At 40.6% G+C, this 288,358-nt stretch overlaps 2 protein-coding genes and 2 pseudogenes across 6 annotated transcripts; 1 reads left to right on the forward strand and 3 right to left on the reverse strand.

Moving 5' to 3' along the window:
- The first annotated feature begins 2,665 nt into the window (after positions 1 to 2,665).
- Positions 2,666 to 122,397, forward strand: ATG5 (autophagy related 5). 5 transcript variants are annotated; one of them, XR_009521949.2, is made up of 9 exons: positions 2,666 to 3,158; positions 8,385 to 8,549; positions 17,211 to 17,338; positions 26,150 to 26,228; positions 42,989 to 43,151; positions 70,992 to 71,086; positions 104,413 to 104,530; positions 112,921 to 113,042; positions 120,192 to 120,308. XR_009521949.2 is itself a non-coding variant. In XM_060030169.2 (8 exons), exons 2-7 carry the CDS (start codon positions 8,442 to 8,444, stop codon positions 104,483 to 104,485), a joined length of 642 nt encoding a protein of 213 aa, XP_059886152.1. In that variant the 5' UTR covers positions 2,666 to 3,158; positions 8,385 to 8,441; the 3' UTR covers positions 104,486 to 104,530; positions 120,192 to 120,321. The 5 variants fall into 5 exon arrangements, 4 of the variants coding, with proteins under 4 accessions (XP_059886152.1, XP_059886149.1, XP_059886148.1 ...); XM_060030169.2 differs by lacking the exon at positions 112,921 to 113,042 and having other exon boundaries at positions 70,996 to 71,086; positions 120,192 to 120,321; XM_060030166.2 differs by lacking the exon at positions 112,921 to 113,042 and having other exon boundaries at positions 2,670 to 3,163; positions 120,192 to 122,397.
- On the reverse strand, positions 58,171 to 58,814 carry LOC132437407 (small ribosomal subunit protein eS25-like; annotated as a pseudogene).
- A 9,850-nt stretch (positions 122,398 to 132,247) lies between the features above and the next one.
- On the reverse strand, positions 132,248 to 159,394 carry LOC132437157 (small ribosomal subunit protein eS1 pseudogene; annotated as a pseudogene).
- A 31,614-nt stretch (positions 159,395 to 191,008) lies between these two features.
- Positions 191,009 to 214,043, reverse strand: PRDM1 (PR/SET domain 1). The gene is made up of 7 exons (XM_060030170.1): positions 213,655 to 214,043; positions 211,802 to 212,050; positions 205,264 to 205,383; positions 201,035 to 201,287; positions 194,969 to 196,074; positions 194,373 to 194,501; positions 191,009 to 194,019 (listed from the first exon to the last, which is right to left on the reverse strand). Exons 1-7 carry the CDS (start codon positions 213,694 to 213,696, stop codon positions 193,447 to 193,449), a joined length of 2,472 nt encoding a protein of 823 aa, XP_059886153.1. The 5' UTR covers positions 213,697 to 214,043; the 3' UTR covers positions 191,009 to 193,446.
- Between the last annotated feature and the right edge of the window lie 74,315 nt (positions 214,044 to 288,358).

The following is a 288,358-nucleotide window of genomic DNA, read 5'->3' on the forward strand; positions in this document are numbered from 1 at the left end:
ATATATTTTTTCCAAAGAATATTTGGCATATTGTTTTGATTCACTCCTATACAATCTATGTAGGCAAGTAGATAGAGAGTACTGAGTAACTGGAATCATAGTCTTATAACACAATATTTTCAACAAAAACCCACATTTTATCTGTAGCAGTGCTGGAATTACATATGGTATTATATAGTTGACATGGTAGTCATAAGAAAACTGCTCCAAATTGTGATTTTAAAATATATATTCATGTAATGAAATTTGGGAGGTTCCTTTGTTGTTACTTAAGAGTTACTTATTTTCACTTTACCAAGTACCTAATTATGTGAACACAAGAAATGTTTAAATGACTGAATGAAGACTTGTCACAGTGAATGAAAGGCTGTCACTGAAGCTAAAAGAGTCTATCTATCCAGCTCCTGGATTCATTTTAGAATGTCAATTAAATAGATACAAATGGGATGTCTATGACTGTTCAGCTTTCAAAGCCTCAAAATAGTATTTGAATCCTCCAAATACTCTCTCACCTCACAGGAAAGAACACTGTATAATGATATTTTCCCAACTTTCAAGTGTGTGTCCTTAGAATTGCCTAAAGGTAAAAACTTAGAACTATAAATATGATCACAATCACAGTCAAATGTGTGTTATTCACATTTGAATAATGCATTCTGGCCTAGTTGTTTTGGTCTTTTGTTCAAAATGAATATTTACATGCAAAGAACTGAGGTAGGCAGTGCCTTAGAAACTAGAAGAAGAGCTATAGAGGAGTGTTACGCTCCAAAGCCTTTAGCATCCAGATAGGTAATCTAAAGTCTAAATAAGTGATAGTGTGGGGACAGTGAGAAACTGGAGAGGGCATTCCCAGCCTAAAAGGGGGCAGGCTGCAACTCCACTCCAGCACTTGGTTGCCATGTGGGAATGTGGTCCCAGGGTTGTCAGATTCCAGGATAAGTCAGAAATCCAAATTTTTGAAACCTGTTACCATTTTTTCCCCTTTTTTTAGAGTTTAAGAAACATTTTAAAGGGAAGAGTGGATATCTGTCACTCTTGGTAACTGATTGAGAGAGACGACGTAATGTTAACAAATGGAAATGACGGAGAACAAATATAGAATTCCTCTTATTTCCAAATTTTTGCTCAAGGAGCACAACCATGAGATGGGAAAGAGTACAACAACTGGACCATATCCAGAGGAGAGATATGTCATGTGAAGAATGGCTGAAAGAACTGACAGTGTTTATCCTGGGTGGGTTATAAGGCATATCTTTTCATAGCTGAAGTGCTGTCTATTAGAACAAGGGTTAGCTATTTCTATTGTAGGTTGGGGGTGGGGTAGAGGAGGGACAAGGGGAGGAAGGAAATAAACAGGGTCAATTTTTAAAGGTTACAAGAAGCTGGATTTTAGCTCAATATAATCACTTTCTACCCATTAGGGTTCTCCATAAATCGTTTCTCTGCCCCCTCCCCAAACATTTTATTAGGAAAAACTTCAAGCATAACAGCAAAGTTGAAAGAATTTTACAGTGAACACCCATATTCTCACCACCTAGATTCTACCATTAACATTTTACTGTACTTGCATTATCACATATTTATCCATCTATCCATCCCTCTAGCCATTCGTCCATCCACCTAATTTTTTCGATACATTTCAGAGTAAATTCCATTTAGTTTTGCCTACCTTTGGGAAGTGGGGGCAACTATCCCAAGAGCTTTTTTACAGAGGCTAATGTTTGTCTGTTGGGGACGCTATAGAGAGGATTTCTGCATTAAGTAAGTGGAGTGGACTGGACTGTGGCTTTCAATTTGTTTTGACTGTTACCCATATCAAGAAATGTATTTCACATTCCTACACAGTGTAAACCATGTACATACTAAAGTAAAAACTTCAGGAAACAATATTTACCTTTAGTATGTGTGAAGCATGCCAACATTTTCTATTTTTTTTTAACTTAAAAATTGCTAGTCATGACCCACTAACTTGATTTGATGACTCACCAATGAGTTGTGATTCACCACTGGAAAATCATTGGGCTAGACAACCTCCAATAAGTTTTGTTTTGTTTTTTTTTTGGCTGCGCTGCACGGGCCTGTGGGATCTTAGTTCCCCGACCAGGGATTGAACCCACGCCCTCAGGCAGTGAAAGCGTGGAGTCCTAACCACTGGACAGCCAGGGAGTTCCTAGAAGATTCTTCCTTTAAAAAGGATCCTGTGGCTAATACTAGGATTTTCCTAGTCTTCCCACTTATCAGGAACCTATCGAGTCTCAGCACAGTAGTATTCACTTGGCATGCATAGCATTATGTTGAAAGCCATGTGTAATGAAGAGAAAAACGCTAAATGCCTGCTAAGACTTCTGGATAGACCTAATGTAAACACTTTTTAGGAGTAAATTGACTAATTGCTTGTCATTTTCACCAACAGGAAGACATAGGTACTTACAATTGGAGGGATGGCTGGGCTTCAGTATTCAAGTATTTTAGTCTTTTGTTAAATGCGGCTCTTAATCCGTTCTGTAGCTCTGACAAAGTGGAGAAGATCAAATGAGAAAATAGATATGAAAACACTTTGAAAACCAACGTTTTATTAATTTTACTGTGTGAAGCCAGGACAGGGATGCTGCGATGAAGCTCTAGTGACGCAGTGACTCATTATTTGTAAAACTCTCTGCTCTCACGGAACTGTTATATTAACCTCACTAAACAACAATGACTATGCCAAAAGCACAGGACTCTCGGAAGAGGGTAGAAGCGGGGAACTTGCCAGGGGTTTGACCGAACATTCACGCTCTCTGCTCTGTCCGCGCATGCTCAAGCGCGGCTCCAGCCTCCTCACGGGGTTGGGCCGAACTGGGAGGGCGGAGTGCGGGCCACGTGGGGCCCCGTGACGTCATCTCCGGGCGCCGAGGGTGACTGCACTTGCGGTGGGCTTCCAGAGCTCCGCGGCGCTGCAGGCTGTCTTCGCTGGATACGGGAGGGCGGAAGTGCAGCAGGGTTCGACTCCGACCTCCACGCTGGTGCCTTCTGCGGCTGCGCGGGCCAGCGGGACTCCAGTCTGGTGCACCTCTGCGGGACTGTGTGCCTGGCGCTCTCCGCCGCCGCCCAGCCAGAGCCCGAGACCCGAGCGTCCTCACCGGTGCAGGAAGGCGGAGGAGAAGCCTGAGCTTCTGGTAGGGTATGTGTGTGTCTGTCACCCCAGTGTGAGGAAGTGCCCGGAGGAAGAGGGTTGGGGAAGTGCTAGGTAGGTGTGGTAAGAAGGAGGGGGGCGTGTGCGGTGAGAGGAGCGCTCCCCCGGGCGGTGGTGGCGGGTGAAGGTGGTTCCTCCGGGGGAGGTGGCGTTGGCCGAGCGCCGACCTCGGAGCCCTAGTGCCGGCTGGAGGGTGTAGCCTGCGCGGTCTTTCGGGGAATACGTCTGTTCCTTACTAAGATGGGAAGCTTGGGTCTCGTCGCAGGCTCTAGAGTTTAGTTCGGGACCTCCATTTTTCGTGGAATAGTTAGTTATTTAGATCATAGTTATTTTTACAGCAAGTTCGATTCTATCCGAAATCGGTGGGGTTTCTCCCCAATTTATCTTCTCAGACGCATTCATTGTCTCATTTTAATAATAATATTTAGTGCCAACAAAGCCATTTTCCCTTGGCAGAGCACTTTCACATACTTTATAGTTTGGATTATTTTCAAGTCACACCTGAACTTGGGGAACCTAGGGAAAGTGGACTGGTTCTAGATTTTTCTGAGGGATGGGGAGGCACAGCATGTTTTCAGCAAGAATCAGAACCCAGAGGCTATCAAACAGCACTGAATTTCCAAGGCCTTCCGGAGTTTACTTGATAAATTTCAGTCTTTGGGACTGTGTGTACTTGGATCTGAACGGACTTATTTTGTGTTTTCCATAAAGGGAGTTGTTGGTTGAATTTTGAATTTGAAAGTAAAGATGTTGGGCTGAGGGTAGCAGTGGAGGGAACTTTTAGAATTTTATATTGGATTTAAGTAGGTGCTTTGATCCTCAAATGTATGCTGATTAAAATTGGGGAAAGTGAACAGAATGGTACTATATGGTTAAGAGTTTTTAGAATAAGGTACAAGCTTCAAGTGTAGGTTCACTTTATTAATTTAACAGATACTAAGTGCTACTTATGTGCCAGGCACTGAACAAAAAGTAAACAAAACAGTAAACAGTGAGGAAGACAATAAAAACCCCTGCCATCATGAAGTTCACTTTGAGGGTTGAGGGGGGAGACATTAATTTAAAAATTAATTAAAATATGTGTCAGGTAGTGAAAAGTGCTATGGAGAAAAAATAAGTAATGAAGGGGAATGGGGAGTGCTGGTAGCATGCATGGGAAATTATAGTGGTGGCCTTAGAAAAGATGACATTTGAGCAGAGACCTAATAGTGATAAAGAAGGGTGCCTGTGGATGTAGTGGAGAGGGCCATCAGAGCAACCACAAAGTCCCTGAGGCGGGAGCACATCAGCGAGTTTGGCTGGAACTGGGGGAGCAAGTTGCGGAGAGAAGTAGATAAGCAGGTCAGAGTGGGGTCGGGTCATATAGGGCCTGCTAACACCTTGTAAGACTTTAGTTTTTACTTTGAATGAGATGGTGGGGTTTTGAGTCAAGGAGTGAACTGATCTGACTTCTGTTTTAAAGGATTTTTCTGATTACTTTGTTGTCTCTCTGCAGCAAGGGCAGAAACGTTGAGACCTCTGTTGGTAGGCCATTGCATTTATCTGGGTTAAAGGTCAAGGTGACTTGGATCAGTGTGGTAAGAGTGGAGGTGGTGAGAAATGGCCAGATTCTAGATTTATATCTAAGCTAGAGCCATCAAGTGTGAAGAGGGGTCATGGATGACTCCCAGATTTATGGCCTGAGAAGCTAAAGAATGGAGTTACCACTCAGTGATTTGGGGAAGATCACAGAGTAATAGGGAGAGGAGGGAGGAAGATCTGCAATCATTTTCAGTTTCAAAAATGAATTTTCAAATGAAATTTCAGTATACAGTAGTATATATGAAACTGGAGTTCAGAAGTCTAGGCTGAAGATGTAAATGTGGGAATTGTTAATGTGTAAGTGATATTTAAAGCTCTGAGAGATCTCCAAAGGCAGGGTTCAAGGACCGTGGGGCACTTCAGCATTTGGAGATTGGAGGGAGTTATGAACTATCCCCCAGGGTGGAGGTGGGGCTGTTCCTTAAAACCCCTGTTCAGAACCAGTGATCCTCAGTAACCAGATAGAAGGAAATAGAAAGCCAGGTCATTAGCTGAGAGAGAGTGAGGAAGGAGATGTGAAAATTTGAGGAGGGGGAGTTGATTTAGGACAGTGGAAGAATAAATGGACTAGGGAAGTATGAGAATACTGGGCAATACTCAGAGCCCACTTCTGAGGTCAGTGTTCATGAATTTAAAGGGAGACCAGCCAGCATATATATTTTTAGATGTTTACAAATTTACTACTACTAGTAGGTATTTGATATTTTAAGTAATTTATGAGTAGTTGGGGATTTTGTCAGCAAAACAGCTTCAGGTAATAGGTTAGCCTTTCTTGGTTTGTAGTGTAAAAGGGACTGTTAATTGTGCATTATATTGGGTTGGCCAAAAAGTTCATTCAGGTTTCTGTAACAGGTTATGGAAAAACTCAAACGAACTTTTTGACCAGCCCAATATTTTTATCATACTCACTGTGCTGTTTGCTGAGTGTTGTTGGTTGGCCACCTGCCTCTTTTCCAGGCCATGAATTAGATGCTGAGAATACAGCAGTCAAGAGGTAGTCCCTGCCCTCAGGAAGCTTACTTCTAGTAGACTGCATCATGGGTTGGGATTTCTATTCTTCCAAAACATTGCCTTCAAGTTGGATGCATGGTGTTGATATCGTAGTATATGTATGAGAGGGAAAAATAGTGAAATTTGCTGAATATGAAGTGTGATTGTACATATTTAGGAAAGAGTTTAGGTGGAAAAGTTTAAGTAGCTAGTACAACTTTTGGATTTACACATTTTATTTATTTATATATTTTCCAGTTGTTTAACAAAAATTCCAGAGCCTATTATGTGCTGATTATGCTAACATCCTGGATACAAAGGTATATATGACTCAGTTTCTGTTGTCAAGGAACTGACAGGTCAGTGTGGGGAGGGGCAAGAGACAGATAAGATACACAGCTGCAATTCATTGTTATACCATATAACAATAAAGATATAATAACAGAAGTAATTAGATTATAGTGTGCTTAGTGGAAAGCTTCCCAAGGAGTTAATGTTAAGCTGACTCTTAAAAGAGGATTAAGAGTTGGCCAAGAGAAGGGGCAAAGGGTATTCAAGCAGAGGGGCCATGGAAGCACAGGGAAACCATGTATTAAATACATTTACCATTTTTCCAGTGGTTGGTTACTAGGTGCTAAATACCCAACAACCCTGTGAAATTAGAATTATCTTCAGTTTATAGATATGAGGTTTAGAGATGTCAGGTTTGTTGTCCAAGGACATACAGCTTATATGTGGAAGTCAGGGTTGAAACCCATGTCAGTCTGATTTCAAAACCCCTTAACTACTTTACTGTATAGCCTGCTGTAAGCATTTAAATCTTCTCTGTCCTTGTTCTTTGTCCCTCGGCCAGTCTTTTTACCAACTTCTATTCATTCTTCCTTGGAAAGCCCTCCTGTCTCTCACCAATCCACTGCTACCAGTCTAGGTCAGGCACTCATTATATGCCTTAGTTGCTGAAATTGCTTCCTGGCTAGCCTCTCTCTGGCTTTGGATCCCCTTTTGTGCACTGCTACCAGATAATTGTTTTTGTTTCACTATTATAAAACCTTTGTAGGCTTGTTGGATGAAATTGAAAACCCACAATTTTCTATTTGGTGTACTTCATGATCCAGTTACATTTTATATTTACAAATTTGACATTAAAAGAGTAATAATTGCTTTTATTTCTCAGCACATGCTGTGTCCATTACCATGTCAAATACTTTATAGACTTTTTTTTTTTCTAGAACAACCTGGCGACTTTTACAGGTAAGGAAATTTAGACTTAGTGAAGTAAAGTGACTTACCTAGGATCAGGTATGATAGTAAAACGTGTCACAGCTCAGCTGTTTCATTATCTACTACTCCTCCCAACACAAAGTTTCCTTAAAAGTTGGTACACATACTGCGCCTGCCACTTCCTGCCTTTGCTGATGCTATTTTGCCTTGCTTGGAATATTTGTCTTCTTTTTGTCTGTCCATATTCTACCCATTCTTCAAGTTCAATATCTTTTAAGATTCTTCCCTGAACACTATAGGTTCTGTTAATATTTAACTTCTTCCCCTCCTGCATTATGAAAGCTCTCACAAGTAACATTTAGTTATAACCGTGGACATTTTGGAATTGGAAGGGATGTTTGGCAGTAAGTATGGTATGATGGAAAAAATATGAGATTGGAAATCCTGCTGTAGTAGAGGAAAAGTAAAGGCACAGTGAGGTAACAGAGGTTCTGTCTGATTCATACATAGAAGAAAGGCTATTTTGAGCAGTGTCCTGAATGATGTGTAAGTTGGAAGGCGAGGTGGGGAAGGCTACTTCAGGGTAAGGAACCACCGGCATGAGCAAAGCCATGCAAAGGACATGAAAGTGCATGGTATGTTTAGCAGATTTGTAACTAATACCTTCTAGGCAATGCCTGAGGTTTTAAAAAAGTTGTTATCGCCACCATCATCATCATCATCTTGTATGCCCTCAGCACCTGCCACAGAGCTGGACATATCAGATGATCAAATGTTTATTGACTCTCTATTGAATGTTATTAGCAGTGTTCAATGTATAATTTTTAGTTATTTTCCTTTACTCTCATAATTCCAGTTTACACTAAATAATGCTTTTGATTATTCTAAGTTCTTAAAGTCTTTGACTTTTGAACATTTTTTGAGACATGCTCTGGTTGGTTCTATCAATTATGATGATAAATACATTTTATAGTACTGTGTTATAGGCATTGTTCTAAGTGTTCTACATGTATTAATTTAATTTTCATATCTATCTTATGTGGTCAGTGCTGTTATTCCCATTTTACAGATGAGAAAACTGAGACACAGAGAAGTTATAGGTGAAGAGTTCACTTTAGATAAAGCGGTAGACTTTTGGGGCTTGAGAGAATGATGCAAGTATAATTTCACTTTGGCTGTGGTTCATTAGTTGTATATGTAATTTTGAAATGGTTACTTCCGTGATCTCTTTAAATAAATAATAGCTCCACATTTAGAATTTGTTGTACTGATTTTTGCATTCATTCTAAAGAATGCCCATCACGGAGTTTTTTGAAGTGAATAATCTGTATGCATTCTTTTTTTCCTATAATCTTTCTTTGTTTTGGAGCAGTTTCATTTATACCTGCAAGGATCTAATACTCTGTTTTATTTTCAGTTTGGCTTTGGCTGGAAAAGAATTTAGCCTATATGTACTGCTTTAACCATTGGAAGAATGACAGATGACAAAGATGTGCTTCGAGATGTGTGGTTTGGACGAATTCCAACTTGCTTCACCCTCTATCAGGATGAGATAACTGAACGGGAGGCAGAACCATATTATGTAAGTATGTTGATGGTGGCAAATGGGATACCATAACTTTGTCCATTTTTGTAAATAAAGCTCTAAGAACCTGGAGGCTGTTTTTCAACATTTTATATACAATTAGTATGTGCTTATTGTGGGAAAAAATTAGGAGACAGATCTACGAAAAGAAGGAAATAAGAATTACCTCTCATCCTACTACTCAGAGGCAAAAACCACTGTTGTGTTGATGTGGGACCTTCTTGACTTTCTTTTTCTTATGCATATATAGTATATGATAATGAATCATAAGTTATGTGTGGTTTTTTAACAGGAAGGTATTTTGAAAATGCTAAGTTCAGACTTGATTCTTTTGTATTTAGGTGGTTCAAAGCAACTATTTAAATCCTTTTGCAAGCTGAGTGAACATATGAATGTGTGTGTGACTTCATATGTTCATGAGCTAATATAGATTATATGAAATATATTGTTTAATAACATAAATCACTGTATATAGGCTTGTAGGTTTGAGTTAGTGTATTATCTGTTCTAAAAAAAAAGAGTATCGGGCTTCCCTGGTGGCGCAGTGGTTGGGAGTCCGCCTGCCGATGCAGGGGACGCGGGTTCATGCCCCGGTCCGGGAAGATCCCACATGCCGCGGAGCAGCTGGGCCCGTGAGCCATGGCCACTGAGCCTGCGCGTCCGGAGCCTGTGCTCCTCAACGGGAGAGGCCACAACAGTGAGAGGCCCGCATACCACAAAAAAAAAAAAAAAAAAAGAGTATCAATTATCTTCTGATTTTAGTCTGCTTTTTTTTCTTTTCTAACTGCATATATATGATCCAAACATAAGCATCTGTCAGTCAGAGATAATAGTATCTTGCCTTTTTACTAAATAGTCCCTAGTAGGCAAAGACATTCTCAATTGTTATTTTAGGTTTTTTCTTTTCATCTCAGATACACATAATATTGTTTACTCAGGAGGATCTGGAGAAGTGGAAATGTATCTGTGGTTCTGGATTATTTCTTGTTTCGCTTTTTAAAAAAATTAATTAATTTTTTGGGCTGCATTGGGTCTTCGTTGCTGCGCGCAGGCTTTCTCTAGTTGCGGCGAGCGGGGGCTTCTCTTCATTGCGGCGCACTGGCTTCTCATTGCAGTGGCTTCTCTTGTAGCGGAGCACGGGCTTTAAGTGCGAGGGCTTCAGTAGTTGTGGCCCGCGAGCTCTAGAGCTCAGGCTCAGTAGTTGTGGCACACGGGCTTAGTTGCTCCGCAGCATGTGGGATCTTCCCGGACCAGGGCTCGAACCCATGTCCCCTGCATCGGCAGGCGGATCTTAACCACTGCGCCACCAGGGAAGTCCTCTTGTTTCACTTAAGTAATGCTTGCGCTTGGCTTTATTCCTGTCTGTTGGAGAGGCAGCAGTATTCCACAGCCTTCTCCAGCTGTGGGAAGTCAGACTTCTGGAAGAAGCTCCTTCAGGGGCCCATTCACTAAATTTTTGGGTAGAGGAACTTGCATTTTTCTCTGCACATTCTCGAATCTGGCATACGTCATGCAAATGGTAGATACTCAGTGCATGAAAGCCTCTCCACACCCATGTTAGGGGTTTGTTTTAACTTCTCTGGGTTTTCTTAATGAATGATAATTTCAGAGAAATTGGGCAGTCTTTTGTACTACTATTTAGGTAGTCATAGCTGATTACATTTATAAATTTGAGTCGTTTTAACTTTGGAAACCTCAACAATTTTCTGCCTTTAGAAAAACTTCCATAGTTAAAAATGAAGTGTGATCATAGTTTATTTTTAGAGACATTTCATTTGTTAGATGTATTTTTCCTCTTCTCCCCCTGTAGCATGGGTTAGGATATCATTTATGTTTGTTTCCAAACCAGCTTTTGCTATTTTAATGAAAACTTTTAACTTTGGGTAGCTTTCTGATAGTATCTAACAAAAGAGTATATGTGTCCAGTTGGTCAAAGTGGCAAAAACTAAGAAATATATAATTTAAGACTGTTTACTTTTAAATCAGAGTATGATGTTTGACACACTTTCTGCAGTTAAAAAAAAAATCCAAGTAAAGAATGTAACATTTTTCCTTCCTCATATATGAATCTGTTTAAATATGAAAAGACCGTTGTGAGAACTAGAGGGTAAGTTGTTTTCTGTCTGTTCCTAATCGAATTAAAAATGGCAAAGAGTAACAGGGGATAACTGTTGGAAGAAGAGGATTGTTTTGTCTAATAGTAATTGATTTTTTTTCTTGAATTCTTCCTAATTCTTCCCCCAAAAGAAACTCTTACATAGTCATTGTGATTATGTTTTTGCAGAATATTGGGTGATAGGCATATAATAAATATTAAACAAAGAACTGGATTTTAAAACCATGCAGCATAATTCAGATTTTGTTCTTTAAATACATACATACTTAATAAACACATACGTACTTAAGTATAAGAAAGACAATATACAAAACCACTAGCAGTGGTTACCCTTAGAATTATTATAGGTGAGCATTTTAGTGCCAACATGATTTTAGTTCACCTGTCTCTTGGTTGTAAATTAAACTTGAATGTATTTTTTAATTGCTTTGAGTTATAATAATGATAACGTTTTAAAGATTCTGGATGAAATGAGATGAAAATATCATAGCCTGAGAGCCAGTAGACCTCTTTCCCAGACATTCTCAAAGTTCAGGTGAGGTAACATAACAGGGTTGTCACCAAGGGTTGAAGAGTCCATTCACGTTCACGTGGAGGTGCAGGAAGGATGGGTGAAAGGGAATGTAGTTTATTTTTATTAATGTTTATAGCTTATTTCTTAGAAACTAGATTTAAAAATATCCACTTGTACCAAATTTATAAATTATTATTCATATAGTTTTCTGGAATTTCCTGTTTCCATTGGAAAAGCATGTTAATGTTAGACATATTCCTGTCTATTTGTTGGCTCCGTATAAATCTTTCAGCCATCATCCTATATGTATATCATTGAGAATTACATCTTATTTTACAGGGAGTATTAGGAAGGAAATTTGTTAGAAAATAGGCAACTTTTCTGTTTTTGTTGTTTCTCTTATATTCATTTGAACTGTTGCTTTTCATTTAGATTATCCAGCATGAAACATACATACTAAATCGCATTCATAGTTTGTGACTGTTACCAGAGGAAATCACACAGATATGTGGTCATCGATTTGAGTGGACCCTAAACATTTCCCAGCATTCCTTTTATGTTTCCTTAGTTAGCTGTCTCTGTTCTTCTCCGCTAGGACTATTTCTCTGAGTCCTGACCTCATCTTTCTTGACAGGTGACCTCACTTTCTACTTCACAAAGGAAATAGAAACCATACAATAGGACCTTCCTTAACTTTCTGCCACCAAGTCTGTAAAACATATCTGCACTCAACATACTTTTACTTCTCCTCTCTCCTGTTTTAATGGAAGAGGTGTGCTTTCTTCCTAGACAAGGCCCAGCCTTCCATCTGTGTTCTAGATTCCATCTCCTGCTTCTCTATTTACTTTACTTTCAAATTTTTCTATCTACTGAATTCTTCTTTGCAGTATTTATATTGTCTCAAATCCTATCTATCCTAAAACAGCCCTCTGTTGACCTCATCCTCCTTTCAACTGCTTGCTTTTCCTTCACAGCCAGACTTATTAAAAAGACTGTTTGTACTCATTGTTTCCTTCCCATCTCCCATCACTTACTTCACTGTAATCATATTTCACCCATCTCCAACAGAACTGTTCTTGTCACTGTCACTAATGACATCTTTTTTTTTTTTTTTTTTTTTTTTAACGAGACCTAGAGTCTGTTTTTGACCTTTCATTTGCTTGATCTCTCAGCACTATTTGATGTCATTGGCTGTTTTCTCCATTGCTCTGCAGTGCCTCATTCCTGGTTTTGCTTCTGTGGTCCCCTTTGCCAGGGGACCTCTTTTGCTTGTTGCTCAGTGTTGGCATTCGTTGGGGCTTTGCCTTTTTTTTTCTTTTTCCACCCCAGAGCTTTCACTCCATTTTTATGTCTTTGTTGAGCATTTTTATATTGACAGCTCCCCATGATTTTTCTCCTGAGCTCCAGACCTATATGTCTTTCTGCTGGATAACCTCACTTAGATGTCTTGAAGGAACTCAAACTGAGTGAGTTTGAAACTGGACTCATGATCTTTACTCCAGAAAACCTGATTATCTGCCATCTTCCCTTCCTGTTTTATCATCCAGCTAATTAATTACTCTTACAGTAATTAATATGGTATTCATGCTTTGATACTTCCTTCTCCCGTATCCCTGACATTAATTCATAACTTAGTCCATCTGATTTTACATCTCAAATATTTCACGCTTTTCTGATTCCTTTCATACCCACTGATACAGCCTAGTTCAGGCCACCATTTAAAAACTAGTGTATTGGGACTTCCCTGGTGGCGCAGTGGTTAAGAATCCACCTACCAATGCGGGGGACACGGGTTTGAGCCCCGGTCTGCGAAGGTCCCACATGCTGCGGAGCAACTAAGCCCGTGTGCCACAACTACTGAGCCTGCGCTCTAGAGCCCGCGAGCCACAACTACTGAGCCCACATGCCACAACTACTGAAGCTCGCATGCCTAGAGCCCATGCTCCACAATGAGAGAAGCCACCGCAATGAGAAACTCACGCACCGCAACAAAGAGTAGCCCCCTCTCGCCCCTGTGCGTAGCAACGAAGACCCAACTCAGCCAAATAAATAAATAAATTTATAAAACAACAACAACAACAAAAAACTAGTGTATTGTATAGTATTAACTAATTTCCCTGGTTTCAGTCTTGACCTCTCCATTTTCCAGTCTGCAGTTGGAGTCATCTTTTCAGAACATGTATCTGACATTGTCACCTGCCAGCTAGAAACCTTTAGTGGCTCTTCATTGTCTTTAGGATCCTTAATATAGTTTGCAAGGCTCTTCATGATCTGGTCCCTTGCTTCTTCAGTATTATTCTGTCCTAAACCTCTACAGTCCTGTTGTATTCAACTTCTTATAATTCCTCACGTGCCAGTCTCTGTCCTTTTGTATTCACGCCATGCCTTCTTGCAGTTTCCTCTGCTGGAATGAGCAGCAGTATCTCCCACCCCTGCTCACACCCAGACATCCACACCAACGCATGTTTGGTTCATTCCTGTTTCCCTTTTGACCATTGCCTTAAAATTGACTTCCTGTCAAGGCTTCCCTGAGCTCCTAGGTTGGGTTAAATTTCTTTGCTACTTGCTCCTATAACGTTCTTTACTTCCTCTTTGCATTCATCATATTTATAATTTTGTTTTTACTGTCTGCCTCTCAAGCCTGTAAGCTCCATGAGAGGAAGAATTCTTTGTCTCATTCAGTGCTCTATCCTCATCACCTAGTGTGATGCCTCACACATTGAAATGGGACAGAATTCTAGTGTATTTTAATTCTGTTTTTGTTTTTAGATAAGTGAATCTCTAATTTTATAATTGAAAATTGTTGGACAAAATAGGATTTGGTGTAAACAAATAATATTACGGGCACTTTTTTTCTGAAACATAAGTAATCTATACAACTATGTAAAACATGTATTACTTATAAGCTGTACAGAAAAAAAAAATGAATCACTTGTGTCATACTGAGTACTTGACAGTGCTGAATGAGGAATAAGGGAATGACAGAGTCCACGTAGTGGACAGTGTCCCCGGGGGGTTTAATCCTTTTTGTATTAAAAGAACTTAAAGAACCTTGAAGACATTAATCAAAGTGAAATAAGCCAGACACAAAAGGACAAATATTTTATGATTCCATTTAGATGAGGTACCTAGAATGATCTAATTCAAAGAGACAGAAAGTAAAAAAGTGATTATAAAGGGCCGGGGGGAAGAGGAGAACGGGGGAGTTACTGTTTAATAGGTACAGCGTTTGAGTTTGGGATGATGAAAAGTTCTGGAGATGGACAGTGGTGATAGTTGCACAGCAGTGTGGATGTACTTAATGCCACTGAACTATACACTTAAAATGGTTAACCTGGTAAATTTAACACTAGGTATATTTTACCACAATTTTAAAAAATGAACTTGAAGTAAACCAATTTGGTACACCAAAGAAAAACCTTATGTGATACAATCTGGTTGTAGAAGGCAGGGTGATGTCTTTTTCCTGTTACTTTCTTTCCCTTTTTACCTATTTAAATATTTACTAGATAAAGTATCTATACCTACTCTAGTTATTTCTTAGTGCTACTGTGTATAGATATTTATGTTAGTTACTGATTACTCACACAGGCTAATTTAGGACAGAAGATTCCAGCTACATTTTAGTGTACCTTCTGTCTGAAGAATGAGCATTCTTTTACAATTTATCACTTTTGACCTTTTGTCCCACTTAACCTTTTGCATCTCCGATTCATTCAGCAAATATTTATTGTATGCCTGCTATGAAGCAGGCATGATATTGGGCATTGGGAATGTTAGTTAGCAGTGAACAAAACAGATGAAAACCCCTGTCTTACTGGAGCTTACATTCTAATGTTCCTCATTCCTTATTGTAAATAAGTTTTTGTTTCATGAAAATCATTTGCGAATTTTTCAGCATATTTGGTTGAACCCTATGCATGTAGTACAGCTCTTTCCAAAATCAGGAGTTGATATCCTTACTCATTTAGTCCTGATATATCTTTCTTCCTATGATCTCCATAGGGTAATATCATTCTCTACAGAATAGATAGCTATGCAATGCCCAACAGACATTTTAAATTAAAGTCCTTGACTTACTAACATAGAACTATTGGACTAATAGACCATACTTATTTATTTTTTAAAAATGGCTAACTTACCGTGCTATTTTAATTTCTTAGAGACTGTCCATGATACTTCTGTACTTGATTCTGTCATTTCTGACTCTAATGAATCATTTCTTTGCCATTTATTTAATAGAATATGGTTTTGGCAAGTTATTTAAGCTGTATGTAAAATAGAGGTGATAATAATTCTGCCTGTAAAACAGCTAGTGCTTTTCCTTATACATAGTATTAGATTCCTTTTTTTTTCTTCCCTAATCACATTCTAGTTGTTTCTTTATAAAAGAGGAACTTATGTTCTGTTGAATCCACACAGCTATCCAACACCTTGTTCCTAGTATTGGTACCTTTTATTCCATACTGGAGCATGCCACCTACTGCCCATACCCCTATACCCTGTAGCTCCTAGGACTACTGTCATGTTCCCTTACCTAACTGGGACCTGTTACCTTGATCTTCAGTGATTAAGTATCAGAGTCCCTTTAACCAGAATATTTCTCTTTGTATGTATTTCCCAGCCTGCTACATAATTCTACTTAATTTACTGATCAAAAGACATAACCTTGAATAAGCAGCATGAAAATTGATGCAGAGTTACACTCACAGAAGCAGGTGAAAGAGAGTAACAAAACAGTTTTACCAGCAAAAGAAGACAGAAGCTGAGGAAAACAAGAAATGGCTGGAGAGTCTGCTGCAAAGGAGGAAAATACATGAATTTTTGCCAGTTTCCTCCTTTTTATCTACTTGTAGGTTCTTTAAATAAATTCTTGCTCTTTTATGTTTTCTTTCTCGGTACCTTTCCTAGGGGAAAAACGCTGACAGCCTTCATACTATTCCAGTTGAGGCTTTACCAACCTCAGTGTTCCTTTCCAGACTTTTCTCTCTCCAGAGTCCAAGTAGGTCCAGCCTCCATAAGGATAGATTGAGGGAGTTGATTGACAGTGGGAGGATCATCAGTCTACCAGCATTATACTCTAAGCTTGTACTTCATTGCATTTAAATATTTGAATGTGTAGCTCAAAAGTCAGTCATCTAACTTACCTCTCTCCTTGAGATTTCTTCATTAGTAATCACAAAAATCAGACCTCCCCCACTTTTCCATTCCTTCTTTCTCATCTCATGTAATATTTCCTTAACAGATTTCCTATCTAGAATCTTACCTTATTGCAATTTTTACATACAATGGCTAGAATATTCCTCAAGTACTGTTTTTCATCATGCCATTAATGGTATCATAGTAGGCTTCACTGTTTATCAAATGAAAATTTCTATTCCACCTTCAAAGTTCTTTCTATTGCTGCCATGAAGTATTTTTGTAAGTACTTTTTATGAATTTTCTTTATTTTGTTTTGTTTTTAGCCTCCACTTTATTTTAGCCTCTTAGAAAAGGATAGATTATGTCCTTGTCTTGGTGTTCTTCACTGCAACTAAGCCAGTACACAGTAGATTATCAAAATGTGAGGGACCAATTGAGAAGTCCTGATTGATAAGTCAAGGTGTACATTAGACTGAGTTGATTATCTTCTCAGAAGTTGAATTAACTCAGGTGAATCATATTAATTTTTAAGTTAAATTTGATAGAACTAATAAGTATCCTAAATAGTATGACATCTGATTGCGTTGTATTTTTATTTGGAAAAAAGTATTACAGAAAGATTGCACATAGACTTGTGTTGTTTATTATTCCAGGCATTTATCCTATAAGCTATACATAAGTAATGACCTCATAAGAAATTTTAAAACATCTTAGCCTTTAGCCTTTGATTTTCTATAAAAAGCAGTTGACATTGTGTGGAATATTCAGAATAATGCAAAGAAAATGGTTGTTTTTCAGAATATTCAAAATATATTAAAAAACCTATTTAGTGTATTTCTTTTTGAAAAAATAGTAAATAAATATGGTTTACAAATTTTCATTTCAGTTGCTTTTGCCAAGAGTAAGTTATTTGACGTTGGTAACTGACAAAGTGAAAAAGCACTTTCAGAAGGTTATGAGACAAGAAGACATTAGTGAGATATGGTTTGAATATGAAGGCACACCACTGAAATGGTGAGTGAATTTTTCTGCATTATTAAGCGTTGAGTATATACTAGCTTTAAGAAGGTATAGTGCCTTGAAGCAGTTTTTTAAAAGTTCTATACAAGAAATCACTAGTCTAGCTCTATAATACAGTGAATTTTAAACCAATGCTGGAATATTTTATTGGCAATATTTCTGTCTTCTATTTGGATGCATGGGAGACTGGACAGATTTGTATATTTTCATCAATAGATTTTTTTATACGGCATAATAATAGTATATTTGGTTATGGAGTTTTTGTTTTTTATTTTTTTTAAACGTATATTTAAAACGCCCTTATGAATAAGTCACTCTGTGACACTATTCAGTTTTGTTTCTATCTCTAAAATCTTTATAAACAGAACTTTATATACACATGATTACCTAAAGGGGCATCTTTTAAACTGATTGTCATATGTAGTTGACCACTGTGCTCTAAGCACATGTTGTTTAGCCTTGGTTTAGTATTTAAATTATATTGATTTCCTTTTTGTGTGAAAAATAATTTTGGTAGTATATCGGAATACCATTTTTTCAGAAACATTTAAAATAAATACCTTTTCAGACACATAAATCTGGGCTTATCCATGTATAGATGATGTAATTTTGTACTTCCTCTGTTACTGGGAGCTTTGGTCATTGTGCTTCCAAAAATATTTAATGAAATTGGAGAAATTACAGGGAGAAGAATGTTAAAAAATGACTCAAGATACGCTGAGCTATAGGTGTTGAAATGCTGCCATATAGATGTAGTTGAATGAGAAAGATACAGGCTGAGTCGAGCTTTAAGTGAAATATGAAAAATGTAAATAGTTTAATAATGGACTTGCTCTTTGAATCTGGGAATAATAAAAATGAAGAGTTTTAAAAGAGACTTAAAGCAAATAAAAGGAAGCTAGTAGGTGTGTAATAAGTACAGCTGACTTGAATCCAAGGATTACTTAGAAACAAGGAGTGAACTTTTAGAACTCACCTTGTGCTGATGAATTTCCAAGAGTGGGTAGATTTCTCTTAATGATTTAGAGACATGCAAGGTGATATCTTGTATTGAGTTATGGGTCACATCACTAACCTTTTTTTTCTTTTCTTTTTTTTTTGTATAACGTTCATTATTTAGTCAAAACAGAATACTGAGCTTCATAATCACATTATCAGACTCATTATGACTCTTGAATAGTTCTAGACCTCTGGCAGCATAGATAAGTCAATGTTTTCTGTTTCTTTTTATTTCTCAGAAGAATTGGAGGTTTTGGAATGGGAAGGTGGCTTAGAAGAAGTATAAGAGGAGCAAGGATCAGGAGAGTAGAGGGAGAGGAAGGAGGGGGAAAGATTGTGGGTGAGTAGCAGCAATAGGATATCTCTGTGTTCTTGACAGTTCTATCTGTATTATAGATGGATGTTGAAATTGTATTGCTTTATGTGTATTAGTTATAGATTCCCTTAAGAACTCATGTGACTGACAGTGGGCTTTTCAGTTTTATCACTGTAAAGCATGGGTTCTCAACAAGGGCCCTACTGACATTTTGGACCCAGATAATTCTTTGCTGTGGGAGAGCTACTCTGTATGTTGTAGTGTTTTTAGCAGCAGCCCTGGTCTCTACCCACTATTGCCAGTTGCACGCCCTTCAGTTGTGATTGTAAAAATGTTGCTAAATGTCCTGGGGCAAGGGGTGCAAAACCACCCCCAGTTGAGAAACTCTGGAAAAAATGGGAAACCTCAGTTTAGCTTTTATAGTGAATGATTATTAAGTCATCATCTTTCAGCTGCCGTTTTAATTTATCTTGTGTGGTGATTATTTTTGTATTTGCTATGATTTGTCTTCTGTAGGTTTGTATTCTGTATATGATATCAGTAAACAACATTTGGACTCATTCCTCCCTGTTACGACAGAGTGATGATTTTGGCTTCAAGAGACGTGTTCCTACTTTGTCATTATTTATCCCCTCTGAAAGTCTTTTATTAAAGAGTGAAATTATTTTTCCTTTTAGAGAGCTTATGTGAAAGCAGTTGTGTTCACATATCTTCATTTTAGTTTTTGGGGTGTTAGCATAAGCTTTTTATGCATGATACCACTTTCATAGCTGTGTCTTGCTGTACACTCATTGTATTTAATGGCTTTTGATACAGCTTTTCCTGTAGTGTTAGGTATTCTATATATTTGAGGAATGAATAACTTATCGAGGCATGAATAGAATTTAGGACCTCTGGGCTAAGTTCTGATCTTTTCTGTCTTTGCTCCCAACAATAGCAATTTTCTTTTGTGTGATAAGAGTTATCTTCCTGGAAATAGGCTGTCAATATCTATCTGGCATTTAAGCAGGGGCTTCATAGGGTAGGATAATCATTGTAGGGAAGCAGCTACCACTGAAGCTTTGTAGGACTTGGACTTTTGAGACCATAAATGTGTCTTAAGCATAGAGGAGCATTTATTTCAGTAGGATGATAATATCTGCCTTATACTTGATTCTTTGGAGTTTTAAGTAAATTCAAGTGAGAAAGGAAATCAAACACCAGTTTAGAGAATTCATAAAAGAAGGAAGAAAGCATAAATTGATATTCCTTCTCTCTCTGTAACCCTTTCTCCTATTCATATTAATTATTATTACAAATATTTAATCATCTGTGAGATGCTTGAGCAGGTGCTCTGTACCTTAAGCAGTAGCTTGTAAGAGGTGCTACATAAATGTTTGTTGAATGAAAAAATGAATCTAAATAAGTCTCTTTTTTTAATTGAGAAAACTGAGGCTCAAATAAATAACTTACTCAAATGAGCAAGTAGGACCATATTTTGAGGGCTCTCTACCATACATGCTGATATTCTCTTTCTTAGTTGTTGTTGTTTTCTCTGATTCTGTATGTTCTAATTACTTATGTTAATTTGTCTATATTAGAATAGAAAAGTATTTAAGAACAGTGGTATGCAAATAATGAATACTTAATATGTTGTTGATTTGTAGAGAGATGCCAAGGAGGCCTTATCAGATTAGTGCTTTTAAAAATTATATGGGAAATGGAAAGTGCTGATCTGAATTCAAATTGAGGATCTCTTTTTAAAGAGTGATTTGAGTTGATTAGTCAGCAGAGGGTGCTCTAACATTACATTTTAAGGGATAAAGTTTCTTGTTACCATAACTCAAGTGTTCAAAATTTGTATTTGTTACTTTTATATTAGGCTTATCTTAAGAGAAAAGTTCTTGGTTCTTCTAAAGAATACTTTGTTAGTATACCCTAATGCTAGTTAGATCTTAGGCCTCCAGGTACAAAATTTAGAAAAAGGTTCTTTGTCAACTGTAAAACAAGTGTCTCTACAAGGATATTATTATTTTGTGTAAATTGACTTATTTTCAGGACTGGTTGTTGAAAATGTTGAAACTACCTTTGGAATTAAAAAAAAAAAGGCAGCAAATACTGATGTTGATCTTAAATGTAGGCATAATACAGTGACCCAGAATTTAATACTGTACCTATGTGATTTCAAAAGTAAATTTTAACAAAGTAATTTAAACATCTTAATTGTAAATATTGTGCAGGCTCTTCTCTTATGTCCAGTCATTTTTCTAAGGTTGTGCATTTTTAGAATTTTATAAATTATTCTGTAAACTAGATTTTTTGAAATGTGGTTGACTTAGCATTTTATACATGTAGTATCCCTTTAGTTGGTTATTTCTGTACTTTTCCATCCATAAGAATAGGCTTAGAAAGCTGAGAAACACAGCACTGGCCTGTTATTGTCTGTGTTTGTACTATAGACAGAGTAACGCAAAATAGATTGTAATCATTAAATTACTTTGGTTTACGTTTGAGTTAAACCCTTATTCATTAGAATGTAATCCTGTTTTCAGTGAATCACTAATGTAGCAAACTTATGAATAGGATGCATTTATTTCAGTGAAATGGAGTGGGACAATAGTTCTCTAGTATATAGGGAAGATTCCTTTCAATACTGATCTTAAAATACTGGTTTGCTATCTAACTGCAGATGTTTAGACTAGAATGAGCACCCTTGGCTGACCTCAAAGCGTATCTGTTACTGCCATGCGCCAGTATGTATATGTATTTTAGCAGTAATGAAAGGGTACAGAAGAAGCAACTTATGCAAAAAAAAAGAAAACGTTAATTCATTTAGAGAATTGAATTTAGAAAAGGCTAGAGCAATTTAAGGAAGAGAAAAAAAATGAATAAAATGTGAAAGTAGACACAACACTAAATATTCCGGTGCAGTTAATTTTTATAGTGCGGTAGATTGAAACTTTACCAGTTTGGTCCTCTTCTGCGGTATTCCAGGTTCAAATCCTCACCACTTCCTTTTCTTTTAAATTTAGGTTAAATTGGCAGGAATAGCAACGTAACAGCCAAATGGCTACATTACGATTTACTCACAGTTATGGCTTACATGGTTTCTGTGTTATGGGTTAGGAGCCTCATAACAGAATTACATGGAATATCTGTTTAGAGGAATTGTGCAAATTAGTACTTTGAAATCTGACATAAATCAGATAATAGTGTAAGAGAAAGTCAGTACTTTTAATTTTTGCCGGTTCTGTTTTTTAGATTTTCTTGCATATTAATAGATTCATCAGAAATAAGCCATCTTGGAACCACTTAATTCAGGTGGTGTATTTGTTTGGAGTTAGTATAATACTTGCATCAAAATCGTTCTGACATAAGCATCTGCATTGATGATCCACGTATGGTCTATATACTTTGACAATAGATAGAAGTAAATAGTTATTTTACTCCTAAATTTTTCTGGCTTAGTTTTATTTCTAACGATTGTTACAGGATAACTGTTAGCTGTTGTATTATTTAGAATGCTCTTATGTTAATATTTTTTATATTTTTAAATCTTAAATATAAGTTTTAGAAATTATCATACTTAAATTTCCATCCTAACCCTTAGTATATCAGGAAAAAGTCATCATCCTTTACTTTTTTTTTTTTGCGGTACGCGGGCCTCTCACTGTTGTGGCCTCTCCCGTTGCGGAGCACAGGCTCCGGACGCGCAGGCTCAGCGGCCATGGCTCACAGGCCCAGCCGCTGTGCGGCATGTGGGATCTTCCCGGACTGGGGCACAAACCTGTGTCCCCTGCATCGGCAGGTGGACTCTCAACCACTGCACCACCAGGGAAGCCCATAATTTACTATTTGAGACCAATGAACTTTAAAATATATGTGTGTGTGTGTGTGTGTGTGTGTGTGTGTGTGTGTATATGTGTGTGTGTGTGTAAGTCACTTTATAAATAACTTAGAGAAGTATAAAGGAATGGCATATAACAACTTTATTATAGAAATTTTAATAAGCATTTAAATATAGAAATTCAAATTTTCACTCCATGTTTTCCTGGTTTCAAAGGTATATATATACCAGAAGTGGGCAATGTCCTCAATGCAAGTTACTGCTCATTAGTTGTCAAACATTCAAATAGACTTGTATGAGGTTCCAGCTTGTCATCGCTTCTGGCTCTTCTTGCGTTTAACGGCAATACTTTACGAAATTTAAAAAGCCCTAGATCGTGATTTTGTTGTAAAATAATTTCTTTATTACATGAGTAAACATCCTGAATGAGCAGTCCAATTGTTTTTAATTTCTACATCATCTAATTCCTTCCAGTCATCTTTGTGTACAAATCTGGCTTTAATATTTGCCCACTTACTGTCAAGTAAATTGCAGTGTACAAATGGCATTAAAGATAAGAATACTGATCCACATCCTTTTAGCAAAATGGAATGGTCTAGGTTCTAGTCATGAAATACTGTATGAAGAAATCCTTTCTTTTGAATGACTAAGTGGATAAGAATGCCATATGTCCTTAGAAATACATTGTTTATGCATTAGTTCTTGAGTTTTATAAAATTCACCTAGGATATCATCATCTAAAGACTCATAGTCTGAGATTTCACTTATATGATCAGTTTACCAATGTCATTAAAGTCTAAAGTACTGCTATCTGTCTCTTTGCAAAAATCTTTTGATTTATCTAATTATGTAACATCTTCCTCTGTCGATATAGGTGGAAAATAAGACATTTTGAATTTTCAGCTGTATTAATGAGAGATAAAAGCAGACTCCAAAGACGGGGTCTGCATCCTTATTTTATGCTTTTTGGAATATGATATAATGTTTTGGGTGACAAAGTAAGAAAATGGAAGAAGGATGCATTATTATATCTTTCTTCTAGGCATAACATTATTCTTCCAAATTCTTATTATTTTAATCTTTTTTTTAGCTAGGAATAATTGATAAGTAATGATGAAATAATCCCTAGAATGATGAAATAGCAAAATGTTTCAAGATAGAGGAAAAAAATAAGATCACTAAGATACCACAATATATCTTAGATTTGTAGAAGTCCAGTGAATTCACATGGCAGTTACTAGACAGACTAAGTTTTTTTCTTCTTTTTTCTTAAGTGAGTTTTCTCTGTGATTTTTGGAAGACTTTTAAGAAAGAATAAAAGGGGGGACTTCCCTGGTGGTCCAGTGGATAAGACTTCACCTTCCAGTGCAGGGGGTGCGGGTTTAATCCTTGGTTGGGGAGCTAAGAGCCCACATGCCTCACGGCCAAAAAAATAAAACAGAAGCAATATTGTAACAAATTCAGTAAAGACTTTTAAAATGGTCCATATCAAAAAAATCTTTAAAAAAAAGAATAAAAGTTATAAAGTATTAATCTTAAAATAGAGCTGCTCAGAAAGAAGTTCAGAACCTAAAATTGGGTGCATTGGATCTTCATGGTATACCAAGGGTTAACTATTCTGTGGATCTTTGATTTATGCATTCAGCAGCTATTAGCTACTTTGTTCAAGATTCTGTGCACTTGCAGGCCTTTTTTTTTTTTAATATTGAGGGTAAAAAAATAACTGATTATTTTGAGTCTTTTTATGTTTAAATTGTATTCTAACTCAAATACTTGTTATTTATTTTTAAGGTTGTACTTGATTTTATGTGACTGTATAGATTACTTTAAGATAATATTTTATTTAACTTTAGAATTTGTATATAGTTCCATTTGTGAATGGTGGAGAACGTGTACAACACTGAATTGCTAGTCATTTTATGGGGTTACTGGTGAAACTATCCAATAGGTCAATAATTTGCTAAAGGGATTCTATAATTATATCTGCAGTGCTACATCGAGTTTGGAAAGCAGTATGCTCTATTAGTTTAAGTACCCATATTCATTCTTAACCTAGTTGCACATAACTCAGAGGGACATGAAGACTAAAAAAGGTCTAATTTGTAAAAGTGCAGGGCATTATGTAGAGCCTGTGCAATTTTAAGAGGTCAGAGAGAAAGATCAGAATTGGATAGAATCTATAACTTGTTTATAGTGCAATATTTTTGTGTTTTTTTAATTAATATTTTTATTTCAGTTTTTAACTGAGACTGGAGTTTTTCCTGATTAGAGAATTTCCTAAAGGAAGCATTCTGTAATTTAGTTAATTCAAGATTTACTTCATATTCATTCCTAGTTATGAAGGATTTGTGTTAGATACTGACTTTCGACTAGAGAGAAGTTTGAGGGTTTTATTAAGAGATACAACACATATATGACTAAAACTACTCACTGTTTTATTTTGCTAGCAGGGCATTCATCTTAAATTCATTCTAAATAAATATATGATCTCTAATGACTGATGATTTTTCCACAATTATATTATGTAGATGTAAGCAAACATAAATAGTATTAGCTAATATTTGAATATTGATCAGGTCATATATTTGGGTCACTCATTTGGAAGGAAATTAGATGTATTTTCAAAGTTTTCCACTCTTAAATTTAGGAGTAATTCACTAATATATAGGAAAGAACGGGACTGTACATAAAACCAGACAGTCTTCTTTTTGTCTTTGTTGGGAGGATTATTTATTCTGATTCACTGATTAAGCTACTTTAGATTCTTTAAAAGGATGTAAAAAATAAGGTTTGTCCACTGAAATCTGCAAGGGTTGTATTATTAACTTGTTTGTTACTAAATAATTTGCTTCACTGTGAGTAATGGTTATATTAGGAAATGTTCTCTCATTTAGGAAGTCCCAAATTTATTATTTTATTATTAGGCCACAGAAGAATATTCAGTGACTTGGAAAATGTTCACATATTGTTATATGAAAAAAGCAGGTTATGGCAGTCTGTAAAGGATAAGTCTAATGTATATTTAGATATGTATGCATAAAGAAAAGACTGGAAATTTATATACTGTAATGTTAATAGTAATAAGTACAAAATAGGTGATTGCATGCTCTTTTAGGTGCTCTTCTCAGTTCTTAACATTTTCTAAAATTTTGAGGTTTTTTTTTTTTAACATCTTTATTGCAGTATAATTGCTTTACAATGGTGTGTTAGTTTCTGCTTTATAACAAAGTGAATCAGCTATACATATACATATATCCCCATATCTCCTCCCTCTTGTGTCTCCCTCCCTCCCACCTTCCCTATCCCACCCCTCCAGAAAAAAACTGGTTGCCCAATATGAATGCTTGGATGATAATTAGATGTGGCAGTACTGTGACATAACCGTGCTCATGGCTGATAAAAGGTGCCTTAGTACAATTTCATTATGTATGTTGAGGATTCCCTGGGGAACGGTATGGTTAGAAAGAAAAAAAAAAAAACACCCGATGCCTAGAAACTATGCCATATTAGCCCAGGCAAGTAACTGTGTAAAACATTACCTTTCTGTGATTTGTAGTTGAAGTCCCCTGATGTTTGATGTTGAAACATGCTGGAAATTTATTTTGGAGTTGTAGTTTAACTTTAAATATTTATTTTATCTTAAAATATACTCTTTCATTTTTAGGCATTATCCAATTGGTTTGCTCTTTGATCTTCTTGCATCAAGTTCAGCTCTTCCTTGGAACATCACAGTACATTTTAAGGTATAGTTTAAATAACATTTCCCATTTGTCCCACTTGTGGTACTACTTAGTAAGTAGACTTAGAGTAGAATTTTGTTTTTAAGTTGTTTATTGCTTTTCCCATGATACTTTTTATTTGCTAAGCTGCCATTAGTGTTTATAAAATGCCTTTCAATTTCTTCTTAACTCTTGACAGAACTACTTAAACATTTAACGTATAAGTGCCTATTCTTTGTTGGAGCTGGATGTACTATGTTTAAAATTTATAATATTTTGGAATATTTATATTCATTAAAAAAACCCTCAAATAGGAAGAACAAAATCCTGAGTGCATGTGGGCTTGGGAATGGGGAAGGAGGCAACCTAACACTGAGTAACTCTAAGGCTCTTTTGATGGAATGAAAAGAAGCGTTAGGAGACAGAAATACAAAGACTTGATTTAAGTCTGTTTTGAGAAATATTAATTCCTGTAGTTTTTAAGAGTCCAGGCTAGATTTTTTTGTAACCTAATTTTGTCTCATTATTTTATAAAAATCTCATCACTTTCTCACTAAACACCCTGATTCTCCATCCTCCACCCCACAAGCAAGTACCGCTGAAGGATTGAACCCCCTCTATTAATTGATCACTAGGCAGTGATTCTCAAATGGTGACATATAGTGGGAGGGAGACATGCTAAGAGTTTGAGAAGTCATTTAGGTGTCTGATTTGCTTTCCCATTAGGGTCACTTATTCAAAGTCATTGCCCAAAGGCTCACCCAGTCTTCCTAAGTTACTTTCCTTTCCGTTATACTGAAAGTGGATTTGTGGGGCGTTTGCATTTATTTCACTGTTATTTGCACTGATATACTTTGCACAGCACCATGCTACCACAGATGTTAGTTACCACGGAGCCATACAGAGTGAGGACATGGTTCTAATATGCATGAGTTTCAGTTACCATGAAGAACAAGGACTGCCTGTATGTATAATAATTTAAATGTAGAATGGTAGGAAGGTAAAACTACTCCAAGTATAATAAGTGTAGAGGTTCCATATTGCCTAACAGGTCTTTCCCATTACGTTGAAAAGCATTTCCAGTAATCGATTGTGTGTGTGTGTGTGTGTGTGTGTGTGTGTGTGTGTGTAGAATGCACTCTAAAAGACTTTGAAATCTAGGTTAAAATATATCATAGTTACCCACTTATTTATTCATTCAACAAATACTGAGAGCCTGCTGTGTGCCAGCCACGCACTGTTCTAGAAGCCTGGGATATACGAGTGAATGATACAAAAGATACTCAAACAAATTTTATGGTACCTAGTTGGCATTGCCTGTTAGGCCGTCTGTAATTATTGGTTGAATTAGTTGATGGATTGTAATAATGATAGGAAAGGCTTAGAATTCTTATGATTGGTATAGTGTTATGGTTCTCAGAGTGTTTGATGGACCCAGATCCATGGGGATTCCTATTTCCATAATAATATTAAGATGCTATTTGCCCTTTCCACTGTGTTTAAATTTGTACTGATCTGCAAAAGCGATGGTGAGCAAAACTTTTGGCACCTTAGCACAGAGGAAGGCCCTGTACCAAAATGTGCTAGTGGTCGTTGTATTCTTCACCACCACACACTAGGCCTGTCCTGGGTGAAGTGGTACAAATTATTAATTATTATTAATCTTGACTCTTAAGTACATGTCTTTTTAATCTCATGTGGTGAAATGGGAATACACATAAAGCACTTCTGCTGTGTGCCAAATACGATGGCTGTCTTAAGGAAAAGCATTGTGCCCTTGTTTACTTTGAGAGCTACATGAGCCACTTTTCTCACGAAACAGCATTTTTTATTTGAAAGAGTGACTGACAAACTGTGGTTTATTCACACTTGGGTATTTGTTAGTTTCTTTAAAACAAACAAAGTGACCTCTCATTGCAGAGAAAACAACTGACAGTATTTGTTTCCAATAATAAGATTTGCACTTTAAGTGAAAATCAGAATTTTAGAAAACATGTATCTGCCACCATGAGCTTGACAGCTTTATTATTCTCAAAGAATTTTCTGATGAGATTGGTGGTCATTTTAACAAATTGATTTTTAAGAAATTTTATATAGTGAAACATGAAAACGTTTGGAGAAGGCCTACCTTAACTCAGTAAACAGATACTTTCCAAATGATCAATGCATTATGTTGAGAAATGATGCATGTGTGAAAGATCTGTTTAAAGTGCATGGCTGGCATCAGGAATTTTAATGTAACAGAGGTCAAAATGTTTATTGATGTGTTTTCAGATTCCACATTAATGTTATAATAAACTAATTGAATTGATGTAGTATCAAAAAAGAATATCCATAAATCTGAAAAGACTATTAAAATACTACTTTTTCCAACTACATATTTTTATAAACCTGTATAATTACATACTTTAACCAAAACAGCTGCATAGTATTGAATGTGGAAGCAAATAAGATAACTCCATCTACTTCCCATTAAGCCAGACGTTATAAAGATATTTGCAAAACTATACAGCAGTGCCGGTCTTCTCCCTAAATTGTTGTTGTTGTCGTCCTGGAAAATATAGTTATTTTTCACAAAAATACGGTTTTTGTGTTGACAGGTAATGGGTTTATGCTTTTTTTTTTTTCTTTTTTTTGCGGCACGTGGGCCCCTCACTGCTGTGGCCTCTCCCGTTGCGGAGCACAGGCTCCAGACGCGCAGGCTCAGCGGCCATGGCTCATGGGCCTAGCTGCTCCGCAGCATGTGGGATCTTCCTGGAACGGGGCACGAACCCGTGTCCCCTGCATCGGCAGGCGGACGCTCAACCACTGCGCCACCAGGGAAGCCCTGGGTTTATTCTTGATATTTTAAAATGAATTGCTCTTTGGGATCCTTAGTAGGTCATACATTGTCTTCCCCGATGGAAAGTTTTTTAGAGAAATTAAATAGAAAGCAGAATGTTAGAGGATGTTTTAAATTTGCTCCGACTACCAGCGTGTTTCTGTCAGCTGCTCTTACTCTTTCTGACCCTGGCCTGTGTTGGAGGAAAATTATTGCCCAGATTTCTTTCTCCCTATACTAAGTTCCCTTTATTTAGGGTTATAAGACCTGGTTTACCACAAAGGTCATCCTCAGGTATTTAATTGATAGCTTATACGGCCTGATGTAGGCCCACATCCCCTTGTAGTGCCTTACGGCTTTTGATTGATTATAATGAAACTGAGTAAGCATTAAATTTGCAGGTAGAAAAGCAATGCTTTTAGATTGAGGAAACAAGTTTTCTTTAAATTTCTAGAAAATAATTTCTCATCAACAGGTTAAATTTATCGAGTAACAACTTTCTGTCAGTTGATGCATCAGTATTTTATCTTTTATGATTTTGTATTGAGTGTGTCAGATGATGTGTGTGCTTTAACCAGACTGCTTAGAATTTTTATTTTACAGTTGCTTTCAAAGATACTGATTTTAATTAGATTTTGTGCAACACTGAAGTCTCCAAGAGCTTCCCCCACCTCCATCACACACATTTCTGTCAGTTCATAGTTCACACTGAATTCTTGGGGAGAAAACCTGTTAAAAATTTTTCGAAAGGACATATTTTCTCTAATCTTTAACTGACTTTGATGCTTGTCATTTGAATAGATTCATAATGTTTATAGTAAATGAATTTTAATGTCTAGAGCAGTACTTTACAAAATTTAACATACGTACAAATCACATGTGTGTCTTGTTAAAGTGCAGATTTTGATTCTGATTCCATAGGTTTGCGCTGAGGGCAGAGGTTCTGCATTTTTAACAAGTTCGCAGTGCTGTTGATGCACCAGACCATGGGTTGAATAACAAGAGTTTAGAAAACAATGCAGGTTTACAAGTTAGTGTTGGACTTCCCTGGTGGCGCAGTGGTTGAGAATCCACCTGCCAATGCAGGGGATACGGGTTCGAGCTCAGGTCCGGGAAGATCCCACATGCCGCGGAGCAGCTAAGCCCGTGCACCACAACTACGGAGCCTGCACTCTAGAGCCCGCAAGCCACAACTACTGAAGCGTGTGTGCCTAGAGCCTGTGCTCCACAACAAGAGAAGCCACCGCAATGAGAAGCCCATGCACCAGAATGAAGAGTAGCCCCCGCTCGCCGCAACTAGAGAAAAGTCCGTGCGCAACAACAAAGACCCAACGCAGCCATAAATAAATAAATTTATTTTTTAAAAAAAGTTAGTGGTGTGTACAAAACCAAAAGGTTGTAAAGGATGATTCAGAAAATTGTTTTTGTAGGAATTTTTATATTATTTTTTGAATTCTGAGAGAGAAATATTATGCAATTGTAAAGTGTTAACGACTTTAAAACATGCAGATTTGCTTTGCTTTCTTTTCCTGTTTACCAAAACAGGAATGAAAAAGGTATCTTCTTCATGGTTTTCTTAATTAGCTTCAAGGACATTTTTGATTCCTAAATCTGATTAGCCTCCTGAGAAAATTATTTTATTTCTCTTTCCTCAGCTTTTATTTTTTAAAATTCAAACCTGTATTAGAAAGATTGAGAGTCGAACACCCACATACCTTTCACCTGGATTTGCCAATTGGTATTTTGCTACCTTTGCTTTATTTCTCTCTGATTTTTTATTTGCTATTTTATTATTCCTATAGGCATTTTGCTTGCAAAGCTGCATTATAATCAACAGGTTGCTTACAGCATGTGCAGTTTTTAAAGAGGGAAGTTAGTAGTGTGATTCAGAAATTTAGTAACATCGAATGAAGAGAGTGGGCTCTTTAAAATGCTCAGGTCTATTGCATATCTATCCTAAAAAAAAATTAATGGAGTAAAAAAAACCCAACAATAATTCAGTGTTTTTCTTTTTCTCTTAATAAAATGGTGCTAAACTGATTTATTTAGGTTTTGAAAAGAACAGACATTTAAATTTTGAATCTTGACAGTGATTATTAGGGGTCAGAGCTCACATTTGCTAGGCAAAATTGGGTCAGCATTAAGGTAGGTGTTTCTGTGTAAAACACTGCTGAATGATTGTGACCAGACAAACTTAGGTTTTTGGATCAAGGCACTCTATCTTTCCTGCGGTGCATGGGAAGGCACTACCACTGGTCCTGACTATACTTGTAGGACTGACAACACCCTTTTTCTGATGCACAAGTTTTCTTACTAGGCCAAGAGCCACTGTGTCTCTCTCTAAGGTAATTTACCATGTCCCTGCTCCTTCCACTGTGTGTTGATGACATAGATCTGAGGTAGCTTTCCTTGTTCTTAAGTGCACATCATGGTCTCCCCTATGCTTCTGCTGCCTGTACTTCCCAGCTCTATATATTGGTGGCTGTCTTGAAGTGTTTTATCAATAGTGTATTATATTACCTGTCTATCACGGTGGGACAGGTCACCAGAAATGTAGCAGCTTAAAACAGCGCACATTTATTTTTGCACAGTTTCTGTGGGTGGGGCTTACCTGGATCCTCAGCTTAGTGTCTCACAAGGCTGTAGTCAAGGTATTGACTGGCCTGTATTCTTGCCTCGAGACTTGAGAATCTGCTTCCAAGTTCACTCAGGTTGCTGGCAGAGTTCATTTCTTTGTGATTGTGGGACTGAGGGATATATCTTCTTGTTGACAGTTAGCTAGAGGCCATACTCAGCACCTCCAGGCTGCTTGAAGTTCCTTGCCATGTGGATTTTCCCAGCATGGTAGCTTACTTCATTGAGTCAACAAAAAGAGCCTCTAGGGCTAGTCTGTTAGCAAGACCAGAGTTATATAACATGACTTAATCACAGGAGTAGTATCCCATAATCTCTGCCACATTTTTTTTTAATTTTTAATTTATTTTTGGCTGCTTTGGGTCTTTGTTGTTGCATGTGGGCTTTCTCTAGTTGCGGCGAGCGGGGGCTACTCTTCGTTGTGGTGCGCGGGCTTCTCATTGCAGTGGCTTCTCTTGTTACGGAGCACGGGCTGTAGGCGTGCAGGCTTCAGTAGTTGCAGCATGTGGGCTCAGTAGCTGCGGCACACAGGCTCTAGAGTGCAGGCTCAGTAGTTGTGGCGCATGGGCTTAGTTTCTCCACGGCATGTGGGATCTTCCCGGACCAGGGATTGAACCCGTGTCCCCTTTATTGGCAGGCGGATTCTTAACCACTGTACCACCAGGGAAGTCCCTTTGCCATATTCTTTTGATTAATGCAGATCACAGGTCCTACCTACACTCCAGGGGAAGGGATTACAGAAAGGTGTGGACACCAAGAGGTTGAGATCACAGAGGGTCACACATACTTAAAACTTTATGAAATAAGGTTTGTTTAGTCATTAAATTATGTATCAAATATTTATTGTGGTTAACATCTGCTTTCATCTCTGACAGTAAGTGGATTGTATTTTTCCTCTAGTCATAAGCAGCTGTAAAGCCAGACAAAGTATATGAAGTGGAGCTGTTTTCAGGCACTGGATGTAGCGAGAAAGAGAACAAACTAGGTGAGCCCCACATTTAGCCCATCTCTGTGCTTCAGGGTAATTGGCTAACTATGTCATGGGGAGTGGAACTCAAGCGGAGCAAGGAAGTTCTACTGAACTGAGGGTGCAGAGATTGGAGTTTTGGGCTGCTGAAGCAGCTGGAACTTGTTAGACAGGTTGTTGAAGAAGAGGGTATGTACAGAAGTATGAGTTCCCCAAGAGTGCCTGGCTGAGGGTTGGGCTGCACACATGTAGGTGATGTTCCTTAAGGTCTAGTAGAGTGTGCATGTTAGGGGGTTAAAAGTGGGAGAAATATCATAATACCTGGAGATGTTGGATTTCAGCCCAGCCAGAGTGGAGAAAGACCTAGTTAATATACTGGATATTAATCTTAGATTCCTGAAAGGCTGTGCTTTTGGAAAGGTTTGGCAAGTTATGGCCCGTGTGCCAAATCTGGCCCACTGACTGTTTTTATATGTCCTGTGATCTAAGGATGTTTTTTATATTTGTTAGTGGCTGAAAAGAAATTAGAAGAATAATATTTTGTGACATGTGAAAATGATGTGGAATATAAATTCTAGTGACCATAAATAATGGATGGATGCAGCCAGCCATGCTAATTCATTTACATACTGCTTTTGGACTACAACAGCAGAGTTGAGTGCTTGCGATAGACATTGTATGGCCCACAAATAATACATTTACCATCTTGCTCTTTACAAAGTTTAACTTCTCTTACAGAGTAAGGATTGCTCTAGATCTGCCCTAATAAAGCCTAAAATTAAGCCTTTTTAAGATCAAGGAGAGGCTCCAGGCAAAACAAACTCAACAAGAAAGACAGTATAATCTAGAATCCTTACACCATATTCACAGTGTTTAGCATACAATCGTCTATTACTAGACATGCAAATAAGCAGGGAAACTTGAACCATATCAAGGGGAAAAGTGCTGTCAGTAGACATTGACCCTGAGATAACCCACATTTGGAATTAGCAAAAAATGAATTAAAGCAACTATTAAAAACTCAGTGACTTAAGATAACAAAATTGCAGAACTGAAAAGAACAGTATCTGAAACTAAAAGTTCACTGATGGACTTAACAGTGAATTGGAGATGGCATAAGAAAGCTTCTGTGAACTTGACAGATCCATAGAAATTATCCAATGTAAAGAACTGAGAGAAGAAAATTGGAGGGAGGTGGGGACAGAGTCCCAATGACTTCTAGGATAATATCAAGCAGTCTAACATCATGTAATTGGAGTCCTAGAAGGAAAGGAAGGAGGGCATGGGTCAGAAAGAAAATTTTAAGAAATATGATTTGACTCACATTTCCTGGTTTCAAAGCAACAGTAAACACAACTACATGGTAACAGCAACTAAAGTACAAGCAACCAAAGAAAAAAATAGATAAATTGGACTTCATCAAAATGAAATACTTTCTGTGCTTCAAAGGAAGTGAAAAGACAACCCACAGAATAGGAGAAAATATTTGCAAAATTATATATTTAATATGGTCTGGTGTCCCGAATATATAAAGAACTGTTAGAATTTAGTAATAAAAAGGTAAATAACCCAATTAAAAATGGAAAAAGGATTTGAGTAGACATTTCTCCAAAGAAGATATATAAATGGCCAGTAAGCATATGAAAAGAAACCAAGCATAATTATTTATAGTTGCCAAGACATGGAAAAAACCTCAGTGTCCATCAACAGATGAATGGATAAGGAAGATGTGGTATATATATATATATATATATATATATACACACACACACACACACACACATACATACATACAATGGGATACTACTCAGCCATAAGAAAGAATGAAATTTTGCCATTTGCAGTAACATGGATAGACTTGGAGGGCATTATGCTAAGTGAAATAAGTCAGAGAAAGATAAATACTGTATGATGTCACTTATGTGTGGAATCTAAAAAATAGGATAAATTAGTGAATATGACATAAAAGAAGGAGATTCACAGATAATAGAGAACAAACTAGTGGTTACCACTGTTGGGGGAGAGGAGACATAGAGGTGGGGGAAGTGGGAGGTACAAACTCTTGGGTGTTAGGTAGGCTCAAGGATGTACTGAGCAATGTGAGGAATATAGCCAGTATTTTGTAATAACTGTAAATGGAAAGTAACCTTTAAAAATTGTATAAAAATAAAAAATGAAAAAAACCCCACAAAACCTCAGCATAATTAGTCATTAGGGAACTGCAAAGAAATACCTCAGTGAGTTACCCCTTCATGCCCACTAAAATAGCTATGATCAAAATGTTGGACAATAACAGGTGTTGGAGAGAGTGGGCTAATCGGTACTTTTCATATGTTACATGTTACTGTTGTGAATATAAAATGCTGCAGCTGCTTTGGAGAAAAATCTGGCAATTCCCTCAAATGCCATATGACCCACCAACTCCATTCATAGTTATATACACAAGGGAATTGAAAACATATGTCTACCCATCAACTTGTACATGGTTGTTCATAGCAGCTTTAGTCATAAGAACCAAGAAGTGGAAGCAATCCAGATGCTTATCAACTGATGAATGGTTATACAAAATGTATATCCATACAATGGAATATAGTTTGGCCATAAAAAGGAACGGAGTACTGTTACATGCTGTAGCACAGATGAACCTTGAAACATCATACTGAGCCTGAGCAAAAGGAGGCAGACTCAAAAGGCTGCACTTTATATGATTCATTATATGAAACGTCCAAAATATGCAAATCCATGGAGACAGAAAGTTGAGTGGTGGTTTTCAAGAGCTGGAGGGAGGACAGAATGGGGAGTGACTGCTTACAGATACAAGGTTTGTTTCTTGAGTGTTGAAAATATTATGTAATTAGATAGCAGTAATGGTTGTACAGCTTGTGAATAGAGTTGTCCCTGGGTGTCTGTGGGGGGTTGGTTCCATGACCCCCCTCTCCATAACAAAATCCGCTGGATGCTGAAGTCCCCTATATAAAATGGTGTAGTACAGTCAACCCTCCGTATCCACAAGTTCTGCATCCACAGATAAAACCAACTGCATTTTGATCCGTGGTTGGTTGAATACATGGATGAAGAAGCTGCAGGTATGGAGGGCAACTGCATACTAAAAACTACTGAGTTCTGGTCTTTAAAATGGTCAATTTTAAGTGAATTGTATATGAACTATATCTCAATTTTTAAAAAAAGAAATAATGATTAATAATTTTCCAAATTTGGGGGAGAAAACAGTCTGTGTGTTAAAGAAGGTCAGCAAATCTAAAGCAAGTAACTATATAGAAAACCACATCCAAGCACATCATAAACTGCTGAAAACCAGTTATAAACAGAAAATCTTGAAAGCAGCCACCAAAAAAATGACACAAAAGAACAGTAGGTTAATGATGGGTGACTTCTCATCAAATAGTGAAGAACAGAAGAAAATGGAATGATGTCTTAAAGCACTGGAAGAAGCTACAGGCAGGGATGAAGAACACTAGAAATGGTAAATAAATGATAAATAGAAAAAATTACCTCTTTTAACTTCTTTAAAAGAGAGATGACAGTTTAAGGCAAGAATAATATAATTTTAAGGAAGGGTTAATAATGTCTGTAAGTAAATATGTGGCCGCATTTATCTAAAGGATGAGGCCACTAAATCTTCAATTATCTGTGGGTCAAAGAAGAAATCACAAGGGAAATTTTAAAAGTATTTCAAACTGAATGATAATGGAAACACAACATATTGAAGTTTGTGGGAGTCATCCTAAGCAGTGCTTAGAGGGAATTAAAAACTTTCTACAGGGCTTCCCTGGTGGCGCAGTGGTTGAGAGTCCGCCTGCCGATGCAGGGGACATGGGTTCGTGCCCTGATGCGGGAGGATCCCACATGCCGCGGAGCGGCTGGGCCCGTGAGCCATGGCCGCTGAGCCTGCGCGTCCGGAGCCTGTGCTCCACAAAGGGAGAGGCCACAACAGTGAGAGGCCCGCGTACTGCAAAAAAAAAAAAAAAGAAAAATCTTTCTATAGTAGGAAAACATAATTTCTGATACCAGGAATGAAGAAGATGGGATATTTCTACAGATCCTATAAACATTAATAGGATAGTAAGAAATATCATGAACAACTTTATGCCAGAAAATTTGACAAATGGACAAATTCAATGAAAAGAAGAAGTAGCAGATATGAATAGCCCCTGAATGTATGTAGAAGTTAGATTAGAAAAATCCTCACAAAGTAAAATTCCTTGCCTAGTTTCGTGATTGGTGAATTCTATCAAACATTTAAGTAATAAGTAATGTCAATCTGTAGGCTTTTTCCAGAAATAGAAGGGGAGGGAATATTTCCCAATTTGTTTTACAGGTCAGAATAACTCTGATACCAAAACCTATTAAAGATATTAAAGGAAAATTGCAGACCAGTATTTCTAATGAACTTAGATGCAGACACTCAAGAAAATACAAGCAAATCGAATGTAGCAACATATAAAAAGGACAATACACCATGACCATGTTGAGATTGTCCCACAAATACAAGGGTGACTCAACTTCATTATCAGTGAATCGATTTAATTCATTTCAGCATATTAGCAGAAAAAAGAGAAATCATGATTTGATGAATAGATGCAAGAAAAGCTTTTGACAAAACTCAGTACCCGTTTTTCATCAAAACTCTTAGCAAGCTTAGGAATAGAAGGGAATTGTCTCAATTTGACAAAGACTAAATATGAGAAGCCTACAGCTGAAATCATGCTAAATGGTGGTTTACTGAATGTTTCACCCAAGATCAGGAAAAAGGCAAGAGTGTCTGCTTTCACCACTTCTACATAGTTTTGCTCTACTGCAAGGTACATATTCCTAAAAAGTACTGTGTTGTTAAAAATCAGAGGAAACCCCAAAACTTCATTAATGACAAATGAAAAAGATAGGAACCTAATAAAAGCGCAATTTTACATTTTAACAAATTTTACATATGTTAAATGGTTAAGGAATACGTAAGTACTACAATGAATATGGCACTCTATGTTGAAAAAGACTGGAAATTTGCTTGTTGAAAAGAGCATTGGAAAGGATTGCAGCTTGTTATTGTGAAGTGATAGGAGGAAGGTTACCTGAAATCAGACAAAATTATAACATAGGATGTGGATGAGTGTAGCTCATAGTATGAATTGAAGTGGTGGATCCATTTCTGAGGTGTGTGTGTGTTCTGTGTGTTCTGATTTGGTTTGGTTTAGCTGGGTACATTTTTTGTCTTCACCTACTATTGTGGACAATGTTTACAAAAGTAAACGTGAAATTTACATTGTTCAAATTGTTCCCTAATACATCATTCACTTTGGAACACATCCAAAAGGTCTAAACAGAGATATATATGCACACACACATATATATGTATATATATATGAACAGGTATATAATATATGTATGTTATGTATGTTCATATGGGAATAACCAATTAGCACATGAAAAGGTGCTCACCATCATCAGTCATCAGGGAAATGTGTATTAAAAAAGGGATTCCCTGGTGGTCCAGTGGTTAGGACTTGGCACTTTCACTGCCCTGGGGCAGGTTCAGTCTCTGGTCAGGGAACTAAGATCCTGCAAGCCACATGCGGTGCAGCCAAAAAAAAAAATTCTGACAGTACTAAGTTTGGGGAATGTAGTAACCAGAACTCTCTTACATTGCTGGAGGGAGTGTAAAATTGTACTTTCATCTTGGAAAATAGTTTGGCAGTTTTTAAATAAAGTTAGACATAAACTTTCTTTATGACAACATTACTATTTCAAGGTATATACTCAAGAAAAATGAAAACATGTTCTCAGAAGACTTGTACACTAATGTTCATAGCAACTTTCTTAATAATAGCCAAAATTTGCATATAATCTTAATGTCTACTAACAGGGTTTTGGATTAACAGATGGTGGTATATCCATTCAGTTGTACGCTACTATGCAATAAAAAGAAACTACGGATACATGCAGTAACAAAAATGAATCTCAAAAACATGCTAAGTGAAAGATGCTAGAGTACACAACACCGCACATTGTATGATTCTGTTGATATGTGATTATATTATAGGCAAAACTAATCTCTGGTGATACAAATCACATCAGTGGTAGCTGAGGTTCAAAATGGGGGAACTGATTGCACAGGGCACCAAGGAACTTTTTAGAAGGTGATGGTAATGTTCTGTATCTTGTTTGGGCTGACAGTTACGCAGTATCAAAATTTATCTAACTGTATGTGTAAAATTTCTTCATTTGGCTGTATGTGAAATCATATCTCAGTAAAGTTACTTATTTTTAAAAGTTTATTGAGATGACACAGACTTGAGAATAGTCTTAGTCTCTGTCTTGTAGCGACAGAGACCAGCTTTAAGAGTACGGTGACATAAGAATATAAATGATATTATAGAGTTAAGTATAAGGACTTTGTGAACATGACCTAGACTTGGGGAGTAAGGGAAATTTCCTGAAGGAAGTGATATCAAAACTGAATCTGAATTTTGAGGAGGACTTTTTTGGGGGGTAGGCATGTAGGTGGTTGAGAGATAGGCAAGGAGAGTGTGCCAGGCAGAAGAAATAGTTTGTGTAAAGGAACAGAAAAGAGAGTATGGCTGAAAGAATGTCGGAACAGATGACAGATATTCAGGATCGTTGGAGCAGAGACTGTATGTGGGAGAGAAGGGAAAGAGAATGGAGTACGTGAAATGCGAGTAAGAGATTATGCTGGAGAGGTTAGCAGGGAGAGAAATCATTTGAATGTTGAAAGCATTAGAAGTTTGATTTTATCCTAAAAGTAGAACAGAGCAGCTGAGTGAGAAGACCAGATTTGCATTTTAGAAAGATCACCATGACTCCAAATGTGAAAAATGAATTAAAGAGGGTAAGATTTTGGGCATGGGATCCAGTCACGAGGTTTTTGAGAAATTTCACATAGTTGTTAATTTGTACTAGGAAAGTGGCATTGGGAATGTTGAAAGTGAATGGATTCAGATCTATTTAGGATGTAGATTCAACAGAACTTGATTGGGTGTGGGAGACGGGGAGAAGGAGGAATCAGCAGTACATGGGAAATGTTTTTTTGTTTTGCTCTATTGTCATAATAGAGCTTGTAATATTATTATTAATCGACTGAAAAAGCTTTTTTTCCCACTAACTTTGTAAGTAGTTTTAGTGTTTCGTTTAGTGTTATTTGGTTATCTCTAATGCATCTGGACATACTCCAGACTGCCTGGATTAATATTTTAATTAAAGGACACAGGTAATAATATATAAGTAAATGGAACCTTTCAGGAAAAAAGTGAAATTAGATCTAGTTTATTAGGATTCTGACTTGGAAGATTAATGAAAGCAAGTAAACATGGTGTTAAAGTCGCTGCCTTTATTTGCAAGAATTTGGACTGAAAAGATATGCACTTAAACACAACTGCTCATGTATATGAGAAGAGATTTAGAAATATAATGTAGCAAATCAAGATTCTGCTTGTAATTTTATTGTGAAGCTTTCAAAAAAAAGATTTCCCACCCCAGCCCAAGCTAATCATGGGAAGAAGAGCATTTCATGAGTAGCAGCTGTGGTGGCTTTGGCTGAGACATCTGACACTGTATTCATTGCCACAATTAATTCAACTGCTATGGCTGCCTAAGCAGGTATCTCCGTTTTTCTGTTACTGCTCTCATGCTTCCCCTGAGTTCATTTCATTAAAGAGTTCATCTGGAGATAGGGCATTCTCTGTTGAAGGGTAGGTGTACAAACATGCACTCTCTTAACAGACTCCCTCTTTTGCTATAAAGACTAGGCATTTGGAATTGTCAGCTATCAGTTATAGGTGTCGGCATTGGTTAAGTTTAGAAACCTGCAAAGCAGTGGAAGTCTGGGAAAAGGAAAACCTCAGTACCTTCTCTGGTTACAAGAGCCATTGAAGGAAATAGCAGCCTATGCTGATGCAACACTAAAAAATGGCGGGATTTTTTTCCTCCTGATTTTTCAAACCAGTGGTTTGAGAGATCCTAACTCCTTTTTTTCACAATCAGCTTGTATACAATTTTAAGAAATTCTAACGGTATTTAAGCTTAAATAGGTCATAAATTAAAGTACATGAAGACAATATTTTCTTTGGAATATGAACTTTTATATTTTCTGCCACTCATTCATAACTGAAGTGGATAATTAGCAGTGTAGTGAACTGTACAACAGGGGTCCCCAGCCTGTTAGGAACCAGGCCGCACCGCAGGAGGTGAGTGGTGGGCAAGCGAGCGAAGCTTCGTTACCCCCTGAACCTCCCCCGCCTGCCCGCCCAAATCCCTTCCCGGGAAAAACCGGTCCCTGGTGCCGAAAAGGTTGGGGACTACTGTACAACAACTGAAAAAGCCCTTCTAGACTTCCCTGGTGGTCCAGTGGCTAAGGCTCCGCCCTTCCACTGCAGGGGGTTCAGGTTGTATCCCTGGTTGGTTGGGGAGCAAAGATCCCACATGCTGCACGCCTAAAAAAGTAAAAAATAAAGAAAGCATTGGTCTGAAAAAGCCCTTCTAATTTTATAGATCAAGTATAACAAAATTGAAATTTTCTTAAATCATAATGCTAATCATTATCATATTGCTAATCCATTTGACTGTAATAGAATTGATATGATGTACACTTAATTCTTTGTCCTGGTCAGGAATCCAGGGCAAATCCCTTCAGTCTAGCTGATTCAAAGCAAATACAGCTGATTGTAAAGTTGCTTAAGGCAGGGACACTCTCTCTGCTGTCCATATCCTCTCTCATCTTTTAGTTTTATCTGTCCCTCATACTCTCCTTTTGCCTTTTCATTCTTAAGACATTTTATATTTTCTCCTATTCTTTGCCTTTGTGTGCCTGTTTGAAAGTATCCATCTTAATTCTTTATGGACTTCTAGTTCAAGAGCACCATGAAACTGGAATCCATTTGTACCTAGAGAGACAATTTGATTGTTTCAGCTGTTTCCTTCTGCTCTAGGCAACTGTGACTAGCGGGTAGTTATATAGTGGCTTACCGTTTACTCAGCAGAAACTGTGAGACTGGATTCTATGAAAATAGAAGGAGGTGTGACTGATTATTTGCGTTTAAAAAATATGCTTTAGGAGGTAGCCATAGGTAGTCAAGTGCCTTTTCCTTTGGTAGGAGGGCATCTATGGTAAATTTCCTAATCATTCAGGAGCTTTCCATGACTTGGATAATTGAATATTGTCTATTAATAACATGAGTAGGCTATAACTAATGCTATTTTCTACCATTATTATTTGACTCCATTTTTATTAAAGGACTTACAGAACAATGTCTTTTTTTGGTAAGATAATGTTCAAATAGAATCATTAAGTACATATTTAGGTCTTAGGGAGGAAGTGGTATTGCATGGTGGTTTAAGAGCTGGGACTGTTGAGTCAGACTAATTCTAGCTCCACCACTAGCAAGCTGTACAATTCCATCCACTCCCAGAGCTTTATTTATATATTTTTTATCTGTAAAATAGCAATAACAATAGTGTTTACCTCAAGAGATGTTAGGAAAATTAAATGATTTAATCCATATTAAAGTCTTAGTACAATGTTTGTCACATAGTAAGCGTTCAGTTAGCTATTATTGTTAATATCTTTCTTTTTTTTCGGTGAAAAGTACATGTCATCTCATTTACATTACTGCTTATTTATCCAATGATCATTGCCTCAACTGCCTAAAAGATTCAGTGAAGGTAAAGAATGTAAATTTAGCTATTTGACCTTACATTTTAACACCTTTGTTAAGCTCTAATTGACCTAAAGGAAACTATGCATGTTAAAAGTGTACACTTTGATAAGTTTATACTGCAGTTTATATATTTGTTTACCTGTTGACACTTAGGTTGCTTCCTGTGTTTTTACTGCTACAAATAAAGCTGCTGTGAACATTCATGTACAAATCTTTGTGTAGACATATGCTTTTATTCCTCTTAAGTAAATACCTAGTTGTAGAATGACAGGATCAGATGGTAGGTGTCTGCTTTTTTAGAAGAAACTACGAAACTGTTTTCCACAGTGTTTGTACCATTTTACATTTCCATCCACATTCTTGACAATACTAGGTATGGCCAGTCAAAAAGCTATTTTTAAAATTCTTGTTCTTTCATATCTTTTTCCATGTTGTATAAATGCATACCATATCACATAAGGATTATTTGGAAAAAGTGCAGAATATGCCAAACAGCTAAAGATTTTTAAGTTAATTTTAAAAAGTATTTGGAGTTATACTAAAATCTCTTTATTGGAAAGGTAGGAGATGGTTTGCTTAAAATATTGGAAAATTGCAGGAGATAACAGTTCTTTGAAGAGCTAATTTTGTAATGTGTGTACCTGTTTTATATGTGTATTTTTTCTTCCTTTGATAGAGTTTTCCAGAAAAGGACCTTCTGCACTGTCCATCTAAGGATGTAATTGAAGCTCATTTTATGTCTTGTGTGAAAGAAGCAGATGCTTTAAAGCACAAAAGTCAAGTAATCAATGAAATGCAGAAAAAAGATCACAAGCAACTCTGGATGGGTTTACAAAATGGTAAATATAACAATGTTTAATTTCATAATACTACTTTATGAAGTATGAAGTAACTATAATCCTGTGAGTAATTGGTACATCTTAGGGTTGGTGATACAAGTTTAAATTCCAGCCTCTGTGCACAGAATTTCACAAAGAAGCCACCTTTGGTCATACCTTTCTTACATTGTACCCTTCTAGCATCCCTCTCTTCCTGGATTCCCTAGCATTAGACAGATTGCTTTGCCCCTAATATAAGACAGTATAAACTCCCTGTGTTTAGCTTCTGGAAAAAGTGCCCTTAGTCCTAGTCACGATCCTTCTGGAATTGCAACTGAATACCCTGTGTATGTACCAAAATACCTCCACCTGGGTAGGGCACAATCTCTAGTCTCTGCTTTCTCAGAACAGGAAGCCTTGCTTTGTGCTCAGATTCTCTCTCTCCTGGCTGGGATTTAGAAAATACACTCAAGGAAAAAGCTGAGGGGAATCTGCAATTTACTGATATATTCTTCTTCTCTTAGCCATCATAGTTCCTTAATCTTGCCTGCACTGATTGCCTTCCAGTGCCTACACACAGTTCTGTATGCAGGCAGTTCTCACTTTGCATGGGTCAAATATGCATGAATTTCAGTTAACATGCTTTAGTTAAATAATGCCAGTTCCCCAACAATGTGGCTCAAATTTCATTTGTGTGTATTAACTGTGAATAATCACATAAAGTACAATTACGTAAGAGTGAGCTCTTCGGTTCAGTCATTATGTAACAACAGATACATGTCATGATCAGTGACCGGTCACTTTCTTTGAGTGTCTGTCAGTGAATCGTCGTTATGCCGCTGTTATTTAATTCACTCACAGACAGCAAAGCATGCAGTTGTGTTGCCCCCTTGTGTCCATTGATAAGCCCACATAACATTTTGTAAAACTGGATAATTGAAAGAGGGAATTAGCCAAGAAAGATGAAAGTGTAGCAAAGAAACAAAAAATGATAATGCTGGAAGTGAAATTTGAATAGAAGGTAGTGGAATTATATAAGACATAGCTAACTGTGGGGCTGTTGACACTACCACCATTTGAGAGACTTTAGATATGCAGCCCCAGGAGCTTAGTGAAGGCAAACTCTTCCACACAAATGAGGGAAGTGGTTGTGATGAAAAGGATGCAGTTATCCCAGAGGGAGTGATACTGGCAAAAATATCACATTAAAGGAACAGGGATATCTCATGGTGTTGAAAGTGCAAGTAACATGTTTGAAGTTGATCCAAACTTAGAAAGGAGTATGATAATTTGCCAAAGTTTAGGAAAGATGCTTGCTTGTAAGAAAGCAGGCACTATTCAAACTGTGTTTAAGATTTTTACAAATAAAGCACTTTAATTCTCCATGTTTCTAATGCTTTAATTAGTGTACTGTTAAACACAGTACTAAATAAATATTAGTTTTATTTACTTTTTTCATTTTCCTGTACATTTATAACCATCAGAGTTTTTAATATTTTGACAATTTTCTAAAAGATCACAAAACAATCATAAATTTTCCCATTAACTATTAAGATCACTTTGCATGGTTTTATGTTACATGGTAATTTTTCCAGTCCTGCACTACTGTGCAAAGCAAGGACTGTCTGTATTTCATCCATCTTCAATAGTTGTTTTTGGACAAGGAGTTGGTACAATATAAGCTGCTCTTTCATAGCAACAACGAGAATAAGAGAAGACCCCTCTTTTCCCCTTAAAAAAAAATTTTAAAAATGTGATACAGTTTTATCTTTTGGACTATATCATTAACCATCTCACAGAGTTGTCTGTAGTTATTTAGTATTTATTAAACTTTCATTATGCAAAATATAGGGCATTATCTGTGACTTCATTAGTACAAAAGGTACATATTTTATGACAGTGTGTCCTGTAAATTAAATTTTCACATTTCTTTTAAGTTTCTTAGATTTGACCCAAGTTACATGGAGTTGCTCCTTAGTTTCATATTTGTACCTCTGATATTTCTCAATTAGGTTGTAAGGTTTGCAAAAGGAAGGCACCAGGCCTTTCACTTCATTTATATTACTGAGTACACATATTCTTATTAAGTGATGAAAAGAGTTTACAACCCCTTAGGAAGGTGTACGTTTTCCTTTTCCTGGCTGGCTATTTGTAGGTGAAGTGACATTTTAGGAGGCTTGTGAATAAAAGGATTGCTTAAAGGGAAGAAGACAGGAATGTTCTAAAGAGAGAAGAGATCTGAGAGTAATTTGTCTTCAGAATTTAAGTAAATAATTTAGATGAACTTTTAAGTAGATGTTCTTGAAATCTATTGTGAGCATGGTGAGTCAGCTGTAGAGAGCCCAGGGAGTCAGGAGAGGATTCTAAAAATGATTGAACTGTTTCAGTTGGGGCATTAGAGGATTAGTTATGGAGGGTGATGGGTAAGAGTTGTGGAAATAACAAAGGTGTGATTTTTAGACTCAGCTCTTCTGGTAGCTCCTTAGGGCAAGTCACTCAATCCCTTTTAGCTTCAGTTTCTTTATCTGTAAAATAAGAGAATTTCTGCTGTGGTTTCCTATAAATGTTTTTAGAAGCTTTAACAAAACACTAATACAGTTTATGTGAAAGTGTTTGAAAGGAAGTAAAGCTGTCTCGATAAAAAGAATTATTGAGAAGTCACTTTGAGACACGAGAACAGGGGTTGGCAAAAAGTGTGGTCCTGCCTGTCGATGCAGGGGACACGAGTTTGTGCCCCGGTCCGGGAAGATCCCACATGCCGCGGAGCGGCTGGGCCCGTGAGCCATGGCCGCTGAGCCTGCACGTCCGGAACCTGTGCTCCACAGCGGGAGAGGCCATGGCAGTGAGAGGCCCGCGTACTGCAAAAAAAAAAAAACACAAACAAACAAAAAGTGTGGTCATGAGCCAGCCACCTGTTTTTGTAAATAAAGATTTATTAGAACCCTGCCACAATTCATTTATGTAACATCTGTGGCTACTTTCATGCTACAACAGCTGAGTTAAATAGTTGTGATCAAAAAAACAAACAACCCAATCCAAAAATGGGCAGAAGACCTAAATAGACATTTCTCCAAAGAAGATATACAGATTGCCAACAAACACATGAAAGGGTACTCAACATCACTAATCATTAGAGAAATGCAAATCAAAACTACAATAAGGTATCACGTCACACCAATCAGAATGGCCATCATCAAAAAATCTACAAACATGGGCTTCCCTGGTGGTGCAGTGTTTGAGAGTCCGCCTGCCGCTGCAGGGGACGTGGGTTCGTGCCCCGGTCCGGGAGGATCCCACATGCTGCAGAGCGGTCGCTGGGCCTGCGTGTCCAGAGCCTGTGCTCCGCAGCGGGAGAGGCCACAGCAGTGAGAGGCCCGCGTACCGCAAAAAAAAAAAAAAAATCTACAAACAGTGAGAGAGTGGCATGGACATACATATACTACTAAATGTAAAATAGCTAGTGGGAAGCAGCCAATTAGCACAGGGAGATCAACTCATGCTTTGTGACCACCTAGAGGGGTGGGATAGAGACGCAAAAGGGAGGGGATATGGGGATATATGTATATGTATGGCTGATTCACTTTGTTATACAGCAGCAGCTAACACAACAATGTAAAGCAATTATACTCCAATAAAGATGCTAAAAAAAAAAGTCAAAAAAAATAGTTGTGAAAGAGACCATGTGGCCCACAGCTTAAAATATTTACTCTCTAACCCTTTTAGAAAACATTTGCCAGCCTATAGAAGGTTGATTAAACCAACAGCTTGTATTTATCATTGATCTAAAGCATGACTCACAGTGTCACACATTCAGAACTTGGTATAACTTAACGTATCAGACTTAGTCTAATAACTGCCTTCATTGCTATTTTTTTATATAAAAAAAATATTGTTTTATAAAATTCCTTTTTTCCTGTTTTTGTCTTAGCTTATATTCTTGCTTAGATATATGACTATTTTAAAGTTATTTTTATTAATTTAACTTTTATTAAATTACTTTTCAAATTGAGTTTCATTAAATCCAACTTAAAATGGTATGTGGTTAAAATATATTTTGTTCCTTCTTTTAGCTATAAATTATTTTTGTAGCTATTATGTTTGGTTTTATTGGTACTGCTAATGATTAAGTTTACACACTCAAAATCCTACATGTGGTATCCAGTGGGGACCTTGATAGTTTATTTTCTACTTTTTAAAATTGAAATATACATTTAGAAAATCTTTGGCTGGGTAGAGGTTGTTTGTAGGAAATATATTTTGGGGTAAAATGTTGAATGTTACCTACATTAAGGTAAATTGGTGAAAGGTGGGTATAGTAGTTCATTCTGTTCCTTCTGCCTAGAATAACCTTTCCCTCCCTTTTTGTCTATTTAATTCTTACTTAATGTTTTAATGCTCATCTGTCTTGTCACCCTCTAAGTGAAAACTTCCTGCTTCATTTTTTTTTAGCCAACAAACTATTTATTGAACATCTAATATGTGCCTGACACTATGCTAGGAGCTAGTGATCATCCAGCAGTGATAGAACAAACATGAATCCTGTTTTTGTGAAGCTACAGCCAAGTGGAGGCAGAACTATTTATATTTTCATGCTCTCATGGCTCCTTGTCCATTCATATGCATTCTTGCTCTCATAATTCACTCTCTGGTATAGTTATGGTTTATGTATTCTGCTAGAATATAAATTTCTCTTGGTTAGAGTGTATCATGCATTTTCTGTATCCCCAGCACCTAGTATATTCTTAGGCATAGAATGAACAAAATAAATACTGACCGAGTGACTCCTTTATTTTAATCCTATGTAGTACAACAAGGAAATACTGTTAACAGCTTTTTATAAATAGATTAATATTAGATAAAATAGAGGAAGTACCTTTAAAATTTTTAATTATGGAAGTGGATTTTATGTTTAAGAATTTTTCCATCCAAAAGAAAGTCTTACAGGTTTGTTAGGGCAAAGACATTTCACCTGTCGGTTAGTGTAATTGTAAACTGGTCAGAATTGAGAAAAAGCAGATGGTAAATTTATTTCATTCAGAACTGCACCTGTACAGCATAGCAACTAAACGATTTAAACAATTTTTGAATACTTTCAAATGCTAATTTTAATTTTTCAGATCTCTGTGAAAGAGAAATAAGAAAAGCTTTTGAAACCAAGAAAGCTCATTTAAGACATACTGTGCCTTTCAGTGTTTTTTATGGGTTTTCATTTTAGATATAAAAGTATTTAACCACCTTGTGAAACAAAGGTAATGACCACAAAAAAAGAGAAGAAAGTAACATTTTTCTTATTTATGAGGCACTTGTCACTATATTTGCAGGCTATTTTCTATTAAATGTCAGGAGGTTTTTCTTATAAGCTAGAGATTTGAGGAAATCTCTAAAAAATATTTTTAACATAATATATGACTTAGTTTTCAGCTTTGATTTTCTGAGTATACTAAAAAAGAAAAGATGGCATCAAATAAATTCCATAGACCTTCAAATAAATGCAAGTTTTCACTGCTAAATATTGAAAATTTACATCCTTTATAAAGTATGGTTAATCCTTTTGAGCTAAGTAATTTTTTAGAGAAATCAGTTATTTGGTAGTGTACCATTTTAACTTAAAACTGTTTTTTAAGAGGAAATAGTGGTTAGCTTAAGGTGAATTTTATGATAAGTCATAGCATTTTGAAAATTCTTTTGTTTGGTGGGTGATGCAAAAGAAATGCAATGGTTCTCACAGGCTTATATGATAGAGACAGTTGGGTTATGATTGCATTGCTTTGTTTTTATCAGTTGCAATATAGTAGTGTAAGTAATGGACTGAGAATCTCTTGGTCCGAGAAGGAGCATTGGGTCATTAACATATGCTCCAAAGGAGCATTGATCTTTCTTTGCTTATCTCCTATTGGTTGTGTGGCCATGGCAGATCACTCTTCTGAGATGGAGTTTCCTTATAAATGTCAAGGTGATGATACCTCACAAGACTCAGATTCAAAGACTGTACAGTGGTAATCACTTACACCTGAATTCTGGTGATTAGATATTCTTGATTCCAGAGGATTTCCTGGAAGAATAATTATTGTTTATTTCTCTCTCTCTCTCTCTCTGTCTTTCTCTCTTTACCTCTCCCTCTTTCCCTCTCTTCCTCCCTGGTCCTTTCAAGCAGGACTTAGGTAAAAGGCAATAGATAACTTTCTAAAAATAAATGTGTCATAGAAAGACTACTAAAACAGAAAGACAAGAGATTTTTGGACTTAACTCTGTATCTTGAAGCTTCCATTTCTGTGCTGTTATCACAGTGTCAGTACTGTTCTAATGTGTAGATGGTGTGGAAGGAGATTACTAAGTAGAACTGTCAATAGGAAGCATAAGTATTCTTCTTGAACCTTTTGTCTCAGTGAAAGGTCACTATTTGGTAAGCTTCCTTTCTTTAGAAAAACTCAGATGTTTATCAGTCATGAGAACACTGGGATCACATTGTATAAATAAGAGCAAAGAAAATAGTGTAATTAGTATCCACACACCTATCACCCATCTCAGCAGTTATCAGTATATGGTCAGTCTTGTTTCCTCTGCTCTCACCCCGCCCCACTTTGAGTTTATAGAAATTTTCATTCTTTAATCTAGCGCTACGAATATTGCTCACAGATTTATATTCTTCACAGACTTTATACTCTGTTATTTAATCAAGTCTTGGAAAGGACAATCATTATACGAGAGTTATGCCCAGATCCTGATCGTATGGATTAGCCAATTATAAGAACCTGCCACATGCCAGGCACTGTGCTAGGCATAGGGGGCGCTGGGGTGAGTATGACAGCCACGGTTCCTTCCCTCAGAGTTCACATTCTGGTGGGGGAGGCAGACATTAAACAGATAGCCTTTAAATAATTATTACATTTGTGTCTTGAGTTATAGAGGAAGGGATAGAGAGCAGTGTGGTTGGGATGAAAGTGTTCCAGGCACAGGGAATGATGTAGGTTAGGCTGAGAAGGAGAAAAGAGCTTAATAAATTCTAGGGGCTCTAAGAAGGCTATTCTTTTTTTTTTTTCAAAATCAATATTTTATTTAAGGGGTACTTTTACTTCCTTTAAGCAAACCTTTAAAGCCATTTTACTTGGACTTCCCCCTTCAAGCCTCCTGTGGTTCTTCTGTGTTTAGTCAGAGGTTCTCCAAGGCCTCAGTTTTCTTTATAAGGCTCCAGAAGGCTATTCTGACTGGAGCACGGTGATTGAGAGTGGCAAGTAGATAACACTGCAAATTGGATAGAGGACCCTATCTATTCAGGGTCTGATAGGACATTTTAGTGATATTGAACTTAATCTCCAGGGAGTGAGGCGAGGTAGATAGGGGACTGCTGAAAGATTATAAGCAGGGATATAAAGGAATCAGATGTTCTTTTTTAAGTTATCTCTGGCTACTGTATGGTTAATGAATTAGAAGGGAACAAATATGGAATTAAAAGGCCAAGTACGAGTCCATTCCAGTGGTTAGGTAGCAGATGAATTTTTCAGACTACAGGGCAGTCTTGAAGGTAGAGAGAAGTGGACGGTTTTGAGAAGTATTTGAGATGTAGACTTGCTAGGACTTAGCATTTGGTTGAATGTGGTGGGTAATAGAATGAAAACTGTCATAGTTTGTTCCCAGACATTTTAGAAACTGTTGAGTGTGCCTAACTACACTTATCCAGCTTATAGACACCCAGAAGGAGATCTTTATCGTTACATTAAGATAAACCACTTTTTTGGTATCCAGTACCTTAATACTGTCATAAAAAGAAACATGGTCTCTTTGATGCTATAAGTATTTTAAAATTTATGCTGATTTCTACTAATTATTGTTTTACTTTCTGAATGCTTAAAAACATTCTAAAACTTTGCTAAAGATTGACGTCAGGCTTACCAGTTGATAAAATCCATTCATATTTTTAGGTTGAAACATTTGCCTGTCTGCTGACCTCAGGCACCTCTCTCATTTTCCATTGTTTCATAAGATTATTGGCATTGGTTTTGTAATCCTATCTTTAAGTTCTTTTAGTGTCCTCTGAAGTAATTTTCCTTTGTCTGAAGACTTGCATTAATTTAAAGCAAAGTACCTACTGTTATGTCTGAATATGTCATTTTTATTTTAGCTAAGTTTTCACACTTGCTTCTTTGAAAATCATTCTCTTGTTGAAGAAAATGGAAACTAAACAGAAGTTGGATAGTTTAGCTTTCTCTCTGTCATCTCTTAATATGATAACCATCTTTCCCAATAATGTTCTCCATGCGTTCGTTCTTTCTTTACCAAACACGGTTTATAAAGCTCGTTTTGTTTTTCCTCCTTTTTTTTTTTTTTTTAAATAAACCGCATCTTGTGCTTGGTGTTGACCTTCCTGCCACTCTTCTTACATACTTACATACTCCTTTTATTAGTCAGGATTCTCCAGAGAAATAGAATGAATACACACACACACACACACACACACACACACACACACACACACACACACACACAGATTTATTATGAGGAACTGGGTCATGTGATTTTGGAGTCTTACAAGTCCCACAATCTGCCCTCTGCAAGCTGAAGACTCAGGAAGGTCAGAGGTGTAATTCACTCTGAGTTTCAAGGCCTGAGAACCAAGGATGCTGCTGGTGTAAATCCCAGTTCAATGGTAGGAAAAGATGAGATGTCTCAGCTCAAGCAATGGGGCAGAAAAAAGGGGGGCAGATTCCTATTTCCTCTGCCGTTCCTTTTGTTCTCTTCAGGTTCTCAACTGATTGGACGATGTCCACTCACATTGGGGTGGGCAGTCTACTGAAATGACACATAGTCATATGCTAATCTCATCCCCAAACACCCTCACAGGCACACCCAGGAATAATGTTTAATCTGGGCATCTGTGGCCAGTCAAGTTGATGCATAAAATTAACCATCACATTCCTGCTGTAACTTGGTTCATCTTTTATGGGTGTCATTTTAGTGTTAATTCATTGAACAGATAATTATTGAATCCATACTGGAGATAAAGTAGTAAAAAAAAAATAGACTGAATTTCCTGCCCTTATGCAGCTTAAATTATCGTGGGGGAGACAGACAATAAGTATATATAAAAGTAACATACATTATGTGCCTTATGACGATGAGGAGTGCTGTGGGAGAAAAAGCAGGGAAAGATGAGAAAGGACTGTGTTGGGAGAGGGCATTGCTGTTTTTAATCAGGTGGTCTCAGAGGCCTCACTGATTGCATGACATTAAATGAAGACCTAAAGCAGGACCATACATTTATCTGGGGTTCCTAATACCTTCCTAGGCAGAGGGAATGGCAGGGGCAAAGCCCCTGAGGTGGGGAAAAATGCTAGGTACTTTTGAAGACTTAATCCTATTAGTAGCTTTTACCAAAAGTGAGGGAGAACATAAGTTGTTTTCCCTAGGATACCGTTTTCCTCTAGTGTGCTTGTCATATTTCCCCTGTGAGAAACAATCTATAGTATAGTCTCATCATTAAAAAAAAAAAATTCTAAGTAGCAAAAATGTCACTTTTCTATTATCTGGTTCTTTCCATAAGTTTCATGTGACAGAAAGCATCCTTTTGGCAGTGATCTTACCCTATTTTGAAAGCAATAAACAGTGCTGAGAATAGAGATCATTAGGGATTGGGCCTGTTTTTATTAAGGTAGTTATAAAAGACCTGTTTGACAAGATGATATTTAAGCTGAAATCTTAAGGATGAAAGGGAACTAGTCACATTAGGGAATGGCATGTTTTAAGAACATGAGGCAAAAAGGAGTTCGGTACATTTTAAAAAATAGAAAGAAGGCCAGTGTGTCTTGGCCAGTGACCAAGACAGAAGAGTGACATGCAATGAGGTTAGAGAAATGGGAAAGATCTAGGTGATATAGGGCCTTTCAAGTCAAGGAAAAGAAAATTATTTATTTATTTATTTATTTTATTTATTTTTATTTTTGGCTATGTTGGGTCTTCATTGCTGCATGCGGGCTTTTTCCAGCTGCGGCGAGTGGGGGCCACTCCCCATTGTGGTGCACAGGCTCCTCATCGCAGCGGCCTCTCCTATTGCGGAGCACAGGCTCTAGGCACGTGGGCTTCAATAGATGTGGCATGCAGGCTCAGTAGTTGTGGCTTGTGGGCTCTAGAGCATAGGCTTAGCAGTTGTGGCACACGGGCTTAGTTGCTCAGTGGCATGTGGGATCTTCCTGGACCAGGGCTCGAACCCGTGTCCCCTGCATTGGCAGGCAGACTCTTAACCACTTCGCCACCAGGGAAGCTCAAGGAAAGAATTGTGATATTAAGTGCATTGCGAAGCCATTGGAGGATTTTTGAGCAGGAGAGTGATGAGATGCAGAATATGACGGAAGAACATTGTAGCTGCTGAATAGAGGGTGGAATAGAGGGAGCCAAGAGTGGCAGTGGAGAGTCTGTAGTAGTAGGTTCAGGTATAAGATGATGGTGACCTTTAGGGTGATGATGGTAGAGATGGAGAAAAGTCAGTAAATCTGGGGTTTATTTTGGAGGTAGCATTGACAGAATCTATTATTAGGTGGGGTATTAGGTTGTTACTAAACCAAACTTGAGTCTGCTCACCCACACACAGTAAAGCCAATCTACTGACACTGGGTTGTGGTGAAGGAAAGTACAGTGTTTACTGCAGGGCACCAAGCAAGGAGAATGGGCAATTCACGCTCAAAAGACCCAAACTCACCAACGGCTTTCAGGGAAGGGGTTTTAAAGGCAGTGTGAGGGAGGGGCTGCAGGGTGTGTGATCAGCTGTTGCACAATTCTCTGATTGGTTGGCATCAAGGTGAAGTTCCAAGCATCATCAACCTTCTGGTTTCAACCAGACTAGGATCTGTGTTCTTGTGGTCAGCAGTTTCCATCTGGTGGGGGCCTGCTTCCTTTAAAAACAACTCAGGAGGACTTCCCGGGTGGTGCAGTGGTTGAGAGTCTGCCTGCCGAAGCAGGGGACACGGGTTCGTGCCCCGGTCTGAGAAGATCCCACATGCTGCGGAGCGGCTGGGCCCGTGAGCCATGGCCGCTGAGCCTGTGCATCCGGAGCCTGTGCTCCGCAACGGGAGAGGCCACAACAGTGAGAGGCCCGCATACCGCAAAAAAAAAAAAAAAAAAAAAAAAAAAAGACAACTCAGGAATGTGTGTCAGGCCTTTATCTGTATCTTTCAGGGACCTGGGAGTTGGGTGACTGTGCTGTGTGGTGGATTTTTAGTCTAAATTGTTACCAGTTTCCCAGCCCAACAGCTATTCTTTATTTCTACATCTTCACATTTCCTAATCATTAACTCTTGAGTCAGCCTTTTGAGACACAAGGGAGGCCTGGGAAACTAAAGCAAAAGCCTTTTACTTCAAAGGACAGGGACACAGGGGTTTGTGTATGGTTTCACGTTTAGGTTGAAAGAAAGGAAAGAATCATTCCTGAGTTCTGACTTGGGCAGCTAGATGGATAGTAGCGCTTTATACCATGATATGAAATAACTAGATAAAAAATAGGTTTGGGATGGGGAACAAAGCCAAATTGAGAAGGTCAGCCTTGAAGGCAAAAGTTTGAAATGTGGGCTTCCCTGGTGGTGCAGTGGTTAAGAATCCACCTGCCAGCGCAGGGGACACAGGTTCGAGCCCTGGTCCAGGAAGATTCCACATGCCGCGGAGCAGCTAAGCCTGTGCACCACAACTACTGAGCATGCACTAGGGCCCGTGAACCATAACTGCTGAGCCCGCATGCCTAGAGCCTGTGCTGCACAACAGGAGAAGCCACCACAATGAAAAGCCCACATACCGCAACGAAGAGTAGACCCCGCTCACCACAACTAGAGAAAGCCCGTGTACAGCAACGAAGTCCCAACGCAGCCAAAAATAAATAAATAAAATAAATTTAAAAAGAAAAGTTGGAAATGTCTCTGAGACATTCACGTGCAGATGCATTGAGTTAGATGTTGATAGAATTAAGTATTGTGAGTGTGTGTCAGTAGATGAAGAAAGCTTAACAGATTTGAATCGAATGCTGCAACTTCTAATTTCATAGTCATTTACTTTAACAATAAGTGCCCTGTTTATTATTTTATCTTAAAGGATATGACAGTTGATGTCCCAGTGATACAAGGCAATGAATATGGAGCAATCCCATACATTCCTAATGTTTGAGAGTTCTTTATATCCACTAACTGTGTTTTGCTTTTTTTCTGCATACAGCTGAGATAGTCGTTTCCTTTATTGTTTTGTCTGCAGTATAGTAAGATAAATAAGTTCAGTCTGAAGCTGTGTGTGTGGCTTCAAGAATCTACAACTTTGTGAGAAATTTGCTTAGAGAAAATTTGTAACCTGCTTGAGCATTCAAGTTTTACTGTTGAACAAACAAGCATTTTACTCTATTATGCTACATGTTTTAAATCAATCTCTTGGTATTCTAACTTTCTGTAATTAGAAATAATGATGAAAATCTAAAAAGTTTATGCATTTGTGTATTAATATAAAATCATAAAGATACTTTGCTTGGCTTCTGGAGAAAGATTGCTCTTGGGAATTACATGATTTGAATGAATAAATAAATTTGGTGATAACTTGGATCATAGCTTCTTACAGTGCTTTGGGTATACTTGGCAGTGAACGTCATGGATAATAAAACTTGGTGAAAACATTTAGAGTTATTTCATAATACACTACAAATTATACTAACATAAGTTTATTGAAGAATCCATTAATTACAGTGAATGGTCATATGTTCCAGAGTTAATCAGTGGTAGAGAGAATACATTTTTGTGTATGAGATTCAGTTGATAAATGTACAAATCTATGAGACTAGATTTATAGTTCAGTCTAAACTCTGATCAGTACTTGAAAATATTTTTAGTGAACTCTTAGTGTTGCAGGAATACAAAGGTTTAGTTTGTAATGTCATTTTAAGTAAAATTCCAAATTATCTACAGTAAGAAGACTACCTTATCATATCTTTTATTTATCTGGTCCAGTTAAAAAACTTTAAAAAAATGTATGCCTTGTGATGTACTGTTACTTTTTTGTAAGGTAAGTTTGGGAAGGTTCAAGAAGCTTTTTCTTATGAATGTTGGTACCCTATATAAAGGAAATGCAGATGAACATCTGTCAGATATTGATCCAATATCAATATCCGGATATTGATTTTCACTCTTGGACTCATGACCTATTCTTATTATTTGAATTTACAGTATGATTCCTCTTTCTTCTTAAAAAAAAACAAAACACGGTATACACACAAACACAAAACACATATATATATACACAGGTATATATGCATATATAATTTAACTTAACTTTGTTTTTATATTTTTATTTTAGTTTTTAATTTTTTAAATTTAGATATAATTAACATGTAGCGTTATATTATTTTCAGGTGTACAATATAATGATTCGATATTTGTATATATAGCAAAGTGCTCACTACCACAGTAAGTCTAGTTAACATGTCATTTTACATAGTTGTAAAAAACTTTTTTTTGTGATGAGAACTTTTAAGATCTACTCTCTTAGCAACTTTCAAATATGCCATACAGTATTATGAACTGTAGTCACCATGCTGTACCTTACCAGTTATAAAATAACTAAAAATAACTAAAATACTGGCTGCGCCAGTTTACATTCCCACCAGCAGTGCACAGGGTTTCCTTTTCTCCCCGTCCTTGCCAACACTTGTTATCTCTTTTCTTTTTGACAGTAGCCATTCTGACAGGTGTGAGGTGATATCTTTTTTTTTTTGGCTGTGTTGTATCTTCGTTGCTGTGTGCGGACTTTCTCTAGTTGTGGCGAGCGGGGGCTACTCTTCGTTGAGTTGCGCGGGCTTCTCATTGCGGTGGCTTCTCTTGTTGCGGAGCACGGGCTCTAGGCTCACGGGCTTCAGTAGTTGTGGCATGCAGGCTCAGTAGTTGTGGCTCGTGGGCTTTAGAGCGCAGGCTCAGTAGTTGTGGTGCACAGGCTTAGTTGCTCCGCTGGCATGTGGGATCTTCCTGGACCAGGGCTCGAACGCATGTCCCCTGCATTGGCAGGCAGATTCTTAATCACTGTGCCACCAGGGAAGCCCGTGAGGTGATATCTTATTGTGGTTTTGATTTTCTTATTATTAGTGATGTTGAGCACTTTTCATCTACCTGTTAGCCATCTATATGTCTTCTTTGAAAATGTCCATTCAGATCTTCTGCCCATTTTTAAATTGGATTGTTTAGGGGTTTTTTGCTATTGAGTTGTATGAGTTTTTTTATATATTTTGGATATTAACCTCTTATCAGATACAAGATTTGCAAATATTTTTTCCCATTCAGTAAGTTGTCTTTTCATTTTGTTGATGATTTCTTTCGCTGAGCAGAAGCTTTTTAGCTTGATGTAGTTCCACTTGTTTATTTTTGCTTTTGTTGGCTTTGCTTTTGATGTCAGACTGAAAAAAATTGCCAGGACCTATGTTAAGGTATATGTGCATATATATTTTAACTTATTTTGTTTTTAAATGAATCTTTTGTTTTGAAACTTAATATCGTAATTCTCCTCAAGAGAATGGAAAACCCCAAGTGTACTTACTTTTCGTAATATTTTTTTTGTTTTGTCAATTAGCTCCTGATCACTTTTCCCTAGAGCAGTGTTTCTCAAAGTGTAGACAATGGGACAGAAGTATCAGTTTTAGCTAGGAACTGATTAGAAATGTATCCTAAACCAACTGAGTCAGAAACTCTGGGGCAGATCCCAGTAACTTGTGGTCCAGCACCCCTCCAGGTGATTGTGATGCACTAAAGTTTGAGAGCCACTACTCTTGAGCAGGATTTCTCATTGTTGGCACCATTAGATATTTTGGACTGGATAATTCTTTGATGTTGGGGTGGCGGCAGGGAGGGGCTGTCCTGTGCACTATAGGATGTTTGGCAGCATTCCTGGCCTCTGCCCACTCACTAGATGCCAGGAGCACACTACTCCCCGTTCTCAATCATCACATTAAAAAATGTCTCCAGACATTGCCAGATATCCCCTAAGCGGCAGAATCACCCCATTTGAGTACCACTGCTCTGAGAGAGGTGATGTAGAATTTTTTTTTTAATTTAATAAAGTTTTATTTTTCAAAATATACAGCTGGTGGGACCTGTTAATGCATCTTCACCAGCAGCTGGAGCATCTCCACCCTTGGTATTTCTGGTGTAAATTACTTGAGCTCTGTGCTTTGAAACCAGTTTAATAAGTCCTTTACTAAGCAGCTCCTGCAGGGCTGCCCTGGCCAGGGAGCCACAAATCTTCAGTCTCTCAGAGACGACAGCTGGAGTTATAAGCTTATAGTTTGGAACTTCTTTACAGAGTTTGTCATACGTTGCTTTGTCAAACAAGACTAGGTTATTGAGCTTGTCCCGAGCTTTGCCTTTGGACCACTTCTTCTTTTTGGCCTTGCCCCCAGATTTGTTCACTGGGTCTTTGTCTTGGCCGACTTTCCGGCATCTTTCTTCTTCTTGTCATCCTTGGGCGGCTTTTGCGCTTTGCGGCTAGCTGTGAGGCAGTCACACGTTGCTGTTTCCTGACACTAAAAGCTGGGGAAAAGGGACGGAAAACAATTTTCTAGATCCCGACAGCTAACTTCCTGGCGTTACTGACAGCCAGGCGTGCTCCAAGTGTGCAAGCGCCGCAGCCGGCCGCGCTCCGGAGTCCGTGATGTAGAATTACTGCATAAAACTGCTTCTCCATTAAAGTAGCAGTGATCATTTATTGAATCCCCAAGTTCTGTCCTGGGTACTTTACATGAATTATCACTGTCATCTCAACAGCCTTGTGAGATGTGTTTGAAAGTCTAAAGCCTGGGCCAATTTATTTATGAAGTTTCTCATCTGTTCCACCAACTCAGCCTTTGAGAACTACTATGTTCAGTTGTTACAGTGACTCATTTAGGCTGTATTTGGAACTATATTCTTTAAACAAAAGGACTTTGACATGTAAACAAATTAAAAAGTTATTTTAATCAGTTAACTCTTCTTGTATGTAACCATAACCATGTGAACTTCTTATTGTAAACTTAGCTATAATTGTTTCTGGATGATGAGGATTATTTTATTTTTGTTGAGGTTACTGTTAAATGACAAATGAATCAATAGTATGCTGTCATTTCAGTAAGACTGTTTACATTTTTTAAAAAGTCATTTATTTATTTATTTTTGGCTGCGTTGGGTCTTCGTTGCTGGGCGCGGGGTTTCTCTAGTTGTGGTGAACGGGGGCTACTCTTCATTGCAGTGCGTGGGCTTCTCATTGTGGTGGCTTCTCTTGTAGAAGAGCACGGGCTCTAGGTGCACGGGCTTCAGTAGTTGCAGCACATGGGCTCAGTAGTTCTGGCTCGTCGGCTCTAGAGCATGGGCTCAGTAGTTGTGGCACACGGGCTTAGTTGCTCTGCGGCATGTGGGATCTTCCCGGACCAGGGATCGAGCCCATGTCCCTGCATTGGCAGGCGGATTCTTAACCACTGCACCACCAGGGAAGTCCCTGTTTACATTTTTTGAAGTAACATGTGTCTTCCATATTTTTCCTTTTCCTTCTTTTGCTGCCTTTCCTCTCCCTCTCCAGCTTTCTGTGTGGCACTTGATCTAGTTCTGAGTATGTTGCTAACACTTCTTTCCCTCTCTTACCTCTCATTTAAACTTTTACCTACTCTCTGACCAATTCTTTCATTATCTTTCTAGGGTCTGGATGACCAGATAAACATTTTAGCTCAACAGTCTAATTAATGCGGGCCAGTGTGTTACCTATTCCCAGGTACCTATTTCATGTACTTTTTAACAAAGACCTAGAAATTACTTTATTGAGAATTCTAGAATTTCCTCCCCCTCCACTCTCCCAGTCCTATCCCCGTGACATTCTATTTACTCCATCTCTGCCTGTGCAGACCAGTCCTGACTAGTGGCTGTGATAAGAAGTTCTTGATGTCACAGTTCTCCATATTAATGATGTTTTTTCTGAACCAAAGAAGTAACTGCCGTTCTATAGCAGGGCTAATTTGTTATTATTCGTTGCTTGTCTCTTTTATTGCTTTAGAAACTAAAAGATTCAGAAATCCTTTTATGTGAAAATTACATTTAAATATTAAACTATTCCAGTGTTTTAATTAGTATTTAGAGAGTTGCACGATTTTAACCCAAATGCTAGAAAACTAGAAAAGAAGCAACCCATAAAAAATGAGTGCAAAATAAACAAATTTGTGTATCTAAGATACAGGGTGTTCAGTCAAGTCCTGATCATTATCTTCAAAGTGGCTTTCTACTTAAGAAGCATTTCTTCCCACAGGGTCCCTTTAGGATCCAGACTATCTCTGGTTCCTGGGCTTTTCTACATCTAGCTTATTTCTATCTTTCTCTGTAGAGGAATATCAATAAAATATCCCAAATGGTATTTTTAATTGGAGTTTATTTGCATAAAAGATTTAACCAGATTCAGATTTCGCTTTATTTCACATTACCATAAACCACACTCAGAAGTACACTTCAAGATATAGGCCTCTTTTTCTTAAAGTAGCTTCTTGTTTTTGTTAATAAACTCAGATTTTTTTTTCCTACAAGTATATTAACCTGCACTTAACTTTTCACTTATTTTAAGGTGAAATTATTTTTATGTGGGTTTTTAAAACCCTATAAAAACATTTTTGCAAGAAAAAAAATGTATTGCTATTTGTCCACTCAGAATATAAGGAAGGAGGAGCAGAGGAAAAAAGGCAATTAGTGGACATCTAATATCTGGGAAGGAGGAATAGAAGAGAGCAACTGCATAGGCTCATTGAGTGAAGGAGAAAGGGTTTACATACAGAAGTTTCCCCCCAAAAGTGGCAGGGGAGGGTGGTGGTGGTGATGGGATGAATTGGGAGATTGGGATTGACATATATACACTAATATGTATAAAATAGATAACTAATAACAACCTGCTGTACAAAATAAATAATATAAAATTCAAAAAAAAGTTTCCCCCCAATATTTTTATCATCATTTATTTTAAGGTGTTATTACACTCAGAATAATATTCTGTGGGATTCAGATATTTGAGTGTAAATGAATAAGTTGAGAAGCACTGGTAGAATAATTTCAATTTTTAATAACTTTATTCTTATTTCTACTGGAATTCTTAGAAATCCTGATTAACTTTTAGGATACATTATATCACTTATTACTAAAACCTACTGAATACATTTAAAATAATAGTATTTATTCTAAAATAAACTCACTATAGGAAGTAATATAGTTTATAAAATGTTGGATGGGCCCTATTTTGGGGGGTATGTGTATAATTTTACAAGTCAACTTTGTTTTGATAGTGAATGAGTTGTTATAATAAATAAATTGTGTAGTAATTGCCACCTGAATAATCCTAGTAGCTAAAAGCTAAACTATGGTTGAATTTTCCCGTTTTCCTCATCATTGTCCATGTCTGCTTTTAAGAGGTAGTTGTTCCTAGTTGAATGATGTTTTCAATTATCAGTTGCATTTTTCCTTGTTCTCATTGAAAAATAATGCCTTAATGTGCATGTTGAAGTAAATTTTTATTTACTTAAATGTTTATTAAGTATTTCTGCAGCAGCTACTGCTAACTGTTCAGTTTGAGATCTGTAACTGCCAAAGGAGACAAGATTTGGTAAACTATTATACCTGACACTACCATGAATTTTGAAGTATAGGACTGGAATTTTTGATAATGTGAACATTCTGTTCATGAACAGTTTCTCAGATTCCTGTTAATCATACGTCATTGAATTGACTCAACTTGGAGTTTTAACAAGCAAGCAGCGTTTTAATTTATAGAAATGTAACTGAAAGTTTTCTGTGATATGGTAGCATCCCTGAGAATCTACTGACCTGGTGACCTCAAGCAAATCATTTACCTGCTTTGAACCGCAGCTTCCCTCAAAAGTTGCTTTGAAAATCAAACAACATAAAATTCATTTAGGGTTTTAAAAAAACAGTTAAATTCTGTTCAGGTATGTTATTAATAAAAATGATCTCTGAGTTTCTACTATAATCAGAACCCATGACTTTTCACTCTAGCATCACTTGAGTTATTTTAATACCACTTTTTTACCAGCCTAACTTTTTCAAAAATTTTTATTTTTGGCTGTGTTGGGTCTTTGTTGCTGTGCGCGGGCTTTCTCTGGTTGTGGCGAACAGGTTGCGGTATGCGGGCTTCTCATTGTGATGGCCTATCTTGTTGTGGAGCACGGGCCCTAGATCATGCGGGCTTCAGTAGTTGCGGCGCGTGGGCTCTAGAGCGCAGACTCAGTAGTTGTGGCGCATGGGCTTGGTTGTTCCATGGCATGTGGGATCTTCCTGGACCAGAGATCAAACCCGTGTCCCCCTGCATTGGCAGGCAGATTCTTAACCCCTGCGCCACCAGGGAAGTCCCCAGCCTAACTTTTAACATGCTTTTTACTTAAGCATCTGTCACTTGGTCACCTGCATTAGAAGAGAAGGGCGGGGAGGACTTGAACCATCAGGCACTACTAATGCACAATAAAGGACCAATCGGACCCATTAGAAATTGTGGTAACTTTATGTATGTCAGTTTGGCTTCCCCAGCTACATATTAAGTAAAGGAGAGTCCGTGTACTTGTTTTATATTTTGGTTTTTAATTCTCTACAGCTCCCAGTACTCAATTAGGTACATAATAGGAGTAAGTAAACACTTTAATAGATTTAACTCTATGCAGATCCTACAAAGTAAAAACTTAATTGAGTACACTGTTACTTCTATCAGTTGTTTTACTTTTACTTTTCTCTTCCTTGCCTGAATTAAACTGGAGATTCATAGTATGAACTCTTTGCAAATGGGGGACTTCTTTTAAAGAGGCATTTTTCATGTAGCCACCTTGGACAGATGAGATGGATTTGAAATAGAACAGAATTTACCTATAATCATATTACATTTACTAAATTCCTGTGATGTCCCAGTCCTGGATATGCCTTCTTAGTGATTCTTCCTAAGAATTAGATAAACATTATCAACTTTAAAAATGAGGAAAAGAGCTTACAGGGCTAGTAAGAGATGGGACCAGGATTTGATCTTAGATCTCTGATTCTAAAGCCAGTGTATTTTCCATCTGGAGGCTGTTAACTCTGGCTACATATTGGAATCATCTGGGCGTTTCCAAAAAATACAGTTCCAGGGAATCTGAAATAACTGGTCTGGAGTGGGTCCTTGACATTAGTATTTTTTTAAAAGTTTCTCAGGTGGTCCAGGTAGGCAGCTACAGCTGAGAAATGTTGCATGATATATCGCATCTCCAGTGACCGCTGGTGCCCCACCCAGCTTTTTAAGCTTTTGTCATTTGTCTATGAAGAATTATTAATAAAATTTTTTCATTTACAGTTTCTCATCAGAAGCATGAGGAATTTGTATTAGAATAAAGATAGAGTATCCTGCATAACAAACATTGCAAAGATAATAGTGAATATAATGGAGTATCTTTTTCTCCATTGGTCTTTCAAAAGTTAAAATAGAGTTTTGTTTTCGCCTTATGACTTTGGAGTGCTCTGAGTGAAGTAAAACTGGGCTTGATTACATGTTAAGTTTGTTTCTGGCCCTCTGAATGTAGGAAAGTGATAAACTGTAACTTAACCTGAGAGGAAGAATATTTTCTCAATTTACAGTAGTTTTGAAAGGTAACAAGTCAGGTAATCTGGTTAAAAATCTATAGGTGATTTACGCAGGAATACATTTAGTTAATTAGCGCTGGCCTGCCACTGGCTATAGCTCTTTAAATCTCTTTTTAGCAAACAAGCTACTTTAAAAATTGTCTTGTAGAGCCAGTGAAGACTTGAATATAATTGAGGGTCATTTCTTCCTTTTTTTAAATTTTTAACATGAGCACATAGAATAAGTTGCGGGTTTTTAACATTATGATTTTTTTTGAATTTTGAATCCCTTTTATGTTGTTACTGGCCCAATTTGAAAATAAATTTGAAGTAAATGTTTCTTAATTGGTTGAAATACAGTAATTGAATTCTGTCTATTAAAATAAAGTCAACTACTGGGATTGACTCTTGGAATGCATTTTAATTGGGGGAGAGAGAGTAACTAATTAAACATGTAAATAGGGTAATTTCAAAGAACGGTTAAGTGTTTAGAAGAAAACAGAATAATACTTTAGCTAGAATTATGAGGAAATTCTCCCCTGAGGAGGTAACACTTCTGTTGAGACTTGGATGATGACAAAAAAGCAGCTATGTGACGATTGGAAAAGTGGGGGATTCCAAGCCTCTAACTGTGATATGGGGATAAGCTTGGTGTTTTCTAGGGACAGAAAAGAAAAATAGTGTGATTTGGAGCTTTAGTAAGTAAGCAGATTGGTAGCAGGGAGATCTCAGAGGGATGCAGGAACCATTGCATTCCAAGGGAGTGGGAGGGGGCTGAAAGGAACCAGCTTCCCGGGAAGGAGGCATTTCATTACCAACATTATGGTTGCTTGCATGCAGAGTTTGAGTGGGGAGCAGTCTGCCCCATTTGTAGCCAGTAAGGAGATGCATTGGATTTTTTCTTTTAATAATGATTCTAGTACTTAACTTCAAATAATCGTATTGTTAAAGTACATTATAAAGCATTATTCCTTATGGCCCATTAGAAAAATGTTTAGAAATTTATTCATTCATGGTATGATTCAATTTATGTTTTAAAAGAGCATTCTGGATGCTGTGTATTATGGATACAAGTGGAAGGGCAGAGCCCAATTAGGAGGCTGTCGCAATGGTTCAGATGAGAGTTGATAGTGGTTTAGATGAAAGTTGTAGCAGTGAATACAGAGAGAATTGCACTGTAAAAATATATATTGATTCCTCTCCTTGAGGCCAGTTTTCTAGACGGTGTGTTACAGCATCTTTAATGTTTTCCAAGAGTGAATCCCAGTAATTGACTTTATTTTAATAGACAGCACTTCTTTTTTAGGGCAGAGGACTATGGTAGTTCTCCTTATTCATGGTTTTGTTTTCCACAGTTTCAGTTTCCTGTGGGCATACGTGGTCTGAAGATATTAAATGAAAAATTCCAGAAATCAGTAATTCACAAGTTTTAAATCGTGCACTGTTCTGAGTAGCATGATGAAACCTTGTTCCGTCTCACCTCAGCATGTGAAGTATAGGGGATGATTCTGGTATATCCACACTGTATGTGCTACCCTCCTGTTAGTCACGTAGTAGCCGTCTCAGTTATCACATCAACTGTTGTGGTATTGCTGGGCTTGTGTTCAAGTAACCCTTATTTTACTTAATAATGGCCACAAAATGTTAGTGATGCTGGCAATCGGGATAGTCTCTTACTGTGCCTAATTTATAAATTAAACTTTATTACAGGTATGTAGGTATAAGAAAAACACAGTATGTGTAAGATTCGGTACTATCCGCTGTTTCAGGCATCCACTGGAGGTCTTGGAACGTATCCCCCATGGATAAGGGGAGACTACTATAAATGTCTTCTCTCAGTTTATTCTGAGACAGTGATGCTCCAGGTCAAAGATTTCCTCAGATCCAGGTTTTATTGCTCTTTTGATTCACTCTAACAACAAATTCCCCAGGGTACAATCCTATTGCCAAGATGAGTGTTTACGAACAGGATTAAGGATTGACCTTCTCCTGGTTTGGTTCTCCTCTCAGCCTTAATACAGAGGCCAGCCTGCTGGTCCTGCCTACTTCTGTTTTCATGACAAATTTTCAGGGGTCCTTGAAACATTTTCAAGACTTCTTTGAAGATACATCACAGTAACTTTAAACCTCAAACAGAAGTTCTCATGGAAATGTATGGGTGCAGTTCTGTTAAGAAGCATCCAAGCACCAGTGGACTTGCTGCCGTACAGAGAATGTTCCCTTCCCTGGGTCAGCCCTAACTGTCCTGTTAACATATGACTCAGAGGACAAATGAGTTTGAAGATACAGGTCACATATTTAACACACCTGTGTTTGGTACCTACCAGTAATCACTGTTTTTTTTCCCCTCCTACTTTGCTTCACAAAGATGTTTACTATATTACATGTTAAGAAATTAATTCGAATAGGTCTGTACTTGGATATGTTTTCTGCTATAAATTTTGAAAGCCTCTGGTCAAAACACCATGTATATTACATGACCACCTGTAGTACTGATTTGAATAATACTGTTGATAAATGCAGAATTCTGTGAGGAGTGTGTTCCCTTCAGTAGTGATTTTCAACCATTTGCTTTTCTCTTTAAAGAAAAGCTTAAAAGCCTGTGTTTTATGGGCCATCATGATCTGACACTTATTTAGGGTGCTGTAAATCTGTTCTTTTTGACATCACAGACTTAAAGAGCAGGAAGTGGATGGTGTGCATGTGGAAGCCATTTCACCCCTTTCCTATGGTTATATCCCAGCCAGCAATACCACATTACTGAATTGAGGCTGGGTCGCAGTCCCTTAGATGTCCTCCACGTTTCCTGTGGGATCCTGTAAACGAATACATTGTTTGTGGCATTTGAATATTAAAAATTATTTTGCCTTGAGTTCTTAATAAAGCTTAAGTGGAAGAGCAGAAACATCCTTTAAGATCGCCACTTTTTTCTGCAGCTTTTTCCATGTGAGGAACAAAGAATACAAATGTAATCAATTTATTTTTCATGCTTCTTAAGAAGATCTTTGGTTTAAAAAATTTTTTTTTCTGGATTTTTAAAAAATTTCCAAGACCAATATAAAAGCTTAATTCAGCAGAGAGTGAGAAAAAAAAAATTGGTGGCCACCAGGATTTTGAGGAATTCTGTTTTTAATATCTTTAAAAAAAATAGATTGACTTTCTATAGCACAGCTATAGAAAACAGAAACCAGCTTATCAATCATATTCTTAATAGCTCTGGCAAGAAGTACGTTAAGTTACCTTCTTTTCTCCCATTCTTTGTATAAGCTAAGCGACTGCTAGTTTTAATTTTTTCTTCTACTTAGTAGTTTGTTTTGTTTTAGAATTAGAACTAAATTAACATGAAAGCTGTTGAAATAGATATACATTTACCTAACTTTACAGTTTAAAAAATGAGCAGCTAAAGACCATTGAGCTTCTTTTACTTGTAGGTACTGTTTTCGTGGCCAATGACACAAATAACTAAATTTACAACTTAATTATAATAACTAATTGTTTGGTGACAGGTTAATATATACTTGATTCATTACTATGTAGGAAGTTAGCAATACATCCTTACTCCAATTTTATTTAATTATTGACTAAGGGATAAAAGAGTTCCTGATGTTACAAAACCCAGTGTGAAAGACATTTGGTTATAAACTGAAACTCAGCACTGATTTTCTTTTAATTTCTTTTATTTGTGTCTTTCTAATTAATAACTTTGACTTATAAAAGTTAGATTATTCTTGGTTGGAATGTTTTTGGTATTGTTGAGGAAATGCCTATTTTATATAAGAACATAACATTTTTATAAGAAGATAAAGCTAATCTTAATTAATACAGATTTTTATTATGTCTTTATTCCTTTAAAACATAGTTGTATCAGGCTAGGTCCAGTTAGGAGATAGAAACCACACAGAGGGATAAATAGGTTAAGTATGATATACTGAATGATTAAACTCCAGTAAAAGAGTAACTGAAGATATAAGAAAATCATATCTGGTACCCTGGGGCTAAAGAGGAAGGTCACACTTAAAAGGAGCCCCTTCCCAGGGCTGGGTTTAGAACTCATTGGAGAATGTATATTCCAGCCCATTGGGTTAGTAGAGAAGTGTTCACTATTTTGCCCAGATTGGAGCAGGTCTGCAGTGGCTGGGAAGTCAGGAAAATCTGGAGTGCGGGCCACCAGCAACAAGTGGCACAAGCATGCAGAGGGACTGGCGTCTCTGTGGGAAACTGTAGGCCAGCCACCCATATGGGCCTGCAGAGGAAAGCAGGGTGCTAATTTGGGCAAGGAGCCTTCAGTGTGTGTGTGTGTAGGCAGGAGCCCCTTTCTCCTGCAGTGTCCTTTCAGTACTCTCTACTGAGAAAGCTTAATGTGATTGTCACGCTAGAGATGCTTAAAGAAATTGTGTCCGTTATGCCTGTGTATATATTGAAGGGTGAATTTGGAGTTGAGTGTCAGCAAATTGATAATGTGCACAGTAATGTTTCTTTTTCCAGTTTACTTTTTTGCAGTATAGGTACGTGAAAGCTTTTCACTAATTACCTTTCTGTACTTTTTGTTTGTTTGTGTTTGCTTTCCTTCCTTTAGCCCTATTGACATTTTGAGTCAGATAATTCTTGGTTGTGGAGAGCTGTCCTATGCATTGTGGTATGTTTAGCAGCATCCCTGTCTTTTACCCACTAGATGCTAGTAACACACACATATTGGTGACATCCAAAAATGTCCCCAGACCCACAGTGGAGCAAAATCTTCCCTGGTTAAGGACCACTGCTTTAGCCCATTTTTTCCCCCCTGTTAGAAACAGTATAAATTTTTCATTTAATAGAGGTTTGCTTGTGGTTTTTAATAAGTAATATTTTGATAAAGAAGGTGTCTTAAATAATTATAAAATTTTATTTTTAGAAGAGGTATTAGAACTATTTAACTCCTTTTATTTCATCTGTAAGTGAATTAGGGCAGAATTTTCAGTTGATTTGTTATTTCTAGTCTAGCTATTAAGTTACAGACCTAGGATAAGAATCCAAAAATTTTAATGAAAATTTATATATGTAGTATTCTGTTATTCATTGATTCAAGAGCATATGTTGTGCATGCACTGTGGTAGGTGTCAGAGATTTAATGACGAGGCAGTGAGTAAAATTTTAGCAGTGCACGAAGAATCACTTTATTTAGCTATCACATTCTTGCTTGATAACTTGAAAGCAGAAAGATACTTTTAAAAAAGCATTGACTGAATAATTGATTCATACATGAAAGAATTGTGGTTAAAGGAGCTACTCTTAGCATTAAGATGCAGTTTTGTGGTTGCAACTGTTGAAACGGTTGTGGGCTTTGAATCAGAAGACCAAGAGTCTTGTCTTGGTTCTTAACTAAACTCATAACAAGCTGGACCTTAGTTGTCATCTGTGAAATTGCCCTGGACTGACTGGGTTCTAAATTCCCTATCCTACCAGTTCTATTGTAGTATGTGTCTTTCCCCAGATTGGAGTTGAAAATGAGATTAGAGAAGGCCTAGAGCCTGTCACAGTCATCTAAGAAGAAACAGCTAAACTTTGTTTTTTATATATAATTATGATGGCTTAAGCAGTATGAATATATTACCAGTAAATTGGGTTGAGATGAGTCTAGTAGTAGAGAATATACCAGGCTGACCTGAGATTCTGGAGTATTCATGTACTTTACAGAGATTTGATTCTGAGATAAATTTCTGTGTATAAAAAATATTTTAAGGTAGAAATCCGGGTGAGTTAAAGGCGTTAAAAAACAACACACAGAATGGGAAAAAAAATAGTTGTGTATTATTTATCAGATTAAGGGGCTTGTATCCAGAATACATAAAGAACTCTTACAATACTCAACAACAAAAAGATAAACAACCCAGTTAAAAAGAGGACAAAGGATTTGATAGTCATTTCTCCAAAAGAAAATATATAAATGGCTAGGAAACAAATGAAAAGATACTCAGCATAATTAGTCTTTAGGGAAATGGAAATCAAACCATAAGGGGATACCACTTCATACCCACTAGAATGACTATAATAAAGAAGATGGACAATAATGTGTTGGCAAGGATGTGGACAGATCAGAACCCTCATACATTGTTGGCGGGGGTGTAAAATGGTGCAGCCTCTTTGGAAAGCAGTTTGGCAGTTCTTCAAAACATAGTTACCATATGGCAGATAAACAGTTACTGTGTAACTCAGCAGTTCCATTCTTAGGTAATATGCCCAAGAAAATAGAAAATACGCATCCATACAGAAACTTGTACGTGAATGTTCATGGTAGCATTAATCATAATAGCCAAAAAGTGGGAACAGCCCAAATGTCTACAAACTATTGAATGGGTAAACAAAATGTGGTATCTCCATACAATGACATATTATTTGGTAGTAAAAATAAAGTTCTGATAACATGCTACAACATGAATGAACCTTGAAAACATAGTAAGAAAGAAAAACAGATGCAGAAGACCACATATTATATGATTCCATTTATATGAAATTTCTGGAATAGAGTAGAGATTAGTGATTTCCAGGGGATGTGGGGGGAGGGCATAATTATTAATGGGTATAGGTTTCTTTTGGGGATGATGAAAATGTTCTGAAATTATATATTGGCAACTCTGAATATGCTAACAACCACTCAGTTAACACTTCAAAAGGGTGAATTTTATGGTATGTGAATTATATATCAGTAAAGTGGGGTTTTTTTTGTTTAAAGCAAGCCTTACATTTTTAAAAAGGAGTTGTTTAATCAGTCTGGGATTAAGCTGCAACTGACAGTTATTTAAGTGTCAGTTTCACATTTCTTTCAAAGCCTGTCCTATAATTTTATCTTTTTTCTGTTTAATGTGTACTGTGTTTGGTATTTTTACTTTGTTTCTTTAAACAATTTGTGGTTAAACGTTAGGTCACTTGAAGCTGTGCTTTTAGTTTAGACAGTAGGAATAGGACCAAGGGAATCGAGACATTCATCTATACCTGATGTTTTTTGCTGTGATAACACCAGTAGTCATAATCTATTTAGAGTTTCTCTTATGAGAAAAAATGTCTATGGAGATATCTAGGAAAAGGAAGCAACAATAATGTAGAAAAAAAATAATTTTATATCTTGCTTTATGTTTAGTTATGGAAAGATAAGTTTGGGAAAAATAATATAGAAATAATGCCCTTTCAGAAACTTCTATTAGAATGGATGCTTAACAACTTTAATCTCTTCATATGAGGTATTAAATTATAATGTTGTTCATTTTTAATGAATAATTTATCATTACAGACAGATTTGACCAGTTTTGGGCCATCAATCGGAAACTCATGGAATATCCTGCAGAGGAAAATGGATTTCGTTACATCCCTTTTAGAATATACCAGGTAGGAAGTAACATTTTTAACAATACCAACTTATGAAAGTCTCGGACATCTTACTTCTTGAAGCACTCTAGTCCAAACTCTTTTCAGTTTGCATAGTAACTGAATAACATTTATTAGGGTTTTCCAGATCTCTTCCTTTTGGTGGCAGTCAAATCAGAGACTGTACTGTGAAATATGTGACTCATTTAGTTGGTGCTCTTTATTTGCAGATTTTGTATTTGCAGATTAGCCTGCTTGCTAAAATTTATTTGCAACCTCAAAGTCAGTACTCAACAGTACTTCCCTGGACATGTGCAGAGTGATGAAAAATTTGCTTTGCCCATGTGCACATTTTCAGTGATGCTGTGCCTTCTTGTTTCTGCTCTCATACTGTAAACAAGTGACTTTTCCCAGTCTATTTAGTGCCGCGTTCTTCACGTTTTTGTGCTTTTCGTTGGTAATTTTGATGTTAAAAATGACTCCCAAGCATAGTGCTGAAGTGCTACCTTTATACAGAAACATACATAAAACAAGGTTATGTATTGATGAGTTGAAGACATGTGACCAGAGACTTGCAGTAACCCTTGTAGTCCCCCTAAGAGCAATGGTTCAGTATTTGTTAATTCAGTCAGTGTTTGCAGTAACTTTATAGAACATAAGTACCACAGATGAGAATCGACTGTATTTGTTTTAGATGATGGGTCCTCAGTGTTGTACAACAAAATAAATAGTAGCGTCTCATTACTGTACACTTTCATGGGGTTAAGAAACTCCATGTTTCTGTAGGGTACTTTAAAACTACCATATATTTCCTATATAGCAATACTGAGTAAATTTTCATTGAATGAATGGTATCCAGAAAGCTAGTTGCCTACGATCATGGAAAAAGCAGTTAAGAATAGGAATTAGAAACACAGTATCACAAACATAGACTCTCATCTAGCAGGCCTTCGATTCAGACTCAAAGAGATTGTGTCATAACTTCTCTCTGTAGCCATTTTTACTATCTAACAGTCTTTACTCATAGTTACTTCTACAGTTATTTTTTAATCTTTTATAGTGCCATCAGATTAATGTGTGTTCAAAGAGGAAAACAAACTGTCCAATTGAAAAGTAAAAAACAAAAATCCCAATATACTCAAAGAATGAAAAGTTTTTATGACTTAAATAAGGTTGCTTCTCATTTATTTCATTAACATAATGGCAAATAGACTATGTTTAGATCATGGATTCATAATACGTACAATAGAAATAAAATGAGAAAAATGCCTGATGGAATAAAGACCAGATGATCTAATCAGCCACACTCCTCTGCTTCCTTTTTTCAGGAAAGTAAAATTTTAATTCCACGAGTCTTTGTTAAGCACAAATATTACCCAGTGGGTTTGGAAATGCCATAATTTATTTATTTATACTTTATCTTATATCATGAAGAATCTGAGGCAATTTACAAGAATATATTTTGTATAGTCACAAAATAGAAAAAGGTTGAAATTTAAAATTAGAGCCACCAAAGATATAAAATGGAAACCCAGCATGAAATGAACTACGCTATGAATAAGTGAGATCGTCAAATTTATTAAAATTGACCTATAAATTTGACCCCAAGCTTCCTTGTAGCCAGAGCAAAGGGGAAGGAAATGTGATGAGATATAACTTTGTTTTTCATTTTATATATGATGAAAACTTACTAGATCATCAGGAAAGCTGACTTTTCTTGAGCACCACCTAGGAAAGAAATTCTCACATGGCCTCACTTTGAAGGGACAGGGCAATCAATATCCTTTATACCTTACCTACAGTAAAAATATAATAATAGTTTCAGTAAAGCTGCTTCCTGAAGTGTCACTCAGCGATAGCTAAAGACAATGTGTCGTAAGCCATGGATCATCCACAGTATAATAAAGACTTGGCGAAGTAATGGGAAGGCTAAGGCAGAATAAAATTTTAGGTTATTTTATGGAAGAATGTGTTTATCAAATAAGAAGGAAAGTAATTGATGGAGCAAGGCAGTTGAGGATTGGGATTAACCAGTAAAGTTTTTAGCCCAAGAGAAGAGAGGTTTGCAGAGACCTGTTAAGGAAAAGGAAGGGAAACATTGTTGCTGCTCACATGAGAGAGTCTCAGTCTTCTCTGTACAGGCAGCAGAGCAGTAGAACAGTTTCGGCAACTGTTAATGTTAAACAGTGTGCAAATAGGACAGTTTCTATATCTGCATAAAATAATGTGAGAAAGGTGGCAGGAAGCCTAGTTGTATGGAGAGAAGAAATGTCTCACGTTACATAAATTGGTACTGACCACCTAGGTATTCCCTAAGAGAACTTCAGCAGTGATTTTACAGAACTAGATTCAGTAGTGATATGCTTTAGTTATTGCACTGAGAAAAGCCAAAACGGAGTCAGATTTTATGGACTAAGTATAGTACTTATAGTGGGTAGGATCCTTTATGTGGTCTGTAAATCTCATAGGGAGAGGCTGCGTCTTCACCATCACTGACATAGATATTGGTGATTAAAATACGGATTAAAAACAGTAACAGGTTATTACGGAATTTTAGAGTGGTCCTGAAGTTTTCTGAGTAGATTTCATTTTTTTTTTTTTTTAATGCAGCAGCCCACTTTTGGGTTGAACTTGGAAGGGGTGGGTAGATGGGGATAAGTGATATTGACTCAGGTGGCTTGACTCTGTCCTCCTGGGGACCAGTGGTTATAGCATCACATATTTATGGAAATTCTAAAGCACAGTTTGAAAATCTCTTTATCTAGGCCTGGACAGGTTCAGTGATTTGCCCAAGTTAGGTAATTCTTGATCTAACTAGCACTGTGGATACACTAATACGCTCAACATGCTAGTGATATCTTTGAAGGCAAGGTTAGTTTTTTTTGTTTGTTTGGGCTTTTTTTTTGTTTTTTCCTTTTTAAATCTGTGTAGTAGGATTTATTTAGCACAGTGTTACGTACACTGTAGGTGCTTCACAAGTACTTACTTCGTTGAATCTTGGAATATTAAAAGCACCAAAGATCACATAATTCTGAAGCTGAAAAAAAGACTTTATAGTTCAAATAATCCAAAACTGAAAGAACTAGCTGGCTTTAACAAGGATAGTGCTGTTGTAGTAATTGAAGAAAACACACTTCTAAAATTAATTCAAATGGTGGGAGAATAGTAGGAGCAAGTAGAAAAGAGCTGTTGGAGGGGTTGCATCCAGAAACAGCGCATGATAGATCAAGATCACAGTTTTGCCTTATTCACCTAGTCTGACAATTTGTGACTTCATGTAAACCTCTCTGAGCTCGCCAAGTTGTCAGATATTTGAGACATAAAGGCCAAAGCAGTTTCCCTTGAAAAACAGGTTTCCTACTAAGAGCACTGCACTAGAAGGGAGGCCTCTGAGGCTCTGTGGGAGGTGTGACACTGACGAGTTGTGTGTCCACAGGCGCTTACTGTCTTGCTGGGCCTTCATTTCCTCATCCACAAAATGAAAAGGGCATGACTGAGTGAATTTATACATCTGGTCGGAATTGTTCTTTAAAGAAGCCATATTACAGGTTTATCTAATTATACCAATGATATTCTTTTTCAAACACTTTATACTCCTGATTTCAGAGCAGATTTATTATTTTTACAGTAAGTACAGTTCTTTCCTTTATGGCAGTATTTACCATTCTTTTCTGGGGAATATTGTCAGATGTATCCATACCTGTTACTGTCATATCATAACATTAAAAGGATTCAGAGAGAGAATGTGAGAGAGAGAGGGAAAGAGAATGTGTATGTGTGAGAGAGAATGGTTTTCATAAAGTGCTATAATTAGATAGAAAGTGGGAAGCTAGAGAATTCTCAAAATTTGCTTGACAAAACCTGGCTGCCAGGTGGTGACTGTTAGGGCAGAGCTTGCTGCCTGATCTTTCCTCTGTCAAGACAGTGGCAGCTTTTCCTCAAACAGGGAGAGACAGAGCCTCAGGGTTTTTTGTTATTTATCTATTTATTTATTTTTGGCTGCATTGGGTCTTCGTTGCTGCGCATAGGCTTTCTCTAGTTGTGGCGATGGGGGGCTACTCTTCGTTGTGGTGTGCAGGCTTCTCATTGCGGTGGCTTCTCTTGTTGTGGAGCACGGGCTCTAGGCATGCAGGCTTCAGTAGTTGTGGCTCGTGAGCTCTAGAGTGCAGGCTCAGTAGTTGTGGCACACGGGCTTAGTTGCTCTGCAGCATGTGGGATCTCCCTGGACCAGGGCTCGAACCCATGTCCCCTGCATTGAAAGGCGGGTTCTTAACTGCTGCGCCACCAGAGAAGACCCTGAGCCTCATGGTTTTATTGGTTCTCTTTATTGACTTTGCTGTTGGCTTTACCCTTATCTGGTTTGGTTCTTACTGGAACTTGATTAAAATTTTAGACGTGAGATGCATAAGTGAATATAAAAATTTAGGAGACTTAGTTTTTGCCCACTGTCCATTCTCTGGCTTTTTCCATTTCCCTATTTTGTACTTTTGAATCTTCATTCATACCTTGACCAAAGGAAGATGGCATCTGCTTTCTGTTTTCCTTAATTATATGATCTAAAGGTGATACCATATTTCTCCTGTTCTACAGCTGATTAGTTTGTGTGGTTGGAATAGTCTGTTGATTAAGTGTAGCTTTTACTTATGTGGCATTTTGATTAATCTGTACTTTTCATTTCTTTAATATACTAGATATAGATCTCTGTACTATTTGAGACCTTAAATTAGTAAGTAAATTTAAATAAAACCTGAAAATCCAGGTTTATTAATAAGACAAATAAAGGGCATAATTTTGCTAAACTTTTTTCTTTGCAGCATTCTAATAGAATTCCTGTATAGCAGGGGGTAGAAAGGATAGGACAGCGAGCATGCTTGGGTGAGGCCCATTTTATCTTTGGAAGCCTCAAAACCATCTTAGGATGTAGGGATCATTATCTGATTTTACACTCAGGAAACTGAAGCTGAGGAATTTTTTTTTTTTTTTTGCGGAACGCGGGCCTGTCACTGTTGTGGCCTATCCCGTTACGGAGCACAGGCTCCGGACGCGCAGGCCCAGCGGCCATGGCTCACGGGCCCAGCCGCTCCGCGGCATGTGGGATCTTCCCGGACCAGGGCACGAACCCGTGTCCCCTGCGTCGGCAGGCGGACTCTCAACCACTGCGCCACCAGGGAAGCCCCAGCTGAGGAATTTTAAATCACTTGCTCAGGGGCACACATATGAAATGTGGAACAACTAGTATCCAGACGTAGGTGAGACTTACAAAGAAAATATAATTTTATTTATAAAAATTAAGTTTACAGAATTTTCAAGACATAAGTGTTACATAAAGTGAAGTCCACTTTGACCAAACCTAGAAAATCTCTAACTGGTGATATTCTTTAAAGGTTGACTTTTATACAGATTGTTGGAAAACTTCAGTTCTTTTTCATCTGTAATTTGATTACCATGGACTCAAAATGACTCTAAATTCAATGATGGAATTTTAGTGGTAAAAGTAAAATAGGTCCAAAAGTAGTTTAGAGATCCATTACAGACCCCAAAATGTGTCATTTCTGTCATTTACATGGCAGTTTACTTTAGCCTCTGTGTTCCTGAAATCCAGGTGCTTCATATTAGCCAGTATTCTAGAGACGAGGTTAATGGCAGGAAGTGCTTCAAAAATGTAACTAAAATGTTATTGAGATAAGCACACGTAAACAGGTGTGATTAAGGAGGATATCTGTTTAAAAAGACTTGTAAAGTGACTGTGAAATCCTTAGGCATTGGTATTTAGGTTGTATAGTAAAAATTAGGCACATAATTTCTGTTTTTCAAGAAGCAGTGGATTCATAACTGTTATCCTACCAATATGCTACATGTATGAAAAGGTTGTCTCATTCATTCATTCAAGTTCATTTGTTCACAGACATTGCATGCTATGCCTAATACTGTGCACAGGGGATGCAAGTGGTTATTAATACGGTACATCATCCTTTAAAAGTTTATAATCTAGAGGTGGAAATAAATTAATCAAATAAGTACACAAACAAATTTTAAATCACAACTGTGATTGGTGCTGTGAAGGAGAGGTATATAGTGCAATAAAGCCTAATTCCTCTAAGGGGAATCTGATCTAGCTTAATAGGGCAGAGAAGCCTTCTTTGATGAAAGTGTCATGTCTTTTGAGGTCTGACAAGTGGATAGACTTAAGGTAGGCAAAGAGTAATGAGAGGACCTTTGAAGGCAGAGGGGACATTGTAAGTATGAGGACAGCCTGTTGGTCTTGAGCACAGAGTTGGGAGCAAAATAAATATTTTGCTTACTTTTCTTTTGGGTTATTTATCTGATTTAAAAAAATTATTTTTATAGATATTAACCATTTTTCTGTCAAACACTTTGTAAAAAATAATCACAACTATAAAATTTGTCTTGATTTTTTGTGGTATCTTTATGTAAAAAACGTTTACAAACCATTCCATTGGTTTATTTGTATTTTCTTTTCTTTTCTTTTTTTTTTTTTTGCGATACGCGGGCCTCTCACTGTTGTGGCCTCTCCCGTTGCGGAGCACAGGCTCCGGACGCACAGGCTCAGCAGCCATGGCTCACGGGCCCAGCCGCTCCACGGCATGTGGGATCTTCCCAGACCGGGGCACGAACCCATGTCCCCTGCATCGGCAGGCAGACCCTCAACCACTGCGCCACCAGGGAAGCCCTATTCGTATTTTCTTATAACAGTATTATTTTTATTTGATTTTAGTCTTCTGATATCTGCTGGGACAATTCACCCCTTACCTTTTTTTCAGTCTTTTCATGCTTAATAAGTGGAAATACATTTCTGTTTTAATTTTGGTAGAATTCACCTTTTTATATCATTAAATCTTCCTACATAAGAACATGGTACATCTTTTTTGTTTGTTTTTGTTTTTGGCTGCATTGGGTCTTCGTTGCAGTGCGCGGGCTTCTCATTGTGGTGGCTTCTCTTGTTACGGAGCACGGGCTCTAGGCGCGCGGGCTTCAGTAGTTGTGGCTCGTGGGCTCTAGAGCGCAGGCTCAGTAGTTGTGGTGCACGGGCTTAGTTGCTCTGCGGCATGTGGGATATTCCCGGACCAGGGCTCGAACCCATGACCCCTGCGTTGGCAGGCGGATTCTTAACCACTGCGCTACCAGGGAAGCCCAGGTACATCTTTCTTATTCAGATTTTGTTTTATGTTCTCAAATAGGCCCTGTGCCTTTCTTTTTAATTTATTTCTAGGTGTTTTTTAGATTTTGTTTTTCTTTATTTCATTTCCATTTCTAGATATTTATTTATGGCATCAACCCCAAAAACAACACCTCTTGCTGTCATTTTTATCAGCCATTTCTTATTTGCTTTATCACATTGCTAGTATTGCATTGCCAAGACAGTATTGAAAATAAATGTTACTAGCAGGAATTCAGCCTTTTTTCCCAGCTTTTTCCTTAGCCTTTGGGGATCCATAGGCTCGTTGGTCCTTAGGCTCATGTCCACCCAGAGGGGAGAATATTGCAGAGGGTTTGTAGCTCCTCCATGTAGGTCCTCCCTGCCTACTCACCCCAATAGGTGCCTTAGCTCAGGAGAGCCACTGTGTTGGGTATGAGATAGATTTGGGAGTAGAAGGGGGAGGGGGAAGCGTTAAACTTCCATGCTCCCAGAATCCTCTCCATGTATAGTTGTTATTATGCTGTTTTTTCATGTAAAGAATTATATGGCGGTAATCCTTGGGGCAAGGTGTCTAATACTTAATTCACACTCTAGCTGTGGCGGTACATGCTACAATGAATATTAAGACATCTGTGCTTAAAAACAGGATTTGTATCTCATATGTAAAGACAAGAAAGTAGAGAATGGATGCTCAGTTCTCAAAATAACTTCACTTCTGATCCAAGTGAAGGTAACAGTTATGAAATGATAAATAACCTGCAAGTTGAAGGCATATCATTCATTTTCACCTTTCTATATATAAATTTAAGGTGAGCTTATGAAGTTAATTTCTTTCCAGAGTATTTTTTTTTCTCTCTCTCTTTTTTTTTTTTTTTTGCAGTATGCAAGCCTCTCACTGTTGTGGCCTCTCCCGTTGCGGAGCACAGGCTCCGGACGGGCAGGCTCAGCGGCCATGGCTCACGGGCCCAGCCGCTCCGCGGCATGTGGGATCTTCCCGGACCGGGGCACGAACCCTTGTCCCCCGCATCGGCAGGCGGACTCTCAACCACTGTGCCACCAGGGAAGCCCTCTCTTTTTTTTTTAATAGATCTTTATTAGAGTATAATTGCTTCACAATACTGTGTTAGTTTCTGTTGCACAACAAAGCAAATCAGCCATATGCATACACATATCCCCTTATCCCCTCCCTCTTGAGCCTCCCTCCCATCCTCCCTATCCCACCCGTCTAGGTCATCACAAAGCACCGAGCTGATCTCCCTGTGCTGTGCTGCTGCTTCCCACCAGCCAGCTATTTTACATTCAGTAGTGTATATATGTCCATGCTACTCTCACTTCGCCCCAGCTTTCCCCTCCCACCCCATGTCATCAAGTTCATTCTCTATGTCTACCTCTTTATTCCTGCCCTGCAACTAGGTTCATCAGTACTGTTTTTTTTTTTTTTTTTAGATTCCATATATATGTGTTAGCATACGGTATTTGTTTTTCTCTTTCTGACTTCCTTCACTCTGTATGACAGACTCTAGGTCTATCCACCTCACTACAAATAACTCAATTTCGTTTCTTTTTATGGCTGAGTAATATTCCATTGTATATATGTGCCACATCTTCTTTACCATTCATGCGTCGATGGACATTTAGGTTGGTCAGAGTATTTTAAACATTTATTAAACAGCTAAGGAGAATTTCTTCTTTAGTAAGCGCAGAGAAGAAGTTGAGCCTCTGTACTGTGCTTATATCTTTGTGTTCATCACAATGCCATACACATAATAGGTGCTCGGTAAATACACAAACTGTATAACAAACTAAGGAAGGTCTCATTATCTATGAAGGTGGTGGTCATTCTGGTCTCATAATAAATTAGACTGTAACATTCATACCATACATTTTTACTACAGAATTCTGGGCTGGATTTTCTGTTGAGTAAACTATCATTCTCTACTGTTGCCCTAACCACTCTCAACCACTGTGCCACCAGGGAAGCCCTTTGTTCTTCTTAAGATTGCTTTGGCTATTCAGGATCTTTTGTGGTTCCATATCGCAAAATTTTAGGATCAGATATTCTAGTGGGTTATTTTTTTGAGATCTAATTCACATCCATAAAATTCACCCCTTTAAAGTGTACAGTTTTAGTATTTCACAATTGTGCAGCCATCACCACTATCTAATTTCAAAATATTTTCATCACCTCAAAAAGAAACTCCATACCATTAGTAGTCACTTCTCTTCCCTCCTCTCCCTGGCCCCTGGCAACTACTAATTTACTTTCTGTTTCTGTGGATGTGCTATATGGACATATAAATGGAATCATATCACCCATTAGTAGTCACTTCTCTTCCCTCCTCTCCCTGGCAACTACTAATTTACTTTCTGTTTTTGTGGATGTGCTACATGGACGTATAAATGGAATCACATCATATGTGTCTTTTTGTGTCTGCCTTCTTTCCTGTGGCATAATATTTTCAAGGTTCATCTGTCTTGTAGCATGTAGTACTGCATCATTTTTTTAACTAAGTAACATTCCATTGTATGGATACATCACATTTTGTTTAACCATTCATCGGGTTGATGAATATTTGGGTGGTTTCCACTTTAGGGCTGTTATGAAGAAAGCTCCTATGAACATTTATGTACAAATTTGGGGGTGGGCATATGTTTTCACTTTTCCTGAGTATATACCTAGGAGTGGAACTGGTGGGTCATATAATAACTCCACATTGAGCCTTTTGAGGAACTGCCATATTGTTTTCCAAATTGGTTGCACCATTTTACATTCCCACCAGCAATGAATGAGGGTTTCAGTTTCTCCGTGTCCCTGCCAACACTTGTTATTGTACATCGTTTTGATTAGTTATCCTAAGTGGATATGAAGGGGTATTTCATTATGATTTTGATTTGCATTTCCCTAATGACTAATGATGCTGAGCGTCTTTTTATGTGCTCACTGACGGTGTATATATCTTCTTCGGAAAAATGTCTCTTCTTTGCTTATTTTTAAATTGGGTTGTCTTTTCATTGTTGAGTTGTAAAAGTTCTTTATATATTCTGGATCCTAGACCTTTACTAGATATATGCTTTATAAATAGTTACTTCTGTTCTGTGGGCTGTCTTTTTACTTTCGTGGTCATGGCCTTTGAAACACAGAAGTTTTTAGTTCTGATGAAGTCCAGTTCTTTTTGTGTTGTTGTTACTTATGCTTTTATGTTATCATATCTAAGAAAACCTTGCCTAATACTAAGTGATGAAGATTTCCTCTTATGTTTTCTTCTAAAGTTTTATAGTTTTGGTTCTTTCATTTAGGTGTTTGATCCATTTTGAGTTAATTTTTTGTATATGGTGTAAGGTAAAGGGGTCCAACTTCATTCTTTTGTATGTACATATTCCAGTTCTCCCAGCGTGATTTGTTGAAGACTTCTCTTTCTCTCATTGGATTGTCTTAGCACTCTTTTTGAAAATTAGTTGTCCACAATGTGTGGATTTGTATCTAGAGTCTCAATTCTATTCCACTGATTATACGTCTGTTCTTGAATTCTGTAGCTTTGTGTAGTAAGTTTTGAAATCAAGAGGTATGAGTCCTCCATCTTTTTTTTTTCAAGATTATTTTGGCTATTCTGGATCTTTTGCATTTCCATATGAATACTAGGATCAGCTTGTCAGTTTCTACCAAAAAAAAAGACACTTAGGATTTTGATAGGAATTGTATTCAATATGTAGATCAATTTCTGGAGTACTGCTATCTTTTTTTTCTTTTTGGCTGCACCACACAGCTTGCAGGATCTTAGTTCCCTGACCAGGGATTGAACCTGGGCCCACAGCAGTAAAAGCCCATGTCCTAACCACTGGACTGCCAGGGAATTCCCTGGAGTATTGCTATCTTAACAAACAATATTAAGTCTTCCAATCAGTAAACACAGGATTTTTTCCCATATATGTAGGTCTTCAATGATGTTTTGTAGTTTTCAGTGTACAAGTTGCCCACTTCTTTTGTTAAATTTATTCCTACGTAATTTTTTCTTTTTGATCCAGTTTTTATTATCATTTTTGGACTTTTTGCTAGTGTGTATAAATAGTATTGATTTTTTTGTATATTGATCTTGTCCAGTAGCCTCATTGAACTTGTTTCTTACTTCTAACAGTTTTGGGGGGGTTTTTTTGTTTGTTTGTTTTTTTACTGCTGCTTCCTTAGAATTTTCCATATAGAAGGTCATATCACTACAAATGGAGATAGTTTTACTTCTCCCTTTCCAGTTTGAATGCCTTTTACTTCTTTTTCCTGCCTCATTTCCCTGACTAGAACCTTCAGTACAGAATCAAAATAAAAGTGGCAAAAGCAGACATCCTTGTTTTATTCCTGATCTTAAGGGGGAAGAAAGCTTACAGTCTCTCATTATTGAGTATGATGTTAGCCTGTAAGTTTCTCTTATATGCCCTTTATAAGATTGAGTTCTGTTCCCTATATTTTGTTGAGTATTTTTATCATGAAAGGATGTTGGATTTTGTCAGGTGCTTTTTCTGTGTCTATTCAGGTTCTTATGTGGGTTTTTCCCCTTTATTCTATTAATATGATGTATTGCATTGCTTGATTTTCTTTGTTGAACCAACCTCGTATTCCTGGGATAGATACCAGTCAGTCAGATTATATAACATATGTAGCTGGGTTTGGTTTGCTGGTTTCTTTCTTTTCTTTTTTTTTTTTTAAATTTATTTACTTTTTAAAATTTTTAGCTGCTTTGGGTCTTTGTTGCTGCATGTGGGCTTTCTCTAGTTGCAGCGAGCAGGGGCTACTCTTCATTGCTGTGCGCAGGCTTCTCTTGTTGCGGAGCACGGGCTCTAAGTGCATGGGCTTCCGTAGTTGCAGCACGCGAGCTCAGTGGTTGTGGCTCACAGGCTCTAGGTGCTCAGCTCAGTAGTTGTGGTGCATGGGCTTAGTTGCTCCGTGGCATGTGGGATCTTCCTGGACCAGGGCTCGAACCCGTGTCCATTGCATTGGCAGGTGGATTCTTAAGTACTGTGCCACCAGGGAAATCCAAGTTCGCTGGTTTCTTGTTGAGGATTTTGTGTCTATATTCATAATGATTGTTGGTCTCTAGTATTCTTATCTTGTATGTCTTCATCTGGTTTTGATATCCGGGTAATACTGGCCTCATAGAATGAGTTGGGTAGTGTTCCCTCTTCTAGTTTTTGGAAGAGTTTGTGAAGGATTCGTGTTAAATCTTGAAATAATTGGTAGAATTCACCTGGGAAGCCATCTGGTTCTGGGTGTTTCTTTGTGGGAAGTTTTAAAAATTAATAATTCAGTCTCTCAACAGTTTTTGCCAGTGTTCTCATTGCTTTTATGGAAGATAGGATATTTGAAGTCCTTACTCCATCATTACTGATGACATCACCACTTCTAATAATTCTTAACCTCCAAATTTAGATAGGTGGATTTTGTAGAAATTTGGGAAAGAGAATAAAGACTGAGGAGTTTTCTAAGGTTTTTTTTTTAATCTGTTCTTTCTAATTATTTCTAAATACAAAAATTTTAACTTAACGTATTGCTTAAGAACATGAATATTGCTATAAATGATAGATGATTATTACTTTTTCTAAAAGTTGTCTATCCTTGATTATTTTGGAATTTTTTTTCTACATAGGTTCTCCAGTAAAGAACTTTGAAAAATTTGTAGGAATTGAATCTGTAACTTTCATTAATATACCAAGTGGTTAAGATGGAGAAGTTTCATTTAGGGAAGTATATCCCAGTTAGCTGTGATTTGGGGCATTCACTTCACATCTCTGGACCTCAATTTTATCATTCGTAGAATAGGGATAATAATATTTCATAGGGTTGTTAATGAAAATTAAATGTAATACTTCTTGATATTATGCCTGGCACATAGGAAATAATTTACAAATTATTTGCTGTAATTATTATTAGATTTTATTGCTGTGAATTATCTTATCAGTGATGATAGGGATTGCCATACCCCCTATGACTACTATAACATATGTGACAAATAGTTCACTCCATTTATCAATATATTTCTGGTCTTAGTGTAGTCTTCTCTGTGAGGCTCTGTCTGGTCCCCCAAATCTATTACTCATTACTACCAAGTACTCACATAACCGACTCTTTCTGTTTCAGTTCCCTATTTCTTTACCACTTTCTTTCAATTTTCTAGACAAAATACCTTGGAATCTCTTTTGATTAGTTTCTTAGAATTGTACAGTACCAGAACTATTTGCATTTATCACTTTCTTGCCATTTGCACTAATTTCAGTTACTGTTAATTTGATTTTCATGAAACAAAGCTAGACTCCTACCAAATAACATCATGTATTGTTCCCTAAAACATGCTTGATATTTTAATTTTCTTACTCTGTTAACTCCTGCTGGGAATAGCCCCTATTCCCAGAATGCTTCTTAACGCAGCTCAAATGTCACTTCCCCCAAGAAGTCTTTCTTGATTTCTCTGTATGTGCCCCAACTCTTCATACCATGTATAAATTATTTCTTCTTTCTCTGAATTTTGTTTTAAAACATTTCCTTCTGCCTCTTATTATGGCAAATGTAATTATACATTAGGAGGAATCCTTAGGAATCATCTAATTCAGCCCCCTAATTTTAGAAAGCTTGCACAAAACTCTTGCCCAGATGTTCAACTGGATACTTAATGGCAGAGACAAGAAGAGTAGAACTTGAGTCTTGGATTTCCAGCCTGGTTCTTTTTCTACATGCAACATTGTAATATAGACATTTCTTAAGCTATTTTGCAGTATTTCACCATGGATCTGTTGAAGTCTATGTGATTTCTCTGTAAGATGTAACCTGTGAATTACTGGAGGTCAAGGAATTGTTTCATTTCTCTCTGTATCTTTATAGAGGTTTCTTAGAGACTGTTTCCTGCTAGAATGAATGAATGAATAATACTTTGCTTTATAATTAATTAATATTCTTAATGTAAGATTCTAATGATATTCCCTTAGACACCTTTTAAAAGAAATTGGTGAATTGAGGCCTGTAGGGGGCAGCCCAACACAGCAGATTTTGATTGCCCTTGCTAAATAAGCTAGCTACTACTGTCTGGGATTGTTTTAGTCTTAAATTGCTTCCTATGTGGATTTTTGAAAAATGAAAGCAACTATTAATTATAAGCTTATTTGGCGGGTATATTTTTTTTAAATTGTCTTGTATAAGAATGGGAACTTTTTGATGCAGATGATTTGCTGTTTTGTTTTTAAGGCATTGGATATATATTAGAGCTTCTTAAAAATTTGCTTCGTTTATTAATTCCAAAATAACACAGATAATGTAATGGCAAATGTTGTCCTTAATTTATTGTTAAAGAAGTTAAAATATGCAAATTAATAGTATTATCCCAAAGTACTAAAGTTATTATTAAATGAAGTCAACATTTTCTTATTACTAATTTGTTACACTAAGCTAAGTCATTGTTTCATTTAATATTTTCAAGAATAAAAAACATTGCTGGTAATTAAAGTAAGCTATAGAGAAACACCAATAATAGCTAACATTTATTGAGTACTTTGTGTGCCAGGTACTATTTGAAATACTACTTTACATGTATTAGTTCATTTACTTCTCACTAGAGTCCTCTGGGACATATGCTGGTACTGTCCCTATTGTATGGATGAAGTAATTGGTTGGTTATTGAAAATTGCCTAGGGTCACTCAGGAAGTGGAAGAGCTGGGGTTTGAACCCAGGAAGTCTGGCTCCAGAGCTCTCACTCTTAATCACTATTCCTTTGATACATTGTTGAGTTCATTGCTTTTATTTTCTTACTCCTTTCTATCACAACTTTCCATTTGAGACTGTTTTCCAGTTTTTACACACATCAGGCTACTTATTACTCCACCCTTTCTGTTGCTTCCTGCCTTCAGTCCTTTTTTACTTCTTCTTCTTCTTCTAATAGAGAAAATGCAGGACAGAAAGTAAAAACATGACATCCTCCCTTTAGTGTGAAGAGATTGAAACAGATAGCTAAAGCTGTGCGGTTTTCTTTCTCTTTTATTTACAGAATGTTCTTTTTCCAGTTACCAATTAAGCGATTTTTAGTGATCACATTAAAGCATAAACTCTCAAATTTAGGAATAGAATGAACTTCACTCCCCTGCTTAAGCATGTAGTACTATGGGGTAATTTTAAGAACTGAAAGATTAAATACCTCATTTTAAAAAGATAGACAGGGCTTCCCTGGTGGCACAGTGGTTGAGAGTCTGCCTTCCGATGCGGGGGACACGGGTTCGTGCCCCGGTCCGGGAGGATCCCACATGCCGCGGAGCGGCTGGGCCCGTGAGCCATGGCTGCTGAGCCTGCGCGTCCGGAGCCTGTGCTCCTTAACGGGAGAGGCCACAGCAGTGAGAAGACCGCATACTGCCAAAAAAAAAAAAAAGATAGGCAAATTTTGATAAGATGGTCTTAATTATTTCACTAAAAATTATATTTTAGATCCCTCCATAAAAAATTATTAGTTTAATAACATGCTTATATTTTATTATGGTATTCTAATATATGTAAAAATTAACACTACTGTCAGTTATTCTTGTGTATTTTCTTTCTCATTCTCTCCTTTTGATAATTTCAACTCTCCTTAAACACTCTGAGAATATGAGTAGATATGGTAAAAATAAGTTGAACTCCAGTCAGTTTGAAATTTGAAAAAAGCTTAGGTTAACTGTGAGATGACATAAAAATTATAATTTGGCTAAAATGAAAATAGAGTTGTTTCATACCTAAGTATTCAATAGTATTTATATCACAAAATAAGATCTTGGTGTATAACTCTTTTAAGAAAATATTTTCAATTCAAGTTTACTCCTTGGTTTATTATTATTATTTATTTATTAAGGCACCTCATATTACAGGTAATATTTGAGTTTCTTGGAGGAATTGTCAACCGTATGCCATGGATAACCTACACCTTAGGATGGTCAGCTGCTGCTTTAATGGGTTGATTTACAGCCTTCCCATCTTTTTCTAACTGACATGGGTTTTAGTTTCCTGATTTACTGCTGGCCTAATGAGGTCTTGGCAGATGTTAAGCTCAGTCCCTGTCTAAAGAATGTTTTTTTCCTTCAGAAAGTTTTCTACTACCCATATCATTTGTGTGTGTCGTTATCACATTTTTCTTTCAGTCCCTTTCCATCTCAGAGAATGCCAGCATCCAGAAATGATGCCCTATAGGGTGATCATTTAATCTATTGACAATTTCATGGTGTAAGAAAATTTGCTTAATCACTTATCTATTCCAATAGTGAAAACTACCTTCTGATTTTTTTTTTCCTGTTCTTCTCATAAATGATTTTCATATAACAGGCCAGAACACACAACACCTGTCCGTTAAGAACAGAATTACTAGGCTTTGATTCTTAGTAGTGGTTCCTTCTTTTGGGTAAATATGAGAATTGCTTTTGGTCTAATTACTCATACTTTTAAAATAACTACTTACTAATAATTTCAAGTAGGTAATGTATGTGTGATTATTTAGGAATATTAGAAGGAAAAACCAATATAAAAATACACAGGGTAATATCTTATTCTTTATTTCTGGCCTGAACCTAGAAAATTTTGTTTGGCATTTTATATCCTGGTATATTACTCTTTGATGAAGTTTGTGTCTTAGTTGTTGGGTCATACCCATTTTGTTTTTTTTTTTTAAATTTTGTTTTTAATTTTCAAGGTTTTGAGGGGGTTTATATATTTTTGCTTCGTGATCCATGCAGGTCATTTATAATAATAAGACAAGTATTAAGGAGATCATGTAAATACAGAGATATATGTGTAGATATATTGATGCATGCATCAATTGTATTGCTATTACATATAGATGCAGATCTTGATATATACATATTTGAAATTTCTAAATTGTTGGCTAGGCAAGTTGCTCCTTTTGCAGATCGATTGTGATATATTAAAATGTTAATTCTCAGTTAAGAAATATAATCTAAACTATACTAAACAGTCAATTGCGTTATCTTTTGATGCCTTGGGAGCATTTTATAGAATATATCTTGTCTCAAACAGGATGAGTCTCTCAAAGGTCTGTTTCAAACAACCCTGTAAATGTAAAGGAATGTCAATGCTGGTTCAAAGAGCCACTGTTTGAGTGTGTTGCTTAGAGTGGGTAGTGGATAGGGAGGGCTCTCTAACAATGGAATGATGAGTCTTGATCACAATTAAGTTCAACAGGATTGGATCTACATTTGGCAGTCATATATGAGGAGACCATATGTCTACCTTGGGCGTGATCTTTTCATGAAAGTCACCTATCTGTTATGTTGTGACACAGTTATGTACATGACTTTAATTAAAATCGTATGAACTGTAAAATTCATACAACTTTTGAAATTGTATGAATTGTAAAATTCATACAGTTGTGAAATTGTATGAATTAGTAAGCTGAGGATTTCAAATGATTATTGAATTCACTGATGAGTGATTTGTGTATTAGATGTGTGGCTGAGTTAATGTGCACAAAACTTTGAGAAGTCAAACTAATATGTTACTTATTATTAAACTTCATTAACCATATTTTACACCATATTAAATCTGTCTTCAAAACATTCATGTAAATGGATATTACATTTCAAATGTAGAAAATTAACAAACTAAGAAATAACATGTCCTCAAAACTAAACACTCAAAATGTTAAGAATACATACTGCCTTGGATTTCTGTTTGTCTAGGTATTTCAAAGCATAGATAAGAGAAACGTTGGTTATTTCATGTATATGAGAAGAAAGAATTTCTCCTGTTAGTTTAAAATTTGAAAGAAATAATGTATTTCAGTAGGCACTTCTGTCCTTTAAGTCTTTCCTTCCTTTCTTTTCTTTTCCTCCTCCATTTCTTTTTCTTCATCTTTCTGTCCCACCTTTTTCTTTTACAGAACCCCTCCTTTTCTCTGCCTCACTAATCTGAGAAGTTTTTAGTATGTAACAAGCATTTCCTTTTTTTTTTTTTTTTTTGCGGTACGCGGGCCTCTCACTGTTGTGGCCTCTCCCGCTGCGGAGCACAGGCTCCGGACGCGCAGGCTCAGCGGCCATGGCTCACGCGCCCAGCTGCTCCGTGGCATGTGGGATCTTCCCGGACTGGGTTACGAACCAGTGTCCCCTGCATTGGCAGGCAGACTCCCAACCACTGTGCCACCAGGGAAGCCCAGCATTTCCTATTTTAATTAAAGTTTTGAAGTTTACTTTTAAAAGCAGAGCTTTACTAAAGGAAAAATACCTCTATTAGCTTACATTTAAAATCTTTTTCATCACGATGAGGGTAGTTATCTGTTACTTCTAAGAAGTAAGCCACAGCTAATTTCTGACTGCATACATGTTTAAAGTAACTTAGCCTTGGGACAGTTCTGACGTCTGCTTGTGTAATGCAGCATTCGTACTCTTCACTAGGTGTTCATTTTAGCTACAGATGCTTCATATTAAACAGGGTAGAGTAGCTTTCAAAAGGATCTACACATCAAAGTATAACTAGAACTCTGGTTTTTACGTTGCTTAAGGAATCCTTAATGGAGTAGAAATAACAAATTTGCTCTTCCCTCTAACACATTATTGTTTTAAAAACTTTTTTACTTCCATGCCTTCCTGAGTCATATCACATATAATTGAATAGATTTATTACTTCGGAATGTTTTAACAATGTCCACATTAAATAATATAGTAATTTATGTTCTGTGTAAAGAAGGCTTTCTTTAATTGTAATTAATTCTGGGGAATAATGATCTGCTTTTGGAACAACAAATAAAATTCCTTAAATAAAGAACTATATTTTAAGTTGAAATACACACTCTTTCACCCATTTTGTAGTTCAGCTGATAACTCTTCATAAGTGTCATGATAATAGCTTTTAGCCACAGTTTATTCTCTTCTGCCTCACCACAGTCTTCCATTTCTCTACTGGATAAACTGTCACTTAAGTTACACAAGAATTAATCTTCGCTCTCTATGGTCCTCTTAGACCCTTATTTAAAAAATCACCACTTCAGTGCACTAAATAGCAAAATGTTTATGCTATTTTAAAACTCCCATTGTGGAAAGAAACCTGCAATTCTGACTTGCTGAATTGGTGGTATTGGAAAATTATCTTGAACTAAAATTCTGATGGGATATATTAGCCTACTTTGGACTCTACAGACAGTCCTTTCTTCATATATTGTGTTCCAAAAATTTGGATCTGTAAAGGAGATAGGACTTGTATTATAAGTAAAAAAAATTCCTAGGATAGGCTACATAATTAGTAATGAAATTGAACTATGATATTGGTACTGTAAAGCCAAACCTGCACTTAGAATATCATTCCTTTACCATTCTAGATTCTAAGTCGAGAATCTGTGAGAGGAAGAGCCCCTCTTACTGCAGAGTCCCTCCTCTCCATTCGGGTCTCAGAAGCGTGGGTTGGAATCAGAGGTTCCAAGCTAGCAGGAAGGAAGTAGGTAGATGAGGAGTTCCCCTCCTGCCCTGACTGGTGGAGTGGGTTCTGGGAAATCTCAGAAATAATAGACGTAATGAATCTACAAGCTGGGCAACAGTTGATCAATAAGGACATTTTTTATGATCCAGACACCCTATTTGGTAAGATAGATTAATTCTGTTTTATATAACCCTTTATTATTAAATTCTGAACTCATTTTAGTAAGTCCCCCCCACCCCACCCCCGCCGCACACGCATGCTTTAAACTAGGTTTTATAATTTCAAAACTTTCGGGCTTCATTTTAAACATCAGAACATGATTTTAAATGAGTTAAACAAATTAAGGCAGAGTTATTTAAATTCCCACAGGCAACTTTAAAATTGGCACGATGCTATACAACTCTTTAAAGAAAAATTTATAATTTTTCTGAATTCATGAGGACAGGGATATTTCCCTGATCCTTATTGTTTGGAAACTCTTGACTTTAAAATTTTTTAATTTGTGGGGGTGGTATAATTATTGTTTTTTAAGAACTCATGAAACAAACATGGTTTGATGAATAGTTGTAAATCAAACTATGATGAATCTGAATTATCACCCCAGAAGGACTCCCCCCACTGCCCACCCATTTGAAGACTTTTTACATTGTTTTCTTTTTTTTTTTTTTTTTTTTTTTGCGGTACGTGGGCCTCTCACTGTTGTGGCCTCTCCCGTTGTGGAGCACAGGCCCCGGGCGCGCAGGCTCAGCGGCCATGGCTCACGCGCCCAGCTGCTCCGTGGCATGTGGGATCTTCCCGGACCGGGGCACGAACCCGTGTCCCCTGCATCGGCAGGCGGACTCTCAACCACTGCGCCACCAGGGAAGCCCCCATTGTTTTCTTTTTAATAATAGCTTTATTAAAGTAAAACTTTGATATCATAAAGTTCACCCTTTTTTTTCTTTTGGCTGTGCCGCATGGCATGCGGAATCTTAGTTCCCCGACCAGTGATCAAACCCAGGCCCCCTGCAGCGGAAGTGCAGTCTTAACCACTGGGCTGCCAGTGAAGTCCTAAAGTTCACCCTTTTAAAGTGTGCTATTCATTGATTTTTTTAAAGAATATTCACAAAATTGGTGCAACCATCACTGTTATGTAATTTCAGAACACTTTTATCACCCCCAAAAGACCCTACACCTGATTAGCAGTCACTCATTCTTCCTTCCTTCCTTTCTTTCAGCCCATGACAAATTCTCCCTCGCCTCCAGTTCATGGCAACCACTAATCTACTTTCTCTCTCTGTCTCTCAATGGATTTGCCTATTCTGAACGTTTTGTGTAAATGTAATCTTAAAGTATATGGCCTTTTGTGTCTGGCTTCTTTCACTTTCATTATATTTCCATGGTTCATCAATGTTGTAGCATGTTTCAGTACATTCCTTTTTATGGCCAAGTAATATTCCACTGTTTGGAGATATCACATGTTGTTTATCTGTTCACCAATTGATGGTTATTTGGATTGTTTCTGCATTTTGGCTGTTATGGATAAACGTTGCTGTAGACAATAATGTACTAGTTTTTGTGTGGACATATACTTTCAGCTCTCTTGGGTAGATACTTAAGAGTGGAATTGCTGGGTTATGCGATAATTCTATGTTTAATCTTTTGAGGAACTGCCAGACTGTTTTCCAAAGCATGTGCACCATTTTACGTTTCGCTAGCCAAGTACGAGGGTTCCAATTTATCTACATCCTTGTCAGCACTTGTTATTTTCTATCATTTTAATTATAGCCATCTTAGTGGGTATGAAGGGGTATATCATTTTGGTGTCAGTTTTCACTTCCCTAATTACTAATGATGTTAAACATCTTTTCATACGTTTAGTGGTCATTTGTATGTTATCTTAGGAGAAATATCTTCAAAACCTTTGTTCTTTTTTAGTTGGGTTGTCTTTTTATTACTGAATTATAAGAGCTCTTTATATCTTCTAGACACTAATTCCTTATCAGATATATGATTTGCATATATTTTCTCCCATACTGTAGATTTTATTTTCATTTTCTTAATAGTGTCCTTTGAAATACAGAGATTTTTAATTTTGATTAAATTCAGCTTATTTTTTCTTTGGTTGCTTGTGCTTTCAGCTTGTCTTGCCAAATCCGAGGCCATAAAGATTTCCTTCTATGTTTTCTTTCAAGAGTATTATAGTTTTACTACATTGTTTTTCTTCATATGTTTTTTAGAGTAGTCAAGGGCTATGTTTTTTTAATTTCTTAATCAGCAGATTACTTTCAACAGTGAGATCTGTAAAATATTTATCACTAGTTTTTATTTGCTACTTGTAAAAAATTCACAAGGATTTATGAAATCTGCTTTTGATGATACTTCAGTAGGATAATTTTTTAAAGTTATTTGTATCAGAAACAAAAATATCAACATTCCCATAGTATAAACTTTATTTAGCATTCACTGTAAAACCTACAGACCTTGCTCAGAGGACTGAGGATCTTGTAGAGCTTCATAGCTCCTGGCCCAAGTTTAGAAACACTTTTCTAGTGGATAAGACACTTGACTGGACATCAAGAGAACAGAATTTTAATTCTGAGGTCAACACAACCTCTTTTACCCAGATGTTTCTTCTTGCTACCTGGATTTCTATATTTGTACAAATTAAAAGTGCTGCATAGTTATTTTATGTAATTATACCATAAAGATAGAAATAATACGTATATAAAAGTATCCTTTGATTCTTTAGTCAAAAACAGTTTATTAATTACATTACTCTTGTAGTAGCCTACCTTTTAGTATGGCTTTTAGGTAAAATTAGAAAAGATATTTTAAAGCTCTTATAGATAATGAAATTTAAACTATGATTCCCCAGGTATGGTTTTGAAATCTTTCCAGAGAAACCTTAGAAGAATTAAGATAATTATTACTAAACACATCAATCCTAGCACTTTTATAGGAAGCTTTTCAGTTGGCCACTCTACTAATAATTTCAAATAAAACATTTTAAAGCCATATAACTTGTTTTATAAATTAGCTCATAAACAGCATCAAATTGATCTCAATCTTGAGTAAGAGGGATATGGTACTTCCCTGTAACACATTTTATTCAGTGAAAGGATATGAGGAAGACACAAACTGTTGCCTGTATTTGAAGAAAATTTGCCTTAATTATTTATGCAGCAAAATATATTTTGTATTGTCTAGGCAGAAATATAATAAATATAACAATTTAAATAAGACAAAACATAAGCTTCAAACCAGATGTGTGGATATAATTCTGATGGGTGCTTTCATTTAAACATAGTCTCAATTAAGACACTGCTGCTTTGAGGATTAAGTGTCCCTGACTATAATAATGACAGCTTTTCAAATGTTAATTATTATTTTTCAGAGTTGTCGGGAATATTCAAAATGGACTTCAGACTCTGGTAGCATAACTACAGAAAGTGCTTATTTTCAAGTCTCCTATTTCCCTACATAAAGGATAAAAGTAGTCTGATTAAGTGGCACAGACTCCCCCCTCCCGCTGTCCTCCCTGTCCCCCTACTTCCCACCACCAAAAGGACTGTTTACTGTAAAGGTCTAAAAGCATTCATTTGAAAATGGCCTGTTCTTTTTTACTTAATGAGGTATTGTAATTGTGTATATTCTTAAGCTAATTTTAACATGAGGCTTCTTTTGAAAAGCATGTGATGCAAAATTTGACATGCATGAATATATCTAAGGCCAGATATGCATGTGACAGTTTGAAGCACATATCATGTGTCATTGTTGGTAAAGTCTGTAAGCATATCCTCTATAAACCCCTATTTTCTTTTTCTTTGTGCCACATATTCTAATGAACAAGACTTCAAAGGGAACAACTCATGGTTGGATACTAATTATTTTTTATTCTCTCTGTTTTTGGTTCTGTAAAGACTAGATAGTGTTACCTTTCTTTGGTCCACATTTAACCGTGGTTTTAAACGGAGAAATGAAAGGAATTAATCATTGTTAAAACACCTGTTGCACTAGGTGTTTTGTGTATCTCATCTTATTTAATTGTTACAACAGTCATTCAAAAATATATATTATTTCCATTTTTCAGATTTAGAAACAGACTCCCAAAGACTGATGTAATTTGCCTTACGTACCCAGTCAGTTGTGTTGTGAGTTGGGATTCCAACCAAGCCCTTGCTAATTCAATGCATTTGACATTCCACGCTTTATGTGCTAAATTTGTAGGCCGCTTTGCTCCCCTTATCCACTAATTTCTCACAGGTACTGTTATATTCCATCTGCCTCTGAATATTTTAGTGGGGAGGGGCATATGAAAGGGAAGGATTGGTGCTGTACTCTGCCTGAAATAGTCTTGTCTCTTTCTCTGTTTTAAAAAAAAATTCTCCATTTCAAGTTGGAAACTGGAAGACCTATATTCTCTCCTTTGTTTTCATCTTCTTTAGAAACTCCCTACAATTTTATTTAATACCTTACATTCTACCACACTTAGCATATTTTACTTTGAACCTACTGGTATATCTTGCACACTTACAAAATGAAATTATGTAACCAGTTTTTTGTTTGACGTTTGTTTGTTTTTTACTTTTGTTTTTGCTCTAGCTGCCAAAAAGTCCAGAGTTAAAAAGTTTATGCTTGGGCTTTAAAATTTTCTCATAGCACTTTGTACATATTTCTGTTATCACTTAACACTGTTACAGTTATTTGTTTATGTGTGCATTGTTCATCTTTGTATTTACTAGCACAAGTGATACCTTCATAAGTGCTCAACAAATGTTTAATGAATGAAGATTTCTAATGTATTTACCCCTGCCCTCTGGTTGTTAGAGATCCTGGACATGGGTACTACTACTGGGATAATTCTTTTTGTTTGTTTGTTTTGTTGTGTTGTGTTGTGGCTGGACTCTTGACTGTCTGGGTCTGGGCTGTTTGGGGGCAGGTGGGGAGACAGCCATGAGGACTGTGCCTAGTTGCCAAGACCACAGGGCTTCACTGGACTAGGCAAGAATTTACCTAAAACACATGAAATCAGCCTAACTCTCTAAAAATAGGAAGTAGGAAGTGCATCTAAGAAGCCAGAGATGAGAGCTGCCAATGGGGTGAAGTGGAATCATAGTCAGGAAAAGAAGAGGTGATCAGAAACTGGGAGATTTGGGAACAGGCTAGGAAGCAGAATTTGAAAGGATGTGGAAGGAATGTTTCTGGATGGAGGCTGTGAGCACTCTTAGGGGGTGGGACTAATTTTTGAGTTACTGGATTAAAGGAGAGCTACTCAGGGCTGGTCAGAGAACTTTGTGAGGGGAGTAACCCTGCTCATTTTCTGCTGAACACCTTTAACAACTGCCTGATACAGAAAAGAGGTGAATTAAAGTAAGAATAAACAAATGAATTAAGGAAACAAATCTATTTTCAGATCACACAATCTATCCACATCCCTTATATCCACTCTCTCCATTTTCTTTGCCACCACACAAGTTCTTATCCTCATTATTTCTCAAGCTAACCAAAGAGACTCCCCAATTCTCCAATCTCTTCCAATTTTAATTTATGTTATAGATTGTAGCAGGATTAGTCCTTTTTTTCCCTCATTCAATTTCTGTAAACTAAAAACAAAAACAGTTCACCCAATTCTCCCACCCCCATACTCCCCGCCTCTGGCAACCACTGATCTGTTCTCTGGATCAGTGAGCTTGGTTTGTTGGGTTTTTTTGTTTTTTGTTTTTGCGGTACGCGGGCCTCTCACAGTTGTGGCCTCTCCCGTTGCGGAGCACAGGCTCTGGATGCGCAGGCTCACTGGCCATGGCTCACGGGCCTAGCCTCTCTGCGGCATGTGGGATCTTCCCGGACCGGGGCACGAACCTGTGTCTCCTGCATCGGCAGGCGGACTCTCAACCACTGCGCCACCTGGGAAGCCCCTGGTTTGTTGTTTTTATTTTTTGGATTCTGCATATAAGAGATGGGATCATTCTATCCAAGACAAAGATGTGTTAATAGTTTTTATTGTTATTATATGCATGCTTTTGCTACAAGCAATCTCAAATCCTTTTTTTAAAAAAACATTGACAGGAAATAAATGTAATATTCTTTGTTTCAGTTTATTTATCTTTATATCCTTGTAATGCTTGTCACATTACAAGGATTAATGGAATATCAGTGGCCACATGATTCTCAAAAGTAAAGTATATATTGTGGGTTTTTTCTACGGATATAAGGAAAGTTTTATTGGTGTTCATCATGTCACCATTTTGGCAATAATGAAGGCTTCATTACTTATTATGTAAAGCTTTTAAAATATAGTAAATTTAGTTATTTTAAAATTGTGTCAAGTGAAAATGCACTGATTTTGATGGCCCTAGTTAGTGGAGTTTTTAATATTGGAAGTAACTTTACAGTTATATGTGTTTTATTGGACTTATAAAATCTAGTGTTTCCAATGCCTTTCAGTTCAATTTATGCTAGTTACAAATATAGTAGATTTGCATAAAAATCAGAGCAATTTTTTTCACTTCTTGATATTTTTATAATTTATTCCTTTTCCATATTTAATTCTTCTAAAACACATAGTACTATCTATATAGTCAATGAAATAAATCTAATTAACATTCTCTATTAATAAGTAGGCATTGCTAATTCGTTATAGTTCAGTATAGCTGATTTTTTTTAAAAAAATCTAAAAACCTAACAAGTGAACTCCTTTTTTTTTTCGATACGCGGGCCTCTCACTGCTGTGGCCTCTCCCGTTGCGGAGCACAGGCTCCGGACGTGCAGGCTCAGCAGCCATGGCTAACGGGCCCAGCTGCTCCGCAGCATGTGGGATCCTCCCGGACCAGGGCACGAACCTGCGTCCCCTGCATCGGCAGGCAGACTTTCAACCACTGCACCACCAGGGAAGCCCAGAACTCCTTTGATATACTTAAGCAAGTCTTGTAAATCAAATTTTATTTACAAATATAGTAAACCAATTATCCTGACTCTTTCATAGGACTTAAAAGCAAAACATACAAAGTAGCTGATGATATCAAAACTTGTTGCTGTACCTGGAGAACTACAACATATATAAAGTATCAATATAATATTTATTTCTTCAGCCCAACCAAGGGCTTAGAATACCAGTCTAAGGCTCACTGGACCAAATATTATGGATTCAATTTACAGCGAGTCAGATCAGAGATCCTGAACCTGAGTACTACTACTGGGATGATTCTATCCAAGCAGTTCTAACAAACGGAGTCCCTTGTCATCATGAGGTACTGCTTGATGTATCAGTAGGAGACCCACCTACCCCCAGCCTTTTAATTAAGGGCGTTTATAAGTTTCACAAACAATTGAAGCATCATGCATCTACTGGGCATCTTTTAGGTTGTATCCTTTCTGAATTTTTATTTTTCTCTTTCATAACTTTTAATCTCTTTGTTTCAGTGAATAGAATCTCCTTTTCCTATTGGATATGATTCTTTCCTCTTTAAGGTCACTAACTCCATGGTCCGTGAACCAAATGTGTCCAGCTGTAATTTGTCATTTTCAACAAACTAACATTTCTAACTCATTACATTGATACAATATATATTACCAAAACGACAAAATCAGCCCTAATGCTATGTAGTAACAGTGTGATGACAAGATTAGTATATCTTCTTATCATCCATATTTCATATTACAACTCAATATAAAATACATGTTAGTGTTTAATAAATTTCCTTTGACTGTCAAGTCATGCTTAATAAGAACAGTAACAGCACTTATTGAGCAATTACTGTTCACTAGGCCTTCTTCTAAATGCTTTTCATAAATTAACATGTATAATCTTCACATGAAGTTGTAACAGATGATACAGAAACATCTCCATACTCTTCACCCAGTTACCCCGACTGGTGACGTCTTCTATAACTACAGTAAAATATCATAGCCAGGAAAAGTGACGTTGATACAATCCACAAACTTTATTCATATTTCATTAGTTTTGTTCCAACACAAAGGCTACCCTTTTATAGCTCAGCCTCCAACCTCACTTTCTCCTTTCCCTGACCTCTGACAACTACTAATTTGTTCCCCATTTCTAAAATTTTATCATTTTACTAATGTTATGTAAGTATAATCATATAGTACATAAGCTTGAGATTGGATTTTTTTCACGTAGTGTAATTCCTTTGCATTCCATACAATTTGTTGCATGTATTAATAGGTTTTTACATTATTATTACTGAGTAGTATTCTGTGGTATAGATATACCACAGTTTAACCATTCACCTGTTGAAAGACATTGGGATTGTTTTTACTATGAACAATTGTGACAATTTTTTTGAGAACATATGTTTGCGCTTCTCTGGAAGTACTCAAGAGTACAATTGCTGGGTCATATGGTAAATGTATGTTTAGTTTTGTAAGAAACTACCTTACCCTTTTCCATAAGAGCTGAACCACTTTACATTTGTACTAGCAATAGTACGAGAGATCTCGTTTCTCCACATGCTCACCAGCATTTGGTATTATTACCATTTTTTATTTTAGACATGCTGGTAGGTGTGTAGGGATGTTGTATTGTGGTTTTAATTTGCATTTCCTTAGTGGCTAATGACATGTCAGACATCTTTTTATTAATTAATTTTATTTATTTATTTTTGGCTGAGTTGGGTCTTCGTTGCTGCGCGTGGGCGTTCTCTAGTTGCGGCGAGCGGGGGCTACTCTTCGTTGTGGGGCGCAGGCTTCTCATTGTGGTGGCTTCTCTTGTGGCGGAGCACAGGCTCTAGGCATGCAGGCTTCAGTAGTTGTGGCATGCGGGCTCAGTAGTTGTGGCTCACAGGCTCTAGAGCGCAGACTTAGTAGTTGTGGCGCACGGGCTTAGTTGCTCTGCGGCATGTGGGATCTTCCTGGACCAGGGCTCGAACCTACATCCCCTGCATTGGCAGGCGTATTCTTAACCACTGCGCCACCAGGGAAGCCCTCAAACATCTTTTCACGTGCTTATTTGCCATATGTATATCCTGTTTGGTGAAATGTCTGTTGGTGTCTTTTGCTTATTTTCTAATTGAATTCTTTGTGTTTTTTACTGTTGGATTCTTAGAGTTCTTTATATATTCTGGATACAAGACCTTTGTTGGATATGTAGTCTTGCAGATATTTTCTTTCAGTCTTGTCTTTTCATCTTCTTCACAGAATCTTTTCTAGAGTAAAAGTTTATTTTGATAAGGGTCCAGTTTATCAATATTTCCTTTTATGGATCTTGCTTTTTGGTGTTAAGTTCTAGACTAGCTCTGAATCAAGTCCTAAAGTGACTTTGCTTTTTTTACCCTGCCGTATAAAAACATTACAACATAAGCTGAATTTCATGATTCTGGACTTTTTAGCATCTAGATAAGTGAACTTAGAGAAAGTAGATTAAAACTAAAAAGAAATAAAATTTGAGTCTGCTAAATTGGGACAGTATTAAGTTAAAATATTCATTACAGTGCTCTAAAACTGTTGATTGTGGTGGTGGTAATGTTGCGGTGGTAGTGTGTGTTTTAGTGTGTATTTAGGTGGTTGTGTGTACCATGATTGTACTGTGTATATATTTTATCTCAGAAACTCTGCAGTGTAGATATTACCTCCATTTATACTCATGCATATGTGTGCAAACTTGATTCAGTAAAAGCTTACAAATTTAACTTAAAATTTTTACAAATTTAGTTCCTCTGCTTCTGTTCAGTATATCTCCAAGGTAAATCAACAGCATAACTTTTCATACAAGAAAAAGTTATTGGTACAGTGATGAGGGTGCCTAAGTAAAGAAGGGATGGGGCACAGCCAGCCAGTAGCATCCTAATTTTATATACATTTGATGTGTTTAAGAAATGACTAACAGGGGCTTCCCTGGTGGCGCAGTGGTTGAGAGTCCGCCTGCCGATGCAGGGGACACGGGTTTGTGCCCCGGTCTGGGAGGATCCCACATGCCGCGGAGCGGCTGGGCCCGTGAGCCATGGCCGCTGAGCCTGCGCGTCCGGAGCCTGTGCTCGGCGGTGGGAGAGGCCACAACAGTGAGAGGCCCGCGTGACGCAAAAAAAAAAAAAGAAATGACTAACATTTAATTTAAAAACTAGCAAGGGCAGTTTCAAATATGACTTTACCAAGTCATATTATTTCTCATGAGAAAGTAATTCTGTTTCTTGAAAGTCCCTGAAATAGTTTGCATATTTACAAATATATGGCTAGATTAAGTGTTGTGGTGTAGTTTTATTACAGTGGCTTTCTTATCTATCAGGCTAAGGTTCAGATTACCATGGATATTGTTAGCATTATCTGGTTTTATGTATACTAAATCAAAGTTTAAAGAATTCATGTTCGTGGAGTTTTTGTATTTTTAAAATTCTTGCTATATTCAAAAGGAAAATAGCTTTTAAATACTTCCTAGTATAATTTAGTCTTCTCTGCTTAACTCCAACTTAGGTTTAATGAGATCTGTTAAGAAATTTACATGAATTTACCCTTCATTCCCATTGCCCTTTAGAACCTCTGTACAGTAGTTGAATTCCTGATCTGTCTGTGGAGGGCTTTTGTTTTAAGGATAAATAACTCTCAAAATTGAGTAGTTTTCATAATCTTTGGTGTAACTTAGACACTTAATGGCTCTTTTCTAACATACTAACTTTTTAAGAATGAGAATATGTTTTTTTAATATGATTTTTAAAAATTTATTTATTATTTATTTTTGGCTGTGTTCGGTCTTCGCTGCTACACGCAGGCTTTCTCTCGTGGCGAGCGGGGGCTACTCTTCTTTGTGGTGTGTGGGCTTCTCATTGCAGTGGCTTCTCTTGTTGCGGATCACAGGCTCTAGGTGCGCGGGCTTCAGTAGTTGTGGCTCACAGGCTTAGTTGCTCCGCGGCATGTGGGATCTTCCTGGACCAGGGCTCAAACCCGTGTCCCATGCATTGTCAGGCGGGCTCTTAACCACTGCGCAACCAGGGAAGCCCGAGAATGCAGGTTTTTAAAGGCACTCGAATAAATGTTAAACAGAAAGTGTTTATTAGATTTTTTATTGGGGTATCTTAATAAAGGTTTTTATTATTTGAAAAACAGCAGTTTACTTTGATGAGAGTTTTCTTGGTTACCATTCTACGGAATTTACTTAGAATATGTGGGCTTTCCCCCTCCCCCCAGGCAAATTGCATTATAAAGGTTGTTGAAGTTATACCTTTATTATAACTGCTCCACTTTGGGAGAGAGTTGAAAAAAGAGAAGTACAGGGAAATTACAGGCCATTTTTTCTAGGAATGGGAATAGGGGAGAATTTCTGTTTTTTAATATGTGGCTAAGACTACTCAGCCTTTCCTGTTTAGCATATTTTTTCATATTATTATAATATATATTATATTATTAGAGCTAAGCCACCTCATAGTTCTGTCACTAAGTAGGGGGCGAATGAATCTTGAAAAGATTTATTTGGCTTTGCTGAAAACCTTAGTATTTTCAGATCAGAGCATGGATGATACATTTTGACTTTTTTTTAATTGGGGGTACAGTCCTGCCCCTCCTTTTCTACTGACCGGGGCCTAGTTGTCATCACATAGGCTTGCATTACTCAGACAGCCTCTCACCGATCATCCTGATGTTACCTCTTCACCAAGTCATTGTACACAGAGCTGCTTTCCATTAGTCTTCAGAAAAAGCCTCTTTCATCACGTCACTTCCTTTGCTAAAAAGTCTTAAAAGCCTCTTCATTGCCTGGAAGATAGAAAGCCCTAAGTGGGTGGTGGCTATTTTAAATTATTATTGCAGTCCCCTATTCATTTCTTTTTTCTCTGAATTCTTCTAACCTTTATTATCTTCACATAGTTAATCCTTGATTGTGCATGATATCATTCTCAGTTTCACCTGTGGGAAAACTATGAGCTTCCAAAATTGAAGGATATCAATCACACTTTAAAAAAAAATTTTTATTGGTGTATAATTGATTTACAGTGTTGTGTTAGTTTCAGGTGTACAGCAAAGTGAATCTGTTACACAAATACATATATCCACTCTTTTTTAGATTCTTTTCCCATATAGGCCATTACAGAGTATTGAGTAGAGTTCCCTGTTCAATCATACTTTTAAAAAATGAAGAGTTCAGTTAGTGAAGTGAATTGCATTATATTCAGTGCATACTTATTAAAATTTTAGTTTTTTTCATACTTTCCATATATGCTCAACTGTATTATTGTAACACCGTTTTTAACATTTATTATGTATTCACTGAACACACAGTGTAAAGCCAGGAGAGGTACTCACATGCTTGCACCACGTCTAGCTTTTCTTACATCGTAGTTTATGTCTGCACTTAAAATCAGATGATTTTTTTACCAAATCCGGTAAAAGTTATCTTGAAGAAGTTGAGGTATATACCTCTGTGATTTAAAAACAAACAAACAAACAGAGACTTCCCTGGTGGTCCAGGGGGTAAAACTCTGCGCTCCCAATGCAGAGGGCCCGGGTTCTATACCTAGTTGGGAAACTAGATCCCACATGCATGCCACAACTAATGATACCACATGCTGCAACTAAACATGCCGCAACTACGACCCGGTGCAGCCTAAATAAATAAATTAATTAAAAAACGAACAAACAAACCAAAAACTTGTCTTTAGTGGCTAGGTATTTGAAATCATTTTCTTATAAAATATTAAGATATTACTCTGTTCCTGTAGGTTTTTATGATTTTTCATTCCAGGAAGCTTAAAACAAAAACGTACCATCTTAAAATGAAATACCAGTTAAGAGTTGTGGTGGGTATTATTCTCCTTATCATTTACTTATTCTGTTCTTGGCAGTTCTCCTATTCCCAGAATAAACTTAAGAGGTATGGAATGTCCCAGATTTCCAAAGAAACTGGGTGCAAGATCATAGAACTCAAAAACGACAGTGCTATTTATTCATAGATTGGCTGATTCCAGAGCCTCCGCAGTCTGTCATGGGGAGGCTGCATCATTGTTGTCGTGCTTCTAGAGAGGGAGTTTGAGAAAATTAAACCTCATTTTTCGAATGGGTAAGACGTTGAAATTCTTAGCAATAAATTATGACATAGTGCTAATAACAGTTGTCAGAGGAAATACATCTACTATTTTGAAATTTGTTGAACCTATAGAAAAGATAAAATAATAAAACAACTAAGACCATATAATACCCTTCACCTGGATTCACCAGTAATTAACATTTTTTCACATTTGCTGTCTCTTTCTACACACATACTCTTTCTCGCTCCCCTCCCCAAACCATTGGACTGTAGGTTTCAGACATCATGGTACCTTACTCCTAAATACTGGATCATGAATTTCTTAACAATAAGGATATTGTCCTTATAAACATTATCACACCTAAGAAATTTGACATTAAAATAATATTATCTAATGTTCATTTCGTATTTCCCCATTTATTCCAAAAATGTCTTTTATAGCTGATCTTTTTAAATTTCTTTCTCCAATCCAGTATTCAGTCAGACTTTTGTGTTTTGTATTTAGTTGTTATATCTTGTCAGTCTCTCTTAATCTTTTTGTATTGTTTTTGTTTTTTTAATGCCTTTGACTTTTTTGAAGTGTTCAGGCCAGCTGTGTTTAGAATGCTGCACGTTCTGAATTTGTTTTATTGCTTCCTGTGATTAGATTTACTTGAGTTTGTGTTAAGCATTTTGGGCCATAATACCACATTTGTGATGTTATATGCTTCTGATTACACTATATCAGAAGACAGCTAATGCCAGCTTTAAATTTCTGATCTATTAGTTCATAATTCCCAGCAACAGAGACTTAATTGTTTGAAATCTTTTTTCATTTTTCGAATAGACAACAACTGAACGGCCTTTCATTCAGAAGCTTTTTCGTCCTGTGGCTACAGATGGACAATTGCATACACTAGGAGACCTCCTCAAAGAAGTCTGTCCTTCTGCAGTTGCTCCTGAAGGTAATATAATCAGCAACATTAAAACATCTCTTTCATTTCTCTTTGTTACTGAAGTAACATAAGCATTCTATATTTATAAATAACAGTTGTTAGTTACTTCAGGAAGATATTTTCATTATCTTGTTCATCTTTTGAAATAGAAGCACTTGATACTTAACTTACTATTTTATAAATTATTGACACTAAGAGAATAAGAATTTCACTCTCTTTAGCAAACTAAAATACACTTTTAAAGTTACTCTCATATTTCTGGGGCCTTGCATCTTTCATTTGTGAATTCAGTTCTGGTAAACATTATTTTTAATCTCCCATTGTGTTTCTTCATTCTAAAGGAATAAGAGATAGTAAAAAAGAAAAGAAAAGAAAAGAAAAGGTCTTGCCTTTGGTTGATATTTTAAATTTCAAAATATTGAATAATGGATACGTATTTTATTTGAATTTTTTGCTACTCTTTAATGTTTTACTCAACATTGTTCTCTGAGGCTTTAACATTTCACAAGTCCAGTCAAGAACTTGCCCTGTTTTGTAGTCCTCATTTTGTAGCTTAGGTTAAGATTGTTTTCCTGTAAGCAGAGGAAAAATATAAAAACCACAATTCTCTTTTCTTAATTGCAACATAAGGAACACTAGGAAAATGCAGAAAACTAGGGGGGGAAATGCTATAGACCCCTAACTCATAGAGGCCACTATTGACACACACATGCAGATATATACTTGAATATTTGAGGGGGGTGTGTGTGTATAAAATTATATGTCCTGCTGCTTTTTTCACCTAACATAACATGATAGTCATTAAAAATTCTTTAAAGCTATGTTTTTAAATACCAGCATATGGTCCTTTATATCAAGGTACCATAATTTGACCATCACCCTGTTACTGAATGACTTGTCTTATTATTGGTTACACTAAGCTGTAGGGGAAATTTCAGTGGCATATTGCTGTATTTGTTAATATATTGCCTAGACTTGGATTTATCATATAGAAAAACATTTAAAACTTGCCACTTTAAATCCTTTATGGGAAGAGGTAAGGCATTAGTAAATACAAAGGTAATACTTCAGTAGATAATGCTGTGTTTCTTATTAATATATCCTAAGTTGTGGTGATGGCAGTATTATTTACATGACTTGTAACTATATCACACAGTTCAAGAATCATATAGTATCTATGGAAATGGTTTGCCTATTAAGTAGAATTAGAAATAGTAGGATTGAGAGGAATGTTGATATTCTAGCCTAAAAGACTAAACAAAGAATATGGAACTCAAAATGTATGCTATTTGGCCTGTGAATATAACTATTTTTCTTAATTAAATATGCTTGCCTTTCCTGGCATTCCTATGTATATCTAGCACTTTGAAAATACACAAAGGCTCAAAAGGAGGGGAGAAGAGGGGCATCTGAAATACCATCAGAACCAGTTCCAGAAGGGATCAATAGAAAAGATCATTGACCACTACTCAAAATTATGAAAATTGAGCAAGTTTCATTGGTTTAAGAGGTTACTAAATAACCTCTAAGTTATAACCTCTTATAATAACCTTACAGTTTACTAAATATAGTAAACTATATTTACTGAGTCATTTGTCACCACTGTACTATACTAGTCAAGGTTTTTGATACTGTCATACATACTCATATCTCTAATAATAGGATAATAGTATCTTATAATCCTCATCTTCTTTATTGCTATATAGTTTTCATTTTCAGTAAGAGTTTTTGTTAAATAATTTTTTTGCCATTCAGTGATTTTTATTAAATTTATAGAGTCGTGCAGCCATCGCCACAATCTAGTTTTGGAATATTTCCATCACCTCAGAGTTCCCACGTGCTTGTTTGTAGCTAATTTCTGCTCCTGTTGGCAATTATAGACAATTACCAGTCTGCTTTCTGTCTCTGTAATTTACCTCTTTTGGATACTTCACATAAAGGGAATTATACAAAATTGCAACTGATTGTTTTCACTTAGCATAATGTTTTTGGGTTTCATTCATATTGTAGTATAAATTAGTAGTTTGTTCCTTTTTATTACTGAGTAGTATTCCATTGGGTGTATGTATCACATTTTATTTATTCACCAATTGATGGGCATTTGGGTTGTTTCCACCTTTTCACCTTTATGAATGATGCTGCTCTGAACATCCACATACAGGACATATGTTTTCATTTTTCTTGGGTAGATTCCTAGGAGTGGAATGGCTGGGTTGTATGGTAAGTTTATATTTAATTTTTTAAGAAGCTGCTAAACTTTTCCAAAGTGGCTGCACCATTTTACAGTTCTACCAGCAATGAATGAGGATTCCAGTTTCTTCACATCTTCATCAGTGTATATATTTTTTGTCTTATTATAGCCATCCTAGTGTTGTGTAGTGGTATCTCATGTTGGTTTTTTAAAATTTCCCTAATGACTAATGATGTTGAGTGTTTTCATGTGCTTATTGTTACTCATGGATATATTTGATGAAATGTCTTATGTAAATCCTTTTCTCATTTTTTTCATGGATTATATGTCATATAATCCATGAGTTTTGAGAGTTATTTATATATTCTTCATACAAGTACTTTACCAGACATGGTTTGTAATTATTTTCTTCTAGTCTGAGACTTACCTTTTCATTTTTTTGGAAGAGTAAAAAATATTTTATTTTGATCAAGTCCTATTTATCAAGGTTTTTAATACATGTGTTCAGTTAAATAATCAAATATTTTTTCTAGTAGACAATACACTTGTATAGTTCCAAAATCTAAAAGTTTATAAAGGAATTTAGTGAAAAGTCTCTATCCCAACTCCTGTACATAAAATCCTGACTCAGTTCCCCTCTCCAGAGACAACCAGTGTTGCCATTTTCCTGTAAATCCTCACAGAGATAGTTAAGTAAACTTTTTAGTTTTGAACTCAAGTTATAGAAATTTGGACTGGGATATTCCCAGTAATTTTAGGAATAATCTTATTTTTCCAATTCATTTGATCCATGCTATAAGGGGTTTGTGTGTGTTTTTAAAATCTATTTAATGACTATTTTGCTACATTCTTGAAGATTTGGGAATATAGACTAGTTTTTCCATTTGAAGTATAATTAAGAGATTGATCATTTTTATTGCTGTCAGAGACAGGACCCACAGGCTGCCCCCACTGCAAGCATTGGCCTTCAGTTATTCATTTCTCTGCACTGTATTTTTCTTTCTTTTTGAGTACTTTGCAGTATTTTAAAGAACATCGAAAAAATGCTTTTATCAATTAAGAGTAAATTGAAATTTAAGCTAAAACTTAATGTTGAAATGGCTACCTGATTGTACTTTTCTTAGATGTTTTTTGACAATCTTCTTTCCAGAACATTGTCATGTAAAATGTACTTCTTTATAACATCCTTGACTATTGAGTGAGAACATCACAATAAGACTCAAAACCTTAATAAAACTGTTCTACTGTAAGGCGCTAGCCCCCCAACTGGCAGCACAGTTATCAACAAATCCACAGAATGATGAGACAAAACCTTAGTGGAGGGAGAGCAGGAAGAAATTGGTTGGGTGTTAATTTTGTATTTGACATCTTTAAAGAATCATATAACTGTTGAACCTTAGAGTTATTTTAGTTCAGTCTCTTAGTTTTTTGTTGTTGTTGTGTTGTGGTACGCGGGCCTCTCACTGTTGTGGCCTCTCCCGTTGCGGAGCACAGGCTCCGGACGCACAGGCTCAGCAGTCATGGCTCACGGGCCCAGCAGCTCCGCGGCATGTGGGATCCTCCCGGACCGGGGCACGAGCCCGTGTCCCCTGCATCGGCAGGCGGACTCTCAACCACGGCACCACTAGGGAAGCCCCATTCTCTTAGTTTTTTAGATGATTTGCTAAAGGTCTGCTTAATTGTAGAACTAGGTTTAGAACTCAAGTCTCATCTCCTGGTCCATTGGTTTTTCCACTTTACTATGCTACCATTTATTTTCATTTTCACCTTTTCAATCTTTTCACTTTTTTGTTTACTTTAAAATAACATTCTGAAATGTTTGCTTTTTCCTAACTCAATTTATTCTATGATTTGTGTTTAGTACCTAATCTGGCCTGCATGCAAGACCTACACTTTCTTTCAGTGTTCCCTGGCGTGATATTAGGGACCTGAGCTGCTGTTGTTACTGTAGTGTTCCTGTGTATAATTCTGGCTACTCTTCTTGTTGATTTTATGAAAATGCTGTCTATGACGTTCTGACATGTAAATGATAAGCAGTCACGTGGTTTGAGCTGACACATTTGTCAGAATGCACCTTAGTGCTTTTTTGCCATTCCTACACCCAGATCACAGTACATATACAAAGTTACTGTGGTCCTGCACAAGAATGGCACACACATTTGTGAGGCTTTTTTATTCCTTTAAAGACTCTTTATTCTCTCCTAAATTTTTTTAAAACATTTGTAAAATATTTATTTATTTTGTTTATTTATTTTTGGCTATGTTAGGTCTTTGCTGCTATGCGCGGGTTTTCTCTGGTTGTGGCAAGCGAGGGCTACTCTTCGTTGCAATGCGCGGGCTTCTCATTGCGGTGGCTTGTTGCGGAGCATGGGCTCTAGGCACATGGGCTTCAGTAGTTGTGGCTCGCAGGCTCAGTAGTTGTGGCTCGCAGGCTCAGTAGTTGTGGCTCGTGGGCTCTAGAGCGCAGGCTCAGTAGTTGTGGCGCACGGGCTTAGTTGCTCCGTGGCATGTGGGATCTTCCCGGACCAGGGCTCAAACCCGTGTCCCCTGTGTTGTCAGGCGGATTCTTAACTACTGCACCACCAGGGAAGCCCTCTCCTAAATTTTTAACCTGCACTACCTGCCCATCCATTCCTAAATAATACACAAGGTGACTCCCCTTGTTTTTTGGGTCTTTTTTAAAGGGAGGGCAGTGAGGTAGCCACTCACAGCATTAATCCACTAACCTGCCTCTTAGGCAGGTATCTTTTTGTGACAGACTTCTTCCCACCCAAACTGTCACATGCTTGTATCCATCAGGGAACATACACATACCATACACATACTTCATTGAAATGATGTAAATAGTACGTATACTTTTGAGGTACTCTTGATGGTACATTTCATACCAGGAGGAGGCCACATTTCTAATACCAGTATCTTATCTTCGGAAAAACTTTTATTTGCCTCTTCTTTTTGTCACCTCATTGGAAAATAACTGTCAGTCATTTCAGGATCTATGGGGAGTATTCAAAACATCAAGTCACTCTTTCAGTAAAAAACTTTACTGTCTCGTTCAGTACACCTGTGATATTGTCCGTAGTGAAGCATTTTGAAACACCTGCACCCAACTTAAGTTGAAAGTGAAAGACTTTAAGATTGGGTGTGTATGGATAAGAACTAGCTATCATCACATGATTACAGGAGAAAGTGCTTCATAAAAGTTATGTGGCACCATTGTCTACTATTCCTTACAACAAGTGATTCATGCATGAAGGAATTTTGCCTTATTTCATCATATGAAGGTAGAATGTACTAATATGCATGGAGACGTGCTTTAGGTCATTATTCTTGTAACTAATGATGAGCTGCTTCATATGTTTCTGTTTTTGTTTTGTAAGTGACTAGATAAGTTAGCCAAGGTAACAGGAAGTAACCAAAGGTGAACTCAGGTAAATTTTTTCTGTGGTGTCAGTAGTAGTTAAAATGACTCAGAGAGCTAAGCTTCTGTAGCAGGCTTGAAGTGAAATTTCTTTCTTTGCCCATTAGAAACAACATACAAAAATTTTTAAAAACTAAAAATCATAACTTTTATTCTTTTACTTTGGAGAATACAAAAATCTTATAAGCTTTGCCCAATCATGTTTCATTGCTTAGTTTTCTAATGTAATGTATAAAAACCTAGTAAGTTAGGGTTATAAAAATAATAATGTCCATTCTCACTTTTTTTTTTTTTTTTTTTTTTTTTTTTTTTTGCGGTACACGGGCCTCTCACCGCTGCGGCCTCTCCCGTTGGTGGAGCACAGGCTCCGGACGCGCAGGGCCAGCGGCCACGGCTCACGGGCCCAGCCGCTCCGCAGCACGTGGGATCTTCCCGGACCGGGGCACGAACCCGCGTCCCCTGCATCGGCAGGCGGACTCCCAACCACTGCACCACCAGGGAAGCCCCATTCTCACTCTTACAAGTTTATTTCAAAGTTCCGGTTGATCAGTCCTCTGTAACAGTTGGGCTCTTATAATCCCGAATTTATATTTGGTATTGTACAAATGGAGTGTGTGTATAGGGAAAGGCTTACATTCAATGGCAAATTAGTCAGGGTTGCCTGCATCTCTCTTACCAGCAAGTACAGTCTTCTTGCTGCTTGCCTTTTTCCATTTCTGCCCTGCTTCCTGGGATTTTATTTACTCTTTGAGCCCCTTCCCAACTACCATTTAACTTTTGGGTTCCATTTGATGTTGTAGCTTTCATTATTCGTCAGTTTCTTCACATCATACTGTCTTCTGACACTGGGGTTACTAAGGTGTCCCTGCTTTTAAGAAACTTTAGTCCAGTTGGAGTGGACAGAAAGATGCACAGATGTGATATGTGTAGGAATGGAGATATGCAAAAGATAGTAGGAAGATTCATTGTCTTATCCATTCCAGAGTAGCCAGTAAAGACTGAGCTAAGTCTTAAAAGATGAGCAGAAATTAGTTGCAAAGGAGGGACCAGGTCACAGTGTCCCACTGTAGTAGAATCCTTCACTAGTTAGCCAGGGGCTGGTTGCTCAGGGGTAATGTCTAGTCTGAAATGCTGACCTAAAATGTCCCTACTCTATTTCCTGAAAGACTAGCTTTATTTTTCTACTTTTCTCCCATAAATGTGGACAAGATTTTCAATGAGGTCAGATGTGGGGGGAAAGTATTGAGGAACTAAGTGACTAAAATTGATCTTTTATTTGCTTAGTACAAATCTTTTTATTTGTACAAGTCTTTTATTGTACAGATCTTTTATTTGTGCTAATCTTTTTTAGTACAAATCTTATTTGTACTAATCTTTTATTAGTACAAATCTTTTATTTGTCAGTACATTAGAATATAATTTTAACAACTGAGGCTAGGGAGTCATAATATCCCATTTAGGTAGTCTAACTTGAAAATTAATACTGCTTTATTTTTGACATGCTTTATGAGAAACCACAGAATAGTTTCTATAAAAAGTAAGGAAAGATGGTGCATTCACATTTTTTTCTCCTTAGCCCCATAGCATATGATTAGATTGTTTTATAAAGTGAATCAACTGTTGTAACAGCTTTTTTCAGACATAAAGCAATTAGAGAAAAGAAACATCTATACCGCAAAAAAAAAAAAAGGAAGAAACATCTAAATCTCACATTATTCTTCCAAGGCAGATCCTTCAATTTGAAGTTTGAACTTCAAATTGGCACTTTTGTCAGCATGGTGACACTGACCCCCAAAGAGGTGGCATTTCAATTTGCCAGTTCATGCCACAGAAACATGAAGCCTTCAAACCCCAAACTTCATCAGAATGAGGGTTTAGGAGTAAGAATAATAATCGTTTTACAGTTTCAGTAATTCTTTTTTCACTCATTTAAAATTTGTTTTCATTCTAGTATCCTTTTGTACCTTCATACAAAGGTATGATTGATTGATTTAGAAGATCATTTAGTAGTTGCTTTTTTTTTTAATGGTTCTTACTCAATAAAATAAGGGTGTTACCTGCTACGCACCCGATAGGATGGTTGGAGGGTTTAAATGAACAAAAGATTTGTTTAAGTGAGATTTCATAATCTAATATTTTTCACAGTTTTACAATTAACATTTTTTTGTTTTCTTATGGTTTTGGTAGTATTTTTTCACAAATAACCGTACTCATAAGAAATTTACCAAGTGGAGTTAGCAAGAACCAGTTTTATTTTTTCTTGTTGTCATTCGTTGATAATCCTACTCTGCAGAGATAAGTACGTGTTGATATTCAGCCTCTGCACGGAAAATAGAGATGTAGGATGAGCTCTAAATGTAAACTGATGTTGGAACCGCTTATACCTCAGGTTATGGCAAGAGTTCCGTGCTACTGAGTTTTTAACTTTTTTTAGAAGTTACCTTCTGGATGTGATTAGGAATGCTCTGGTAAGACATAAGTAAGCTTATCTCCATAGTCCCTGCAGCCAGCGGGACTAGCATATACTTGTTAAAATACGTTAAAAAGGAAAAATCTTCAGGCAAGAGGTCCGGAAGTGTTGCTGCTAGTGAAAGCTTTTCATTGAAGACTATAAGCAACAAATCACATATTTATTTGAAGTTTCATCTATTCACAAGTAACCCTGGAAGGCCCATTTGTAACTCCACTGAGGTACCGTGAGCCTGCCATGTGGGACTGGGTCATTGGACTGCAGTCTTATCCTAACACTCTCTACTCTTCATTGTTTTCTCTCTCTGGGTGTAAAAGAAATGATACAGTGTCATTCACAGTGGTAATACAAGAAGTTCTTCAAATGTAGCCCTCATCAACAAAGATCTACTATATTGAAGTCTGGACAGAAGTAACTTATGAGGCTTATTTTAAACTTGGTAATTATAATATATTTTCTTAAATGTATGATTATGTCATCAAATCTAAACTGAATCGAACTCTTCGCCTTGTTTGTTTGATTCTCCCTCCATCTCTGTGCTTTGTCCCAACACATGGGTAACATGGGCTGATTTTGGTGGTACAGAATCTGTTAATGACTTAACCCATTGACATATGTCTTTTCTAAAATGAAAGAAATAATAAACTGATTATTTTCATTATTCTCCATTAGTGAAGATGGGATTACTGGGCCTGTCAGGAGATGCCTCTGATTTCCTTTATCTAGATCCCAAGAAGTTAAATGAATTAACTTGACTCTTTGAAAAGTGGGAACAGATCTTACACAATTAATATTTCATCTTTAGCACTAGAAAACAATTCCCTTAACAAAATAATAACACATGCAGGCAATTAAAAGCAAGTCATCTCTTCGTTAAAACAAGTCCTGTGAGACCTTAATCTGACCATATATAAACAGTGTAATTACTGCCTGTATTTTAAATAAAACAATTAGTTTTGAATTATTCTGTAACTCATAATTGACAAATATTAACGAGCCCTATTACACCCAACTAGAATTACTGGATCATTTTATAAAATTAGTTCAAAAACATTTGAACCTATATTTTCAAAGTTTCATTTTTGGGGGCGGGAGGTTTCTTGAAGTGAACAAGTTTTAATTTCTAACTTGTACCACACTTTTATCTTATCAGGAGGCATTTAATCAGTTTATGTAAATGGTCTCACAGTCACTTAATACAATGTTCTTTTTATAATTATAGCTAATTTGGGGGTTAAGTTTAAATTTTGGTTTATTACCTCCTCATTAAGAAATATAAAGGTTATAAGCAAGTCAGTTATAACATAGACATGTTTTGAAAAATCTTATACAAAATGTTAAGAGTCAAGGCTTTGGTAATATTTTGGACAGAAATAATAAAAATATATATAAAGATAAAATTTACGCATGGGAAAAGATATTCGGTATATATTAACTGTGATATTCTATGTTCATTAAAACCTATACTACTAAATGAGCATAGATCCGGAAGAAGTTAATGTAAGTATTTTTAAATAGGTTTGTATTTCTCTGATAAACAGCACTCTCCTTCTGTTTGTGATCATAGGATAAAAGCTCTGTAAGCTTGTATATGTTCATTTTTACTGCTACATCATGTAGTATGCTCTTAAGATTGAGATCTCATTCCCCAGGAAGCATTTCTGTCTAAGATTAATTGCCCTTTTAAAATCAGCGTTTGATGTATTCCTTTGGCTATATCCTGGCTTGGTTTAACCCTCTTTGACCTGACCTCACTGACTATTATCGCTGAAGCTGAGTCAAAATCCTTCAGCATGATGTATGCACTTCAGATCTCAGCCTGTGGTTTTTCATGTCGATGGACTCAATTAGTTGGCGTTTTACTAATGAACATACCAGAAGTTAAAGAATTTGTCAGAGCAACATTGTTCAGAATAGTGACAGTAAAAAAGTTTATCTCTGTTTTTCAGAAGTATCAAATATTTTTCAGAAGTTTTACCTTCAGCATCACACATTCCAAGATAGCAAATCAAGGCATTTTCTGCTGAACTATGTAAAATATAAATGTGAAGCCACAAATCTAAACACAGTGGTTACAACCTTTGGCCTTAGATTTCTGTTATTCCATATCCACAGGTGTGAACTAAAAAAACAAGTTACTAATCTGAAATGTTCTGATTAAAAGCACTTTCCCTTAGAGATATATCATCCATTTCTCTAGCTTCCTTTAAATTCAAAGAAGTTTCACATATTTAGTTACACGTATTAATAGTAAGAGTGAAACTCATGCATCTCTCTAGAATCTCAAGTAACCTGTTTTTAAAGACATTTAGGTCATATTCCTTGTTAATAATTGGCTTAAAAATAATGGCTAAAATGCAGATTGGGATGGGGAAGGCTGTGAGCCATTGCTAATAGAAATCTCTAAAAAGCAGATTCATCACATACTCTTAAGTTCTCAAATAATGATATACTTTAAAATGTATAACAAAGATTTTTGAAGTTTTTTTCCCCCTACTTGAATTTTTCATCTTTAAAATAAAATAAGAACCATACCTAAAGTCTATTAAGTAACATCACCATGGTACAGTAGGGCTCATTTGACTTATCCAGGATGTGCTCTGCTGAATATACATATTTAGAGCAGTACTAGATTTATCCAGAGGTTTACAGTGCTTAATGACTTTTTAAAAATGTCATTCATTTTGTTGTTTGCATAATGATAGAGTCTTTGGGTTTTTTTGTTCTCATCTCTCTCTTTTTTTTTTCTTAACACATGCATAAAATCCTTGTGCCACACTGCATAATAATGGGTCTGAGTAATGCAGAGTGTATATTAACATGAGGCCAAATTCTCACGCCCTTTGCATGCCAGTCACTTAATTAAATCCACAGTTTTTATATACGTTTTGGTATATCACTCACTTTATTGAATGCCTACTATGTCCAAGCCCTGTGCTGGGCTCTGTGCTGAGTGCTTTATTTGGATATCCCATTTGATCCTCTCTGCAACCCTGGAGGTTAGAATTCTTTACCTACACTGTAGGAGGAGGAAACTGGGACTCAAAAGGTTAAGTGATTTGCCTAAGAATTAAAAGCTAGTGTATTATGCCGGTTTAAACTCAAATAGTTCACTGTCTTTGCATAAAAGACTCATGTACTAGAACTGGAAGACTTGTTACCAATCCTCTGTTTCAGACCAGTGCTTTACAAACTGACCCGTGGCGTTGAATCACAAACTGCCATGGATCGTAAGTCAGCAAGCAGCAGGACTTGGGAGACGGGCTTCAATCCCACATCAGCCAAAGCTGCCCCACCTTCACCTGTGTTATATTTTGTGCTTCTGCATAAGATTTTGTTTGAAGAAAAATTCTATACCCATATTATTATACGATTTATTTAAGGGAACATTTTAAAAAAGACTTTACCCCAGAGATTGATTCAGGTCTGGAGAGGTTATATATTTTTAAAAATCTTCCAAATGATTCTGATGGTCAGCCAGATTTGCAAACCATAGATCTAGACAGACATCTTCATTTTATATATAAGGAAAGAGATGAGTTCTGCCTAGAGTCCTTCATTATCAGAATTGGAATTCAAGTTGCCTCCCTCCCAATTTGTGTCTTTTTTTAAAGTTCATAATTTTCATTAATGACTTGTTGACTAATATGAATTTTCTTTCTTTTCTTTTTGTTTCTGTATGTAATTCTTACTCTTTTAATCATACAGCCAAAATCTGTCTAAATATATTTTTCTTAAAATGTCACACATCTCTAAAATGCTCACTTTAAAGTAGATGCTAGAATTGTTTGTTTTTATTAGGGTATTGGTGATAATAAAACATTATGTGATGTGTTTACATTTTTATCTTTCATAATACTGAGGCTTATAAGTAAGATGAATATAAGAAATGAAATTTTATTATGATATTCTCTGTATTGATTTATGATCTCTTTAGATTTAACATCTAACTCTTAAAGTGAATTTAATTGCTACTCAAAGAAAATGCTTGTCTCTGATATTTTTTTCTGTCCTTTTCCTTAATTCACAAACTCAAAGTATTTATGAATGATTGTCCGTATATTTACAAGATGAATTAAAAGAGTTGTTTTTTTAAATTGCTGTGTGGACATTCTACAAAATAATGACATGTGTTCTTCAAAATTGTCGAGGTTAAGAAAGGCAAGGAAAGGCTAAAAACTGTCCAAGTTAAAGGAGAGTATAGAGACCTGAAAATTAAATGCAGTGTGTGGTTCCTGGACTGGATCTTAGACTGGAGAAAAAAATAATTAGGATAGTTAGTAACATTTGAAATGATTACATAATAGTATAATATCAATGTTAATGTTTTTTATTTTGATAACTGTACTATGGTTATATAAAAGAATATTTTTATTAGAAAGTATATACTGAAATATTTAAAGGTAAAGGACTCTGTTTCTAATTTACTCTCAAATGATTCAGAAAGTATTTATATATATATACACAGAATGATAAAGCAATTGGGGTAAAAATGTAAACAGTTGATGACTCTGGGTGAAGAGGAATTCCTTGTGCTATTCTTGCAACTTTTCTCTAAGTTTGAAATTATATCCAAATCAAAAGTTACCCCCAAAAGTGCCCTGTATGTGAAAATTTCATATAGAATGAGTTCACTCGATAACTGTCTCAAACGCTTGCCTACTTTAAAGCATCAGACTAACGTTTTTAAAAATCTGAGTGGGTGGGACGTGGAGTAACATATTTCTCCTGAGTCATTTACTTTGTAGTGACATATTTCTTATTCCCAAGTATTAAATTCTAGATTCCAATTTTGAAACACAAAGATATATTTACCAAAAACACGATTTACTTTAGTAGCAGTATCATCAAGTGTTTCCTTTCTGTTAGGGGAAAAAAAATCTGCTAAATTTTTACTATTTAGTCTTGTTAGCTTTGATATTGCCAAAATGTCCAGTCATGCTTTGTTGTTATTTGTGGTAGCGTCAGTTTTGGTGATGGCATATATACTTCTTGGCTTATTTGGAAACATTTTGACTTTTTGTTGTTTCAATAACCAAAACAGTCTTTATCAGTAGAGCTCTTCTACATAGGAGTGGTAGTCATTAGAAACTATTTTCAAAACATTAATTTTGATAGTGTGTTTTACCAGCAGCAAAATGATCCAAGCTCTGAAAACACTTATTGTCAGGTACCACGCTAGGCACTGAGGATACAGTGATAAATAAGAGAGAAGTATTATTTAAGAGTTTCAAGGAAACTGCTGTCCCATTGTAAGAATCCTTCTGATGAGAGTTACGTCATCAGAGAAAGTCGGAAAACCAAAAAGATAAATATACACAGGTGAAATATTTGGACAAATGTAAGCAGTGACCAAATTATATATTTAAAATCTTAGACTGTTGTGTTGAGGGATATGACATCACTTGCTTAGTTGTCTGTGTTTAGCGACACGTTTATGTTCCAGATTAAAAGTGGCCCCAGGTTAAACCAGAGAATCAGGGCTGCCTATTCAGGTTTCTGATAACGTGATTTATTGGGTTTGTTTTACAAAGTGTTTGAATTGTGCTTATGTTCTCCAGCTTCTGCTGTACAGTTCTTAAACTGTCCTCTTGTGTAACAGGGTTATAGCCTTTTGCCTTTCAGACACACCATGCGTCAGTGTGCCACATTTACATGCTGCAGAGTATTTTGGATATTCAGCTCTATTTCATAGTATCCAAAGGTGACACTGCTTAAGGAAGAGCTTTACAGTTAAGGAACTTTGACTCTTATACCAGTGCTCTTTAATTTTTTTTTGACTCGGTGCTAAGTAGGAGGAAGATTCTGAGACCATTAAGGTATTTCAAAGAAATATACAAGAATATAAAGAGAACTACAGCGGAAATGTTTTTAAATATTCTAAGAAAGATTTAATACAGTGAAACCTTGGCAGTCTAGAACTTACAAAGTATGAATCATTCCAGATAGCTGAGGGCTTATCCATTTGAATATCAACATTTTAAAATCTTCTCGAAGTACTAATACTGTGCTTTCTATAGTATTCTGTATATAGCTTAATCTTTTAGTTATAAATGATTCACATCATTATGGAAACCAATCATTGTATTAATACTGTGATCACAACTGTGTAAAAAGTATGTATAGATGCAACAAAGATTGGTGGACAAATCAAAACAATGAGAGAATTTTTTTAAGTTAGTAGTATTATAAGGTGATATCTTTTTCCAAAATTGTTTTAAGCTATGACACAGTGTTTCAGGGTTTTTTGGAGACATTTATTTGGTTATCTTTGGGGTTGATAATATGTTTGTTAGGTCTTTATTTTTGGCATTCTTTTAGCAATTCTCTAGTGTTTTTGTGTCCTCTCATTGTCAATCTGTTGACTGTCACTGCCCAGGACTGTGCTGCCTCTAATAGGGAGTTTAAATATTTCTTTAAAAGGGTCTCTTGTTTCAGGTGCCAGCCAAGCCATTATCACCATACATCATCAGCCCATTTTGCCTAGACATTTGAGCACTAGGGATGCAAAAGTCATTTTGAACAGAGCAGAAAGGAGAAATAGGGTATTTCCTTCTCATACAGTTCCATGAATTCCCTGTTGCCTTGCTGTCTTCTGTGTCCAGGAAGCTGAGAGATTTAGATGTTGTAGATTGAAGAGACTAAAAGAGACAAACCAAGAATTGTGCTAAAGGAGTGATACAAAGTTTCTTGAAGGTTCTTTGTTTTGTTTTATTTTGTTTTCTGTTTTTAGAAAAAGAGTTGGGTTTTACTTTCTTTGTTTTTCTGTAGCAACCAAGCATGCTTCCGTTTTCTTTAAAGATCGTCAGTATATCCTACAAAAATCATAAAAGACACAAAACTAATCTTAAATTTAATTTGTAATAAAATTTGAACTTCAGAGAAGAGTGTGAATTTAAGCAACGTTTTAATTAGCGAATGGGTGTTAACAAAAATCAATCAAGTTTCAGTACTCTGAAACAGAAATCCCTGAGTCAGACTCCCAGTTCCTTCTCATTAAAACTTTTAACTCTTCTTCTAATAGTCCCTAAAATTTTCTCATACATATATGAACAGCTTTATTGAAAATTAACTTACAGCTCCCATCTGTTTTATTAAACATCTTCCTAAACACTGCTCTTATTCTTGATGACTTCTAGACACATTTCTGTTTTGTATGTTTTAAATATGTATTGACCTACTTCACCCACCTGTCATTTTTAATAGCCGTATAGTACAGTTTTTAATGTGTAACTAAAATAAATTTTGGTCAGTGGGTACAATGGGCTGTTTTCTCCACTGTGGTTTCATTAACGTCAATCTTAGGTAAGCACAGTAATTAAGAAAGAATGAATACTTTCACATATAGCAACAGAATTTTTATCAGAATTCATTGTAACCCTCAGGTTTCTGTTTTGGGTGATACATATTGCAACATTTGAACTTTCTCCATGTCCACATTTCCTGCTCAGGAAACAGACCAGGTTTTTAACCTGTTAAAGCAGTAAAATCCATTTAATTCACTGAGGATTCTCAAAGGCAACAGATTATTTTTTCTTCAACTGTTTTGACTCTTATCGATTATTGTTGGATTTCTTTCTTGGAATAGATGGGGGAAAAAAGAATCAAGTGATGATTCATGGAATTGAACCAATGTTGGAAACACCTTTGCAGTGGCTGAGTGAACATCTGAGCTACCCAGATAATTTTCTTCATATTAGTATCATCCCGCAACCAACAGATTGAAGGATCAACCATTTGCTTAAACGGAATCACCGTTAAACAGGATTTACCAGAGCATGTCACCTTTCTGCTTCAATCAGGTTTGGTGGAGGCAGCCTGACCAGAAACACTGCTACAAGCCAAACAGGAAAAAGATTCCATGTCAGATAAGGGCACTTGGGCTGGTCTTACTTTGCATCACCACTGCTTTCCTCCGCTGCCGTCATTAAACCTCAGCTGCGACATGAAAGACTTTACAGGACCACTGCAAGTCTTCTGTTTTCTTGTAAAATATAATGAAGCTGAAGCCTTTGGCCTAAGAAGAAAATGGAAATATGTGCCACTCAATTTGTATTTCTGATTAACAAATAAACAGGGGTATTTCCTAAGGTGACCATGGTTGAACTTTAGCTCAAGGGAGTGGAAACATTGGTTTAATTTTCAAGAGCATTAGACTTAAGAAAGTAAAAGAGAAATTCTGTTATCAATAACTTTCAGTAATTTTTTGTAAAAGATCAAATTACAGTAAACCCATCTTTCCTTAATGAAAATTTCCTATGTTTACAGTCTGTCTATTGGTATGCAATCTTGTAACTTTGATAATGAACAGTGAGAGATTTTTAAATAAAGCCTCTAAATATGTTTTGTCATTTAATAACATACAATTTTGTCATTTTTCCAGTACTTTCTGACTCACATACATTAGATCACTGTTTTCACTGTGTGTTACCTTTCAGTCTGGTCATCATTGGCATGGAATGGGTGTAGGGCATAGGATAACTTGTCTCAGGAGCTGTCATAGAATTTCTTGCTGCCGATTTTTCAATCTGTGTTATTTACACCAAAAGTATAAATAATGTTGCCATTTATCATTGCTGTTTTATCACTGTAAATCTGTCAAATCATAGTATCTTAAGCATCTGTATAATTTTACATTTTTTTTTGGAAAAACCCATTCCTTTTCAAGCTAGTGTTTTTCATTGGCCTCAGGTCTAATGTTTCACGGTGGTCCCTGGTAGCCAATCTTTGAAGTTTAAAGATTACCGATCTCCAGACTGCAATAGCTTTTCCTTAACTTTACCAAAAATATTCAGAGGTTACTAGAGTTCTTATTCAAATAAGGAAATTTTTGCTGCACTTTATTACCACGCTGCTGGGATTCTACCAGCTGAACGTACTTGTGCATTACACTTTGTTTCTTGTGAGCTAGCTTGCTGTTCATATTGAATGTTGACCCGTTTGAGTATGCTAAAAGACAGTATCATACAATAATGGTTTTAGATTCCAAAATAAAGATGAATGTTTTTCTCATAAAAAAAAAATTGTACGAATGTGAAGTGAGATCCAGCTAGTGCTCACTGCTTCCTTTTTCCTTTTATGATTTTCACTAATCAGCAGACTTATCCACAGAATGAGATAAAGTTAGTCAAAGATCAAATATTCTGGAATGGAAAGTATACACCTCAATCAAAAAGAAAAACACAGGATACCAATATGATCAGAGAAAAATAGAAGCAAGTAGCAAATACTTGGCTAATGTCAATAAAATGAAAAGCGCCGTTTTAGTAAGGCGGAAAAAATAGTAATATTTCAGGTACTTAAGGATTAAAAATCCCACTGACTTGTATTTTTTCAAAAGAGGTTGATCTGAATATGATTGTTCACATTAAAAGTGTTTATTCATCTATTCAGTTTGGGGATTTTCCCTCTTGATGTTTTGACAGACTGATGTGAGCTTCAGTGAGCAAAGGGATCAAAATGCCAGGAGTGCTAAGCTGTGAAGAAGATAAGTGTGGTAAGAGCAGTAAGCCTTAGTAGTTTTCACAGACAAGACCAATGCGTGGTCTCTGCAGTGGGCTCAAGTGAGCTACTGATCTTTACTTCCAGATTTGAAAGTAAGTTTTATCAAGCCATTTCCCATTTTTACCTACTTGTTCATTATTACACCAGCATCATAACTGTATTACTCTACTCTAGTCCCAGGTAAGTCAAGCTTCTGATACCCAGAGAAAGAATAAAAACAGAAATTAGTGCTGGCTTAAATATCTATTTTTGTTTCTTTTTATTTGAATATTTAAATTTTATGGTTTATTAAAAAATTAAATTAATTTTGTGTCTGTCTTTATTTCTAGAAGTTGAAAATGAAATTTACTATAAATCAGGTTACCTATTGGGGGAATCATTAAAATTTCCTTATTCTTACACCTGTCATAAAAGTTTCTCGAAGAAATAACCGATAGGAGGGTTAAAGGAGAACATATGAAAGAAAACTGGAGAGGACCACAAATCTCAGTGTGCTTGTTTAACTCATCCTCGGCAGTGAGCATCCTAAGGAAATGAAAATGTGTTCTTAAGTTATTGGCATTGTTTAACTAGGAAGGAATAAATTCAGCCTAAATAAAGGAAATCATTGCTTGTCCTTCATAATGTTGTTTTTCACTTGGATGGCCCAAGTTCATGGATAGAGTGAACTGATAAGGACTTTATGTATCTAAAGACCCAAAGTAGCTTGCTCATAGTTAAAGCTGACCTACTAGTCTTTATAGCATGGTGATGTTCAGAACACATTGTAGTCCGTCGGACGTGAACGCAGGATGGGCTGCTCCTGTTATGTTTATTCCCCCATTCACTGGAAGCTAGGTGGGAATGGATGGTTTGCTAAGAAAACAATATACAAGATGTGATATTGAGTGACACTTACTTTTAATGGTAATCTTTCTAGGATATGTTTATATTTTGTAGGCTCTATGAGGTTAACATTTTTTTCTTTCAATTTTCAGAAATATGGTTTACATGGGTCATGCCCAAGAATGACAGTCTCATGTTTTATTTATCATACTGTTGATATTTAGGTCTGAGGTAAGTTGGGTTTCCTTTTAGATGTGCCAACACAGTTGAAATAGAAGTGTAGGATCTTGGAGTATGATAGGAAAAAATCAAGTATGACAGTATTTATAGTCCATTCCATTCATGGTCAATCACTGGCGTGGAATCAGTCAAAATACTTACCTGTCTCTTGAGTTCTGTCATCCACTTAAGTTTTTATAAATACAGTCATCTCTTGGTCTGAAAGTATTAAAAATTACCGACACAGGTGTTGGAGAGAAGGACGTCATGCCTCTTTTCAAGTAATTTGAGATTAAATGATTCTTTGTAATAAAAATGCATTTACCACATAGATTTATTTGTCCAGTTTTCTCAAACATGAATTACAGATTTGATTCTCCACACTTATTGGCAAGTGTAATACTACTATGGAATCTTAGTAGTCACAATATAGGAACCATAGAGTGAAAAAGCACTCTACTTTTAGATCCTGTAGGTGGTTCATTAAGTATTTAAGTTTTTTAATATTTAACTATTCTTGTCAACTGACAATATGTTGGAATGATCACCAGTGAGATAAAGACTAATCTGAAGATTTAGAAATGTCAACATGTTTCAACATACTAATTGATTCTTCTGAAAGTGATGAATTTGGCTTTCCCTCTATAGCTTCCCCACCCCCATATCACAAGAATAAATAAAGCACAACCAGGCTTTTTCCTCTTTGTTTACCATGGTTCTTAGTCGAGTGTCTTGCACATAGTTGGTGCTTTGCAACTATGTATAAAAAAGAAAAAAACAGGATTATTTAATGATGCTTTAAAATCAATGCTGTGTTTTCCTGTTAAAAATACCAGCTATAAAAATAGGAAGGACCTTGTTGTTTAGAAATCAATATACAAAGTGCAGTGAGTGCAGGTTTGCAGTACTGGTGAAGACTGGCTTACTCAAATTGGCTACTTTCAGCAGGAACCACTGTGGATCGGAACCTTGCATCAGTCCACGTTCATTTTAGTTGTAGCATAGACCGCAGCACAGATCTTCTGTTTCAACATCACTGTAATTTAAGCAGCCCCTAAAGTTTGAGCTATTCTCATCAAGCGTCTAGAGGTATTTATTAATTCTGGCCTTTTCATAAATGAGTGGTTTGTGTCTTGCTTTTGCCTTTAGACCTTACTTCTGAAAATGTAATACATGTTTAGCAAGGGAAATGTGTTAGACCTGTGAGCAGGGTTCTTCAAACTGAGGTAGACTCTTAGGACCAAGTTTATGAAAAGCTTTAAGAGAAATATTTGTCTTTCAGTCTTATATTCAGTGGAAGAGGTATCTGCTTCATGTATCATTTAGAAAATACTGATGAACTTTTCCTTCGTAATGTTTACTGTGGTTTATAATAAATATTTGTATGCTATTTGTTTCTCACACTGAGCACAAACTCCATAAGAGCAGAGACCAGGTCTGTTTGGCGCAGGATTGTATTCTCAGGACCTAGCACTGTGCTGCAACACAGCGGACTATATACTACATACTTGTTGAATAAAAGGTTGGAAAAGTCTGTGTAGTATATCTCCCTTTTAGACTCCAAAGCATAGTGATACATTAAAGACTTTGAGAAATTCTAAGGTTAAGAGCCCTATTTGATCTAGCATTTCCCAAATTTTCTTGATTATAGGATTTTTCCTCCAGTACCACATCATATTGAACTCTAGTTTGGGGAATACTACATTAAATCGTTACATCCTAATGACCTAGGGTTTAGAGCGTAAGCCTTATCCCACTTTCTCTGACAACTCCATTTGAAAGTATCTCTTAAGCTTAGGACCCCTCCAAAAAATATCTCGAGTCTATTCATGCCATCCTCTAGCTATGTTCCATTTTTGTCAGTATCATTCCTGAAATTCATTCACCAAGTGTATAATGAGTAATATATGCCAAGCTATGTGCAAGAAATACAATAGGTTAGAACTTGTCGTGGTAACGCTGGGTGGACGGTCTGGGTGCACAGCAGTGCCATAATTTGACGGCACATACAGAGTAAGATGTGGTCAAAGGGCTGGAAACCACAGGGTCTCTTTACAAGACTTCCATCCCAGTATAAAAACTAGGCAAATGGTCAGTCCTTAGGTGTGAAAGTAAGCAGGAATCAGGGGTGAATAATTGCTCTCAGGGTACCTCCATTAAGGTAGGCAAAAGAGCCATGGAGCTGCAATGCGGCATTCCAGGGAACTAATTACCAGAGCTCCAAATGGAAAGGCCAAGCAGAGAGCCTGGCTCCGCAGATGGGTGATTTTCTGTGGCACTGGTACATGTGGCAGGCGTTTCTTATCTCTAGGGAGACACTGTACTTGTTTGGGATGTGGTGACTGTATCTTTGTGCTGTCTAGTGCACATTTTCCAAATAAGCTATGTTGCTGAAAGCTTAAATCCATAATTTGGACGTTGATATTCTTGTTACTCAAAACTGTTGGGTTTTAGCTTTCTTTTACAGAGACAGTAACTCAGTGACCTGTTACCTGTATCTGATCTGTTGTGTGCAGGCCTAGAGAAAAATTTCGTGCCCTGACTACTAGCCTTTTTCTGCGTAGGCCATCTCAACCATGCCCCCCTTAAGAATTTGGTCATTCCTAAGTGCCTGTATTTCAATAGTTCCCTTTGTCATGGTTTTGAAATTAATTATCATGTAATATGAAATGTCAACTTACCTGATGTCTCTGATGTTCCATAGTGATGCTAACATTCAAGTGTGACACAGAAAGTTATTGATGATACTGCTGACGTGTGAAGGTATCAACTGGAGCCAACTTTAGATGAGGGCTAGCCAGGTGGGGGCAGGGGTTGGGGAGGAGTATATATATATAAGCAAATCAGGTAAAAGTTAAGTTACTTTGGGGTTGTACCATGCATGAAACATTCGAATAAAAAAATAGAAATGCCAGATAGGTTGTGATTAGCTGTAGTTCAACTCTAATTCAGATGCATGGTGGACACTTCTCATTCTAGGCAGAATGAAGACCATGCCTTAGTCTTAGAGCATTTAGGATATCTTAGTAAAAACCAAGTCTGATTGCTAATTCTGTGTTCCGCATATTCTCCCAAATCTTAAAGAATTCTACATGATTCGTCTATTCAAACATTTGTTGAGCAAGTAGGGTAGTGGATATTTTGAGAGAAAAGACATGGTCTCTGACCTTAAGGGACCTCTGTAAGAGGAGAGAAGACAAAAGTAACTACAACATAATAGTTGGATATTGCAATGAGAACATACAAATAAACCACTATGAGAAAAATGGAGCTGAGAGAATGATTTACTTTGAGCGAACTAGATGTTATCTTGCTTGACCTCTCAGAAGCATTTGACAGTTCATCACACCTTCATTCTTGAAACACTTTCTTCACTGGACACCACACCCTCCTGGTTTTCCGCCTACCTCAGCCCCTTTCTCAGTTTTCTTTGATGATTCTTTTCTTCACTCCTAAATGTTGCAGTACTCTAGGGCTCAGGCTTTGGTCCTCTTCTCTAGCTACACTCAGCATGTGAGCTCATCCTGTGGCTTTTAACACCATATGTTTTCTGCAATATTAACTTCTCATGAGTTCCAGACTTCTACCCAACCACTTACTTGACAACCATCTTAGATGTCTAATAGTTCAAATTTTATTGAGTCAAAGCAGAACTCTTGATTTTCTGCCCGTACCTGTAGCTCTCTCTTTCCCATCCTAATAAATGCAACCCAGCCCCAAAGCCTAGTATCTTTTTTTTTTTTAATTTATTTATTTTTGGCTGTGTTGGGTCTTCGTTGCTGCGTGCAGTCTTTCTCTAGTTGCAGCTAGTGGGGGCTACTCGTTGTGGTGGCTTCTCTTGTTGCGGAGCATGGTTCTAGGCGCACAGGCTTCAATAGTTGTGGCTCGTGGGCTCTAGAGCGCAGGCTCGGTAGTTGTGGCGCATGGGCTTAGTTGCTCTGCGGCATGTGGGATCGTCATGGAGTAGGGCTCGAACATGTCTCCCCTGCATTGGCAGGTGGATTCTTTTTTTTTTTTTTTTTTTTCTTGCGGTACGTGGGCCTCTCACTGTTGTGGCCTTTCCCGTTGCGGAGCACAGGCTCCGGACGCGCAGGCTCAGTGGCCATGCCTCACCGGCCCAGCCGCTCCGCGGCATGTGGGATCTTCCCGGACCGGGGCACGAACCCGTGTGCCCTGCATCGGCAGGAGGACTCTCAACCACTGCGCCACCAGGGAAGCCCGGCAGCTGGATTCTTAACCATTGCGCCACCAGGGAAGTCCCCTAACCTAGTCATCTTTAATTTCTTTCTCCACATCCGTGTCTAGTCCATCAACGAGTCCTAATGAGTCTACCTTAAAATATACCCTGAATATATTTTTTTTACCACCTCCACTGTTTCCACCAAAGTCTCAGCAATCATTGTCTCTCCTGGACTACTTAACAGTAGCCTCTTATCTGGCCTCTCCTTAAAACATGTGACGTCATGGCAGTTCTTTGATGAAAACATTCCAGTGTCTTTCCAGCCCACCAAAATAGATCTAAAGTTACCAAGTTCTGCTTGATCTGATCCCTGCTTCTGACCTCATCACTCTCTGCCTCCACTACTTTATTATGTCTGTACTGGCCTCCTTCCCCACCTTGTCCTTTAAATACACCAAGATGGTTCTCCCTCTGGGGATTCTGCATGGCTATGTAGCTAACAGTTATTGAGTGTTCCAGGCACTGTTCTAAGTGCTTTTCAGGTATTAACTCATTTAGTTTCAGAGCTGTATGAGATAGTTACTGATATTATCCCCATGGGGAAACTGGGGCACAGGAAAATTAAGTTACTATACTAGCATCATGAGGTGGGTAATAGATCTAGGATTTAAACCCAGGTGGAACGGGCCAGGTCCACACTCTCACCCACTTTCTGCAATTGCCTTAGCTTACCTTTGGTCTCACAACAGAGTGTAAGCTCCATGAGGGCAGGGATATTCTTCTCTTCATCCTCTTACCTCTAACGATGCCTGACATATTGCAGGGCCTTATTGAATATTTGTTGAATGCGTAAGTTTCTAAAGCTTCTATTTGAGTAGGTTAGGAAAAGCCTCATTGAAGAAGGCTTTTGAGCTGGAACTTGAAGGGAAATTCTTTTTTCAAGAAATTTGGAAAAGAGGGAAGGAAAGTGAGATACGGATATAGATATTCATACAGAGAGAGGTATATGAATAAAACCTCAAAGATTGTCTAATTGGGCTAAGTCACTTGCAGGAGAGAAGGAAAGATATGACAGGAAAGGTCTGTTCTGAGAAGATTATAGAAAGCCTTGAGTACCAGGCTAAGGAGATGAGATTTTATTTGGTGTGCAGTGAGAGCCACTGAATATTTTTAGTAGTTAGATCATATGTTTAGAGTAACTTTTTGAGATGATGACTCTGGTAACATCTTGTAGAGAGGTTTAGTATAGGCTGAGTCTGGGAGACCAATGAGAGAAAGGCTGCCATGATCGAGTCACTAACATCTCTTGACTATCACAGTAATCTCAAAAATGGAGTTCCTGCATCCACTCCTGGCCCTGCAATTCCTTTCTCCATCTGGCAGCCAGAAAGATCATTTAAAGCTTCAGCTCAGGTCTTATGATATTGTGATTTATAATAAGAAATACATATTTGGTCTTTTTGTCCTTTCTGGCCCAGAGCTCCTAAAACTGGGAATTTCCTAGTGATGAGAGCAATCACGATATCTTTCGTTATGTTATTGATGACTTTTGAACCACACCTAAAGATGGGGGCTGTTTGCTGGGAGAACCAGTCATGTGATTAGAGGTTTGGAACTTTCAGTCCTACCCCGCCTTGACCTCTAGGGAGGAGAAGAGAGGCCGGAGCTTGAATCAGTCACCATTGGTCAATGACTTAATCAGTTATGCCTAGTTAACGAAGCCTCTGTAAAAACCCAAAAGCTTCCTCAAGCTTCCTCGTGGGTGAATTCATGGACATTTGGAGAGAATGGCGCCTCTTCCCACATACCTTGCCCTATGTACTTCTTTTATCTGGTGGTTCCTGGTTTATATCCTTTAATAATAAACTAGAAAACAAAATGTTACTCTGAGTTTTGTGAGGTGTTCTAGCGAATTAAGTGAAAAGAAGCGGGAGTTGTGGAACCCCTGGTCTACAGCTCTTGGTCGAAGGCCAGGCAGCAGCGCGGGTTGGCGATTGGGGTCTGAGGTGTGGCCGGAGGGAGGAGGCAGTCCTGTGGGACTAAACCCTTAGTTCTGGAAGGTGATGCTATTTCTGGGCAGATGTGTCAGAATTGAGTTGAATTGTAGGATTCTCTGCTGGTATCTAGAAAATCGCTTATTGGTGGTGTGGGGAACATCCCCCTCCCTGGACTTTGATGTTGGTACAGAACCATTTTAGGTCCATTTTCTCCTCTGCTTGAAATCTTGAAATGGCTTCCTGTTGTCTTTAAGGAACTCCAAAATCTGTACTATACACAGGCTTTGCAAGATCTGGCTTCTCCCCAATAGATTTATTCCCCATTACTCTTCCTCTTCATGATCCAACCATACTGTACGTCTTTCAGATTCTCAAAGCATGAAGCGCTCTATTAATACAAACTCTTGCCTCGACTATTCTTTCTCTCTGGAATGTCCTCTCCCACCACCCGCTTTTGCTTGCTAATTCCTACTTATCCTTTCTCTCGGTTCCTCAGGACTTTCCTCTGTAACTGCACAATCCCTTCTTGGTAGGGTTGCTGATGTAGCAGATTAAAATACAAGATGCCCAGTTAAAGTTGAATTTCAGATAAACAAGAACTAATTTTTTAGTATAAGTATATCCCTTGCAATATTTGGGGCATACTTCTACTAAAAAAATTTAGTTGTTTATCTGAAATTTACCTTTAACCAGACATCTTGTATTTTAACTGGAAACCCTGCTTTCCAGCTAGATTTGGTTATTCTCTCCCCTAGCTCACTCTTTACTTTTCCTCAGTATTTATCTCCCTTGTATTCATTGATCCACATCTGTGGTACCTGATAGGCTGTAAGTACCATGAGGGCAGGTGTGAGTCTCTTTGTTCACCAATGCCTAGCACAGTGCAATAGCATGTCATAGGCCCTCAATAAATATTAAATGAGTGAAAACAATAAGAGGCTATTAGAGTTCTAGAGGGAGGCCAGGACTGAAGATACTGTCTGGGAAGTTTTCTGCGTGGAGGTGACCTTTGAAGCAGGAGCAAGTGGAGGAAGGGAAGAACACAGCAAAGGTATGGAGTGGAAAGAGAAGACCCTGGGCTAAGCTGAGGGGAATGCCCCTGCTTGGGTGGCAAAAAGAGGAAGAAGGGCCAGAGACAATAGAGCCAGAGAAAGAATTCATAACCTGCAGAGGGATCTAGGGAAGTCACAGGGACCGGGCCTTTGGATTTGGCAGTTAAATACTTGGGACCTTCAAGAGAGCTAATTCGGGTCTGATAGCTGTCAGGTTGCATGCAGACTAATCTTGAGAAATTTAGTGATGGGGAAAAAAAAGGGTGTAGCTGAGCTGTTAACATGGTGGAGAGAAAATGTCTGTGTGTGTGCGTGTGCGTGTGTGTGTGTGTTTTATGCATAAGGGAGACCTCAGTGTGTTCATAGGTGAAAGGGGAGGAATCAGTGGAAAATGACAGTGGTCATCCTGGAGGAAGGAGTGATAGATGGTCTTGGAGCAAGTGGAGGGGGTGGACTCAGAAAAGAGGAAGGATGTTTTACAAGTAAGAGGAGGAGGGTGGGACCAGTGATTATTAATTACAGTCATTTCTGATAAGTGTGACTCTCTGGTCTCAAAAAATAAAAAAGTCACCTTGTCCTTATTACTAAAGATTATATCCAGTGTTCACTAAGGAGTATAACCTGAATTTGAACATGATTAAGGTTTCTTAGCCCAGCAGCTTTTCCAACTGTGACAAGCATAGGAATCACTGCCTGTTTAAATGCAGATTGTGAAGAGGAGGTGGGACAGGGCCTGATGTTCTGCATTTCCAACAAACACCCCAGGGATGCGGTTGCTGCTGTCTTAGACCTTCCATCTTTGCTTCCAGGATGCTTTTTTTTTTTTTTTTTGCAATGGCAGCTGAATGTAAACGTTTTACATTGGCCTAACCTTGTAATGGAATTTATGTGAGAAATACTGAACACCCTTTCTTCTGAAGTTAGCTGAAATAAGGTTGAAATACATCTTATCACAAATGTGTTCTAGTTTTAAAGAACTCAAAATGCTCATGTGTATCTCAAACATTAATTTTCTCAGTACTAAGAAAGGTTGTCTTCAGAATTTGAAACCATATTGTTTTGGAATATTAGAAAACGAAATTGCTTAAAAGCAGAATGTGATCTTGATGAAATATTTATCTGTAGTGAATTATTATTATTTAAATTTTATTTTATTTTATTTATTTTATTTTTGGCTGCGTTGGGTCTTCGTTGCTGCACGCGGGCTTTTCTCTGGTTGCAGCGAGCAGGGGCTACTCTTCATTGCGGTGCGTGGGCTTCTCATTGTGGTGGCTTCTCTTGTTGTGGAGCACAGGCTCTAGGTGCACGGGCTTCAGGAGTTGTGGCTCACGGGCTCTAGAGCGCAGGCTCAGTAGTTGTGGCGCATGGGCTTAGTTGCCCCGCGGCATGTGGGATCTTCCTGGGCCAGGGATCAAACCCATGTCTCCTGCATTGGCAGGCGGATTCTTTTTTTTTTTTTTTTTTGTCGTACGCGGGCCTCTCACTGTTGTGGCCTCTCCCGTTGCGGAGCACAGGCTCCGGACGCGCAGGCTCAGCGGCCATGGCTCACGGGCCCAGCCGCTCCGCGGCATGTGGGATCTTCCCAGACCGGGACACAAATCCGTGTCCCCTGCATCGGCAGGCGGACTCTCAACCACTGCGCCACCAGGGAAGCCCTATAGTGAATTATTGATCAGTTATTTTTTTGAGGGATATACTGTTTGTTGATTCAAAGGGACCTCTCAATCTTTTCTACAAGTGTTTTTAGGGTATTAGTATGATTCATTATTAATGGTCTAGATATACTTTTTAAATGTTAACATTTAGCAAAGTAATGCTTTTTTTCACGAATAAGATCTTTTATTTGTCATCATTAAAAGTGTAAATTTTAAACAGATTCTTGTACTACTGTCTCATATCCACCAGCTCGTTCGACTTTAGCACCTGTCTCATCCACAGAAGCTTTTCCAGAACTACTACCTTCACCATGTGACACTCCATGAGTTTTCCCAATTCAAACTTGGGCTTCTTCAGCATTTTTACTTTCCTAACAAAGACATCATAGAGCAGATAAGTAGACTGGCAAGCCTTTTCTATGTCTTTTCCAATGCTGCCTGGAATCAATTTATTGACCACTTCTTTCAAGTCATTTGTCTTCACCTCTTGGGTCATGGTTTCCATCATCTTCTTCCGGATTTGGCAGACCTGTTGGTGCTGGGCATAAGAGGTCTTCCGAATCTGACTGTTACATTTTTTAGTAAAACCCACACAGAATAGACGAAGCAAATAACCATGGGTACTCTTGACACCAATGTGAGCTTCAACCATGGTCTGCCATTTTTTGACCATGGAGCACATTTTCTCACAGGTAAGATCCATGCCATGGAAATCAGGTAATTTTTTGCCCTGAACATCTTCAGTAATTAGCTTGAATTTTCTAAATGCAACTTCATCATTCTGCAGATCAGCAAGGCTCACTTCAAAACAGAATCCGGGGGCTTCCCTGGTGGCGCAGTGGTTGAGAGTCCGCCTGCCGATGCAGTGGACATGGGTTCATGCTCCGGTCCGGGAAGATCCCACATGCCACGGAGCGGCTGGGCCCATGAGCCATGGCCACTGAGCCTGTGCGTCCGGAGCCTGTGCTCCGCAACGGGAGAGGCCACAACAGCGAGAGGCCCGCGTACCGCAAAAAAAAAAAAACAAAAAAAAACAGAATCCGTAAGGTCATCAGATGTGATTTTGATTTCTTGAGTTTTTGTGACTAGTGTTTTCCCAATATTTCTTATATTGACACATAGCTAGTGCTTTCACATCATTACCAATCTTTCTTAGAAAATGAGTCAACCACTTTCTTCTTGGCTCCCTTTTTGCCACTTTCGTAAGGTGCTTGTTCTTGCCAACCACCGTGGTGCTGCTCAGAGAGCCAAAAAGCCAGCATAATGCTTTTTAACAGAAAACTGCAATATAATGTAAGCATGCTGTTTACAAAATAACTATAGGACTTATTTTTTTATTATTAATTCCTAGTTTTGAACGCATAAACTATGATGAATGTCTTCCTCTTTCAATCCCATCAGCATACTTCTGTCACTTCATGTAAAAGTTTATTTGAGATGATGTTAAAAGCCAGGACTAGACAGGTGGAATAGCCTGCCTGTCACCCGACATGGGTCAGATCCTGCAGAAAGCAGAGGCTCAAAGGTAATCAAGCATAGATCAGAAAAGGAGATTATCATAACCTGAAGACAAAATTCAAAATTTTCTTCTTCTGGAATCATTTTTAAAAGTTTCGGGACTTTCCTGGTGGTCCAGTAGTTAAGAATCTGCCTTCCAATGCAGGGGACATGGGTTTGATCCTTGGTCAGGGAACTACGATCCCACATGCTGCGGGCAAGTGAGCCCGCGCGCCACAACTACTGAGCCTGCATGCTCTAGAGCCCGCACACCACAACTAGAGAGCCCACACGCCACAACTACTGAGCCCGTGTGCTCTGGAGCCCACGCACCACAACTAGAGAGAAGCCTGCGAGCTGCAGCGAAAGATCCCACATGCTGCAACGAAGATCCCGCGTGCTGCAACTAAGACCTGACTCAGCCAAATAAATAAATAATTTTTTTTAAGTTTTCTTCATTTGTAATACTTTGTACACGTGCAAAATGCAAAAGGTTCCAAGCGTGTACGGTGAAAGTCTCCTCCCTCCCATGCTGTCTTCACAGAACTCCCCTTTGTCAACCAGTATCTTGTGTCTGTTTCAGAAAACAGCTTTACTTTGTATGTTTAATATTTCATATTAATACATATAGTCTGCACTATTCTTAATAGCTACATAATTGGATATGATTTTTCCATAATTTCCCCCAAATTTGAATTTTTCTTCATAAAGAAAGTTACATGCAACTGAATATATTGAGCATTTAGGACCATTAAGGAGGAATGTCAGTAGATGCCTACAGGGAAATTCAACATCCCTCTAAACTGTTTCCTTATATTTGTAGAGACTGTATCAAAAGCTTGAAGCCCCTGCTAACTCTCCATTCTTACAATTCTAGGAGCCCCTGCTGGGTTTAACAGGACGCTAGAACAGAGCAAAGAGGAGATGCCATTCACTCCTTCGTATCAGCAGACCTACCGGTTAATACCATCAAGGAATGCTCCAAGGCACTTCCATGCCTGTGGGTGAACATTAGAACCATTCCAAACCAATGCTAACATCTGCATGCTTTCCAGAAGACCTCTGATGATGCAGAACAATCATCACCATGTACAAAATGCAAATCCAGTGGGCACCTGGGAGACCTCACATGACAGTAGCGTTCTGGAGTTCAAGTGGAGTTCCAGCAGGACTTGTCTGTTTATCTAGTCTCTCATCTATTCAATACACATTTATGAACATTTACTGTGTTCCAGGCACAGTTCTGCTCCTAGGGGTATGAGAAGAGAGACAAGGTTCCTGCTTTCGGGGAGTTTACATTCCAGTGGGCAATAGCTGGCTCCACCTCACCAAAGCCAGCCAGTCTTTGTCTTTCTTCCTCATTCTGGTCATTGCTTTCTCTCATTACCAGCTCCGCCCCACGCCTCCACCCCCACCCCGCCCCCCCCACACACGCCTACCCTCTCTAGTCAACCTGCAAACCTGCATTCTCTGCTCTTCGTTTCGTCACCCCGGACGCCCTGCCTGTGTATATGCGTCTGTTCATCTCCCCTGTGTCTAAGTGTCTTCTTTGTGCCCAGCAGGGTTGGAAGCTCTTTGTGGGCACTCCATAAAAGTGACTGAATGAAGGCCCGGCTCTTGGCATTAAGGCTGAACTTTTTTTAAAGTAAGCTTTTAATTTGAAAACGTTTTTTTATTCACAGAATAGTTGCAAAGATAATGTACAGAGTTCCCGTACACCCCTCAGCCAGCTCCTCCTGTCATTAGCACCTGACATTACAATGGTATATTTGTCACAATTAATGAACCAATACTGATACGTTGTTATTAACTAAAGTCTATATCTTACTCAGATTTCCTTAGCTTTTCCACTGATATCCTTTTTCGGTTCCAGGGTCTCATCTAGGATGCCACACCACAAGTGGTTGTTGTGTCTCCTTAATCCCTCTGGTCTATGATAGTTTCTAGTCTTGTTTCTCATGGAGTTTTGACAGATTTGAAGAGCTCTAGTTAGGTATTTTGTAGAATGCCCCTCTAGTTGGGTTTCCCTGATGCTTTTTTTATGGTTGCACTGGGGTTGTGGGCTAGAGGAGTAGTGCCCTTCTCACATCTTGTCGGGGGTACATGCCATCCACATGACGGGACAGTACAATCAATCTTGAACACCTGGCCAAGGTACAGTTTGCCAGCTTTCCTCACTGAAGGTGACCCTGTTCCCCTTTTACCTACTCTGTTGCTTGGAATCAAGTCACTAAGTGCCTTCCCCCTCCCCTCAAGGGGGTAGGGGGTGGGGAGAATTAAGCTCCACCTCCTGGAGGGTAGTATTTATGTACATCATTTAAATTCTTCTGTAAGAAAGATGTAACTCTCCCCCTCTTCATTTATTTATTTAGTCAACCACTTATATCAGTGTGGACTCTCATGCATATTTATGTAAAGATTTGGGTTAGAATCTGATACTAGGCTATTTATTTTGCTGCTCAAATTGTTCCGATTTTGGCCATTGGGAGTTCTTTTTAGGTTGGCTCCTGTGTCCCTTTGACATGCCCCATCCTTTTGTTTTTTGAGTGTTTCTTTACTTTCTGGCACTACTGTATATTTCCTGCCCCAGCCTTAGAATCAGCCATTTCTCCAAGGAACCCCGGTCCCTTTTATTGGGGAGGCCTGTTTTTCAGTCCAGACCTCAGCATCACTTACCCACTCACTCAGTCAGCCTGTCAAGGAATACCTAGGTATATTCTTCTCTCATGCTAATCATTGAACCAGATGTGGGATATACAGTGGGGAACAGAGCATACAAGTCCCTGCCTTTAAAAGCTAGTGATGTGGCCTACGAGACAGACAATGAGCAAGTCTCAACAAAGAAATACGTAATTATAACTTTGATACGTGCTTCAAAGGGAAGGGACATGGCCCTCAGATGAAAAATAACCTAAGTCAGGGACCTGGGTTGCATCCGGTGGCCAGAGAAGCCCCCCCATGGGTAGCTAACATTTAGATAGAAAGTTGATGAGAATGATTCAGCCATTCAAAGAGCAGAGGGAGGAGTGTTTTCAAACTGCAGGTTAGTGGGTCATGGCTAGCTTTTTTAAAAAAGGACAGAACATACCAGAAGTATTATCATGTAAAACTAATGTTGCCTTTATTTATAGGTTGATGTATTTACTGGTTCATGGTATAAAGTATTTCTTACAGGGGAGTATTGTCAAAAAAACAAGTTGAAAGCAACTGTTTTAGGAGGAAATAAAGGCAGATTGAAAGCTCTGAAAAGAGAAAAAGCCGTAACATACTCGAGGATCTGAAAGGAGGCCAGTGTGACTGGGGAGTGAGCCTAGGGTGTGAGAAGAGGCTGTAAATGTAGGGAGGTGCGCAGCCCTCTAACAGGGCCAGGGCCCAGGAAGCCTCGGTATTTTCATTAAGGAGCAATGGGAAGTCATTGGAGGGTTTCAAATGGGGAAGTGTTGATATTTAAGAAGATGTTTTAGGCTCCTATGTGGAGAATGGAAGGAGAGGGCAAATGAGGAAGCCGGAGCCAGTCAGCGAGAAGGGTCGTACAGAGGGAGGCCCAAGCAAGAAGAGTCACTAGGACATGCGTTCACATTCCATTGTCAGTCTTGTACTCCCAGCCACTAGAACAGTGCCTGGAACACAGAAGACCTTCAGTGTATACGTGTTGAATGAATAAGTTACATGACTGTAGTAAAGACGGAGAGAAGTGGTTGAGTCAAGACATGTTTGGAAACTGGCAAGTCTTGCTGACAGATTGGGTCTGGGGGAAGTGGACGGGCAGAGTGAGAGCCCTCCCTCACACACTGCACCCCGCCAGTGCTGACATTTGCTTTCTTTCTCTGCTTTGGGCAGTTACAGGATCCTTTAACTGTTTAGACTGTGTTTCTACCTCTGTGCTTAGTCATAGTGGCCAGAAGTGGAAATAACAGAATTTTTCAAGAGAAACTGAGATTGAGCAAAATCACAAAAAACAGTTCTTAGCACAGATTTTCAGACCCACAGATTTTATAATCTTTGATGCCAAATCTCTGAAATTCTGTGAGCGCCAATCACTAGCAAATAAAGATCCTCAGAGGGGCACCAAACTTCCTGGCGTTTTAGCATTCTGACAGGGAGCTGGCTGGGGGCCGAGGGTAATCGTGTATAGCTGTGTGCCAAAGACCCTTCTCCCACCCGATTTTATGTCTTAGTAAAATATATTGTGGCCAAATCCTTTCTTGATACTCCTTTTCTTGACAGTGCTGATGCCTGAGGTCTGCAGCTGGCTGCCCACTTGGCCGCTGGCTTCCTCAGCGGAGGGCAGCCACCTCCTGTCACTGTGGAGGGACTGGGACAAGGACAGGCCTAGACAGAGCCAACATGGAGCAGAAAACAGGAGGAGCCAGACCCCAGGTACAGAAAACTGTGAGTCCTCTCTGGAAAGTCGGGCACCAGAGATGGGCGTGCTCCAGAAATGCTGATTAATTTTGAAGGGTTGGTCCTTTTGGTCAGATGGGTTTCATGCTCTTGACTGAGAAACCAAAGCAACCATCAGATGTTACTGGGAGTGATGCCAGTGGTGTTTGCATTGGTTAAGAATTTTCAGATGACAGAATAACAAACTCAAACTGGCTTAAGCAAACAAAGGGATTGTGTTAGCTTACGGCCAGAGAAGTCCAGCACGCAGTCTAGATTTTAAATCTTCCTCGCGATGCCAGCTCCATGCCCGTTTTGTTTAGAGCACTGCCTCTTCTGGGTGTCGGCTTCATCCTCCGGCTGGCAATTCTCTTGGCGGCACAAATGGCTGAGGGAATTTTGAACCTTGTATTCTCCAATACACCATCCAGGAGAAGGGGGATTGTCCCCTCTGGCAAACCCACAGAGGGCTGAGGAAGCTTTTTTTCCAGAAGCCCTAGGAAACATTTCCTCAAATCCCACTGGCCTGGATCGGGCTGTATGCCCACGCCTGAGCCAATCAGCATGGCCAGGTGATGGGTACTCTCTGCTTAAGCACATTAGGGCTACCCCTGGGAGCTGGATGTATCCAGCTGTTAGAGAAGGGGGAGACAGCGAGGGGGTGGGTGGTTCCCTCAAGGCAAAATGTGGGTGCTGTGGCAGGAAAAGGGAGGAGAGGGACGCTAAGGAGGCAGCCTATGTATGTTTACTACATCAACATCATTATTATCCTGATAAAGGCCAAACTGGAGGCAGTGCAGGTATAGATAAGGAAACCTTTGTTCAGAACCCCAGTTCTGCCTGCTTCTAGGTGAGTGACTTAACCTCTTCAGGTCTCAGTTTCTTTATCTGAAAAGATGTGGATGAAAATACCTCAGGGAGGGTAAAATTCATATATCTAATTATGTCATATATATATATATATATATATATATATATCAAAATATATCAGGTTATATATTTGAAAAAGTAAAAATAAAATGAGGTACTTTTTGTATTTTCTCAAAGTGGCAATTACAGTCAGTCCTGTAGAAGCCAAGACTGAGCCCACGTTGCCGCCTAGTAGGACGGCAGGTGGAAGGAAGGCTTTCCTGGCCACCGAGTGTTGGGCAAGTCAGGGCCCATCTCGTGTCTTCATGGCGAGAAAGAAGTTTCACTGGTTCAGAACCAAACTTAAGCAGCAGGTGTTCAGGGATGGGGTGTTGAAGTTTCATCTTTGATTTTTCTATGAAATCGTTCAGGTTACTAAAATGTCGGCCCTATTCTCTTGTTTAAGAACTGGTTTCATTTCTAATGACACAGCACCATCATGCCATTCCTTGATTTAGTCACGAGAACCAAAACTAATGTGTGGCTAGTTTCATGTCGTTTTTATAGCAGTTAGTACAGAGAACAACAGGCTCTTGTAAAAACAGATGTATTTGCTATCTGTTTCTCTATCTGCTGCCTCTCAGGCTTAAAACCCTATTTCTAAGATGGCGTGGTCCTCTGGTTGGACCTTGTGGGAGAGGCTCCGGCAAGCTGCTCTTCTCAGTGGGAAACCTTTTCATAAGAAACAAGAGTCCCAGCCCCCAAACATTATAAGAATTGTAAAGGGGTGTCAGAAAGAGACCTTTCACCTTTTGAGAGAAGATTCACTTGGCATTAAAGTCTACTGTGAACCCAGAGGAGGGGGTTTTATTTTATTTTATTTTTCTTTACATCTTTATTGAAGTATAATTGCTTTACAATGGTGTGTTAGTTTCTGCTTTATAACAAAGTGAATCAGTTATACATATACATATGTTCCCATATCTCTTCCCTCTTGCATCTCCCTCCCTCCCCCCCTCCCTGTCCCACCCCTCCAGGTGGTCACAAAGCACCGAGCTGATCTCCCTGTGCTATGCAGCTGCTTCCCACTAGCTATCTATTTTACGTTTGGTAGTGTATACGTATGTCCATGCCACTCTCTCACTTCGTCCCAGCTCACCCTTCCCCTCCCCATATCCTCAAGTCCATTCTCTAGTAGGTCTGTGTCTTTATTCCCGTCTTACCCCTAGGTTCTTCATGACATTTTTTTTTTTTGTAGATTCCATATATATGTGTTAGCATATGGTATTTGTCTTTCTCTTTCTGACTTACTTCACTCTGTATGACAGACTCTAGGTCCATCCACCTCATGAGCCTCTGTAAACTTCTTCAAGGCCTTGTGGTATTAACATGAAAAAGTGAGCATATATTTAGCGTTCCTGGAAAAAGCATGGCCTTCCTATTAATGCTAATACTCTCATAATGACACCACAGCCAGTCTCCTCACAGAGGCTTTATCATCTACAGTGTCTCTATAGGCAGGTTAGATAACAAATGTTTACAGATGAGGAAGCAGAGACATTGATGGCTTCAGAGAGAGAGTGCTGTGGAATTTAGAGTCCTGGGCTAACCTCTGCTGTGTAATTGTTTGATCTCTCTGTGTTTCCTCACATATAAAATGCAAATAATAATAATAATAATAAAATCCCTCATGGGTGGTAGTGAGGATCATGTAAACGAATGCATGTAAAGTGTTTACACCAGCACCTGGCACATAGTTTTCACTCGATAAATGTTGTTGCTGTAATTATCATTACCTTCACTATCCTTTTTTCTCAATCGCAAGTTAAATGACCTAGCCTCTTTGACTCACACGTATACAACCTACCTACTGGGCCTCCCCCCAACCTCAGTTATTCATTTGATCTTGATCTCAGTTTGTTGAATGTTGAATATTGAACTGAATTCAAAATGTTGAATATTGAACTGAATTTCATGTTATGTGGATCCAACTCACCTGGGAGACCAGATTGGGCAGTTATACCTCCTGTTCTTTGCTTTGATTCGGAGCCTGTGCTATGCTCTAGTGAAGCCCAGGTCACCTTCTTGGCCCAGTTTTAAATGTTTCATCCAGTTCAACCAACATCATTTCACTTAATTCCTGCATTTAAAAAAATTTCCACATGGGAACATTGTCAAGAAAGCCTTTCTGTAGTTCATTTCTTTTTCTTTTTTTTCTTTTTTTTTGCGGTACACGGGCCTCTCACTGCTGTGGCCTCTCCCGTTGCGGAGCACAGGCTCCGGACGCGCAGGCTCAGCGGCCATGGCTCACGGGCCCAGCCGCTCTGCGGCATGTGGGATCTTTCCAGACCAGGGCACGAACCCGTGTCCCCTACATCGGCAGGTGGACTCTCAACCACTGCGCCACCAGGGAAGCCCTGTAGTTCATTTCTTTATCTTAATTCATTCTTTGTTTCTTTCAACCAATATTCTTTACTGTGTCCACCTGAGCAGTCCCACTAATATTGCTGGTATTTATTGCTTCGCATATGTACATCTTGTCCCTTCTCTCAGATTGTGAATTTCTTGAGGCCAAAAGCCATTGCTTCTATTTCTTTGCACCACCTGCAAGACCATGGGCAGGTCTGCCTGGGGATTAACTTGTGGAAGGGCTGTGACTGCATCTATGGATCTCCCTGATCCTTTCCCTCTGCTTACAGCCTCTTTCTTTTCTCCTAAGTGTCTCACTAGGCCTTAAGCAAGCAGAGACGTAGATTTCATTGTCAGGGCTGATCTGTCCTGTATTTGGGGCTTTGAAGGTGATACACCCAGGGGCGTCCTTGGACTAGGCCTCCAACACCCTCTGTTGGTGTATGTGTTGGCAAATTACCTGCCATTTCCTCCAGCAAATGATCACATCTCCCGTTCATGTCTCATTGTGTTTTCCTTGGTTTAATCTCTCTCCTCCTACCCACAGTCTTATCCTGCTTTTCCCTGATTCTCTTGCAGGCCTGTCCCATTCCCTGGCCTCTGTTCGTGCATTGGCCATTACTCTTGTTCGACCCTTCTGTGTGCCTCACTTTGGTTTCTGTTCCCCCTGTTCTTTTTCTTTCACTTTCCCCCACCCACCAGCCCTTTTTAACAGTGTCATCATGACTTACAGTTTGGGAACATGGCCCTCGCCATCTCCCACATTACACAGCCGCCCCAGCTTTCGTTTGCCCAGCATCCCTCCCCTGAGCCAATTCGGCAGGACGGAAGCTCTGCCACGGCCAGACGCCAGCACCAACTTTTACTGTGAGCCCTGCTTCATGCCCGTCCGCGGAAGCAGGGGCAGGGCTGAAGATGGAGGCCACAGAGAAGGACCCCAGACCTCTCCTCAGCTTCTGCTGGGATGTGTGAGTTGGGTGTGACCCCAAGACTCAGAACAGCTTTGATCTGTGAAAGCGCGAAACAGGGAGGGTTCTCTGAAAGGAATGGTCTGGGCTGCGGGGAAGAGGTGGGGTAGCACATGTGACAGAGACCCAGGAGGTTTCTTGTGCTGACGCCTCCTAATCCACAAAACTCAGCTGAAACACCCAAGCCAATGAATAACAGGGTCCCGGCCATAAGCAGAAAACGCTCTTCCCTTTTTCTTCCCTCCACCTCACCCATGCAGCCTTGTGCAATCTGTCCTTATACAAAGGTTTGCAAAATTGTCCCAGTGGAGGACAGGTCTGTAGTTTCTTGGCCACACCTCCCTTCCCGGAGGGTCAACCAGCACAGCTGGAGCAAGCTGACGGGGTAGGAGGGGAAGGGGACGGCAAGGATGCTGGGAACGGGGCCTTCTAGGACTCCGTTTCAGAGATCAAGAAAGCGGTCTTCTTATTTCAAACATGCAAACTGAATTTGGTCAAACACTGTCCTTGTGAGGCAGCTGCCCTTTGAAGCTGTGGACCAGGGTGGAAATAAAAGCTCCTGTCTGAGAAAGGATATGTTTCTTTCTTATGCTCTCTCCTGACCATTCTTTTTCCTGCTGGTTTGCTGCATGGACCCTCTGCCGGCAGCAAGGGGGGAGCCTGCAGCAGCCGGAGCAGCGGCGCCTGAGTGAAAGTGATTAACACCCTGAGTTCCACAGCTACCTCGGCGTCTGCAGCACCTTTCCCCAGCCTGACCTCCCCTTGATGCCTTTCTGCTGCTGCTGTGTGAGCCAAGCTTGAAAGCCAGGCTGAACAGGCTGGTTGAAGAAAGGAGTGAGACAGGTCTTAAGTCCCAGAAAGGCAATGCAGCCCAAATCCTGGGGCTAGCGGTTAAAGCCCAGCCATGGGTGCATCTCACCTGTGACACAGGCAAGAAAGCAAATACAGCTAAACTCAAGATGGACATCTGTATTCAGAGATCTTTTATATTCACCCATATTACCTGGTATGGTGCTGAGAATGCATTTAATATTTATGGACCCTTTTGGCATTAAGTAAGGCCTGGCCAAGATAAAAGGAAAAGATAATAGGAATTTTGCCAAACAGGACCAAAGAATGCAATTTCTTAAACTCTATTTTATTATTTTTTTCTCTTCTATTATGGTTTATTATAGAATATTGAATATAGTTCCCTGTGCTATATAATACGACCTTGTTGTTTACCTATTTTATATACAATAGTTTGTATCTGCTAATCCCAAACTCCAAATTTATCCCTCCTCCACCCCCCTTCCCCTTTGATAACCACAAGTTTGTTTTCTATGTCTGTGAGTTTGTTTCTGCTTCATAAATAAGTTCATTTGTGTCATACTTTAGATTCCACATATAAGTGATATCATATGGTATTTGTCTTACTCTTTCTGATGTACTTCCCTTAGTATGATAATCTCTAGTTACATCCATGTTGCTGCAAATGGCAACATTTCATTCTTTTTTATAGCTGAGTAGTATTCCATTGTACTTATACCACGTCTTCTTTATCCGTTCATCTGTCAGTGGACATTTAGGTTGCTTCCATGTCTTGGCTATTGTAAGTAGTGCTGCTATGAACACTGGGGTGCATGTATCTTCTCAAATTATAGTTTTCTCCAGATACATGCCCAGGAGTGGAATTGCTGGATCATATAACTCTATTTTTAAAGAACTATTTTTATAGAACCTTAGCTTTAGTTGCCATCAGCCAAAGTGTGCCAATCTCCTTTCTGACCATCTTATTTTAGAACTAAATGTATAATGTTACCCATACCAAGTATCTTGGATATCTTTTTCAATTGATCTTGAAAGCTCACAGAGCTGGACTCCTGAGGCCTTCTACTCTAGACCTGTGGAGTACACGGATGATCCACTGAAGTGCAAAAAGAAAATATTTTAACTTCTGTTTACATCTATGTTTTTCTTTTTTTAATAAATTTATTTATTTATTTACTTATTTTTGGCTGCGTTGGGTCTTCGCTGCTGCGCGCGGGCTTTCTCTAGTTGCGGCGAGCGAGGGTAACTCTTCCCTGCGGCACGCGGGCTTCTGATCGCAGTGGCCTCTCTTGTTGCGGAGCACGGGCTCCAGGCACGCGGGCCTCAGTAGCTGCGGCACGTGGGCTCAGTAGTTGTGGCTCGCGGACTCTAGAGCGCAGGCTCAGTAGTTGTGGCACACAGGCTCAGTTGCTCCGCGGCACGTAGGATCCTCCCAGACCAGGGCCCGAACCCGTGTCCCCTGCATTGGCAGACGGATTCTTAACCACTGTGCCACCAGGGAAGTACCCACATCTATGTTTTAATGTAAAAATGAAGAAAGGAATTAAGCTTTACTAGTACTACTAGTAATAATAATATGACTAATATTTGCTATACATATTTGCAAGTATATGTGTATAACATTTACAAATAAATATAAATATGATGGGGATACAGGTTCTAATTTTGCAGAGGATGGGGACTGGATTGTATGATCAAAGAAGTTTGCTGGGACTGTTGCTTCTGACCATGTGGACTAATAGAGACCAAATTTACCCTCCGGTCTGAAACAGCCCCCACAAAAAACAGGATCTAGCATAGGAGTTGTCACATGATAGTTGCTGAATGAACATGAGTTGAGTGAATAACTGAAGCTCCCCAGGGAAGCCCAAGATGGTTAGATCACAGATGATGGGGCGTTAGGGCCCAGTGCACCTTAGCACTGATCTGTTCCAGTTTCTTCATTATCTAGATGAGGAAATTGAGGTCCAGAGCCACACAGTGACTTCTCCAAAGTCCCTCAGCCCCTAGTGGTGGAGTTATATTCTTTCCTATAAACCAACCCTAGAGTCAACAAGTCAATAAACCACAGCCCCAAGCTGCAGAAGGACCTTTCTTTTTTTTTTCTTTTTAAAAATAAATTTATTTATTTTAGGCTGCATTGGGTCTTTGTTGCTGCGCGCGGGCTTTCTCTAGTTGTGGCGAGCAGGGGCTACTCTTCATTGCGGTGCGTGGGCTTCTCATTGCCGTGGCTTCTCTTGCTGCGGAGCACGGGCTCTAGGCGCACGGGCTTCAGTAGTTGTGGCTCACGGGCTCTAGAGCGTAGCCTCAGTAGTTGTGGCGCACGGGTCTAGTTGCTCCGCGGCATGTGGGATCCTCCCGGACCAGGGCTCAAACCCATGTCCCCTGCATTGGTAGGTGGATTCTTAACCACTGTGCCACCAGGGAAGCCCCAGAAGGACCTTTCTTAAAGGGCTAATTCCTGCTACTCACAGAACAGGGACAGGGTGGAGTTTGAGGTGTTAAAGGTAGTATGTTCAGAAACAAAAATAGGCACCAAGAATTGTTGCACACAAAGCCACTTGGAATTGAAGATATGGCCGGACATCACTCAATTCTAGAAAAAGACTGAAAGAAACTTCCAGGTTGGGTAGAGAGGCCCAAGGAAGATCGTTGCTAACATGAGCTCTGGTTGCACCTCAAGACTCCACAGGAGACTTTGGGTTCTGGATCACAACAGGCCTATCTACCTAGAAACTCCAGAAGATTCTGGACCTGATCCAGTATAGCCCGCAGGCCCTGGGTCCGTCCTGGGAGTTGGGGGGCAGGTGGGCCCACAGCAAGCAGTCTCACGTTGGGACCCCACTGCCCAACTGCTTGGCCTGACTGAGACCCCACATGGAGAAGACCCAGTCCTGAGGGGCACACTGTCAGCAGTGGAGACCTTCAGGCCACAGGACACGTGCATCACGGGAGGATCTTCCTGCTCTGGACTATAGGAGCCGCTGACATTGTACCCAGCAGGCAGGAGCAAAGCACCCTGCACCCCCCTGCCAGGCACTTTGTCCTAGGTTTTCTTGGGAAGTGGCAGCTGTGGACGAACCCTTTCACTTTGGGTTTCTCCTCAGTTCACATTTCTGCCTGCTCCTCAAAGCCCTTGAAAAGGCAACCCAGCTCTTTCAAAGCACTTCTTTTTAGGGCCGGAAAATTCTAAGACATGTCAGTGACTGCCTGCTGTTGTCTTGAGTGTTTAAGACTTGATCTGGGCCCGTCGTAGGAATGGACTTCTGCCCACAGAGGCTTCCTACTGCCTCTCCTACCACCCGGAGGATGTCTACGGGGTATACGGGGTGGAGGCTAATGCTTGGCTCTTGTTCCAAAGATTTTCTGGTAGTCTCAGAGTTCAGCAGAATTTTCAGCAGTGACATTTGGGCTTCACCTGACAACATGAATGACACGGTTTGAAAGTGAATAGTGATTTAAATGAGGCTTATACACACTTCTCTGCCCTGGGATCTCTAGAAGGAGAGTTCCTCCAGAAAGGAATCTAACAGGAGATGATTATACAGCTTAAAGCGAGTCTCCTGGACAATACTTGACATCTGATGTACACTGGATTTGGAGGTGAATCTCCTTAGGCTCAGGGCCCAGCTAGGAGATGGTCTGAACCAGCCTGACCCAGGGGTGGACATAACCAGCCAAGCTTCACCTGTGCTGTGCTCCCTCAGCACGGAATTGTCCACTCGACTCACTAGCAGAGGCCCAGCGCAGAGCCCTGGAATGGGAAAGGCATGTTCCCGGCAGCCAGTGACTGGAAAGTGATCTCTATGCACTAATTAGACCGAGCAGGACAGGGCTGTCATTAGTCTCCACTTTGTAGATCAGGAAGCAAAGGCATTGAAAGAGCAAGTAAGGCACCCACTGCCGCAGGGTGAGTCAGCAGTAAACTGGGCCCAGCACACAAATTTTGTGCCTCTGGGCCAGCCTTCGGCTCTGCCTCGGCCTCTGTGGTCTCAGAGAAGATGTCTCCTGACTTATCCATAGCAAGAGTTCTTTGTGACACTCATTCCGTGAATCCTGCCCTAACACTCTCTGTTCTCCTCAGGTTTGCTCAACAGCCTGAGGCCCTGCCTTCCTCAGTCTCCCTTCACACAGCCCTTTGGCCGTCTCGCGGGTTGTCCAACTCCAACTGGCCTCTTACAGACTCGTCCCAGTTGGCCTCCCCACTCACTCCAGCACATCCACCAAGTGGTCCCCGTGCCCTCGGCCTTGGCCATGGTGGCAACCTCCCCACACAGTGTGGCTCAGAAACACAGCCCTGACCTGGGGCTCCCAGGCTTGTTTCCTTCCCTTACTGCTTCTGTCACCCACACTGGTCTCTCTGGTTCCTTCAGCTACTCCCTGCATCCTCTTCCTCATTTCTTTCTCTGCCTGGAAAGCCCTCCTCTTCCTGTACCATCTAGGCTCTTTCAGGAATTCAAGGCCCCTCCCAACTCTTCAAGAACTCCTGTTTTTCCTTCTCTGCAATGTCTTCCTGTACTGCCTGAAGAAACATTGTGGTCTCTCCAGCTGCCATTTGCCCCCAAATCTGATTTGGCCTCAACTCTCTCACCAGTATCTCAAATTTATATTTAAGGTGATGTGATAGGCAGAATTCTAAAATGACCCAAGATTTCCTGTTTCCCGACTTGCGTGCACACCCTGTGGATATGATGGATTTTACCTGTGTGATTAGATACGTTTTATAGCACATTTGACCTTAAGGGAGATTATCCCAGTGGCCCTGACCTAATCATAACAGGGACCTCAGTCCTATAACCACAAGGAACTAAATTCTACTACCAACAAGAAAGTGCTAAGAGTGCCCTGTTTCTCCAGAGGCTCCAGACAAGAGTTCAGCTGCGCCAACACCTTGATTTCAACATTGTGTTACTCTGAGCAGAAGCCCAGGCATGTTGTGCCAGCCTTCTGATTTATAGAATTTAACTGTGAACTAATAAATGGGTATTGTTTTCAGCTGGTAAATTGGTGGTAATTTGTCATGGAGCCATAGAAAACTAATACAGGTAAATATTTAATTGTGTTGGAGTTGTGGATTTTCCACATTTATCCTGGCACCAGGGTCTCAGGTCAGTAGCTACAGCCACACTTGTGTTGATGTCAGTCTTAGGTTGTAGACTCCCAGCAGGAGAGCCTGGCCACCTGGTTCCCTCTGAATATAATTCAGCAATAAGGGGGATTCTTGGTTCTCAGCACTCTGCTGCCAACTCCGAGGCAAAGATGAACTTGGCCTTCCTGCCCTCAGGGGCTTCTAATATAGCAATTGGACAATCACTGAAGGAGTCTAATACAAAGAAGATCAAGGCAAGGGAAATCACATCCAGTATGTGAAATCAAAAACTTATTAGAGGAAGTGACATTGGACCTGAGCCCTGAAGGCTGAGTGGTGTTTTACTTTAGGGATGGAAATAGGAAACTGAGTGAATTTTTAGAGAAATAGCATGTTGGACACTTGACACATCAGGGGTAGTGTGAGTTAGGACAGAAACAGTATTCTGGGTCCCAGTGTGTGAAGGCTCTTGAATCGTCAGGTGTAGTGTGTTTGGGTGATTTGGTGAGGAATTAGGGACCAAGGAAAATTTGGAGGCTGGGGAGGGATAGAATCAAGGTGGACTGAGTATGTAAGATGGATTAAAGTAGAGGCAGGTAGGAGATGGGGATTATTTGCAACCATGAGGGAAGAAGAGGTAAAAATTAATCAGAGCCTGCATCGTGGCTCTGGCAGTAGGGACAGAAGGAAGGAGGGAATGTCACAGTCACTGGGGAAGATAGAAATTCCACCAACAGAGCCACGAAATGAACATAGCATCCAGCACAGGTCCATCCATCAGTCCCACCTTCCTCCACTCATTCCAATATTTAAGATGTATCGTATGTCTCCTCTACCCAATAATCTGTCCCAGGTGCTGCCCCAAAGGCAAACATCACTATATGTGAGGAAGTAGGAATGACTGTGAGACACCACAGACATGGTGCCTACCAAGAGACAAATGGTCTAAGTCCTGTAAGAGAAGCGTGGCTGGAGAACTACAGGTTCGGGAGGGAGGAAGATGGAGTCCAGCTGCAGTCAGAGTCTTCAAGAAAGAATGACGTGGAGTCACTGTTTAACTTGTAGGTGGCAAATTTAAAAGGAGAGGGGTCTTTGCATCTCTCCTCTAAACTACCAATGAAACTTCACCTCATCCTGGTACACACACACACACGCACGCACACACGCGGACACTCACTTAGCTGGAGCCTGCTGAATCGCGCCTCACAGTGACAAACATGGTGAAACAGTTATTCCTGCACATGCTCAGTTGGGTTGTTCTAGAAGACAACTGGGTAGCCCTTTGGGCCATTCCTTAGACACTGGCTTCCTCCACCCCCCTCCCTGACTGACTGCCCAAGCTGTGGTGGTTATCGTGACCATACAGGGTAAGAGACATACAGCGTCGTTTTTGTTCAGCCACCACCAGACCAGCCGAGGGCCGACTAGGCTCTTCCTCCTTCCCCCTCGGTTCTGGGTAAGCACACGTCTTCCACCCTTACTTTAAAGGCAGACAATTTGTTTTTATCATTTGCCAACACAGCTGAGGATGATTATTAATTAATCAAAAACACTGACTTTTAACTTCCCACGCTCTCTCCAGAGATGCTCCAGTGACAGCCTGCATCTGGACTTCAGAGCTGTTTAGATAGAAGTGGGCACCATGCAGCAAAGATTTGTTTTCTTCTGGTTTATTCTTTTTAAAACACAACTCTAGCTTAATCCCATTTAGCCAGTAAGCTTGATTTTTAAGGTGGTCTCATTTTGTGGGATTTTCTGCTGGTCTTTATACAGCTTCCTTTGAAACCAGAAATGCTGTGTCAGGATTTCACAAAAAGGAAAATGTAAAGAGCACATTTTCTGTTCATCAAAAGCTCAACCCGAAGCACACGAGCAGCATGTTTCCATGAATAACGAAACACCACTGTCCTCCTCTGCTGGCAATCTTATGCAGTGGTAGTGCCCACCAAAGTCAAGGTCTCGGCAAGGAATACCTAACGGCTTCTGAGAGCAAGTTTGAAACGTTACAGTTGTAACATCACAGCAAAGGATGATCTGATTCAGTGGGCTGAGGTTAAGCAACGGAGTCTTTTCCCCCTGTTCTAAGATGGCGCTGCTGGGGAGCCATCCTCCCCTCTGAACTTGAGCTTTGTGGCTACACAGTGGTTTTCAGTGAAAAAAGAAAGGGGCGGCAGAAGATAGCTTGCCTCAAATTACACATCAAAGCTGAATGGCCACCTCTAGAGTGAGACGGGCTGCGCTCTGGCTTCATCACTTGGCAGAGGCTAGAGTAAAAACTCCGATGCCTTTTTAGGAGCTGTACCGACGGATAGAAGATTTTAAGCAAAACCAAACTTAAGAGGCAAGTGGGCTTCCCTTCCACTTAGTGAGGGCCACATCTTCAGAATCTCAGATACCTGCAAGGAGTGTGTTGTCTTGTAAGTGCAGAGGTGCCAGCTTGGGAAAGGTGTTTTGTGAAATGCGGAGCAAGGGCTCCCCCTCCCCACTTGTGACTGTGCTCCCCTTCCGGCTGCTTCTCTTCCTCATCCTCGGTGACCCATGTTCCCAAAGCCCCCGACTCCTTTAAGACAACTCCTGGAAGCTGTCTTGCCAGTGCTCAAACCATCCAGGCTTTGTTTCTCCTCTTTGCTCTCCTGCCACATGTCTTTTTGTCCTTGCCATTGTTCCTTAGCATCTCCACTGGAGGTGTGCAAGGGGAATAAAAGGGGATAAAAACTCCACGTTGTCACAGTCCATTTGCTTCTTGTCGACAGCTCTGCTAAAAGGCAGAAGAGGAAGCTATTGCCCAAGATAAGAGTTTAGATAAGGTTTGGGAATTATCTGTAAAATTCACTTATTTGTGGTTACCCTCCCAATCACCTGAGGATAATGGGGGGGGGGTGTCTTTATCAAGCACCTGTTTTTAGGAAGTTAAGGGCAAAATTCTTCAGTCATTTCTAAGAGCTGGTCAAAATAACTGGAGATAAAACTAGCATACCTACTTTATACCTTGTATCCACTCCATTGTTTAGCTCTCTGGAGTCGGCTGACTTTGGAAGTGGAGAATTTCCTATCTCTTGTTGGTCGGGGAAAGAATTTAACTAATTCTCAGGTTAATAGGGGTCCCTCGCAGCCCTGCAGTTCTTTTGAATGGCTGGGAAGAAGTAAATTGAATAGATAAGTGAGGGTCTTTGATTACAAGTAATAGAAAACAACTGAAACTAATTTAAGCCAAAAAGGTCAATTTATTATAAAGACTCAGCAGAGGATCTCATGGGACCCAAGGACCAGGCCTCTGCAAAGGGCTGGGGCTGATGCCTGGAAGGCTTTAGGATTCTTGGTCCATCTCTCAGCACCCACCTCCCCTTTAAAAAAAAAACTATCCATCCTCTTCAGTTCTCTCATTTATACCTTAACCCCCCCTTGTCCTTCCCTTTGCCGCCCATACACAGGGTAGAGAAAGCAGAGCTGACCCAGGATCCCAAATTTCCACTTTCACAGGGCCAACCAGCAAAGAAACAAAGACCACTCTCTCTCTCTCTTTCTCTTTTTTTTTTTTTTTTTTTTGCAGCACGGCATGTGGGATCTTAGTTCCCTGACCAGGGATTGAACTTGCACCCCTTGCGTTGGAAGCACAGAGATTTAACCACTGGACCTCCAGGGAAGTCCCTGAAGACCGCTCTCTTTTGGCACTAGTTTAAAATTCTCAAGAAAGAGCATCTGATTGGTCCAGCTTGAGAGCTGTATCTGCCTCTTGCCCAATCAGCTCTGATGGGAGGGTGGGGTCATGGGTATAAATATGGCTTCTGAGTCAGCCAGAGCTAGTGCTCAGAAAAAGTGTGTGGGTGATGGGATAGGATCACTCAATATTTAGTAATCCAACAAAAGAAAAGGGCCATAGTACCTGTTCTCTTCATACAATCTGGAGAAAAACCTGCACATGTAGGAAAACAGACAGTTAAAATCATTTAGTGCTAATTACTGTAAGGATAAAAACCCTGATTAGAATGAGCTCTTAGGAAATAACCAAACGGCCCATCTTCAGTTGAATAGATAAATACATTAAGGATGGGCATAAAATGGAACCCACAACACAGCGGTGAAAATTAATGAGCTACAGCTACACAGTTTAGTATGGATGAATCTTGAAAGTATAACGATGCATGAAAAAAGCAAGGCACAGAAAAATACATCCAGATGTTTTCACTTATGAGGTTCAGAAACATGCAAAATTGGACAATATATTACAATGTAGTCTTACTTATGTGTATGGTAAACTATAAAGAAAAAAGAGAGAATGATAGACTAAATTCAGTATAATGGTCACTTATGTGGTGGAGAATGAAAATGTGCTCAGGAACAGATAAACGCAGAGCTTCAAACAGGTTGGTAATGTTCTATTTCTTAAGCTGAGTGGTAGATGTGACAGCATTAACTTTATTATGATTTAATCTATACTTACGTACTCTTTTTGTTCATATGATATACTTTGTAATTAAAAATATATATAGGGCTTCCCTGGTGGCGCAGTTGTTGGGAGTCCGCCTACCGATGCAGAGGACGCGGGTTTGTGCCCCGGTCCGGGAGGATCCCACATGCCGCGGAGTGGCTGGGCCCGTGAGCCATGGCCGCTGAGCCTGCGCGTCCGGAGCCTGTGCTCCGCAACGGGAGAGGCCACAACAGTGAGAGGCCCGCGTACCGCAAAAAAAAAAAAAACAACAGGATGACTCTGGGGACAAGGACATCCTCCTAGGGAGTCCCCAACCGATGAGAGGAGGAATGGGGACATAGCTGGATTTTCTGTTATGGGTTACTCAGGAGAGGGTAGCCTGCGAGGGCTGGAGAATGTGGGATGTCCAGGCTACACGCACTCAGCCACAGGAGGAAGTCTTTCAGACACTGTCAATTTAACATTTAACATTAGCATGTAAGTAACATGCTCTGGGTGTGGACTCATACCTGGGGGAGTCAATGAGCCCAACAGCCCTCTAGCTGTGTTGTTATCATCCTACCCACTTCTCTTCATCTTTATTTTCTGTAGATTGTTGGGGTTTCTTTTTAATTACAAAAGTTATCTGTACTCCTCATGAAAATCCAAATGATGCAGAAGCCCATTGGAGAACATTTTGTCAAGTGTTATGTTAAAATCAAGATGCACCAGGCCTGTGGCATTTGCCAGATCTCTTAGGCAGGGAGGTGCTTGTTGGCTTGGTATGCTGTCTGCCTTCTTGTTGGCCCTGGCTCCCTCTCCCAGCTCTAGAATGTGGTTCTGAGGTCCATGACCATAAGCATCCTGAATGAGCAAGGATGTGGGCAGACACTCGAACTAGTAGGAGAATCACATTTGCTTTTAGGTTCCTCAAGGTGGTGTTGTCCCTTAGCAATTGTATTTGAGGGCCTAGCTAGGGTTTTATGAGTGGCAATGGAAATAGCATCTAGAAGAATATTCTGTTACTTTATATGGTAAAATGTAGACTTTTAAGTTTTATACAAAGGTGGTAGAGATCTTTTGCTTTTAACTGCCTTACATCCTTTCCCTCTTCTTTTGCAAACAGCACCCCAATTTTGGGGAACCACTCCTTTCCCATACTTGACCCCAGTGGTCTGTGAGGGGCCACCCCTATACCCTGGCTCTTTGGATGAGTGTGTGACCTAGGCCTGAACAAGAGTGACGTGTCCTCCTATCACAGTGACCTCAGAGAGGGTCAAGCGGTCCAGTGGGCCAGCCATGGTCAGTCCCAGAACTTTTTGCCTGTGTTATCATTAAAGAAAGGCTCTCCACCTGCAGAGCTGCTCCACTGGGGGAAGTCAGCCTGAATTCAAGTGGCCATCTTTGTCCCCACAGATGAGCCGTGAGCCAGGCTGAGAGATGGAGAAACTCAGGTGCCAATGACATCGTTTGCTCATAGGGGTCCAGCTGTATCTGAAGCCATCCCTGAAATTCTCCATCTAAACCAATTTGAATGGAGTTTCTGTCACTGACAGCTAAGAGGCCAGAATAAGTTTATCCTTTTGACAACTAAAACGTATCTACTTGGAGAAAATAACTGGATTGGTAGTTGTATTTTGTTTTTTCTATATTGAATGTATCAATTATTAGACATATGATGTATGAGTGGAAGAGACCAAATGAGCCTGTTTTCAATTATTGTACAAGCAATATTTGGAGTTTCTTAAGTTCATGAGAGTTTTATAATACTCAAGCAACAATTGGGCAAGGTAAACATGAGGAAAGGTGATTCCCATGCAGTGTCCAAGTTATTGGAAAAACATCTTCAATTCTTTAGTTTATGACAAGTTAAGGCAACTATCCCCATCAACTCCTTAGTTCAAACTACAAAAATGGAGGAGGCAAAGAAAGGAAGTATAACAGACGGAGTGCATGACATTAAATGCAATTAAATGCATTAAAGGCAGTTTTGGGGAACACTGCCTTTCCTCACAGAACGGACACAGCACCACCAGTTCTTGTCTGTTTTAGATGCTGTCACTCACAGCAGGTGACTGGTAGGCCAGTGCCACACTCAGTCTATCGTTTTTTCCTGGACTTCTGGGGAAATGCCTTTTCTGATGTGTGTGTATAAGTGTGATTTTCTTAAGTCTTCGTTGACTGACAGGTATGATCCAGACCTCAGACTGAGAGACAGGGAAGCCTACATCAGGTATGATATGGAGTCCTTGTGTGGCCTTGAAAAAGCCACTTAACTTCCTGGCCTCAGTTTCCCTGTCTGCAAAACAAGGCTCATAATCAAAGTCTAGATGCCTCCCTGGGCTGCCGTGTGCATTAATTACTATTTATCGGGCAAGTGGAAGTTGAGCTGTGTTAATTATTATTATCATTTCTGGGTTTTTCAGCCACGTTGAAGCCGAGCCCTTGCCTTGTTTTTAGTTCCTGAGATCTGACAAGGTATAGCCCCAGGTGGTGAGAAGGGCCATAAATCAAGGCTGTTATTAATTAGCAGATTTATGCATGTCTCACCACAAGGGACTGGCCCCGGGAGGCTCTGTCAGCCACAGGCTTTGGTTCTGGAGTTCCAGGGCAGCCCAGAGACCCACAGGCTTTCCTAGAACCTCGTTCGAACAGAGCAAGAGTTGTGAGGCTGCTTCCACGCTCCTGTCCCTCGCCTCTTTGTGTACCTGCCATTTAATTTACTAAGGAGTCTGGAGATCAATAAGAGACGCTCAGCCTGTCATTAGACAGGGTCCTAAATTGCAAGTTACAGGTGGAGAAGCTTCAGAAGTGTTGTGATCACTCATGAAGAAAGATGACTAATCGCTTTCTTCTGGTCACTTATTTGGCTGATGACTTCGGTTTCTACTCTCTAAGTACAACAGTTATCAGATTTCCATGTGAGTAGGTAGCTGACAATTGGCACATCCAGCTTCATGGACTACGCTTGTGGGTTGACCTAGTCGCAGATGCCTCGTTGTGCTTTTCCCAGAGTCATTTAAACTTCAGGGCACGGGGGAAGGAGAGAAAGCTCACCTCACCCCACCTGCTGCCATCTGCTTCCCCACTCAGGATCACTGCTGAGTGTCTGGGAGACACTGCACTTTTAATCTTTCGCAGGGAGGTTAATCTCCTCATATCCAGTGCAAGTTGGATAAACAGTACCAGCAAGTTTGGGTCTTGGCCACGTGTAGAACCCTGGAGTTTAGAAAATGATGCCCAAATCCGTGGGCATTCTGAAGAGGAGAAGGGGTGAAGCTGACCGTCCAGGGCACAGATGCCACCTATATCCTGTGTCATCTCACTTGGCAGGGGCTGGAACAATCTGATTTTAGGAGAATCCTAAGCCCCCTGGTGAAGCACCATGCTTACCCACCGAGGACTGAATCCCATTGTCCAAGTGCAGATCACGTCCCTGCCTGTGTGCTTGGCATCCTCGTCAAGGGACATGCACTGATTCATAACCGTCTCCTTCCAAATTTAGTTCTGCATGTTGATACCATCCCCCGACTCTTCACCCCACGTGCCCCGGCCCTCACTTTCCCCAGATCTGCAATCCCCTGGTGGACAGGCAGGTCCCGCCTGGCTCTTCCGTCTGCTCAGCACGGCAGGCAGACAGCAGGGATAGTGGTGAGTGCTAGTTAACTAATTACTGATTATAAAGCACTTTGAAAACATAAAGAACTAGATAAATGCCAAGTATTATTATTATTAATGATGAGAAGGCTGTTTAGTCATCCTTTGCCTTGAACTCAGCTCACTGCCCCCACTGTGGCCGCAGGCTGATCTGTGAACTAGGATGAGAGCCCTCCTCCTCTCTGCAGGCGCTGTTTCACACTGAGTCAGTGACCAAGGTGAAGGGCAGGGGCCAGGAAACCTCTCCTCGTCTCCCACCTGCTCTCGAAGCACTGCCTGCTTTGCGGCTGTCATGCTAACGTTTACCGAAAGCCAGGCTCTGAAACTGCCGCCCTGTTTCCCATTCACCTGTTTGGTAAGTTCGCTGATGTTTATTTGATTTCTTGATTACGGTGATTAGAACGTCTCTGTGTGAGGGCAGGATGGAGCCCAGAGTGAAGCCCTACTTTCCATTTAGCGGATGGACTCACTTGTTCACGTGATCTGATCATTCTCTCTTTTACGTATTTTTAGGCCTGAACTCTTTTCTAGATACTCCTATGTACACGTGCTCGTTGACAGAGTAGCTCTGTGTGCTGGGGAAGGCAGGTGGTGTTTTCCCCATTTTACAGACATTAAGGCCCCAGGGCGTCTAGAACCTAGTGACAGGGCCAGGGTGCACCCAGCTCTCCTGAGCCCCAGACTGAGCAGTGCCCTCGACACGGGCAGTGATTGCAGCAGACTCCAGACACCTGGCAGGATATGCCAGAAGACACTGAAGAGGCTCCCTGATACATTTGCCCGAGGCGAACCCTCTCAGGAGCACCTGGTCTCTGCGTGCTGACCGAAGCCCCAGCACTGTCCTGCCTGAGGCTTGTGGACCCAGAATCTGACATCCCATAGAATGGCAGGGCCAGAGAGGTCTCAGAATCCGTCTGTGTAACGCCCTCCCTTCACAGATGACGAATCTGAGATCCAGTCAAACTACTGGTCCAAGATGACAGAGCTGGTTGGGGAATGAGGCTTGAGGCTGGCCTTCCCACTCTGCAGCCTGGCTTCTTCCTCAATAGCCATTTGTAATTCAGGGTGGTGAGGTTTCAGGTGGTGTCATGTTCTTTTCTGTATTTTCCAAAATTTCCTTCTGAGATGATAGAACTAATCTGAAGACAAGTGATTGCTCTATGTGAATAACTGCAAATGTGGAGTGCTGCATTTCTCCTCCCCAAGCACAGAGCTCTTCTTGGATCGGTAGATGTTCTTTCAGCGGAGGCTCAGAGGGTGCAGACATTGCTGCTTATCTTAGCCCTTTGAGCTGCTGTAACAAAATACCACAGTCTGGGTGGCTTATAAACACCAGAAATATATGGCTCCCGATGGTGGAGGCTGAAGTCTGAGATCAGGGTGCCCACATGGTCGGGGAAGGGCTGTCCTCCAGTTTGAAGACTTCTCTTTGGGTCCTCACATGGCGGAAGGGGTGGGGGCTGTGTGGAGGCCTCTTTTTATTTTTATTATTTTTTTAAATTAATTTAATTAATTTTATTTATTTTGGGCTGTGCTGCACGCGTGCTTTCTCTAGTTGCCGCGAGCGGGGGCTACTCTTCATTGCGGTGCGTGGGCTTCTCATTACGCTGGCCTCCCTTGTGTAGCACGGACTGTAGGCATGAGGGCTTCAGTAGTTGTGGTGTGTGGGCTCAGTAGTTGTGGCTCATGAGCTCCAGAGCGCAGGCTCAGTAGTTGTGGCGCACGGACTCAGTTGCTTCTCGGCATGTGGGATCTTCCTGGCCCAGGGCTCGAACCTGTGTCCCCTGCACTGGCAGGCGGACTCCCAACCACTGCGGGAGGCCCCTTTTTAAAGAGAACTAATCCCATTCGTGAGGACTCCACCCTCATGAGCGAAGCACCTCCCAATCCTAACACATTGCCCTGGGCATTAGTATTTCAACATATGAATTTGGGAGCACGCAAACCTTCAAACCATTGCGCTGGCTGTCTTCTGCCAGCTTAGTTCCCCAAAGGAGGCATCTCAACAGACCTACTACTTGGTTCTAGGTCTAAACCCTCAAAGGTGGGGCTGTGTGGCCTTGGGGTTGGGAGGGACGGTTGATCTGATCCTACAGCCGGGGGTGCAGCCTCTCCTGACGGGGCCACTGCTGCTGTGAGGACAGCCTCAGAAACCATTTGAAGGGCCCTTCGGTGACTCTGAGATCCAACTAACACCACACACTGTGTGCGCCCCTGACCAAGCTCTGTGGCCCAGTGCTGTGGCCTGAGGTGCTGTGGGATTTCTTTTATTAAATAGTGAGTTTATTACATAGCTCCGTTTTTAAAAGTTGCAGCTTCAGAATACATTGAAGGCCAAATGTGCATCGAGAATGCAGGCCTGGCCTGGAATGGAGCTAGAAAGCAGAGCAAACCCCGGCAAAGCCTCGGGTTCCACCCTCTCCTGCCCCCTCTCAGTTCAGAGCAGCTCCGTGAGTGAGGCCACAGCCCTGCTCACAGCGGCGGGTGAGGTGGGCACTGACAGCAGATTCGATTCTCCTCATGTACTTTTGAGCAGATGCTTTATCCTGAAGAATTCAGGAGCATCCGGAGAGAGCAGAGGAGAGACAGCATCCAGAGGAGAGACGCCAGTGGTGAGGCTGACTCCGGAAGAGGCATCCGACCTACTGGTCATGGGGAAAGTAAGGCAAGCATGTCCCAGAAAAATCACCCCCACCCCACCCTGGAGTTTTCTGGCATGAGCTATAGCATAATTCACATGGCCAAGTGATACAAAAGAAAAGTAGCTTCTCAGATCTAGAATCATCACTCAGCACAGCCATCCCTCTCTTCCTTTTTCGGCAGAGCGAACATGAATGGAGCACTTACGGCATGTCGGGCACGATTACGTACAGTCTCTCATTTAACCCTCACATCAGCTGAGGAGCTCACTTCTACAGATGAGGAAGCTAAGGCACAGAGAGGTTAAGTGGCCTGCCCAAGGACACACAGCTAGTATGTGGTAGAACAGGCATTTGAGCTGTGTCATCCAGTCTCCAAAGCCCAGGCTTCCATCTCTTTGGTATTTAGAGACCACAGTCCCATCCACAATCTCTGTAATTAGAGGTTTCAGTGGAAGTAGAAAATATTTCAGGATCTCTTATGGTGAAAGAATTGCCCAAGAAGTGTTAGGAAGGCCGAGAGGCCAGTTGAGTCACCTGATGGGGGATTTCTTCCCAGGGATGGTGCCCTTGGTGAAAGAAGGAAGCACACAGAGGAGCTTTGCTGCTGAAGAACAGGATCTGGGTGGGCGTCTGTGTGGAGCCGCCATGCTCGGGACACAGAAAGCCAGGCTGGCTCGGCTCGGCGAGAGACTCGCGCAGAATGACGTTAGTTGCCCGTGCTTTGAGCCCCTCAACGCCATTTCCACTTCCATCAAAATCCACTTACAGACACTGCTTTAGTCAGTTGGACTTTACAAGCATCAAGGCATAGATGCTGGAAAAAAGGGATTTCTGAAATGCTACCCCATGTTTGAAAGGTTGTGTGCAGGCCGTTGTGTCGTGTTTGGCTTTGGCTGGACCTGGCCGACTCCCGCCCCCCAACAACATTTAACAAGCACCTTCCAGAAGACGCAGCTCTGCATACCTGTGCTAGGAATTCGGGCCTCTGCCCTGAATATTGGTCCTATTTCACATGTACCTCATCAACCTGATAACATTCCTCCCAGCTGAAGAGTCACGTTGGTGGAGTGTGCAGGGCAGGGAAGCTCAGAAACACAGGACCACAGGACTTAACTACAGAAAGGCTTTCATCCGAGCATCACAAAGCACTGGCGGACAGTAATTAATCCTCACAACACCTGTGCCCGGAAGCTGAGTGATCACCTGGTGTTTATAGATTGGGAGGACTTCAGGCAGCGCCTCCCTCGAGAAGCTGAGACTGGATGGTGGGGCAATCCTACCTCTGAAGTGGGGGAGAGGCAGAGAGGGCGGCTCAGTGGGTGGAAGCCAGGCCCGTGTCACCTGGCCACCTTTCCCTCCCCAGGACACACGTTCCCCAGTGCACACTTACTGTGGCTGCGAGCGGGGGAGAGGGGGTTAAGAAGATTCTCAGAGATTCAAGAAACCAAAGGCGGGGTGAGGAGTAGAAGAGAAAGAGAATGAAAAGCAAAAAATAGAGCAGGAGGAGGTTAGAGGTTCTCTCTGACTTCCTGTAAGTATAATCCGACTGGCCACATGTGAGGGAAACCAAATGTCATGTGAAGCAGTGCAATTGTCACCCTCAGGAGGTGGGCCTTGTTGGGCGAAAGGTCAGAACAATCCCTTCTCTAGCAAAGCAGAAGTCCCAATGCTATTTTTGGAAACTCCTAGAATTTGCCACCACAACATGGTATGAGAAGAGCCAGAGTTACAGTTCATCACCCTGCAGTGCAGCGTCACCCTTCTCTCCACTGTGGCCGATAGGCTTCTGAGAAGTGATCAGAACAGATGTTAGTAAAGTGCATCACACCTCGAGCACACTGGGGCTCCTCGTGGTTACAGGACTTGGCGGGGAGGATCAGGGCAAACAAGTCATGACCCCCCTGAGGCAGCGGTTGGAAATGTGGGCTTTTTAGTTCTGCTGAGCTGAGCTCCAATCCCAGCCCCGCCTCCCGCCATAGCTGGGTCACCTCGGTAAGCGGCTTGATCTCTTTGAGCCTCATTTTCCTCATCTGTTAATTGGGGCTAGTCATGCCCTCCCTCCTGGGATGGTTGGAAGAGTTACCTGCAGGGCTCCCCTGGTGGCGCAGTGGTTGAGAATCTGCCTGCTAATGCAGGGGACACGGGTTCGAGCCCTGGTCTGGGAAGATCCCACATGCCGCGGAGCGGCTGGGCCCGTGAGCCACAAGTACTGAGCCTGCATGTCTGGAGCCTGTGCTCCGCAACAAGAGAGGCCGCGATAGTGAGAGGCCCGCGCACCACGATGAAGAGTGGCCCCTGCTCGCCACAACTAGAGAAAGCCCTCGCACAGAAACAAAGGCCCAACACAGCAAAAATAAATATATAAGTTAATAAAACAAAGGACTAGTCTTTGCCAAAGAATGATTGAAGTTTAAAAAAAAAAAAGTTACCTGCAATAATACTAGTTCCTAATAAGCATTCAATGAACAGCAGCTGTTATTATGTTCTTACAGTTTACATATTGGTTCGTCTTTACTGAAAGGACACCTCCTGTAGATGACAGGAGCGAATGAGAGCACTGTTTCTTTAGGGTTCTAAAACTCACCATTCCTCCAAGCTGGTTCAGAGTACCTCTACATTCCAAGTCTATGAAACATGACTGATTTTGCTTGGCCTAGAACACCCTGGCTTTTCATTCCCTTGGGACGAGCATGGACCGAGATGACGGCCGGGACCATCTGGGAGCTGATCCATCCAGTCATCTGAAAATACTCCCATGGTTTTTCAAGAGGACCAGCATTATTTCTCTTCTAATAGAAGATGTGATGCAATGACTAAACCTGTCTTAATGCCCCCTTGGGAATTTGATAAAAGTCCTCGTCCTCTCCCTCTCAAAAAAATGCCAATGCACACAAAAGTTTACAGAGTCAATTCTCGTTCCTTGTGGTGGTTATGTTCTATGACTGCTAGGAATACTGAATTCACGAGTGTGGACCCACTGCCCCTAGGGAAGATACAGAGTTAGGGTCCTGCCAGCCTCTGCTCACAACATTTTCATCAACTGATCAATGCATAACTTTGTGTTACGTGTGGTTCTGTTTAAAGACACCTGATTTAATAGAAATTGATTCATTAACATTGAACTCACAGCCAGCACTCCAGCGCTGTAACTCATGCCTGAATGAAGCTTCTCTAACACAGATTTCCTCTGTCAGGAACATCACAGCCTTCTTGCCCTTAGGAACACGAGGCAGCTCTGCAGCACTGTGCCTGGGGCCTTTTTAAACAGTGAAATCACTAACAAAAAGTACAAGAGGCGCATAACATGGAATTAAATAGACTGCAAAGAGTCACTTGTTTACAGTGTCAGGGCCAAAACAAGGAGACAATGTTGCCTTGGTCAACTTTAGCTGAAGTGTGCGTATTGGATGACTCAAAATTTTTGCTGCACTGCACAAGTGTGTGTCTGCAGATGACTACAAAAGCACCAAGAGTATTGATCCTGGGATTACAAATAAATCTTAACAAGTAGATGAATTTGCAAATACAGAATCTGCAAATAATAAGGATTGACTTATATCATCTCCAGGCATTCAACCCATGGAAGCCAATTCTGTGGTACCTGGGGCAGGGTGAAGTGTTTTACCTTTCGCAACCCGTCTAAGCCAGGAACAAGTAAAATGTCTTTCGGTATAGGTATGGGCATCCCTTACCAGACGTTTCCATTATTTTCTTCCTTGATATTTTATACCTCTGGACTATGTTCAAGGCCAACAATGAAAAACCTAGACTTTTGGGGGGGGGGGGGAAATGAGCATATTATTATAGAAAGTAAAACTATTTGGTGCTTTCTTTTTGGGGGGGGGGGGCGCGGTACATGGGCCTCTCACTGTTGTGGCCTCTCCCATTGCAGAGCACAGGCTCCGGACGCGCAGGCTCAGCGGCCATGGCTCACGGGCCAAGCCGCTCCGCGGCATGTGGGATCTTCCCAGACCAGGGCACAAACCCGTGTCCCCTGCATCGGCAGGCGGACTCTCAACCGCTGCACCACCAGGGAAGCCCTATTTGGTGCTTTCTTACGTTTATTATTATTGGCTTTAGCAGTGAAACGTTTATCTTTCTCAAAAATGTCTGATTATAACTGTGAAAAAATACGCATATGCAGAAAGATTGGGAGGAAACGAGAAAAATGAAAGCAGTTGTTAGGGTGGCAGAATATGAAAACATTTCTCCTTCAGAATGTGCTCTTCAGTGTTGATGTTATGTGATCTCAGACATAAACTGGAGAAAAAACTTCAATTAAAACAATATGACCGGGAGTAGAAAAATGACCAATGAAAATATATTTAAACACAGGGGACTTAATAATCTTTCATCATTTCTCCTTTGGAAGTTAGCTCACATTGGCAAAAAAAGATTGTTCATTCCATGTTACCCACCATTTCTGTTCTGCAGCATTCTCTAAGGTCCATGCTATTCCTCTGCAGGGTGGATTTTAAAATTCTAAGCCCTTTGGATGCTTTCATTCCTGCAGACACATGATGTTAGACAGAAAGTAGAAGACCAGAAGTCAAGATGTAAATGACGCAGGTAACCAGCACATTATCAGGTATCTCTGGGAAACAGGAAACTCAGCAACAAGTGATTTTGTGAGAACTACCAAGGAGAAAGTCCAGAGAGAAATTGCCAGCAGGCGTGCCAAGTGGCCTGTATAAGGCAGATGGGCCACAGGTGCGACCTACAGCCTTTGAGCACGGAATCTGATGCAGTTCATGGGAGCACATGCCTTAGTAAATTTCCCCCTGAAGGCCATAGCCATCAGCCAATCCAGGATTTACTGAGCACATTTAATATGGCAGGCTGGACAACATGTGGCGGGCACCAAGAAAAATCAGACCCAGGCCTTGGCCTCCAGCCACAATCTGCTTGCGAAGACAGGATTCGGTCACGGAAGGAGCCCTGGGCTCGATGGGCGCCCAGCGCTGAGCTCCCACTGGTGCCAGACCAGGCCTAGGCTTTTGGGACACACAGTGAATAAGAGAAAGTCCCTGCCTTCAGTTGCTCAGATTTTTGTGGGGGAGACAGACAATAAACATGAAAACAAATCAAGAGGACTGCTTCCGACAGAGATGAAGTGCTATGAAGAAAACCAATGGCAGTGTTATAAAAAGTGCTTGGCCTCTTTGGGGACATAGCACGTGAGCTCAGGTGATGGGAAGTCAGCCAGCTGCAGCAAGATCTGGGGGGGAGATTTCACTGGCAGAGGATCTACAGTATGTGTGGCACATCAGGAGACCAGTCCAGAGGGAAGAATGACGCCTGTAAGGAGGGAATCCTCCAGGGGGTGGAGGACATGAAGTAAGGTCGGACTCTATTCTGCAGGTCAGGGCTGCCTGCTACTCCCTGCCTTTGCTCTCGGAGCAGATATTGCTAATCTAACCCGGCACTCTCTCCCACCAGGCCCAGGGGCAACCTCTCAAGCAGACACTACTAATCAACTAGAACTGAGGTGTGAGTTAAAGACTATTTGTCACCAGCACTATAAACAGTGGGAAGCCTTTTAAAGGGTATGAGCAAGAGACTTTCAAAATAAAAGGAGTGTTTTAAGAAAGATGAATCCAACCATGATATGCAGGCTAACTTGGAGGGAACTGAAATGAGTGTTCAGCAAGGCCACTCAGAAGAGAATATTAATTGTGGACATTTATTAAGCACCTACTATGTCCTAGCACTTTACAACTTTATCCGTTTTTATCAACCTCAGAAGGCAGATATTATTGTTCGTTTGAGCAGATAAAGAAACTGAAACTCAAAGAAGGAAAGTCAGTTGTTCAAGTGGAGAAATGGAGACCTAAGTCTTTCCGTTCCAAAGCCCTCTCTCATTTCCCTGTGGAACACTGATATTCTGAACGCAGGTCAGTAGGAATTTGGATGGAAAGATATGAGAAACATAAAGGAAAAACTAGGGGGAGTTGATGCAGGCAAGGGTAGGGTCAGAGATGGTGGCCACAACACAAGAAACTTGGTTTGGGTTGCGGAGAACAAAGTGTTGAGTGACACACACACCGGTACTTGGGAGGAGCGGGATGGGAAGTTGGGGCTGCAGGGCATATTTTTAGTTGTTTTATAAGCTTCTGCATTTTTTTGCAATAAGTGTATAATTTAAAAAGTTAGATTATTTAGAAATCTAAGTCTTTTTCTCCTGGGTAACTGAGAGATGCCACTGACAGAATTCAGGAGACGCTAAGTTTTGGCTTGGGGTTAAGATAATACATCTGATTTAGACCCATTGATTGAGGCACTGGTGGGACAGCCAGGTGACAACGGCCCGTAGTGTTTTAGTTCCAATTCAGGATTCAGGGACATTTGTGGTTCCAAGCTCTGACTCTTCATTTTGGAATGCGGCCAGCCTAGGCCATCCTGTCTGCCACTAGGCTAGCCACTCAAATCAAAAGCTCAGGAGATCCATGGCAAACCTCCAGCGCCAGCGTGGCACCGGAGCTGGACCCAGAACGAGGAGAAGTGACACCACTCTGGGCATATTCTTCATTTGTTCACAGTTCCCAAGACTGCTCCCGGCAGGGCGGTTGGGGAGGGCAGGAGAGGGACCCCCTCTGGCATCCCTGGCCCCAGCAAAATGCTGGCCCTCTAGTCTAGGAGCAGGCCCTGGCCAGAAGACAACTTCCTGGGGTACTTAATCTCTCCGTGCCCTGTTTACCTCAAAGCAATGGGGTTGTGAGCAATGGCTAATAAAAAGAGCCCTTTGACAACTAGCAGTTCCCATAACCACAACCATAACAAGAACAATCATAATAATATGTCCAGGAAAAACAACAGTCCACTGAAAATTCGAGAGTAGATTCCTGAGGTGGGAATCAGATGCCCCCATAATCATCTTACTCAAGATGCTTTTTAATAGAAAGTAATAACCAGAAATGAAAACATCAACATAATATACGCCGTGTCATAAAAAATAATCGTCGGGTCAGCCAGCCTCCCTGGAGCAAGACTTCCCCTGCCTTACTCCTTCGTTGCCAGCCTCGGACTTCATTCTTTACCGTCACTTAGCAGATACCTGTCCTCGGTGTCCGGGCTTTCAGAATCGGAGCAGAGAGAGCCCAGTAGGCCGATACACATCGTCCCAGCTCCCGAGCAGCGGGGAAGCTTTGAACTCTGGGAGTGGGCCGTTTCCTCGGTGGGAGAGAAACGACTGGAGCCAACCCAGGATGAACGTGTTTCCCTCCCGTTTGTTTGCCAGATGTGTGGCTTTCAAGCAAGCTGGCCTGGAATGGGTACATCGCTAACATGGCTGGGGTGGGCCTCTGGGTGGCACTGCCCCACACCGCAAGACTGCGAAGTCTCCCTTGGGCTCTCAAGAAGTCAGTCAAATGGTCATTTTCCGACCCCCAAAGCCTAAATATGTATAATTTCTTTAGAAATTGGCCTGAAACCCAACAGCTGCCTAAACGTACCAGCTGTCTGAATGTGCTAATGGACCCTGGCCCTGGAGGAACCCAGTGGGTCATGCCCTGCCAGGCCCACACCATGTGCCGTCTTCACAGCTTATAGGCTGACACTTGACCCAAAGTCTCGGTCACAGTGGTCAATGTCCTGTGACCCTGGAACTCTACGTTCATTTTAAAAGGCCTAATTCTAAAGCATCACTTCACACTGTGGCCTTGAACGGAAAATTCCTGCCAAGCAGCAGAAGGCAGATCTTGTGGTTTCAGGGTGTGAAGCAGCACTTTTACCTGTGGCGAGATCCCCTGGCTGAACCTGTGAAATGTGGAAAGATCCCAGTTCTCTTTAGGAAGCAGCAGCCCAAGTGGGGTGGCCCTGCCCTGCATTACTCAGTCTCGAGGTTGATTCATTTCAGTGATACAGACAGTGGGGGAGGCAGGCAGCCACTGCCCATTACCCACCTCTCTGTCGCTTCGAATTTAATCGCTTAGAGTCATCTGACATAATTTGGATCGTTTTATAATGTGTTATTTCAAATTCTATTTACGTAAGCTGAAGGGGGGAGTGGACACCCCCAGCCCCCAAGGCCTCGTGGCTAGAGACAGGGCACTGGCCATGTGGCCCAGCTGGGTCTTTGTGCCAAAGGAGGCCCACTAGTCTGCACTTCCCCTTGGGTTGTTGAGCGACATTACTTTCATCCCTAAGGATAAGTCTCTCTGGTGCAGTTGGTGGCTCCTTCCTTCCTTGGCAAGCTCTCCAGCCCAAGGTAGACAGGAAGCCCCAAAGTCAGCAATCCCTCCCCGCTAGACTCTGGTGTAACAAATCCCTTCTCACCGGCCTCACTTCCTCTTCCTCTCTTGGTTCTGCCTGGGCCTGTCATTCTCTTCCCTGACCATCCAGACTCCTAACAACATGACTTAGATTTACAAAACCTCAGAATCTCTGAACCGATAGAGGCTTTCACCTCCCTCTGCCCCAACATTTCTTCTCAACCGGAAGAGCATTTATTCCGCTCAGGTGGCACCGGGAGGGGCAAGCATTGGACATTGTCCCTTACTTTGGCGCCCAGTACTAAATTCCTGTGGTTAGTGCCCGAGAGGGGCCTCCTCATTTGGTGCCCACAGTGTCCGCAGCCTGGTGACACCCCAGCATCTTCCCAGAGGGGCTCCATTTGTGATGCCTACTATGGCAGCCAATAGCTACCTTGGCAACGTGGCTCGTTCGCAGAAAAACATGCTGTAAGGGTAAAGCAGCAGACTTCTAAGACTTAGAGCAACAACAGCAAAAAAACCCCTCAAATATCTCATTAATAATTTTTAGATTGATTATATGTTGAAATGATATTTTGGATACATTAGGTTAAAGAAAATACTAAAATTCTTTAGCCTGTTTCTTTTTACCTTTTTTAAAGTGGCTACTAGAAAATTTTAAATTACACCTGTGGCTCGCACTGCATTTCTGTTGGGTAGCACTGGGCTGGGCTGGCTACCATATGCCATGATTCTATTTACGCTGATACTATTTGTTTACCAACTTTTCTGGTTATTTTTATATTTTCCTTATCCTTTCCATTTCCCCTTGCTCTTTGCCTTCCTATTTTAATCTCTTGTTCCTCCATTCACTCACTACCACATTCCCACACACATTTCCCCTTTTCTTTTGTCTTTTTCCAGCCTCCCCCAATGGCAGGATTGCCACGAATTATGGAATAAGAAACAGCAACGGCAGCCACAAAGCAGTGTTTTGGTAGAATAGCCACCTCCACCCAAATCCTCTCGAAAAGAAACTTATCTCAGGCACCAGCCATTACTTCACAGGGGTCCTGGGCCCACAACGCCACCCCTTAGCCCTTTTGAAATAGCTCGAGAATGTGGCCTTAAGGCTGACCCCTCAAGGGGTGATTTCCACCCACACAGTGAGGATGGGATTAAGGGGGAAAGTTATAAAAAAAAAAATCCTCCCTAACTGCCTGATTAGCTTGTATTGTAGGTCCCTGGAGACTATGTTCTTTTAGGCTTTAATTGCTATCCATGCAGTGGCCCCCGAGAAACATGTTTATTACTGTGACTAGTATTAGGCCCAATATTAATAATAGCCATAATAATCATCTGTTCAGCCGGAGTGAGTAAAATATTCCACGAGGGTGAGATGTACACCCATTAACTCAGGGCACTGGAGTGTGTGTTTGGAAAATGAGCTCTTCTAGGAACTAAAGGATACTTGAAGTCCTGACAGAGTTCATGGCAAAGGCATGTACCGCCAAGCCATGCTTCCTTAACTCCGGGTGGACAGGTACGGCTCTCAAAATCACCATAGATGCGTCCATGCAACCCCATTTCTTTGGTGTATTAAAAACAGCTCCAGGACTTCCCTGGTGGCGCAGTGGTTGAGAGTTCGCCTGCCGATGCAGGGGACACGGGTTCGTGCCCCGGTCCGGGAGGATCCCACATGCCGCGGAGCGGCTGGGCCCGTGAGCCGTGGCCGCTGAGCCTGCACGTCTGGAGCCTGCGCTCTGCAACGGGAGAGACCACAACAGTGAGAGGCCCGCGTACCGCAAAAACAAACAAACAGCTCCAGTGGTGTTATCCCTTCTAATGCAGTAGTGGTTGAAAATCCACCTAAGGGACTCCCGATTCTGTGACAGTTCCTGGGGAAGGGGAGGCAGGAGGTCCAGAGCGATGCTTTCCTCCTGGGGTGGCCTCCTGCACACCCTCCCTTCTCCTGTCCATCAGCCTCACCCCATGCTCATCTTCCTGAAACATGGAAGGCTGCATGTGATCCTGTGCTCAGAAACTTTCCCTGAGCTTCTGTCGTCTAAGTCCCCCACTCTGGTCTCTGGTTCCGCCTCTCACTTCCCTTCCCAGCACTCCGCAAACGGTTCAGCCAGCTGGTGGGTCATTTGTTCATTCCTCAGCCAGGGACTGAAGGCTGAGGATGTGCCTTGAGTTCTCCTAGGCTTTGAAGATGCAGACAGACTCCATTCCTACCCCCTGGAGTCTACTGTCTAGTGAGGAAATAATTACACAAATCATGGTTTTCCTGGAAACTATGAAGGTCAAGTACAGAGGCTGGAGAAGCCTATCTCAGCTCTCCTTAAGCCTTTGATCTCCACCTCCAGTGGAGGCTCCCGGAGGACAGTCATGTGGTTACCTCCCCAGGAAGTCCCCCCCCGCCCCCGCCACGTGGCTGAGCAGGAGTCGGTGCTCAGGGAATTCCAGGCAGAGCTTATTGGTGACAAAATATCAGGGGCAGGAAGGCTCTTTCCAGCCATGGACTCGGTGCTTTTCTGTGTCAGTGCTCAGTGGTTCAGGATTCAGAAATGCCTGGCAGAGCAGCAAGAGAGAGTCCAGGGACCCCTGCCAGGCTTTGTGCAAAGCGTCAACGGTAGGACACTTCCTGTGAATTCTTGTCAATACTGTAGATATGATTGTACTCAGTAGAGCACTTTGAGGAGCAACACACTAAAAAATATGTATAGGACTTCCCTGGTTGCACAGTGGTTAAGATTCCATCTGCCAATGCAGGGGACACGGGTTCGAGCCCTGATCTGGGAAGATCCCACATGCCACGGAGCAACTATGCCCGTGCATCACAACTACTGAGCCTGTGCTCTAGAGCCCGCGAGCCACAACTACTGAGCCCACATGCCACAACTACTGAAGCCCGAGCGCCTAGAGCCCGTGCTCCACAAGAGAAGCCGCAATGAGCAGCCCACGCACCACAACAAAGAGTAGGCCCCGCTCGCCACAACTAGAGAAAAGCCCACGTGCAGCAATGAAGACCCAACGCAGCCAAAAATAAATAAATTTATTAAAATAAATTTAAAATATATATATATTTTAGACCTTCTAGCAAGACCCTACCCCCAAAAGGGAGGGTGACAATCACTGAAGGTGAAGTGATGGTTCCTCCCCTTTGTGTGGCTCAGACTCCACCCAGAAGGCATCAGGAAAGTGAGCATATCACCAGGGGAGTTTGGCGGGTGATGCCCGTCAAAGTCACGGTGTCCTGCCCTCAGGTTGTCAGCCAGGAGCGTGTGGAGCAGGAACCAGCGTGACACTGTCGTCATCACCCCGTTACGTCATCCAAGTCCACGGGGAGTTTCTGTGGAACCAGAGCCAGTGAGTTTCTTGCTCGCTGCTGGGAGGTGGTTCCTGAGTTACAGTGAGCACCATCTTACGAAACCCCAGCTTGGTTTCCTCTTCAGGTGGACTTACCGGCCTTGCCGCAGATTTTATTTTATATTTATTGATTTATTTATTTTTAACATCTTTATTGGAGTATAGTTGTTTTACAGTGGTGTGTTAGTTTCTGCTTTACAACAAAGTGAATCAGCTATACGTACACATACATCCCCATATCTCCTTCCTCTCTTGCCGCAGATTTTAAAGAGAGTCCGTCAGGCTACTTGCAGGCCAGAATCACCTGGGGATTCCTGGGCCTCACCCCGAATCTTCCAAACCAGGTCTGGGGCTGGGGTGAGACCCAGAAATCTGCACTCTGTGTGAGTGCCCCCGGGGACATTTGCGAACCGCTGTGGAGAGTGACCGCCCTGACCCTTCCCTCAACCCCCGTCTCTAGCTTCCCCCGGCTGTCAGTCCGCCCCCTCATCTTCCCGGAGATGGTGTTCTGCTATCCCTGTTCCTCAAAGCTTATTGTCTGCTAGCCAAACTGCCCATCCTGCTGTCCTCTGGAACTTTCTAGAGTTTGTTGGTAGTCAGTGCCCACCTCTAGGAGAGGCTCTCTTGTGTTCCAGAGGGAAGGAAAGCAGAGGGAAGGAGGAGGGGGAGACAGGTGACCCGGTGGGAGAGGCGGATTCCACCCTAGCAAGATAATTGGGTGAAAAAACGAAAACTCCTACTGTCCTTATATTTCCTAAATAGAAAACAATGCATTTTTATTGTGGAAAAGGTGGACTTTAAAAGAACCAAAAAAAGAATAAGAAAGAAAACAAAAATGTACTACAAACTCACACTATAGATAAAATAATTAACCCATGAATAAAATTGCCTAGAATCTTTTTCCTAGAAACTTATGCTCTGCTTAACCAGTTTGAGCTACAAAATAATCACAGTTCTTTTAACATTAAAATTGATAAGATTTGAGCCCCCATCCTGCCTATGAGTCTGTCTTTCCTTCCCGCCTATAAGTCTGTTTCTTCCTGTGATAATTTTAAGAACCAGGAGGCTTACTGGTCTTGCTGCTGGTTGCAGAGCTGTCAGGATGTATGGTTGCTCCCAGACCCACTTTCTCCTGAACAAGACAGACCCAAGCCTGGGTCACCAGTTCAAACTCTTCATCACACCCGCTGAGTTCGCAAGGCCAGGGGTAGGGCAGGCACAGGGTGGAATGCTAGGATCCTTTTTCATCAGCTGACCTCAATCCAGGCTACATCAATCCATCAGAAATGTTCTTATGATACTGAACCTCAAAGAACAACAACTAAGAACTCAGTCTCTTTCCTCTGGCAGTCCTGACAACGTGTCCACTCCCTGCTGTAGGGATGTCCTAAATATATATATAAAGAGGGACCACTTTATTTTTTCCTTTGGCCGCCCCGTGTGGCTTTCAGGATCTTAGTTCCCTAACCAGAGATTGAACCCGGGCCCTCAACACTGAAAGCGCTGAGTCCTAACCACTGGACTGTCAGGGAATTCCCAAAGAGGGACCACTTTTGTCAAGCCACACACACACACACACACACACACACACACACACACACACACACACAAAGTCCTACTAACCGTTTCTCACAGTACATAAGTGAAAAGGACCACCAAAATGATTCTTCCTAAGGTGACCAGCCAGTTGTCACAGCTGCTCAAAATGGAGGTGGCTTTTGAATGTCATTTCACCTTAACTAAAAAGTATTTTTAAATGATGTGGCTTTAAGCTATTTTTTTAAAGTGACAAAAGGACTATCCTTTTTACTACTCCCAAACCCTGATTATTGGTCATAAAAATGTTTCAATTATGAATTTTTTCCAAGGCATTCTCTTAAAGGAAATGCTACCAGGGCTAATCCTGTGCGGCCCTGTGAATTTGTCTTTTTTACCTCACATTATTCTATTTTCTTTCACCATTTCAGGGGCCCTGTGTATCTCCAGACTACAGGGATGTTAGACTGTCTCTCCAAGTCTTCTCTTCTAGAAAAAAATCACTTGATAAAAACCAACTTACTTTGATAAAACCAATTATTAACAAGATTTTTAGGAATTTCCCAGCAGGAGGGCATTTTGAAACAGAACTTGAGAGAGAGAGAGAGAGAGAAGGTGCAATGGTTATCACCAGGAATGTCAGCACCAATGATGGCAGTCATCATCTGGGGGGTAAAGAGCCTTTGACATGCTCCCAATCACCCATGTAGTTGGATGCATGGCTGCTCTGCGCTGCTGGAGGCCAACCCCAAATATTTCCAGCCTACTGGAAAATGAAAATAGAAGGAGTTTCACGTAGGTGAAACTAAGGTGTACTCTTTTTTTTTTCTTTAATTTATTTATTTTTATTTTTGGCCGCGTTGCGTCTTCGTTGCTGCTCGCGGGCTTTCTCTAGTTGCAGCTAGCAGGGACCACTCGTTGTTGCGGTGTGTGGGCTTCTTATTGTGGTGGCTTCTCCTATTGTGGACGGAGCACAGGCTCTAGGCGTGCGGGCTTCAGTAGTTGTGTCATGTGGGCTCAGTAGTTGTGGCTTGTGGGCTCCAGAGCACAGGCTCAGTAGTTGTGGCGCACGGGCTTAGTTGCTCCATGGCATGTGGGATCTTCCTGGACCAGGGCTTGAACCCGTGTCCCCTGCATTGGCAGGCGGATTCTTAACCACTGTGCCACCAGGGAAGTCCTAATGTGTACTCTTTAAGACTGACAAAAAACTGAGAAAAGTTGAAGCTGGATGATGGGTACATGGAAGTTCATTATACCATTGTCTCTACTTTTATAGATGCTTGGAAATTTCCATAATAGAAAGGCTTAGAATGCTCTTTAACCAGAGACTGGGGCAGTGATGGTGTTGGGCTTTTGACTCTATGTAGGTTGGAAGAGCGAATAAAAATATTCTGTTGATTTTGAAATATATTATTTCATTTAGTCAGCTCATAACCGACAGGTGCATTTTGAACACGGGGAATTAAGTTAAATTATTGTACAAAAGTATGCCACAAGTCCAGTTCTTTTCTCTTTAGTAAAATAATATTTTTGTAATCCAGGAAGTAAAGCCCCATTATGCAAAAAGGAAGGGATCTTTGGACGCAGTCCAGGCCCTTCAAAGAGATGACCCGACTTTTCATGTATGCAAAATAACCACAGTCCGGGCTGACTCCAGCTCTTGCCAGAATCATTCATGAAACCTGTACTAGCAAAATGCAGAGTCTCTTGAAATAGTCAGACATGCTTTAGACACTCATGGCATTAAGGGTAATTATTGTTACATAACCTGAGGACTTGTCACTGGATGATATAAAAATATGGTCATCAGAAACTAGTTTAAGAGTGACACTGTGGCTTATCTCTGGGATAACTTGCCTGTAAACACACAAAGTAAAACTTGGCCAACCAGAAATCTTGGGGAGTGAGTCATTTTTGCTATCTTGTTGTTACTGATATCCTTCAGGCAGTAAAACTCTAACCATTATGTATAGGGATTCCTTGACAAAGTTGTGAACGTCTTCATCGTGTTATAATTGGTCGTGGTCGGTCCTTGTCTTGGTGACTTAGGGATGTGACGATGAACAGTTACTCTGTTTCTTGATGTCGGGTAGCTGCGGGTGGAGCTCTCACCTCCTACACTAAATGGTCTACGTGTGCTCCTTTGTAAAGCACCTCTTCCTCCTACTCAGGTGTCGGCCACCTCTTCTACCCACTCTAGGAAGCAGGTTTCCAGCGTCTTTCCCTCTGGCTTTGCCTTTTGATTTGCGGTCTCTAGTCTTTGACTATGGACTGGTAAGAAGATCCCTGGCCCCTTTAGAATTGTGTAGAAAGTAAGAGTGAGTAGGATGTAAATGACTCTAGACGAGGGGCTCAGCTAATACGCCGAGGGCTGGATTTTAGCACTGAACTTTTATGAGACCCTTTCTGGTGGCTCAGAGGCCAGTATTCTCAGTGGATAAGGTCTTATCATCAAAATAACTTACATGGTGTTGGTAAATATAACATTTCTGTCTTATGTTTTGAGCTTTATGTTGTTTCTTTCCCCCCCTTTATCAACATTTTAGTGTTTTCCACTCCAGACTCCACCACTGTCGACAATGCCTAGGCTCAAGGATGTCAGCTTATTGAAGGGAGTTAATATCCGTGGATCCAAATCACATCAGAGGAATTATTTTTAAATTTAAGTGTGTGTGGGGGTGTGTTTTAATTGGCCAAGAGGTGATTGGGCAGCACATAGGTGGTGAGAGGCAGGGTAAGCACAGTATTAAGAGCCAGACCACCTCCATGGTAAAATGAGGACAAGCACACAGTTGTTGGGAGTTACATGAGTTGGTATTGGTAAAGCATTTGGTAAACTTGAACTTTTATTTATTATTATTTTATTTTATTTTATTTTTGAACTTTTATTTTTAGTCAGGGAGAAAAATGAGCCAGGGCTGAAGACTGGTTCTAGGTTAGAACAAGAGTAAATTCCCTCTCCCCTACCTTCTTCCTGCTTCAGGCAAAGGAAAAAAAGAGAAAAAGGGATGGTAAAAATGGCGGTGAAGGAGCGAGGCCATGGAGGTACTTTGTGACTATTTGTGTCTATTCGTAAAATGACCATTAGCTAAAACAACTGTATGTAAATAGTGATGGCAGCTTAACGATCCACCAGTATCTGGCAAATAAAAATTCAGAGAAGACAAAGGAAGAGAGAGAGAGTGGAAAAAGTCATGGGAACAGAGGCGACAAGGACAGTGCTCCGAAGGTGACTTCTGAAGTGGCAAGCACTCACTGCCCCTACTGGGAGACTTTCCTAGTTAGACGGGGGAGTGCCAGAGAGAACTCAGGAATGAAAGCAGCTGGGGTCAGGCAAGGGCCAAGGGCTGGTGAGCAATGAGTGTGGCAGACTTTTTCTTCAATTTTATGATCTCATGAAACACAAACTCAACTGCAAGGAAGTGCCGTCTTGAGTTGTTAATTAAACACGATTCAGTAAATGAATCAGGACAAAGCCTGAAGTTGCAGCATAATTAATCAGTGGTGCAGTTCCCGCCCCCCCCCCCCCCACTTTTGTTAGTTGAGTCATTTCCAAAGACAGACACCAAAACCCTTGAGCTGTGGCTGGAAACGAAGAATAAAGATTAACTTAGGTGCTGACACTTTTCTTATTCATCGAGACCTGAGACACTGGACATAGGGTAGAACTTTCGAACCTTTCAACGAAAGCCAAACAAGCCAAGAAATCAGAAGCCCCCCATCTTCTAGGCAGGAATGGAGAGGCGCTCTCCCTGGAGCTCAGCTTCCGGGCTGTCCCAACACGAAAAAACAAGATAGTTGGTGGTTTTCATTGTAAACATTCAGCTCCAAACAAATACCTTCATTCGTTAAGCAGTTGGATGATCCGTTTTGACTCATGCTGCCGAGTTGGCGGAAGTCCCGCTGAGAACGGCAGGAGGAATTAGATGAGACTAAATTAACTCAGGTGTCTGTGGAACTGGGTGGGAAGAGGCAGTGATTCATGGCCAGGACGGAGATAAGCTGGTTCTTGTCTTTATAAACTCCAAGTCCAGAGTCCATTTTCTGAAGTCATCATAAAGGAGGAAATTTATTTTAGTAAATAGAAAGTAAAAGCCGTCAGAGCTGCAAATGTGAGACTCTCAGTAGGGTTAGAGGTCAGCGCCCAGGAGTGATGAGCCATTTGCAGACCCACCCCAGTGGACTCTGATGCCCAGAGACTTAGCTTGATCCCATAGACACAGGGGACTCATACAAATAGCAGAAAGAGAAGTGGTATCGAATGGAGGAGCACATTTAGCCCTTATTATGTTTTTTAAAGTTAGTCCAAGGACTGAGGTTTTCTTTTTCCAACAGAAAAAAAAAAGGACAAATTTGTCTATTTTCCTTACTGCTTTGCTCCTGTAGTATGGTTTCCAGACCTGAGACTGTAGGAAGTTTTATATAACCCCTCACTGATCAAAATTGGTATGTTACATCTTGGGGTGAAGATTTTTTCATGCTGAAGCTTCTAGGTTGGACTTGATCCATGGGGGGAGTGGTGGGTATATATCCTGAAGACTACCTGTCTGGCTGTTGGCTGGGAGTCTGTGTGATACCCACCTTCTCTCCAGCAGGGAGAGGGAATCTCCTGGTCCCCTTATTCCCACCCTGAAACCCGTCTCAGCAGCCTGGCCTTAGGGAAGCCCTGACTCTGACTTGCTGCGTTTGCCCTCACAGTGTTCAATCCATTTTGGAGGAACGGCTATCATGGCCTTAGAATCACCCCAACTGAAAATCCAAGGGGACTGTAGCTTTATGTAGTGTCATAAAAAGAGCCCTGGACTCAGGATTAGAAGAGCGAGGGCACCATCCCATCTCTGCGCCTGATGCCTGATGTGTCCATGGGCGGGTCAGTCTTCCCCAGGGCCTGACTGTAAGATGAGGGCACTGAGGAGAGTTTCCAGAGTCCTTCCTGCCTCTGAGATTCTACTGGTCTAGGAGATGTTACTACCAATGGTAACAAAGTTCTGATAAGCTGCCATACCCTCTGGGAATGTGCCAGGAAGAACTTAGAACCAAGAAGACGTGACCCTGTTTACGACAGGAGCCAGGGCTGTCAGTCCCCTTCTTGGCCACAGGTGTCCAGGTGACAAAGGACACCCACAAGTGTGACAGAGTCAGAAGAGGTTCTCAGGGAAGAAAGAACCTTCTACTCAGGGCACATATGGTTGGCTCTCCTGTGTTCCCCAAATTCCTTCCCTCAACGATGTCCCACATCCTTTTGAATTATCATGTTGAATCAGTTCCCTAAAACTCCAGGTTTAATGGAATGTTAGGTTATAAAAACCCCTTCTGTCCTGCTCTACATGTTAGAAGCATCAGATGGGAACTGACTTGAAGGGATCAGAGCAGTAGATCTTCCAGTTAGGGATTAGGGCACATCTTAAATATTATTATTTTATTTAAAAATTTGATAATATATGTACCAGGTTGGAAAATTCACAAGTGACAAGAGGATGCTAAAGGTAAGGTGACTTTTCCTCCTTCCCCATTCCTTAGCCTCCCATCTCTTTCCCAAGAGCCATTTGCTTTTTCCAGATTCCTGTATATCTGTTCAAAGATATCCAATGCATACATAAGACTTTGCATCTATGCCTATTTTTGTCTTTTCCACAAATGGTGGCATAGAACACACTATTACACACTTGCTTTTTTCTCTTAAAGCTGTATTTTGGAGCGCTTCCATTTTAGTAGATGGAGAGCCAGCCCATTCTTTTTTACTAGCTGCCTAGTATTCCACTGTATAGATGATCGTGTTTTGTTTAACCAGTCTTCTGTATTAATGGACATTTAGATGTTTCCCCAAATGTTGTTATAACAAACAATGCTGCAGTGAATATCCTTGTACATACAACATTTGTCTTACTGGGCATAATCACTTATGGCCTTGCTCTGTTGGTGTTATTTTTATGTGTAAATGTCCATCTTTCCAATTAGATTGTAAACTCTAGGAAACAGCAGCAGACACTGTTCTGTCCTGTGACTCCGAAAACACACAATGCAGCATCATGCACAAAAGTTTGGGTTTCATAAATATTGGATGAAAGAATTAAAGCTCCTCATTTGTACCAATGATACTTCAGAGATAAGTAAATGGTAAATCAAAGGTTCAGTGACTTGCCTAAAATCACAGAGAACCAGTCAGACATAGGAAACACCAATAAATTAAAATAGATGCAAATAAAAGCAGATATTTAGAATATTCCAAAAGTAGGCTATTTTTCCAGATTTACATGCACACATGGAAGAGTTCACTCCATTGTCTAGCTCTTCAAGGTGAGTAAATAACTCCTCTGGAAAAACTGGTCGTATTGGGAGGTGGGTAGATGTCTCCAGCTATTGGAAGTTCACTCCATAAATGTTGACTGCAGTTCACCCAACGTGACCTGGAAAAGTCAAGCATTGCCCAAAGTGCCTGACTGGTCAGGAGGGAGACATTTCCTCACATGAGGAACCCTAGTTCAACCCAGAGGAAGGTAAAAAAGGAGAAGGAAGGAAAGAGGAAATATCAGGAGGAGGAAAAAAATGTTCTCTGACCATTTGACAGCTCTGAAAGAAATCAGGAAAAAAGGGAATGAGTAGATGACTGTAATTGTGCCACATCACCTGTCATCGGTGATACATAAAGAGAATGCTCCTTTGTTAGCAAAGAAGGAGGGTGTTGTTATCACGATGTTTAATGAACACTCATTATAACCTGGTAGCACGAAATGTGTTGTCTGATTGGTTGATCTCAAAATAATTATGTCGACATCTCATAGCTTAAAGATTATACAGCCTTGTAGTTTCACAACTTATTACCCACTTAAAAATAGTTTTCCATACAAATAATTGTTGTATTAATCTTTACAAAATGTTTCCAGGATTTCCAAGACCCCTGTCTACCGAGGGTGACTCTAATATTGACACCAATGTTTTTGAGGTGGTAAGTTTCCTTTGTCCTCAAATTGGGAAGAGTGTTGGATTGCTTTTTTTTTTTTTTCTCTCTCTCTCTCTCTCTTTTTCTCTTTTCTCTTTAATGACCTGAAAGAGCAGATTCATTGGGTCTAAGAAAAATATCCCAATTCACCCTTATTCCCACCCCCAAGCAATAAAAGCCTTGTCATCAGGTTTATGGGTTAGATGACAACAAGCAAACTGCACAACACCAGGGAAAAGTGTGGATATGCCACATGGCACTGCAATGCAAGACTAATGTGAGAAGCATAATTATCCAAGGTGGCAGTTTGATGAAGGGATGGAGGTTGACACTCCTAAGCTTGAGTAAGGTATCCTGGAATCTAAGTGCTTATGAATGGTCTGCATTTCAAGTTCCTGCCTCACCCCAAAGTGCTGGCAGCTCCCTCCTAACAAGGCCCTCCTGGGCACCTGCAGCCCTGACCACGGGGCAGAGAGCCACGTGTTGAGTCATCAATACCTCCCAAAGCTCTGAGCCAAGAGCTGCAGGGCAACGCCACCCTGTTTTCCTTTGCCACCCTGACCAAAACACCGTGTTTGGCTAAAACACAGAATGGCTAGAAGGGAGGCCACCAGCTGAGCGAGGTTTCCCTGAGATCTTTTCATGTTAGTACAGCTTTACTAAAATGAGCAACAAGCTTTTACGTCCATTGATTTGTAGAAATGGACTTAGACGTTTAACTACTGCATTTTACAGATGTGGAAATAGACCTGGAGAAGCTACACCTCTTGCTGAAGTAGCCCAGCTGGCCATACCAGGAATAAACCCAGGTGTCCTGATTACCTGTCCCCATACCCCACAACTCCCCCCAGTATAGCGCCCCTTCCATTTCAAGACCCCCCCACCATTATTGCTATTTTTCTGGGAATACATCTTTTTGAAAGAAAAAAATGACCTGACCTGATTTTATGAATCCTTATGAGATGCTTGGATAGTTAAAGTTAAACCTAGCACATCTCGGCATAGTGTGTTTTATATAATATTAAGAACAAACAACTTAGAGCTCTCTTTGTTTATGATCTCATCCAGAAACTCACATTTCTGAAGGCAGAAATGATACTGTAGTCCTATGACCACCAACTCCTAAATTATCACTGAGTTATAACAAAATTTTTTTAATTAAAAAAAATTCCTTGCAGGCATAGCCAGATTTAACAATGTGTTTTGCTGATATTCAGTTCTAGCACTGCCCCATGGAGGCTGGTACAAATGTAAAAAGTGGACATGGAATTCTCTGTTAGACATCCAAACCCAAATATAGTCAGGATGTACACTGTTCTTACTTAAATTATCGTTTTTGAGCCAAAGGTGAGTTATATGCAGAAGATACCCAAAATACATATAAAACTAAATGCTTCAAATGAAGGCTAGGAATTTGTGTTTCTAATTCAATTTGATCCCTCTTAGCAGTTATTAACAGAACTAATTTATTTGAAAGAGGCCAATAACATCAATCAAATTGTACATAGCTCTCTCTCTCCAGAGGCAGGAAACTCTTTGACATCAAGATCTTGGTCTTATTTGTACCTGCTCCTGGGTTTATTCCTGGTTTGGCCAGCTGGGATACTTTAGCCTGGCCCAATATTTAAAGTAGAATAGACAGGCAATAAATATTGTTGAATGAACAAATGATTGAATGCATGAGTCAAAATGCTGGATTCACCTTTCATTATTAGGTTGAAAGCCTCACAATTTAAAACATGCCCCCCGCACCCCAAACTCAGTCATTCTGATAAAATGATTTAAAAATAAGAGGAGCAGTAGGGAGGATTTTCCCAGCGTTTCCCCCCCACCCTTGGGAGAAATGGGTTAAAAACCCACAAGGTTGTATGAATTACATTTAGTGACTCCTCAACAAACTAATTCTATAGCTAATACATAATAAAGTGGAGGTTCCAGAAAATGTTTAAAACTAAATCTCTTGTATTTCATGGACTAAGATTGCTATGCTGAAGTAGAGAGAGAAGCTAGTGGCCATGGTTTAGGGAGGTTCTGGTCATAGTTACTAGCTGGGTGATATTAAGCAAGTTACTTAAGAACAGTTACTGTTTTGGAGTACTTTCGATGTGAACTGGGTTAAGGGTTTTTTTCCCCGCATCACCTAACTTATTTGATCTCTCTGGGTCTCTGTTTCCTTGTATGTATAATAGAACCCATCTCAAAGGGTATTCATGAGGTGGCTTCCCTGGTGGCACAGTGGTTGAGGGTCTGCCTGCCGACGCAGGGGACACGGGTTCGTGCCCTGGTCCGCGAGGATCCCACATGCCGCGGAGCGGCTGGGCCCGTGAGCCATGGCCGCTGAGCCTGCGCGTCTGGAGCCTGTGCTCCGCAATGGGAGAGGCCACAACAGTGAGAGGCCTGCGTACCGCAAAAAAAAAAAAAAAAAAAAAAGGGTATTCATGAGGATAAAATGAGAAAATGGCCGTGGCAGACCCTAGTAACTTATACAGTATAAATCAAATGAGGCATTATTTTCATAATGATTATTGTACTACAGAAGCACCAAAATCAGTATTTAAGGTACATATTTTACTTTCTGTTTCTTCTACTGGAACAATGCCATTTACAATGAATACAGTAGAGAAAAAAATAGGCATGACTCATAAATCCTATGTTCTTTGGAACCTTAATCTGTTGCTCTCTTCATTTATCTCATGAAGGAAATGAACCAAAGAAGGAAAAAGTCAAGGCAGGAGTGAGAGAAGATGAAAAGTTACTCTAAGAAGTGCCCAGCTAATTTCTAGAAAGCTTCTTATCTGCAAATAGTATGGTGTTGTTCAGAGTGTTCTGAAAGCATCCGTAGGACTACTGGAGTGTGATTTGTAATCTATTCCCGTATTTTCCTTCCCCTGAATTCCCATTCTCAGGAGTCTCAGAGTAAGAAGTACATCGTAAAAGCCTGGAAGCTTTGTTCTGGGCGGGAGAAAATGGTCTACTGAAAAACAAGCCAACCTCATTCTGAGCCTTGAAGCTTGACCATGTCATTTATGGAGTGACCCAGTCACGCTGTAAATGACCAGAGACATTCCAGAGTTCATGACTGTTGTGTAACAGCAACACTTCAAGGGTGGCTACAGGCACGAGGCACAACACGCCTGTCCAGTGCGGTGAGTGGGAGGAACCCTCCCCCTGGAATGTGGCTTTGCTCCAAGGCGTGCCCTCCTCGCCATCCCCGCCACCAAGTGCTGGGGGTGGGAGACTGGACAGACTGGAGGGACGACTCTATTTTCAGGGAATGACAAACTGATCGTGCTGATTGAGTGAGAGTACCTCACCTGCCTCCTGCTCTGGCTCCAAGGACAACCTACTGGGAGGATTTGTTTAGACGTAACTTGTATGAGGAAGTGGTGCAGAGCAACAAGAGCCCAAACAACCCGCCACCAGAGAGGACTGCAGCCCGGGCTCCATTAGAAAATCGGAGCAAGGGTCCTTGTCCTCCCCAGGGTCCGGCAGCCACCAAGCTGCTGGAGAGGACATTCCATTCTACTGAGCGAGAGGAGACAAGATGGCAGCTTGAAATTACATGTGCAATAGCCCAGGAAGCTTGTAAACATTTAAGGAGTTGATTGTTATTTTCATTCCTGACCAGTTTGGTGGTGCCAATAACAAGACCATAAACTGCTGAAGCCCAGCCGGAGTGATGAGGACAAGCGTTTGGGAACGTGATCCCCAGTGAGTGATGAATATTCATGGCCGAGTGAATCTGAACTGCTCCCTGGACAGGGAGGCTGGTGCATGAACTTGCAACAGGTCTTGGCACGGAAATCAAGTTTATAGATTTAACTGAAAAAAGAGCACTCATGATCAAGACATGTCAGTGCACAGGGGCTCAGGAGGAGTCCAAAGGGGCACTGTTGTTTCACGGGCTTAGAGTTTCAGCTTTGCAAGATGAAAATGTCCTAGAGATCTTTGCACAACAATGATTAGAGTGAACACTACTGAACTGTACACTTAAAAACAGTGAAGGTGGTACATTTTGTGTGTACTTTTTTTTACCATGATTTAAAAAAAGAGAGAGAAGAAATGTCACTACAGAGACTGCCCTAAAACAGCTCAAACCAAATATATAGCTGTGCCCCAGCCTCTCTCCCCTTGTCCTCCCAATATGTCACCTGTCCATCGGGACGGGTGCTAAGGAGTCAGGTATAAGCTATCCTCAGGCTACACAGAGGTCCCCGTGGCCACTCTTCTGGCTTCCCAGAACCACAGAGCTCTGGAAGTGGATGTTCTTTCCTTCGTTGAATGATCTCTTCCTCCATCACCCCAAGGTGATCAGGGGCATTAAAAGACATGCTTTGCAGCTCAGAGGATTGGAGAGACTGGCCGGGGTGGGTGCAATGTAGAGGCCAGGAGGAAACCTTAGTGATCCCTCCTCTCCCCTCTCCCCTTTCCCCACCACCCCCCTGCCTGGCCCCCAACACCCTCTACCCCCATCGAAAGGGACTTTCCCTCTCTAACCACCAGGGTCTCCAGTGGTGAGCAGTGACGGTGACAAAAGACGTGATGTGGTTTCTGCTCAGTTAGAAGCACAGGAAAAACTTTCAAACACCCCTTAGAAGGGAGAAAAACCCAAATACGGAAGGAAGGAAGTCTGTGCACCTTCAGCACAGACTTTGCTCTGCCTTTTTCTGGTTTTTGTCTATAAGAAATATATGCTTCTGTTTTCAAGAAGGCCAGTGGCCCTCAGCAGAACTCATGGTGAGCTGGGGTTCAGCATCCCTGCCAGCCAATGCTCATCTCCACCTGATCACGTTCTAACTCATTCCTCTGATGTGAACAAGATTTGGACCTGAATTCAAGAGATGCTTCTCTCATGTCTAAGTTATATAGCTAGTCTTAAAAGATTCCTTTCTTCCTTCCTTTTCTTCCTTCCTTCCTTCCTTTCTTTTTTTTCTTTCTTTCTTTTCTTTCTTCCCTTCTTTCCTTCCTTCCTTCCTTTCTTTCTTTCTTTCCCTTCCTTCTTTCCTTCCTTCCTTTCTTTTTCTTTCTTCCCTTCCTTCCTTTCTTTTTTCTCTTTCTTTCTTTTCTTTCTTTCTTCCCTTCCTTCCTTCCTTTCTCTTTCTTTCTTTTCTTTCTTTCTTCCCTTTCTTTCCTTCCTTCCTTCCTTTCTTTTTCTCTTTCTTTCTTTCTTTTCTTTCTTTCTTCCCTTCCTTCCTTCCTTCCTTTCTCTCTTTCCCTTCCTTCTTTCCTTCTTCCTTCCTTCCTTCTCTTTCTTTCTTTCTTTCTTTCTTTCCTGCCAGTCCTCTTAAGAGCACCTAATTCTTCAGGCTGTAGATGAACCATAATATATGATGTTATTACACTAAAGTTGGAGGGATGATTGAAACAGCTGTAACCTATCTAAGATGGGCTGAATGGTTTGCTACAGATAAATGTAATTTTCAGTCTGGAATCCATGTGCAGGTCAAAACTAGAGGAGACAAAAACTACCAATTTGAAGCAACATGACTATAAATCTACAGGGTTTCTGTTGGTTGCAAAAGCTGTATAACAGGTGGGTATATTGCAAGTCTTCAGATAATTCTTAGTGAAATCGTGCCTTTTGGGATTACACTGCCTGGGAACAAAAAGGTAGAACAGACTGCTCTTTCTCAACTTTCATCTCTGTCTCCAGGTATGTTGGTTAACTATATATGGGCAATACTTAAAACAGAGAACATACCTCCTTAAACTCAGAAGCAACAAAAGAATTTTTATGTGTACTCGAAGCAGACAAGATGTCCATTTATGTGTTTCCTCTCCTTTGTAGAAAACACAGACCCTCCATGCTTTTTAAATGCAACGAGCTTATCCACTTTATCTGAAATAGCAGCTGAATTTTTGCAAGTGCGCAGTGCCTTCTATCTGAGCATCACTGTGCCCCTCAGCTGTAGTTGTCAGGTCCCTGAGGCATGTCCTGACAGGGAATGAGGCGCTCTCTGCCTCAGTTTCCTCTTTGGAGCACTGCTGACCTGAGGCTGACCCGGAACCACTGAAGCCTGACACCCACCCTCTGTTAACGCACGTGGAACCGCCAACTCAATCTGGCTCTTTGAAGGGGAACTGGCTAACCCCAGAGTGATGAAAGCCTTTCAGAAAAGGGGCATCTGGAGGGAGCTTGGTTTCAGAGACGTTAATAATTGTGTTGAGCTGGGATGGATTCAGAATAACGTTGGGCCGTAGTAGGCCACGGTTCCCCAAGGCTTGCTGTCTCCACCTTGCTTTCCTGAAATGTCTGCAGAACTCGTTAAGAGTCGAGCTCCAGACAAGGCAAAAGAGAGTTACTTAATGCTGTAAAACCCTGCTGTTTTGGCAAGTCTGCCCTAAGTACAAACAGCATCAGTGACTCCTGTGGCCCTGCCCTGCTAGGCAATAGCAGTGCTGTGTAACCTGCTAACTTGGGAAGCAGAATCAGGAAGCTGGGATTCGGTTTCCAGGTCCAGCAGAAACTTGTCAGGTGGCTTGGGCCTCTCTCCTGACCCTCAATGCTTTGACAGTCCCGTTTCTAAGATGGAGATGCTCAAAGCCCATCCCTACCTTCCTCCTTCGTGAAAACATTCAAGGACGAAAGCCTTAAACCTTCCACCAGCACAAGGCCAGGTACTTCTTGCAGCAACAGGAAGAGCAGATACTAAGATCTGTGTGAGGCTCTGAGGGAAACCTCAGCCCCATTGGCCAGATGTACAGAACTACAGTCTTACCTTGGTTCTTAAAAATGAAACGGATTCATTAAAATTGGGCCTCATTCTTTGATTTTACAGCCAGCTGTGTGCATGGGCTCACTGCTCCATGGGTCACTTGAGTCAAATGTTCCCTGGGGCTGGCTTCTGCCAGCCCCTAGAACCCTGGCGGGCCACCCGCCTCCCTGGAGTCCACCAGAGACAACCAGTGAAGCCCTCGCAAACAAATTATCTCGGGATTTGTGACCGCCCATCTTCCACCTCCTTTCTGTGGAAACAGAACCAAAAGTTAGCTGCACGCAGGCAGCTCCGATAGAGAAGTATGTTCTACATCTGGAAGGAGCAGGGGGGCGACCCTGCAGCTTTGGAGACGGCTTGTACTATTTGCACCAGCCCTTCCTCGTGATGCTTGACCCGTCTTCCGGCGGGTGCGAACACTTCCGGTCCTCACGCTTCTGGGAGGCTCGGAGGGCGGGGTCAACTGGTGGAACCGGTTCACTTCCTAGGGCTCCCAATGCTTCCTCAAGTAGGCGGGGGCAGAGGCAGTTCTGCTATGATTGGCATTTTCTTTGCGGGCCCTGATGTGATCCGGAGAGGGTGTTCTGTCAGCTCTTGGCACAGAAGACATTGTGGGACGGCCACTGTGTCCCTGCCCTGACACACCACCAGGAATGAAAAGGATCACTGAGTATGAACTCACAGCCTCATTTTCAGAAAAAGGCAGAGGCAGGCTGAGCGTTCGGGCCGCATCAACTTCTCTTAGAAGATCTGCTCACCCTCCCCGGCCCTCGGCCCTCGCTCCTTGCCTTGCCTGTGTCCTGTATGTACGGAGAAGCTATCGCCTGCCTTGTAGTGTCAGCAGGTTGGAGAGAGGATCAAGTCATGTCTTCTGGGTTCAAGGCGGTAAAATGGGCCACATGCGTCTGTGATGGCGAGTAATCACAATGAAACTGACACTCAAGTAGAAAACGGAGTCCGCCCACAGGAGCAGCCCTGCACCAACTGCTGCATATAGGTTAAGCCTGGAGTCGCAGCTCAGGTCAGCCTCCGGCTGCCACGAGCTGGTGATTCAGTAATAACTGGAAGCACGATTGCTTTTTCACTCACTATTTTTTAACGGTTTATTCATAAAGCAATTTTTCACTTTTCACTTATTTTCAGCCCCTTTCACATCTGTCTGCTCACAGTTTCTGTCTTGGCTTAACCTTTCCCTCTCCTCCTCCCTCTTGCTGCTTCATTTTTCTTTATTCCCCTTTTTAAACCTTGAACCGTTAGAGCAGTACCAAGGCCTCCATTGCTTTGCTAACCAGAATGTGTCTTTCAACGTCTTCTTGGGTTCTCTCGACTGGCCTCACCTTCTCTTCTTTAGCTCTCATATTTTTGACCCCCTTTCCTTTTTGTGGCAGCAAAATGAAATCTTTCTTAGCCTTCATACAAGTAAGCCTTTGCATAAAAAGAAAGAAAGAAAGAAAAACGATGTATAAGAAAAAACAAAAAGCCGCTAAACTAAACAGCCTAGAATTCATGGTACTTGAGCAGAGGTTTGATTTACACACAACTCATTATTTCCATTAAAAGGATCTTGATTCCTTTCAGATGAGCATATTAATTCTTAGGGAAATTTCATGGTTCTCACAAATTAGCAGGACCTTTGCGAGCCCAATCTCTTGCCAAAAGAAGCCACAATAGTTTTTTCCATATAAGCCTGCCCCTCATTTCCATTTTCCTCTGACATCTGCTCTCTAAATTGCAAATATCTGCCTATAGCAACAATCAGACTTCCAAGGAAAACAAACCAAAAGGAAATAAGAGAAAATGATGGACTTTTAGCATATTAAGAGATGTAATACTTCCGAAAGAGGCAAAGAAAACCTAGGAATGACTCTTTCATTTTATGGATCAGGAAACTGAGGCCCAAGAAGATCCAGGACTTTCTTGAGAGCACACAGGTAACTAGGCGTTGAACCAGGACTAGAACTAAACCCCCAGTTCACTCCTTCCTGCAGAGTAGGAGCACATAATCTCAGTTCCCACCTTGGGCGTATATTTAGACTCTGGCCTGGGGAGCACAGAAGAAGGACTTAAGTCACCCCATTCATGATCTTTAGATGGTTAGTCTCACAGCAAATCACCCTCACGTCAATTGTTCTAAAACTGGGGAGGCAAGAAAGGGTCCCACAGAAAGGGATGAGGGTGCATCCCACTTCCTTTGCCTGTGTGGATGGGAAATAGTACAGCCTTGCACTGTACTGCCCAATAGGGCAGCCTTACTGTGGAAGGAGGGAGGGTGGAGACGGTCCCTTCTCTTCCCAAGGCGTAACTACACGGACGGGCTGCTAGCCTGGACATTGCTCTGCAGAGTGCTGGGTGCCAGGTAAGAATGGTACCATGTCTCATTTTCCACCCCCTTTCAGAATCCCTGGGAAGAACTCAAATGGGGAACACGTTTCCAAATATTTTAGAAAATACACAGCACAGTTCATTTCGCGGTGTCATGGACTCTTCCTCAGAATTAGACAAGCTCTTCAGATTTGTCTTCCATATAGATTTATAGAAATAGTTTCCTAGGAGGCCTCAGGAACATTAAGGAAACTTAAGTTCTCTACCAGAGCCTTAGCTCTGTCTCGTCTCCAGGTGCACCATCATTTGTAAGGTTGAGAGAAACCTTTGAATTACAGACGTGGGAAGGACTTGCCAGGCATCTTGCTTATCCTGTGCTTTCAAACAAGCTGGCTCCTCGCTAAGCCCTCCCAGCAAGGAGACTACTTCCTCCCTCCCATGGAAAGGAACCCATTGTGTTACCAACCCTAAAGGTGGGTGTTATTTTTTGTCATTTAAACCAAAGTCCCTTCTGCTAATGATTTAACTTCATTTCTTTTGCTCTATTCCTCACCCTGGTTGCCATAGCCCGCAGATGAATTCTTCAGATACCTAAAGATGGGAAGTTGTACCAGGATTCCATGAGAACAACCCCCTTTTGTTAACACACTGAAGCATTTCTTACCAAAACTACCCACTGGCATTTACCTATCACTTTCTCTTTCTTTCTTGATGGGAGTAGGAGAAAACTACAAGGTGACTGTGTTCACATTTATGCTAAATAAAAGCTTCTATCTTAAATTCAGAGAGAAGGAATGGGTCCATGACCAGCTCTGGTTCGTTATTTATCAAACCTGGAAGGAAGAGCAAACCAGGAGAGGTTTTGTTAGTTTACAGTATTCTGTGAAACTGGGCATGGGCAGTATTTGCATAAATCAGGTTAAAAATAACTTTTTGGAATCTTGCTCTGTTTTGGGCCTAAATTACATGATTAAAGCTATATTGAGATTAAATCACTTCTCACTTATTGAAGCAGCAGCTGTCAGTAGCACTTTGAGCAAATGGACTCGGGGGTCCTGAGGACTTGAAGCTTAAAAAAGGATGTGATGGGAGGCTTATTCCTGGGTCCTGAAACATTTCTCGCAGCTGCTGTATGCCCAGAAGTGGTCTCCAAAGAGGTAGCCAGTGCTCAGGATGATCCAGTTTCTTCTGGCCAGACACTGATAATGGAACAGACATGTTATGGAGAAAGAACCCTATGGTCTAATAAAGGAAATAGAAATGTCTTTTCAGTTGGTTCAATGATCCCATTCTGTGTAACTTCGCTTCTATGCATTAATGTTTTTAGCTGCCAACCTCGGTGGTGCAGCCTTCCTTTGTGGACCAGATTATCCCAGAGGCCTGGTTTTACATTAGAACTCCTCCACCATGTGCCTCTAATTACTTTCATTTCTCTGCTCTGGCCTTTCCCCATTGTCTTCTTTTAAAGAAGGCTTCACACACACACACACACACACACACACACACACACACACACACACAGAAATAAGTTCACTTATACAAACTTATGGGTCCTAAATTGGTTTCCTGTCCCTCAAGAGAAAAAATTTGAGATGTGTGCCCATATACTCCCATGGAACTGTATATCCTATGTTTTCTTCTGGTGAAGAATTGAATGCATCATTTCTGAACAGGGCTTTTAGTTTAAGGAAAGATTCAAAAAGGTGGCTTCTTCATTTTTGCCTTGCTCTACAAACAGCTGCCCAAAGTCTCAGTTCAACAGGGTGGACGTCGGCCGGGGAGACTTGAGCTCCTAGTGAATATTATGTTCTCATGTAATGTTTCGTTAAACAGCTAAGTCCACAAGTGTTCCCGAGATAGATAACTCTCAAGAAAAAAAAGGCATGCTTTGCCACATAAAGAACTATGATTTATGGTAGTAACTGTTACACTCTGACTCCTTTTGGGCTTTGTTTTGAAAAATTATTACCACAATGGTTCTGTAGAATTTAGCAGTGCAACCAGCACCATTTGGCCCGTTTATGACAATAGGGTTCTGGTTTTCTTAACTCCACAGTTAAATGTTGGCAGCATTTCAAATTCTTGGCACAGATGTTTAAGTGAATATAAAGAAGAAGCATTAAAAAGAAAGTGGGCAGTTCTGAGTGTCTAAATGTAGGGAGCATTGTTTTCTTAACATGCAGTTAGCATGGGCATGGTACCATGAACTTGGTAATGGATGAAATGGCAAGCATGAAAACCATTTGCAAAGGGCTTTTAGAATTTTTTTTTTGGTTGTTTCATTGAGGGCAGTAGCACTTTTATACAGGCGTCTCTCTTACTCACATCTACCAAGTGAGACTCAAAATAATTTGTGCCTTTTTGTTTGTGACTGGAGAAAGATGAGTTACTGGAGCATCAATGGATGAGAAAGTAGACTCGCTCCCAACATCTGACCCTTGGGACCACATGGCCAAGCCACCATGATCCCTGGGCTTCATACTAACAATGCCCAGAGGCTGGCCAAACAACAGCTTTCTTGAAATTGGCTTTAAATGCACCAGTGGCAAATCTACTTCCCGAGTGAAGATGTGAAGGAAAAAGATACGATGGGATGGAGGGCAGGAAGACTATGCAGAAGCACAAAAGCCCTGATTCCCTGTGGGGGGCTCAATGCTGGCTACTGAAGCAAAAACGAAACCACCAGTGGGCAAAATGCTTCTCAGGTTCCCAGGGCTCTCCAGAGCCCCTCACCCAGCAGCTGGCTGGGTCCACACATACACGCTGGATGAAGGCTAGGACGGCATTTCTGGACTTGATCTCAATTCTTCCTCACCTCACCACCCCCACCCCGTCCATCAACAAAGTAAAACAAACAAAAAAGTCCAACAAAAGCAAACAAATCTTCCCCTACTTACTGGCTAATGCTTGAAATGATCTCCTTAGAGGGCACTTTTATAGCTCATAATTAAAGAGAAAAATCTTTGAGTTATGAGAGAGGCAAGAGACCAACCCTGTTAGAGCAGTCGCCGATAGAGGAGGTGAAATTAGGGAATCATCTCTGGGGGGGATGAAGGGTCGGGGTGGGGATGTGGGCAGGATAGAGGCAAATTGTGTCATGTTCAGAATTTGTTTTGGGGCCACCCTTGCAGTATGGTTAAGGTGTCGTTCACTCACCCTTCACTCAAGACACTAGACAAGCATTGGTAAAGCATGAACATTTATATTTAATTTACATTTTGACAATTTGCACATAAATAACAATGTAAACCAGTACGTAAACATAAGATAGTTTGTTGTTCTAGCAAAGTAAAAAGCCAATAACTTTGGTCGGTTTTAACTTTGAGTAGAAGGAAAAAAAAAAAAACCACTGTTGATTGTGGGCTCAACATTCACATGTAAGAGGCCTCAGGGAAAGTCAGAAGGTAAAGAGAATCAAGAAGTCTCAAGCCACTGTGCAGGTCTCAGGAAAAATTCCCATTAATGAGAAAGCATGGAAGGGGAGAAAGAGAACAAATGAGTAATTGGGAATAGAAAGTATTTGGTGTCAATGTCAGAATGTGATGCTTTGGTTTACCTACAATTAAGGACTGTGTTTGTCAAACACTGACTAAAAAATACCATAAAAAACTGTCAGTTTTGTTACTTAAAGGAACAGATCAGTAAGGCTCTTAGGTTTCTCTGCATTATCCTAAATTTGTTGTTCTCTTCTGCAGGTTGACATTAGTTGCCATGGACCAAAATACTGAATATATAAACCAGATTGATGAGTGATACATCAGTTATTTAGGAAGGAGGGAGAGGAAGAGAGAGAAAAGTTGCAGTGGTCGATGGGATTTTTATTTCTGGGGCTTGGGTGTGACCACATCATCAGAATGCGGCAAAACAAACCAAAAAAACCCCCATCTTAGATTGTCCTTAATAGTAAAAAAGTATGTCTCTTTCTCCCTGGTTGTTATGCAGTCCCCACCTTTGCACCAAGGTTTTAGGGTCGCTTACAATAGCAAGGGGGTGCCCAAGCTCACCAATATGACTGTGAGGTCATCGAGTGCTAATTAAGCAAAGTCTCAGAAAGGGTTTTTTTTTTTTTTTTTAATGCCATTAGGAAAAGAAGGATAATTTACATGGTTTGGCTCACAATTTAAGTGGTTATAAATATATTATATATACACATGGTATAGTGGTATAAATAGATTTATAAATATACATCATTCTCCGCTACACCTCAAATGCCAACATGTCATCTTTGGGTTTAGCAGAAGAGGAGACAGAATGCGACGCATTCCAGCTTTCTGGTGCACGCTGGCTCTCTCCTCTTGAGTAGCAAATCATCAGAGAAGCCATCACTTCCTGCACTACTGGACACACTCAATGAGGTAATTGTTGAACAATTCTGCAATGCCCTTTCTTCTTCAATTAAATTAACCATAAAATGTAAAAACACAAATACTGAGGAAAGTCTGAGTTGTACAGAAAAAAAATACAATTGATGTGTTGGGGATAGGAATGTTCATTACCCGCTTTGACCCTAAGACAACGAGAATACCCGTTTTCCGGTTTTTGGTTTTTAAAGTGTGGCCTGAGCCTATCTAACTCAAATCCTTCCTGGTAGAGCACCACGTTTGTGCAATTTTGACATAACAACAAAAAAGACCAACAACAAAAACACCCAGACTCATGCTTCCTCACCTCACCCATACAAAACCACCTGTGCTTTGGGAATGTTTTGCAGTGGTTTTAAACATGGCATTTTGTCTTCACATTTTCAGATAATACATTGGGATGCCAAAGTCTCGTGGCCACTCCGAATGGTCACATGACTTTGGGGGTGGGGCGACCCTGTGTTTTGGAGAGGGAGACAGATTAGCAAAGCCTTCTTGTAGCCTTTCTGGTAAATCTGTGATTGGGGGGAAAATGCTGAACTATCTACAGAAACATACAAGATTCTCTCTTTCTTATTTCTTCTACCAGAGTTCTTACTGGGTAATTCTGCACACATAGCCCCAAGTTATACAGCGCTGCTCAAACGATACAGTCCTATGAATGAACACATCAGCTGCCTAACTATGGCAATACCAAAAGCTCATTTTCAAACCATTATTATAGAGGGAGGTCGGCTGATGTAATGTATTTGTTTACTAAATCTCAGGTACTTAAAACAGATGTGCAGAAATTATCTACAAAGAACAGCCACCAGACAAAGATAGAACAACTCAAATTACAAGGAATTCTTCCAGTCATTGTAAACTTCTTTTAATTATTGCTTTTTGAATGATAAGTTGTATAATAAATTATGAAGGATTATCATTGAAAAAATAATTATGACTAGGCAATAGTCTTAGCAATGGGAGGGCTATGCAAACGTATCCACACAAATATTCAAAATACACAGGTTCAAATATATAGATGGGGGTGTAAATAAGTATATATAATATGTATATATATTGTCTTTCCCTCATTTATGCCCTGAGATTTCAGTAACTTTGGGGATCCTTCGTCAATTCCAGAGAGGCGAGGGGGAACCGTCTGCCGTCAGGAGAGCTTTGCAGAACTGGAATTACGTACAAGCATTTGCCACAGGCACCCTGACTCGCCAAGTCATAAGTTAAGAAAAAAGACAAAACACCTTTTGTTTTCTGCAAATCTTAAGGATCCATTGGTTCGACTGTTTCTTGTTTGACCTTTACAGGTCCCAGAGGTAGTGGGTTGCTGTGAGGCAACTTCAGGAGGGACGGGTCTGTTGACTCGTAGAGGCTACATCCTGAGAGCAGTCCATTCCCCATGTTTCTTTGCAAAGACACTTTCAGGCCAGTTTCTTCTTTCTCTTTTCTGACCACGGCCAGAATCTCCTTCTCCACCACAGAGGTCACGTCAACGTTGTCCTCCATGTCCTCCAGCCGGTCGGCATTGTCGCTGATGTCAAACTTCTCGATTTCTTCGTTGATTCTGGTCAGGTCCTCCAGAGGCAGCCCCGTGGCTGGGGCCACAGGACAATACCCCTTCAGGTGGACCTTGAGGCTGCAGAGATGGATGTAGCTCTTGTGGCAGTGGGCACACTTGTGGGGCCGCTCCCGGGTGTGTAGGCGCTTGTGGAGTTTCAGGTGCACAAACTGGGTGAACTTGGCGGGGCACACCTTGCACTGGTAAGGTTTCTCTCCGGAGTGGAGTCGCAGGTGGGTCTTGAGATTGCTGGTGCTGCTAAATCGCTTGTGGCAAACCTGCAGCGTGGGGAAGGGGGCACGGGAGGGAGGTGGGAGACCAGAAGGTTAAGAACTGCCAAGCGGAGGGGCGCGCTGCCCACCCACACCCAGCAACCTGGGAGGTGAAAAAACTCGCAGCAGCGTTAGGCAAATGGGGCGATGGGGACGCACTGCCCATGGGGTGTTGTTTCCCTTCCAGACCACTTGTCCAACCACTGGAAGCTGGTGTGTCATCATCTCAGCGCATCAGCAGCCCAAAGAAGGCAGAATTCTTGTGCTGGTTTAAACTATGGGCTATGGGATGATGGGAGGGCGACTCCTGAGACACTGTCTACAAAGGTCGAAAGTTCAACCCAGAAAACACTGCCCACCTGGCATTCATGTGGCTTCTCTCCCGTGTGTACCAGGTAGTGTTTCTGCAGGTGGGCGAGCTGAGTGAAGCCTTTGTTGCAAGTCTGGCATTTGAAAGGTCGTTCTCCGCTGTGCACTCTGAGGTGGACCTGGGAAGAAGCCACACACGTTAGGTCGGCTGTCACTTGGCTGCAAAAGCGAACATTCCCATGCAAGGACTGGGGCATTTAGGATGCAAACCTCTTAAGAAAAGCATCAAGGTGAAGTCTTAGAACAAATCAAACCCCGATGTGATTTTCAGAACTCTGTTGTGTTGGAGCTAAAGGAACAAAAGTCATAGGCTAAGCAGGGACTCGAAACTGATGTTCTAGCGCAAACCCCACGTGTTTATCATTCAGAAGACACGCAGGAGAGGGGAAGCAACGTGCGCCCAAGCGGCGCAGCCAGAGCAGCAAAGGCAAAGGCAAAAGCAAAGCCGCATCGACCGTGCCCAGCCCAGGTCTCACGCTGTGGAAATGGCAAGTTATAACCTGCGGGAGGTGAACTAAATACCCACGCGCGTCGTGCACTCCCGGGGACTGACCCCGCGCCATCGGGCGGCCCACGCCAGGCCTACCTTCAGGTTTGAGAGTTGGCCAAAAGTCTTGGCGCAGACGTTGCACTCGTACTTGATCTTGCCGTTCTGCTTCTTCAGGGGGTAGGGGAGCGTCTTGTAGCCAGTCATGTTCCTTTTGTTCTTGATGAGATTCACGGCCTCGTCGCCGCCGCCGGGGGCCGCCGCGGCCGCTGAGGTAGCTTTGGGCTGCACCACGTGCTCGGCCGTGGCGGCGGTGCCGGCCGTCGGGGACCCGCTGGTGGGGCTGCAGGCCTTGTCCTTCAGGCTGGCGGCCGCCCCGGGCAGGGAGAAGGCACTGTGCGGCGCGGGCACCAGCACCTCCCGGGGGTGCTCGGGCTGCAGCAGGCGGCGCGCCCCCTCCGAGGGCAGCGAGCTGGGAAGGGAGGCGGGCGCCAGCATCGGGGGAGGCAGGCCGCCCCCGCCCAGGAGGCCGCCGTACACGGGGTACAGCCTCGGGAAGAGGCCGAAGCTGCCGAGGCCGTTGATGTTGCCCACGGCGCCCAGGCCGTTGCAGTTCATGCCGTAGGGGGGCAGCAGGAACTTGGGGTAGTGCGCGTTGTAGGAAGGGATGAAGGCGGGCGGCAGGTGCGGGGGCGGCGCGTAGCCGGGGTAGGAGCCCAGCCCCTCAGCGGCGGCGGCGGCGTACGGAGCGTTCAAGTAGGCATAAGGGTCCCGGTGCTCCTGGGAGCCGGGGGCCCGCGGCGACACGGTGTTCCCGGGGCTGCTGTGCAGGCTCCGGTCTGGGCTGCTGCGCGCCGAGGGGCTGGGCGTCGTGGAGGACGGGATGGGGGAGTGCGCGATGTAGGGCGGCCGCTCCATCCCGTAGGCCAGGGAAGCTTTCAGAAAGTCTTCCGGTAGAGGGGCCCGGATCGGGTACACCACCCGCGGGTAGAAGGGCATCTCGGGGCTCCCATTTTTCCGAAAGTCATCCGCGTCCTTTTCCGAAGTGAGGGGTGAAATGTTGGAGCGGTATAAGTCCTTCCCTTTGGAGGGGTGGGAGTCCAATTTTAGTATTTCTTTCACGCTGTACTCTCTCTTCGGGACATTCTTTGGGCAAAGTTCATGTTTCTCAGTGCTCTGCTGCTTTGGATGGCTCTGGGTTTGCGCTGAAATAAAGAAAGGGTGATTACTCAGATGGAGACAGAAAATCGGAGCGACGTTGCCCAAGTTGCGCTCTCCTTGAGCAAACCTGAGCCCCAGCTGCCCCAAGAGGGACACCTGGCATCTCAACGCCCACTCATTCTAGAAGGCTGTCGCCACTCCAGTTCCTTCTCAGCAAAACCAGGTCACTGGTGGCATCGATAAAACGAATAGCACCGTTTGTGTTATTTTGTTTCCAACGGTAAAAACCTCATGATAGGACAGTCCTGTTCGACCAAGAGTAGGAGAGCCTCCATGAAAATGGCGTGGAACAATACCGGGACGGGGTGTCACAGGTTAATAAAAGTCATTCTCATGTTCACGGTTTACCTAAAGGAAATCAGCACACCCTGAGAACTAGATGTGCAAGATTAAGACTCATTTCAAGTAATAAGCAGTCATCAATTTTCGCCTCCATTCTTGTTTAATACGAATTTGATAAAACCCTGTTCAAACTGCCTCTTCCCAAACAGACAGATTAGCGATGTGATGCCACCCCTTCCCCTCGATCTGCTGACAACACCAGAATTTCACTGAGGCTCTGGTCTATAACCAGGCTCCCAGTAATGCTGTCCCCTGGAGTCACAAGGCGTGACATAGGCATCTCTGCCAGACCACAACTGGCACTTCCTGAGCCAGTTCAATTACTTAGAGCACCAAAGACGATAGCGTGTATTCCAAAAGACGGCATATTATTACTTGGTAAACAGACTGTTTAGGAACAGCAGCAATGAGAGGACAGGCTCTCCAGGCCATCGCCAGCACTGCCCCTCCAAACACACAGAACAAACGATGCCTTCGAGAAGACACCAGCCAGAGCAGGGAAAACCAAACACTCGCTGCTCAGCCTTCCCTGGAAACCAAAAGTAAAATACACGCTGCTTAGTCGGAGCTCTGGTTGTTGGAGGGCAACCCCACCAGCCTGCACACCAGCCGTAGGCATAGGCATCAGCTGTCGGTGTGTGTAGATGCCAGGAGAGGCAGGGACCTCGTGGCCTTAGCCTCAGAAGAGGACAGGCTTGGGGGACTGGGCTGAAGCCTCTGTAAAAGTATCATTCACTGTCTTTAAAAAAGTCCCTGTTCGATTTAACGGAGGAGGAACTCCAGGCTTGATACCTGATAGGTCTAGAAATGAACTCTGTGGAACTCCAGAGTCTGAATTCTTCAAATCCATTCTCTAGACTGACAAGCTTGAGGGATTCGATTCCAGTTTGAGAGCCCCTCACAGAATGTTATCTCTGCTGGCTGTTATCAGTTACTCCTGGGTGAGCCAGCAGCCCCAGAATAAACACAGCCCAGACACTATCAGGGAAGATGCTGATGGGGGCAGTGATGGAAAGCTTGTTGAGGGAGAGGGATTTCTGAAGCCACTAAACCAAAATAAATAGCCCCTTATCAGGCCAATATCAGTCTTTCAGTGAGGCTCAGCAGGCAGGAAGTTCAAATTGTCACTTTTGTTTTTTAAAGCTGAAATGGTAAAGGAAGAGAGACAAGTAAGTTGGAGAGCTGATAGGCAAGGCATCTCACACCCACAGGAGGGAATTTTGAGGTGAAAAAGAATGATTTGGAGGCATCCACAGAAAGATGTCACCCTAAAAATAATGAAAATACAGAAACTTCACCATCATAACTTTCTGCCATTTTTATGTGGCAAGTTACGTCTAAGTCTCCTAATTTTCTTTACTGGCTTCAACACTGTCTTGGTTCTAAAATTCAATAAATTAAAGCCATAAGCAAAAAGTTTACGTCTGTCCGTAGCACTGTCCCTACTATTTATTTAGCCTGGTGTTCTTACTGAGCACCTCCATAATCCGATTGTTGAACTACCACAAAGCTAACGATTGGGGACTTGCCTGGTGGTCCAGCGGGAAAGACTCCGCCCTCCCGATGCAGAGGGCCCCGGTTCGATCCCTGGTCGGGGAACTAGATCTCTCACGCATGCCGCAACTAAGAGTCCGCATGCTGCAACTAACACCCGGTGCAGCCAAAATAAAAATTAATTAAAAAAAGAAACTTCAAAAAAAAAGCTAACGATTGGGCCAACAAACCAGAAAGTCGGAATTTATAATTTTCTGTGCAAAATACTGAGCACAGTGTGCCTAGCATATAGTAAATCCATGATATATGTTCGATATCTCTTATGCCTTCATAAAAATACAATATCCGGAGGGCAACGTCAGCCCCCCTCAGGTGTTCTAAGGTGGCGATCATGGAGTCTATGTGAAAAGGTACATTTAAGAAAACCATCCTTCAGCAGCTGAGTAATCAGTGGAGCTGGTGTCATTTCTGACTCTCCCACTCAGCAGCAGCTTGAGTTAACATGAAAAAGAAAATCAAGATCTGTTTTTGTTCTTCAATCTTAAATGGCTGTAGGCGGACGGAGTCATTTCAAGAGTGAACTGCTTCTGAAGGCTCTGAATGGCTTAATTATGCCGACTCACATTTTCGATCTATAATAAGAACCCCCAAGACTACAAGAAAGAACCTAGAAGTTCTGCAGTAGGCAAAACAAAGCCTGTTTTCAACTGAAACTGAGAACGCAGATTAACATTTAGAAGTCTATAATCTGGTCAACTGTTTTCTAGATGGGTTAGTTAGATAGATTGAAAAAAACTACCAAAAAAACTTGGGAGGGGTAAGAGTTAAACCTGAGAGTTCCTACTCCTTTTCTTTGGTTTTTCAAAAATGCCTATTTATGATTTCTGGCTACTTATTTTTCTTTACCTCAGTTTTCTTCAACTCTCTCCTCCTCAAAACTCTACCAGTTGAACTATCACTGCCATTTTAAAGCCCTCACGGAGATTCTGACACAAGCCTCTATCGTGCTTGAAGCATGGAACCCAATACAACTCATGTGAGGACGCAATCTGCCTATTAGGCCTGATGAAACAGTGGAGATTTTCCTGATCAGCATCTCAGTCATCAGTTACCACACCTACGACAACTGGTTTCACAAGGCAACTGGAGTCTTGGCTTACTTACTGTCGCTGGCTATCGTTAACTCTCATTCTTTACTACGAATACTGGACAATGAATGGGTACCTGAAAATGTTAAACCACCATTTAGAAAAAATTCTGCGTAAACAAAAAGGGACATTTGAGGGAACAAAGGTGTCATTTCATAGTATACAGGACAGTTGCTTCTGAACACAAAGAATAAGCATTTGAATAAATGCAAGGCCTTTTAAGACCTTTCTTTGACTGGCAGGAGGTAAGGGATGTATGTGAAAAAACTTCTTTGTGGTTGGAGCAAAGTCAGCAGGGTGGGTCATCTCAAATGGAGTTACTGTTCAAAAAAGAAAAAATCAAAGTCTTTTTCTGAATCCGTGAATGATGAAGCTCAAGGAGTGGGAGGAGACCCTCAAGAGGAAGTGACCGGCGATGCTGAGAAAGTCAGGAGGAAGCAGCACATCTTCCTGGGAGATGTCCTGCCGGAATATAAGTTGCCTTTTACCACTGCGCCTGGCACCTACAGGTGGTATAATAGCCGAAGGGCTCCTGGGATGCTTGGCACTAGTGACAGGATGGAGACTCTTGGAAGCGCTAAAGAGAGATAAGGGAAAAGAACCACCACCATTGGCCAGGACCTGATTATACCCACCATACTCAAGCCGTAAGCCAATTTGTTCCAACTATTCTAAGACTTCTTCCTGAAGCTCAAGGTGCACTATATGTGTGTGTGTAAGGACCACAAACACAAATTTAAAGATGATCTTATGGTGGAGGTCCTTAAGCTTTTATAGCCCCAGCTTTTCAGAAAACTATAAATATAGTCTTGGGATCACAGGGAGAGCAAAAGTAAACTAGACAGTGTGGGATGAGCACCAAATAGCTGTACAATTGGATTATACCTGACTAGGATAAATAATTGGTCCTAAAGTTTAAGTCAAATTCTAATTTATGTTAATATTAACATTCATCTCAAAGGACAAAGTGTGAACTAAAACAATTTAGCCTCCAGATAAAGCAAGTGGGACAGCATATGGACTATTGATGAATCTGGTTAAAGGGTCTCTGGGAATTCTTTGTACTGTTTTTGCAACTTCTCCTTAGGTTGGAAATGAGATCAAAACAAAAGGTTACAAAAATGTCAGCATTTAGAGGCCAAAACTTTTAAACCAGAAGGAGCTGATTTAAAAAACTGCTTTAAAACTTAGCAGTCTGAGAATATACAACCATAGTTACAACAGGTTGGAATTTTATGGTAAATCTTAAATCATTCATAGAGATCACTTGAGAATGACTAAAATGAAGTAGGGTTTTGCAGAGAGGTCACGATAGCCAACTTTAACCAAATAAAAAAGTAAAAGCTTGCAGACCTAAGGAACGGAGAATTTGTTAAGATCAAGTGATAGGTGGTTACTGTAATACTCATCAGGAGATCAGATAATTAGGTTTTTACCATTAGGGAGGAAGCTAAGATATAAAATCTTTAGGGTTATCCATATTCAAATGAGATTTGAAAAATTATATCTCCGAGTTTTTCTAGAAACCTTTTATGTTTCACATCAGACCATAACTTGATAACCAAATGTGCATCTCTACGATAGTTCAATGTACATGTTAAGCACTGACAAGTTACCACAAACAAGGAACTATATACCGTGCATCCTTGGCATGTCAGAACGAATCTCTATTATATTATAATCCTACCTGCCCCCTTTTGGATAGATTAGCATTGAACATAGATTTCTTCCTGTAACTTTCTGAACATTCAAAGTAGCTCTTAGTATTTTTTAAATGATCAAGTTTCATTATAGGAAACAGAGACTAAAAAAAGCTGTTTTCCTGTTCCCAGTCCCTAGTTTAAGCCACCTACTTGGCCCATCAGATGAAGCCATGTAATTAAACAACATGTTATTAGCGCAAAAGGGCAGAACTGACGTTACTGGCATTTCTAATTTTTTTGTTCTGTCATCCACTTACTGAGATTCATCATTGTCAGCTCTCCAGGATAAGGGTAGTGAAGCCTTTCCGCAAAGTCCCGGCAATACCACACAAGAAGCTCCTGGTTGGCGGGGATGGGCTTAATGGTGTAGAAGTAGATGTTCATGCCGTTCTGACAGGCGGCCAGGTTCTGCTCCCGGGCAGAATGTGCTGGGTTCACGTAGCGCAGCCAGTTGCTCTTCTCCTCATCAAAGCCATCGATGAAGTGGTGAAGCTCCCCTCGGGAATAGATCTGCCCAAAAGAGAAGACAGACATGGAAAAGAAAGCCCCAAAGCAACGAAAAGCTTCCCAGGCACCTCTGAGAATAAACCCAGCAAATACCGGGTTTGATTTCTGGTCCCTTATTGCCTGGTTAGAAAAGGAAATCAGTTTAGCCGGAGTTGTCTTGAATCAGCAGAAATAAGGGCAGAAAGAGGGAAGGGACACTTTGTCAGTTACCTTTTCCATTTCAGTTTTAGTGTCTTTTCACTTTTGGGGAAAAGTAACAGAAGAGTGAAACACAAGATTTCATTTAAGGAGCTGCCTCAGAAGGACTAAACAACCACCGAGTACTGTTTCTGCTGCCACAGTGAATGGCACACAGGCAATGCTACTTAACTTGAGTTCCGATCATGCAGACTTTTAATGCTTTGAGTCACTGGGTATTAGACCAACCCGACTGAGTACGTCAAACCGAGTCTCTCAACTTTTTCTATGGCCTCTTTACTTGCCGTTTCCTACACCCCCGCCCAAGGCTTAAACTATGCAAACATCCTCCACCCCCAAGCCTCCAAGTCCAGCAGGAACACTTGTTCATATGAATACTTGGAAGCTTGCCTTTTTGGGGAAATGCTGGGTGAGGCCAAGGTGAACTTCACCTGCCATAACAAAGTGAGCACTGGGACAGAAGCCAGCATCAGACAGTCTACTGAGAAGTCACTTTTCCTCTTGATAAACGTGTTCGGCCTTGCACTTTTCTTTCAAGGCAGAGGAGGGGAGAGGGAACCCTCTCATCCGTGAGGTGGTTGGGCTAAAACACCACTCACAGAGCCATAAGGTTCGTGTTTTTGGTAAAAGAACAGAAAGAAACCATGTTGTTCTTTAAAGGCAATGCAAAATGAAGAATTCAAAGTCTGCCCTAGAGTAATACTGCTTTTGGTTAACAGATACCCTCAGGCCACTCGGTAAAAAGGTAGAGGTAAGAATAGGAAAAATTAAAGTATACATTCTTACTGAAACTTTATAAACAACTTTATAAACAAACTCCTTGCCCTTCCACAGTAACTTTCTCTCTTTCCCTCTTTTTAAGATATACCCAACTCGTCTTCAGACTTAAGAGATCCTTAACACATATATAAGAAATACCTGGTTATCTGCAACTTAGAGGTTCCAAGTCATAGGGCCTGGTTCATAGCAGAAGTTTTGCTCTAACCGGACAGCAGGTTATTGCTTTCTTCTTAGTCACATGCTATGCTAGTCTCTAAAATGTTTCTGTATTTCGCTCAAATGTTATCAGACAAAAAGGAACTCTGTCCCTTTAACACGGGCAGTAAACACCAGAATCACTTTCTTTTAAGAGTAACTTCCTGTAAATTGTGAAGGGGGAAATACATGTGGCTTCATCAAAGCAGCTTGTGAGAGCTTTTGCGGTGTGTTTTGTTAAGAGAAAATGGAACAAGGCCGGGTGAATTCTGCTATCAAGAGGGGTTTTCAAGTTTGTTTACTCTGATGTGCAAACTTCCAGGAACACGGGGTTCCATCGCTCTTGCACTCTTCGCTGGGCGGAAACTGCTTTCTAAAGCTACGGCTATGTTGATTCCAGTCAGCCTTCCACGGACTACAATTTACTGTATGCTCATTTAAAAACAGAAACGTCGACGCCATGAAGTCACACACACACACACACACACGAAAATAAAATAATGATACGTCAGATGAACACTGCTCCCTGTCACCCTCACTACATTTCCATATATTATCAAGAAGATTAAAAACGTGCTGACTCATAGCACAGTTACAAGAAATGTCACTGGTTTCTCAACTTGAACATCCCTTCTCTTCTTTGACTGTGTAATTTGCATGAAACTTTTTCTTTCCTCACAACAGATGTTCATATTCCTGCCAGCAAAATCAGGATGCTTTTAACAACATGTGGGAAGTTATCTCCTACAATATCCTTTGCATGTGAAGGGCCGATTTCAATAAATCCTCCCAAGGAAAGCATTTCAGCTACTTAGAGTGAATCTTCAATGAAGCAGGGAACTGGGACAGAGATAGGAGGTTCTTAAATATTTCTTGTCATTTTTTTTCAAAAGGATCATGAATTAACGAGACTTATGCTGGATTTTCTTAATTCCGACCTTCAACTCCAAAAACTACACGTGTCTATGGCTCATTTCTGAGAAGACTTTATTGGCAGTAAAGGGGAAAATGAACTCACTTACATTTTGCCCATTATTAGTCAGGTATTAAATATATTTTAAGCATGACTAATTAATTAAATAAAAATTGTGAGCACACAACTCAGAGTGAAAAATTCTCAGTGATCTCTTTTGTTTGGAAAATAGTAAAATACATTTCTTAAAACACAAAACTTCCCAGATTTAAAACAAAACCTTGTTTCTTAGGAACAGCTTCTGAGTGATCCCCAAATAGAAGTCTTTTATAAATATACTTGTCCAGATGATATAAGCATTCTAGGTAAATCTGGCCAGAGTAAGTATAATACAATTTTTGTTGCTACCATGCAGCTGTTTCTTAAAAGAATTTTAGTAACAGTTTCCCAGTAATCATGTACATTTTGTGCAAGTATGTATATAAAAAAATTGCTTTTAAATTTAGTAAATGTAGCTTTATTTTCTAATTAAAGGAAACCAAATATCCCAAAGAGATCTATGGGAAAACGGAAAGCAGTCCAATTTTTTCTCTGTTCATCCTAATCCAGGGTCTTTTACTCAAAGATTCCACCTAATTAGTTCACCTCTGAGGTCCTTTTTTATTTTTTTAATTAATTAATTTTTTATTTTTGGCTGTGCTGGGTCTTCCTTGCTGTGTGCGCTTTCTCTAGTTGCAGCGAGTGGGGGCTACTCTTCGTTGCGTGTGCGGGATTCTCATTGCAGTGGCTTCTCTCTCCTTTTTTTTTGTGATACGCGGCCCTCTCACTGTTGTGGCCTCTCCCGTTGTGGAGCACATGCTCGGGGCACGAACCCAGGTCCCCTGCAACGGCAGGAGGACTCTCAACCACTGCGCCACCAGGGAAGTCCTGTGAGATCCTTTCTAACTGTGATATTCCAAAGGAAATTGGATTGGCCAGACTCTTTGGATGTTAAAGGAAAGTTCATCATCCCGAATGATTATAAGCATTTCCCTTACGCTATGGGAGTAACTTATGTACTATCAAACCCAAAAGTTTCATGGTACAGGTGCATTGAAACAGGACGAGTCTTGTGGTCCATCTCCATTCCCCTAGTACCATCTTCTACCCATCCTTCCTTAAAGGCATTTATTTATTTATTTATTCTGCGTAAACAAAATCAATGTTTTGTTTGCCGCAATCAATCAATCAATAACAGTTCATCATTATTGGTTTGATTGATTGATTGCGATACGCGGGCCTGTCACTGTTGTGGCCTCTCCCATTGCGGAGCACAGGCTCCAGACGCGCAGGCTCAGCGGCCATGTCTCACGGGCCCAGCCGCTCCGCGGCATGTGGGATCTTCCCGGACCGGGGCACGAATCCGTGTCCCCTGCATCGGCAGGCAGACTCTCAACCACTGTGCCACCAGGGAAGCCCAAAGGCATTTATTTTTGAGGTAATTCATTTATGATTACTTGTCCATTCAATTAAAGTTAAGTCAGCAAGAAATCAACAAGGGGTGAAATCTAAGGCTTGGTGACTCATTACTACTTCCTTGCACAGAAATGCAAATGAACTTACCCTTGAAGCAAGCAGCAAACTCTTTCCTTTCATCACAAAGCTCTAATGAATTGCAAAAATTAAGATTCACATATAGACCATCTCTCCATCCCTAACCACCTACAGGCTGTGTTTCCCAGGCCAAACATTGAACCAGGTTCATCACGGTTGCTTAGAATTCCCTATGTCCATGGGGACCCTGAATACTTGTGGGGAGCCCCAGGACAGGTTGAAAATGGAAGTGACCCAGCAATTTTAGTTTCATTTTTTTCCCCTAATACTTAATGAGTCTGGAAAAATTTCCCTACTTACCCGCCAAAAATATTTCCTGTTGGCGTTCTTGGGAACTGTATCACTGGTGTAGATCTCACCTATTAGAGGTCCAAAACGTGTCCCCTTTGGTATGTATTCTTTACTCACCACTCCAATAACCTAAAGGGGGTAAAACATATGAAACAATGAGTTCAACTGTAAAATATTAATCAACCTTTTCATTTCAATGAGTTGAATTGTCAAATGGTAATATAACCAACAATGATGAAATTGTACTATGGAGAGCAGACATTAATGGTGCCTACATAATTAACAGCGAGCTTGACTTTTGGGGAAGACCATCTTTTAAACTCGCAGGTCATAAGCAAATACACAACCAAGTATAAAACAGTCATTCTCCGGTGACTGAGGGTCCTCTATTTTCTATTAATACTTTTTATGCGAGAACGGAGAGGGTAACCATTCCATATTAGAACAAGTTTCAGATACTGAAGAACTAGACAGTCAAGTTTAGCCCACTTCAGCCGGCTCCTAGTTTCCTATTTCTTCTTCTCCCTCAAGCCATAAACACAGTATGCTTAAGGGGAATAAAATAGTTTTAACCTCAGAAACCAAAATAATGTTCTTTGGTTGTTCCACAAAGGCCTAAGGAACCAGAAACAAAACATATTATTTTTTTTTTCATTCCAGATGAGGGTTTTTTTTTTCTTCTTCTAACTTGTAAGTTCTGTTTAATAGAAGGGAATTCTTTCAAGTAACTTTGTTCTTCTCTAGCATCTTCTGCTCAACAGTGGTCAAAAGTCTTCCTTTGAAGTGGAATTTATACCGAGGAGAGCTGTGGGTTCTAAGATCTGAGGAAATGACCTTCTCAGACTTGGATGTATCACACATTTTGACTTTGTAGGGCCTTGCTAAAGAAGCATGTTAAATATACCAGTTCCTCCTGGGTCGTAAATTTCTTTGGGGGTGGGGGGGGTTGAAAAAAAAGTCACCAACCAGGAATCAGGAAGCAATTCATTACTATTCAAAAGAACTCCTTCTCCTCTGTAATAGTCCCTTATGACATTTTGCAGTACATTTTGTAGTACATTTTGTTTTGGTTTTTATTCACTCACTCTCCTCTTTTCATTTTCCTTTTGCTCCAAACAGCCTACAAATCACTTACTGAAGAACTTACTGATATGGACCAAGAAAGGAGGTAAAACATATTTATTTCCAGTTTTTATTATCCCTGGTGGCTCCTTTATAATTGTGTACCTGAAATGGTAGGCCCCAATACATGAAGCAATAAATGTCTGCAGTGGAATCTAAGGTTCTGGTTATGATATACACTGACACCTCACTAATTTCATCAATAATTTGTCTCTGTTTAAATGAATATGGAATAAGCATACCTACATGCTTGTGACAGACCAGGCTTTCTCATGTACGTGACTTAAAGAATTAATTTTTTTAAAAATTTAGTATTCAATATACAAGCCAATGGAGCATACCCAGACTGGAAAGACAGAAAAAAAGAAAATTTCCTATATCTAACACAAGTTGAAACAAGGTTGGTGAGCTAGTGTTATTTTTGGCCCGTTATAAATTTCTGGCAAGAGCTGAAAAAAGCAGATGTTCATTTCATCCTCCTCTGCCTCATTTACATCTATCTGCCCTTTCAATAACAGTTCATCATTATTGGTATATGTTGGCAGTATAACTCTGGGGGACGGGAGTACTTCAGAACAGTCTTGAGATAAAAATACATCCTAAAGCTTAAGTAGACTTACTTATTCAGAGGCTCATTGTTTATGATATATTATTGAAAATAATTAATTTGAAAAATGCATGGAATTGGCTTCTATGACACAAATCATTTGGCATTCATGTCTGAATGATTATTCCATAATATTAAAATGACAAACAGGAAAAACAAATAATGTCATTTGTTGGTGAGCCAATAATTAGCGGTTGATATTTTCAACATATCCACTTCAAAGCAGTAATTCTAAGAAAGGTACTCAACTGGTTTCTCAACCTTGTTTTAAATTATAGTCTCTCGAAGACAGTGTCTTGGGGGTCAGAGCTTGATTACCAACAAGTAGCATGACATTGAGGCCAGGGTTTTTCTTCTGAATTGCCATTCTTTTAACCAACGGGCTTTGTGGTATTCGGCTATCAGTCTTACACTAAGAAACATACACCATTTTCTTATGGTCCAGAAGAAGTCAACTAGCATTTTGTTCCCACAAAGGAATCTGAAGTAGACATAAGCCACCTGACACCTTTGAGCACAGCTATAGGCAAGTCACTGGGGAAGCTGTGTGACAGCACTGGAAGTAGCTCTTGTCATCGATAACCTTACAAATGAAACTCAGCAGGCCAGACAGGAGAATAATTTGTTAGGAAAGGGAGGTCTGTGAAAATCCTCATGTCCCAAACAAATAAAAAGAGCCTCAATATTAGATTATCTTTGCAAGTGAGACAGAACCCTAATATTTTAAGCTGTGTGATGCCCAGAGCTTTGGGTACATGTAAACTCACACATATGAATAAATAGACACAAAATCACAGAATTTCAAGGTTGGAAGGAACGGTGTAGCTTATATACCATCTCTATCCGTTCCCAGTCCAGCACCCTATCTCACAATCAGCACCTTCACCTCAAATCCGTGTCTGAGACATTATTCAAAGAGCACAGAAGAGCTGCAACTCTAAGATTCCAATTCTAAGATTCCAGTGCTCAGCCAGGTAACCGGAGTGGGGATCGGAACCAGGGTAGTTTTTCGTGGGAGACCAAGCCATACTTCTCCCTCTGGCCCTGGAAAGATCCAGATGTGAATCTTAGCCAACAAAGTTCTATCCTTGGAGCTAGCCTATGTTACAGGGGAACCTGGTATGTGCCCTGAATTTCCCAGAGCTAAAAAGACTAAGAATGTGGTCACCTAGTTCAGGAAGGAAACTTCACTGGAACTGACCAGGGTCCTAAAGCATCCCTGCTGGGCACGGATTGCTGCATGCCTCCCATAAAGCCACCAGCGAGAGGACACTGGCCTCCACGCTTCCCCGCCTGCCCGCTCTTCCCCACTGTGTGCTATGTGTGGGGCTGACCCCTTCAGATCCGTCAGCGGCCTCCGTTACAGAACAAACCCTGAAGTCCAAGGCTTGCAGACAAAAAACAGGGCTTGTTTTCCATTTTACAAAATGAAGATGTCACAACTTAGTATAGGTGGACTGGGGGTTCTGAATGAAAGTCTGATAGTAAGAAGAACAAATTTGCTTTTTTTTTTGAAAGCAAATTCCCTCTTTAGAATATATGAATACACATGCATCGCAGTGAGTTTCAAGCAGAAACATCATTCAGGTCTAAATGTGGTATAAGCAGCCTCACCCCAAATTATATTAAAATCATTTAAATTACTAGCTACCTCTTCCCCTCTCCCTCCATAAAAATGACTCATTCGATTAAAATTCTATTTCGAATACAATTATAGTTGCATTGAGATGACTAGAGCTCATCTCAATGGATGAGTGGGTATATACTCACTGGATCAAGACTTCAGCCTGTACTTCACCCCATTTTTAAAAAAACGGGGTGGAGTGGATAACGATGTTTTTGGAAAGTCTCCTTAATTATCTTCATAGTAAAGGAAATGTGGCAATGCCTGGGTACATAGTCTCCACAATAAAAGGCAGTATGAAGAGGGAATTGCACTTATGGCAAGATGCTTTTTAGAGATGGCTGAATAATGGACTTCAATCAAAATGGCCACTGAGTCCCCATCTTTGGCCTGATGTTTCACTGCCACACGACTCTGGAGGTCAGGCTCGGAGCCACAGAGCCTCTGAATTCAACTCAAGCAACCTCAGTACAGGCTACTGCTTCCAGAACAGAAGTGTTTCAATCGATCTTTCTGTATTCAAGTATTCACAGAAGATTATTTCAGGAGGTCAAGGGGAAAATCCCCCTAAAAGAATAACCCAGCAGTTTAAAAAGTTTTACAAGTTTTTTGAATAGTATGTCTATATTTGGTCTGAGTTCTGGAAATAGGAAGTAAGAACAGCCTCATTAAAGGTGCAGAATGATTCTAAACCCAATCTAAAAATGAGGGTCAAGATCAGAAATATGGTTTGTATGTTTTGTTTTTAAACCAAAAAAAAAAAAAAAGGTGCTGACACATAGCGCAAATTCATAATGAAAAATGGTCTTTGCTAAAAAAAAATCCCCAGGATGTCAGAACATCAGTACATAAGGTAACATCTTCGCTACTCAAATGAAAACATTTAAAGAAGGGCAAGATAAATCAGTCAGATGAAAACTACACGTACAAAGGCCTTTTTCCTCTTTCCACGGCTTGTGGGACTGAAAGAACTAACTGAATAATGATAATGTAAACATTTCACCCATCCTGAAGATTTCTGTTCTAGAACTGGTGTGCAGCTCTCATACTCTCAATGGCTCAATTCTACGGTTCTCTTTCACCACCTGGAGGGAGCTCTCCTTCCCCAAAGTGCAAAAAGGAAGGAGGGAGAAACTGAATAACAGGTACACGTTTCCAGAGAGAGCTTAAGACAGCATTACATTTAAGTTGGTCTCCTGGTCGCTTTTATGATGAGGGACAACAGATATACTGCTCTCTTCAAGCATTTCTAGGGGAAAATAGAATAAGAGAAAGCTGATCTCTTATTAGGTTCGTTTTGAAGGACCCTCCTTAGGAATACAGGCACTGTATGCTTTCTGGGTGCTGAATTTATGAAATATGGAGTTACACATTCAGAGAAAAAAACCCCAAACAAGCTTAATAAATGATCGTCCTGGAGTTATGTTAAGACGATAACTAAAACCACAGTGACACCAAGAGGGGCCAGTGTAGCACAATCAAGTAGCACTGGTTGGGGAAGTCTGAAGAACTTTGCTCCAAGGCCTAGCTCTGGCTCTAAGTATATACCTTAAGTAAGTGACTATCTTTCTGAACCTTGGACTAAGGGCATTATTCTATTTAGCTATGATTTTACATAGAATGATGAAAATTGAAAAACTTAAGCTAAGAGCTAAACTGAGGATAAGAACACTACAGAACTAAAGGGCAAGGATGACCCACAGAATAGAGGTCTTGATTTCAATCCCAAGGGGCTGGATGGGGCAACACAGCACAATCGAAACCAGGGAACAGATCAATATTTGGTCAGATTTGATATGCGAAAAAATGCTACAGCTTATAAAGCCACAGCCAAACCTTAAATACCCGAACAAATCCTACACTGATTCCATGGGCCACACACTAAGGGACCTTCTATAGAAAAGGGTGTTACTTTCAGAAAGAGGTGTAATTAAGGCCGATCTCCGGCGTGAAATTTTTGGTAATGTTCACATTAAAATACAATTTAAATTTTGCTTTCTACGAAATCAACCTCCTCTCTCCCAGCAGGAAAAAAGAAAAAAAAAAAAAAAAAAAAAGTTGAGCTTTAATGAAACCCAAAGCAGAGTTGCTCTATTTAATTTTAGACAGCTGTGTCACCCCCTCACCAAAAACACTGAACTCAGATACACAAACAGGAAAGAGACAAAGTATTTCCCAAACCGGCTCTCAACTCCTTCAAATGCTGTTCCTTAGGGAAGGAGGAAAGTGATTTGACATGGTTGTAATGAATAGTCCCAGTATAGAATTCTGGGCTCCTGCAGCAAATGACCCCCTTTTCGCGACTTTCTGAAGGCAGTGATAGGACGGACAGTGACCTATGGGAATGGTTGTGATGGCAGGGCTGTGGACGGGTGGATTCCTCCAGCTCAGCCCGGCAGGCAGTAGACCAATGAAAGCAGCTGCAGTAGCTGAATTCTCAAAACAAGAGGTGGTTCTGCAAGTTATTTCACAGCCAAACATCACGCCTAGATACAATCATTATAGAAAAGGGTAAACACAAATCCTTTGCTCATTCCAAGTTTGGGTTTTCAGCCCCTTTGAAACAACAAAGGGTGTACCCACTTCAGAGGCCAAGAAGAAATTGGCCTGCCAGCCCGGTCAGAGCAAAGGAGCTGCCGCAGATAAACAGGGGTTAGCTCTGAAGTCATCCGGACAGAGGGCACTTTTACATGAAACTCTTCTCCGTTTATACCATCACTTCAGTTCATAAACACGTCAAGGTTTTGAGAATAATTTTAGAAACCCAGCTAATAAAGCTGGCTCGTTGAACAAGTAAATAAATAGAGCCATCTCATGACCAAAAAGAGACAAAAGAAACATGTCAAACAGTTTTTCTAAGAAAAAGTTTCTCTCCCTCAAAAGCTAGTACACTGGGGGACGAGTTCTCAAAGCTGCTGACGATTTCACCCACCCCATGCTGCAAGTCGGCTTTTCCAAGACATGTCAACTTGGCAAAAAGATTTCACTGTTTACTAATTCTTATGGAACAGTGAAGAGCTGGAGGAATAAGAAGGGATGGACTTAGGGCAAGAGAAAACAATGAAAGAAGTGAATTAAGTGATCAGTTATTTACTGATACTTACAGATTCTCACAGACATACGAGGCCTCAAGGGCAAGTAGGGAGATTTGGCGTCAGGTGCCAATCTTCTTCAGCAAGAAACCAGAGGCTTACCTCTTTGCTGTTTGTGGCATATTTGAAAAGCAGATTCCTCGGTAAGGATGCCTCTGCCTGAACCGAAGTGCCTCCTTCGGTGCCAGAATCCCAGGGGTGGTCGTTCACAATGTATGTACACTTCTCCTCAAACTCAGCCTCTGTCCACAGAGTCATGTCCGCGTCCTCCATGTCCATTTTCATGGTCCCCTCAGTCCCCTCTGCCAACCCTGGAACCTTCACAGCACTGGAGTTACACTTAGGGGCAGCCTGGAAGAGAAAGGAAAGGCCTTTAATCCCCATTGTCCTGTGGCTCCTCCGAGAGAGGCTGTGACTAATACAGTCGTCTGAAGACTTTCAAAGCAGATGCAGAGTGCTTGGTACAGTTGAGTAAGAGCCAGAAAGCCGTATAAAGATTGCCTTGGAGAAGCAAGGTTTTAAAATGTTATCCTTAGTGGAAAAAAAATAAAAATAAAAAAAAAGTGTGGCAACCACATTGGGGGACAAAGTGAAAAAAAGAAAAAAGGAAAAGAAACACCTCCAATCCCTGGCTTTACCTCTCACGGCAGAAAAACGTTGAGGCGCCTAGTCCTCTGTCCCAGGACGCCTGGGGTCATGGCCGCCAGACCCTCAGCGCTGTGGAAAAGCTGCCTCAGAAAAGTGTCACAAACAAGGAGAGGAAGAGGAAGGAGCTCTGTCTGCCTCTGAATGAAGCTAAAAATGGAAAGCGCGTGTGGTGCAGGAGCGGAACCCAGCCTGCCTTTTCCAAATGGGGAAGACTGAACTTTCCCACCAGCTCCCAACTCAAAACAACTTTCAAAACAACTCGCTCCCCCCCCTCTGCAGCGCGATCTCTTTCATCCTCTCACAGGGAAGGCCGAAAAGGGCTGCATCCTGCCAGCATCACTGAGCTGCAGCTTTTCCGAGATCGTTTGGACCATAGGAAAAGAGAAGGAAAGATGGGGGCGGAAGGGGGGGCAACTCCCCGCAGTTTCTTTTGACTGTGGGCATCTCACGCCAAATTGAAAAAGTAAAAACAAAACATAAAACTGTTCAACAGAATTCCCTGGAGAGAATTCCTTTAGGAGCCCTCAGCTACAAATAGCACTTTCCATTTAAATCTGAAAGTGTACGAATTCCCAGAAGTCACTGATGGGCCACAGTTACTGTAACTAAAGTTATAACAAATATAGAAGACTCAGAAGACAAGCTCTGCTTCCACTTACAAACTGATAAGGGTATTCCCGCAAATCCCCCCTCACACGCAGGAAAAGTGCTTTCCAAAGAAAGAGAGAGAAAAAAAGGTAAACAACGTCTGCAGTGTTTTCGCATACAGACGGGTTGGGGAAGAAGTAGGAACGTGGGTATCATTTCCATGTAAGAACATGCCCTTGTTAGAATGTAAACATAACACTGTCCAAGTCCTTCAGGGTGGCTTTTCCATTCTTTTATTTCTTCCCTAAATATGATGCTCTTTAAAAAAAAAAAAAAAGTCGGATGCGAAGTTGTCTTTCCCTCAGCCACGATTTAAACAAACGTGCTTATTTCTACGTAGTTGCAACATGTACAGTCACGATGCCAAATGAGTGTTAAAATAAACCCAAAATTTAAACTTAAGCCAATGCGGAATAGTTACTTTGTTGGACGGGTGTGGGCGGGAGCCACTACCGAAATTTCAATGAACTGACAATTACGCCTAGAACTGAAAGGGTTAATGATTCATAAGGAAAAAGTCTTATAAATGTTTGACAGTACTAAGCGCCCGAAAGCAGAAGCCCTTCTGGTTTCTACTACGACTACGTTAGCCAAGAGAGAGAAAAAAAAAAAAGTTTTCAGATCAATTTCAGAATGAAAAACAAGATCAAGTTCCTTACCAAGGTCGTACCCACACGTTTTTCCAAGCAAATATCCAACATCTGAGATAAATGTCGCTCATGCCTACACAGTCCGCATGTGCTCCGCGTCCCCTCCCAGCCGAGGGCTGGCGCGCACCGACCGCGGCGGTGCCCCTCTCCTCCGGCGGCTGGCGCCCGTGTCCCGAATCCCGGCGCGGACAGGTGCCTCGCTGCCCGCTGCCCTGCCTCTCCGCAACACTGGAGGGCCGAGTGTCACGGCAGCACGCTCAGTCTGTGTTAACCCGGCCGGCGGCTCGGCCCTTTCCCCCTCCCTGCCGCAGATTTCCCATTCGTGATTCACTCCTACCAGCCGCCTGAAGTGGGGGCGTGGCCACACCTGGCCGAGCCGTGCAGAGCTCACCCCAGGGCTTTCCTCCAGCCCGCGAGCGCCCAGAGCTTCCTCCCTCCGTATCTGAATTTCAACATTTACTCGGAATCTTCTGACTTCCCTTTGAGGGCACTTAACCTCAGCGTTTACTCGGGCTGTATTGTATTCTAAAGACTCCAGACCGCCCTCCTTCCTGCTGCGGCTTTATAAGGGGCGCACATTCCTTAAATTCAGGGAAACCTAAAAATGACCTAAAATCGTTTGAGTTCCTCGGCTCAGATCCAGTTACAGAACATACAAAACTTACTTGAAAAGATCACGTGAAAAGAGCAATTATTTTTGCCTGGAATGGAATAAGATGTAGCTGTCTAGTCCTCAAGCTACTGCCTGTGAAATACACGTTTCCTCCCCGCAAACTTGAAAGCTTCCATTTCTCCTGCTAACTAAAGGGAACTCATCTTTGGTAGAACTGACTTCCCTCTTTCAATTATTTAGTAAATAGGGAAATAGGAAAAAGGTATAATCCTACAGATTAAAATTTCTTTGCCTTTTCTCTCCTCCCCAAAGCCCACAGGCAGACTTCCGAGGAGTGTGTTTGCAAAGTGTAGAGCATTAATCGTTTCCTAGTTAAAGGGAATGTGGAACTGATCGCAGCAAGTGGAAGGCAGACGAAGGCAGTAATTAGTGGCGCTCTACGCTGGGAGCCCTGCCCGGCTTTTCCTCCAGCCCCAGTCAGCCCTCTGTTGAAGGAAGGACATCCTGTGATGATGGCATACAATGTCCTGTTTGTTTATTATTAAGAGCGTGGACCTTGCATTCCTGCTTCTCATTACAAAACAAACCAGATGCTTTACTTCCTTCAATGGTCTTGTGCCTTCAGCAAGGAATCGTCTAATTCAGAGAAACAATGATGCAAAGGGTCCATTTAGAGCAGACACCCCATTACAAGGACTGTTTAGGTCACTGTAACACAAGTCTCCCACTATTCCTGCTTGCCTTCTATACATGGTGGTTTTTAAAATCATCTCTCTCCTTCAACCTTAGGCTGCAATGTTTTCTCTAACATTTTAAATACACGTGTGCCTACACACTCACGTCCCGACAGACATGCACACCCCGACGTACACACACCCAGTCCCCACCTAATGATACCAACTTAGTCATACAGTGAAGTGGACATGTGAGTATTTGTTTATAGGAAGAAACAAAAGAAAGCAAAAAAAAGCCCAGCCCGATCATAAAAATATGTCTGTTTATCTTTAAAATTTTTTTCTCTCTTTTAGGAAACTTTTCTAGAATTTTTTTTTGGGGGGGTAGGTGGGAAGTAAAAGATTACTTGCCAGGAAATGGTATTTATGTCTAAAGTTCTTCCTCAATCTCTGTAGTACAGAACAATTAAATTCCCACTAGGGGACATAAGTAACACACTCCCCGCTCACTGCCTGGTGACCTGTGGTTACATGTTATGCCAGAGGGGACGCTAGCACCTAGAGGAAACAGGACTTTGAGTTGGTAGATGTGCTAGGGGTATAAAACTGAATGAACAATTCCTTAAAGTGTTCTCAGAAAGCTCCAAGATGATAATTAAACAAGAGAAATCCAGGCTTCTGGAGAGGACTTATTAACCGATGCTGAGTCAGCACCACAATGGACAAAAAAACAATGTAGTCATACTGAAGGCTGGCCTGCTGTTCAAACAGTCTCGCCTGCAGATGTTAAAGAGTATTTCACTTCCCTTTTAGAATCAAACGCTGTTCTTAGGCCACATACACCCTGCAAGCGCTGGTGAGTCAACCACGGTGGAGTAAGGGAAGGGGCCAAAAGTTGGAGAGTTGAGGTGGGAAGAGGCTATTTTAAACCAAATATTTATTTTAATGACTGGAAGATGCCAGTGAATCAGCTCTCTGTTAATTGATATCAGCCTGCACTCACCTTCAGCGGTGGTGAAATGGGCTTGAGTCTAAGGAGGATGCAAACTTCAAATACCAGTGTGGGACTTAGCCAGGCAACCCTAAAATTAGTTCCAGGTGCTCCAGCTGAGCTGGAGAAGGCCAGGAGTGGAGCTTTAAGGAAAAAAGACACCCAGAGAACTGGACTAGGAGATCCTTCCGATAATACCAAAAGCACCAAACCCAGCCATTTTTATTGCAATCATAGCAGTCAAGGGTAGGCCGTAATATAATTTAACATGAAAGCTGCAAAAACAGAAGAAGGAATAAAGGAAGCAGGCCCCATGGTAAGGAAAAGCGTGTTCATACAGTCATATCTAGGTGTGTCCAGCACAAAAGTGTTAAGGGGGAAGAAGAAGGGGTCTTCCAAACTTCACTCCCCGCTTCTAGACGGCCAGAGCGTGGCATTTAGAATGCTGACAAGCAGGCCGATGTCAGTACTGGTACAGCTGTGCAGAGGGAACTAGCTGAGGCTGCCACTGTCTGGAACCTTAAGTCTCAAAATGCTTGTTTCTAAGTAGTACCTTGATGCCTTTTTAGTCACTATATTATTTCCTTCCCTGTTAGAATACACACACACACAAAAAAAGCCAACCTCAGTTACTCTTTTTTTTTTGCGGTACGCAGGCCTCTCACTGTTGTGGCCTCTCCCGTTGTGGAGCACAGGCTCCAGACGCGCAGGCTCAGCGGCCATGGCTCACGAGCCCAGCCGCTCCGCGGTATGTGGGCTCTTCCCGGACCGGGGCACGAACCCGTGTCCTCCAGCATCGGCAGGCAGACTCTCAACCACTGCACCACCAGGGAAGCCCATCAGTTACCTTTTTTAATCAGCACTTCTCAGGCAGAGTTCTCTCCTTACAAGTGTTCACAATGGCAGCAAATCATGAATGATCCCAACAGCTCAGCTCTCAGAAACTCCCATCTATTCCCTTTTATGGTATCATCACAACGGCTCGACAGGCCTATAATACTCAGTCTCAGCTACCGGGCCGGCCCAGTCCTCGGTGGCCCGGGAGTTGCAATGTAGGTGGTCAGATAAGTGTGGGCAAAGACTACTGCAGAACGAAGGGAAATTGAGTACCAAATCTGGAGACCTGACTCAGGAAAAAAAAGAAAAATTTTTTTCCTGAGGAAAGTAAAAAATGGGATGAAATGTGCCTAGAATGAAACGTGTTTTCATTTTCTAATTCAACTCCTGCTCTACCCAGACAAGGTCAATGACGGACTAACCACATCAAGAGAACACCCCACCCTCCTCTCCCCACTCCCCACCCTCACCCCAACACCCACTTCCCACTTCCTGTAAGTCAGGCATCTTCATGCTGGTAAACATTTGGGGACCAACTGCAAGCCTGAGCTCTAAAAGAGGGGCACTGAGGCTTTGAAGCCCTCCCACATGTCTCAAAGCCATGCTGAGCACTAGAGGGGCACTTGGTTTTTACACTTTAACAGCCTTTTCAACTCAAATCACTGTGCTCGGTGTGCTGGCTGCCTTCCTTTTTTAAAGCCGGACAAGAAGGGCAGGGATGTGTGTGAGTGAGAGAGAATGTATGTATGACACATGCCATGTTACAATGCAGCGTGTGTGTCACTGGTATGATATGTGCATGATATGTTTCAATGATGGGTTGCATCAGTTTAAAAATAGCACAAGGCTTCCTTCCCGTGACACAGCTCACCGCTCCAACACTTTGGACAGACGTATTCAGGGCCTAAACCTCGGGTCAGTGATCCTAGGGGGCTGTGGGTGTTTTGAAATGAGGTCAGTATTTTGAATTCTTAAATAAGAGAAACAAAAATTAAGTAAATTGAAGAACCAAAGCTGAGTTCTCTCCCCTTCCTAGGAATAAAGCACTGGCAAGCGCCATCCAAAGGACTTTATAAAACCCACACAAGGTCCGAGGTCTCAGTAGTTACAGAACCACCTGTGTCTCATCATACCTCAGTGTTGTCAGCCTTCCCTGCAGACAGACACTTGTGTTCTTATTGAATCATTTACATATTTTAAATTTATTCATTGAGTTTGACATCCACCCACTTAATAAACAACAGCAGCAACTATAATCATTTCTATGTGATTTGGGGGGAAACCAAGGTGGGTGTCCAATGTCGGTGTTTCTTCCTCATCATGTATCTATTTTATCCAACAGTCAGACAAGGGAGGGATTTAAATGTCTGAAAAGGCTATGGGGAAGGACACAGGAAGGAAGATCATTTCTGAATCCAGAAAACATTTCCTAGTCTTGCATTTGGTGGGACAAAGGAATAAAACAAACTAACAGGAGACAAAATATGGGCTGTAAATAAGGGAGAAAGAGAGCAACGGGAAAGGTGTCCATCCTGAAACTCGGCTTCCTCTTACCTCTTCTCTTCCTTTACGGAAGAGGAGAAGCAGCTGCCACATAGGAGAAGGAACACCTCACGGCAGAAGTTTGCTTCTCGCACCTTCCAGTGGGAGGAAGAAACCACACCGAAGGTGGGGGGGGTGGAGTAGGGATCCAAGGTGGAAATACAAAGGATGGTTGTAGAGAGGATGTTTTAGCAGAGTAAGATGAAAGAGGGGCGAGTTGTCTTAACACAAAGGTGAGCCCTGAGAAGCAGCAGCAGCCAGAAGGGCAGCCGTGAGGCCAGGAGAGGCCGCACAGGCAGGGGCCGTCCCCACGGAACAGGAAAAATGCCCCACGGCTGGGCCTGCCACACTCTGCTTCCCTGAAACCCCAGAGTGTTTAACAAAGGATCAGGGAAGAATGGTTTCTTATTAAAAATGGGACTGACAGGGTTTCCCTGGTGGCGCAGTGGTTGAGAGTCCGCCTGTCGATGCAGGGGACACGGGTTAGTGCCCCGGTCCGGGAAGATCGCACATGCCGCGGAGCGGCTGGGCCCGTGAGCCATGGCCGCTGAGCCTGCGCGTCCGGAGCCTGTGCTCCGCAACGGGAGAGGCCACAACAGTGAGAGGCCCGCGTACTGCAAAAAAAAAAAAAAAAAAAAAATGGGACTGACGGTTTCTTCCCACCCTTTCTAAGCAAAGATTCGAGGTTGCGGAGGCTTGATTTTTATGTGCCAGAGTGAGTTAGGAGAGAAGAGACAGAAATAATAGTGAAATCCTTTGAACTCCCCGCCAAACGGGGCGGGGGGGGGGGAGTAGGACCTTTGTAATTTGTTTAAAGACAGAAAGATGTCCCCCATCCCCCAGTTCTGCTCCAAAGGGGATTTCATATGCCAACGGCGGTGAGGACCATAGACCCAGCCCAACATCTTATTTTCCTGCTGAGGAAGCTGAGGGCCAGAGGTCAGGAAGCTCATCCCTGCCGGCCCTCCTTCCATACTTGGATCTTACAGACAGCTGGGAACCCGGCAGATAGATGCCAGCCCCCAGGCAGGCCTCAGCGCCCACAGAGAGCAAAACCAGAACCTGGCTCTGTTGAGCGTCGTATCCTCATCCTCCTGGATGCTTTAGCACCTGTGAGGCCTAAAGTACAGGTGGGCTAGGAAAGGGGGAGGGGGGAGACTCACCTATTGTAGAATCTTTTAAATGCTAAACTGGTGGTGACAGGAATAAAATTAAACCTGCCTAATTCGGTGCCTGGGTTTGGAGACTGGTGAGTGGTCCTTTAAATGCTTTCTTCTCCACCTGAGTTGAGAGGTGATGGAGGAAAGGGAAGGCAATACAATGACAAACCTAATTTAATAGACATCTTATCTTTTGAAAAACTCTCCGATGTTGACAGAAGAATACTAAGAATACGCCAGGAAACCTTTCAACAAGAAGATAGTGTGGAGATTGTGAAGCCGGCAGCCCTGGCTTATCTGATCTCCATCTACAGCCCATTGTTTCCTGCAAATACACAGGGGAAGCTGGGGCTGAGGGGTTAATGTTCAATAGGCATCTTCCCCCTTAAGGTGTGCCCCTGGGGACAGAAGGGCAACCCAGCATTACCCTAGAATGGGACCAATCACAGGGAAAGCCAGGGCTTCGTGTTTTTCAGGCTGGCTTCCCAACAGCTCCTTTTAAAAGAACAGGCACCATCTTTAGGAGAGATAATCCCACAATGGAGGTCCATTAAAAGTATTAGGATGTAGACCGCCGCCATGATCCTGGGGAGGAGAGCTCTGTCCTGACAATAGACAATTAAAGCTGATAAATCCAAGCTACTTGTTGCTGTTCTAATGCCTCTTAATTGTATGCACTTGTCCCTGGTTCCAGCATTCGGGGATGAAGCGCGCTCCTCTAATCTCCAAAGTACCTGACCTACTTCCTACAGGATCTTTTCAGCATTCTTGTCTTCCCATCTGGACCCCCTTTTCTCTTCTACTTTTCTCCTCTTCCTCATAGCTTGAGGAGAGGAGAAGGAAGGGTGTTGGTGGGGAGGGGGTGTCGGAACAGAGGGCTGCCTCCAAATCAATACCCCTGGGGCCTCAGACAGTTCACTAATCGGTAACAGCTAATCATGCTCGCGGACACACCAGCGACTAGACTGCACTTCGCATTAGACTCAACGAGTGGCACGGGGCACACGGAGGATCCAACTGTTAGATCACTGCTGGCTGCCAAATCTGCGAGTGCTCATGTGTGCTGAGCATATGCCTCGGTGATTCTATTTGTAGCTGACATCTCACTAATTATGCTGCCACCACCAGCTACTCAGAGCAAAGCATTCATTTCTCACCCAGCGCTCCAAAGCATATAACTCTATCTCAGCAACAGAGCTTCAAATGCCAGTTTGGTGCCTGCCTGCATGTGTGTGCTCTCCTTCCAGAAACTTAGGAAAGGAGCAAAACTATCTTTGCAATACAATTTTGGCCCTTAGAGGTTTTATTTTTGCTTTTTTTTTTTTTGCGTTATGCGGGCCTCTCACTGTTGTGGCCTCTCCTGCTGCGGAGCACGGGCTCCGGACGCGCAGGCTCAGCGGCCATGGCTCACGGGCCCAGCCGCTCCGCAGCACGTGGGATCTTCCCGGACCGGGGCACGAACCCATGTCCCCTGCATCGGCAGGCAGACTCTCAACCACTGCTCCACGAGGGAAGCCCTAGGGTTTATTTTTTATGTTGAAAAGTCTTTATTAGAGCCATCTATTCCTTCCCCAGTCAGTATCCTAAAGAGTACGTTGTGATCAGTCCTTAAAAAATACAATAATTTTTTGATTGTTTTTAAAAGAAATCCTTGTATTTCAGATATACATACTGAAATACTTATGGGTGAAATCATGCTTTCTGGGATTTGCTTCAAAACTCCTCAGGTTGGGGCACAGATGAAATAATCCAGGTCTTGAGTTGATAATTGTTGAACTGGGTCATAGGGTGCATTATATCATGTTCTTCAGTATTGTAAATAAAATTTTACATTAAAAAGGTGAAAAATTAAAACTTTAAAGTTCTGCCTGACTGGTCCACGCTGTTGAACTCAAGTTTATCACCTTCTGTTAGTGGGAAGGCACGTTGAGAAGCATTGATACGAAGTGAAGGAGACACCTGCTTGCTATCCTGCCCCTGCGAAAAGAAGCAGTCTTGGGATTGCAGTCATGTTGGGGGACAAGTTTTTTTAGTGTTTGGCAGATGTAAGCCATCTTTAGTGCCCTTCAGCATGAGAGGTATAACAGTCACCAAATATGTTTAATTTCGCCCTTCTGATAAAATTGAAAATCGTGCCTCACTGGGTGCTGTTTTACAGTGACCCCACTAGGAAATGATTAAGAGCCCGTCTTGGGCTGAAAACAGGAGGGTAAAACAAACAACTCACAGCCATCAGAATCGGTCCCTGAGTCATGCACCCTCCTCCGGATAGAGGGACCAGGAATGAAATATGGCAGCTAACTCACTTTTTCTCTGCAGTATTCTGAGCCAGCAGCTGGGAGCACCCAGCAGGGGCTCAACTGATAAACCGTGTCAAAGTCAAATCATTTGTTAGCTCCAAAAGGAGGAGAACAAGCTGAAAGATGGACTCAGGAAGTAGATTTATCTGGTGCAACACATTAACTAGTATAAATACCAGTGGAAAAAGTAAACACATTTACCCAGCAAGAAAGGACTAATCACAAGTACCTCGCTGCTTAACTCAACGTTCTCCCGAAGCTTTTCACTCATCAGACAAGTGACACCAATTCGTCTCGATGTTCTACTCAGAATATATTCAAACAAATCAAAGGTTTATCTCCTTATTGACCTCTATTTCATTAACATCTAGTTTACACTAATATAAAAAGGTTCTGCCAGACGAAAGTTTTCTCCAGTGATAATGTCCCTCTGTTCCTTAGGAGAGAACTTTTTCCAAAATACCATTAGACATAAAAACACTGTGTTTTCCTATTCTTCAAATTGTGATGCATATTAAACATACACATTCATTCATATAATTTTAGACATTCTTTGAAATATTTTTCATTTCAGAAGCCGCAACCAGCAAAGACCAGCACGACAGTCAATACACGATATTGGGTTATTGAAGTACACGCTTTGCTGAAGAGCTGCTGGAAGATGGTAACCGTGGCAGGCATGGCCAGGACGCCTGGCTTCCAGGCCGGGCTGTGCCTCCAGGCTCCATTTCCTCGTGTGTACCACTTTTTTGCTCATACTCTACCAATGAATCCATGCACTGAGTGAGGACCTGTCTCTGCAGTCTGCTACCTACTGGCCCACGAGCAATCCCAGGCATCTTTGAGCACCCAACACACAGCACAGTGCCTGGCGTGTGTTGGATGGTTGACTAATGTGCGCTGCATGAACGGATAAAAAATGGCTCTCGGGTCCCACCTGTGAATGAGGCATTGCCAGAGGCTCTGGAGATACTTTCTCTTTGTCTAGAGAAGGTATATACTGCTGCTCAGCCCTTGTTCATGGAACTTGAAAAAATGTTTCTGGATAGAAGCCACAGGCATAGAAATGTGCATATTTATGAGAGAAGGGAGGAACCTACCTCTGACAATAGAGCTTGAAAATAACTTCACCAGCTAAAAACAAATGTAACAGTTTCCCAGGCCTAAGTAATTTACCTAGTCCTTGTGGGGTCTGCTTTTGTGGGGTCTGCTTTCGTGCGCTCATACAGCACTGGACCTCTCCCTAAAATCTTCCCCTGCCAGTCTTTGGGCCTTCCTCCCCTTCACAGCCATTCCACCCCATGGTAATTAGGTTTAACAAGAGCAATTAACAAAACAAACTCCTTGCTGCTTAGTGGGCTGATAATTCTGATTGCAAAATTGTTTTAGGATGTGCAAGCAGTTTAAAACAAAGATAAATAAGTTATGCAGCCATTTTGCATATCATCAATTGTGTGTAGGAAACACACTTCGACGTCTTAAACATGCAGTCTAAAATTACCATTACATTTCAACTATAGTTTACTAAGCATTATGCCTTCTTCAAATAATATTAATTCAGACCTAAAGAATCTAATTAGGATTATTTTTTCCAGTGTTACAGAGTTTTAAATGCTTCTGACACAAAGGCCTCGTTTTTTCCTATTAATAAGTAAATAGCCCTTCTCTGTGTGTGGTTTTTTAAAAATTAATTAATTTATTTTTGGCTGTGTTGGGTCTTTACTGTGTATGTGGTGGACTTAAGCTGCAGCGAGCAGGCACTACTCTTCATTGAGGTGCGCGGGCTTCTCATTGCGGTGGCTTCTCCTGTTGCGGAGCACGGGCTCTAGGCGCGCAGGCTTCAGTAGTTATGGCTCGCAGGCTCAGTAGTTGTGGCTTCCGGGCTCTAGAGTGCAGGCTCAGTAGCTGTGGCGCACGGGCTTAGTTGCTCCGCGGCATGTGGGATCTTCCCGGACCAGGGCTCGAACCCGTGTCCCCTGCATTGGCAGGCGGATTCTTAACCACTGCACCACCAGGGAAGTCCCATCTTCTGTGTTTTTTAAAAGGAAGATTGATGTAAACATAATCAACACCATCCAATTTCCTGAATGCTTCTACACAAAATACTTGTGTGCCATCTTAATTTGAAAGGGATCAGTGAGGGGTAGACTATTTCAAGTTGTGGTTATGATTTTGCCTTCGACCTAGACACCCAAGCTAGGTCCACTGAACAACACTACCACCTAGAACCTTTCATTCCTTTACCACTCAACCTCACCAGGTCCTGTCAATATTAATTCCAAATTACACAAAATACTATGATTTCTAATTTTTTTCTATCACTATCGTTGTAAAATCTTTTCTCTGTACACCAAAAATGTGGCAAAATTCCAATGTTTTGCTTATTATTCAATACTAGTGTCACATAAGATTTCAAGCATACATTTGGAGTTCTATATACTTTTTTTTTTTTTTTTTTTTTTTTTGCAGTACACAGGCCTCTCACTGTTGTGGCCTCTCCCATTGCGGAGCACAGGCTCCAGATGCACAGGCTCCGCGGCATGTGGGATCCTCCTGGACCGGGGTACGAGCCCGTGTCCCCTGCATCGACAGGCGAACTCTCAACCACTACGCCACCAGGGAAGCCTGGGAGTTCTATATACTTTAATTTGATTTTACCCGTAGTGATTTTTATCATAGTCTTACACCAACTCCCTTGACTTTTGGAATAGGAGCATGGCGATGAAGGAAAAAGAAGATTTCTGCAACTACACCTGCAAAGGGAAAGCCTACACTTGATTAAAAGTATAGTCTTCTTTCCACTAGAAGTCTGCATGAGCATCTGACAGTAATAGAATTCTCAGTGTGTTAAAATGGGGATAATCCTACAGGAAAACAAACACAATAGCCTCTGAGGGCCAAGGAAGAGACATCAGAACCAGGGATATTTAATAGTTAATATAAGGCTTTGTAAAGCTTTTTTTATCTCTTGGATTTCCCAAGAAGTCATTGTTGCTAAGTATTATGTCTTTATTCTGAAAGAAACAGATCACTGGAAATAAAAATCCAATTGTCTCAAAATATATAGAAGTGGTGAAGAGCTAGAGCTAAAAGAATGGCTAGAATATTACTTTAGCTTCTAAAAATCTAATTTAGTGTAGGAAGTGAAGAGTTTGTGAAAATTAGTTTGCTTGAGAAAGGAAGCCACTGAAGGATTCCTCTAAATAGTAAATTGTTCTTGCTTTAAAAGTATGGCTCAATTTATAAAAATTTTGTTTTGTACAAATTTTGCAAATGAGATCTGTTGATATAGTAAGAGATACTGATAATTCAAACCAAGTTCTATTACGATGGTCAAAATTACTTATTTTTCCAATTTAGTGGCTAGTCAATACAGTTGATGTTTCTTATTCAGTGCAACTAAGATCAGATTTTTTTCTATCAATTTTTTTAAATTGAGGTATGGTTGATTTACAATATTATATAAGTTTTAGGTGTGCAACATAGTGATTCATAATTTTTAAAGATTATACTCCATTTATAGTTATTATAACATATTGGTTATATTCCCTGTGCTGCACAATATATCCTTATAGCCTATGTATTTTATACATAGTAGTTTGTTCCCCTTAACCTCCTACCTCTATCTTGCGCCTCCCCAATTTTTAAAAATTATATAAAGAGTTAAACCAGAGACTCACAAAAAACAATAAATACTAACCTTAAACATTGTATTTGATAATATATCAATGAATGTCAATTTTACTGTCTTTGATGCAGGGCCAAGGCCTCTGTCTGAGAATGAACCTCTTCCTTCTGAAGTCCCCAGTGTCTTTCCTGCATAAACCCTCTCATACTTCAATGCCTTTCAGTCCAAGAAACCTGAGGGCAAAAATCCTCCTAGATTTATCCCCCCCTCCCCAATATTTTATAATTGTTTCATCCACATCTATTTCAATTATAGGAATTTTTTCAACTAGTATTTATCAAGTCTTTCCAAAGATTTCTACTTGGTTTTAATGGAACCAAGTCTTAATACTTATATTTCATTGGTTTATACAATATTTAATTAAATTACATAATTACAACTAACATCATCAAGTTTGGGAACACATACAAGTATCTCTTGGTAAGCATACAAATCAGAAAATACAGAGCAGAGGACTTCCCTGGTGGCGCAGTGGTTAAGAATCCGCCTGCCAATGCAGGGGACACGGGTTCAAGCCCTGGTCCGGGAAGATCCCACATGCCACGGAGCAACTAAGCCCGTGTGCCACACTACTGAGCCTGCGCTCTAGAGCCCACAAGCCACAACTACTGAGCCCGTGAGCCACAACTACTGAGCCCACGTGCCACAACTACTGAAGCCTGCACGCCTAGAGCCCATGATCCGCAACAAGAGAAGCCACTGCAATGAGAAGCCTGCGCACCGCAACAAAGAGTAGCCCCCGCTCGCTGCAACTAGAGAAAGCCTGCATGCAACAACGAAGACCCAACCAGCCAAAAATAAATAAATAAATAAATATTTAAAAAAAAATACAGAGCAGAAATGCTCAAGGAATGTTAGAGAGGGGTTGATGAGGGAAGCATGAGAGTAAAAAGTCAGTGTGTTTACAGAGGGCACAGAGAATATAAAAACACCCAGCAAGTTATTTAGTGAGGTGAGTTAATAGCATTTCTAGGTGATCAGCCAATAACTGAATTCTTCTAAATCACCACTCTTGGGATAATAAATTGTTTTGAAGCAGCTGATACTGTAAAGTGTAACCAAGAAGATGCTGCGGTTTAAAAACATTATTCTTTTTTTTCTTATTGTCCACATTTCTTCTGAACTATGAAAAATAATTTTTAATAATTAGTAAACTGGAAATATTGACTCCATAAAATAAGCATTCTGATCTAAAAGGTAAAAGGATATTTATTATATAATACAAAACTATAAAACCTATGCTTAGTTAAGAAAGCATCACACAAAAATATGTCCTTTTTTTCATAGGTAGAGGTAGAGTTATGAGATGCCTTCATTGAATTTAACAACAAATCGTTACTAACAGAACTCAAAGCAGAAGCAAGATGGTTCTTAAGGTTCTATTTGAGAATTGAATCAACAGTGATACTGATAAAGGAAGTATTCAGAAATTTAAAAAAACTTACACTTAAAAATAAATTACCCATTTATTTTAATACACAAGGAATCAGTACTCATGGTTAAATTAAAAAAGAAATGAATATTTTATACAATATCACAGCAGCTTTATTGCATTTGCTTTTGATAGATGGCCATGAGATTATCTGCTGTGCCCCGTTCATAAATCTTCAACAAAAGGCTTTATACCTGAGATAGTTTAAGTGGGTTTATTATTCCTTGCTACCAAGTGAACCCTAACAAAACAATTATTGTTAACCATTATGGTGTAGATTATTGAGTTTATCCAAGTATCATTTTTAAAATAACATCCTATTGTAAATAGTCTTATAACCCACTTTTTTTCACCTACTACTGAAAACCTCTGCCCATGCCTGCATCATTTTAAATTGCTATAAAGTATTCCAAAGTGCACATATCATACCATGCTTTATTAATCATCAAACTTACATCATTAATATATTTTTAAACTATTATACAGAATGCTGTGGGCAATTAGTAATTTGAGTCTGAAGTTTAGGAGCATTCGGTCCATGAAAAGTTACAATCCCTAGAGATCTTATCTAACTTTTTAATTTCAGAGGGGAAAAAAGCTGACACAGACAGAGAGGGTAATTTTCTTTTGGTCTAGTTAGTGGTATAAGGCCTATAGTATCTTATCTACCAGCCCCCAATCCAAAAAGCTCTGAAAATTGAAAGTTGTTTCACTTTTTTATTCCTACCACCATGCATCCACTCTCATCACCAAGATACTACAATGGTCTTCGAATTGTTTTCTCCATTTCCAGTTCCACCAGGATTTCATCAACATCACTGCTACTGGAATTATCGCTCTGAATCACAGCCTGCCCATGGCCCTTCCCTCCCCCAAACCCTTGCATGGCCCCCACCCCTGCTGACCCAAGACAGCCTGTTGTCTTTGCCTCAGTTAGTGAAATGTCATGCTGTTTTCTGCTGCAGAAACACTAATGTTTGAATAAGAACACCTCACTGGGTGGATATGCATCAATATTACCACCCTAAATTCTCAGAAGTTCCAAAGTCTAAGTCACACCTGGTCCTGAGGGATGCAGACAAAGGAGTAGGACTTGCATCAGGGTCAATTCAAGGGCCAGGTCACGTTTCTCAATTGGTCACCGGGGCTGCGACTCCGTATACAATGACTGATGGTGGCCTAACAAAGATACTGGTTGAGGGACTTCCCTGGTGGTGCAGTGATTAAGAATCCTCCCGCTAATGCAGGGGACACGGGTTTGATCCCTGATCCGGGAAGATCCCACATGCCGCGGAACAACCAAGTCCGTGTGCCACAACTACTGAGCCTGCGCTCTAGGACACCAGCCACAACTACTGAGTCAGCGCACCTAGAGCCCGTGCTCTACAACAAGAGGAACCACCGCAATGAGAAGCCCGCGCACCACAATGAAGAGCAGCCCCTGCTCGCCGCAACTAGAGAAAGCCCACGGGCAGCAGCAAGACCCAACGCAGCCAAAAAAAAAAAAAAAAAAGTTAAAAATTATTAAAAAAAAACAAAGATACTGGCTGAAATGAGTTACAAAGTTTTAATCTCTTCTCTTCTTATACAAACTTAAAAGTCACAAGTAATTTTTAAACAATAGTAAGATATGTAGCCATACGTTATCTAGGCAGAACAATAAATGAAAATAGTAGTTCCTTAATACTGTTCAGCTGATGAAGACAGGGACAATAAAATGGCCTCATCAATTTTTTAGACTGAAGAAGATTATATGCTAGGCTATGATATTGCCCTTAATATACGCAATCCAAAGGCTACTGAGAGATACAGCGGGTTTAGAATGATACATATGCACACAGACGCAGAAATTCACTGACCACTGGGATTCTGCCTACTCCTGGTTGCCTCATGGTGAAGAGAACAGCCAGCAGCCAGTTCTCCTCCCTTCCTCTACACCCTTGTGCCAGCCCTGCTTCCCCTTCCCCGGCCCACCGGAGTCGAATCTGCACACAACACAAGCCCAGCCTTCCGGGGAAGCTCAAAGGCCTGCTGGCATAAGGTTCCCTTCAAAGCATACCCTGGAATTCTGTCTGGGATGAGAGTATTGAAACCATCCCCTTTCCAGGGAAGAGCTAAATCTGCCCCACCATGTTTCTGCTCTCGTTTCCTCAGGGCTCATGACATAAATGGTTAGAAGGTTGTCCCGAAGCTCCCCGACGCAGACGGCACTGCAGATGGCAGGAGAAGCTGCACACACATCTGGGCAGAGGCTTCCAAACAGGACACACTGAGATCTGGTTATCCGGTCTTGAGTTTCATTAGAACTGGGTTACAGAGGAAAGACTCACTGTGGGACTAACTGTGGGAAAGAAGAGGGAATTGTTCCATCTCTCTGCTTCCCCCCTGCTCTTCCCCTTGGCATTGGACCAATACTCAAACTCTACAACAGAGAAGCAGAGACCTGGGCATGGAGAATATGAAATACCTTAGTGGCAGACGAGGCACACCCAATTGTGTGCTATGCTTTAGTGTAGAGAGGGCAGAGAAGGTCACGATTCCCAGAACCGCCTCCTTTATAATCTGCATTTCTGCTTAAGACTCATATATTACTCCCCAAAATATGCCTGCATTATTCTGCTGCCTTTTAGACTATGAATTTACTCCTCACTTTTCTCCCCTTTTCCTTCCCCCAAAGAAATAACTAAGAAGAATGAAGGCGAGCTTTTCATCACGGTAGGTAAAGAAGATAGATGTCTATGACTTGGTGTGGACATAAATGCAAATCCCAGGCAAAGGCATCAGTGAATGGAACACACTGACAGCAGGTCATTATAATATGCCCCACAAAAGCCTTCCCTCAGTGGTCCTCAAACTTTTCTGAATATTAGAATGACCTGGGGAACAATAAAAAATTCTGATGGCCAGGTCGCACCTCACACCAGTTAAATCAGGATACTGGCATGGGAGCCAGCAAGCTAGGTTTTAAAGATCTTGTGCTGCCAAGTTTGGGAAGCAAATGATTTACTTAATTAGATGCCCACCTTTTAGATTAAATCTGCACTTGAAATACTGTCTTACCCCATCGTCCCCTGGCTAAGGAAATGTATCAGGGAACATTCACAGGAATGGCATCTGAATATATGGCTTGGGTTAATCACCAGGTAATAGGCACTCTGCCTCTGAGATTAGCAAAGAACTGGGGCAGCAAGGCCAAGGACCACAGGGGTCCCTTAGGCTGGCTTGGGTCTGTGGCCGTAGGTTGTGTCCCTAATTCCAGTTATGGAGGAATATTGTGCCTGGAAAAGGAAACCACCACCAAGAGTGTGGATGAGTAAATGCCAATGCAATACCCAATACCAGAAAATCAACTCAGAATTCTACCTTCTACTGAAAATGGGTCAGTAGTGTCATCTTTGTGTATCAATTATTTGTTGGCCTTTATGTTATTGCTCTTACCAGACTGGATTCTGATCATAGTCTGAATTAAAAGATGAATGGATGGTGATGGCAAGATGCATTCTTTTTTTTTTTTTTTTTTTTTTTTTGCGGTACGCGGGCCTCTCACTGTTGTGGCCTCTCCCGTTACGGAGCACAGGCTCCAGACGCGCAGGCTCAGCGGCCATGGCTCACGGGCCCAGCCGCTCCGCGGCATGTGGGATCCTCCCGGACCGGGGCACGAACCCGCGTCCCCTGCATCTGCAGGCGGACTCTCAACAACGGTGCCACCAGGGAAGCCCCAAGATGCATTCTTAATGTAGATGGTTTGAACCTATTGATATAAGTCATGATTGTTCAAAGAAACAGCCTGGAAGATTGCTTTAAGAATAAATATTTGGGACTTCCCTGGTGGTGCAGTGGATAAGAATCTGCCTGCCAATGCAGGGAACATGGGTTCGATCCCTGGTCTGGGAAGATCCCACATGCCACGGACAACTAAGCCTGTCAGCCACAACTACTGAGCCTGTGCTCCAGAGCCTGCAAGCCACAACTACTGAGCCCGCATGCCACAACTACTGAAGCCCATGCACTTAAAGCCCATACTCTGCAACAAGAGAAGCCATGGCAATGAGAAGCCTGTACACTGCAATGAAGAGTAGCCCCTGCTACTTCTTCACAACTGGAGAAAGCCTGCATGCAGCAACAAAGAAAATTATTAGAGGAAAACATAGGTAGAACACTCTATGACATAAATCATAGCAAGATCCTTTTTGACCCACCTCCTAGAGAAATGGAAATAAAAACAAAAGTAAACAAATAGGACCTAATGAAACTTAAAAGCTTTTGCACAGCAAAGGAAACCATAAGCAAGATGAAAAGACAACCCTCAGAAAGGGAGAAAATATTTGCAAATGAAGCAACAAAGGATTAATCTCCAAAATATACAAGCAGCTCATGCAGCTCAATATCAAAAAAACAAACAACCCAATCCAAAAATGGGCAGAAGACCTAAATAGACATTTCTCCAAAGAAGATATACAGATTGCCAACAAACACATGAAAGGATGCTCAACATCACTAATCATTAGAGAAATGAAAATCAAACCCACAGTGAGGTATCACCTCATACCAGATAGAATGGCCATCATCAAAAAAATCTACAAACAATAAATGCTGGAGAGGGTGTGGAGAAAAGGGAACCCTCTTGCACTGTTGGTGGGAATGTAAATTGATACAGCCACTATGGAGAACAGTATGGAGGTTCCTTAAAAAACTAAAAATAGAACTACCATACGACCCAGCAATCCCACTACTGGACATATACCCTGAGAAAACCATAATTCAAAAAGAGTCCTGTACCACAATGTTCATTGCAGCACTATTTACAATAGCCAGGACATGGAAGCAACCTAAGTGCCCATCGACAGATGAATGGATAAAGAAGATGTGGCATATATATACAATGGAATATTATTCAGTCATAAGAAGAAATGAAATTGAGTTATTTGTAGTGACCTAGAGTCTGTCATACAGAGTGAAGTAAGTCAGAAAGAGAAAAATAAACACCGTATGCTAATACATATACATGGAAGCTAAAAAAAAGGTTCTGATGAACGTAGGGGCAGGACAGGAATAAAAACGCAGACGTAGAGAATGGACTTGAGGACATGGGGAGGGGGAAGGGTGAGCTGGGGCGAAGTGAGAGAGTGGCATGGACATATATACACTACCCTATGTAAAATAGTTAGTGGGAAGCAGCTGCATAGCACAGGGAGATCAGCTCGGTGCTTTGTGACCACCTAGAGGGGTGGGATAGGGAGGGTGAGAGGGAGATGCAAGAGGGAAGAGATATGGAGATATATGTATATGTATAGCTGATTCACTTCATTATACAGCAAAAACTAACACAACATTGTAAAGCAATTATACCCCAACAAAGATGTTAAAAAAATTTTAAAAAGAAAAGAAAAGAAAAAAAGAAGAATAGATATTTGAGGGACTTCCCTGGTGGTCCAGTGGGTAAGACTCCACGCTCCCAATGCAGGGGGCCCGGGTTCGATCCCTGGTTGGGGAATGAGATACCTCGTGCGTGCCGCAACTAAGAGTTCGCAGGCTGCAACTAAGAAGTCTGCATGCCGTGACTAAAGATCCCAGGTGCCGCAACTAAGATCCAGTGCAGCTCAAATAAATAAATAAATAAATATTTCTTTTTTAAGAAAGAAGAAATATTTGAAAGTAGCCAAAGCTACTCCTTGGGGTATGGCATGGTGCCTAGAACGCATCGCCCAATATGTCTGTCAAATGAACAAATGATGGAAGTGCTATGCCACAGAACGATTTTTCAAATATTACTAAAGCCACCAATAGTTACATAGAGAAAAATACAAAAACATGGAGGTTCTTGACATTTTAAGTTAAATCTAAATGTCCAGATATTTGCAAGCTATACTTTGATAGTATAACTTTTCTGGAAAGAGATTCAGCACTATACACCAAGAGCTTTAAAGATTCATAAGCTTTGGTCAGATGATTACACTGACGGAGATATACCGACAAGAAAATAATTTGAGGAGTCAGATTTATATCAACATATTCGTTGCAATGTTGTTTAGAATAATGACAAAATGGAAACAGCCTGAATATTCATATTCATAGAAATTGCCAGATAGGTTATGATACAGCCACATGATGTGGCCGTTATAAAAAGGTTTTAAATAAATGTAACATGAGAGAATGCTCATGATACACCACTGGATGAAAAAAGGAGGATACAAAACTGTACTATGATATGATTCCATTCGTATTCCTTTTTATAGCTACTAAAAATGTCCTATCTTTTATGTAAAATAAAAACATCTAAAACAATTAGAAGGGTATATATGAAAGTTGATTCCCAATTCTACTCCTCTAATTAGTCTTAATGAAGTCAGCAGTGTTGTCATAAATTACAATTAACTATAATCCCCATCTGACACGCACCCGCTGGTCCATATGTTGGGCCTCTTAGTAAACCAAACGTAAGAGCCTTTGAAAATTTATGTAGCTAAAAAACATGCAACAGACACAAAATGAAAGCCACCTAGGAAACCTGAAAAGATAATCGTTAAAAGCAAATTGAGGGGGAGTTGGAGGGAGGGGAGAAGGAAGAATTGCATTAAATCTATTTTCCAATTTTCCTCCTTCCTTCAAGCATAAGTTAATCCAATCACAGCTCATAAATAGTTTAGAAAAAATTTTTAAGGTGAAAAAAACACACAGGGCATTGGAAGCCAATTCCTTATTCCCCATCGTCCTCACTAAGGCAACCCCTTCCACTGAAGTCAGGCAACTAGTTAAGAGTGTAGCTCACAAGTGTATTTTTTATCCAGCAGAAATATTTAGCTTGGCTGTCTGCCAGAGAATGCTGGACTAGCGGACTGAATTAGGGGATTTACCTTCCACGTGTTTGGCACGTGTCATTTGGAGTATCTGAGAAGCTGGTCTCTCTTTCTCCATGGCATTCGAGCAGTGGAGAGGGCTGCCAAACCATCGGAGGAGTAGTGTCACTGCTAAGTAGTAAGATAGAGCATGATCTGAATTTATAAGTGGGGCATTTTGCTCAGCTTCCAGTTTGCTTTTTTCCATGACTGATACAATAAAAAAAGGTTAGCCTAGCTATCTATCACCGTTGTAAGAAGAAACATGTAATATTTTTCCTAAATTCTAAAGATGCTTCCATTTCTTTCCTCTTAACACCACTTTGGAGTTGTATGAGTCTATAAACAATTTTTGATAACTGTGATTTCAAAAAACAGCTCTGCATCACAAGGCAGTTTTAACACCCTCATCTATGCATTCTGAGGAACTGTTACTTTATTTTATTTGTTAAATATAGACATCATTGGGAGTTATATACAATCAAGTCCCTGACTTACGTTTTTTAATTGGTCCGATCCTGTGCTAAGCAACTGTACACTTAACAGACTCTAGCTGTCAGAAGTGAATCTACTGTCATCTCCCTCATTTTATGAGAAAGGCTAGATGCTCGGCTAGCGGAGGAAGGGGTGGTACCAGATCTGAAATCTTTACACCCAAGTCCCTGTGTGCTTTTGGCAACCTCGTGCCACCAGCCCATTTGGCACAAAGATCAGTGAGTGACGGGAAGTCCCTTGCAGTTGAGGAAGGCTCTGTCTATGCTGACATAACAGTGGCCAAAGGCGGAGGACATCCCACAGCCGCCAAATAAAGAACGTTCATCAAGCACCAATTCCTAAAGAACTTGTTTATTCTCAGAAAACAAACAAGAGAGGATAACGTTCATCTCTTTAAGTGAGGAAAGAAAATGCCTGTTTGCCTTCTCTTTGCAGGAGGTGCCCATCAGGCTGTCATCGTATCTAGAGTTGGAAAGATTACCCCGAGACTGAACCACGTCTCCAGACAAGGTGTGTGGGGGTTCTATCTCTTGGCCCAAACCCCCAGCTCAGTACAGCCTGTTAAATAACAATGTTCAACTGTATGACTATGGATGGGAGAGGGGAAATTTAACCAGGCTTTTAAAAAGTGAATGAAGTGGGAGAGGTTTCTATAGATACAAATTTAACATGAATGTTTTATGAGATACAATTTATGTGAAAAGGAAGGGAGAAGATATACTGCACATATACATAGGGACGGCTACACAAGAGGCTGAAAAGAGTCATTACCTCTGGGGAGGAGAACTGGGTGGCTAGTCATGTGCGTAGAGTTTTCATTGTATATCTTTGGCACCTTTTGAATTCTGAACCATGTGTATTTACCCACGCAAAATAAATCAAATATAATTTATATATATGTATATATATATGTATTGCTTTCAATTTAAAAAATAATGTTGCTGAAGATATGCTAAATCGTGATTCAGAGCAATTTGACAAACTTATCATACATTTTAAAAATTGTGGTAAATATATAAAACAACTTGGTAATTTTATTTATTTATTTTTGGCTGTGTTGGGTTTTCATTGCTGTGTGCGGGCTTTCTCTAGTTGCGGTGCGTGGGCTTTCTCTAGTTGCGGTGAGCGGGGGCTACTCTTTGTTGTGGTGCGTGGGCTTCTCGTTGCGGTGGCTTCTCCTGTTGCAGAGCACAGGCTCTAGGCGTGTGAGCTCAGTAGTTGTGGCTCGCAGGCTCTAGAGCACAGGCTCAGTAGTTGTGCCGCATGGGCTTAGTTGCTCCGCGGCATGTGGGATCTTCCCGGATCAGGGCTCGAACCCGTGTCCCCTGCATTGGCAGGCGGATTCTCCACCACTGCGCCACCAGGGAAGCCCACAACTTGGTTATTTAATCATTTAAGTGTATAATTCAGTGGCATTGATTATATTCACACAATTGTATAACAACTACCGCTATTTCCGACAATTTTCGTCACCTGAAACAGAAACTCTGTATCTATTAGACAATAACTCCTCATTCCCCACCCGCCCCCCAACTCTTCCCCTTCCCAGCCTCTGGTAACCTCTATTCTACTTTCTGTCTCAGTGAATTTGCCTCAATTTCCCATATAAGTGAAAACATTATTTTCCTCTTTGGGCTATTGAGAACAATGCTGCTATGAACATCAACATACAAATATCTGAGTCCCTGTTTTCAATTCTTTTGGGTATATCTAGGAGTAGAAATGTTCTGTCATATGGTAATTCTGTTTAGCTTTTTGAGGAAGCAAACTCACATACATTTTAACACAGAAATGATAATTGTAGGAATTTATTCTAGGGAAGTAATTGTAGGTGTTCCCAGATAATTACCTACCAGGTTACTGAACATAAGCACTGTTTATAAAATTGAAAAAGTAGAAGCAAGCCAAATGATCAAGTGATATAGGATAGATTAAATGTATTATTTATACAAGCAAAGTCCATGAGGTTGTTCGGGGTAGTGGTTAAGAGAAGTGGCTCTGAGGTCTTCCTGCCTGGGTTAAGATCTTGTCTCCACTATCTACATGCTGTCTGACTTTAGGCAAGGTAATTACCTTTTCTACTTCTCATATTCTTCAGAAGCAAAATGGAAATAATAATTGTACTATGTTCATTGAGAGGTTGTAAAGACTAACCCGGTTAATATATACATGGAACATTCATGTATAAAAGAGCCTGGCACATAGAATGTGCTTAATAAGTGTCCGTATGTGTGGTTAGAATACTCTACAATAAGCATGCCCTAATTTTATAATAAATAATTGTTGCAGAATATGTGTAAAAATGGAGAAAATACTTGGATTTATAGCTGACATTACTATAATGATTTTGGGTGGAAATCTGCATATATATCCAAAAAATTGGAAATAGATACACAAAATATTAATTATAACTAAGTGGTGGAAATACAATTCATTTTTTTTCTGCATTTTTTCAAGATTTTTCAAATCTTTAAGAATGAATATTACTTTGATAATCGAAAAACAAGTTAAAAATATTGGATAGAGGAGCTGTTTTTTGAATACCCATCACATTTTTAATTTGGATTCCTAAAATTAAACAGAGTTTGATGTCCTAGTTTCAGAAATTCTAGATCCTAAAACCCGCTTTGAAGGAAGAATCATGAAGCAGAAAATTCTCCTTTACAAAACTGCCTACGATTAAAATTTTATTTAAAAATCTTTATTAAAATCTGGTAATCATCTTTGCCGGTAAAGTTTTAAGACTGACTTGACCAAGCCCCCCTCCTTCAGCTCCCTCCCGCCTTTTGACATGATCAGCTAGCTCTTGTTCCCAGCGTGATGAATTAAATGTATGACAGATATGACAGGTGAGGAGTGCATGGAGGGGCTTAACCAGCAGGGATAAGATAAAGCCCCCATTTAAGAACAAAGTCCCCGCCAAAGCTTGCCTACTAATGACCACGAACAGAATCTCTTCATTTGCCCCCTTTGGAAGGGACAGGCAGAAACCACAACCAACGTGCGGTTAGGCAGGGAGGCTGTTTCTCCAAGGGTCTCTCAACCAACTAATTGAAAATCCTTGATTTTCTATTAAACATGTCTGCAAGACAGGCCCCCTTCCACGGGCATGAGTGAGGCTGCCTTTCAATGCTGTAGTAATACAAAAGACTTCAATTTACAGCTGGACTAAGTGGAATTACTGTATATAAACCATAATATCTATCTGCAGCTAAGATCCAGCTAAGCCCCAGAGAGACAAGTCCAGCAGGGCAAATACAAGGAATTCTGGAAGTCAATCCATTAGGATTACCAGGCAGCCCCCGATTTTGGAAGTCATAGGCTCAATCTATGGAAGCAATGAAGTCTCAATCTTCTTTTACCCTAACCTCTTATCTGAAGGCCTATTGACCCAGTTTTTATTTAAAATAAACTGATAAACTACAGATGACATTGTAATCATTTCCTACAATACATAGTGACATGATATTATTGGGCAGGCAGCCTAGTCACATATGAACTTTTGTGCAGTAATTAAAAACAGACTTTTGAAAACTATTTGCATAGCAGAAGTGTAGCCCTCTTCATAGATAATCACAATAACCTGAACATTACCAATGACGCAGGATGCTAACGATACACATAGGAAATGAACTGTTGGTTACCATCTCCTTCTTCGAGACTTTTAGCCACTGTTCATTTCAGCTTATTAACTCCACAGGGCATTGTCAAAGAAGCTAAGTTATAGGATGCTCTCTGAAAATGTACTGTCTTCTAGGGTCTAGCTCTTGTGGAATGATTTGTGTAGGGGTAGGTCTAAACACAGTAGATACTCAAGAAATACTTGTTGAATAAATAATAGACAAGATGGACAGAAAACTTTAAAGCCATAGACATCCTCCAGGCACTGTGGAGATGAGAATAAGTTTGATGGGTGTCCTGGACCATCCCTGCAGTCTGTGCGAGGTTTGTCACATTAACACAGCTCTGGCTGGCTGAAGTCCTACTGAGGACCAGGTAGGCCAATAGCAAGAAGCATTAGTTCTCTTCCACAGGTGAGGAAACACTGACTCAATTAACCAACTGTCCCAAGTTCAAAGAGCAATTCAGAGACCGGGCTGAGTGAGAACCCACTGGAATCTGTGAGGCACCACGGGCTATTTCCCTCTGCTGTCCCTCTCACCCCACCCCAGCGGGAAGTTCCCTGATCAACGCTAGCTTTAATTCTGCATTGGGGGGAACTCAGGTTAAATGTGCATTCTTTCCTTCTCACTAAGGAGAACCAGCTCTGGGAACATCTGAAACATCAGGACCCGACTTAAGCTTCCACTGCCAGGAAAACTAGAGAGAATTTTCCTGCTCATAGAGGTCAGGATAAATGGACGCTGCTTTGCCTGCTCTCAGAAGACAAGCCCTCAAGTACTGCTTCCTTTCTCCAGTTTCACTCAGGAGAAGAATTATTCAGATGTTCCTTAAAATATCAGATTCAAGTCACTTGGCAAATACTCTTCAAGTCTCTGGACTTGGACCCATCGCAAAAACAACCACCTGTGTGTTTTAACAGTCTGGCAGCTTCCCTGCCAGCTGAGCCCCTCACCAAGAACCTGGGAGCCCCGCGAACAGGTCGGATTGTGTCTGTCTACGGCTCAACACCCACAGAGGACATTTTGCAGAAGAGCCAAACAGACATGGAGTCAAACTCTGGAGGACAAAGGACAATACTTAACTTTCACCACCTGGGCTAGCCTTGCAGAAGAAATGGTCACACTCAGTTATTGTCTTTTCCTCCTAGACAACTACTGTTTAATCCTACCTCCAGCTGATAGTAACTGGTGGAAGACACAATACTATTTTTAGATAGGACAGTGAATTCTCCCTTTCATCTATGAGATATGTACATCCTCTTGCATTCGGGTCCCTCCCAGATGCTGGATTTGGGGTAAAATTTTAATACGAGGGCATTATTACAAAGTGAGTGAGCTTAGAATTCTCTCAAACAGTTTTAAATCCAAAGCCATACCCTCTATACTGAACTCTTTTAAAATGTGAAAGTCAACAGAGTATAGGCTAAATCCCTACAAGCCACACTCTTGCCACAATGATGAAAGATCATTTATTTTAAATAAGACTAGTACACAAGGGGGAAATTAACCAACATAACAAAAGCTTCTTGACATATTTCTGCCTTCTACCATTCTCAACCACTATCCTCACTCCATCTTTTTAATCTCAGGCTAACAAATGACTTGATCAAGAACTTGATTCAATACGTAGTACACTTAAAATGGAATTTCCAGAGTCGACAAAAAAATATTTTTGGGATTGATCATAATGCCACTCTTTCACATCTTTTTCTATTTTTTAGAAATTATTTTTCAAGGAACCAGGAATTACTAAATTGATATATTAACTTTATGCAATAAGTAACGCTTTAGAGAAAAAACGTATCACACAGAGCAGGCAATCAAACCTGATTCTTAAATACCCGAAAATGAGGAGAAAACTCATGCCAGCCACAATTAATGTTCTTGTTTTGAGATGTGACTGCTCATTTTTCAGAGGTGGGGTTGCATGACATTTATAGACAGAATATAGATTAAGATCAGGTAAACTCTACCAACTTTAGATCATTCTAGTTGGTGCCAAGACTACCTGCTCTGTAACCAAGAGGTGAAATCCTCGGTGTACAAGGCAGCGTTGGAAAATCCAAGCATGTTATTTCCCCTGGTAATTTTTTTTGCCATTTGAAGAATGATCTGGAAAGGAGGTGTTGAGTTAGTTTACATTAACCTCAGCCTGACCTGGAGGTAGAGGTTTTAGGGGCTGAGCAGCGGCCACAGTCAGGAAAACAGCACAAGGAAAGGGCTGCATTTGCCGGGACCCAAGAATCACCCTGCCATTCTTATTGTGGACGGAGGGCATCCTCTTCGCCCTTTGGGTGGGAGGGAATCCATCCATCTTCATTAGGTTTTTTTGGGGGGGTGGAAGGAGGAGGCCTGCCATTTCCTTTGACTTTGAAAAACAGAAGCCAACAGTGATTATTCATTTCCACCCAGTGCCCCCCACCAAACCCTCATAGGCAACTGGGGAAGAATCAACATGGCCCAACACATTAGCAGCCGTCCTATTAACCACAGCAAGCCACAACTTAGTCAAAACCCATAATTAGAAAAGATACGTGTGTTGGAGGTGGGGAGGTGTAAACGGTCTTGAAAGCGCTTCCTAACTTTTTCTATCAGGAATAACTTCTGTTAGAGCAAGTCCATATAAAAGCTAGTCCACTCTTAGAAATGGCCGGATTTGGCCAAGGTTTTTGGTACATATCACATTACAAATACACTGTTGAGATTCTGCTTTTCTGTACTCCCAACAGCAACTGTGCTGGCAGTGGTATCTGGAGGACTGGAAATGCATCTCAAACTGTTCTGCAGTATAAATCTGTGGAAAAATCAGTTTCAAGATATGAACTTTTGTGCTACAGAGTAACCTCATGAAAGACGGGGTTATACATTTTCCTTCCCTATGAAAAGAAAAATAGATTGAAAATGAATGCTATAGGACAAAAAGACATAGAAAGTTACTCTTGATACTGCTTAGATCTTAAGAATAAAAAGAAACACTGCATTACAGAGATGTGTCCCAATAGATGGAGCAAAAATATATTTTTAAGATTCTATAGCTAGCTCTAAATCTGAAATGATCAAGAATAGCCCGAGTTGTAAGAACAAGATATGTAGACAGTGGAGCCAGGAGTTTTTTTTTTTTTCTTTTAAATTGTAATATATATGTCCCACTTGCTTTCCAACACTGATGAATGTATTTACAACTTCACCAATAGTTGTTTTTCCCTCACCCTTGCCTATACTGGCATTTTCCAGCTATCATCTTTGTCAATCCGATAAGCAAAATGATATGGGATGGTTAGTTGTACATCAGGATAGATCGATCGCCTCCTGACCATATCTTGAAACTGTGCTTTAAAGCCTGTCCACTTCACTTCTTCTTTGACAGGTCTATATTCTAAGTCCATTCTCTAAAAAGTAGAAACTGATCATGGATGGGCCAGAGCTGAATTGGCCTGTTAGACATCATTAAAGTCTCCCAATGCCTCTGAAATGTACAAAGACCTCTGCCCCTAATTAGCTGAAAGCTTCAAGCCCATCAGTCAATGTCTCTGAGCCTCAATTTCCTTATTAAGACCCTCAACTCAAACAAGAAATAGTGTGTCTTTATACCACAGTGCTTGTTGCTAGAGATGACTGAGATGAAGTGGAGGAACTCAGAATCTAACTGCATAATGGAAAATAGATTTGAAATAACACTGAGCTGAGGGACACAATTATCATACCCAAGGCAGATGAATTCAGACATCTGGCTGGGGCGATAACTCTTGAGTCAGGTTCTGAAGGACAAGGTGGATATGAATTGCTGGAAGGCAATCAGTCCAGGTTAGTTGAACCAGTTAACTGTTCTGGCTAAATCTTAGGACGCTGGCTGAAAACCAAAAAAAGTAATTGGGGCGGTGGGGAGAGAGGGGCAGTCATGGCATTGAGTCTGGGATTCTTCTTGCTTCTCGTGACTGCGTCTAGATCATTTCTCCCCACCCCCAATCCCTTCTGTTGAAGGACACGACATGCATATGCCACAGCTCTGCTCGCTGCCATTATCCACAGACCCCCTGGTCTATCCCCCTCTTACTGACTTTCACACCTGGTTCCCTTCTTCCTTGCTAGTTACTTCTTGTTACTTCCGACATCACCTGATCTTTTCTCACCTTCATTCCTACCCCAGCCACCCATTCCCAGTCCACTTAATGGCATCACATCATGAATAACCAAGAAGCATCCTTCCTCCAAGTGTCTGTCTCAATCTCCTCCTCTCCGGTCTTCCCAGGATATTGACTTTACTATCCTGACTCCAAAAATTTCTCAAATCACATCAGATCTTTTAGCCCAATGATGAGTTGCCCTACTTTTTCACTCTCTGATATTTATCTCCTGTTCTGACTTCCCTTATCACCCAATTTTGAGTCTATGATCGGCCTCCCTTGCATATCGTTTTCAATTATATAGTTCCACTTCTGTCATACTTACCAGTACACAAGAGAGTCATCTGTGTCTTCAGACTCTACTTTCTTTCATCCCAATTTCTCCCCAATCCACTGCAATCAAGTTTTCACTCCCACAATTGCACTTGAAATCACATGTTCACCAATGGCTTCCATCTTGCCAAATGAGTGGGCAATTCTCTGTTCTCATCGTGTTTATCTATGAGCATCACTTGACACAATGGTGTACTCCTTCTTGAGGAAATTCTTCATTTGACTTCCAAGCACTACACTCTCCTGTTTTCTTCACTAGCCACTGCTTCTAGTCTTCTTCGTTGGATTCTCATCTTCCTCCTTTAAGAGGTGGCGTGAACTAGGGTTCAGCTGCAGCATCTAATGCTTGGATTTAAATAACCATCTACATGCTGACAACTCCCAATTTTAGATCTCTAGCCGGGAACACTCCACTGAGCACCAGACTTCTCTAACCAGCAACCTACTTGACATCTTTACTTTGATGTTTTATGGACGTCTCCTTCTTAACAAACCGAAATAGAATAGATTTTCCCCTCCCCAAATCACTCTTCTCCCTATCTTCCAGTCTCAGTGAGTGGGACCTCCATCCACCAAGATCAAATTTAGGAATCATCAATCATTTATGCTTCCCTATTTCTCTCTATCCCCTCCCTCCACATCCAGTCCATCAGCCTGTCTCACTAGCTCTACCTTCCAAATATATCCCAAATCCTTCAACCACATCTCACCACCTCCAGCAGCACTACCCTAGCCCCAGACACTATCATCTCTTGCCTGGACTGTTGAAAGAGTCTACTAGATGGTCTTCTCCCCGTCTTGTCCTCCACCATCCATTCTTTACCCAACATTCAGAGAGCTCGTAAAGCATAAATCAGATCATGTCATTCCAGTGATAAAACTTGCCAAGGGCTTTCCATCATCCTCAGAATGAAATTAAACTACTTACTTACCATGATAGTCAAGACCTTCCACGTTCTAGCTCTCAAATCTCATCTCCTTTCACTCTCCCACTGGTTCTCCAGGCTCTAGCCACACTGTCTTTTTGCTGTTTCTCTAACAAACAAAATCATTCTCACCTTTGAATCTGTGCTCTTCTCTCACCAGACCTTATATGGATCGCTCACTCATTTCATTGCAGTCTATACTCAGATGCCACCTCCTCAGGGAGACCTTTCTTATCTACCTTTCTCTAGAAATAGCACCCTAACTCATCATTCTCTAGCGCTTTGCACTGTTTTAATTCTACTATCATGATCACTGTCTCATTAAAATCTGGAATTGCATTAATTAATGTTTGTTTATTGATTTATCTGTCTATCCCACTAGAATGTAATCCCCATTAAAGTTATAGAATGTATTTTTTGCTTTCGTTTTTTGTCTTTTTACCTCTAGTCCTTAGCACTTAGAACTATGCTTGGTACTTGTAGGTACTCAAGAAATATTTGTTGGACAAGCGAATTACTGAATGAGTGGATGGAGAAGTTGAATGCTATAAATTTAAATTTTGTTCACTAAGTGATTTTTGAGCGTGGTGATCTCTTGAGCAGGAACAGTGACGTGATGGAGATGGAGTTAGAGATGGGCTAGCTACTCACGTGAGACGGAAGCAAACGGAGGCCAGCATCACTTGCCCTGAGGCTGTTCTAAGAAGTGCATCCGAGAGTGGGAAAGAACTTTTGCCAGATATTGCTGCAGGACGGTATGTAATGTAAGGAGGGGCCAAGGCGAGGAAAAGTCACAAGGCATTTTAAGAATGTAAACCTATACAACCCAGAAGTGCTGCTGCCCAAGGAGGAACCAGCACGCGGCAAGAGAGGAAGACTATAGATTAATTTGCATCATGTTCTACCTACTTCTAACAGCAAGAGCTGAACGAAGAATTTCAGAGTTTCTGGGATTTCTGGTTCTGAATTGGGGCTGGGGTAGAACGCAGCAAGAAAGAGGGGAAGGGGCTCACATGAGAGAAGGACGCTGGTCCAAGGCTGATGCATGACTGTGGGAGGAGCTTACCCCAGGTGCCCCTACCACCGGCATCCCTGTGTGTGGACCACGGCCGCATCACTCCCAAGGATGGAGTTGGGGAAAGGACTGTGAGAGCCCTCCCAGGCATGACCATCCAGTGACCATCCTGGGGCCTCAGCACACTCTGCCCCTCCCATCTCCTTTATATTTGTTTACTTAAAAAGAAAACAAATTATCTAAGGTTTAAGGCATATTTTCTTAGAGTAAGAGAAGCACAGAGACGAAAACTGGGTTTTATATAGAGCAGGAACCAAGGACCAAATGATTATTATATCTAGTTTCATTTTAAAAGACGATTTATGGTTCTGGTAGGAATCCTGTCACTCCAAATGATTTTAAATGGTTCTTTGACATGTTTTTCTTTGTAACACAGGGAATTTGGCATAGATATATGTAAAGCTGATTTATTAAAAAGGAAAATCAATATTGTGCAATAAACCAGTAAATCATCCTACAAAATCAGAACACACACACACACATTCCTATTGACTTATACTCTATTCAGTATGCATCCCAAACCAACAACTGTGGTGAAAAATTAAGAACCACTGCCTCCTCTCAAGGTCTACAAGAAAAAGCTGCCTTTATGTGAATATATTTGGCAGGTGTATGAGGTAAAAAGCTTCTTTTCACCTTTCTGTGCAAATATAACTTTCACAAGAGTGCTTGAACATGCTTTCCTCTAAACCACTCATAAAAATTCTTGAGGTTCTTAACCTTACTGGAAAAGAAAACCTCAGATGACTATAAAGTAAATACACAGCATATTCTCAACATCGTGGCCATCTTCAAGCAATTTCTCACACTTATAATGCATTTATTTTTATATAAAGCAGATGCGTGTCTCTGGGGTAAACCATGCCTTTTATTCTTATGTTGTGAAAGTCCCTTCTAATTAAAACAGGAAATACAAATTTCCTTGTCTAGTTCTAAGGATAAATCCTACTTAGCACAAGCAGCTGTCTGCAATTTTTGATGAACCCTTTCTGACTATTTCAAATGTGCACTGCTGAATTCATACTTTGTGGGCACTTTTGAATCCCCATTCCAAGAACAAAGGGCACACCCAGCGTTTCTGCATTCTTACCAGCCAGGGCTTTGCACGCTTTGGGCACCTTCACAAACTAAATAAGCAACACGAGCAGCGTTGCAGCTTCGCAAATGTATTCCGAGGTGAGAAAGCTGAATATATTCTGGTGGAGGGGTTAAGTAAAACATGTAAAATGAGAAGTCGCTCAAAGAAAAGAGAGAATGTAAATGAATTTCTTAAAAAAAAATATTCTTCTTTAAATGTTTTACATTATAGCTCAAATTGCAATTAAGAAGACTCTGGTCCCACCCTTCTAATTAAAAAGCACAAGTAGTTCCTTTACTGACCACAACAAAGGGCAAGTAGACTCAAACCCACTTCCTCTGCAGGAGCTTCTCTTGTTGCTTCTGAGCGGTTCATGTACGGCTGATAAAACGGGCTATTAGGTCTAAGGGATTCAAGCCCAAGCAAGTTTATACACCTTGGAGCAGATTAGATATGGTATCTGCTGAATGAGACAGTTTTTCCACTCTTGTCAAGCCTGGATTAATATTCCTACTAATTGCATTTTAGGAATGGCCAATTAGTTAGAGTTCAGTCACCTGTGTAGGAGTGGCGGCAGGAAGGTAGAGACGAGAAACCACCCTTAAACCCTTAGGGGTCTGTGGGCCAGTCCAAATGCCCTGTGCTTTCTCCACGTGACTGCTGAGCCCTCACTGGACATTGGAGTAGGAAGCCAACGTCCTAAATCCTGCTGGGCTGTGACAACAGAGTTGGTGATGGAAGTTTGCACTTAACTAATGAAACAAAACTGCTTGGTAGCTTCATCTGTTAAGAATTACGATATGGATATTCCTAGCTTGAAAGGGTCTTCTTTTCATCTTAAATACAATTTCTACCTTTATATCGGAAACAACGAGTTTTTTCCCTGAGTGAAAAATTTGATGTTTGTTCTTAAGAATGACCCTCACCCAATCCTCTTCTCATATATACAGATTTAATTTTATTTGGCCTCTCAGTCAAAAGAGTCTTATTACCTAACTTAAATTTGCAAATTCAGCAAAGTGTTGGCTGTGCTTGGAATGATAACAGGCACCTTGGCAACTAAAGTGTCAATAATGACTAAGAACCCTTTAAAATCGAGTCAGGGGACCAGAAGTTGCACTAATGATTCTCCATAAACATGGCAAGAAAGTTAGTTAATAAACACCAGCTAACTTTTTTCAACTGCAGCAATAAATTGTTTAATTGGTGAAATGTCCACAAACTCCACTCAAAACACCTCCTGAATTGTTTAATTAGCAAACTCTTGCAACACTCAACAAATAGGTATTGGCAAGTTAGGGAGACACAAGGTCCCTGAAGTATTAGCTGTGCTGATAATCTAATCTGTAGGATTTTCAAAGGGACACATATTTCTTCTCTTTTCTTTTCTTTTGTAAGATTTCAGACATCCAAATGACAAACATTTTGCACTTAAAATGTTCTAACAAGTAAATAAAATATAAAAGATGTATGGACAACTACTCATAATTGTGAACCAGGTTGCTAACCAGATTCATAAAACATCCCATATATATAATAATGCAGGACATGTGTGTATGTACCCTCCCAATGTAACAATAGCATTTTGTTCACAAAAATATACCTAAATGAAAAAAAATTCTTTTGAAAAACAGTTTGTTTCAGCAAACTGCAGAGTAGGGTATTACTTGATATATATTTAAGGCTGTCCGCCCAGTCTCCTACCCGCCAGAGTACTAGGAAAGTTTAACTGGCGGTGATTTATAACTGTTGAACAGTACTCCATGGCATGTTTTGAACCAAGAAGTGCTGAGTGGGAAGATCATCCTTCACGACAACCCCTTCTGCAAAGGTACCCATGCCCAGGGGAGGGTGAGCAGTTTGGGTGCGGTGAACCAAGTCCTAACCCATTCATTGTTGGGAAGCCTTGGCAGAGCCATCCTGGATGTGAATGGTTTCCTTCCTTGGCTCAGATAATCCAGGACTGAGAAGTGCTGGTTAGCTCATGAAGCCCAGGTCACAAATCCAAAAGAAGTAGGGATCATTTCAGTATATCTTGTTCCAAGCGTATAAACCACGTGCCAATATTTATGGTAGTATCTTAAGTAAAATGGTGTGTATGGAGATGTCAGAACCCTATCTTCACTACGAATTCAAAATATATGTCTCCTCTGTGAAAAGATCAGTAAGTAGTGTGTTTTTGCTTATAAAGGAACACATAAACACTCGTCCCATAAAGACAAAAGAAATGTATACCTTTTCTTGGCATAGAAAAGTTTGAAAAGCATTAAACTAAGCTTCTCTCTCCTTTCTCCTTAGAAACTACAGGTATGATTCATTACAATTAGCATAAAATAATTGATTAAGCTTCGTGTAGCTATTCTTAGCTCTACCTGAAGAAGTTAAAATGCACGTGGTCCTTATCTTCTTAAAGCTTATATATTAATCTGACACTTATCTTCTTAGGCTGAAATGTCCAAGTCTTTCATATACTGGTTTGCAAAGCACAGAAGTTGAAGAGCTATGCTTATTATTCACTTAATAGTCTTTTAAATACTTAACATATTCTTGGAAGAATATCTTGAAAGAAAACTGAATACCACTGAAGAACTGAAGACACACTCCCCTCCCACTAGCACAATTCAGAATTAGTTTTAAGTGAGAGACAGACAGATAGAAGGGAACAAGTAGCAATTTGATTTTCAGTTTAGAGCAAAAATATAACCAGGCATACACACAAAAGATCTTAAATTATTTATAAGAAGAATAAGAGGCAAATCATCTACTTGGTCAAAAAACATTTAAAAACCTTTCTGTAAAATATCTGAGTTTTGTGTCTTCCTTCAGTTTTCTCTATACATAATTGTTTGTGTAAAAACTTTTAGATGCTCTTGTTCTGTATTTGTCTGCTACAATCGAATAATGACAGCTACCTGAAACACTACCAGTCTTCGGGCCACTTCACCAAGCAGTAGGCAGACTGATGCTTCCAGCAGATGACCTGTGATCCAAGAATTTAGTCTCCATGAAAAAAAAAGAGACCAACCCAATGATCAAGCCCTGCAGTGAAACCAAAGAGGGGCTTTTATTCTGGAAGTTGTTACAAGTAGTTCATAACCTTTGTACTCTAGACACTCATTCAAACTACCTCACCACTCTGTAAACCAGGGGCTAAGGATGCTCGAAGGCATGAACTTTCTACCCAAACAGGGGATTGTAAACATTTGGGGGAGGCCTGGTGCTACTGCTAAAATAAACCATAAAAAAGGACATTAGCCAAGACACTTTTATTCAGGGAGCCTCTCTCAGTTCAGGGAACCCAATTTCAACTTCAACCCTTTTACTCAAGAGCTAGGTCTCAGTGAAAACAAGCAAACCTCTTTAGAGCGCTAGCATTTTCAACCTTTGTCAGCATCCTTCGGTGCTAATTAAAAGTGTATTTAAAAGAGTTAAAGGAATCAGGATACGATAGAAGAGAATATATATGTATAGTCTGGGTTGCAACAGTGTTCTCTATTTTTTAAATTGTAAATAAAACACAGGGGAAAAAAATACATATAAAGGGGAGACTGCTCCTCAAAAGAAATTACTTATGACTTAGCATTTCTGCTTCCTTCGAATTTGGTTGTCTTAATTTTAATTTTCGAAGCGCGTTTTAGTTTTTAGGAAGAGATCTTACCTCTGTCAGGTTCAAAGATGTTTTGACTACAAATTGAAATTAGATTATTTGATCCTAGACTGCAAAAAGCTTTTTCTTAATTGGGGAGGGAGGAAGAGGACAGAAGAAGGGAGTCTCCATGCTCTTAAAACTGGTGTATATAAAATCACCAGGGGAAGCAGGAAGTGAAATTGGGTCCGGTTTGCCTAAACTGAAGAAAATAAAAGAATACATTTGTTCTAAAACTCAAATTTAATTAAAATAAAATTTCACTCAAAACAATCCCTTTAAATTAAGGTGTAAATTTGTAGAAAATAATAATATGTTCAAATGTTTAGGTTTTAATAACCTCTAGATGATCACTATGAATTTTTAAAGTTATATGATTTAAACACAGCTAGTTAAGAAGTCTTTGGGTGTAAATCTGCCATCCCCCCAAATCGTCATCAATGGCTAACAGGCAGGAGACAGTCTGTCTTCCAACCATGGATCCAAAATAACTATTGAATTTAATACGTTGGATATTTTGCTGTGATGGTCTGATGAGGTAAAGTATATATGATTAACGTCAAGTTGATAATTATTTTTAGAAGTGTTAATTAAATGTAAAGCACATAAAGCATAAAAGAGATAAAAGGCATCTGGTTCACTAGAAATTCAAGGAGACAATGCCTCGAACACATGGGATGTGGAAAAGCTTCTATGAAGTAAAAAATATTACCCGAAGACTCAGTTCACTTAAAAAGCAAAACAAAACCAAGCCACTGGTTTTGTCTTAGTCATGTTAATCTCCAAGTCAACTGAACCAAATTTCTACAGGCTTCCTTTGGTATATCTTATAATAAAAATGTCTTTGAACAATATTTATGATAGCTAATTTTTTTAAAAATTGGGCAAAATATACATAACATCGATCATTTTAACCATTTTTAAGTGCACAGTTCAGTGGCATTAAATATATTCACGCTGTTGTGCAACTATCACTGCTATCCATCTCCACAACTTTTTCATGATCCTCAAACCCACTAAACGCCAACTCGCCATTCCTTCCCAGCCCCAGTCCTCGGTAACCCCCATTCTACTTAATGTCTCTGTGAAATGGACTATTCTAGGTACCTCACATAAGTGGAATCATACAATATTTGTCCTTTTGTGTCTGGCTTATTTCACTTAGCATAATGTTAATTTTCTTAAAAATGTAAATCTTAATTATCCAATTTATATATTAAAAAAAAGAAAAAAACTTGTTATTTGGAAACTCTAAAGGCGACATCATTCCCAAAATACAGTACAACCATCAGAGGCCACCCACTCACCTTTTCAAAAATAATTTTTGCCTTCTATAAAAAAAATTCAGGTTTCAGCATCATTTCCCCCTTCAAGAGTTCAGACTCCAGAATCTTCCTGGACAAGCCATGTTGTGGTCTACTTCTAGCCCGGAAAAGAAAGTTATGCCAGCTATCCTAAGCAACACTTTGCTGTACCACACACCTGTTCAGACAACGGGTCAGTTAAACAAGCAAAGTAACAGCTGAGAAAGCCAGGTCAGCTACCCTCTGATCTGAAAGACATTTACAGAACCAGTCCCCCTTCTCTGCCTTCTTTATGTGAAAATAGCAGTTGAAGTAACATGATCCCTTCCCTTCCTGTTTGAAGAGACAGTGAAAGCCCTCCTGCTGCGAGTCCACTCTCTAAGTCTGGGGAAGAGGCCGCCTCTATCCTCCAGCTTAGTTCTTAAGCCTGGGTCTACAGGGGAAAGAGGACCCATCCCACCGTGGTTATGTTTGTTTAAGGAGCCAGGTCCAACTCAAAGAGTTAACGATTAACAAGGGCCATATTACATGTCACATTTTCTTGTTACCATGCTTTTTACTCCCAGGTATAATTAAGGGAACTTTTTTGCTTTCTGACCTTTCTTAAGTTTCTCTTCAGTTGGGCCCAAAGGTTTTAAGTGCAAAGAATACACAAGCTGAATAGACAGCATTGTGGTCTTATGACAGATGAAATCTGAATTTTCCAGAAGAATTTTTTTTTTTTTTGAAAACCGATACAACACTATAGGTATCGCAGGAAAACCACCCAATCTGATGTAAAGACTTTATGAGTTTACCTCTTCCAAATATAGTTTTATAAATTTTTTTCTAAGTACAATTTATCATTGGATTATAAGGATGAAAAGTATACAATTCTTTAAGGATGTGACTTTTTAAAAATGTTTTCATTTGTAACTTGGGCAAAGTGTTTCTCTCAATAGCTTAGGTGTGAGTATACTGGTTTGCTTCATTTTCCCTCAAGAAAAGAGAAAAGATGAATGACTGAAATCACCTAAGTACTGACTCATATGTTTTTGAAGGTGTAACTTTGTACTAAATTTATCACACGAAACTAGCAAGTCCATACCCAGCCTTCTGTAGGTAGGGAAGTTTTGTCTTTGTAGCTGAAATGGATGAAGGGAAAAAACCTAGCATGCCTGGAAAGATGACAGCTCAAAAATATACATTATTTTCAAATAATCTCATCTGTTTTTGCAAAATAATAAAGAACAATTTAAAAAGAGCCTCAACATTTTATATTCTGAAGTACCATAAATAGTTCTGGTTAAAAAAATTCCTGTGTGTAATAATTCTCTTTCAGGCTTTCATTTTAATTTTTGTAAAGCTTTTCTCATGCGCTCTTAAAATCACACAGTTTTAGAATTCTGTATGGAACCTTAGAGATAATGTAGTATAGTATCCAAACTTTTTTTTTTTTTTTTAGTAGTGGAACCACCTCTGCTTTTTTTTTCTTCTATTAAACCTATCGAAATCTTACAGTGCTCTGAGCAACTGGAATATAGATAAAAGCAGAAATCTGACTGGGGACGCAACCTGAGGGGTCCAAGGTCCATGCCCGAGAATCACTTTGCGGCCGTCCAATCCCCTCATTGTACGGAAGTGGAAACAGAGACCCAATAAGGTTAGGCAACTTCTCCAAGTTCACACCACACCAGTCTTGCAGCTGAGACTAGCACGAGCGCTCCTTATTCACTGCCATCTCCTACCTTACTCTCCACCAAATCGTAACAGTTCGGAATTTCAAGTAATTTATTATTTTGCACTTGTAGGAGAATTAAAGAAGCAGCACAAAGTTTAGTGGGGGGAGAGAAGTGTGTGTTTGAAATCTTTGATCACCTCAATTTGCGTTAACAAGGCCAAAAGACAAGAAATAAAGACAGAGAATCAGGAAAAGGGACCAAATTGAATTGAAGGGTCAAGGCAGTCATTCGTCATTCTTTCCTATATTCATTCGTTCAGCAGACCGTTATAGCAGGCCTACCTGCGCCAGGCACTGAGAAAGATGCCCAGATAAATTCGGACACCGTTTCAGGACCGAAGTTTACTATTCGTTGTGGTACCGCGCATGTGCATATGCGCATGCGCATACCGTCCTAGGCGGGATGTGACAGAGGCCACACCGGGGAGGGGTGGGTGACCAGGGGAGGGTGACAGAGAAAGTGTCCTCTGAGCCGAGCCTCAACAACTATGGTGGGGGATGGTGGCACCAAGGATGGATGCCAGCAGCCATGGCTGGAGAACAGGGGTGGAAAGGAAGGGAAGAACGCCGGCCTTTCTCCCATCTACTCTGGCAGAAACGAAGGCCACTTACAGAATTGTGGGAACTATGTCAGGAAGTTACTTTGGCCCAAACTTTGAAGGAGTGGGAAGTAGGGAGAAGAGAGGTAGCCAGGAGACAGTGTGGAGGCCAGGGCTTCAGGTTGGGGGAAAAGGACTGGGGAGTAAAGGAAGTGTTTATTTACTAAGGGTATGCATGGAAGATAAATCCGTCTAGAAATAACGCATAAAATTAGGGCAGCCACCTAAGGATTATTGGTAAATGAGGTTATAGATTTCACCAGTTGTTGCCGAGCTCGTTTTGGTAGAAACAGTAGAGGTATAGCATGGTCAGCTCTGGAGGGCTGCAACCAGTTTGCTTTCCAGAATCAGTGTCTTTACAACTCACCCGCCCTTCCCGGTACTATGCTGCCCCAGAAGTGCTAACAGACAGTTGGAAAGCCTTTCCCTCACATTTAGAAAAAAAAAGAGCTCTAAAATACTAAGGAATGGAAAAGGTCAACTCTGAAGCAAGACAAAAGTAACACCAAGGGAAGGGAGAAAAGACTTCCCCTACAGCCTGGCCTTCACTATTCCATAAAACACATTTCCCTCCTGATAAGACCCTGTGCTGACCAGGCAGCCACACTTTACTGCAGGTTCACTAACTAACTAAGCTGTCTTTTTCAAGGATATCAGTGCAATCAGAAGAGCCATAAAATTGTGAAATTTCGAGAAAAGGGGGCTGAGTCAAACATAGGCTTGGCCTAGCCTGATCAGTACGGCCGTGGACAGACAGCTAAACTGCTGATATCAGGATAACGCAGTGTGGTCAGCTCTGAGCGCCCCAATCCTGCCCAGGTCCACTCACACATTGTTTCTTCCAGAGATGTTGTTTTTGAGAGATGCAGAGCCCGTGCCATCAGAAGTCTGGTAAGGGGAGAGGCATTTTCCAAATTCTGGTTTTTCATACCAAATAAAATATAAACAAAGGCATAGCACTCATTTGCTATTTGCAACATTTCAGAATTTCTGGCATAAGCTGTTTAAGAAGTGCCAAATCTGAAGTTTTACAGCTAAAAAAAAAAAAAAAGACTCTCCCGGGCTTCCCTGGTGGCGCAGTGGTTGAGAATCCACCTGCCACTCCAGGGGACGCGGGTTCGAGCCCTGGTCCAGGAAGATCCCACATGCCACGGCGCAACTGGGCCTGTGAGGCACAACTACTGAGCCTGTGCATCTGGAGCCTGTGCTCCGCAACAAAAGAGGCCGCGATAGTGAGAGGTCTGTGCACCGCGATGAAGAGTGGCCCCCGCTTGCCACAACTAGAGAAAGCCCTCGCACAGAAACGAAGACCCAACACAGCCCAAAAAAAAAAAAAAAAAAAAAGACTCTCCCTCTACTTTGAATTTATTTATTAAAATGCCCCAGACTTTTAGAACTGTGCAGTTCTTCTAACCAGCTCCTGTGTTTCAGCTCTGAGGAAACCAAGGATCAGAGAGGGTTGGGATTGGTTCACACTTGGCTTATCAACAGGAAAAACTGACAATATCCAGGGTTCTCAACTCCTGGCTCTTACTCTCTCCGTTACCATAAATAATTTTTTTATTAGTCTTTAAAATTTTAGTGAAGGTTCATGTAATTCTAATTCCTTTGGTGCAACTATTATGAGAGGTTGTAGCGAAATGTAACTCTGAAGATAAGGATGACAGAAGTGGTCATCCTAATACACATTTTCCCCCTTGGAAAGTCCCAGTGAATTTTCCATAACAAAGATTTACCTCTTTATATCCTACTCTTGTGTGATTAGCTAAGCCACACACACAATGAAAAGAAGATATGCAATTCTCAATTTACCTTTAGACCAACTATCCACGTGTCTGTCTCTTTACAGGCATTTCCACAAAGACCTATTTCACTGCTAAAGACTATTTTTAAAATGTACTATGCCAATAAAACCCAAATTAACTACTTCTCTCACTGTCCTCAAAAACTAAAGAAATGGCATAAATTGTGACTAAAAATGAGGGGTACACTATGTGTAGTACTTATGATTAAGGAAACAAATTAAGACTCCAAATTCTTCCCTCACCTCCACTAGTTATTCTTTTTTCCTTTCCTAGTATTTCTGATATAGGTGTTAGCAGAGAAATCAAAATAGATGCAATGTGCATAAAGAATTTAGAAAACCTGGGACACTTGGTCCTCTGTATTTATTAGTTTAAGAAACAAGGAAAGATCATATAGGTCACTTCCTATGGTGATCGTCAATCTCTTAATGAGTGTTGCTTTTCAAACTTCTTCATCAGTAAAAAAGTGAAAAGTACCTATGATGATCTTACTTGAAACTTCAGAAAAACTGTTATTAGGAAGAATGTCATCTTCCCTCTATAGGAAAGAATATATTCTCAGGACACAATTAGAAGCTCAGAGAATTTCTGAACCCTGAATTTACTTGTCCTTCATTCTTCTTTAATTTGGCTAGAATAAGCCTCTCCCCCACTGTTGATGAAATACTCACTTTTCCACTCAAGCGGCCTGGAGTTCCCCTCCGGACCTCTGAAGGAGCCGCCCGGAGCAGAGCTCTCCCTCACCCAGTGCAGAGCAGCTCTCCCACAACCCCCCCAAAGCGGCTCTGCAAGAGGCCTGTGTCAACAGCCCTATCGGGACGATCACATGACATGGCCTTTGTCTCCTTCCTGCTGGTGTGTCAGTGGTCATGGCCAAAGACTGCGACAGGGGATTGCCAGGAGATGCAAAATGCTTCATGTGTTTGTATTCTGCTGTCAAAGAGGGAGGACAAGCAGCCTTTTCCACTGCCTTCCATCAGCCCAGAAAGGACCTGCTTCTCCCACCTGAATGGTTTAGGACGTGCCAGGAACTAGAGACACAGGAAACTAGATCTGTGGCCAGGAGCCCACTGTCCTTATTCCATGGAAATGAAAGACAAGTTGCTTTGATCACCTTGGAGACCAACCACCTCCTTCAACTGAAAACTAACCCCACCTTAGCGGTCCCTGCTTCCCCTCCCCCCAGGAGCCCCACTCCCTCTACTCCGGCTTGAGTATCAGGCTAATCAGTTTGATCTGACAGATTTTAATTACATTAATTAGGGCTTTTCTGAGGAGGCCTGATTAGCATCCTATACACACATTGTGTGTGTGTGTGTGTGTGTGTGTGTGTGTGTGTGTGCATGTGTGTGTTTTCTTCCCTAAAGCAGCTCTGCTAGGATCAGGACGAATACTTTCCTTTCCTCTAACAATGGTGGGTTTTTTTTTTTTGTCTTGCTCAAGGTAAAAAATCAGACATTTGGCGGCAATGGTTGTGAGAGTGTATTTTATAATAAAATCATCCATGAGGATCTGGGGTAGGCTCTGCATCTATCTTGTGAGCCTTAGTGGGGGAGAAGGGATTGTTATTTAGAACGTTTGTCTAGAACACAAACATTGGTTTTGTTTAGCCTTTGCTTAATAAATAATACATTTAGTTTGAGTTTGTTTTGTTTTGTGTATTTTTGGCTGTGTCGGGTCTTCGTTTCTGTGCGTGGGCTTTCTCTAGTTGCAGCGAGTGGGGGCGACTCTTCATCGTGGTGCACGGGCCTCTCACTATCGCAGCCTCTCTTGTTGCGGAGCACAGGCACCAGCCACGCAGGCTCAGTAGTTGTGGCTCACGGGCCTAGTTGCTCGGCGGCATGTGGGATCTTCCCAGACCAGGGCTCGAACCCGTGTCCCCTGGAGTGGCAGGTGGATTCTCAACCACTGCGCCACCAGGGAAGCCCTTAGTTTGAGTTTTAAAACTCCAAGTTCTTCTAAATCTTGCCCCATACCCTCATCAGACTGGAGCACAAAGAAATAGATTCGTACCTCTCTGTAGTATTTTGTCCATCACGTTTTAGAGAGAACCAATGATAACCACACAAAAGCCAAAGGATATTTATCCTCTGCCCCTTCATTGTTTCTTAGAGTAATGAATGTCAACCAGGTGTTTTTTTTTTTTTGCGGTATGCGGGCCTCTCACTGTTGTGGTCTCTCCCGTTGTGGAGCACAGGCTCCGGACGCGCAGGCTCAGCGGCCACGGCTCACGGGCCCAGCCGCTCCGCGGCATGTGGGATCTTCCCGGACCGGGGCACGAACCCGCGTCCCCTGCATGGGCAGGCAGACTCCCAACCACTGCACCACCAGGGAAACCCTCAGCCAGGTTTTAATGAAAATATTTCTTAACTACTTTCAGCCACTAACAAAAGAGAACAACAACATTGATTTCTCAGAACACTGTACAAAGATTAGCATAGCATATATATTTGGCCTTGTTGATCATCTGTACTTTAATTATTGCTTTAAAATATGCTGTTTTGAATAAGCCACAATAAATGAGGGCATAGTTCCAGACACCAGGAAAAAAATCTAGCAAACTAAATAAGGTTTGTTTGTTTTAAACAGTCTGATACGAAACAATTTTCTTTTTAAAACCACGTATCTTAAGGAAAGCAGTAAAAGCATGGACTTGCGACCCTTAATCCAAGTTTTGAATCCTATTGACACCGCTATCTCCCTGCTGCCACTTGTGCAATAGCCACTTCTCTGCGGCTTAACACTGCTATTCACACCACCTGAGCTATGTCATAATTAGGATGGTGTTTTATTGGGATAGTTCCTGAATTGGTTGGAATCTTGGTAAGACAGCTGAGAAATTGCATTTTCTAGCCACAGTGACTTAACAGAAAGATAAAAGTTCTTTTTTAATTACCTAAAAAAATATTCTAATGCCATATTTTTCATTTACAATGTATCCAATTATCTTATCTTTAAGGGTTAACTTGGATTTAACATTTCTAGCCATTTGGTTTCCTAGTCACTTTAAAGTGAAAGTGAAGTTTCTAAAGGTGGCTATATATTCACCTTTTTTTTCCTTCTCATTTTGAGGGGAAAAAGTCCTCAGTAAAAATGATGTTCAGTACCTTTTTGTTGTCTCCCGATTCTCACTGGAAATCAGAGTGATCGTTCCTCCTTTCCTTGGTCTTATCTAGGTGGATAGGATGTCCTTGGAGAAAGAACCTGATTTAACCTGCTTTGATGACTACCAAGCTTAGAAATGGGCTTAACAATCACAAGAATGGGAATGATCCATTCACCTGCTTGGGAAGTAGCAGGAATCCAAACCTTTTAACTCTAGGTCCTTGATCCACTTTGAATTAGACAATTAAGATTTTCTAGGAAGCGTTAGTAAAAGACTGAAGGAATTGAAGTGTAGAAACAGGTTATGTGATTTAATGTCAGATACTGCTCCCTCCACACCCAAATGTTCGCCCTGGATAGGATCTATTTTATGCTTTGCAGTGATGGTTGACTTCTGGCTTCCCCTGGCAAAAAATACTAAGTGATTTATTAAGTAAGCAGACAACAACAAAAAACAAAACAAGCAAACCTGCACACAATAACGTAGTGCCAAATTTTACCTAGTATTCAATTTAATTACTCAGCTACAACTTTTAAATCTTCTAAACAGTTCAAAGGAAGAGAAATGGAGTTAGAGTGTTAACAGAATTTGGTGTGTATGTGTGTGTGTATGGGAAGAATAGAAAAAAGGTAACAACAAAAAAGGAAAGAAGGACAAAAAGGGAGAAGGTGGTTGATGGGAAAAAAATGTAAAGCTTTTCTTTTCCAAAAAAATTGAGAACTTTAAAAGCAATGGTGACTTAAAAAATACAGATATAGATATACATAGGCAAACGTGTGTGTGCGCGCACGCGCGTGTGTGTATGTAGAGAGAAAGACAGAGTAGGGGTGAGGAGTAGGGCATAAAATTAACACAGAAAAGAACTGCAAGTGAGAAAAAGCCTTTCCTTAGAATTTAAAATACTCACTCCAGTGCAGAATAATAGGATCTCAACCCATTTTATTAAATTAAGTTACACTGATGGTCACCTACCGATTTCAATGCCACTTACTGTCAATTTAATTAAAAATACTAAAGTCTGAATGTAAGCTCTCCCAACATATTTTTGTAATCATTAGGCCTGTGTCGCTAGAGGATGACAGCTCTTCATTCGGTTCACTCAGCCATTCAGCCAGCCATCGATGATTTACTGAGTCCCCACTATGTAGCAGGCACTGTGCTAAGCAGCGGGTATGCAGTATTTAGCAAAAACGACATGGTCCATACCCTTCATGGAGCTTCTCATTAAGGGAGAGACTGACATGAAACAAGTAAATGTAAAAATATAATCACCATGTGTGGGAAGTGATAGGAAAGGAAAAAAGGAGAGAGTGCTGTGTGAGAGAAGAGAGGAATGGCAGGGAACTGGGTGTTCAAGGGAGACCACTTTGTGAGGGAACTTTTAAGCTGAAGCTTAAAGGTGTCAGCCTTGCCGACTGGAGAGAGAGGAAGAGGACAGAGGCGGAGGCCAGGCGGGATGGAAAGAAGAGAAGCATCCCAGCTCCAAAACCAGGAAGCCCAGTGAGTTCTGGGGGCTGAAGGGCCACTGCTGTGGCTGGGTGAGTGACGTGAGCTGAGGCTGCAGAAGCAACAGATCTTTGTAGCTCATGGTGAGAAAAGGATTTTCTTCTGAGGATAATTCTAGTAGGAGTGACAGTTAAGCATTTATTTTTAAATTAACTTTTTTTGCACACTCAATTGTGGAAATATACTACAGTAAGAGAATAGTTAAATAAATTAGCTACATCTCATGATAGAACATTTTCCAACCATGTAAAGATATTTCAAAATAATATTTGATGATACAAAAAATGTTTAAGATATTTAAAGTCAGTATATACATAAACGTATAAGAGCAATTTTGTAAAAGAGAAATGCATCTGTAGTTGTATTCATAGAAATAGGAGACGGAAATACACCAAGATGTTAAAAACGATTAAAGCTAGGTGGAAGAATTATAGATAGTTCTATTTTTGTTTAACTTTGTTTTTCAATTATCATATGGTAAAGTGAATTTTAACACATGTATAGATTCTTGTAACAATCAAGTTACAGGGTGGTACCATCACGCCAAAAAAACTTCCTCCTGCTACTCCTTTATAGCCACACCTGATGGCTTACTTTAATCTTTTTACTTTTCTGTATGTATCTTCCAGCTCTCTGCAATTAGCAAGTATTGCTTTGGTGTTCAGGTAAAAACACATAATTTGAAGTAGTGGAAACAAAAGAACATAGTAAACAGTAATTCCCTAAACAATGACTTTTTTCTTAATCATTATTTGAGATCGATATGTTTCATATATTTTTAAATTTTAGAACCTTCCTCAGCTAACTCATTCTGCTCCTGTCCAGAAATACTAAGCTTTCAGCAATGTGAAAATATATCATCACTGTGGATAGAGCCAGGGGAGGCCTTATGTCATTCAGAAGAAGATGCTCTCAAATGAACAATGTCAATGAAAAGTAACAGAGACGTATAGTAACATTAATAGGGATGCCAGCTCAAAATACCTGGTGGGGAGGAGAGACAGAGCAGCCATGGCTCACGGACCCAGCCACTCCGCGGCATGTGGGATCTTCCCGGACCAGGGCACGAACTTGCGTCCTCTGCATCGGCAGGCAGACTCTCAACCACTGCGCCACCAGGGAAGCCCTCTTTTTCTTTTTAATTAAGCATCTATTCCGATGATACTAGCACATGTACAAGTAATCCTAGGTCTTGCATAGTATTACAAGAATTGGCCATCACAACTTTCTAACCATCAAGGTCTATTCCGATTGAATTATCCAAGATTGAGAGTAGATACTTCATTTTTAATTTGTTAAGCAGAAAAATATATTTCTACGAGGCCAAGTCTAGGTAGGTAGTTTTCTTCTGGACAGGATTTCAGGAAGATGGTGGCTTGCGGTGTTCCTACTGCCCTCCCCTCTCAATGCAAATCCAAGTAGGGAGCACCTGCTGCGGTTGGGCAGGCCTGGAGTGGGGAAGGGAGGCTTTGGGCTCCTATGTGAAGGTAAGACCTGGATGGGAAGACCTGAGGAAATCTGGATGGAATCCCCACTCGATCCCAAACACACACAGCTCTCACAGGATCCTTGGAAGGCCCATCCCACCCACCCAAGAAGGACGCAGCCTGAAGGTCTACCTTGACTCCTTCCTCCAACTAGAGAGCTGAACAGGTGAGCTGAATTATTCTTGCCCTAAGGCTAGGCAAGTGTTCAATTTTGCTGTGGAAGAGACATAGGAGGTAAATACTTTCATTCTTTCCATTTTGAGAGGAGGAAAATGAGGCAGAGAGTAGCTGCGTAACTTGCCCAAGATCAAACAGTTGGTAAGTGGTGTTAACAGGATTCTAATCCAAGCAGTTCAATTTCACCATCCATGTTACTATTACCTCTCCTAGAAAGTTGTGTTGTTTATAGTGTGAAAAAATAGGAAACTAAATGAATGCCCATTAACAGAGAATGGTTGAATACACTGAGGCACAGCCATACCAATGAATGCCAGGTACAAATTAAATAGAAGTTGGATCTGTAATAGCTTTAGAAGGATTTCCCTCATGCATTTATTGAGAAGAGCAAGAGACACAATATGACCTGATTTTTCAAAAACGACAGTGGACTTCCCTGGTGGCACAGTGGTTGAGAGACTGCCTGCCGATGCAGGGGACACGGGTTCGTGCCCCGGTCCAGGAAGATCCCACATGCTGCGGAGTGCCTGGGCCCGTGAGCCATGGCCACTGAGCCTGCGCGTCCGGAGCCTGTGCTCCGCAACGGGAGAGGCCACCACAGTGAGAGGCCCACGTACCGCAAAAAAAACAAACAAACAAAACAATGACAGAAAATGCTGTATACCTTTATGTTCCTCTATAATTATATGACCATGGAAGTAGGTAACAAAGGACACACACCACGATGTTCACATTAAAAGTGGAGTTTTTATTCTTAATTCATAAAATGCAAGTTAATAATAATTCTTCTACCTATAAAAAAATAAGAAATATATAAGATTTTGATCTACTACAGTAAGGTATGTACTCCAACAACACCTGAGCCCACAAGATACAGGTTAGAACTGGAAAGCCTGCTTTATACAGAGGAGCTGCAGGCTGCTACTGAAAGGATTGTTAATCACTGAGAAAGTAGAACAGAAACTAGGAGTATATCTCTTAAGCAGACTACCTGCAAGCCCCTTCAATCCTTTTATTAGAGGCTAAATACACTCTGGCTTGAGTGTGGACAGAGGTGGTGTGCCTGTATTGTGTGTGCAAGCACGCATGCACATGTGTATTTATTCTAACAATACCACGCTCTCCATTGCTCCAGTCTGGAACAATGTTGGAAGGAGGGGACAAATAAATCAATTCAGCAGGTCACTCTTAAGACACCTTTGGAAATCAGCTGGATGCTCTGATTTCTTCATTAATGTCAAAAAAAGGAGAACAATAAGTCCAGCCATTAAGCACCTCCCAGTTCAAGATAAGAAAGAGTTAAATAGATGGTAATCCTTGCATTAGCTGGGTTTCAAACATTTCACTGCTTAATCATTTCTTCCTCACTGTGCACTGTACAAACACACAGGGAATGTTTGGAGAGCTTTGGTCTTAGGGATGAGGAAAGGAAAAGAGTTTCTAGAGAGGTGTGGGGAGGGGAGGGGGAAGGACGGAGGCAGAGAATTCATAGGGGTGGACAAGCCAGAGAGATTTCACCGGCAAACCTGTACTAGGAAATGAAACCATTTCTTAATTGCCATTTGGAAAATAGGCTAAATACAGTCTTACTAAGCCACTATGGACTAGCTAACTGATTAAGGCAGGGATGTCAGCAAGAAATACTTAATTCTAATATTAGATGACAATAGGTTTGTGTTGTACTAACCCATTCAGTACTACTGTTTTGCAAACTAGCTTATTTTAACTTTTTAAGTAACATTTTAATCATGTTTCACTGAACATATTAGGGGTAACATTATATACTTGAATTTAATGATAAGGAGAGACAGAAAGGAGCAAATTTCAGGTGGCCTATATTTCAATTCTTTTGAAATAAAAGCAATAAATAAAAAGAAAAAAACAGGTTGCTTCCTGAAATGAGTGGGCTTAGGACTATAGACTTGTCTGATAAGTTGGCACAATGTTTCAGAAACATTTATGAGTAACCAAAATAGTAGTTATAGAGGATAATTCCTCTCCTTATAATCAGTGTGCTGTATAATACAGAAACTTGTAAAACTATAACAGGAATTGATTCACTTCTCTCTTAGATGAAAGAAAAACTTAAGAAGACTTTTCTGAATACACAGACCAAATGTAATTTTATATTCTTGATGTAATAAAAATCTATATCTACAAAAATGCTCCTTACCTGTCTCTTTTGTAAGAAATGTCCTTATCCTTTGAGGAAACCTCTTAGCCTCTCCCCACCTCAACAATACAAACTGGAAAGATAGAGATTACCGCAAGAAATCAAAGGGAATGCTCATACCATAGCTACTTCTGCATTTTCTAAAGGTATGTGAGCAAGAAATAACATACCTTAATTATTTTCTAAATATTTTTAAAACACATACTTATATGTCATCTCGTTTGATCTTCTCTAGTTATGGGTCATTAGGATGGACAAGTTCTATGCCAATCTGAATAAGATTCCTGAAAATACATGTAGAAGGATAAAACATGTGTGTTCAAAATGGCAACTGAGGGCTTCCCTGGTGGCGCAGGGGTTAAGAATCTGCCTGCCAATGCAGGGGACACGGGTTCGAGCCCTGATCTGGGAAGATCCCACATGCCATGGAGCAACTAAGGCCATGTGCCACAACTACTGAGCCTATGCTCCAGAGCCCATGAGCCACAACTACTGAACTTGCGTGCCACAACTACTGAAGCCCACGTGCCTAGAGCCCGTGCTCCACAACAAGAGAAGCCACCACAATGAGAAGCCTGTGCACCTCAACAAAGAGTAGCCCCCACTCGCCTCAACTATAAAAAGCCCCCGTGCAGCAATGAAGACCCAACACAGCCAAAAATAAATAAATAAATAAACTCTAAAAAGAGGCAATTGAAGGAGAAGATTCTGGGAAGGTGGTGGAGTAAGAAGTACCAGGAATCCATTGCCCAAACTAAATGACAATTCCACTGGAAAAATCCGTCTGACGTAATTATTTTGGAAGTCAAGTAGACCGACACTCACCATGGGAGTTCCAGAAGGAAAAGAGAGAGAGAAAGAGGAAGAATGAATATTTGAAGAAATAATGGCTGAAAATTTCCTAAATTTGATGAAAGACATGAATATAAACAACCACAAAGCTCAATGGACTTCAAGTAAGATGAACTTAAAGAGATCCACACTGAGACATATTACTATCAAACTTTCAAAAGACAAAGAGAGAAAGAGTCAGGGGAGACTTCCGGGAAGATGGCGGAAGAGTAAGACGCGGAGATCACCTTCCTCCCCACAGATACACCAGAAATACATCTACGCGTGGAACAACTCCTACGGAGCACCTACTGAACGCTGGCAGAAGACCTCAGACCTCCCAAAAGGCAAGAAACTCCCCCACGTACCTGGTTAGGGCAAAAGAAAAAAATAAACAGAGACAAAAGGATAGGGACGGGTCCGGCACCAGTGGGAGGGAGCTGTGAAGGAGGAAAAGTGTCCACACACTAGGAAGCCCCTTCGCGGGCGGAGACTGCGGGTGGCGGAGTGGGGGAGCTTTCGAGGCGGAGACTGCGGGTGGCGGAGTGGGGGAGCTTGGGAGCCGCGGAGGAGAGCACAGCAACAGGGGTGCGGAGGGCAAAGCGGGGAGATTCCCGCACAGAGGATCAGGGCCGACCGGCACTCACCAGCCGAGAGGCTTGTCTGCTCGCCCGCCGGGGCGGGCGGGGCTGGGAGCTGAGGCTCCGGCTTCTGTCGGAGCGCCGGGAGAGGACTGAGGTTGGCGGCGTGAACACAGCCTGCAGGGGGTTAGTGCACCGCGGCTAATCGGGAGGGAGTCCGGGGAAAAGCCTGGACCTGCCGAAGAGGCAAGAGACTTTTTCTTCCCTCTTTGTTTCCTGGTGCACGAGGAGAGGGGATTAAGAGCGCTGCTTAAGAGAGCTCCAGAGACGGGCGCGAGCCGCGGCTAAAAGCGCGGACCCCAGAGACGGGCATGAGACGCTAAGGCCGCTGCTGCCGCCACCAAGAAGCCTGTGTGCAAACACAGGTCACTATCCACACCCCCTTCCGGGGAGCCTGTGCAGCCCGCCACTGCCAGGGTCCCGGGATCCAGGGACAACTGCCCCGGGAGAACGCACGGCGCGCCTCAAGCTAGCAACATCACGCCGGCCTCTGCCGCCGCAGGCCCGCCCCACACTCCGTGACCCTCCCTACCCGCCGGCCTGAGTGAGCCAGAGCCTCCGAATCAGCGGCTCCTTTAACCCCGTCCTGTCTGAGCAAAGAACAGACGCCCTCTGGCGACCTACACGCACAGGCGGGGCCAAATCCAAAGCTGAGCCCCTGGGAGCTGTGAGAACAAAGAAGAGAAAGGGAAATCTCTCCCAGCAGCCTCAGAAGCAGCGGATTAAAGCTCCACAATCAACTTGATGTATCCTGCATCTGTGGAATACCTGAATAGACAACGAATCATCCCAAATTAAGGAGCCCTGTGGATGAAAGGCTCTTGGTGCTGCAGCCAGGAGTCAGTGCTGTGCCTCTGAGGTGGGAGAGCCAACTTCTGGACACTGGTCCACAAGAGGCCTCCCAGCTGCACATATCAAACAGCGAAAATCTCCCAGAGATCTCCATCTCAATGCCAGCACCCAGCTTCACTCAACGACCAGCAAGCTACAGTGCTGGACATCCTATGCCAAACAACTAGCAAGAGGGGAACACAACCCCACCCATTAGCACAGAGGCTGCCCAAAATCATAATAAGTCCACAGACACCCCAAAACACACCACCAGACGTGGACCTGCCCACCAGAAAGACAAGATCCAGCCTCATCCACCAGAACACAGGCACTAGTCCCCTCCACCAGGAAGCCTACACAACCCACTGAACCAACCTTAGCCACTGGGGACAGACACAAAAAACAACAGGAACTACGAACCTTCAGCCTGCAAAAAGGAGACCCCAAACACAGTAAGATAAGCAAAATGAAAAGACAGAAAAACACACAGCAGATGAAGGAGCAAGATAAAAACCCACCAGACCTAACAAATGAAGAGGAAATAGGCAGTCTACCTGAAAAAGAATTCAGAATAATGATAGTAAAGATGATCCAAAATCTTGGAAATAGAATAGACAAAATGCAAGAATCAGTTAACAAGGACCTAGAAGAACTAAAGATGAAACAAACAATGATGAACAACACAATAAATGAAATGAAAAACACTCTAGATGGGATCAGTAGCAGAATAACTGAGGCAAAAGAACGGATAAGTGACCTGGAAGATAAAATAGTGGAAATAACTACTGCAGAGCAGAATAATGAAAAGAGAATGAAAAGAACTGAGGACAGTCTCAGAGACCTCTGGGACAACATTAAACGCACCAACATTCGAATTATAGGGGTTCTAGAAGAAGAAGAGAAAAAGAAAGGGACTGAGAAAATATTTGAAGAGATTATAGTTGAAAACTTCCCTAATATGGGAAAGGAAATAGTTAATCAAGTACAGGACGCACAGAGAGTCCCATACAGGATAAATCCAAGGAGAAATACGCCAAGACACATATTAATCAAACTGTCAAAAATTAAATACAAAGAAAACATATTAAAAGCAGCAAGGGAAGAACAAATAACACACAAGGGAATCCCCATAAGGTTAACAGCTGATGTTTCAGCAGAAACTCTGCAAGCCAGAAGGGAGTGGCAGGACATATTGAAAGTGTTGAAGGAGAAAAACCTGCAACCAAGATTACTCTACCCAGCAAGGATCTCATTCAGATTTGATGGAGAAATTAAAACCTTTACAGACAAGCAAAAGCTGAGAGAGTTCAGCACCACCAAACCAGCTCTACAACAACGGCTAAAGGAACTTCTCTAGGCAAGAAACACAAAAGAAAGAAAAAACCTACAATAACGAACCCAAAACAATTAAGAAAATGGGAATGGGAACACACATATCGATAATTACCTTAAATGTAAATGGACTAAATGCTCCCACCAAAAGACACAGATTGGCTGAGTGGATACAAAAACAAGATGCATATATTTGCTGTCTACAAGAGACCCACTTCAGACCTAGAGACACATACAGACTGAAAGTAAGGGGATGGAAAAAGGTATTTCATACAAATGGAAACCAAAAGAAAGCTGGAGTAGCAATTCTCATATCAGACAAAATAGACTTTAAAACAAAGACTATTAGAAGAGACAAAGAAGGACACTACATAATGATCACGGGATCGATCCAAGAAGAAGATATAACAATTGTAAATATTTATGCACCCAACATAGGAGCACCTCAATACATAAGGCAAATACTGACAGCCATAAAAGGGGAAATCGACAGTAACACATTCATAGTAGGGGACTTTAACACCCCACTTTCACCAATGGACAGATCATCCAAAATGAAAATAAATAAGGAAACACAAGCTTTAAATGATACATTAAACGAGATGGAGTTAATTGATATTTATAGGACATTCCATCCAAAAACAACAGAATGCACATTTTTCTCAAGTGCTCATGGAACATTCTCCAGGATAGATCATATCTTGGGTCACAAATCAAGCCTTGGTAAATTTAAGAAAATTGAAATTGTATCAAGTATCTTTTCCGACCACAACGCTATGAGACTAGATATCAATTACAGGAAAAGATCTGTAAAAAACACAAACACATGGAGGCTAAACAATACACTACTTAATAACGAAGTGATCACTGAAGAAATCAAAGAGGAAATCAAAAAATACCTAGAAACAAATGACAATGGAGACACGACGACTCAAAATCTATGGGATGCAGCAAAAGCAGTTCTAAGAGGGAAGTTTATAGCAATACAATCCTACCTTAAGAAACAGGAAACATCTCGAATAAACAACCTAACCTTGCATCTAAAGCAATTAGAGAAAGAAGAACAAAAAAACCCCAAAGTTAGCAGAAGGAAAGAAATCATAAAAATCAGATCAGAAATAAATGAAAAAGAAATGAAGGAAACAATAGCAAAGATCAATAAAACTAAAAGCTGGTTCTTTGAAAGGATAAACAAAATAGATAAACCATTAGCCAGACTCATCAAGAAAAAAAGGGAGAAGACTCAAATCGATAGAATTAGAAATGAAAAAGGAGAAGTAACAACTGACACTGCAGAAATACAAAAGATCATGAGAGATTACTACAAGCAACTCTATGCCAGTAAAATGGACAACCTGGAAGAAATGGACAAATTCTTAGAAAGGCACAACCTGCCAAGACTGAATCAGGAAGAAATAGAAAATATGAACAGACCAATCACAAGCACTGAAATTGAAACTGTGATGAAAAATCTTCCAACAAACAAAAGCCCAGGACCAGATGGCTTCACAGGCGAATTCTATCAAACATTTAGAGAAGAGCTATCACCTATCCTTCTCAAACTCTTCCAAAATATAGCAAAGGGAGGAACACTCCCCAACTCATTCTACGAGGCCACCATCACCCTGATACCAAAACCAGACAAGGATGTCACAAAGAAAGAAAACTACAGGCCAATATCACCGATGAACATAGATGCAAAAATCCTCAACAAAATACTAGCAAACAGAATCCAACAGCACATTAAACGGATCATACACCATGATCAAGTGGGGTTTATTCCAGGAATGCAAGGATTCTTCAATATACACAAATCAATCAACGTGATACCCCATATTAACAAATTGAAGGAGAAAAACCATATGATCATCTCAATAGATGCAGAGAAAGCTTTTGACAGAATTCAACACCCATTTATGATAAAAACCCTGCAGAAAGTAGGCATAGAGGGAACTTTCCTCAACATAATAAAGGCCATATATAACAAACCCACAGCCAACATCGTCCTCAATGGTGAAAAACTGAAAGCATTTCCACTAAGATCAGGAACAAGACAAGGTTGCCCACTCTCACCACTCTTATTCAACATAGTTTTGGAAGTTTTAGCCACAGCAATCAGAGAAGAAAAGGAAATAAAAGGAATCCAAATCGGAAAAGAAGAAGTAAAGCTGTTACTCTTTGCAGATGACATGATACTATACATAGAGAATCCTAAAGATGCTACCAGAAAACTACTAGAGCTAATCAATGAATTTGGTAAAGTAGCAGGATACAAAATTAATGCACAGAAATCTCTGGCATTCCTATACACTAAGGATGAAAAATCTGAAAGTGAAATCAAGAAAACACTCCCATTTACCACTGCAACAAAAAGAATAAAATATCTAGGAATAAACCTACCTAAGGAGACAAAAGACCTGTATGCAGAAAATTATAAGACACTGATGAAAGAAATTAAAGATGATACAAATAGATGGAGAGATATACCGTGTTCTTGGATTGGAAGAATCAACATTGTGAAAATGACTCTACTACCCAAAGCAATCTACAGATTCAATGCAATCCCTATCAAACCACCAGTGGCATTTTTCACAGAACTAGAACAAAAAATCTCACAATTTGTATGGAAACACAAAAGACCACGAATAGGCAAAGCAATCTTGAGAACGAAAAACGGAGCTGGAGGAATCAGGCTTCCTGACTTCAGACTATACTACAAAGCTACAGTAATCAAGACAGTATGGTACTGGCACAAAAACAGAAATATAGATCAATGGAACAGGATAGAAAGCCCAGAGATAAACCCACGCACATATGGTCACCTTATCTTTGACAAAGGAGGCAGGAATGTACAGTGGAGAAAGGACAGCCTATTCAATAAGTGGTGCTGGGAAAACTGGACAGCTACATGTAAAAGTATGAGATTAGATCACTCCCTAATACCATACACAAAAATAAGCTCAAAATGGATTAAAGACCTAAATGTAAGGCCAGAAACTATCAAACTCTTAGAGGAAAACATAGGCAGGACACTCTATGACATAAATCACAGCAAGGTCCTTTTTGACCCACCTCCTAGAGAAATGGAAATAAAAACAAAAGTAAACAAATGGGACCTAATGAAACTTAAAAGCTTTTGCGCAGCAAAGGAAACCATAAACAAGACCAAAAGACAACCCTCAGAATGGGAGAAAATATTTGCAAATGAAGCAACTGACAAAGGATTAATCTCCAAAATTTATAAGCAGCTCATGCAGCTTAATAACAAAAAAACAAACAACCCAATCCAAAAATGGGCAGAAGACCTAAATAGACATTTCTCCAAAGAAGATATACAGACTGCCAACAAACACATGAAAGAATGCTCAACATCACTAATCATTAGAGAAATGCAAATCAAAACTACAATGAGATATCATCTCACACCAGTCAGAATGGCCATCATCAAAAAATCTAGAAACAATAAATGCTGGAGAGGGTGTGGAGAAAAGGGAACCCTCTTACACTGTTGGTGGGAATGTAAATTGATACAGCCACTGTGGAGAACAGTATGGAGGTTCCTTAAAAAACTACAAATAGAACTACCATACAACCCAGCAATCCCACTACTGGGCATATACCCTGAGAAAACCATAATTCAAAAAGAGTCATGTACCAAAATGTTCATTGCAGCTCTATTTACAATAGCCCAGAGATGGAAACAACCTAAGTGTCCATCATCGGATGAATGGATAAAGAAGATGTGGCACTTATATACAATGGAATATTACTCAGTCATAAAAAGAAACGAAATTGAGCTATTTGTAATGAGGTGGATAGACTCATACATAGTGAAGTAAGTCAGAAAGAGAGAGACAAATACCGTATGCTAACACATATATGTGGAATTTAAGAAAAAAATAATGGCATGAAGAACCTAGGGGTAAGACAGGAATAAAGACACAGACCTACTAGAGAATGGACTTGAGGATATGGGGAGGGGGAAGGGTGAGCTGTGACAAAGCGAGAGAGAGGCACGGACATATACACACTACCAAACGTGCAGCCGCATAGCACAGGGAGATCAGCTCGGTGCTTTGTGACCGCCTGGAGGGGTGGGATAGGGAGGGTGGGAGGGAGGGAGATGCAAGACGGAACAGATATGGGAACATATGTATATGTATAACTGATTCACTTTGTTATAAAGCAGAAACTAACACACCATTGTAAAGCAATTATACCCCAATAAAGATGTTAAAAAAAAAAATCAGTAATGCACAGGCAAGAAAACTGAAGGTCCCAATAAACTCTTGTAATGACTGGTGGAGAAACTTCAAAAAAAAAAAAAAAAAGACAAAGAGAAAATAGACAAACTAAACTTTGTGAAAATTAAAACCTGTGTATCAAAGGACACTATCAACAGAGTGAAAGGTAGCAAATGGAGTGGAAGAAAATATTTGCAAATCATGTATCTTTCAAGAGATTAATATTCAGAATATATATAAAGAACCCCTAAGACTCAACAACAGCAACAAAAAGCCAATCCTGATTCAAATGTGGGCAAAGGATTTGAATAGCCAATTCTCCAAAGAAGATATATAGGGTCCAGTGGGTAAGACTCCGAGCTCCCAATGTAGGAGGCACGGGTTCGATCCCTGGCCAGGGAACTAAATCCCACATGCCGCAACTAAGAATTCACATGCCACAACTAAGAAGTCCACATGCCTCAACTAAGACCCGGTGCAGCCAAAATAAATAAATAAATAAATAAATAAATAAACAAGATATATGGATAGTCAATAAACACATGCAAAGATGCTCAGCATCACTAAAAATAGGGAAATGCAAATCAAAACCATGATGAGAGAATACGCTACTATCAAAAACCAAGAAAATAACAAGTGTTGGAGCATTTGTGGATAAAATGGAATCTTTGTGCACTGTTGGTTAGATTGTAAAATGTTCCAGTCGCTGTGGACAACAGTACGGTGATTCCTCAAAAAATTAAAAATAAAATTACCATATAGTCCAGAAATTCCATTTCTGGTTATATACCTAAAAGAATTGAAAGTGGAGTATCAAAAAGATATTTGTATACTCATGTTCACATCAGCATTAGTCACAATAGCTAAAACTTGGAAACAACCCAATTGTACATTGACAGATGAATGGATAAGCCAAATGTTGTATATACATAAAATAGAATATTATTTAGCCTTAAAAAGGAAGAAAATTCTGACATATGCTATATCATGGATGAACCTTGAGGACATTATACTAAGAGTTTCAGTTGTGCAAGATGAAAAGCAATCTGGGGATGAATGGTAGTGATGGCTGGACAACAATATGAATGTGCTTAATATCATTTAACTATACTCTAAAATATGGGCAAGATGGTAAATCTTACGTGCATTTTGCCACAATACAAAAATAGTCACAAAGAAAATTTAAACTAAAAAAATTAACCTCTGGGAATTGTTCTAGCCAAGTACTTGGTGAGGCTTGGCTGAGACTTAAATGAGAAAATTTCTAGAAGTTTCTAGTCAAAAATCAAGCCTGGGTACAACACTGGTAGATTCCCAAAGCATGGATGGAAAAAAGGGCAAGGGTTTTATCAGTTGTATGTCTATTCCATAAGTGATATTTGCATTTTCCTTTTTGTAACCTTTAGCTAAACCTTTGGATGATGATAACATATTATTACTGAAACACCAAAAATAAAGGTCGTTCGTTGTTTCCTCTGATTTTTAAGCAGATTGTTTTTATCAATAGAATCTGTCGGCTGGGGAATGTGTTTGAAAGAAAAACAAAAAGGTCTAGGCTGGACTCTTTCTATCTCATTAAGCAGATAGTACACACATCCTAAACCAAGCTTCCTCTGCCTCTATGAGCTGCATGGGTTCCATCTGGTAAATGGACATTTGAACTATCTTAATTGTTCTATGTTAGCTTTGGTTCACTCTAGTCAATGAGGAAAGCTCCTAATGAAAAATGAAAAGCGATTTCAAAGAAATTTGAGTCAGTAAGATTTCTCCCTGCCATAGGCATACGAACTATACTACCATTGCTTCCTGATTCTGCACTCGCACAGAATCCTCTTAAAGTGGTGTACTTGCCCTGAGAAATAAGAAGATAAATACCTACTAAGAGTCACCTTCCCTTTTCGGAAAATCCTTAAGATTTTTAAAAACAAATCTTCTTACTGAATGTTAGATATCACTATCACAAATTAATTCATGTGGACTTAACATTGCCAGTTATGATTAAGTCATTAGTTCTAAACCAATTCTCCAACTAAAGTCAACTAGAACGCTGGACAAAAATATGATACAAGTGTTTTCAGATACAGAACTGTGATCTTTGAGAGACGGGAAACTAACAAGATGAGCCCTACCACCCCCCAACTTTCTGCCTGAGCACCTATAAGATACAGCAAATGAAGGGACCCCAAGAAGACTACTGCCATCTCATTAACCTGAGGTGCCAAATATCAAAGAACAAGGCAGCAGAGGTGGTTGGAATTTGTATGGCAAAGAACCAAACAGAGGGAGCTATGCAGAAGAAGGGCTTAAGAAATCGGCAGGTGGGTCTCCTTGAGTCTGACTGAATATGCTTACTATGTTAAGGTGAGATTCCATAAGGCCAAGAAAGCTACCAGGGAGCTATAAGTAGAACAATGACCACCACAAGATGAATAGACCATGGTCTACTATTCAACAACTTAAAGGAATGAACTCTTGATACACACAACATGGGTAAATCTCAAAATCATTATGTTGAGTGAAAGAAGCCAAAAAGAATGAGCACATACTGCATGATTCCATTTATATAAAATTCTAGAAAACGCTATCTAATTTATAGCGATAGGAAGCAGATCAGTGTTTGCCTGTGGAGAGGGGTGGGAGGAAGAATGGATTAATACAATTACAAAGGCACAAGGAAACTTTTTGGAGGGGAGCTGATTGAATGTTTATTATGCTGATTGTGGCGATGATTTCACAGGTGTCTGCTGATGTCAAAACTCATCAGATTGTATACTTTGAATATGTATAGTTTGGTTTACTCCAATTATACTTAAATAAAGTAGAAAAAAAATCAAACATAGGATCATACATACGTACTACAGTATTTTTTAACTTAATAATATGATGTGAACACATTTCTATACAAATGCCTATGTTTCTATACTGTCTTAATATCCCATTATATGAACATACTGATTTATTTAACCAAACCCTTGTGATTTGATATTCAAGTTGCTTTCAACTGCTCACTATCACGACCCACAGAAAACAGCATTTTCAATGAGGGGCCATGTCTAATTCTCAGTGGCATTACCTCAGTTGGTTAGAGTACTATACTCATGAAGCAAAGGTCCAACATTAAAGTTCTGTTCCAGAGCCGTGAACTTGGTCTTAACCTCCGTCTTGAACTGCTGTGCTAAAAATACACACAGTTGGACCAGGAGGCGCTGGACCAGCTCAAGGTGAGGTAAAAAATCAACACAAATCCAGCCTCACCAGAAGAGAAAAAAGCACATGCTGAAAAGGAGCTATCACATTACCTCTGAATGCAAAGAACACGTTTCATCAGCCTTAAAAGAAGGATGAAAGAAAAAAATATTTATTGCAGGTCTTCAGCATATATGCTGGGGTAGAAGAGGAATGCAGAAGAGCTCTCCAAGGAAAATAACACTATCTCAGCTCTATGGTGCTGACGGCTGGATCCTGCATTGTGGAAAGAGAATCAAGTAAGTAAATTCACATTTGCAAACCCACACAGGGGATCTCGCGTAACAGGCTAACTACCGCTTTTCCAAGTTGCCCGAGACCCAGCACGAAGGGATGGTGAAATGGTCAAAAAAGCAGCCAAAGGACATTTTACATGGGTAAAAAAAATGAGAATATAAACAACAGTTTCCTCTCCCCCGAAATAGGTTGTTTTTTTTTCATTTGGAATTTAGCTGTTTTACCATACAATCAAAACCACTGTTTTATGATAAAGGAATAATACATCATTTAATACCTATCTGACACTCTTAAGAGAGAAAACAACCAACCGCTCCACTCTCATTCTCTCTCTTCCCCTCCTTCCTGGTCCCCCGCCACCTATTTTCCGTGCAGCAGCCGGTACTTTACTATTCTTTCTCTCCCTGCCGCGCTGGAGCAGACCTCTCCTTCATGCCAAAACTGCCCTTTGAAGTCTGCCCTCCCATTAGGGCTTTGGTGTAGGTATTCAGACTGATCACACAAGCCCAGCAGAATTCCCCAACCATCCACGTTCTGTCGTATACAGTTGTTTCATGTGGCCTGTGATTTACAGTCTTAATTAATGCTCAAAAGAAGAAGAGCACATCTTCGGTGGAGTTTTTCCCCCCTTCTTTCTACAAAACAGGGCTCTTGGGGTTTCTGTGGACATTGTGCAGGATGGCTTTGCCAAATGGAATGAGGCACACTTAATACTTTTCCTTTATAACCTTTGCCATAAATCAGCTGGCACTCCGTTTGCACAAGTGCAGCGATTAATGTTCCGCCCCTCCCCCAGCACTTCCCGAATTTTAAACAAAGTAGGAATAAACTGAGGGTGAGCAGAGCCAGCGGGCCCAGTAAATCAGTTTAATGAGATCTGAATAGATCACATAGGACATATTGTGGAAAAATAAGGTGGGTGGTGGGGATGTGAATTTCAGCAGGGTGGGAGGAGCGGGGCTGAGGAGAGAAAAAATGGAAGTTGCGGTAGGTGATGCTCAAACTCTGACACATGTCTTTGGTAAAAACAGCACATCTTACGTTCTCTTTCCCATTTGCTGAAACTTACTGCTGTGACTCGTTTAGATTTAGCACTGTTTCCTGTCTGTGGTTTTGCTGGTCCGTGTTTTCCCACAGATGGGGAGTTTTCTGTTTGCTTCTCATCCAGAACTATTTTGATGAGCATTCATTCTTAATCTACAGACCCCCTTCTACAAATAGACATCTTTCTATGCACAAATACCTCTCCCTCTAAGGAAAAACAAAGGCCTGCAGATCTAAGGGCCGAACTTAGTAAGAAGCAAGAAACTAATTATTAGGTGATACCCATCTGTTGTTGGTCAGCCAGGCGCTGCTCGGCACACTTTCCTCTTACTGTCACTAACGAGCAGGAAATTCACAATCCTCCCTCCCCTCCACAGCATCAGAGAAAAACATATTGTTCAGTTTTCTGCTCTTTAAATAAAATACACAAATGGGATTCCCTCTGTATTGAAAACTATGTTAAATGAAACAGAAAACCACCTTCTTTCAAAGAAGTTGTCTGATTTCCTTAATGTAGCTCACAAGGAAAGGTACAACATCCTAGGTGTCTCAGTTAATAGACCTCTCCTGAGTTACAGAATTTTTGAGAAGATTGTTGAGGAAATAAAGGAAAAAGAAATGAGAGAAAATGAAAGAATGCTTTCGTAATGTTTCACTTAACTTTACGAAATGTATAAGGTCTGTTTCAAAACTTCTGAGTCCCCTGTATATAAGATTACGAAGTTTTAGTCATGTTTATTGTTCTTATTACTCTCCATGACTAAACACCAGAAAGACATTACGATGTTATAAGGCCAAATGACTTTGTGAGAAAACTCCACACGCAACTTATTAACTCCCAAAGAGTCCCTATTTGACAGAAAGAAAATGCATCATAATGCCATGCTGTTACACCTTTATACGGAAGGATACGGATCATTCTTTTTAATTTTCTTAGGAGAGAAATGAAAGTTCCTTTTACATACATCTCTCTTCTCAGTTCAGCCTGAACACACTAAGCAGCCTTCATCTCACACTAAAACATTTCTTCTACGAAGCAGATTCACAATTTGAATACTCTAAACCTGCCTTTCACCTGGAAAGCAATTCAAAAAAAAAAAGAAGTGCAATCTTCAACTTGCATCACTATGGAGAATAAATACTAATTAAATGTTTTTAAGCCTAAAAGATTGCCAGCATTCTAAACCTGAGGAGTGTCTGTGAGCTGAAAGTTATGGACCGTCTATGGCAAGTTCAGTCCTCTCGTGCTTCTCGATGATTCTGTACTATGGATTATGTCCAGCATAAGGCATGAAAGTTAATGAATTCAACAACACAAAGGAATACAGCTGTGGAAGAGCCTAAATTACACAATAACAATTTTGCATTTTAACATTTAGGCCTCAAGTGCTTTTCGAACTTAACATAAGGTCTCCATTTCCACTGCTCCGCCCCTTCTTTTCTCCTTTTACATGTGAAAGAAGTTGATTGATAACATATTTCAACTTTACCAGATAGCCCAGAGGTGGTTTTCTTGTTTGGAAAAAAAAATCTCAACTACATACAGCATGACATTTAAAAATCATGCCTTTTACATATCCTTTTCTTTCTTGCAGAGGTCAAAAATGCTCTACCTTTGCAGAGATAATAAATAGAACCTGCAGCAGGCAGGAAACTGGGATTCGCCCCCAAGTGCTAGACCCAGTCATCTTCCTACGGGCAGAACCATTTCCATTTCTCCGCCTTTTTTTTTTTTTTTTCTTTTTTAACAAGCAAGGGATTTCACTACCTGCAAATAACCTCATGGAAGGATAAGCTAAACCTAGTGTCTGGTACACTTTGTATAAAAACCAAGGTGAACTCTTGTCCTACCCCATGGAAAAACCAATTGCCTTCATTTGTACTCTACTGGATAGAAAAAGACAGACTCAGATTCGGTGAAATTTTAAAAGCTGCACACCTTCTGATGCGACTTCTTCCACCGGACAGATGATTAAGAATGCAGAAAATAATAGTTTGAATTTACAGCATAATGCCATTTTCAAATGTCACCTGTTTGTCTCATGAGAAAGTCATTTCCTTTCACAGAAGAGCAATCCAAGACAAATTAAAAATTTTAACTGCAATCTGCTACCATAGCATGTAAATGAAACGAGGAGGTGTCTGAGGTATTTTAATCCTCTGAATGGGACACAGTACTAATTAGGTGGGAGGAAATGTCATCTGTAATGTACAAACGATATTGCGTTAGGACATACCATTTTATGTTTTTTTTTGCGGTACGCGGACCTCTCACTGCTGGGGCCCCTCCCGTTGCGGAGCACAGGCTCCGGACGCGCAGACTCAGCGGACGTGGCTCACGGGCCCAGCCGCTCCGCGGCATGTGGGATCTTCCCGGACCGGGACACGAACCCGTGTCCGCTGCATCAGCAGGCGGACTCTCAATCACTGCACCACCAGGGAAGCCCAACATATCATTTTTTTTAAAGGCCAAATGTCCTTGAAACTTTGAAGAAAGCTATGGTCATAGCCATAGGCTATGCATTTAATTTGGGGGGTTTGTGGAGACAGCCACAAGGCCATGCTCCACAGGGAGAGATGGCCTGATAGGCACAAAAGGAATCAAACAGGCTTCAAGAGCTTAAATGGACATGGAGGCACTTGGCTTGGTTTTTCTGGATCTTTTATCAGAGAAGTAAGGCTTCAGGTCACAGTTGAGATGTGGTAGAAAAACAACTTGGAGTCAGACACCAGCAGATTCCATCAGCACCAGTCCTGGCCCTGCCACAAGCCATGTGGCCTGTGCTACTGAAAACAGCCCCAGTGTTTCCTTGTTTGTAAAAAACAGGGACAGTTATGCAAAGAGTATCCAACTTGTCCTAAACGACAGGCTTTTTCAGGCAATTAGTGTAGCTCCTACCCTAAGGAAAAGCTAAGAACCCAGCTTACTCAACAGAGATGACAAGACAAGGAATTAAGCAAAGTTCCTGTCAAATGAAAAAAAAGTAACGACCTCCCTTGCCTACTTAAGGAAAGCTTCTTAGGGGAGCGGAGGGCTTGATCAGAACTTATGTTAAATCATTAAAATCTAAACCACTGTTACACACTAAAGTAGTCTTAAAAGTGCCAGAGTCATGCAAACGCTATAGAAAATACACCATAGTAGATAGAGGAAAAGGAAGAAAATACGAGTAGAGTAACGTCCATGGTCTATAAGAGACCAAATAACTAATAGAAGCAACAAAGTTTGCATCCACAAATCATGGCCATTCCCCCCTGCTGGTCATTTACTTTGGTATCAAAGACACTGCTAATGAATTAATTACCAGATTTCCAAGCACTAAAGCAGAAAATCAGAAAAAGCAATCAGAGAGGATGAAGGAAACTGCATATATTACACAAGAGGGGCAGCCAACAGTCCTTTCAGTGAGAAAGAAATGAAAAAGCAGAACAAACAAGAACTCAAAAAAATCACAGCAACGGGCTTCCCTGGTGACCCAGTGGTTGAGAGTCCGCCTGCCGATGCAGGGGACGCGGGTTCGTGCCCTGGTCCGGGAAGATCCCACATGCCGCGGAGCGGCTGGGCTCGTGAGCCATGGCCGCTGAGCCTGCGCGTCCGGAGCCTGTGCTCCGCAATGGGAGAGGCCACAACAGTGAGAGGCCCGCGTACCGCAAAAAAAAAAAAAAAAAAAAAAAATCACAGCAGCTTGAAGCCACCAATTCTCTTTTGAGAGGGAGGTGTGAATATCTGCTTTTATTAAGCTAATATTTATTGTACCTAAGTAAACATTCCTGTTTGTTTTCACAAGTAACAAATAGGTAGATAGATATACCTAAGAAAATTCAGGACCTCTTTTTGTTCAGATAATCAATGAGTAGGCTACTGAACAACTAGCCCCATTCTAAATTTGACTCCAGGGACTTTGAAAATTCTATAGCCAATATTCATGGTGATGACCTTGAATCTGTAAGAAATAGTAGAGTGATGTTCGAAATTCTATGTGTTGCTTAAGGGTACACATTGCCTTACTAGGTAGATTCACGTGGAATTTCATATTTCCAATTCTTCTAGAAAAGCTTGCTCATTCAATAGAAATACCATCATGCTTCTGTGGCACCTTAAACATCCTATGCTCCTTCTTGTCTTATTTTATCCCTATACCAGTCTTTAGGGTGGGAAGACAGATTCTGTAACTCCCATTTTAGATATGAGGAAACTGAACCATCAGACTTAAAATGACTTTCTCAGAATCATCAATCTCCTTAGTGACAATCTCATGAGTGTTGGCACATGCTTGAAGAAATAAACATTCAGTTTGGAGGAAAATGGGAATGTCTCTTTGGCTTTGTAATTAATGGCATGACCATCATTATCTTTTCCTGTAATAGCGCTCAGGAAAGCTTCCTTTCTCCCCCAAGTAAAGGAGCAAGAGCCTCAGGTTTGTAAACTCGAAGAAAACCAACCCTGTCTGGCTTTCTCCACTCAGGGATGAAGTCTAAGTTACTGGGCAAATTTCAGTGGCAGGGAGAGTCTGCTGCACTGCCACTCCCCAACCGCACCGCCCCCCCCAACACACACATAGACACACACACACACATAGAGAGTCTTCGTTGGCTTTTTCTCCATTCTCTGCATCTTTTGCTGAAATTGGAAGAGGAGTAGGGGAGGAGGTCGAGAAGGGAAACCAGTAGGAAACTGGAAGTACTTAACAAAAGAAAAAGAAAACACAATCAAAGAATTTGATGTCAGCAAGCCTGAAGTCTCTTCAGTTTACACTGGGCCTCAGATTACACACTCTTGCCAACGTCATTTAGTGCACACACTTGTGTTTCCTTTCAATTATCAAAAACCAAACAACACTATCTTTAACAAGTTATTGTTATGAATGGCCTACATTTCTACTCTACTTATTAACGCTATTAGCCTTTTATAAAAGCCACAATCCACTCCAACAGAGTCAAAATCCTCAGAGGATGTGAAGCTAGAAAAGAATGGGCAAGGGCTGGCCTCAAAGAGGATGCAGTGTGATTGCTGGGAAGGCGTTCTGAGATGACCTACTCAAAGTTCTCTTTTTACCCATTTGGAAACTGAGATTTAGGGGTAAAGGGATTTACCCAAATAGCAAAAAGCCAACAAGCAATTTATAAGTTATACAAGTCATAGAAAAATGATCTTGTGTGGAATGCCAAGGACATGGTTTTAGAATGTTCTCTCTATCACGGCAAACCCTCCCTTCTCCTCTATCAAATTCATCATGAAAGGGACTTCCCTGGCGGGCCAGTGGTTAGGACTCCACGCTTTCACTGATGAGGGCCCAGGTTCGATCCCTGGTTGGGGAACTAAGATCCCACAAGCCTTGCGGCCATAAAAACAAACACACCAAAAAAACCAAAAAAATTCACCATTGGGGATGGGAGTGCAGAGTAAAGTACAAAGAGCACTTAAGGGTTTTGCAGACCTGGACTGGATCTGGACTAGTCCATGTAAACTTTGAGCAAATGGCTTAATCACTCCAAGTATCGCTTTCCTCATCTGTGAAACAGGAAAAATAGACTCCTACCAACCCTGACCACCCGATCAGCTCTCTTATATTTCTGTCAGATAATATAAACGTAACCCACCAGGCATACAAGAAGTACTAAGTAAATGCTGGTTTTCTCTCTCTCAACATTAAGTAAACTTTCAAAAATTAAGGCGAGAGAGAGAATAAAGAAATTAATCAGTAATAGACACAAGGAATCATTTTTTCTTAGGAGCTGAATAACCAGTATGTGGAATATTCACAGCCATTTCTCCAACCATTCCATTCCATTTCTTAGCCAGCTGACTCCTGCCACAGATGGACAAACTTGCAAGTTTATCAAGTTTTCAGTTCTGATTAAAAAAAAAAATTGTAGGGGGAAGAAATAATCAAAAGTTATAGACTAACTCAATATTTGTGATTTACCTATGTTTCAGTTATTCATATTATTTTGAGATGCCACCTGGGTAAATTTACATGAGTAAGTAATATATACAAGATTAAGCTTTTCTTAGAATATGAAAACCCTGTACACCAAATAATTTATGTAGATACGCTGCCCTTGAGGAAATGGAACATAACTCCCTACTCCTCAAATGTTGGCTATGCATACGACTTCCTTCCAAAGAGTACAGTATTAGAAGATGGGGGGACAAAGTACTGTGGAGAAACCCGCCAAACACGACCTCAGCTAGGTGGTCAAGGTTAACATCAATGGTGGTAAGTTATGTCGATAATATGTACCCTTGATGTGATATGATGACATGGTACTTTATCTCTGTGGTCTTCTGCCCCAAGGAAGGAAGTCTTATATAGTTATTTTAGACTATAACCCCCAGTCTAATCATGAAAAAAAAAATTAGATAAATCCCAGTTGAGGGACATGCTACAAAATACCTGACCAAGAACTCCTCAAAACTGTCAAGGTCATGAAAAACAAGGAAAGTCTGAGGAACTGTCACAGACCAGAGAAGCCTAAGGAAGACATGACAATAATATGGTATCCTGGAATAGAAAAAGGACATTGGGTAAAAACTAAGGAAACCTGAAAAAAGTATGGACTTTAGTTAATAGAACGTATCAATCAATACTGGTTCATTAATTCTGACAAATGATCCATACTGATGTAGGATGTTAATAACAGAAGAAACTCCCTGTACTATCTTACCAGTTTTTCTGTATGTCTAAGTCATTTCTTTTTTTTTTTTTTTTTTCTGTACGCGGGCCTCTCACTGTTGTGGCCTCTCCCTTTGTGGAGCACAGGCTCTGGACGTGCAGGCTCAGCGGCCATGGCTCACGGGCCCAGCTGCTCCACGGCATGTGGGATCCTCCCAGACCGGGGCACGAACCCGTGTCCCCTGCATCGGCAGGCGGACTCTCAACCACTGCGCCACCAGGGAAGCCCTCTAAGTCATTTCTTAAAAAACCACTATAAATCATTACATTAACACTATTTTATTTATTTATTTTTTCACCATCCGTATAGAATTTATTGTTTTGTTCTTAACAGCTTAAACATCTGTCCAAAGAGCTGAGTTGGCATAATCTACCTATAATCAAACCAGCTTAAGTAAATATGGGAAGCTGAGCTATTAGACAAACTATCAGTAGAGATTAAAACTTATTTTTGCACCCAAGAGAAAGAATAACTTCTTAGGGGAAAACTACATGAAACTTGACTATATCATAACAAAGGGTAACAAAAATGACACAAAATAATAAAATAAAATCTGGATAAAATTATAATTTAGAGCTGTGGTTCTCAACCCAGGGTGATTCTCCCCCCCACCTCCCCAGGGGACATTTAGCAATGTCTGGAGATATTTTGATTGTCACAGTTGGGGTGTGGCAGGGGGAGCATGCGCTACTGGCATCTAGTGAGTAAAGACCAGAGATGCTGCTAAAAATCCTGCAATACACAGAACAGCCTCCCACAACTGGGGCTGTGCCTAAATTAAGGAACCCTGATCTAGAGAATATGGTTTTTTTTTTTTTAACATCTTTATTGCAGTATAATTGCTTTACAATGGTGTGTTAGTTTCTGCTGTATAACATAGTGAATCAGCTATACATATACATATATCCCCATATCTCTCCCTCTTGCGTCTCCCTCCCTCCCACCCTCCCTATCCCACCCCTCTAGGTGGTCACAAAGCACCGAGCTGATCTCCCTGTGCTATGCGGCTGCTTCCCACTAGCTATCTATTTTACATTTGGTAGTGTATATATGTCCATGCCACTCTCTCACTTTGTCCCAGCTTACCCTTCCCCCTCCCCATGTCCTCAAGTCCGTTCTCTACGTCTGCGTCTTTATTCCTGGCCTGGCCCTAGGTTCTTCAGAACCTTTTTTTTTTTTTTTTTAGATTCCATATATATGTGTTAGCATACGGTGTTTGTTTTTCTCTTTCTGACTTACTTCACTCCGTATGACAGACTCTAGGTCCATCCACCTCACTATAAATAACTCAATTTCGTTTCTTTTTATGGCTGAGTAATATTCCATTGTATATATGTACCACATCTTCTTTATCCATTCATCTGTCGATGGGCACTTAGGTTGCTTCCATGTCCTGGCTATTGTAAAGAGTGCTGCAGTGAATATTGTGGTACATGTCTCTTTTTGAATTATGGTTTTCTCAGAGTATATGCCCAGGAGTGGGATTGCTGGGTCATATGGTAGTTCTATTTTTAGTTTTTTAAGGAACCTCATACTCTTCTCCATAGTGGCTGTATCAATTTACATTCCCACCAACAGTGCAAGAGGGTTCCCTTTTCTCCACACCCACTCCAGCATTTATTGTTTGTAGATTTTTTGATAATGGCCATTCTGACTGGTGTGAGGTGACACCTCATTGTGGGTTTGATTTGCATTTCTCTAACAATTAGTGACGTTGAGCATCCTTTCATGAACAGCACTATTTTAATAACTATACAGTCCATTACTAGCAAACTTATTTTCCTAGAATCAAATGTCTATTCATTCCAGCTTTGTGTAAAAAAAAAAAAAATGGTGTTCTGCTGAGGGAATAGCCGTCATTGGAAAATCAAGTTGTGTCATAAAGCCTGAGCAGTTCAGATGAAAATGTCTTGATATTTTCCCAACTTGTCCTCAGAGTACTATAGCCACATGCAAGACCTCTTAAACAACTTCATCTGTTAATTTCCATACCAATAAATCCAACAAGCTGGACTAGATTATGAGTATGGTTCTTTACAGCTCTCCAGTTCCACCATATTCAATATTATTTCTCCAAAAACCAGAGGCACACATTCAAAATAACAGAGAACTCTCCCACCTCTACCCCACCCCCTTTTCTCAGCCCGCGACAGGCTTTATTTCTCGTTCCAAAAGTGGGCCTGGCCTTTCATCTGCCCCTGCTCCACACATCATCGCCCTGACTGACAGAGTCAACCATGAGGGGCTACCACTAAATCAACCTCCCTTCAGCGTCCTTTTGCAAAAAGTTAAAAATGCTGGCAGCTGGCCTTGGAACCAGGGTTGTTCAGTGGTCAAAGCTGGTGTATCATCCATCATTAAGAGATGAGGGGACATCTGCCCAGGGTCAGAATGGCCAAGCAACTGCGTGAACTTACCCCAAACCCCATTGCTGCTTCCCTTTTGCCTGTTTCTAAACTTAGTCACTTCATTCTTAACATGGTGCCCTCCGGCAGGGGTAGGGTGGCAGTGCACAGGTCAGCCTCTATGGCCAGTTCACAGTGAAGTCACATACCCACACTCAGACACACACAGAGCAGGAGTGTTTTCTGTTAGCTTGCGTTCATTAATACTGCCGTCTGGCTGCCATGTTGTGTTTGGAAAATGGCTGCATTTCTGCAGCTATTTCCTATCACCTAAGTGTATTTTAACTCAAAACTAATACCAAATAAACAAGATCATTGCTTCAAAACTGACAGAGCTGAACAAACACCTTTGACTTCTCTATTGTCCTTTATGAAGTAAACTCAAAACTCATTTTCAACCTACCACTTAGTCATTTGACAGACAGACAAGTGCCAAGTAAACACCTGCTTATGACTCTACCAGCTCTGGGGATTCAGAGAGATGAATAAGATACATAAGACATGGCCCTCACTCTCAAAGTTCCCAGTCTAGAAGGGGCGAAAGACAAAATGCAAATAATTACATGCCATAAGTATATAAGGTATAAAGAAAGCAGTGTTACTCATAATAGCTAAAAGGTGGAAATAACACACATGCCCATCAGCAGATGAATGGATTAACAAAATGTGGTATATACATGCAGTGGAATATTATTCAGCCATAAAAAGTAATGAAATTCTATACATGCTACAACATGCATGCTAAGTGAAATAAGCTAGACACAGATGGACGAATATCATATGATTCCACTTACATGAGGTACCTAGAATAGCCAAACTCACAGAGACAGAAAGTAGAATAGAGGTTACAAGGAGCTGCAATGGGAGACTTATTGTTTAGTGCCTATAGAGCTATGGTTTAAGATGATGAAAACGTTCTGAAAATGGGGGTATTGGTGGTGGTTGCCCAACATTGTGAAAGTACTTAACGCCTTTGAATTGCACTGTTTAAAATGGTAAATTTTATGTCGTGTGTATTTGACCACGGTTTTTTGAAAAATTGCACTTCCCTCCAAAAAAAAGAAAAGAAAAGTAAGAAAGAAAGGAAGAAAGAAAGAAAGAAAGAAAAGTTTAGAAGCGTAAGTGCCAAAGATCAAAATAAGATGGGAGTTGAGAATTTGGAAAATTTTTATTTTTATTTTACATTTTTGGTTAGAGAATATATTACATGACTCAAAGTCAGAATGATATAAAAAGATATACAGGGTGAGTCTCACCCTTGGTCCTGTCTCCAGCCTTGCCCTCCTACTGGCCCTCACAGTCCCAGCTGTCCATCAGAGACCATCGTTACCCTTTCTTCTTTATTCTTCTTTAGCAAACAGAAGCTAACGCAAATAGATATCTCATTTCTCCACTATTTCTTACACAAAAGGTAGCACATTATATTCATTGTTTAGCACTTTGCTTTTCTTTTAAATCTTGAGAAGTTTGAAATGTTTTAATGTACCTTAAAACTGATGATTTTACACATTGGTGCGGGAAGAAGACACAGACATAATTTTTTTACCCAAGTAACACTTTTTAACAAGTGCAGCGAAGTTCACTTTCTACTTCATTAACAAAGTTAAAAAAACAAAAAAAGAGAGAAAAGAAATTTTAACTTCAAGAAGCGTTAAGGATGGCTGACCTGCCCTGGGGGAAAACTTTACAAGGTGTAAAGCTCCTCTTTCAAAGCAGCCTTATTTCCATAGGCAGCTAAGAGATTACCACCTTGTAAAAGAAAGGAAGAAATGAAACCACCCCACCTTTGAGTTATCCATCCCAGAAAAGGGAACACTTGAGGTCGGGGGTGGGGTAGCCTCTGGATGATCACTGCTCAGACTGCAAGGGCAAGACTCTGTTCTTTTCAATTTAAGGACGTTCACTGGGCGACCCAGGGGACTGTGCCTTGAACTCTATGAACCTATTCTGTCCCTGGGCCTCCTTCCTTTCCCCTCAACCCCATCTCACAAAAAGACAGACAAAAAAAGCAAAATCCAGACCATCATTTTCCCAAACTATTTTGATCACAGTAATTTACAACTTTGGCTATTTTTAAAAGACAGAGAAAGGCACCTGTCACCAGAAAACCAACTGCTGCCTTTTAAGTTTCTATAAAAAAACACAAAAAAACCCACTTTCTATCTTTTCAGGATAAATCCAAACTTTAGAAGTGACAATGGTAGTAGCTATTATATACTAAAGGTAGATAACATATATATTAAAAGAATTTGGTTTCAAACTTTTAAAAATTCTTAAGTACTTCAGCATTTGCATTCATTCATCATTCATTTATTTAATATTTTTTTATTCAAGTATTTTTTTGAGCATCTTTTATGTACCAGAAATGGTTCCAGATACAACAGTGAACAAGGCAGGCAAATTCCTTGCATTCGTGGTGTTAGCATTCTGGCTGGAGAGGCAGACAGCAAAGAAGTATACAGAATTTGAAAAAGAGTGAAAAAAAAAAAAAAGAACGGATACTTGTATGCATATAACTGAATCACTTTGCTGTACCCCTGTGATAAACACATCATTGTTAATCAACTATACTCCAGTATAAAATAAGAAAAATTTAAAAAACAAGTAGATACATACATTTAGGCAGTGACAAGAGCTATGAAATAACAAAATGAAGCAAGATAACAGGACGGCAAAGGAGGAAGGAGGAAGTTCTCTTAGACATGACCATCAGGAAAGGCCCCTGTGAGGAGGTGACCAAACCCAATAAAGGCAGAGGGCAAGTCCCTGGGAAATTAGGGACACAGGAAAGAGCCTGGGAAGGAATGGTAGAGAACATGGAGGCTACACTGGGGTGAGGAGAAGGCAGCAGTGAGAGAAGGTCAAAGAAGCAAGAAGAAGTCAGACAAGTATGGCCTCATAGGTCAGCAGTTGGTACACTATGCCCCAGAGACCGAGTCTGGTCTGTTGCTTGTTTTTGTGTGGCCCATGAGCTAACAATGGAAAAAAAATCAAAATAAGTATAATAACTCATGACAAGTTTTCATATGAAAATTCAAAGAATTAAAATTTCAGCATACTTATTTTTTTCTGGTTGCTTTTGTGCTTCAATGGCAGAGTTGAGAAGTTGTGACAGAGACCATGTAGCCCACTGCTATGGACTGAATTTTGTCCCCAACAAATTCGTATGTTGAGGCTGGAACCCCCAATGTAGTGGTATTTGGAAATGGGGTATTTGGGAGATAATTAGGTTTAGATGAGTTCATGAGGGTGGGGCCCTCCTGATGGGATTGGTGCCCCTATAAAAAGAGACGAGAGAGCTTGCTCTTCCTCTCCCAACCCTCACCCCGCTAGCCCCGCCTCTATGTGAGGACACAGGGAGAGGCAGCCAGCTGTAATCCAGAAAGAGGGTCCTCACCAGAACCTGACCATGATGGCACCCTGATCTCAGGCTTCCAGTTTCCAGAACTGTGAGGAAATAAATTTCTGTTGCTTAAGCCACCCAATCTGTGGTAATTTGTTATGGCAGCCTGAGCAGACCAACACACGTACAAAGCCTAAAATATTTACTATTTGGCCCTTCCCAGAAAACATTTGCCAACCCATCACAGACCATGGATTCTATCCTAAATGAGATGGGAAATGAGTGGAGGGTCAGATCATGGTAAACGAGCAGATCTAATATTGCTGTTTGAACCATTCAGAGTGGTTCTGACATTCCTGAGCAACGTGAAGGTCTCTGACAAGTTATTCTTCTGAGGTGGGAATCTGGGTCATTCATTTCAACAGAACTTTATGTAACACCCACTAAGTTCCAAGCTGTGGTCTGTTAGCTTAATGGAGGGTGTGTTTCAAGAACCATGCATTGAGCAAGCCCTGCAGCCGCTTCAGCCTCTGTAGCCCTATTGGACCAACGTGGGGTTTTCTGAAACTCTTGGCAGCACTAACGAAGATGAAGACAGTTGGTTCGCTGTGAAGATGATCCTTGAATGAAA

The sequence above is a fragment of the Delphinus delphis genome, chromosome 14, assembly GCF_949987515.2.
Source record: "Delphinus delphis chromosome 14, mDelDel1.2, whole genome shotgun sequence".
In the NCBI taxonomy this organism is placed as follows: Eukaryota; Metazoa; Chordata; class Mammalia; order Artiodactyla; family Delphinidae; genus Delphinus; species Delphinus delphis.

What these genes read in the sequence shown, in the direction of transcription:
- ATG5 (XM_060030166.2), top strand. Translation starts at nt 8,442, where the DNA reads ATGACAGATGACAAAGATGTGCTTCGAGATGTGTGGTTTGGACGAATT. An exon ending in ACATCACAGTACATTTTAAG is followed by an intron (nt 26,229 to 42,988) that starts GTATAGTTTAAA and finishes TTCCTTTGATAG; the next exon opens with AGTTTTCCAGAAAAGGACCT. An exon ending in CTGGATGGGTTTACAAAATG is followed by an intron (nt 43,152 to 70,991) that starts GTAAATATAACA and finishes TTATCATTACAG; the next exon opens with ACAGATTTGACCAGTTTTGG.
- PRDM1 (XM_060030170.1), bottom strand. Translation starts at nt 213,696, where the DNA reads ATGTTGGATATTTGCTTGGAAAAACGTGTGGGTACGACCTTG. An exon ending in ATGCCACAAACAGCAAAGAG is followed by an intron (nt 205,384 to 211,801) that starts GTAAGCCTCTGG and finishes TACCCCCTTTAG; the next exon opens with GTTATTGGAGTGGTGAGTAA. An exon ending in AGAAGCCACATGAATGCCAG is followed by an intron (nt 194,020 to 194,372) that starts GTGGGCAGTGTT and finishes CCCACGCTGCAG; the next exon opens with GTTTGCCACAAGCGATTTAG.